A 239,673-nucleotide genomic window follows, 5' to 3' on the forward strand; every position below is an offset into this window, starting at 1 on the left:
AGAGGGTGAACAACGTGGGTAATTTCTGCTGTTTGAATCATTAGTCTTTGTCAAGTATTTCTCGCTGTGATAAGCTTTCACTTTAATTTGCGGATAGGATAATTCACATTCAGAGCGGTGGTAGCAGAGCTGTATCCAAACAGGATAAATGTTGGTCTTTACTTGCAGCTTTATGACGCTGTTGTTCCCCGAATTAAAGGGAGAGGGATTAAGAGTGCCGTAGTCCTCCGCTGACACAGCGGGGATGTGTTCAAGGAGCAACATGCAGCCCGTACTTCCCTGGTCTGCACCTCAGTATCGCTGAGACCAGCGCTGAACTGCACCAGGGCCACCGCCAGCCGTGGCCACCGCTGCCCTGATGTGAGACCCTCTGAGCAGCTCCAGCAGTGGGAGCCCCAGACATGGACTCTGGGCAGCTCTAGGTCTCCCCCTCCAGGAGCAAGGCTGTTGAAAAGGCAACGGCTGAGGCTCATCATCAGTTCCTTCGTTTGCCAGCTTCTTCAGAAGGTAAGATTGTTAATCAGTCATTGAAGAAAAGCTTTCTTATTGCAGCCACGTGACTGTTACGTATTTGGGCTTTCAGGTTAGGCAGTTAGAGAGCAAAGAGTAGTGGGGAAATACTTTGAGACTGCCAATCTGTTGGGCCCTCAGAACCAAGGGTCTTCCCCTGACTCTTTGAAGCTAATTTATTTATTAGCTGTCGAGGAACAGCAATAATTGTGTGTTGGTATTTACCAGAATTTGTCCCCGATACCCTTCCCCACAAGATGGGTCTGGCTTTGCAGAAGTGCCAGACCCAGGGAGTCCCCCCTCTGAAGACCGAGCAGCTCCGCGAGGGGCTGACACCCTCCCCGCAGTGATGGTAGCTCTGCCAAAGGTACTGCTACCTTTAGCATTGCAAGAGACCACTTAAATGTAATAGGGTTGCAACTTAAAAACTAGAAGTAGGTTTTCCATTAGTTATGATTCTCGTTGCCATTTAATTTCCATGGGGAGGATATGCTTTGACCCCTGCGCCTATGGTGCTGACCATCTCTCTCCTTGGGCCATGGCACACACATTTCTCTTAGTTGAATGACTACGTAGCAGTCACCTGGCTTTCAGAAGAGACACCTGAACCTGGACATTTGCAGCTGGGATGGTCTGTCTCATCTCTCCTTGGTCGCTTTCCTATTAGTCCAACAGTGCCGGCACACGGGCTTGCAGGCACGGTGAAAAACTCCTCAGCTTTCCAGGGGCTCTTGCAGGATGGAGACGAACGGGCTTGTTGTGAGGGTCATCAACAAGATTACAGGTGTAGCCTATTTGGGACACGGTATCAGGCCGAAAAACAATTCTGTGAGGAGGAACATCGGAGAAGCACAGGCAGCCTGGCTGTCCCCCGTCGTACCGCTGTGAATTGCTGGCATTTAGGTTGGATAGAGCAGAACCCTAAAATATCTAATGGGCCACCACAGCTGAGACCCCGGTGGAGGAGGGAGCGCTGGGTGTTCGCTAAGGAGACACACACACCCTCCCCCCCCACCCCCCCGCCCCGGTGCCAGTCCCGGTGCCGGCCGGGGGACCCGTGCTGCCACCTGCCGGCACCGGTGCCCGGCAAAGCCCGGAGGGAAACTCCGCCCCCCCCCCCCCCCCCCCCCCCGATATTCCTTCCACCCCTCCGGCTTTGTGCACTCCACAAATTATCTTCTGTTTTTCAAACTTGTCTGGGACCACGCGTATCCATGACATCCAGCATGTTTTATCCTATTTTGTAATGTCAATATTAATAATGCATACTTCACATTTAATAGGTTTAATAGAGGAGATTTTTGAAAAATTATGTCTAAGAGAAGTGGCGATCACTTTTTTTTTTTTTTTTGTGCAAGAGCTTGTTTCAGAAGCAATTGCTCCAGTTTTTGGCTGTGCCTATACTGTTGGGGCACATATACTGTACATATGTTTGCAGTCTCTGTTTTCCTATTTGTCCCGATAAAGGCATCTGCCCAAGATTGCGCCTGCCCAAGATTGCGTCTGCTCCCTCCTCTCTGAACATCAAGGTTTATTTTACAATAAAAAAAAAGGACAGGTATGGTGTTTCAAGCATGAAATCGGGACGCAAGTTTTTAAGCATCCAGACTTGGCAACAGAGAGATGCTCCTGTGCCCCATAATACAGTCACATCCTGAATGTCCTTTTTGTTCTTGGACTAAAGTTTGTGTTTCAAGACATGACAACACAAATCCACAAAACCCCCACGTACTGTAGTATGAAACCAGACACCAACTTACATTGCAGGTTCTTCCAAGGTGTCTTCCAAAAGGATATCTGTCTTCCAAATGATAGCTTCTTGGGATAACCACTACAAATGCTTTGGAATTGCAGAAACGGAATTTTCTTCTGAATCCTTCCATGGTTGCAAGGATGTTATTTCACATCATCACAGGGGAAGTGGGGGTCACAATCATAAGACTCCCATGATTTTGGACAAAATCTGGTGAATTGTAAAGCATATATGAGGGACGGCACGCGTGAGCAGAGAGCTCCTGCTTTCACCTTCTGGTGAAAAATGTTCTTAGTCAGAGAGAGGAAGTTGAAGCAACACATTAAAATCCTCACTTTCTTAGCCAAAATAGAAACGCCTCTATGAGTATGCCTACATTGCAGCCCAATTCACGACTACAGCTCCAAGTAGTTCAGACTATCATAATTCCCACCCACAGGCTTCTGCTGTGTTAGTGGTAGTAAAGGGTAAAGATACATTGACTCAGCTTTCCTCTGTCTGGCATAATTTGGGTCAAATTGAAAGGAATTTTTTCTTCATTCTACTTACTGGAAAAGATGTCAAGGAGATGACCTGGAGCATTCAGCCATGAAACTATGGTATCACGTGCAAATTTTTAATTCATTCCAAACTAATATCTTAGTGTGCATTTTGAAACAAAAGCCTCTGGATATTACAAAAAGAAACATGGAGTCTCAGAGGAAAAAATGCACAACAGAAGTTAAGAAAACCCCTACTATATTAGTCAGATTTGGCCTTCAGTTTTTTTGATAACCTCATACAGCCAGTCTTGTTAAAGCCTTTTGAAAGTCTGGGTAAACTGTGCCAGCTTTTTTTCTTCCCTGCTTAAGAACACATTTAAAGAACTGTAATTGAACAGGGAGATAGAATTTTTCAAGGTGACACTGCTTGATTAGGCATCAGACTGTGACAGCCAAAGCGTTTTTACGGATCAAAAATATAGCTAATGAGTGGAGAGCATACTAGAAATGAATACTACATTTCTTCATGACATAAACCTTATAGAGGGTTGCCTCCAATTTCTGTATTAGATATGACGTGGTTTGATATGTAAAATAAAAGAAGAAAGATGAAAGGTCCATTAAAGAAGGGCGACAAATGAGGTAACTCTCACAAATAGTACAACACGTATGATTCATTTCTCTAACACTGGCCATCTTACCATGCCTTGTCAAGCAGGTTGTTTCACCCCACTCCGTTTGCGAGGTGGAGTCAATTGCTGTGGCGAGGTTCCCGCTTCTCTCCACTGAGCACAGGGGGAATCTGGACATCCACCCTCTCTACTTGCTCACCTTTTCTTCTGGCAAGTTATCCCTCCCACCTCAAGTTCTTACGTTTACCCATGTCCAGATAAGACAAAGCAGAAATTCAGAGAACCTTAACTGTATTTAACTGAAGGGGTAACGCAATAGTAGATGAACCTCATTGTTAATAAATGAAAAACAATTCACCCTGGGGACACCTGCATTGGCTGACAGGGTCTCCTACAGGGGGCCTTCAGAAACACCTCACTTCATTACTGTATAGCTTTTGCCTAAACCACGTGCTCTGGGAGCTATGGGGAAGAAACACGGCTCACAGGTTGAAAGAAAGCAGCAGGCTGCTTTCAGGACAAGGTGCACCATGTACCCACGGCTCAGTTCAGACGATAGAGAACGGAGGTCATGAGTTTAGGCAGACTGATTCATGAAGCTACTGGCAGGGTACCTACTTTGCACCTATGGTACCAGTTGGTCATAACCTTTGTGCTGTGGAAACAAGAGTCTCCAATCCCACCAGTTTTGTGATGAGTTGCTTCTCACAGGATGCTTCCCATGGTGGGCTGAGGTCCTCAGAGCCCACCCGCGGCCAGGACTTTTGGTTTTGCTTTCTGTAGAAAAATGGACTATAAAGTAGGCTAGTATGCAATTCTGCTAATTCAGATAAACGATGTCAAAGCTGGAGGCTGGGCTGTTTAGCCCCTGAGTACACACTGGTGAACAGTTACTTTTACTGCTACATTTGTTATCATATGATATTAATGCAATTGATATGCACAAACAGTAGATGCTAATCTACTCCTGTCTTAGAAGAGGCTAATATTTTTTTTTTTTGCTGCAATCAGAAACCCAGTTTGTCAAGGTCACGAATCATCTCATTCCTCAGAAATGACTGATCTCAGAATGTGACCAAACCAGCCTCCATTTACTGGTTAATAGTTAACAGTTTATTTCAAGTGCCTGATAAATTCTGGGTCAGATCTCCTGAAAACATTTGAGGGCTCAGAGTTAATGTTTATTTTAGCAGGGTGAAAATATGAACCACTTATTTCTGTAGCCTCTTGTGATTCAATTTTATTTCCAGCATGAAACAAATGGGGCAGGAGCGGCCACCTGCCTTGCCAGGGAGACCTAATAAAAGAGCTGAACTAAAAAAATTTCTCAGAAATAGAAGACCAGGTGGGAGGAAGCCACAAAGACCAGAATAATAAGTTACCGCTGCTATCAGATAGTTTGAGATAGATTAAGGCCAAATATCTACCCTCATCTAAGTTTTGATCAAGTTCTACAGTTTTTGCAGAACCTTTTCAATCCTATAATCTCCAAATACTATCTTTACATTTGTTTACTTAAATCCAGTATAGATTATACCACTCCCTAAAATCCACACTACTTAATTTCTTCTTTCCTTTCAACGTGCTGGATCATGTCATCATAAGTTTTACAATTCTTTCAGCTGAAAATCGAGAGGCAACAAGGTAAATGTTTTATCTGGAGAACAAAATCCACTTCCATTCCCTGGATCACCTAAATTCTTCCATTTGAAAAAGGCCTTGAGTTTCAAGTTGTTACAGTTCTTGTGCCTTCATACAAAGATTTGTTATAAATCTTTTCTCTTTCCCAATCAAAAAATGTACTTACAATGAATGTAAGTACATTGTGAACGTGTGTGCCTTATCCATCAATACACAGGCTTTGACCCTTTAGGTCTCACTGAAATGGATGGATTTTTTTCTACCTGCTCTGGAGCACGCAGCTAACAAGTGTTTGCTGTGATTTCTCCATTTGGACTCATTGGTTTTTATTTCCTTTTGTTACTATCCATTTTCTGTATGTTCAGAAGTTAGCTAATGTATAACCCTAATCAAATCTCATAATAGAATTTAAATTCAAGCCCATCCTTCTTCACTGAAAAATTTTAGCATAGGCTTCATTTAGGTAAGCTTTTAACTGTTAATAATATTCTTAAGACATAAGAAAATAATTCAGCAACAGGCTATGAGATCGCATTCCTACTTGCCATTTCACTGAGAACGGAAGTCTTTTTCTACAGTCACTGATGTCTTCCAACCAGAGTGGATATTCCTACTTATTTTTCTTTTACCTTCTTCCATTCTCATTTTCCATTTATGCACTCTATAATGAAGCCTTCATTTTACACTTTGTATCCTCTCTCTTCTCTTTCAAATGAAACTCCTTTTGTTTCACCTTTTAATTTCAGTTATTTCTTCCATTCAGTTTCGTTTGTCTATAGTAAATTAATATTTTTCTTTCTTCTTTTTTCTAAGAATATCAACCTTGCTATGTTATTTTATAGTAATGTCCTCTGAGCTGTAGAGAATTACAAGCTTCTTTATTTGCATTAAATAGGAACAAGCTTACTCCAATAATAATATCTTATGTTAACATCTCCAATATGTTCTAAGAGTGCTCTTTACTCTTTGTTATTTTTATTCCTTAAACAGACCAGCTTTGACACAAGCAGGTGTTTGAAGTCAATTAGATTATATCATATTAAATCTGGAATGAGTTTCACCCAGCACTTCTGTTTAAATTAGGGATTTAGATTAAATATCAACAAGCATTAATAATTTCTGCAACTTCCTCTATCTCACAGAAGCTGTTTTCTCAGTATGTTAAAATGATACATATAATTCACATTCTATTAAACAAAAAATATCTCACAATGGAAAGAAAATTTTGCCTTGAGCATTTTCCTTCTTCCACCCTTTATGGTTCTAAGTTCTTTCTCCAGTTAAGAGTTTCTTGCCCTGGGTGTGAAGGAAGGTCGGGATACACGATACTCAAAGCTGCTGGAACCAATCAGTGATGTGTCAGCCCAAATATGGAACTGAGTGACTCCCATAAGCAATTTAAGCAATGTTGAAGTTGGCATAACTGTAAATCAGCACAGAACATAACGCTCCATTTCTGCACTGCTGTGAAGATGAAAATGTCATGACAAGGCTGATTATCACTGATAACTAAATAGCCAAAGAAAAGCAATCTGCAATTACGTTTTCCTGCCACTTGGCATTTAAAACTGAAAAAAGCCAGAAAGCAAATTTTCAAATAGTATTTTCAGCACTGAAGCCAGCACAGGAGGTACCAACGCAATTACTTCAGCAACTTGCTTTCAGAAAGGGAATCACCAGCAACAGGTTTCATTTCTAGGTAACTTTCCAGGCTCTCAAGAAACACAACAGCATCTACACCCTGAAAAGATGTCAAAACAGTAGCATGCAATTCACAGCAACTTGGAAACAAAGTGCCAAAAAACCATACTGCTTTAGCCAACATTATTTGCATCATTTTTTCCTGTAGCAGAACTACATAGAGGATAATCGTATTAAAGCAGGAGAAAAAAGTTTCAGTTTCAGCTGCGAACAGTAGCCACCGTTTGTCAGAAGTGATTTTAAAGTATTTTTGCTCTTGAATTTAGAGCAGGATTACGTCTATATAATTAGATGGGATAATTTTTTTTTGAAGCAGCTGAAGGTCAAATCCCATTGTGCTTATTTATACCTTGGCTATTAATAGTTCTATTGGTCTCAATAAGACTTCCAATGGAGTACCCAAGATAAGTAATGATGAAAAACTTGGTTATTAAAAAAGAAAGAGCAAAAGCAAAAGGGAAGAGTTGCATAAGATTCATCAACAGCAAATTGCTAAATACTGAAATTGAAAATGTGCTCTAAAGAATGACACAGAAATGAACTCCCAGAAACACTGTGATGTAAATGGATGCACTGAGGAATGGTACACTTTATTTTAATCATAAATATATGGTTAATGACAGAAAAATAAGAAATTCTGAACGCAGCATCCTTCTGTGAACTCTCTACAAGATATTACAGTCCTGCAATGTTTCAAGTATAATGGTGTTACCCTTATGCTGTGTTTTGAACTATTTTAATAAACCTTAGAGTTGTTTTGTAGGCTTCAGTGCATATATATAATGTCTAATACAGTGAAAGTCCAACTAACTAGCTATCAACTTAAGTCTGAAATACTCTGTGGGGTTTTTTTGTGTCTTTATACAAGTTAGAAAGCAGCTAGGAAGTGCTTTTTCGTATTCTAGGAGGGAAGGTTTTTCCGTTACAGACATAACTGTTACTAACAAAGCCATCATAGCATCCTTTTTTCTAGTTCTAAAATTGGGCTAGAAAAGGACTTGAAAATTTTATGCAGCAAGTTTCTAATTTGAAGACTACAAACTTAAGCAAAAATTCCCAGTGTTACTGTCTGAAAACATCCTGGTATCGATGATATTTGCATATGCTAAATCCCACTTTGATCATCCTTTCTCCACCCCTAATCTCCGAGTCTCATCTTCACACATGTAACTAAATCATTACTGTCTCTAAACTCCTCATTACATTAATATTTCCTTTCCAAATAAGTTCTATTGTCCACCAATGGCTGGTGCATCCCTCTCCCAAGGGCCAGACCTAGGTGGGTCAAGCAATAGCCCGTGATGGAGTTCCATGCTTTTAGGAAAAATCGTTGTGATAAATTTCATTTCACAGTGATCAGTTTACGCTTTGAAGGTCACAATGTTATCTTTCTGTAAGGGGATAAAAAGAGGACAGCTGTTCTTAACTGCCAAATTTAATCAAATTCTTTTGATCTTTAACAAGCGCCGGGAAGAGAAGTACCACTTCTCTCTGCATACTGCCAGTATGGATGGGGAGGAGTTCAAAGAAGAAGGAAAAAAGTGGATCACAATGGCTCCTCCTGCCAAGAGGTGAAATAAAAGTGCAGCAACAGGGCTGGAGGCAGGACATAGTGCAACTCCTGACTGGATTTGATTTTGCCCCGAGGCAAAGTTGTCTGTGACACTCTTCAATGGCCTTTTCTTCCTGACCAGGAACAATGCTGACAAGCTTGGCACCATGTGGATTTCTTCACAGGGAATGGCTATGACTCACAGCCTTAGAGAAATGACTTAAAATTAGGGTATAAAATGCAGAAGATACTTGATATGCGTGAATGTCAATAGTGACGAGGTGGGCTCCACTGAAAACACAAGTCTATTCTTTTGTATATGTCACCTTTTTTAGTGATTCACATGATGACAGTACTGAACTTCAAATAAAAATGAAGTTCTTTCAACTGTCACAAATATCACATTTAAAGGTCACAAGTTACATTTGTTTCGGCTCCCGTGTCATTATTAGTCATTAGGACTGTGCCATCTGATTCTGCCAAACCTGCACTCAGATACCCATTCGTGGGCTGCTGCAGTCCATAGGACTTCTCACAGATACATGGATCTGTTTGTCATGAACAAGAACCTTGATGAGTTTATAAGAACTAAAGAAAATTCTGCCTTGCTATCAGCTAACTTACTCCATCCCTTTCAAGATGCTGAAAAGAGTGAAAACCTAATACAACTTTTTATAGACCACAATTCTGTAACTTCTTGTAGAACTCTGTACGTATCCACGCACAGTGCCCCCCAAAATTCCAAGAATATGATAGAATAGTAGAATAGCCTTGGGTTCTCATGTGTTGATGGAGTCTGATCAGACCTTGAAATGCTGCAGTTAGAAAAAAGAAATCTATGCAAAACTCACATTTTGGGCACTTAACAGAACTTCCTGCATTGTGATCACTTTGAATCACAATTGAGTACTTTCTCATGGAGCCCCCAATCCTATGTTTCCACGTCATTTGGTGAGTACATCCACACTAAGCCCCGTGAAATTCAGGAAAAGAGTTCTTTCTTTCATATAGCAGAAAGTCTAGAAAAACTAGACTTACGTATGGTAAAACATATCATTCTATCTAGATAGGTATAAAACACTGCAGGAGTCAGATGAGTTTGGTGAACAGGAAGTACTAGTGAGGAGAGAATCGAGCTGGCTGGTGGAGTGGACACAGCAGGGCTGCTCCTTCCACACGGTGCCGGCTGTTCACGGACTCAGATTCCTCGCTGAAGAAAGCTGATCTGAGAACTTTACTCACAGCTGATCAATGAATGCTTAACTAACTTCCTACAGAAGACCTGAGTGGGAAGTACCTCCTGAGCCCCTATTTTCATCTGCACCTCTAGCACCTGTGCATCAGGGAAGAGTTTATTACACCTCAGTGGCTGTATCTACAGGTTGGGTTGCCTCATGGTTTCTATCTAAGACCTTCTTTTCAGTTGTCTGTAACACAGGCAAATTCTAATCATACAGGACAGGCTTTTCCGTGATAAGGATGTCTCAAGGATTTACCTGTCTCATTTTCAGCGTGCTGTGCTTTGGACACCTCCCAGGCAATACGCTTGTTCAGTCCTGGTGAAAGAAAACAGTCCTACAACTGAGGTGCTCCAAGAGCTGTGAGGTTTGGAGAGGGGGCAGAGCAGGGACATCTGCTGAGGGGAAGCAGAAGGCACCTTGTCTGGCGTGACCAACCAATGCTGCTCAGCTGAAGCCCCAGGGAACTGAAGATCAGTGGGCCCAGCCACGGGCTGTCTCATCAGCCTCCTCTGTGCCGATCACAAAACCAGCAGAAAACTACTGACTCTCACCGTTGAGCTAGTTTTTCATCAGCTCATCAAGCTCTGTTGGCCTGGGGAAGGGTCAAGCAGAAGCCAGTGTCAGCACAAGGAAAGGGGTGGGAAAAGGAGAGGGAGAAAAGTGTGGAACTGCAACCCTAGAGAAAACAGACCAACTCTTGATTTGAAGTGTGGGGCAATTTCCCTTGATTAAGGCATCTAGGTTGTGGACTAATCTGTGGGGTGAAGAGGAAGAACCCAGTCCGTGTAAATATAAATACATAGACAGAGCAGTGGCAACGTGATGAGTAGCTCTTCCAGGTTTTGTAGCCTGAAAGAGAGCGCCTTGAGAGTGAGCTGTATTTAGGGCTGTCTGGAAGAGGATGAGTGCAAACGTTTCTGTTTAATGAGCATGCATGCTCATTTGCTCATTTAGAAGAAAGAAGTCATAAAGGAAGGCAATAAGCAGAAACAAAACCAGAAATTGCTGTGCTTCACAAACAGCTTCACAAACCTGTTCATAGCTTTTGCGGTGACCTCATGCCTTGCAAAGAGGTGCAACAAACAAACCACTGGAGTGCCAGCACGTTTTCAGGATGAGGAATAAGCCTCGCTTATTGCCCTTCTCTTTCATTCGTAAGGCCTTGTCTAGGTTTCAGTAGATAACTGAGGTACATGCCTCTATTTCATGGATTTGTCTGCGTTTACAATGCAGTGTGCTTCTTTCAGCAGTTGGTACCTCCTGTACCATTACGAACAGACCCATTGAGGTCCTCTGCGGTATCTCCAGAAAGCACTAATCTGGTCGTGGAGGCTCAACATCCCAAAAGACAGAGACGCTGCCAGAGAGGGAGAAAGAGAGACAGACTGAGGTGCTGAACAAGGCCACAGCAAACCCATGACACGTTGGGGGCAGCAGTTCGTTGCTGGCGTGCCATACGTCTTCAACCGATTGCTCAATGTGTCTCCAAAAGAAGATCAGCTCAGCAAAAATCAACCCTGTTCTATGACAAACGTTTCACCTCATGTGAACATGATACAAAATGCTGTATCCCGGAGATCAGATGGGGCCCACAGGCAGGACAATGTATATAAATACCTGGGGAAGGCTGGCAAGGAAACAAATAAACAGGCTCTAATTTTCTCCTGCAAAATTGGGCAGCTTTCATACTGTGGGAGACTAGAAAGGTTGAGTTACCCTGACGCCAGTACAGTCATTATTGGCTCGGCATTTTTGGCTGGCATACAAGGCTGACATTCCCGTTCTTGAGGGGCTTTTACTGTAGCACAGAAATTGGTGGGAAACTTGCTAGCCCAATTGTCTGAATTCCAGAACATCTGGAGACCAACCATGGTGACCACGTTGCCACGCTGTCAGGAAGGCTAATGAACAACTTCACTGTAATTAAATGGTGTCCTCAGCTGCTCTCAAATGAAAAACAAATGAACCCCAGACAATGTGTGCAGCCTGCACACTTGCACTTATCCAGGCAATGAAGTATTTCTTATTCCTTCCTATCAAGCAATTTTTGACATTCTTCATGCCCATACTTACTACGGTGGAGACCTCCTGCTACAGGCGACTCAGTGATTTGGGGAAATTATCTTGAAATGGGCCTGTGCATCTGAGGGCTAGAGAGCAAATTACAGGCTCTTAATGTTTTCCCAAATATTTTCACATACGCTCTGTTATTATCTATATTGCATTACAGACTATCATGAGCCATTTGACCTTAACAACAGGCTTAAATTGTACATTGTAGATTGGAGCGCATTCATACAAGGAGACGTCGGCAGCAATAACCAAATACACTATGCTGTGCCTGGCGAACGTGTTCTCCTGAGGTCAGGGGAAGCTCAGACTGCTGAGGACAACCTTGAGCCTTTAAGGGCTTACTCCAGGGGCCCTTCTACATACCTGGAACCTGTCCACATCAACATTTTCCTAAATTCTCCCAAGGATCTGGAACAACACACAGTACTCTCCCACCTTATTGCATCCGACCATTAGGGGTAGATTACTATGTAAAGGAGATGATCCTTTAAGTAAGTGGTGAATAGGAGGTGCGTAGCGGTGGGATAATGCACATCCCTGTCTGAGTCAGAGTTGTTAGCTGTGGTACCAGGTCCAAACGGGTATTGAGCCAGACAGATTTGTTGTCCCGTTTAGCTAGGCGGTTTAGCAATGCGTAAGGTGAGAGTACGTACACTGAGGATACCTTTACCAATTCAGATCTTCATGGTCTAAATTCTTCGATACCAGATTTTTCTTTTCCCTGAAAAATGGTGTAGCTTACATTGCACATGGGAATTTGCAAACAGAATCCATGTGAAGAGAATGTCTGTTCTTTTTACACTTTCATACCAGGCACCCAGAAGAAACCTGCTGCGTTTGCAGTACCTCGGAGAAGCACCTTGCTTCATTGACTTTATTGTTCCTACCTCTGGGATTGAGATGGGAATTCAGGTGGGAAATGGGAATCTGAGGCGAAGGCTGCACACACCACAGCAAAATGCTGCCATGCAATAATGAAAGTGAAACAGACCCCCTCACATAATCTTTCACACAGCCCCAAATCACATCCAATATTATTATTTCAGAGTCTCTTGTAAGATTCCTCCCCCCCCCCCCCCCCCCGATAATCTAATGTCCTCTCTCTTTGGGTATCTCCAGTACTTTAATATCTGGTGGGTATCTGATTCTGAACTAAAATTATGTATCAACCAGGTACAGCTGCAAAACCACAAATGTGGGCAGTAAAAGCAGAATAAGCAAAATTAACTGGGCATGACTTAAAAAAAAAACCCAACCTGCTACAGAGCTATTTCTTTTTAGCAGGTAAGCAAAAATCAAAGCACCTCATAAATGTGAAACCTAGACTGGCTGAAGAAATTCTAACGGCTTCACCCTGAGACACGCAAGTGTGAGGATGCGCATTCATTTATTATGAAAAGTGTTGCTATCTGAACGCTTTTGTGCGGGGAGGGAGAGGAAATGGATAATAAGTAAATTATCTTAAAAATACTCTAATGGTTGTTTCCCCTCCGGTTGGTCTGCACATTATCCCTTTCCTTGGCTCAAAATTCATAAGGTGTTTACGTTCTATTCAAATATTTTTTTTCCTGTAGTTGTTTGGCCTGAAGAGGAGTGGTGCAAAACCGATGGGCTATATCTCTGGGTGATTTAAATGATTGCGATTCTGCCACCTGAACTGGAATTAAGCTGAATTCCAGCAGCTGGGCAAGCGACTGTAAAAGCGGGTAGTAGACCTGCCACTTGGAAAAATAACCCCTGATTCCTACGGAACACCTACCTCTTACCAGGGCAAACCTGTTTGTCTGGCAAGTGGCAGAGCTCCGCGGGTGACCCTCATTCCGGGGCGACTTTCTGCCCCCCCTCCCGCCCCCCCCGGGAAGATGAGGGGGAGAAGCGGGTTTAGGCTCCAGGAGAGCCGCGGAGCTGCTGTTATCTCCGGCAGCAAAGATTTTGGCAGCCCGGGGCGCACCAGCATCCCCCCGCGACGGCTCAGCGTTGCCAAGCCCCGGCGGGAGGCGGCCTCCCGGCAGCCACCCTACAGCCGGGGGTGGGGGGGGTACCCGGGGCACGCCGCCCAGCTCTGCCGGGGCAGGGCGGACGGGGAGGACCGGGGAGGGTGTGTGTGGGGCTGGTTGAGCAGAGCTCCGCCCGCCTCCCCTCCCCCTGGGGCCGGCGTGGGCGGGAGCGGGGCCGGGCCGGGGGTAGGAGGAGCCGGGTCCGGATCGCGGCGGCTCTGCCGGAGCCCCCGAAGTTTTTGCGCTGCCGGCGGAGGGCGGCCTTCGCCCCTCCGTCCTTCGTCCCGCCGCTTCCGAGGTTCCTCCGGCGGGAGGGAGGGAGCCGGGCGGCCGCCGGCAGGGCGAGCCCGGGCCGGGCCGCGATGAAGAAACCGGACGGGAAGGTGGTGCTGTTGGGGGACATGAACGTGGGCAAGACCTCCCTGCTGCACCGCTACATGGAGAAGCGCTTCCAGGAGACGGTCAGCACCGTCGGCGGCGCTTTCTACCTCAAGCAGTGGGGACCGTACAACATCTCCATCTGGGACACGGCAGGTGAGACCCCCGGCGAAGGGCCGGGAGGAGCTGGGGGGGTCCGTCCCCGCCGGCTCCCGGTGTGTCACGGCCTCCCAGGGCCTTGCCGGGTGTTTGCCGGAGGGGCTGCCCCTCTCCTCCGGGTCCGGCGGCAGCAGAGCTCACCCCTCCGCCGCCCCGGGCGGGGACTGCCCGCCGCCGCCGTCCGTGGCTCGGTCACAGCGCCTGTGTTCTTCTTTTTCCCCTAATTTTGATTTTGGCTCGGCCCTACTGTAAAGTCAGCTGCCGCTGGGGAAGGACTGCGGTCGGGTGACCTCGCTCGGGACAGCTTCGCTTTTCCGAGGACCCCGGGCGCAGGAGATGGGGAGAACCCTGCTCTGCCCCGGCCCGGGGGGAGTGGGGGGGCGGCACCGGGACCGGGAAATCCTCCCTAGGCGCCTGGCCCTTAGCGCGTTATTTGGGTTCTGCTGTGAAGCCACTCGCTTCAAGCAAATAGTTTGGCAGTCGAACAAAGTCTGGAAAGAAACACACCTTCGACGGGCCAAAAGGGGCCTTACAGCTGGCTAATCTCTGGGACTTTTGGGACCTGCTTTGCGAAAATGTGGATGTACAGAGAAGATTGTGATGCCTGATTGCTTTTTTGTTTGTTTGTTTGTTTGTTTCCTGAGTGGATGGCTACTGACTGCAAATCCAGGCAGGAGTTAGACAGGGTTACAACTTCTGTTTGCCGCTTCTTGCCACATACTTTCAGATGCCCAATTGATATCAGCTGGTGTCAGACTCAGCCTTCCAGGGGGATGCAGCTCACGAACCCTTCAGCCGTGGCTTGCTCCTCTTTCACTGCAGCGATAAGAGCCCGCGCATCAGGATTTAATGTGCAGAGAGCGTGGGCTGCAGGCAGCTTCTGTCTGGGATAGCAGCATCTCTGGGATGCAGGAGGGAGTGCGGGTCGTGGTTTGGAGTCCTCGGGTGGAGGAGGTAGGAGGGCACGGAGTGGAGAGGGCCAGACTACCCTGAAAGATGAGGTCTGTGAACGTTCTTGCCTGTTAAGTGGGTTGTGGGAGAAATGTGTTGTTCAATATTTTTCTTGTTTTCACATTTCACTGAATTTTGTTAAAATTCGTTAGTGGCAATATGAAGAATGCAGATTATGTATTCTTGTGAAATTTGGGGAGCTGCAGCACAGTGCAATATTCCAGTTTCCCCTTGGTGACGTTTGGGAGGGTAGTTCATTTGCTGTGTCACTTCATGTCACAATCTAGTCCAAAATGGCTTTTCCTGTGTCAGGAATTGAGAAGGAGGAAGGGGGAATGAAACTGCCAAAAAGTTATGCAGAAACACTTTTTTTTTGGGGGGGAAGGAGATGTTTAAAAGCTTTTGCTTCTTGCATTTCTTAATCTATTACTATGATGAAAGCTGTTTACCGGTATCTCTGTTTTAAATACACTTTCTATGTCCTTTGCGGATTTTTTTAAAAATCTACTTCAGTTTTAGACATGTTTTACTGTGGGGAGTCTCTTGTGGGCAATTGCTGGTTGTTTCTAGTACGCCAGACACACATGGGTGATTAGCAGTGGGCTTTATTTCAACAGAAGATTTATCTTGGTGAGATTGTTCTTTGGTAATTTCCCTTACGCCCTTCTGCTTGCTTTTTTTTTTTTTTTTTTAATCATGTACTATAGAATAAGTCCCTCCCAGGCTTCATCTTCTGGTTTTAGAGCCCATTTTCCAGTCCTTTGTACTTATTGCAGTATTTTATTCAGTGTTAGTTGAGGATTCGGGTTCCAGCTCTGTGTGGGACCTGGAAAGCTCCAGAGGTGGTTCGCCTTATGTGGGGTGAAGCACCCAGGGGATACCTGTCTCAGGGCACCGCAAGCAGTCAGATCTCATCGCCTTTCTAGTGGTTGGAGTCCCTCTGCACCCTGGAGCAGGGCCACTGCCGATGCTTCTGCCTGAGTAGCACCGCAATAGAAGCTCCCGCTGCTTCCTGACCCTCGGCGGGACTTGTGTGGCAGGATTGCTGAAGCCAGAGCGCCAGCTGAAAAGTGTTGTATTGTACTGAGGGCAGCACAGCGCATCTTCCTCGTTCTTCTCTGCTGTCGGAGTTAGCATTGAGCCCAGCATCCCCTCTCTTGGGTTTCAGAGGCAGGTACAGACTCCGTGTCCCTGTTGACTTGTGCTCCTGCAGAATGATGGAAGTTGCCAAGTCTGGGCTAGATCATGGTGGGGCCTGTGGGCTCTGGTTTATTAGCAGTTCTTGTTAATCTTCTAAGAAATAGAAGCTCCCAGGGCACATATATGCTTTCCCATGTCCTTATGAAGAAGGAAGAGACCCTGTGGACACTGCAACTCTGTTGATGTTAAGTCAACAAGGAGATTCAAAAGCCTGATGATGATGATAATAATAATTATTATTATTATTATCTTGTGGGGGCCTTGCACTTCTGCTGTCCACAACATGTCTGCAGCCCTTGGTCTGTGACGCCTATCTCTCTATGGTGTCACTGTCTTATTTCTACCAGGTGGGTGCCAAGTGGGCTTGGAATTTCTGTAGTAAGGCGGAGTTTAAAATTTAGCTCTTTTGTGTGTTTATTAACCTGGCATTTCTTACTACTGAATTCTTGTGAAGCAGTTACGAGGTCATCAAATACAGATACATTGTTTTCTCTAACTCTGTGTGTGTAGATATATAGGGGAATCCAGAAAGAAAAGATCATCCAGGAGGTTAAAAATTCTTTAGCGCAACAACATGACAAAAGCAGGATTCAGTGTTTGTACTCATTTTATCTACCTAAATACCAAGTGCGAACTCAAGATGTCTGTCTTAATGCCTCAACAGCACTTTACACGATGTTCAATATAGAAATATGGAAGGTCTGGCCTAGAAAATGAGGGGATGCTTGGCTGTAACCACTACACTAATTCAGTACTCTAGTAAAATACAGAATTATACAAGGTTAACTAGGATGCATGTTCTTCTTAAATTTTCTTAGTTCGTGTTACGTTTAGTATGTGAATGTATGTTTATTTTTGTTGTTGCTTATCAGCAGAGTTGGGGACTGTTGTCTCCACAGGAGTCCCCTATATTTTACTTTCAGTTCAATTTGGATGGTCATTTGTTATTCTGGTATGAGTTAGGCAGTTGGCTGTAAACCATGATACACTGAAGCTTCGTTCCTGTAACAGGAAGTTTTGTTTTTACAAGATTAGACTTCAGTGATTGATGAGTATATCTGCAGTAGCTGTGATGGATCAAAAGTTAAGTATGTGTGGATATTAGTACTACATCAGTTTGATTGCCGATCTTCTGATTTATTTAAAATATATGTCACTTTTACACATCGCTCTGTTGATCTTGCATTAATTCTCACTCTGTTATTCAGAAAAATCTCACATTTTTTCCAGGAAGAATTAAATTTACTTACCAAAGTGCTTAAAATGTATGTTTCTGTGTTGTTATCACTCAGTGAATCACAGAAGTGCACAACCTGACCTGTTCTATCAAGTTAGGTCTGAAGTGCAACTTGGTTATTCTTGGGAGGACTCTTCTATTGGCTCTACGTTCACACCCCTCCTTATCTTGGAAAAATCAGCTACTTAGTCTAGTCTCGATCTTTCATGTTCTTATCCGCAAGTCTTGTAAAATGGGTGTGCAGAGGTTGTCAAGACTTGATTATTTTTTTATGTAAATACTCACAGCAAATAACATTTCCAGTTTTCCAATCTGATGATTATGAGAGAATTTATTTGGAAATTGCATTCAACTCAAGGAAATAAATAAGCCACAGATGGAAGAATATTTAGAAGTATCATATGCTTGCCATGCTTTTATGCTCTTTTTTTTCCCTAGACATATGGCTTTTGACTGTCTCTCCATTGTCAGAGGCTTGAATAGATGAGATGGTCTTGCATCTGACCCAGCATGGCTGCTCTTGTATTCTTGGTGCAGAGAATTATTTGTTTACTGCTTAGATTATGATGCTACAAACTATATTTGCTTGTTTTCTGTTAGGGTCAGTTACTTCAAAGGCATTTTAAAAAGATGCATAAACTGTACAAAAAAGAGAGCAACTGTAAATTTTTAGCACATTTTAAAGGACTAGCCTGCTGGACGGAGGCCCAGTCTCTAAAGCATTTGCTTGTGTGCTTTCAGACCTTCATAGTAGTATGTTTGAAGCAGTGTTTTTCTGAACCAAGGAAGGTAAGAAGCAGCATCAGCCAGAAGAACTTTACAGCCAGGCGAGATTTCTCATGTGAAAGGATTGACTCGGGATGTCAAAGCTGTACATATGTATATGTGTGTGTCTACGTATACATCTTCCAGGCAGTGCTGACAGCAACTGTGGAGTAAACCAAAACTTCCTGCTAGGTGTTGATGGCATGTGGCTCTCAGCTAGCACGTAGCCTTTTTATTTCGGGCAGCGAGACACGTCCTGAAGTTCTGAGGGTCTGGGTCCTGCTCCACCTTTAAACCTGGAATACTAATGTGTGGTGGCTGCAGCTAACAATTTTGTGGGAGACTTTGGGGTTTTCAGGTGTATTTTCTGATGCCCTACTATTTTAAAAGGAAAAACTTATTTGCATGTTGGATTTCAGTCTCTTTCAGTTGACACATGTTCACTGACAGGTAAGTGGTGCTCCAGCAGCAAGGTTTCTTTGTTATTAGTGGTCATGTCCCCTGTGTTTTTGGCTTAGTATTAGAACAGCCAACTGGTAAGTTAATGACAAGTATTTAATAAGTTCACTTCGTGATGCTGTAATTGTATGTTACGGAAGAACCTGAGTTTTGAACATACCAACAGATAGTCATGCAGCATTATAATGAGGAAACATATAGGTTAACTGGGAAAGCAAACTTCCCTTCTTTTCCTTCCTCTGGTCTTAAGCTAGCTGTCTGCATGTGAGAACTGATTTGACTATTTTCTTCTGTAAATATTCAGCTATCAGTTCATATTTTTACACCCTCCACCCCTTTAATTTGCGCCTGCAGATTTTTTTTTTTTTTTTTGGTGACTTCTCACTTGTCAGAGCTAGGAGGGACAAAGGAGATAAACCCAGCCTGGAAAAGGCTTTGCTGTGGCTTGGGTCAACCGCAGTGTATCTGCATAATATATACTTACATTTCTGTCATCTCTTGTGACTGGTTTGCTGATGTCTGATGGATGGGTGCTGGTGAGCATGTGTGAATTGCTCACAGTTTCTGACCTCTGATCGGCAGTTTTTCACTGGCAGCAGTGCAGGCTACAGCCTGGGCTGAGCTGTCTTGGGCTAGGTGTGAGCGTTCAGCTCGTAAGAAGTGTTAGGTTCCTCCGTCGCTTAGTTAGGTGTTGAGGTTTTGGGGTTTGTTTTTTTTTTTTGTTTACTTGTTTTGGTTTGGTTTGGGTTTTTTTTGTTTTTTCTTTTTTTTTTTTTTTTTTGTTCAGAATTTATCTGTGTTGATGTACACTTCCTTCTGGACATGTTTTTCTCCTGGGAAAGGGGTGACCCAGCAAAGTTCTCAGAGCAAATTTGGGGTATGACTTGGTCCTTTGCAGTATGAGATCAGCCCAGCTAGACTGGTCTACCTGCTGCCCTGGAGGCAAACGTTCCCCTGTGTGGTGAACAATATGCACGTTGCTGTGGGTAGGGAGGAAGCATCGTCCTCCATCATACTGAAGCAGAACAAAGAAAAGAGTAGGATTAAGCGGTGTATTTTCCTCACAACTGAAGGTCAGTTGTAGCTACTCGGTTTGATATTCTGCTGGTCTTAACTTTTGGAAGTAGAGGACTGACGCTGGGAGAAAAGAGGCTACAGAGGAGATGGTAAGGTGGGTTAGTCAAAGCCAGAGGACTCTCGAGGCATGTGGGAAAGCCTTTCCAAACCAGGTGACAGAGTAGCAGTTGGGTTTGGGTGTTGCTGAATATGTGATGAGCTACGTGTAACTGAGGAGGCCGTTTGTGGAAGGGTTTAGAGGATATCATCTCAAAAAGGGTCTTGGGAATCGGGGATCGTTTAGTGAGAAAGGCTGCTGAGCGTGTACCTGTGCTCAAGAGGCTGGAATTTAACAAGAGTTGAGATGGAAATTACAGAGAATAAGATGCCTTAAGTTTGTTGCTGGGGAGTCGTGGCTTGGGGGCCAGTTGTCACCAAGGTGCTTTGATTTTTTTTTTTTTTTTTTTTTTTTTTTTGCTTTTTGCCTTTGGCATAATTATCCTGCAGAATATGATGTTGGCCTCTGCTATTGGTTGTTCATAGTTGTTGCATGTAAAACAATGACAGCTGAGGACCAGTGCCTCATACACAAGTAGTGTGTCTTCCCTGGGATTACTGTGTATGGTTACAGCCATCATATCTTGAAAAGGAAATCTTAAGCGCAGAGGTTCAAAGGGACAGTATGGCTAGCTGCCGAGAAAAATCTTTTGTGTACGTTGGGAAAACTCCTGAAGAGAGTTCACTGTCAGTAAGCTCTGTGCCTAAAGCCTCTGAAGCAGGTTCAGAGGCAGGAATAAAGGCTTAGCTTCAGACCATCCCTGGAAGCGTGGTTAGGTTGTTGTGCAACAGTGCACCAGGTTACTTTTTTCTGCAATGAATGTTTCCTGAAAAGAGCAGAATAACTTGGGAAGTGATTAAAAATATGAAGTAATAATGGATTGTCTGGAGAAAGTCCTGGAGGAAGTTCTATTTTCCATGTCCCACAACTTAAAAATACGATACACAAGTAAAGTCAAAGGTAGCAAATTCACTGCTGCTGAAAGTAAGTGCTTTTGTATGAAAATGATGTAAAAATATGGAAATACCTTGTCGGAGGAATTGTGAAAAATACACATCAAAAAGAAACAGGAGACAAAAGTAACTCACTTTGTTTATTCAGCTATGGCTAACTCACTTTAAAGAAGGAGGAATTTTGTTTCTAATGTGTGATTTTTTTTAGTACTGACTCTTGGGAGGGCAGGCTAGGGGGGAGGGTCAGCCGCTTGTTTGTTGCTAGCACTTTTTGCAGGCCAAGACAAATGCTGTGTATGAACCTCTGTGGTAACTTCTGTACTCCAGCCCCCATGTTAAATCCCCGCTTTGCATGCGGTATTTAATAATAGCGTGCAAAGTGACTGCACTGTTCTACCCAGAGTGGGGAAACTACTTGACGGTTCAGTGAGACTCTCTTCGAATAGTATCGGTGACCCGAGGTCTGCCCGGCTAAAGCTGTCCAGTGTCATGCCATGGCATTGCGGCTTGACGAACATTAGTGACTTTGGAGTCCTCAGTAGCACCTCAGCTTCTGTTACAAAAGAGGTTGTCTTTGCTTTCTAATTTTAGCCCGTGGTGAGGCCTGACTTTGAGTCAGACCGTAAAAAGGGGGCAACGGGTTAATATTGACCATTTTCAAGTGCATCTGAGTGGACAGTGGAAGGGAGAACAAGAAGATGTGTTTGTCTAGTCTTTGGTGCATGGCCTGTGTTCTTGTTTTTCTGTGAAAATTTTGCTTCTTTGTGCAAGTCCTTGAATCGATTGAATGAGTCTATTTTAAACCCATGTTTTAAAGCCCCAGATCCCAGGTTGGAGCGATATTAAGAACCTGAAGAGTTTGTGCTTTTGGCATTGCATCCGTTCTTCCATGCTTACTGAAGGAAGAGGTACGCTTTCCAGATACCTCTGTCAAAATTGACTTGACAGCTGAAGGGTTAGTTTAAGCGTTGACTGTCTGCTTTGTGACAACACTGAAAATGTATGAGAGAGGGAGGCACGACCAAGAGAAATGGTTAGTCAAACAGTGTAAATGCAGTGGCAAAGCTGCTGACAAAAATTGCAGACATGAAAATTCATCTTCATGGTGGATCGGGAGCGGGTGGGAGAAACTGTAGAAAATTTCAGAAGGGTGTCCAAGAACTGGATTATTTGCTTCAGTAAAACAGGTTGTTCATGCCCTGTTGCACTCTTCAGTTTAGCCTTTGTGGAATGTATACCTGAGCTGTCTAAGAAATGACTGCTCTTTCAACAGTTTGGGCATGAGGGGGAAAACACAGGGACTGGACTGGATACTTATTTTTTTTTCCCCCGGTAGTTCTCTCTCTAGCTGAGTAAATAGTGTTGTGCAGAACAACAAAAAGCTTCATTGGCTGTAATGTAGACATGAATGTGTACAAAAGTAATGAATGTTGACTCAGTTCTGGTTATTTCTGGGTACAGGCACATTCTGTAATGAAAAACAAATAGCTACTTAAAATTAGTATGGTATGTTTAGGTGCCTGAACCGAGGCTGTCTGGGTTGTGACGTCTTTTTCTATTGACTATGAAATTAACTTTTACTCTTTCCTTCAGAAGGAAGGTGACAGTGGCTGCTTAAAATACTAGTGCAGGGCAGGTAACTAGCTGTTAGCTGTATAGTTTTACAATTACATCTTTGAGCGCTTGTGTATGGCGAGTACTTTTTATCTCAGAGATACATACAGGTTGTGGTGCACAAATGTCAAAGCCAGGGAGCCTCAGAGCCAGCTTCACACTGCCTTGGCTGCGCTGCCTCTGCTATTTAGGCTAGTTTAAGTATCTTTGCCTCACACTGCAATCACATCTTGTATCATAGATGGGTTGTTTACTTCACTGCAATTACTGTCTCGTGTTGAAGCCACTAGCCATGTGAGCTTCCAAGTGATTTTTCCTGCAGCAGTGTTTCACTGGCTGAACTGAAGGTGGTCTTGGTAATTCCTTTTCTGAGTCACATTGCACTATTGCAAAATAACCAAAGGAGTAACCTTTGTTTGGGTCTCTATCCAGAAAGACACTGAGTATGTGGTGGATACATCTGAACCCATTAAAAATTATAGAACAGAAAGAATAATTTTCTCCCCCAAGTCTGAATGATTTACTTCCTTCCAGGTGAACACTGGGTAGAATGTCCTGGGATTTGATCAAAAGGCATCAAACTTGTGATAAATTCCTTCTCCTGCACCTGTCATATTAACTATAACTTCATATGCAGTACCTGAAGATATGCCTAGGAAATGAGGTTTGAACTTGGTGATTAAACTTAGCTTATGCAAGTGGTACTGCTGAGACGAGAGGTGGTAAAAGGAAATGAGGATTTTTTTGCTCTTAATTTGAATGAATTCTCAACATAAGTAGTTTGCCATCCTTCACAACAGGAGATCCTGGATAGCATCCTTTAGGACAACCAATTCAATAAGCATAAAAGATTTCCTAATCCTACTAACCTACCTGGGCGTGGAGAGAAAAAAAAAAAAAAAACAAAACAAAACCAAAACTAGAAGAGAACTTCTTAATGTCTTTAAAGTGTTGTGGTTTGGGCCGGACTGGCCACTGAAATGAAAGACAGATGGTCTCCTCCCACCTCCCTCTTTGAGGAAAGGAGGGAGAGAGAGAAAGAGACTTAGGAGTTCAGAAAAAACCCTAAACTACTTTAATGAAAATAGTAATAAAATAATGAAATGTGTACAAAACCAGATCAAGCTCCCAGGATGATGATCCCATCACCAGCAGGCATGGGGAAAGTCCCAGACTGGACTCAGTGATAGACAGGAGCTGGATTCTGGGTCTGGATTCAGGAATGTGTGGATTGGGGTCAAAGGCAGACGAACAGAATCCTCCTCAGATGTTGGCCATTGAAGAAAGAGGGCTGAACCTGTGATCCCTCAGCTTTTATACTGAGCATGAGGCAGATGGGATGGAATACCCCGTTGGTCAGTTTTGGGTCACCTGTTCTGTTCGCTCCTCCCTGCAGGTGGGACCCCTCTACGCTTTTTCGCTTCTGACCTTCCAGTGGGCAAATATGAGAGTTAGCTGGCCTTGGGTGTCATAGCAAGAGCGTGTCTGCCTACCATTCCTTGGCATAAATTATAAATAATCTGGGATTATTTATAATAATATAATATAATATAAACTCTGGGAGTGGACTGCAGTCTTAAAAATACGCCATTAATTTTGGAGAGTCCAGTTAGTTAGAAGAGGCTTGGATGCAAAGTAAAATTACCGAACAGAGTATTGGTTCTGTTTTACCTCGAACCAGGACATAAAGGGAGCTAGATCATCAGATATGTTTGTGAATCTTCTGATATATCTGTCCACCTCTTAAGAAGCAGACTAGAATTGAAGTTGGCTTTGCAAGGGCCACCAAGGAGCCATTTATGGAAGAACTCTGCTGACAGTTTAAAGACCTGTGCGAGCTTGAATTTTAGTGTGTTGTAGATAAGCAAAAAGAGGAAAATGGGTATTTGAGCTTTTGCCTTTTCACCAATTCCATTGGAGCAAAAATGCATTTCAGTTTAGTTTATAGCATGGTGAAAACTTCATGTACTGGACTCCAGGAGGAGAGACACTTAAAACTTTAAATACTCAAACAGGCTAATGTCTTACAAATTAAAGCTTCTGTGCTTTCAGGTTCTTTCTGTTCCACCCTTTCACAAATTCTTCTTTTATTTTTGCTTTTCTCTGTCATGAAAACAACTCCTTATATCCTCAACTACAAAGAATACCTCCTTTTTCCTTTTTTCTGGTCTACAGGTTAATGAATTGAAGATAGGAATAATTTAGTTCAATAATGATTAAGCATCTGTCGTAGATACTTCTCCCTGTTCCCTCAGTCTCTCTTGCTGATCCACTGACATTTTTTCTTTAATCTGTTACGTGATTTAACATTCCTAACCACTGTCTTTGTATTTGAGGAAATTCCTACAAAATACAGAGAAAAGATCTTGTCCAGCCATCCAAATGCTCTTACATACTTAGTTTAAAAATAATGGTCTTCAGTACAGCTGAAATAGCGGGACATTTTTGTTTTGTGTTCTGCAGTTGATGCCTTCTTGGGAATTTTTAGTCATGTATAATATTTGACCATAGATATTTAAATACTTGCTATTTTTTTTCTTCTCTTAAGTATAACTTCATCTGTAAAATGAAGGATGGCTTAGTTAGATCTTCAGGAAAATGTTCATCCTGTAAGAATACATTGACTAGAAACCCCAAAGAGACAGTCTGGAATATGGGGCAAGAGAAATTAATGTGTAGTACACTTAATGAAGAATGTGAAGCAAAAGTTAGGTAGGTTGAAATAAACTTCAAAACAAAAGAAATATCTAAATGCTGGTCACTGGGTGGGTAGTAATTTCTCTATGTGGAGTCAACTAACTTTGATTTCTGCTAAGGTCATGTTCCCAATCCACTCAGTGACAGCAGTATAAAAACATACAAGTGTGATGATGTGCCCTGGTTGCAGTGCCCTTCAGTTGAGCTCCTGCTCCCTACTTCCCTTTCCCCGAGGGGTTTGAGCTGACCGACTTCCCTTTCTGGTTGCACTGGTTAATTCAGCTACAGGAATGAAGCTTCATGCTGTTTAATGCCTTGTGTTGTGAAAGTCCTCAGAAGTTCAGTTTCTGTTCTTCATAGTGGGGTCTGTGATCTGGATGTACAAATCTGTTGTTGCTCTCTTCTTAATTGTTGAAGTTAGAAATAAGGCTCTTGGTTATATTTTTGAGGGGGAGTTGTTTATTATTTACTTATTTCCATTCTCCAACTGTCGTTTGCTGTCAAAAGAAAGTGAAGAGGTTCATTCAGAAAAGGGAGAAATGGCCAGAAGGTTTAGCAGTTTATAGTTAAAAAACAAAAGAAAGAAAAAGCCCTATGTAGTTGAGTCGTCATCTTCCAAGCTTCATAAAAGGGATCATCAGATCTTGTGGATTGCTGCAAGGGAGATTTACATGTTTTAAAACAAAACAACAAAAAAAAACCACTAGTAAGATGAGAGTGATTTTTTTATTCTATTTTTTTTATTTAATTACTGTTATTCCCCCCCGGCTCTTGCCTATTAAAAAAGTAAATCTCTAATTTTGTGAAACTGAAAATGTCTCAAACTGCTCAGTTCCTCCAACCCCTGCCAGTATGATTCCTTCTTATTTTTACGAGGAGGAACCAACACTCCTGTAAGACTGTCTTTAGGACATGAAATTTCCCTGACACAGCAGAGAGCTATATGTATCACATTCGTATTGTTTCCCTTATCTCCTTTCCTGTTTTAGCATCATATGCCCTTTCCACGTTGTCCTGCTCAGCTTTTTTTTTTTTTTTTTTTTTTTTTACTTCAAGCCTTGGAAGCCCAGTAGAAGTGGAATAGTTGGTGTTTATCCTCTTTTTGAGTGGCAGAGCACTTTGTGACCTGGAGATGCTGTCTCATCGCCTTAATTATGAAAGAAAGGGATGTAATGCATGTCAACCCATAGGCAGTTCCCTTTCGGTAAGAAGCTTCCCCTCATGGCATGAGGGCTGAATGAGTAGGCACTGGACAGTGGTAACATTGCACTCTGTAGATTATTATGTATAGAAAGTTCATAACTGAGTTGTTTACGGCTTTTAGTGGTACTCCCTTTGTGCCAAGTTGGAGAATGTTGATGAGACGAGATCAATTTTTACCATGCCTGTTTTGTGGTTTTCATTTCTTTAATCCTCAAATTAATGCCTCTAAATTATGAGTACTAAATATGCTTTTAAGGGTGTATAGAATCATAGAATAGTTTGGGTTGGAAGGGACCTTTAAAGGTCATCTAGTCCAAGTCCAACCTCCCCTGCAATGAGCAGGGACACATTCAACTAGATCATATTGCTCAGAGCCCCATCCAGCCTGATCTAGAATGCTTCCAGGGGTGGCACATCAAATACCTCTCTGGGCAACCTCTTCCAATGTTTCACAGCCCTCATTGTAAAAAATTTTTTCCTTATATCTAGTCTAAATCTTATCTCTTCTAGTTTAAAGCTATTACTCCTTGTCCTATCGTAACAGGTAAAAAGTTTGTCCCCATGTTTCCTGTAGGCCCCCTTTAAGTACTGAAAGGCCACAATAAGGTCTCCCCGGAGCCTTCTCTTCTCCCGGCTGAACAACCCCAACTCCCTCAGCCTGTCCTCATAGGAGAGGTGTAGGCAGAGAAGACAGACTTGGAATTAAAAGGGAGAAGTGGTGCTGGAAATGTGAATGCCATGTGTTAATCTTAGCCAGTGCAAGTTCTGAAAACACAAGCCACGCATCATCTGATTAAAATTTCCTGAATGAGTTGAACAAGTTTGAGTACACTCCCGTAAAACCCAGGCGGCAGCTGTGCATCTGGCACAGTGTCCCACTTTGGGCACTTGAAGGCAGCCCAACAGATCACCAGAACTTCCTCCTGCTTTTGCCAAACAGCAACTGTCCAGAGGTGACCAGTGAAGAAGGCTTCAGCTGAATCGAAACTGGTGGTGGTTGGTAAGAAGTAGAAGCAGTTGTAATTTTCTTGAGGCAAAGTTATGTCTGAATGAATTGCAGGTGTTCTTAGTTGAGAACCTGCTTATAAATGAACTGATGTTGAAACGAATCGAAAAATATCTGTCTATTGAGTAGGCCTAGGCTTATGTTCTATGTTACTAATGTGAGTTTCTTTTAAAAAATAAAAAAAAAGTAGATTTTTTCATTCAGTTGGCAAGATCCATGGCCTTTACTTCTACCCATTTAGCAGGATTTTAATATTTTTCAAATTGCTAGTGAAGGCTGGTTTAAAAGTCAAACTCAGTATTACAAAACAGGATGAGATTAATTTCACCAGAAGATAATTTCACCTTGAATAAGAGGCATTTATCAAGTATCTGCTGGGGCAGACCATCTGTGGGTGCCTGCTATTGGTCTGATAACCATAGCTTCCTAAGGTGTTTCAGACAATTCTCTGTTATTCATTATGCGTGCAAGAATAATTTCTTATTTTTGAAATGTGTGACACAGAAGGTGACTTCTGAGAAGAACTGCCAGCCCTCAAATTCTTTTTTTTTTTTTTTTTTTTTTTTTTGTGAAACCTGGTCTCTGTTTTTTTGTTGTTGTTGTTTTGTGTGTTTTTTGATTTTAGGTTTTTTTTTTTGGTCTTATTTTAGTGGTGAGCAGTGATGACTACCAGCATTCAGCTGCTGTCTTGCACTAACTTCTGATTTGTAAAAGCTTGGTCATTTGGAAGCATTTTGAGTCCTCCTCTTGCTGTCATCTACTCCTAATCAACCTGGAAAGGTACTAGTAGGATAAAAGATTTATGGAAATAGTGCTTGAGGTACTGTCTACATATGGGCTTAGTAATTAATTTTATCTCCACAAGGAACCCTAGTCAATATACTTGGGTCACTCTCTGTATGCTGTAGGGCCCCAGTGCCTGTGCTGAACAAAGCCGTGCTGCTGCAGTGGAAGAGGATGGTCTCCGGCTGTGGGGAAGGGTGGGAAGGTGCATTCCCAGGGGTCTGTGACTGGGTTGTCCTCAAAGTCTTCCAGGCTGATTACCAAAGGCTAAAAAGCTGTTGCTTCTGCTGCCCTGGTGCTGTGGTAAAAGCATCCAGGAGATCCCTGAAAATGTCTGAAGACTGAGCTTTTTGCAGGGTCTTAAAACCCTCTGGCTGGTGTCCTGGGATGGCCCTGAAGTGGACCACTGTGCTAGGGGCAGCGGTGGCCTCTGTCAGCCCATCACCGCTGCTAATGCTTCCAAAGTATTGATTGCAGGATGGAAAGAAGTGTCATTGAAGTGGGGCTGATGGAAAATAGGTGTTGCCATAGGTAACGCTTGGAAGTGAAACTCTCCTGTGGGTCTGTGAAAGAGGAAAGCTAATTTACTGTTTTTTCTCGTGACTCCCCTTGCGTGGCTGTGCACAAGAAAGTTTATAGCTGCATGTTGGTGGCTTGGCTTCCTACACTTGGGAGACTGACAGCCAGGAGGCAGAAATACATATGAAGTGTTTGGGCTTAAAGTGGTAATACATAAAAAGAATAAAGTTTCTAATACATTAGACCATTTAATTTTATTTATGGTTGGATCCAAAGCTAAATCCAAAGAGGATCTGAAAGCAGTAACAATGAACTAATTTTCTTCTCTAAAATGTTGCTGTCCTTAATTAAGATATTTATTAAGTTCATGGTATTTCCTTGCTTAAAAAATGTTGTGGTGTATTGTATTGATTGACTTGGTATCTATGTAGTTACCCTTCTGCAAAAAATCCTATGGGGAATTTTGATTTTAAAAAAAATCAAAAGTTGTAAAGAGGTATCTAAGGCAAAAGCAAAGTATCTAATGAGGAAGTTGAAAAACCTAAGTAAACTTAAAACAGGAATAAAAATGAAGAAAATCAGGAAGCATTTCTCGTCTGTGAGGGAGCGGGCAGACGCTGAGCTGCTAATGCTTTGCTGAGAGCTGGCAGGAACGCCTGATCCATGGTAGCATTTCAGACCGCTTATTGAGATACACTTAGGAGGGCAATCTCAATTAACCCTATCCATCTCTGAGTCATTTATTATTTTTTTTTTTTTTTTAAATCCCACACCTGTGTCAATGTTTGCTTGGATGAATTGGAAGCCAAGTGAAATTGCCAGTTTCTTATTGAGCAATATAAAACATCCAACCTGTGTGGAGTGACCTCCTGGCCCCTTGATGCCAGTCAAACCCACCCGGCCATGCATTCCTGCCGGAGCTGAGGACCTACTTCTTGGTTTGAAGATCAGACTTGAGGAGGGAGTATGGGATTTGAAGATCTCCTTTCGGAATGACTCTGAAGATAAGGACTCGGTAACAGCCTCTGCTCAGCAATCGCACAGAGAAGTGGGCTCATCTGCAATGCCTGTTCCCCTGTGGAAAAGGAATTGTAAATTTAAGGAAAAAGTATCAGTTTTCAGGTCCTGGAAAGAAAAACAAGCTGCTTTTAGAGCTCATCCTGTGGAAAATGAATTGCTTTTCTGTAGGAGAGACTTTTCTTGGAGGCGATGGATGGGTATTCCAGCGGGCGTTACGACCAAAAGGCTTCTTGCACAACCCAGAAGCGAGCGTCTTAAGCAGGCGAGGTTGTTTTACCGCCCCGTCCTGTAACTGGCCTCTTTGTTACCCACTGCTGAGCAGTATTTGACCGTCAAGCTCTGCTGCCGCAGTTAAGTGTTCAGTGCTATTGCTTCCCGCAGAACGCTTCCAAAGTAAATCCGAAGGCTTTTTTTTTTCCCCTGATGGTTTGCCTTCAATCATAGCTTTCCTGAAGAAGGTCATCTCCTAAATGACCAGTTCTTTTTTTAAGTAGCCATTTAAAATTGTCTTTTAAAACATTAAAAGATGTTACGATTGTCTTTTAAACTTAAGGCTTCGGAAGAATTTCACATCAATGCTTACATTTTACTTATTCGGATTCAAATTTCTAAATTAATCTCTGAACTCCTGTTCCCATTTTAGCCCAGGCATACAGGAGCTTCATAAATTTAACTCTCAAGCACCCTGCAACATTTTCTTTTCGGTAGTTGGTAGTTTTGGTGTTGATGCTAGATCTTAGCTGGAGTTCTGCTGGAGCCTTTGCTCGTAGAAAGGATGATAATGTCCCATAAATTTGGCATGCCCTCATTTCTTTTGCCAGACTTCAGTGTTTAGATAAAACATCTTCATACACAACTGTGAGGTTTAAGAGGGAAATAGATAAATACCAGTGTGTTTGTGTTGCAGATGCACCCACGATAAGCTTTCTGGACTGGTGGGGCTAAGGTCAATTCTGTTCTTTTACAATACACTGGGCTTCCAGAGGCTTCCAGACAGCTGAAAAAGTGAATTGCTTGAAGTTCCTGAGGTTCTTTCCATGTAAAAATAAACACAGTAGAGAACTAAACAAAATGGGTGGTTTGAAAAAAAAAAAACAAGTCTTATTTAGCTAAGTGAAAATGTTATTCAGGATTGTAGAGGTGTCAATGGGATCTTTAGCTGCAAATAGTTTTTTTTAGGGTTTGTTTATTTTTTTTTTTTTTCAGGTCTAGCCAAAGTTTTTGTTGGCAAAAGCATGCTAGGTAGTGTGGTTAGGGGCTTTTTTTTCTATGTAATGCTTTGTGTTACTAGGCATAATATGATTTAAATTTAAACTTTGGACAGAAGGCATATTAGTGGAGTAAAATTGGTCTTTCTATGGGAACATTTGATTTTGAAGTTAAAATTCTCATGCGTTGAGAAGCTTGAGCTTAATTCATTGTTATAATGGTAAGTTCTGCTTTATTCTTGCCAGCAAGAAAAATAATTTTGTATTTATGCAACAGAATAGATCCCAGGTACTCTTGTCCCAGAAAAGCTGAAACTAGTTCATGGACTTGATCTTGTAGGTAATAGAGATCTTCTCTGATAGTGTTTCTTCTCCTTTATATACGAGTTGTGCAGCTCCTTTGTCTGGTGAAGACATTGCTGGTTATAGATACCATGAATACTCATTTAGTCTAAAGACACTGAGTTTATAAGTGTCTTTATAAAGAAAGATGGTTGCAGCTAGAAATATGCAGACTAAACAAATGTGTAAGGCTGCAAATGAAGAGAGACTAATGGTGTGGAGTGCTGGTAACAGGTTAAACTGGATTCATTTGGGCAACAGTGTGAAATTTGCAAGGACCATTGAGTTGGCAGTAGATGACAAACTGAGCTCTTGGTACCTCATGGTGTCTCAAAGCCTATGAGCTGCTCTGAAAAGTATACCGAGTGTTGGGAGGGATGGAAGTAGCGAAGAATTTAAGTAACCTCATAGCTTTGGTGAGACTCTTTTACAGTCTTGGTTGTAGGATAATATGGAAAGGTTGGAGAAACGAGCTACAAGTGTGGCTAACGGTTTAGAGGAAACTGCCAGAGGCAGAGGGCCTGAATCTGGAAAAAAATGTTGATTTCTCTGGCCTGACAAGAAGGAAGTTAAGTCATACAGGAATACCTTTTAGAGAGGAGAGTGGGGTTTTTTATTGTGTAGGTTTTTTTTTTTGTTGCTGTTGGGGGATGTATAGTGGGTTTTTTCTTTCTTTTTTTTTTTCTGTTTTTTTGAAGAGTGTACATAATGAAGATGAAAGTCTATCAAAATTCAGAGTCTAAAAGCTGAAATGCAGCAAACTAATTTGTGGGATATTAACTTCTCTTTCTTTGTTGGCTTTATAAAATATAAATTCCTCCTCAGTCACAAGACGAGAGCTGAGTGAAATTCTATCATCTTTTTTACGCAGATCAGACTCATATGAGGATTACACTTGATCTCTGCCTTTGCTCCCTGCTTTTTGTTTAATTTTTTTTTTTCTCTTCTCTACCTTGTTAACTTGATCTCCTTCTTCCTGTGAGTGTGTCTGACAGGTCTGTATTTGGGAACCAGTAATGGAAGTCCTTACTGCCGGTTATAGAATAAAAATCAACAAAATACTCTTCAGGGCTAGATTAAAAAAGTTTCTGGGAATACTTAAGCTAATTCTTGACGCAATAACAAAGGAATTGACAAGATGACCGAGGGATGTTTATTATAGGTGAGGTGTGGGTGAGAGGGTTTCATCTGCAGCAATCAGCTTTTTTGGATACCTTTGTGACTCGGCATGCTCTGCAGGATGTAACAAGGGATTGATCTGCACCAGTGTAAACTGCTAGGCATCTGCTTTTAGTTTAGCTGCCTTTAGAAAGTGAAGCTTTTACTTAAAAGCATATTTCTCCATAAACTATCACACTGTTAACTGTCAAAAAAACACAGCAAATTTTTACCCATGTTTCAGTTGTGGCTTCTTTAAAGGTGTGCTACGAGTTACGGCTATATGTCTTTTGAGTCATTTCTTCAGCACATCAGAAGAATGTTGTGACTAGATATTTATTTTGGAGCTTCTACCAGCACATGCTTAGAAAGATAACCTTTTTGGAGGTTATGAAATAAAACTAACCCCGTAGCAAAAAGGCCCATTATTTTCTGTTTTGCCACTTTTATTAAATGGGGTTTTGTAAGTGCCCTTTTGCTGAAGAAAAATATATCGCAACAAGCCATCATCTTCAGATAAAGCTCAGATGATCCTGTAGATTATTAACCATGTCTTATGGAGTTTGGCATGTGACGTGCAGTACACCGTGCTGATGTTGTTCTTGCATAACTTCTCAGCTCGCTGTTTGTCCCAACAATAAAAGGCCCATTTAAGGGAACTTCTGTGGAAGAACTGTTTTATGTGAATTGTGCCAAAGTATCACTTTTCTAATGTTAATTGAATGGGTGTTTTAATAGCAATTAGAGAGTCGGTTGAAACTATTTGACCTATTGGTATAGTTCAAGTTTGACCAGGGAAAGCTGTTCTCTCTCCCAGTTGGTCACAGCTGTCTTGAATGAGTTGTGCTGTAATCGCTCTGGGTGTATATAGCAAAAAAGAAAAAAGGAAACGCAGCCGAAACAGAATTATGAGCACTTTTTACTGATAGAAACCATAAAAGGAGAAGCAAAGTAGTAATAGTCAGTGCTGTCATTTATTTTAGCTGGCTGTTAAGGTGGCTCTCCTTTTGAAAAGGCTGTAAACTAGGAATAAACTTGACTCTCTAAAGAAATATAGGGACCATTACTATTAGCAAAGTTATTAACGCTTTTAATGGAAGGGTCATCTTTCAGAAGGTAGGTGAAGTGGCTAGAAATTTAGGGCAAAATCTTTTTTTGGTAAAAGTAGGTAATACTTCATATTTGTTGGTCCCTGCTGAAACATATCCTGCAAACCTTATATGGTGTACCAGTTGTTTTTAGTTTAGTTGCTATATTTAAAGGGGATGGAAAGAAGTAGGCTAAAAGAAGTATGAATATAGCTTTTTTTTCATTAAATGTATTACTATTCTTAGGTATAGAGTGTAGTGGAATTTCCATTTCCGGTAAGTAAAGCCCCCCCTTTTCTTTATTTCAGATGTCTTCTAGTGATTATTTTTGTTTGTAAATATTCCGAATCGATTCCTTTCCCAGCCATGCTGGTGGTGATTACAACTCAAAAAATTGAATTCATATGCTGCCTTTGTATTAGAACAAGCGAAAAGAGCAAAACATCATACAGGGTATGGTGTTTTTTTTTTTTCCTTTGTAGTTTGCCTTTATGCTCTTTCAAAACTTACTCTTTTTCCATCTTTGTCCTGCTTTCCATAGCTGGGTTTTTTGGGTAGTTTTTCTGTGAAATGTAGTAGGGGCTAGAAATACACGATTTGTGGGTTTAGCGCCCTTAACTGAAACAAGGGAAGTGAGTTGCTTTCCTTAAGGCACACTGTAGTTGCTGGTGTGGACTAGCCTTCCAGGGGGTAGTCGCCTTCTCTTGGCAGAATGTTAATAGCTAACTTAGATGCTGAAAAGGATGTTGGTTTTGTTATGTAAAGGAATGGAAACAAAGGACAAATTCTATTTTTTCCCTTGCATGTTACATTGGAGACAGAATCACCAAGTAATGGGCCCTGATGCTTGGTAATGCTAATCATCCCATCCAGGTTTTCCAGAATACTGTCATAGCTTCTCCTCTTATTCAATGGAGAACGTGTTAATATCTGTTAAATACTCCTGCATAAGTTTGCAGGGGACAGGTGGTTATCCTCCAAAGATAAAAGGTAAGATTTATGCTCTTTTTAAAAATTGTGTTTAAGAATTAGCCCTTTCAAATGGCCCTTCAGTTATTCGTTGCTGTGTATTTTTTCTCATTTTTGATTTCTACCAAAATTTAGGTTCCCTAATAACACAGTTTATGTATATTTTGTGATATGTTTTATCCCAGTCACTGCTGGATTACTGACAGTAGTTTAGCAGACTTCCACAAAAATAATTTTTATTTATACAGAAGAATGCAGCTTATTCTCTCATGATAAAAGCCATACTATGGTACCATAGCTCATAAATTTTGCATTATAGTGCCAAGGCATTTCCTCTTTCATCAAAACCTTTTTCTGCCTCCAGTTAGATAAATTACTTGAGAAAATCCAAGTAGTTATCAGGCTGTTCAGGCGAAATCAGATCTATTAAAGCGAGTATTTAATACTTGGTAGAATTCTATTCTATAATCTGCTAGCAGATTGTATAAGACTTCCGCATGTGAATTCAGTGGGGACTAGATTATAGCAGCATAATGTAACGCTGCTTCCGGATCAGGAAAATAACATTACATTCCTCCTGTATAACAGCGCACTGAACTCTTGAGATCTGCCTTTTATTCAAATGTCATGGAGTTAAATGTATCAGAAGGCATCTTCTGCTTCGCTGTTTATGGTTTGCAAGGCTTTCTCATCTTTTGCAAGGCTTTCTCATCTGTGGCAGACAGCTCAAACATGTTGTTGGTTCCTTTGAGGCTGGGACTTGCCTCTATTTGAATATTGTGATCTTTTTTTTATAGGAAGATATTTTTAGCACTTGAAACAAATGTCCTGAGTATATTTGCCTTCCTGAATGCCAACCTCTAGGGGAGGAGGAGAAGAGCTCATGCAGTATATTTCTTTTATCTATATAATAGCAGCAGTATAAAAACATAGATGTTGTCAGGCTTGGATCTTAGTACCTTTGGACCTGAGCTTGTGAATAACCTCTGCAATACGGAGCGTGTGTGTGTTGGTGAGAAGAAGGAACCATGCATGCAACATGATGGTGCTTTTATGTGGTGTTATGCTTTAAATTGGAGTGAAAAGAAAAATGCTTTACAGACTGAAGTTGTGTTAATTGTTTCTAGTTATTGTAAAAGTGTTTTTGAAGAACCCTCATTTTCTAAGACCAGATACGAGGGGATGTAAGTAATTCATAGATAACGATTATGTTCTAGTCTTTCTAACCATGGAGTTTTGTGTCCAAGGGAAACATTTGTTAGTGGGGATGTGATATCACTAGTACAATAGTTGAAGCTGAATGAAGGACAAGGCTCGGTTTGATCGTGATGTCTTGTCTTGTCTAAGCAAGAAGTGAGTGATTGCTCCTGTTCACGTGGCTTTCTTGCTCACACTGAACTGCAGATTTGTGGAAGGAGCTTTACAAGCCCAAACTGATTCCCATTTGTAGAGTGGCGATGTTTGCGGGGTCTTGGGAATTTCGGACTTCTTCAGAACTCAAAGTATTTGTTCATTAAGTCAAAAATACATAGATTCAAGGGAAGAGATGGTCTCTTTTTGCTGTTTTAAATCTTTTAGTATGAGATAGAGATATTTGACTTAGTGATTGAGAGTAAGTTGCGGTTAGAAATGGAGCAGGCTTGTCCCAGTCATAGATTACACTGAGCGCACTTTCTTGATTGACTGTTTTCTATGTTTTTTCTTTGGAGAGCTGTATTAAAGAATTTTCCTTTGTTCATTGTTCACTTAACCCATGTGGCTGTTCTTTTCTTCTTCCATGTGTAGCTCTTCCTACTTTAAAACATGAAAATGAAGCCCTTTGGGTAGTAAGATCAGTACTTTCTGATGTTTATGTTATGTTCTGCTTTGGCCAAGACATCCATATCTAATTTTCATAACTTAAATAGAAGCTCCTGAAATAGGGCACAGTTCATGCCTTGAATGTTGATTCATATCTAAGTAATGAGTATAAACAAAATAAATGTTATCTTGATTTTTAGTAGAGCTAGAGGTCTGTTGCATTTTGAAACTTCAATATACACAAGTATATTTTAGAATGTAACATTGTGAATGTATAATGCTAGGTAAAGGTGGAGCTTAGATGAATTTTCTAGTTCTCAACTGTAATTGTTTTTGTGGTTAGTTTTTTTTGGGGAGGGGGTGTGTTGTTTCTTGTTGGTGATTTGGTTTGGGTTTGTTGTTTGTTTTTTTTTTTTTCCCTTCCTAGAGACTTTTATTCTATGACAAATTTTGTCTTGGAGGAAAACCAAATGCTGGCATTTTTCTAGTGGATCGGGAAATCATGTATTCAGACAGCTCCTGGATATGTAAAAATTGAACTCTCCAGCGCTTTCTGACTCATTGGTTTCCACTAATTCCTACTTACATCCTCCATGTTAATCCTTTGGGTTGGAGAGCTTTATTTTTATCCCCAAGTAACCACAGACATAGTTGTGTTCTTAATAAAGCTCCTTACTTCAAGGGAAATGTGATAAAGCCACCTAGAAGAAATAAATATCAATCTTGAACAAGGTAATGAAGAACTCTGACTTCATCAGTGTCAAAACTTTACAGCCTGACTCACACGTGGGCAGGGCAATTTTCTGGAAACCTTCAGGGAACTTTATTGTTTGTTCTTTGATAGTCAGTATGAATCTCAGTACATATGCACAAACAAAAATCTTGGTTCCTAGCAAAACTGTTTCTCCTAATGTCCTTTAAAGCGTCACAACTTTACTGCTTTGTCTGCAAACAGAAGGAAGTGCTGTTCCTTAAAAAGGAGCTTGTTTCTCTGCTCTCGTGATCACGTGGATGTTCCTGCTGAGGTAACTCAAGGGCATCAGAGTCACCCTGTGAACCTTCACCCACTGCAGCTGAATCCTCAACTCTCATTTCTTTCTGATACTGATTTCTGTGTTGTGTCATGGGTATCTTACTTTCTCTCTTCTTTCCTGTTTTGGCTCTTTCCTTAGGGCACAGTTCCTGTCTCTCTTCACGTACACTCAAGTTCAGTCTCTCTTGTAAAGGAGAATGGGAATTTGAAAGGCAAAACCTAGCTGATACGTTGCATTTGTGTTAATTCCTTTCTACTGTTTAGATTCCAATCCTGCATAAATTACAGTAAAAATCCTTGGAAGATACCTGATTTATGAACTGAGAACTTTCTGTTCTATTTTGCACTACTGTTCATTTTTAATGCAATGTTAGTGTGCTTCTATTCCTTACCTTCATGAACTTTTCCACACTACATATTTACCTTGGAAACTCAGAATTTAGGACCCCATTCAGACTGTGATATCGGAGTAATGACAGTACTTTTTTTTTTTCAGTATTTTCTGGAAGACCTTTTTAGCTCTTTTTTTGTGGTGTTTTATTCCCTCAAGAGTCAAAAAGAGTCAAAGTAACAGTATTTTTTTGCATTCTTGTAAGTGCTCAACACTGAGAGATTAAAAACCTGTTCTTCTGGCAGAGGATTTCTTGAAAGAAGAGTGTGTGGGGGAAGTTATGCTACTTAAGAAGTTGTGGTGAAAGCCTTTGAAGATATGGTAGGTAAGGAACATTAAAATCTGGCTGGAGGAAATCTTTTGCTCTCATAAACTTCATTAGCAACTTCACAGGTTGCTTTGGATACCACCCCCAGGGACGGTGGGCAAGAAAAGAGCTCCAAGAAGGAGGTTTGGGCAGTGGCTAGCACTGCTGCTGTCAGTGGATCCCACAGCTGGGAGCTGGGAAGGTGGTGCTCGGTCAGGCTGTGGTCCCACCAGAGAAAGTATTCACACGGGCTGCTGCCTTCCAGCTGAGAGGTTGGGGTGCTGTAGGAGGCTGGCTAGACCAAAGCCCAGGCCTTAGGCTCAAGTCTCAGCACACTTTAAAACTAGCCTTGCTTATTCATCAGGCTGGCCCCTTGCAGGGTCTGCTTTTCCCTTCTTTCTCCCTTGGGTTTCGTACAAACTTTAGGGTACTGAGGTCCATTTGGCTCAAAATTCTTCAATTTGTTTATGACAATCCTCACAGGACTTTGAAAATGCTTGGTGACTGCCCCGCTCCTGAGCAGGTGAAGCCTCCAACAAGACTTCACATACTTGCTGGAAGAGCCTCTGAAAAGCTAATGGTGCTGCAGGTTGTGATATGGCTATAGGGTTGTCGAACTGCTGTAAGTAAGGCAAAATATAAAGATGAAAAGAAAAATGAAAATTATGCTTTTGATTGCTTGGCTTTAAGAAATTTCCCCAACGTTGTGCCTTTGTTGGTTGATTTGGTTCTTCATGTAAAAAGGTACATGGTTGTAGTGGGACCAGATGGATCCAGAGAAAGAAACAACTGGCCATAAGAAGGGGCTGGCTGTTTCCATGCGATAAGGTTTTCACTGTAATGGCTGATACTATTTTGCCTGTCGCCTTGGAGACAGGTAAGATGTTAGTTTAAATACTTTGTGTAGTTTTAGGGGTTTTCTACATCTAGGGTTGTTCCAGCCCTTGAGTGCCAGAAGTGGTCTGTACAAAGAAACTGCGCTGCAAAAATAAATCATGCATTTTTTTCTGCATGTAGATTGTGCTGTGTGGGTGAGCAAGAGAGACTATCCATAATTCCTCTGACATAATTAATCCCTTATGCAAGGTAAATTCTTTTTACTGTTTCTTTTCCCTTTTCAACAATATATTAGTTGTAGAAGTAGCCAGTTTGTAGTTACAGTGTAAAAATGTCATGGTCTATATTATGCTGTGCAAGATTTGATTAGCATACAAATTCCATAAAACAAGTAACAGTATTGTTCTAGTACTCGGTTGCTGCAGCAAATGGTTTTGGGGGCTGGATTGTATGGCTTAGGCATCTGAAGTGGGAGAATGGGGGAGGATATATGTTCCATTGTGGTTTCCAGACCGTGGTATAATAAAGATTCGGATGAAAACAAAGTAGGTCATCGCACAAACTTCTACTGAAAGAAAGGAGACTCTTTAAAACTCACTTGCAGTGCAACTGAAAACATAACTTTGAACATGAGATTGGAGGAAAAAGTGTAAAAGCACTGACCTTCTCCTTCCCCTACACCCCAATCTCCCTTGCCCTTATCCAGCATACCTAAACAAGGGCATATCCTTGTTTTTTTTCTCATTTTATCTACATTCAGATCACTGGTTTAAAGAGTTACTTTTGCTGTAGGAAAACAAATCAGAGTTTATACAGAATTGCAGAGAAGCAATTTTCCATAAACTTTACTTAATGCTTTTCTGGACTTCATTCATTGAACTTTTGACCTCTGTGATGTTGTACAACACATTCACTGTGTAGGAAGTTATTTAAACCACATGTATGATTTTTTTGATGTGAAATTCTAATGTTCTGTGTTATGAGAGAGTAAATAGTTGCTTCTGGGTTATTTTCTCAGTATTAGGCTTAAACTTAGACATCTGTGTTTACATTTTTTTCAGTCATTTACCAGCCTGAGATATCCCACAATTCCTCATGCAAAAGTTTTGCGTACTTATGAGCATCCTTACTAGCTTCCTTCTATACCTCTTTATATTGTACTCTGCACCTCTTCAAACCTACTTCTCCGGCAGTTACAGGAATTTCACTCCATGTTAAAGGTTTGGTGAGCTTTGGATTTGATGTTCTACCTCAGTGTTTTCAGGCTTTTTTTACTGATAATGATGAAGACTATCTCTCTCTTCTGGCCACCGTGGAGTAGTGTCCTGAAACTTGTCAAAGGACTTACTCCAGTGACTCCAAGATCTATTTTAAGTTCTATTCCCAACTGGAGATAGGTTCTAAGTTACTTTCACAGTGTGCATGTTCATGGGCAAATGTGTTTTCCCACTATACGCTGACCTGTATTTTTCAGCATGAATTTTTTCTGCCTTTCCTATCCCCCAGTCATTTACAAGGACCTCATGATGCTGTAACTCGTGGTGGCCAGTAGCTTTGTGCAGAAAATTAATGTAACCAGATCACTTCCAGATTTTCTATAAATGGAGGCTCTGTGCAAAGAGACTAGGAAAAGAGTTGATAAATGATGATGGTTCCTAAGTGTTCAGAAGACTGTAGCTGGCTCTTTTTTTCCTCTTTTTTTCTTTCTTATTTTCTTTGTTCATTCACATTTCTGTTCTGTAGTGACCTAAGGCTGACTCTGATGGTTGGTTGAAATCTAGTGCGTTCTATCTTTTTCTCAATCGAGTTTGGGGACTAAGTGAATGTGCTGCAGCAAATTTGACGCATAGCAGATATTTGGGGAAAGTTGATAGGAAAGGTCAACACTGTCTGTCTTCTGCTTCATTTCTCTTAGTCCCTTTGCACCTACTGAAGAATATTATTTGCTTCCCAGGGCTTAAAGAAGAGTCAGTTTTGTCTTCCAAGAAACAAATTGGAAGGAGACCATCGAGGCTTAGCTGGAAGTGCTGGTAGATAGTTGCTGAATGAGGAGAAAGAAATATTTTATTATTAATTGTTGGTTATTGAGTGATGGTCAGGGCAACTTAAAGGATAAATTACTGTTAAAATATAGTTAGGGTTCTCTATATTGTGTGTGTTTAATACTCTAAAAAAAGTGTGAGTATTCGTGGTGGGACAGAGCCATATCAATACAGGCTATGTATGGCAGCTTTATTAAAAAGAAGTCTTTTCCTGTAAAGCCAGCGTACCTGGAAAGTGTGGGCATGTAGCATAGGACTAAATTGCTTACAAAATCCTTCAAAACCTAGGAAGATGTGGATTACTGACTCTAATCCAGATATCTGAACTGGATGTACTTGAAAGTGTGTACTGGATTTATAGAAGTAATAAGTTCTAGCAGAATTGGAAACAGTAGAACTTATTTTTTGTTGATAAATGGTTAAATAGGTGGAATGGCCCTTCTGTGGGTGCAAGGAGGATAGTTGTTAATGTGGCATAAATAAACTAGTATGCATTTTAATGAAAAAAACAGACTTATTTGCTTTCTGCAACTGTGGGTGCTGTGGCATGCTTGCTCTGTCACTCATCTGCACAGATTCCCCTCTCTAAAATTGAGCAAGCAGTGAGCTGAGCTATTCTGTGGCATTGTTGCACTCATTCTTAGGGAAAAGCAGAAGGAAAAAAAATGAAAATGCTACAAATAACACATTTTAACCTTTACTGCTCCATCCAAACTTGTGAAATGGGCTTAAAAGTCCTTGAAGTCTTTTACTGGGTTAATAATGTAGCTTCCAGCACACTAACTTTTTGTTGTGTTTAAACCTTTGCCAGGGCGGGAGCAGTTTCATGGCCTCGGGTCTATGTACTGCAGAGGAGCAGCTGCTGTGATCCTCACGTATGATGTGAACAGCCTCCAAAGCCTGACAGAGCTGGAAGAAAGATTCTTGGCACTGACGGACAGTGCGAGTGCTGACTGCATTTTTGCTATTGTTGGAAATAAAGTTGACCTCACCGATGACTGTGCTTTACCACTGGATGAAAATAAACCCGAGAAGTCTGTTGCCAGCTGTGGCTCGAAGGTGCGAAAACAAGTCCGTGCAGAGGATGCGATTGCACTCTATAAAAAGATACTGAAATACAAAATGCTGGATGAGAAGGATGTTCCAGCAGCTGAGAAAATGTGCTTTGAGACCAGCGCAAAAACAGGATACAAGGTGGACTACCTCTTTGAAACAGTGTTTGAGATGGTAGTCCCAATAATTGTACGGCAGAAAACTGAGGGGCCACCGCAGACTGTAGATATTACTGACTACAAGCCAGCAAAAAGGACCAAATCTGGTTGTTGTGCCTGAACCGTTTACATAACATAAGAAAAGGGGAGGGATTGTTTGTTCCAGCAAACTGAGGAATAAGAAGTGCTTGCAGTTCACCAAAAAGAAAGTCAAAGAATAAATAGATGAAATGGTATATGTGGAAAAAAAAACAAAACAAACCAAACCCAAATCTTCCAACCATTAAAAGTTTCTGGGAAACTCTGTGTATGAAAATGGGAACGTGAGCGAAATTATGGAGGATGACTTGCCAGTTTCCGAGGGCTCTGAAGACAAATGCTATGTTTGTACAATTGGTAGCAACGATTGTTTGAACAGTTTTGAAGGAGTCTGATTCTTTTTTTTTAATGACTCGACATTTCACATTGCATGTAAACGATCTCTTTGTGTACTCTTGACAGCTTTCACATGATTATTGTCTTTCCCCTTTTGATTCTGACTTTGGAAGATTGAACACATGGTACTTTTTTATTCTTAAAAAAAACCAAACCAGAAAATCCAGATATAATTTATATTTGTAGCTAATAAATCAATTACAATCTTTTTATGTCAGATATGACGTGTAAGATTCAGAAGCTCTACTATTAAAATCATTGTGGATATGTACTATTCATTTGGAGACTTTATTAATGTGAATCCTCCTTCCATAGTGGGCTTTCATGTACTAACAGGCAGTATCACAGCTCTTGCTGCTCTAATTGTAATTTGCAGGAGGAAGGTTTTTTTCCCTTCATTTTTTCCCTTGTAACTTTGTTTGTTTGTTTGTTTAATGTGGACAGCAAAGATTTTGGCGGGAGAAAGCAGTTTTCTGGTTTGTCTGCATTTTGTAGAGACCTCTTTATGGTGCCTATATGGTACCATGGTATTGGATACCTGTGTTCTGTCTCCCTTCCAATTTCTCCTTAGTTGTGCCCAGGCAAAGCTGCAGCTTTGATTTTTAGAAGCTATGCCTGACATTACCGTCTACCTGGAGGGAAGGGAGGACTGGCATTTTCTGATGTGAAACTGGCTAATGGAGGAGGAAGGGAAGAGAAAACTGCCTTTTGTGGAGCAGAAAGGTGCACGGAGGAGCACTAGTGAGGGGTGTGGTTTCTCTCCTGACTGCACTAAAAAGGAGGGGCTAATACTGCTCTTAGAGCTTCCCAGCCCTCTTGGCTACAAAGAATTGCATGCAGTGACCCAGAAGCCCACACTGAGACATGATAACCAGAGTGAAGAATTGCTAGTCTAAAAAAAAAAAAAAAAACCAAAACAAAAAAAAAACCCAACCCAAAAAAAAACAACAAAAAAACCCACAATAAAACCAACAAAAACCCCAAACAACAAACACACCCCAAACACACCAAACCCTCCCCCCCCCCCCCCCGCCCCCCCCCCCAAAGGTGCAGCTTACATGTTTCCAGTTCTGCAAGTTGTTGTGTGGGGACTCCTTCATCTTCCTCCAGATGCTTCTGACTTAATCTTCAAAAACTAAAGGGTTGGTTGTTCTTATGCTTTGTCATTGCCTTTCTATGTCCCACCCAACTCATAGTTGTTTAGTAGGTAGGAACACAATTCCTAAATGAATAATGAATTAAATTATTACTAAGTATGTCCAAAACATTTTTTTTTTTTTTTCAGAAGTAGGTCGTCTTGAGCAACTTGCTGCAGAGTAATAGCTTTACTTTCTGCTTTCAAGTTTATGCACAGTACATGCATAGTGGAGAAGAATGGCTTGAGAGAAAAACCTCTGTACATTTAAGGGTTGTCATATTTTGGATGTGCTAGGCATTTGCAGTTTTACACCTGCTGATCTGTCAGAGACTGAACAGCACCTGCTTTGTGGTATTTAAAACTTAACACGATTAAAAACCTCTCCTAGCTCTTACCAAAACTTCAAGACTAGTGTCTAGTCTTCCCTCAGGACTGGGAAGAAGCAAACAGGCTTAAAACCTCAGTCTTGTTCGTGACCAAAGTGATCTGCCTGCATGTCTGTGAGAGGTCCACCACTGGCTTTGCTCCATCTGTTGACAACTGAACCTGCAGTGCCCAGAAGCTGTGACAGAGCCTCTAGTCACTGGTTATGAGGTCAGGCTTTTGGGAGATGCTTTAAACCTAGAAGGTACAGAAGAGGAAAAAATTTTGTAAATTTAACATCTAACACTTCTTAGGTGTAAATCTTTGAAATTCAGTTGCACCGGCATTTGATTCATATGAGAACTTAAGGAATCCCTACAGTCTTTCCAAAAGCTCCAACTTGGGTGTTTTTACTGAAAGAGGTGACACAGGAACCTGTAGGTCTACACTTGTCCAGCATAATGTTCAGGGGTTTTCAGCTGAGCTCCATTTTCATGGCCCAGCAATGATGCCCTATGTATTGCAGCAGTGCCTATGCTATCTTAATGCCTGCAGGCATGATTAGAGAACAGTTCAACCCTTAACATTGAAATTGCACACATTTTTTCCTGTTTAGTGATGCTATTTCTTTTTCTTTCTGTGCTTGTTAAGTGTCCTAACTAATTCATGAATTTCCCCACTGCTTCTGCAGGTGCGTTCTGATATCCCAGCGCTGCAAAAAGCACTGGGGCTTTTTTTTCCCCCTCTCATCCTACATAATTTTACTGGAACAATTCTGCCTTCATTATTGATGGGGAGGAGTAGTGAAGGGGCAGGATAGGGACTGGTGGCACAGGAACTGCACTGATAAACACATCTTCTAACTCATCTAACTCACATCTAACTAAACATCATTAGCTGCCTTAATGTCTTCACAGCATAGCAGCTGTAGGCTGGGCTGCTAGTCAAGCTGAGCTAGTGCTAAGAGTCATATTAATTATTTATTATTATCCTCCCCCTCTACTCTGCCCTGGTGAGGCCACATCTGGAGTACTGTGTGTAGTTCTGGGCTCCTTGGTTCAAGAAAGATGGGGACTACTAGAGAGAATCCAGTAGAGGGCTTTGAAGATGATCAGGGGACTGGAGCCTCTCTCTTATGAGGAAAGGCTGAGACCTGGGGCTGTTTAGCCTGGAGAAGAGAAGACTGAGAGGGGATCTCATCAATGCATATAAATATCGAAAGGGCGAGTGTCAAGAGGATGGGGCCAGACTCTTTTCAGTGGTGCCCAGAGACAGGACAAGGGGCAGTGGGCACAAACTGGAACACAAGAAATTCCATCTTAGCGTGAGTAAAAAATTCTTCACTTTGAAGGTGACGGAGCACTGGAACAGGCTGCCCAGAGAGGTTGTGGAGTCTCCCACTCTGGATTCAAAACCTGCCTGGATATGTTGCTGTCCAACCTGCTCCAGGTGAACCTGCTTTGGCAGGGGGGTGGACTAGATGATTTCCAAAGGTCCCTTCCAACCCCTACCATGCGATTAACAGCAGCTGTGCATGCTCCTGTTCAATGTCCGCTCTTCTGTGTCCCACTGGCTGCAGCAAGGGTTTTCTTCCGTCGCTGCAAGGTTGCTTTCCCCATTAATAACCTCAGTGCAAAGCATGGAACTGGGCCAGTCGTGGCTGTGTGCTGCTGGAACGCCCTGGGACCTCTCCCCACCAGGGCTAGTGATGGCGGGTGAAAGCGGAGACCCAGCTGTTATCCCTGCCCTGCCTGGGAGGGGAAGTTCATTTTACAAGTATTTATTTTTTCCCCCTCTCTCTTCCTGTTACGTTTGGCTGGATTATGTGAAGTGTTTGAACAGCGCAATAAAAGAGATGTTATTTTTGGCCGTGCTGGGTGAATGTAAGCTACCGGCCTGCCTGTGCCTGAGGTGATGGCTGAGACCTGAGGGGAAGGAGGGAAGGATGGCAGGGCAAGCAGGGGAGGATCTGTGCTGGGATGGTTGAGAAGGCCCCATCCTGCCCTCACAGGTGCTGGTGGTGCAAGACCAAGGTCACTATCAGCCCCTGACAACCCCAACACAGCTTGGAGTCTCTTGGGGGCCACGAATGGAGCCTGAACCCCCTGGGTGTCCATGGGGCAGGGAGAGCTGCTGAGCCACCTGCTTTGGCTTAGTTATACCCTTGCCCATGTCGTAGTGGGAAGCACCACTGCCTGTTTTTACTTCTGTGTTTGTGAGTCGTGGGGTGCAGTGATGCACCTCTCGTATGAGGACAGGCTGAGAGAGCTGCGGTTGTCCAACCTGGAGAAGAGAAGGCTCCCTAAAGTCTCCCCCCTAAAGGGGGCCTACAGGAAAGATGGAGAGGGACTCTATAACGGAATGTAGTGATAGGATGAAGGGCAATGGTTTTAAACTGAAAGGGGGTAGATTTAGATTAGGTATTAGGAAGACATTCTTTACTCTGAGGGTGGTAAGGTACTGGAACAGGTTGCCCAGAGGAGTTGTGGCTGCCCCATTCTTGGAGGTGTTCAAGACCAGGTTGGATGGGGCTTTGAGCAACCTGGTCTAGTGGGAGGTGTCCCTGCCCATGGCAGGGGGTTTGGAACTAGATGATCTTTAAGGACACTTCCAACCTAAACCATCCTATGATTCTATGTTATTTGTTCCCCTTGTCCTGTATGTCTTGCACCAACGCATGCCTAGTCCCTACTGGCTGTGAGGCCGGGCCCCCTGTCCCTCCTTGGGGCTGCCACTGGCCCCCGCGCCATAATGGGGGCTGCTGCTGACTGCACTGGGGCACCATCGGCACATCAACAGTGACACCCCAGCCTCTCTTCTGGCAGCCATGCGATACCTTCTCTTGTGGGGTCGTTTTTATCACTTGCGAATTTTCTATTTCCCGCAGCTGTGGACAAGTCCAGTCATATAGGGTGTGAATGAACTTGGCTGATCTGGTCAATACACTCTGAGAAAATAATTGGTGTCAACTGATGTCACTATGATGGCTTCACTATATCTGTGCTGATATACTGATGCACTATTACCTACAGAAGGGGAATATAATCTTGTTTACCTTCTCCAGGCTCAGCAGCATGTTACACTTCAGCGTGTTTTAAACAGGAGAGTGTAGGAAACAAACAGCATTCTTCGAAGCAAAAGATTTGACTTCATCAAATCCAGGCAAAACACCTGTGGATTTTATATCCTAGGCTGGAGCATTATAGTTCAGTAAAAAGATTGTTTTGTTTTGCTGTAGCTGAGTTTTTCCTGTATAAAAATATTTTAACTCCTTGGTTCTGAGATCACAGAATCATGGAATGATTTTGGAATGAATTGTGACAGAGACTGGCTCCAGGGCAGGTAAGACTATGCTGGAAGAAGGGATCTTTAGCTAAAAAGGCCGACGGAAAGCTCTTTTTGGGGCTTTTTTGACACCGGGAAAAGCCTCCTCCTCGTGCTGGGGGCTGACAGCTGGTGGGCGGGCTGCTGACTAAGCCTGTGTGGAGCCAGCTCCTCCCGCGGTTCATCACACCGCCGACTTACAAGGAGCCCCGGGAGGGCAGAGGCCTATGCCCACGGAGCAGTAACCAGTGCGTGGGGCTGTGTCCTGGTCAGTGTCTCACGTGGCTGTAACTTGTACGGCAGGGCCCTGAGCCTCTGCTACTGTTCAATTCCTTTTAGTAGTCAGACGACTAGCACGTTTATTCCAACTGACCCATCCACTGTCTCTTTCTTGCAGACACCCAACCATGGTTAGAACTAGGTCAAAGGCTATTGTTAAGAAAGCTGTGGGCACCCAGACAGAGGCCCCACGTAAACACGTGGGTGTCCAGGCCTCTGCTGCAGGGAGTGCAGGGGCCTGGCCCTTGCCATGGAGGGTAGTGGGGACAACACCTGTGTCAGATGTGAACAGGTGAACGAATCTCCTCAGCCTGGTGGTTGAGCTGAAGGAGGAAGTGAAGAGGTTGAGGACTATCAGAGAGTGTGAGAGGGAGATCGACTGGTAGGCCCACTCCCTGAGAGTAAGGGAACATGTCGGGGCCTCACATACACCAGAGGACCCTCTCCTCACTTCTCACCCAGCAATAGAAGGGGACCTCAAAGAAGAGGGGGATCTCAGAGAAGAGGGGGAATGGAAACAGGTCCTGGCTAGGCGAAGCAGGCAAATCCCCTCCCTGCCCCTCCCACCTCCCCAGTTACCCCTGCAGAACTGGTACAGAATCTTGCAGGAGGAACTGGCTGTTGGAGAGGAGGATGGTACATCTAGGCAGGAAGTGCCAGAAAGACCAAGTCGCCGTAGACCTGGCATCACAACTAGTTCTAAAAGGAAAAGCAGCAGTGTTGATTCCCAGGAGGATAGGGAAGCTCTACAGAGAGACTTAGATAGATTGGATCATTGGGCCAACATCAATGGTATGAGTTTTCAACAAGGGCAAGTGCCAGGTTCTGCACTCGGGCCACAATAACCCCATGCAGCGCTACAGGCTTGGGGAAGTGTGGCTGGAAAGCTGCCTGGCAGAAAGAGACCTGGGGGTTCTAATTGACAAGCGGCTGAATATGAGCCGGCAGTGTGCCCAGGTGGCCAAGAAAGCTAATGGCATCCTGGCTTGTATTAGAAATAGCATGGCCAGCAGAAGTAGGGAGGTGATTGTGCCCCTGTACTCAGCACTGGTGAGGCCACACCTCGAGTATTGTGTCCAGTTTTGGGCACCTCAGTACAAGAGAGATATCGAGGTGCTGGAGCAAGTGCAGAGGAGGGCAACGAAGCTGGTGAAGGGCCTAGCAAACAAATCATATGAAGAGCAGTTGAAGGAGCTGGGACTGTTTAGTTTGAGGAGGAGGAGGCTGAGAGGAGACCTCATCACTGTCTACAACTATTTGAAAGGACACTGTAGAGAGGTTGGTGCTGGTCTCTTCTCACAGGTAATTAATGACAGAACAAGAGGGAATGGCTTCAAGCTCCAACAGGGTAGATTTAGACTGAACATTAGGAAAGAATTTTTCACAGAAAGAGTGGTCAGGCATTGGAATAGACTGCCCAGGGAGGTGGTTGAGTCACCATCCCTGGATGTGTTTAAGAGATGTTTAGATGTGGTGTTGGGGGATATGGTGTAGGGGAGATGGTTGGACTCGATGATCCCAAGGGTCTCTTCCAACCTAGATGATTCTATGAATGGTTTGGGTTGGAAGGGATCTTCAAAGGTCATCTAGTCCAACTCCCCTGCCATGACCAGGGACATCTTTCACCAGATCAGGCTCCTCAAAGCCCTGTCCAGCCAGACCTTGAACACTTCCAAAGATGGGGCATCCACAACTTCTCTGGGCAACCCGTTCCAGTGTCTCACCACCCTCATTGTAACAAATGTCCTCCTTCTGTCCAATCTAATTCTACCCTTTCTCCATGTAAAACTGCTGCCCCTTGTTCTGTCACTACGGGCCTTCATAAAAGGTCTCTCTCCATCTTGCTTATAAGCCCCCTTTAAGTCTTGAAAGGCTGCAATAAGGTCTCCCCCAGACCTTATTCTCCACATTAACAACCCCAATTCTCTCAGCATTTCTTTGTAGGAGAGGAGGTAAACGTCCAGCTAAGAGGCAGTTTGAGTAAGTTCCCTTCCATGCTGTGCTGCAGGTTTGTTCATTGGGTGAAATCCTCTGGCTGCTGCAAGTATTCCACGTGTTTGTGTGCACGAGCTCCCTCCCCTTCTCAAACAGTGATTACGCAGACTTTGGAGAAACACGGGTATGAGTACACAGACCTGAAGCACATGATGTACACAAACAAAGTACAAAAGTTCAAGTGTGTGTGGCACCTTGTGGGGTTTTGTGGTTTGTTTTTTCCTGCACATTCAACACAATGCTGTGCCGATGCTGCACTGGACAAACCTGTTAAGAACAGCTTATGTGAATCAGAGAAAATTAAGAGGGAAAGCAACTGTTGGCGGAAGACCTACCCGCTAAAGTTTTATGTGCAAAAAAAAGAAATTAGTTGCATAGGAAGATTAGGCAATATATTAGCCATTAAAATCCAAATAGTTTGCTGCTGTTGTTGACATAATCAGTTGTTACAGATTTCTGTAACCTCCACTTGAATTCTCTTAAAACACTGAATGTGCTTCATTGCTGGAACTGCATGCTGTAAAAATCACAAGTGATACCTGTGTGATCATCACGCGACCACTGGTGTCTAGCAACACCTGGAAGAGGCACTTTGCTGATTCTTGGGTGTTTGTTACTGCCATGTGTAATTTAAAAGAACCAGCAAGCATGGAATAGACTTGGCTCATGTTAACTGCAATGTTTTAAGTATTTTATTTGGCTGAAACAAACAGTAGTGTGATTAGCCTGTTTGGGGACTGCCTTTTAGAACTACAACGCAGCCAGAGAGCTCATTTCAAGCTCAGGCAATTTCTCTGTTTCTGGATATATCTATTTATATGTACAGCTAATCCATGGTAGACAGTGTGCTAGCTAAAAACTTTAACTTAATTTATACTTTTTTTTTTTTTTTTTTTTTTTTGTGGAGGTGACACTTGTCAAGTTTGGTTAATGTTGGTTTCCTGGATATTGCTGAGCACAAATAACACATTGCTTTAATCTGCAACTTTGCAATTTATTGGCTTAAATTGTTCTTCCTAACAACAGATTAAATACTATTTCAGTAGTTCAGCTTAAACAAGCAATTTTAGAAACACAGCTTCCCTCTTGGATCTTTTTAAGTGCCATGAAAGAAACAAGCGTATTCCTGTTTGAAGAGTTTGAATTTCACTGGCAGTGCTTTTCCAATTCCTTAAGTGCAAACACAGTAATTAAACAGAGCAGTCCATATGCATTGTATAGAAAAACACCATTTACAAAATGGAAATCATCAACAAATAGAGGTGTAGAAAAAAACAGGTTTTATTTATGATACAGTGAGGATGGAATGTAATTACAAAAGCCAAGAAGCACCTGAAGCAGGAGTGAGGTGAACTGTTGAAAAATTAACTCATTGCTGTAAAAGTCTCCTAGATTTCAGTTTTAAGCATTCATGTATATAATCAGACTATGCGAATAGGAAATTGGCAGCTGATCCTTCCCTCCCCCTCCCCTTGCAGTGGTGACAGACAACTTTGGGCTAAGTTGCTTCTTTCTACAGCAGGAAAGAGCTGTCCATTCCAGCCATTTATCAGGCCTGGCATTCAATAACCTGGTTCTCTATGGGAAAAGATGGGGCTAAATCAATGCCTTGCTTCCTTCCCCTTTGCCTTCACAAGGATGGCTGCGTGCAAGTTGGGATGGTGCTCATCCCATTGCCACGTGTTCCCAACTGCCAGGACAGCATGCCTTCAGACAGACAACTGGCAGGTCTGGAAGTTCTGCATTTGAAGGTCATGTGGCATTGAGCAATACGCTCTCCTGCAAAACCTACCCTATGTGCAATCGCTGCTCCAACAGCACGGGGCTAAAAACTGTGATGAGCGGCTTGGTTTCAGAGGGGAAAAGATGCAACGCAAAAACCACTTGGTGTTGCTGCTGTGTGGGCAGTGTGATACAGATGGATGTCCACAAGGCAATGGAGCAAGAGACCTTTGTAATGATCATTTGGCCTGGGGTACGTCTAGAAAAAAATTATCAAGCTTGTAAAATAAAATGCTGATCTTCATCATACAGTCTCCTCATCAAAACGGGAAGAGTTGCTTTTTGTGGTCACTATTTTTTGGGAGGCCCATGGGCTTCTCTGCTATTGTCAGTGGTTAAGTGCTAAAGCATGGTGAGCCTTGAAAAAGCAAATACAATAAAAAGATGATTGTTTTGGGTGTGTTTGAAATGCCCAAGCAGAAAACACTGACATCAAAGTTAGGTTGCAATGCTGGATGTAAGCACTTTCCAGAGTATATTTTCAGTATTTTGCAAGGGTTTAGCACTTTGGTCACACTGTGTTAATTTTTTACTGAACTGCAGCTGTTAGTGTTTACTGTTGTGATGAATACAGTTAATAGAAAAGATACATATATTCTCTTAAAGTAAATGTGGTGGGTATCTGACCAAGGCAACCATTTATTATTGAAGGTTTTTTTGGTGTTGCAAAGCTGCATCTGCATCATTTGGCAAATGACATTATGTTAGACTAGCGAAAAATGTGTATATATACTCTATTATAGTAGGAGAACACAGCACTAGATCCGTGTGTTAGACTTAATTTGTGTTACACTTAATTTGCTTTTACAGACATTTTTAAAAACTTTCCATTCAGCTTTTGAGGTAATAAGTTAAAAAAAGCACCAACATGATTTATGCAAATGTCTAACCATCATAGAAGGTTCCACTGCATAAGAACTACACGATAAGCAGGTTCCTTATGCTGTGAAAGACTTCTATAAATTTTTCATACAGACTTGACATCTGCTGATATGGCTTCGGATGAGTCCTGCCTTGAGTGTATCTGCCGAGGGCTTGCTTTGGAAGGGCTGGTCGATTGTAGTGAGCCAGAAGCTGTATTTATTTGCAAAGTAGTGACAGGTTCCGCGTGCGCCGTTGCATTCGATGAAGGGAGTCGCTCTGAAATCTTCCAGGCAGCTCCCAGGAGAAACCAGCGACTGTCCTCCACCTTCATCACCAGCAGCAGTATGCTAAACGAGAAAAGGAGGGCAGCGTTCAGAGTACATCCTCAGGCAATGCTGTCAAAAACTTATGCGTGGGAAAAGAGAAAAACCACTAGAATTGCTCCTAATTCTTATCTCTGGAGCAGAGAGTCACTTAATCCTGCAACTCTGTAAGGCTTAAGGGCTATGCTTTAGATATACAAAGGAGCTAGCTCATATGATGATGCCACTTTAAAATCTTCCGACAAACATCTTTTCTATAGTTAAGATTTCCACTGTTGGAAGGCTTAGACTTGGAGAATCATTTAGGTGGGAAGGGCACACCAGAGGTCACTTCAGCCAGTCCCCTGCTCAAAGCAGGGCCAACTTCAAAGTTGCCCTCGGTCGCTCCAGGGCACTGTTGAATTGTTAATACCTCCAAGGATGGAGTCTGCACAACCTCTGTGGGCAACCTATTCCTCTGTTTGATTGTCCTCACTGAGAACTTTCCACTGTATATTTAACTTGAATTTCCCCAATTATAAAGTCTGTTTGACTGCATCACACATGAGGAGCGCTGTGGAAACAAAATTAGCTTCTATACAAATAACTAGTTCCCTCTATGACACATTCTTTGACAGCAAATTACACCAAAATTGTGAATCTTTGCACCACTCAACTGTTACCTTTGACATGTACTGTGGTAACGAAGGGAATGTTACTTCTGTTCTGTCAAAGGCATTGCTAACAAAACATACACTTCCTCTGTCCCTTTAAGAGCTGTACAGCTGCATTTTTAAGTGAAGCTGTTTAATTTTTTGTTAAAAACTGAAGGAATTTGCAATATAAAAGAAAGCAGCTGGAAAATAAAGTTACTAAATAGTTTTGTAAATGTAGGGAGGAATCTGGGCACAGCCAATATGTTTGCCAGCCTACGTTTTAATAAACCCTGTATTATAAAAGTGAAAGCCATAACTGCCTTGGTTTATGCTGCAAGAGGCCCACTGTCTTCATACAAATGAGTAACAGAAGTGGCCACCTTTTAACAGAGTAAAGGACTTTGATCTCTGGGTAACGTTACATATTGCTGAATTTTTTAAAAAACAAAACAAAACAAGTTCCTCCCCCCCAAAAACCCCCACCCAACCCCCAAAGTTGCAGCCCCACCAGATTTGCTAATGAAGTACAGGAGCAGAACTGTTCTAGCATCCCTCTACAAGAAGAAAGTTGGGAAGAAGCAGCATAAACTATTAATAGCTTTGAGGCCTTTGCAGTTGGAGCTGGAAAGCAGTTAGTAGAAGCTGCACGTGCTATTTGAGCCCTGGCCTGGGAACAGAGCCGCTTGACAACCTCAGGACGAGCACTGCCATTCCTACGCTTGGTGTACAAGCTCCAATTCTATGCCTGTAATATCTCTTCTTGCAGGGGCCACGGCTTTTTATCCTTCTGCAATGCTCATGCCACCCTACCTTTATAGGATGCATGATAGCGGCGTGCCCTTGCTATGTGAAATCTTACTGACTTCTATGGCTGTTTGGGCAGAAGTCCGGGATGGCTTTCTTCATGATTGTGCCTTACCCAGAAGAAGGAGGTGACAAATTTAAGCCACAGAAGTAAAACAATATGTACTCTGAGATAACCACAAGTGTGCTGTACATCTTCCACAGTTGCCTGAGAAGCAAAAATGTGTACACCAAACACTTCATTTGCTCCAAACGCTAGCTGGGAAAATGTGAACTCTTCTCACTGTATGTTCCTTGGTGCTGGCAGACTTTGTCCTGGCAAAAAATTCTTGCTAAGGTGACAACTTTGCTCTTAACAATGCTCAGTGTTTGCACAGGGCTTTGCAAACATTTAATTAATCCTTGGCATTCTTGTGAAGTAACTATGAGATTGGTATCAGGGCTTTTTATAGAAGCAAAAGAAAGGTCAAACATAGGGCTGGTCAAAAATTTGACCTGTCTTTTCTCAAAGCATTTTTTTCTGTAACTAACTGAAAAATACCAGATTTCCTTTTACCTTATTTTCTGAAAAAGTGAAGCTTTTGGTTTTTTTGACAAACAAATAGTTTGTGGGTAAGATTGACTATTGTTCGGTGATGTTTTCTGCCAGAGAAATCTTATTTTTTCCCCTAACTTTGCTTACTTCAGCATTCAGTCCAGTCTTTAATGAGTAGTTAACAATATGGGCAAACTGTTGCAGGTTTTGACTTTCGTGTACATCAAGCAAGTCAGAAAAATGAGCATCTGTCAGATCATTCACTAGCACATTCTAGCTGCTCTTTGCCATGGTAAGCCCTCCAGTGCTTACATGATCCCTCTGTACAGTCTTTCAAGAAAAGGTCAGGCCCTTCAGTAGGTCTTCCACCGCACACCTAAAACTAAGCTTTTCTGTAATGTCCCATTGCCTAATTATAAGATCACAAGTTCTAAGATTTCCTGTAAGTAATGGGATATATCCAACACTGGAGATTATTTCTAAAAACAACAGGAGGCTGTCTCCATTCTAGGTGAATGACTTTGGCTTCTACCATGTATCAATGATTTTGAGTTTGCATAAAAGGGGAGATGTTTTGGCTTTTTTCTTCCAGATGAGCTACTTCATAGTGATGTAAGAAGTAACTCCCAATCTTTAGCTGTGAAAATGCTTTGTAGGCTACTGTCGCACCTCACTGCAATTTTATTTGCTAAGCCACAGCTGTCCCTGTGTTCTTCTCCAAAGCACTATTTTCTACATCAAGTAAGGACTCCAGATGTTAGTCTAAGAGGCAATTTTCTCTGCAATTCACAGAAATTTTGTTTCTCCTCTTCTGCTTCCTAGAAAGTAGTTTTGTAGTTCCCCGGTTCCCCAGTATGATGCATGGTTTTGGTGTTGCTGGATCTAAAACAGAGCAGCCTATTATCTAAGACTCAAACTTAAAACCCAGTGCCACACAAAATGTGACCCTGGAGAACAAATACCATAAGGAAGGAATATCCGATCCATAAACTGCGCCAGCCTTCAGGGCAGTGAGGAATAGATGCTTCTTGGCTATGGACAGCAATTGCCACAGCTGGGGCCTCACAAACTGAGCAGCGACTGATATATGGCCTAATGTCGTCTTCTGCCACAGGCATCATTGGAAGAGGTGCTGTAGTTGAGAGCCAGTAGGATTTATCATTTCGACTTGCATAGTAACAAATATCCCCAGGGTTACAGTAGAGGAATGGCATAGTACTAAAACGAGCCAAACATGAGCCGGCCAGACCTGTTAACAAAGAAGAAGAAAAAAAAAAAGAAATTATGGCAATCACAGAAGACAATGCACGTTTTCAGCCTCCTGCTCCTTCCCAAGCACGTGTCAGTAAAACCCTGCGGTCCAGAATGTTTCGCTGGCTTTACAGGTCTCCTTGAACAACACTAATGACTTACAGGAGCTCTCCCGGGGGCACTCTATGCAGGTATACATTTTTTTCTTCTTATTTTGGTGTTTCCTAAGCCTGTTTGCTGAAGTCTCAGCTTTCTCTAAGTTCTATTTTTTTTTGCTTTTGTTCTTTTTCAACCAGAGAGGTGGAATTGAGGCTGCTGCCAGCTATACCTGCACGTACCTAGATCCTGGTTGTGTGCTTTCTCTTGTCCTTCAAAGTACAGTAGGCTGTATCCACTCCAGAGTTTGTTCATGCCAACTGGGCACATTGGCTCTTGATCAGACTGGCTGTGCTTCACCAGCAGGTAGCCCATGCTAACGCTGCGACCCGGCATGCCTGGCAGCCCGGGGCTACCGGGGCGGCCTGGCTGACCTTAGAAGAGCAGGGAAAAAGAAATAAGACAACTTAGTTTGTGCTCCCGCAAATGCTCTGATGCTAGCTGGTGTTTCAGCTCAGCTGCTGGCGAACAAAGCTTAATTGCATGATGCCTCTTCTATGGTAAGTTACTGTTAAGAGAGCTGTAGTTCTAGGATTACAGTGTTGCTTTTGAAGTAGATTGGCGCTGGATCAGGCTCCCTGGTTTCTAAGATGATGTATTTCACTATCAGTGCCGGGGAAAGCCACATATAAAGTCCTGATGAATTTTAGCATACTTTGTGCAATACAGATGAGCATATTTTTCCTTTAAAACGTTTTCTTAGTCCAAGATTAACCAGTGGTTTTTGAATTGCTTGCATTTGCTTCATAGGGTTAAAAATAGGCTCTGCAAATACCTTTTTCTCTGTGTACTTAGCTAATGAAGATAGTAATCATTCTTCTCTTTGACTGGATAAGGACACAGGTATTTCTTTTACATATACCTTCCCTTAAGCATCACCTATCCAAATATTACCTACCCAACCATTCATCTCCATGAATGTAACTGCTAGTAAAACACCAGGCTGAAATACTTAAGACAAAACCAATATAAAAATACAATCAGATCAAAACAAACTCACTCATGAGTAGACTTGACATCTACATCTCCCAAAACTTATTCTGAAAATACTGCTTTAAGATAATTCTGTTAAAAGTTAGTTAGTTGTCCCTTGTGAAGAAGCTGTGAAGACAGTTTCTCTCTCCTCCCTTCCTGCCCATCCAGTGCTGTAGTAACTACACAAGAATTTCTGGCAGTGAAACGGGAAAGATGGAAGAAGTGCTGTGTGATGTCTCTTACCTTCAAATCCCACTGGACCCTGAAATCCTGTTGCTCCTTGTTCACCTCTGGAGCCAGGAGGAGCTGGAATGCCACCCCTGCCCTGGAGTCCTGGCTCTCCAGGTGAGCCTCGGAAACCTGGCACCAACGACAGTTATAAACACAGTGACTGCAGAGATATCAACATGCTACCCGCTTTGTTAACATGTGCTCCACTTGTATATGTTTGGCCCTATCTGCCAGGTTTACCACTATACACTAAAGGCAAAACCCTATGGTTCTTAGTCAGGCAAAAAGCACTGACTTCATTGAAAAAGGCTGCTGGGATCAAGGCTACATGAGCCTCAAAACCCTGATCTTTCACTCTTGCTACCACCACGCATCTCTGATTAAGCCAGTAGAAAGAGGAGCACTGCACTGGGTCCATCCGTCAACAACACTACATTCCTTGAGTTGACAGCATGCCCGCAAGGATGTGTGCATTTCCACCAGAGACGTTCAGTCTTGATTTAAGTGAGATCCGTATCTGATGTATGTGAGTGTTGTCAAAGTTTTCTCTGGTTTTGCTTATGTTCTGAATGCAAGGAGGAGCAGGAAAGCCAAGCCTTAGCTTTGAAAGATGAACATTTGACTCTCCTTTCTGATTTATAGAATTTGAAGTAAAAGAGCGCTAAAGCAGTGATCTGGTGGCCTCACTCTAAGGGGACCTGAGCTTTCACTCTGTGCGCAATTCCTACCTGGATCACCCGGTGGACCCTGTGGTCCCATATCTCCTGGGCTTCCTTGAGGTCCTATATTTCCACGGGGACCTGGTGAACCTTGCTCAGCAACCAGCCTTGGAGGAAGAGGGGGCAATCCAGGAGAACCTGGAGGGCCCTGAAAGCCTGTGATAGGAAGCAAGATGAGATAGTTTGATTAAAAAACCCCAACGCTGATATTTCCTTAATGTGCTTTCATCCACAGACATGTTGCTGTTACTTGGCTGCATATGTGAGAGAGGGACTGTGGTCTGCAACTCACCACAACAGATCTATTTATTATACTGGGGGAATGGGTGTGAGTATGGGGATTGTCTTCTCTTGGACAGCACACAGATAAGCAGAAGGAAATGAATGATTCTGCTGTTCCCTCATGACACAGGAAGCTGGGAAGGTCCCCCCCAAATGGCCAACAGCTCTCTGAGGTGCAGCACCATCTTTTGGTGGGCTTCTGGAGACACAAATACATGACGGTATAGATGGAGTGAAGGACTTTAAAGATATTTCTAAACATCCAGTATGTCGACTCTGGAGGATTACTTTAGATCAGAAATTCTTCTTTTTTGAACTCCCAAAGTGGCTCTGATTTTGATATTTTTTGATATTTTAAATTCAATTTAAAAGAAATTTAATTTTTAAATTTATTTTTTAAAATCTAAATTAAATTGATAATTTTTGATATTTTAAATTCATAAAGGCAAAAAGTTGACTACCCATGGTAAATTCAAGCATCTGTCCACTGGAATTTGCCAGGGGTCACACAGAGTCATGCAGGTTGGAGAGGACTCTAGAGATCATCTGGCCCAACCTCCTGCTCAAAGCAGGTCCAATTAAGTCAGGCTCTGTGTAGTTGCAAAACGAGTAGTTTAGAAGAATCATGCATCTGACTGCACTTACTCACCTGTCATTCCTCTATCCCCCTTGGGTCCGATGGGTCCCAAATCACCTGGAAATCCTATGTTGCCCATAAAGCCGATGACACCTTGTTCACCCTTGCGACCTTTAACGTAAAATGACGTGTGGCATTTATTGCATTTCAACACAGATCAATTGGGTACAAAAGTCACGTTATTAAAGCTGCTATGGCAAAGGAGGTTCCCCTGCCCATGGCCAGGATCAGCGTTTCCCATCCCTACCTTTTGGTCCAGGGTACCCGGGAACACCAGGTCTCCCTGCTGATCCAGGATCACCTCTGCTTCCTTTTGGGCCAATCTGTCCACTCACACCTGTTTGTCCACTTTCTCCTTTGCTTCCTGATGGAGCCGGTATTCCAGGCTGCCCCTGCAGTCCTGGATAGCCTGTTTAGAACACATATAGTTTGTAATCTGTTTACACTTAAGACCTGGGCACAGGGGAAAACAACACTACTGTACTATCTAATTGCATGCCATCAAGTTTTATTTTCTTATGTTAAGCGGGGAGCTAATGCTTAGCTCCCCAATAGACTTATTCAGCTCTCCTGCTCCTGCTCTCAGGCTGGTGTACCCTTCTGCTGCGGCGGTAGAGGAATTGGAGCATGAAGCTCCCACAAAGCACAGTGTCATCTCAAGCAAAATTTCAGCAGAAGTGAAGTGCCTGCTGAGATAAAGCCTTCAATGAGCTATTCCTTCCCCAGCAAATGCCCCACTTCACTGGGTGCCTTCCTGCTTCATCCTAAATTCTCCAAGTAACTAGAGAGAAATCAGACAGCAGCGAGTACCTGACTCAGTGCCAGGTGGTAAATAAGCCAAGGACTTACTGCTCCATGTATCTTGGTGCTTCAGTTGAACATCTGGATACAAATAACTACTTCATGCTGTCTTGGGAATGATGGGAACAACTTCATTTTCCAGAATTACATATTGCCTGAAGCTAAACCTGGCAGGTTTCTGTTCAATTACCTCTGCTGCCTAAGGAGACATTTGGACCTTGTTTCTGAGGAGGGAGGGACTTACTAAGTAGGGTTTTAAGTGGGGCATCTCTCGTGGTGCCTGTTGGCTCACGTGTAGATATGAATGCAAGATGCAGGCCGCAAAGTAAGAGCGAGCCATGCCTGTCTCACCATTTTGGCTACAAGATGGTGTTCCTGTTTCCACTCTCCTGACTGCTTCTCTCTTTATTTTTTAATCCAATGACTGCCCTGGGGAGTGGGAATCTATATGCAGAGTTAGGCCAGCTAACGTTCTCTTTCCATTGGGAAACTTAAGGTATTTTGTTGGTTTTCAGCTCGTTTGCCTGTTGTAAGTTTTTGCTGACTTTCCATAAAAACTTCCAGGCATTGTATAAAGATGATAGTGGGACACCTGCAGCTTCTGCTACAAGCTCTTTGCAGTGGCGCTACAGTTTGAAATGATTGTGCAGTCCAATAAGCAACAGGTATAACAGCCTCTAAATATTAGAGAGACACAGAGTGTCCCTTTCATGAGAGAGGCAGGCTCACAGCATGGGCTTTTAGAGACAAGAAGAGCTAATGCTTCCAAATGTAACTTAGTTTGCATGATAATTTCACATAGGAAGATTTTGTAAATGATTAAGAAAGTATTCCATAGACTTGCAAGTCTGCTGCAGACCTCAGATTTTAAAGTAGTAAATTAGCATAATGTTTCTGAAAGTTGTTAAGAGAATTCTGGACGATTGAATCTGTTATTTGCATGAAAATCAAACCCTTCCATCAGGACAACCTGGAGGAACTGCCTTTTGCTTTCAAGAGGTCTGTCCCTATTATCTTACGTACCATTAGTTCTGTCCAACAATTATTTGTGCACTTTGGTGTTGTGTTTAATAGGAATATTTTACTGAATCAAGACCAAAATAACAATGACTGCTGTTGCCAACCCAGTACTTAAGCTTCTATTGTTGTCTGAGGGCACAACCTTGTACTTAATCTTTTATTGTTGTCTGAGGGGAATTACCTGGCACTCCGTCTAGACCTGGGGAGCCTTTATCACCAGGATATCCTGATATATTTGAAATCCCAGGAGGCCCTGGAAATCCCTCCTGTCCGGGAATGCCAAAGGGTCCTTGGACTCCTGTAAAGAAGAGAAGAAATAATCAGTACTGCAAGGCAAATGCACAACTGCAATTATAAGGACTCAACTTAGGCTAAATATAAAGAATGGGATTTTCAAAATGGAAAACACCTGCAGTTCCCACTGACTTTTGTTTTATTTTGTCAGATGACGTTGCGGAGGTTTTTCTTAAAAGAACCACATGCTAGTTCTGTGCCAAAGTTCTCTAGATAGCTAATTACATCTCACTGTGCGGAATGCTAATAATCTTGTGTCTGCCAGGTAAAATATTATTTCAGGATAGGAAGTACTCAAAATACCCTAGGTACATTGAAGCAGACAAGAAAGCAGCTTTGTTCTTCTGTGTTCTGTGGAGTCAGGGGTCACAGATATCTAAGGGTTTTTTTGGGGTCAGTTAAAACCAAAAGTTTGAATCCAAGGAGTTCTCTATAGATCAAAAGTGTTAAATGGCCAAAAATCTGGCTCACCAATGACAGATTATTCTCTTAAGTACATTCAAGTTGTCAGGAAGCCACAAAACCGCATGTGTTTATTATTCAGCCAGTAAGGTTTTATATCTATGCCAGTCCTTAATCCTTTCAGAGCCAAAATGTTGGGAAACTTTTTTAAAACAAACCTGTGATTAGTTGATTCATCCATACCATCAGTCTGGTGGCTCCCTGACGGAAGAAGAACTGGTGGTGAACCATACTGGGATAAGTGCAGCCCACTACAACAATGTGGGTTTGCCCCGTAAGGCTGGACACTTACACTGCACGAGGGGTGATGGTACAAGTAAAGCACCGTGCATGGCAATAGAGCCCAGGAGGCATCAGTGGGACAATCACACATTGATGGCCACTGAGCCTTCAGAAGAAAGGTAAACACTGACGGATTTGCAACAAAAAGAAAGAAAGAAAAGCCATAGTGTTTGTGTAACTGGGCCTCATTAAAAATAGTTTGGGAGCTGACCGCTGAGAGTAGCCTCTGGTATTCGCAGTGTGCTGAGCTCAGTGGGAGCTACAAGATGCTGCTACCATGGGGGAGGACCCAGGCTGTCCTGGAGAGGCTGGCATGTCCAGCACTGGGCAACGAACATCGCTGTTTCTGAGCAAGGGCTGGCTGAGCTGCAGCACTAACTCTAAACAGTGACCTTCCCCACATCAGGAGCTCACCTAAACAGCTGTCTACACTATACTGCATTTTGTGACATCTGTAACACCCACAGCTGAAACAAATAATAAGCAGATCCCAATCTCCAGAATACGAACCTGGAACACCTCTGTCTCCCTTCTGACCCGGAGGTCCTCGGCTGCCTTCCACTCTGCTCGGCTCTCCTGCTTCCCCTTTGTCACCCACTGCACCTGGGAAACCTGCAGAGCCGTAGCCATCTGGACCTGTTGTGGAGTTGTTCAAAATTAAGATGTAAGCTGAAATGTTTCTGCATGTAATAATGTTACAACATGCTAACATACATATATAAAGCATGTGGATTTACTAAATACATGAGACTGTAATGGCTCATTGAAAAAATGGCTCATAATGGGAAAAAAAGGCCTTGAGGCTTTAACTTTGTAAGAGGAAAGAAATTATGATTTGAAGCTGTATTCTAATCTATCTGTGTGGCAGGCACATAGTGTATGAAGTTGTTTGCCAGAGCCCACAATAACGAAGCAAATTCCACATTGGGCTTTGGATGACACAGTCAAGAGAATCACATTGCAAAGATCTCACTGACCAAGCTTGCAGCCAACACGTTGTGCCTATGAGCAGACAGAACAAGAGTTTCACTTACCTGGTGATCCTGGTAAGCCTTTAGTGCCCGGCAAACCATGCAGTCCACTGATTCCTCTTAACCCAGGAAAGCCTGTTTTAAAATTACATTCATGGTTATCATAATAGTTTCTATGAATGAGTCTCTATATATTCCTAGGCAAAAAGTTAAAATGCTTGAATAAATACCACTCTGTTAAAATCTCATGTATTATATGCAAATTAATTCATTACAATAAGCTTGTTATGAAAAACACCACATCATGGTTTTGTGATTGGCAAATTTTGTTATTATCCAATAAACTCACTATGAGATTTTTTTTTTAAATAACTCTGATCCATCTGGTAGCATGCCATTAGTTCCAGTCTTGCTGCCACAATTTTGTTAATAACCATTTAGTTCTCCAAAATCCTCAAACCAAGATAATTATGGCATAATTGTAGGCTTTAAATGTGATTATAATGAAGCTCTCTTCAGGAGAAATTAATTCTGAGTCATTTAAGAAAAACAACAAAACCCTAACAAAATGTCGAATAGCTGCTGCTGCTGTTACAGGTAAAATTTATCCCATCTATTTGTACCTGTCAAAGTGTTAAGCATGATGTTAAAACGAGACGGGTACGTCTAATCAATGGCCAGAGCTCTGGAGGACAATTCAACCTTCACAAAAATAAGCATCTGTCTCTCTCTTCCCTATCTATAAAGGCAGCCTTCATAACTGTATTAGCTTAGATTTGATGCAGATTCAGATAGATGAATCTTACTAAAAGCAGGGCAATTCCTGGCTGTACTGTAGAAAAAAATCTGCTTACTTAATATATTAAGGAATTAGGTGGCAACCAATGAGATTCTCTATCCTGTGATACAAACAAACAGCTTCATTTTAAACTATCACCTGTATTTTGATAGCAGAATTCTGTCTGAGCTCTAAGTCATTTATCCTTAAAACCAGACATTGGATCAGTTTGCAGTTTTTGATGATGATGTAGGACAAGTATATTGTTTGCTATCTATTGCCACATCATAATATTATAATACTGTATATCACTAATCTTGCTGCATTTTAAATAATTTTTGGGGTTTTCTTCCCAGCTGTCATGAAAAATGAAAATGCTTCCTGAAAACTGCTTTCCTGGTTGGGGGAGGTCACCAGTGGTTAAAGTGAGCTCAGCAGACAGCAGTCCTTCAGAAGCCATAAATCAGAGAGCAACCACATGGGTCTTCGTTAATGCACCTGGACTTTATGAGGAGTAAATGTTTACTAGAGGGAACTCTGCCACTCTGAACTGCAAAAAGCCCCCTTTCTTCTTCTTCAACCCAAAGGAACGATAGCAAGCAATCACGCTGGAATGACTGAATAGCTGAAGCTGTATGAATACCTGCTTGTCCTGGTAAGCCAGGCCAGCCGGGAGTTCCCTTTTCACCTTGAAATCCGGGTGTCCCGGGGCTTCCTTGCTGCCCTGGGGGACCAACCAGTCCTGGCAAACCTGCGCGACAATGATGAATCACTGCTCATGAGTGTCCTTAAAACCAATAGCCCCAAACAAGGACTTGTGCTACCTTCATTCTCCTAGGTAGCAAAATGAAGGCTTTCCCCTCCTAATGTCATTGTAGGACACTGCACCGCTCATCCAAGTGGAAGAAAACTGAAGACAGCAAAGGTAGGAGAGGCAAGGTAGTACAGAACAATTCATTACAAACTTCAGGTTTCTGACAACCTCAGAAATACAGTGGGCTCCTCCTATTGCAATGAGAATTTTACTTCTATTGCCAGTTACAATAAGTAATTTTATTTATGTGCAGCTGCACCTGTTTTGCCTTTCCGACTGGAAAGCTGATCAGAAAAGAACTGTTTCCCAGTGAGATACCTACTGAAACTGCTCGAGTCTTGGCTGGAGTTTCTAAGGCCTATAATTATAAGAGAAATGTGGAGCAACTGTTCTGAAAGAGCATTTTCATGATCCTCCTGAAATAAGACATGTTCTTAAGCCCTGAGTTTATAATCCAGCCAGAGCCGAACCTGACTTCAGTTCCCCAGTACTCTTGTACAGTGGGCCAACGAGTCTGGCTCAAAGGCTCCTAAGTAACCGGGACCTGGAGGATATTGACTTCATTCACAGCAGAAAAGAGCACTGAAAAGCCCACGTCCTCGTAGTATTGAGACAGCGTTAGAATACCTGAGTATGCCAGCAATACAATACTTTGACTGGACACGTGATCACTGTAAAAAAGGTAAAACCGGTATGAAGCAGAGTTAGGCTTTTGAAATTTCCTCTTAATAAGTTCTACCACAAGTTCCACATCCTCTTCACTGCTCTTTACCATCTACAGAATGATCAACATATTAAAAAACTTAATTACTTTCTTTTGAGGGAAAAGACATTTTTTTCTTTCTCTTCTTAAACAGTTTTATTCTTTGGAGCATTAAAAAGAATATTTTACCTTCCTGTCCCACAGATCCAGGGACACCCTGCGTGCCCTTGAGGCCTTCAATTCCAGGGAAACCAGGATCACCACCTTCGCCTTTTTGTCCTGCGCCTCCTCTTGTGCCTGGGAAACCACAAAACCAATACGTTCTTTTAAAAATCTCTATATGACCCTAAGCATACAGGCTAACAAGCATAATGTGAAGCTGGCTGCTGAATGGATCCTGGTCTTGCCACATAAAGACATTCTTCTAGTCAGGTTGCTTGCATAATCTGGGAGAATGAATAGATGTCTACATCATGCTGGCCAAACCATCATTACATTTGTTTTTAAAAGTATTCCCCAAATTATGTGGAATATGACACCGATGTTCAAGTGTGCTGCATATGCAGGGAAATTTTCATACATTACCTAACCAACCCAAATCCACAATCGACCTGACTCTGCTATCCCATCTTCCATAATCATGGCCTGATATTGCTCCTTTTGTCATCAATAGCAAAAAATTATATAGGAATGTTTGCTAGAGTTGCATGTGATTGATGTTTACTGCTATAACTCTACTTTCAGTTGAAGAGGTAAACATAGCACATCATACTAATTTCAACAAAGAAAAGATGAACCTCTTCAGGAGCTGTCATGAAAGCACAGGTTCAACAGCCATTAAGAGGCCATGGTAAGCTCCCCCTCCCTTCTTCTGTGGGCTTTAGTATGTGAAAAGTAATACCTCCAGAGCAACTGTGAAATTAATACCTGTTAAGCCCGGCACACCAATTTCCCCTTTAAGGCCTGGCATTCCTGGTAAGTTTATAGTATCTCCCCGTTCACCTATTTAAAGGAAAAATGAACACGTTAGTGGTAAGGCTTTACTTTAAACAGTATTTCCTGTTGTTTCAAAGGAATTGCAAATTCCAAGGCAAAATTCAGTAATCATTATCTTTCTAGAATAAAAAAGGAATAAGTTAAAGAAAGAAAACCATAAAGTCTCTATAAGAGCTGCCCTCCCTGCCATGGATGGATTTATCCGTGGACAGTACACGTTGCATGAAATTACCAGTATTAATCTTTTCACAGCCTCCCACATCTACAATATCATTCTATAAGACTGTACGAAGACTCTTTAAGACTGAAAACCCCCTACAACTCTTCAGAACTTAAATGTTGAGCATTTGATGGGTAATGAATACAAAGAGCACTCAGATAACAGAAGAAACTCACCTATTTCACCATGTGAGCCAGGAGTACCAAGATGGCCTGAAATTCCTGGAATACCCTTTTCTCCCTATCATATGATTGAAAACAGGTATCAGTTAATGAGGACGAGGATTTATTCAACCTCCCAAGCAACGCAGTTTGGAAATATTGAAAAAAGGCTATTAAATTTACCATTTTTGAGTTTCTGTAGTACTTTATAAAGCCATTTTGCTGAAATTAGTTAAACCAAACCAGTACAAACCAAGGGACAAGTTATGTTTGCAAAGACTTAAGTCTGAAATCGAGAACATCCTAGTACACATATATGGTAGAGAGTCCTGCAGTCCTTGGTTAGGAAAAAGTCCTACTGAAATCTAAGGGCAAAGCTACCCGAGAAAGGAACACAGTTTTTTGCTCCCTTAAATAAATGATGGCTGTGAGTCTACTTTCAGGCCTTTTGTAAGAGTGTATTTCTTCCAGTGTAACTTATTTTGCACTCAAAGTGAATCCCAGTGAATTACTCTGTAGGAGCTGAGATTCGTAGACCCTTCCACTGTTTGGTGAGTGACAGTGAGTAGTTTTTGGCAGTGGTACCATCAGTTCTGGGAGAAGGGGAAGAGTAAGCCCAGCATTGAGAATAATTTTTAACAACAGCTATGGCAACAGGACCGCAGACCTAGGCAGAACTGTCTGGGTCCTCATTGGCAAAAAGCTGGCTCCTGAAATTTGGATGTCTCCCAATGAGAAAAGAAAGGATTTTGGAGGGATCAAGCAAAAATATTTTATCTATTTATTCAATTTTTATTGCATTTTTATCTTTGCGCTGTATCTGTTCAGCACAATTTCAAGGGCTGAATGCCACTCCCTAGAGAAGCCGAATGCCAGCACAAGGGACACCTGTGTTCCCTCCTGGGCATGAACTCACCCTGCCTCCTGTGCTGCCAGGGAAGCCTCTGATGCCAGGAGAGCCGGCTGGACCAGGATACCCTTTCAGACCTGTCAGCCCTTTCGCGCCAATGTCCCCTTTCACACCGGCCACGTAGCTGGGATGCCCAGGAGACCCGGGAGTTCCTGTCTTTCCAGGGACGCCTGGCATTCCCTTGCTACCTGCAGGTGGGGAAGAAGAAAAATAAAGACAACTTAAGCTATTCTACTAAAGTTGGGAAGGCTGACATGCAGTTGCTTGTTTGTGAGAAGTTTTCCTGCTAGTGGCCTTCTCAAAACATGGCACCATGCCAGTACAAAAAGGCAGCACAGACACGCGACATAACCCCGCAAAGCTTTCCTTGGGGGTGGCTCTCTGAAACGTGGCTGGGACCTCAGCCTTCGCTGCCAAAGACCTTGCTGGGGGGGCTGCAGCACAGTGGTATGATGAGCGGGGAATATTTAATATGGTAACTGAGAAAAGACACCGCTCGATAGTCCTGAACGTGCTTGCTTTGTTTTGCTGTGACCACTGACCTTTTAAGCCAAAGAATCCCTTTGTGCCCCTTTCTCCAACATCTCCTTTTTCACCTTTAACTTCCATCATCATGCTGGGCTTGATCTTTGGGGGTTCTCCCGGGGGGCCTTGATCCCCACGGTCACCTAAAGGGTAAAAAACCCAACCATGTTACAAAAAGCTAGGCAGCGGCACTGCGTGGGAAAAAGTGAACAGAAGAGTGAATTAAGCAAAACGCGATTAAGAGATAATCTTGCACAAACTATGGAAAAGCCATTTGCATAAAAAGTTATCTGTGTCAATACAACGTGTTGGCAGAACAGCCAAGCATAAGAAAACATGAAAACTGAGTCAAACTTTTGTACGTATAATCCTGGGGAGCTGGACCCAATGACAGATAATTTACCTTTCAGCAGATCAATTAGGTATCATGTGTTTACAAAAAGCACACTGGAGGAAGCACAGAAAAGTGTTGGTTCCAGTGAAAGGGAAACTCTGAGTCAAAAAGCCCTAGGTGAAAGAAAGAATTTGGATTTGTTACCTGTTCCTTTTCCTGACTTGAAGGTTATGGTGATATCAGTAAATAATATCCAAATAATAAAAAAGCCACCCAGACTTGTCTCCTGTGATCTTACACTTCTTCACCAAGAAGTATATTTGCACTTTTCTTCACAGGGGCTGTTTTCACACCTGCCTTTTGCTCAGACCTTCCCTGAATTACTGGGAGCACTGTTTTGCAACCTTTGAATTGCAGATTGGTTTTCCTTAAGTACTTATCTCAGGGTCCCTAGAAAGAACGTTTTAGCCTTGTGGTAAAGCGTGTATTTGAAGATAATTGTATGCAAAGAAAAGAGGACTGAGTTGCAGTTTTAGTTTCACTGACGATGATATCAACTGATGTGTTTCTGACTTTCAAGTACTTAATTGCCTGGTTTTCTGAGTATTTCAGTGGCTTTGCACTGCAATTGGAGCAAAATCTAAATCTTTTCCCCCAGACACCTTACGCTTCCTGGGAAAATGTTCTGCACACACCCAGAGGTGCCACTGTCTGAGCTCAGCCAAATAATGAGATGTCTGTCTCCAACCTTACGTGTAAAGATTCACAAAGAGGTAACCTTTCCCTGAGCCTAAAATCCAGGCCTCTCTCTCGGCCAGAGGCCCATGTGTGAAATAGGTGGAGGAATATCTGAGCTAAATTTAGCGTGCGAAAAATGTGCCTTCTTTGTCTTTGTGTCCATGTAAAATAGTTCTCCAGATGTGAAAAGCAAACACACTGGTACCACCCATAAGCAAATACCTTTAAAGCCACGTGCGCCCTGTGCGCCTTTATCGCCCTGAGCCCCAAACGGGCCAAATTCTCCTTTGATTCCCTTGATGCCTGGTCTTCCTTTTAGGCCAGTCATGCCTTTGAAACCGTCAACGCCAGGTGAACCTCTTGAGCCTTTAAAGAAAGAAGGGGAAGAGAACTGTTACTTCACTCAGATTTCTGCAAGCTAAGTAAATGGGAACCAGCAACGCATGACTAAAACAGCATGAAAACAGTGCAGCCGTACGTATTTTCGGGTGCTTTGATGCCTAGGGCAATCTGCAGCCCTAGATCAGGCACCCAAGCTCTCTGAGAGGTAGACAAGAGCAGGGGTACACTGAACTGCCTCAACTGGACAAGAGGAGACTTTGTGGAGGTGACCAGAACTTAGTGTCTTCTTCTGAAAGATCAGTTTAACCCCCTCTACTACAGATAAGCTAGAGAAAGATACCTCGTTCCACACAAGGTTTTTAGTCAGCGCATTCTTCTACGTGTAGAGATATAAATCACAGGCCTAGGACTGGCTGGTCCTTTTTCACCAAAAATTCCCATACTCCTCTTTCCTAAACACGAGGATGCTGTTTTACATGGGTCATGCAAACAAATAGTTTTTCATTCTTCTAAAATGAGAGCTGATCAGTACTCCAAAGTTGTCCTAGGAAAAAGTCCTATCTTTCCAACTAATGAAATTGCAACATGCATTTTTAGGTATGCACCCCCTCTTTGTGTTTAACTTGGCTTCAAGTGGAATTGAATCCTGTTGAAACTCCCTGTGTGATGTAGACAACTTGCATTATACATAGTGTTTTCGTGGCTGGCAAGCGAGAATCTCACCTTCTCTATACGTAATGTTAGTATCCTGGTAAAAGTCAACATTGAGGTCTTATGTCTGGCATTGCTCAGTACACACCTGCCAGCTTTAAAAAAAAATTAAAGCAAAGGTTTGGGGAAACATCTCTTTAATTTCACTGAGAGCCAGTGGGACTGGGACAAGAGAAAGACTTTTGGAGAGAGAGAAGAGTAAATACTGTATATTTTTTAAAAGGAGAAATAAAACAGCCATTGCCCTTCTGAATAGGGCTGCACATCACAGGCTAGCATTTTACCAAGCACAATGCAGGGGAAAATAGACAGTGATTTTGGAATATATTAGGCACGTGACCATAATTCTTCTGTTTTAAACAGAGGTAGGCCAGCAGAGAACGTGTCCTGTTCAGCTCAGCATAGAACAGCTTTAAACAACATAATTATTTTTTTCAAAGCAGCTGTCCAGAGCTCACCTTTATCTCCTGGAAAACCATCCATTCCGCTTATGCCAGGGGGACCAGTCACGCCAGGTATACCTTGTAATCCCGGGTAACCTGTTTCACCTTTGTCACCAGACAGACCTTTCAGGCCCACTGGGCCAGGAAAACCTTGCTCACCATCTTCTCCCCTAGCACCAGGTGGACCTGACAAGTGAACATGCAAACAGGGAGAATAGTAAGTGTTTGGACATACATGACGATTTCATACAAGGTAGCTCAAGAGGGAGAAAGCTGCTATCCTACCAGCTTCATGTTGAGGGGGGGGAAATCAGGATTTTTTTCAGCAGAGAACTGCAGAAATGATTATAAAGACAAAGCAGCTCATCAATGCAAACCAGCCTCACTACCAGCGTGCTTCTGCACCCACTCCCAAAAGGACCTTCCCCTCCTCTTTAATTTAAGAATTAAGCCCCTTTTCCATAAGACTACTCCCATTAGGTAGCTCCCTTCTCCCAGTCTGCCACCAGCAAGCTCTGACCTGGCTTGGTAGGTGCCTATAGAAGGAAAAGCAGCAGCTCTGCCAGTGAGGATCATCATCACCCTTACTTCCCACCTGTGATACCAGCACAATTTGCAATTGTGTCTGTAGGCAGTGTCTGCAAGGCAGTGTCTGCACTACTACTGCCATTTCCCTGGCTGGGAATTAAAGCATGGCATGCGCCACAACCCCAAGCCTAACTTTCCCCTGTGGAAACCATACAGTTGCCCTGCCACAGAGAACTGGCAGGAGGAGTGACACAGGACGGTAACACTTCCTCACCAACAGGTCCTTGAGAGCCAGGCCCACCATCTGGCCCAGGGTTTCCTGGTGGCCCTGGGAATCCACGCGTTCCTGGTGTTCCCGGCAATCCCATCAAACCAGGGAGACCTTGTGGCCCTGGATTTCCTTTGGATCCTGGCAAACCTGGGTTACCATCCGCTCCTAAAATACCATAATTATGCATTAGAGAGCATAAAAATCTAGAGAGCTGATTATTACATATCACTTCTGTGTATGCACTAGTCTTTCAGGGTATGTTTTTCCTCTGAAAATGCAGTGAGAACAGGAAAAGCAAATTAAAAGACTGCTCATTAGTTTTCAAATAATTGATATTAGCAGTACTGATATCAATATTTGCATCAGAAAGGTTGACTGTCTCTTTCAGATGAATGGAAGCAATTTGGCACTATGTAGATACGATGGAGCAGGTGTCTTCCACTTTTAACCCCAATAATTCTGTAATGCCTGATCTCTCTCTTTATCACGTACATCTTTGTAAGAATCGAATCAAGCAGCTGACTGAACCCCCGAAATAATGCTCTGTATCTTTTCTAAATTGTGATAAGCAGGAATGAGAACATTTAAGGCAGATGGGGGGTTCTGGTTTTGTGTTATTGTGCAGAAATTTTCAAGTGAGGTTGTTTCAAAACATTGTTGTAAGATTCATGGACATTCCTAAGCAAAAAGGCCCTGATTCTACATGACTTAGTGCACTGGGTAAAAATTTACATCTTGATGATGTAAGAGCAAAGGGAGTGTCAAGATTTAAAAGGTAATGCCTGCTTTCCATTCAGATTAGAGAAGCAGCGCTGTACAAGACCTCGAAAGTACATGGCCCTTAAAATCCAGGCCAAGCGGATCTGCTTCTTTTTATTCAGGTTTTACATCAGTGTAGGTCCGTTGGCTTGACCAGTTAAGTGTGCTTTACAACTGAGGTCACGTAAGGTGAGTTTTCTCAACAGCAGAATACAGGCTTTAGCTATCTACTCACTGGGGCTAGCAGTTTAAGTGGCAAAGGTGATAGAAAGGAATCACTGGCCACTTCATATAAAACTAAAAAGCCATGACTCATAAAAAAATTAACTTTTTTTTTTGAGCCATTCTGTCAGAACTGTAAAATAAATCAAGACCAGACAACTGAGTAATGCTTTTCTGTTTCATTGCACTTATTTTTTATTATTACTGAAAACTTAGTTCTACAAAAATGCTTAAAAGAAGGTAGAAAGTAAGGCTTTTTAAATTTCCTTTTCTATCCATATTTTACCTTGAATTTCTTCTCCTTTTCAGAGGTGTTAGTGATGTTTTCGGCCTTTTCTCAAACTTGCCAGGCGCAACAGAGCTGCCTTCATCCCTTTCCTTCACTCTGGGGCTCTACTGAAGGTGAAACCAGCTCTCCTCACTTCAAATAACTCACGTAAGATAATGCTCTTATTTTCTTTTTTTTTTCTTTTAATTTGTATTGAAAATCATGAGAAGAGTCTCCAAAACAAGTTCCTGTGATATACCTCCTTGCTTTGAGCTAGTCACAAAACTACTACTCCTTTCTCAGGTCTACAACAGGGCAAGGGGGTAATCAGCAGCCCTAAATTTAACTATGTGCCCAAATGCTACTGAAACTGTGTAGCAGGGGATGCTTGATTCCCACATGCGCTTTTGAAGGTCCTCCACAGAATTCAGAGTGACAAAGTCAGATTTTGTAGAGAAACTATGGTTTTCTGTATTTTCTGTAGGAAGTTTAGTCTGTTTCTTAAGCTCTGTGAAATAACGAAATAAAATGAACACCCTAAAGTTATGAATAAGTATCTAATGTTATCTTTTTCTTGTTCCTGAGTGCCTAAAGACTGACTAGGTAAAACGGCTTATTAACATTTTCTAAACACTACGTCCTCTTAGTTAAAATTTACAAATTCTGCACGAGTGCAATGTTCTATTCTGCAAAGCCATGGGAAACAATCTCAGTATTATGCAGTATGTAAGTGAAAAGTCGGGATAACAAGTACATCACCATTCCCTTTACAATGGGAAAAATTAACAGTACATCTGAACACAACAAAGATGAGCAAAATCTGGTTCTCTGGTATCCTATTGTAGCTCGTTTCATGTACTGCAATATGAAGGAGTGCTGGTCACAAGCAACGGATCTCCAGAAGGTGTTTGGAGGAGCTAGGCATATTAGTAACAGCTGAGGTAGACGGGGAAGGGATAGGACATCATCAGGCACTGGGATTTGATGCTGGGGTCATCCGTACCTCCAACCTGTCCTAACATGGTCTCTTACTACTCACATTTCTATGATTTGGCTACATTTAAATCACATTCAAGCATTTCTTTTTTTGAAGTAGCCGTTACCTCTAATTCCTGGTACTCCTTGATCTCCTGGTGCGCCTTTCAACCCCGGGAAGCCGGGGAGCCCAGCATCCCCTCGGGAACCTGCTGCTGCTCCTAAAACGTCACCAGGAAAGCCCTTTGGTCCCACTGCTCCTGGAGCACCAGATTTTCCTGTAAGGCCTGGGTGTCCCTGCAGTCCAGGTAGACCGTTCAGGCCCCTGTCTCCCCTGGGCCCAGTAAAACCTAGAAATAAACCAAGGATTAGACATCACAGGATTCACTACAAATGTTGGAGTTCAAATCCTAGCTACACCATCATAATGCCTTTTGTATTACTGTAATTTCCTCTAGTTCTTAGCAGAAACCTGTAGAATCAAAGTGTTACATAAACATTTTTAAACCACGTAGCATTTGTAAGAACATTTGACCAAATGTGGAAATTGGCAGAACTAACAGGTGACCCCTCAGGATACCCAGTGTTTAGGTGATAAAAGATCCACAGCTCCAAGCACAGTTACTTCTGTGCAACTATTTTGACATGGCTATTGCAGCATTTTATAAACATCTTATTCTGTAAGGATAAAACAACAGTTCCTGTACACAAAACCCCGGGTTGATATGCAGCAGGGGTAAGACATTTCAGGGAGTCAAATTTGAAAAAATAAATGAGTGAACGTGTATTGGTAGACTGGGAAGACCTGGGGGGCTTGCCCAGAAGGGTCATTGCTGTTGCTATTCCCCACACATCTCAAGGGAACAATGCCAATTGCTTCATGCTCTTGATGAAGGAGCACCACTGTCCCTGTCCTCCACCATGTAGGTGAAGGACTGGGAGGGCACAAGCCCCCATTGCCACAAATGACAGGGGAAGGGCTTCTTGTGGACTGGGAAATGGGACCCAGACTGGAAGTTAAATCCAAGCACTGGTGAAAGACATGGAAGACTGCAGAAAATTGGTCTGAGTGACGACCACCCTGTGGCCTGGGAGCCATATGGTATGGGAACCCTAATTTAGCGTTTAGAGCACTCTGCAGAGGTTAGCAGGGGAAATACAGGTCCATGGTCCTGCCCTACACTGCACAGAGCCATGTTTTATGATGCATCCCTTGCCTGTTGAGCAGGACATGCATCAACACTTCTTTTGCTTTCTCTTCTGCTTCTACAGATGCTGTAGATGAGCCTAGAGAATATTTCCAGGTTGTGTGCTGCCTTAGCGTGAAGCAGCACCCGGGCACTGGATTTGGGAAAGTTTGCAGCACTTTGGTATCTGTGAAGATTTAGGTATTGGAAAACAGATAGATGAAGAGAATTTCTAAAGAGCTCCTAAATTAAGTTGCTTCTGAATTGTGCTACGTAAAAAACTCAGTGCATGTTTCACTGACCAAATTAACCCGGTCAACCACAGGGAAGTGGTGATTTCTGGCAGTAACTTGCTGGACTGACCGATGATCCGTGAACATTCCCACTGCAGCTTATACGTGTGTGCAGTGGCACTATTTTAGGGTCATCTGACTTACTATCTACAAATAGATCAATTATACATGTAATTAATTTATGTGTCTTGGACATCCTGGAACCTCTGGAGAGATACAGAAGCCCTGAGATTTAATCTGTATTTATTACAGACTAGCATAAAATATGACAGGCACTGAACACTTGCAAACACTGTTTGGAAACACAGCTGCCTATGGGCAAGGTGAGTAGCCAGTACTCCCCCTTTTGATATGTCCAGTATAATTTATACTAATGCTGGAAAGAGTTAAAAAGAGTTAAATAGAAATACATAGAAAATGTATTTTCTTCCTTTCTGTGTCATCATTCTGAGTACATTCCATTTGGAATCTGAAATCTCGCTACTGAATTTCTTTATTTCTCTGTGATCTTCATGAATTTTTAGTGTCACATTTATAATTTTGCACTATGAAGCAGATTTTAAAAGGTTAGCATCTAAGTTACTTTTCAGCATTATAGAAAGTTGCAGGAAATCCTTTTGGATCTGAAAAGTAGAAGTTTTGTATAAAGGTTTCTTGTTTGAACATGGAAGGGAAGATAAGTGAAAACGTATCTGCAGTCAGGTTTCTGTGTTTCAGTGACAGTTGTGAAGAGGTCGAAAGAAAAGAACAATTAATTATTTCAAGATACCTGGAGGACCTGGGAATCCTTCCCGACCTGGATCACCTCGTGTACCATTTAGCCCTGGGTATCCCACTGGACCTGGATCACCTGGGAATCCTCTTGCACCTTTTGCACCTAAATTATATAAAAGAAATTAAGAAAGTGTGATCTGAACAAACAAAACAGAAATGTGCGTATAATATAAGAAAAGGTAGTCGTAAATATCATCTTGATGTGTTTCCGGATGCAAAGATGAAACTTTTTTTAAAGATTCAATGAGACTATCCTGTAGCTTTTTAACAGTATTCAAAATCCCAAGACATGGACCAAAAATTTAGGCTAAGTGTCCTTACAAACATAGATTAACCTGACTTAAAGACTAATGACATGGAGACTACTAGGGTGAAAATAATTAGTTGCACAGACTTTTGGAGACTTTTAATATTTTGTAAATTAAGGCTTTTAGCTTAAGGTCAAAAGGCAATGTCAAAGAATGCTCAACAGAAATGGGCACAAATGAGATGCTGTAGGAGGGACAAATTTTTCCCTTCCCTGCTAAACTGATCACAGAACAAGAGCAGACTGGTTTAGATAACCACGGAACAGAAATGTAAGGCTAAAGGTTAGAACTAATCATCCTAGAAACGGAATACAAATTAACTAGCCTACTTACTATATTTGTAACAGTACAGGTTTACAGCTTTGGTAGTAAAAGATGGGCTGTGCCATGAAAAAGTGTTCCTCTGGCACTGAACTCATGTTCATACTGAACTACCTCCTGGCAGGTAAAATGAGACCTCACTTCCTTGTGATGTAGTATTTGACATTTGGGTAAGGGCAAATATTACTGCTTCTTAACATTTCAAAAGCTGCAAGCATTTTGTAGGATTCTTTTGTTAAGTTTATAAAATTATATTATTTAATCCCCCCTGCCCCCCCCCCCCCCCCAGTAGTTTTATTACATAAGTCATTAATTCATTGTATTCCAAGACCAAGATTTTTTGGTAAAGTTCGTTCTTTGAAAATAATTCCTGTGGAATGCTTTGTTTCCCTACCCTCCCCAGCTTCTCGAACTCTTTAAAGTTCCCAGCTCAAGCTTGAAGGTCAACAACATGCTTTAACATTTTAAGTGTTGTTGCTTAGCATCACCATGAATTACAACTCCTTTATTTATTACACTGTGAGCAAGTTTCTCACCACCTCTAACTATGACAAACCAAGGAAAATATCACTTGAATTTTGATACATTTTCCACTTCAGTTTTCTAAATTTCCATTACTTAACCACGATTTTTTGCAGTTTTAGCTGTTATTTGTGACGGGGAGAAGGAAACCTTTAAAAAGACCACACATAAGATCCACATAAACAGCCAATGCAGTGTGAATAGCGTTTTCCCAGTGCCGTACAGGACTATTGTTCTCTCCCTTATAGGAACAATAACTTCTCAGAAAGCAATTAAAAGGAAAAACCCTAGGCTTTCAGGTCTCAGTGAAAAATTCTAATGTGCGTCTTATCCAAATAACATCTTGGTCTTGTTTCCCATCTGTAATAACTGACTTTCATTCATTCTGTTCAGTATGGAACTAATTAAAAAGCCATGGTAGAGAAAGAAGGTGGCGGATGGAGAATGCAATCACTGGTTACCACAGATTTCAGTAACTCATTATGCGATGTTAGCTGGTGTTAACTTGTTGTGCCAAACAGTAGTAAGAAAAAGTTTGTATTTTACACCAATGTTTAGTTTGCAAGCGCTTTAGCTGAACTTTTGAAACTGAAAACAACAAAAAACTTTTTATTCAAAAGCGATCATGTAGGTCTTGAGACTACTGAATAAACAAGGATGTAACTTAAGGTGGGCTGTGCATGCTGCCAGGAATTTCAAAGGAACGCAAGGCTGTGAGACTAAAAAGATGACTCCTTGCTTGATGTTCTGAGTGTCATCAGCACCTAGGACACTGAGAGACTTGATTGTCTACAGCAGAGCTCCATCCTGGCTGAAAAGCCAGCAAGAAATCTTGTGGACAAAATCACATCACTCTAAGCAGACAATGAAAATAGTTTAAAGGAGGTGTTGGTGCTTTTGTGTCAATCAGGAGAATGTGGGTGGGAATGATGCTGCAGGATACTAGGTTGACAGAGCTACGGCACGAAGAAGCTGCGTAAAGTTGTAAAATGTGTCCTGTTCCTCCTGGGTTTCCAGCTCCAAAACTGACTCAGGTTGAAAGGCAGCTATGAACAGAGTTCTGCACTGGGCTCAGCAAGGGGCCTTTTCCAGTTTTTGGAGTGAAGGCATGCAAAACAAATCTTAAAATTACTAAAACACCTAAGCTGACAAAGACTCGTTAAAGAGCTAACCAAAAGTATAAAATATAAACAGCATGAAAACAGCATCACTTGTGCTACAGCAGTCTTACAGCTAGGAGTTAAATTTGACTGTATTTGCTGTAAGAAAAACCTTCAAGTTCATATGAATGAAAGAATAAAAAAATCATCATACTCAGAAAAAAATTACAAAGATGGCAAAGAAAACAACCTTCAGAAGCATTGATCCTAACAGCAAACTAAGGCATTAGGACTAAGGAAACACACGTCAGAGATACACATCATCTTTCAACAGAGATAAAACGTTCCCTTTTAAGATCCGTTACTCAATCATCCGTTAGTCAAATCAATCCATCAATCCATGCATGCCATAATATACCTTGTGCTGGAAAAAAAACCCAACCCTTGACCTTAAAATTTATAATTCAGATCTATGACCTTGGCTAAAGCACAGGGGGCACGGGAACAGGTGCATCATTAATTTTACCGTTCCCAAACTTTGAAGGACCCAGTTATGGTTTTCGTCAGTACCTTTACCAGCTGGTGATGAGAAGGATTTACTGAAAAACAGCTTTATTGCTTAGGCTGGGAGTACATAAACTTATAGGAACTACCAGCGTTGGCCAGAGGTTCCCTCTTCAATGTCAATTGTCATGACTGTTCAGCACACCTTGTCAGTGTTTCTCTCAATTCCATCTCACACAGTCCTTCAGACCCTGTCCCCACCTCCTCTTCCTCTTCCTTTTAGAAAGAGTTGGGGAACCGTTAGTGCTGGGAAGGCCCAGGATCACTGGATGGTCATTCTGGGCTAGAGTGGACCAGCTTTGCAAGGAAGGCTACAGACAGCCAACTGCATTGCATCAGACAACCTGGCCCATTACACCGAGCAGTGTTAAAGACTTTAGGCTCAGGCTCGCTGAAGGCGCTCTGTATATCACACGAGGAGGAATAATAAGAAGGATCTGCCACAGTCCTCAACCTTTTATCGCCCTGCTCTCAAGAGGACAGGATTTTCCTTGTTAGGTGTCCAGTCAGCTCTGAAAGACCTCGGTATACTCTCTACCAATAAACTTGTAGACTGTCTCTGTAGACTCTCACTTATTCGCCTGTGGAGAACAGCAAACGAGCTGTCCTTTCTGTCTTCTGTTTCATGGCTGATGCTCATTAGCAAAGGCAAAATTAGCTCAGGAATGGTGCAGCCACTTGGGCTGCACGCTGCTTAGGTCTCTCTGCTGGCTTCAAGTTAATGCTGTCCTCCATTGTTATTTCTCAAACTCGCTGCCTGCTAAGGCTCAGCTTTAATCGATCTGGCAAGAACTCCCTCAAAACATAGTGTATGTGGGAAACAAAGGTGAAGGCAAAATGTTACCTGTGGCTCCTGGCAGTCCTGGCTTGCCTTGGGATCCCTTTGGTGGCCTCACACACCCTGCGCCTGCAAACAAAGAGGGTTAGCCACACCAGAGGTGCTCATATGCTGCCTCTCATCAGCTCTGCGCCTGCAGTTGAGACAACTTCATTAAAGCAGGGGAATGAAATTAACAGGCAAAACCCTATTTTTTTTTTTTTTAAGTTTTATTTGTCATAAAAAAAAATGGTCACGGGTGTCGTTTTCAGGGAAGCACTCAAGCTGAGCTCCACCCCAAGAGCTGCTCTTCTATTTTACAGGGGTTATGGTGGCTACTCCAGTTAGACCAGCATGGGAAGGGTAGTCCAATCTCATGGATGACTGTATTTTTCAGAGTAAGAGAGACACTTTGTTTCCCTGTGGGCAATTTATACCCCTGAAGCAATCATGTCATTTTTTTCTACAAATGAAGGGTTTTTTTCTTTACATGCCAAATTGTACTGAAAATCTTCACTCACTTTAAAAAAGTTGCTTACATTTTCTTGGGCACCTAATTTCTGGGACTGTTGTTATAGATTAATCATTATTTTGTCACAATAAACACTCAGGAGCAATGAAATAAAGAACTTCTGAACTGCAGAGCTAAAAGTGCAATAATTTTAGAATATGTTCAATTTGATTAAATTACTTTAGGGCTACATACAGTATTATGCATGGTTATTTGTGACCTGAAGTTCAAACAGTTTACAATCAAGACCGTCCAAAGGAGTCATCAGAAAGAAAGTATCAAGCCATAAGAGCAGTGTAGGGCTAAATATTAAAAGATATTCAAGCCATTTGTATGTAGAGTACCTGACCATATTGGCTCGGTTCCATCTCCTCTAGAAAAGTCTTCAGTGACCTGCCCACAGTCTATGAGCAAGGAATGGGAAAAGACAGTTATTATTTAAAAGAGAAAAATTGTAAAATGCTCTCGATTCTAACCAAAATGTCTATTACAACATCAGATAATGTATTCTTTTATGTATTAAGCATACACAAAACACAAACTATTTGCTCTGACATACTGGGGCTCTCTATCCATGTTAGATCCAGGCCTGAAACCTAACCCTGCCAGAGTTAGGAGGCTACGTCTCCCATGCACTGTGTAAGGTTGTCAGGTGCCTGCTCTGGCTTGAATATTCTGCCAGGCATCTCAAAGTCGAGCAATAAAACTTTGAGCCTGAGCTCTTGTGAATGTAGCCCTGGCATTCTTACACTGGAAGGGTCTCATAAAGCTGCAGAGATACTATGAAAAGCTCTGAAGGACGGATACATGATTTTCTCTGGTCAATTAAAAGATTGTGTTGGATGGGGAAGACCAGAGGAAACCACCTGTGAGTACTCCAACGGCAGGACATTGCTCCATTGCCTCCAACTGCTTGACACCTAAAAGATGTTACTTGCTGGCACTAACACGTTCATTCATGCTATTTCAATATCTGATATGAAATTATGGGGACTTCTGAAGTATTTCCTTCTTTAAGATTTCTGGACAACTAATACAAGCAATCCCTTTTGACCCACATAACCCCCACCAAATGCTACCTTTTCAACAGTGGTGCTGTACAGATGCTGCACACAATTCAGTATTGATCTCCCATGGCTTTGATGTAAGACAGAGTGGTGTCTCTTACCTAGTTGGCCAGGCTCTCCTGGCACACCGGGCAGACCTGGAGGTCCCGGGTTTCCATCTTGTCCATGATCACCTGGAGGACCCCGGTACCCTTTTGGACCAGGAAATGCTTCACCTGGCGGGCCTGCTTCTCCTGGAAAGCCCTTTGGGCCTAATTCACCTGGGTAACCAGGATCACCAGGGAAACCTCTGATACCATCACCCTGCGGGAAGTGAATGGAGGTGGTGACTCCTGACTTTGCTGAGAAACAAACAAAACTCAAATAGTTGAACTACTCTCATGAATAATATCTTATAGGCAGTAATTCCTCATGTGTTGCACCCCAGCTCTTTAGATCAACATTGCAAATAAAATATATTTGAAATAATCTGACTTTAATTTAGACCTAGTTTAAAGAAATTTAAACTAGTAATTGAGTGTGGTGGAAATGACTTAGTTGTATTTGCTACTTACTGGAAGGCCAGGCTGTCCTGGTAAGCCATCTAATCCATCTCTACCTGGGAAACCATCTTCACCTCTGATACCAGGCAGCCCAGGATCTCCTCGGATTCCTTTGGTGCCTAAAGAGGACCTTTTATTGTGAGACCAACCTCTCACGAAAGGTATAAATAATGGCAAAATACACGTGACAAATTTTTACCCTACCTTTAGTAGTTATGTATAAAGAATCTCCCTTTTGTCCTTTTGGTCCAGGAAATCCATCTTGACCTGAAAATCCCTGGTGTTACAGACATTTAAAAAAAAAAGAGACAGAACCACTTAAGAAGTAAGTATCAAGATTTGTATTTCCACTGTCCTGCTTAAAAAAAGTCTCCTTAAATTTTGCTGCTTTCCTGTTACTTTCTGTGAATTATTTCCTCTTCAGTAAACCCATTCTTGTGCCTGAATCCTTATTACTATTTCCTAACTAGGATCAAGGTCTATATGGCATGGTAGGGGAGCTTCTGCATGAGGATGGCATTGGGAGAGCTGTGGCTTTCCATGAGCTAAAGTCCTGCAGATGACTGCAGCTGCAGAACTGTGTTGGAGAAAACATGATAAATTACTCAGTGTTAGCCACCAAGGAGATTACTGTAAGCAAGTCTTTGGCACCATGGAAACAAAACTCAGGGTTATATTGACCTGCAATTCCACCTGCCCACTGCTACAAAAGAGGACAGCCTTGTAGCTGGCAGTGGGTTGTGATTCACAACACTGTTGTGGGGCTGAAAAGTAGCACTGTCTTCATTTACCAGAGAGAAGAACTTGGGCGCAGAGTGATTAAATGACCTGCCCCAAACCACAGACCCGTAGGAAAGGTTTTGGTTGGAAGGGAGAGCAGGTGCCTGATCCAACTCACTGCTTGCATCTACAAGAAGGTTGCTCAGTGCCTTTTGTCCAGTCAAGCTTTGAAAAGCTCCGAGAAGGGAGATGTCCTCTCTTGCGAAGGCAAACTGTGGTGAAGCTAAAGACCAGCCTTTGGCATTCCCGACCCTTTGGATCAGAATCCTCCTCCTGAACAGCCCATCTGAAAGTGGTATTGCTAGCTCCTGGCCAAGAGCCCTTCAGTCACAGGACTGAACCCATGGCAGATGCCAAGACCCAGAGGTTACAGATTAATTTACCATTCACTATGTTATGCCAATTAGCTTTGAGCCTGAATAATTACATGCACGCTCACTAAAATATAAACCATGCATGCTAGGTTTTCCCTAGCCTCCTCTTACTGAATTCCCAGGTAGACACTGAATGAAAGGGATGTACCTGACACATTTATTTTTTGTTTCATATACTCCTGTGCCATACATTTTTTAATAGTATGCCTTTTACATCACTGTCTTTTACTGACATTCCCCAAGATTTTCTTGGGAGAAAAGCACGTGTGGAAACTGTATGTCAGCTGCAGGTCACGTTCACACGTTCACGCTTCTGTAAGTGTAAAGGGTGAGATCAAATTTGAGTACAAGGATCCTGCTTTAACCAGCCATATTTGAAAACTGCATTTTAATGGTCAGTGAAGCCACATCTATACATCCCTGTAGAGATGTTTCTTTTGGTCATCGCTTTTTGCAGGCCAAAAGAAATCTCAGAAGCTTAATATAATGCTGAACTATTTCACTGACCATATAACTGCAAAAATCTTCAGCAATAACACTGTATTAATAGTATGATGTTCACTTTACTATTTTTTGTTTTCAAAATTGTTGTGTATAATGCAATTTAGCACATAGGTGTTTTAAAATAGTTTTACAGCTGTTTCTATTTTCTCTTTCTCCACAGAAAAAAATACACTTTGCTTGGGATAAAGTTTTATTTTCATTAAATTGATATAGAACTGGTTTAGATTAAGTATATTTATTGTCCATATATGTAACTTGTTGAACATGCTTAAAGAAATATGGAGTCACTTCTGCCTAAGAATATAGACTGAGAATATTTAAGCTAAATTGTTTTACTTTGAATTTGTTGCAGACAAAAAGCTGAGATAAAGTCAGGGCTTTGCTGCTGAGTGATATTTTGCTATGCTATGCTATGTTTGTATATGTCTATACTACTGTCTCTTCTACAGTAACTTAAATTCTGGGATGAAGAAATTTAAATCCTTCATTTCAGAGGCAAAAAACCTTGCAGAACTTGCAAAATTTTAAATGAAATGTCAACATTGAACTTCTTGAAAATATTTCTGTCAATTTTTTCATGACTTCTAGAAAGTAGAACTTTTCAGAAAAGTATTTTGAATTTTCAGAAAAAAAAAATCTTTTTTTTTTGCTTTTTTGACAGCCACAATCAAGTCAAAGTTTATTTTACTTTAGTTCAAAAAAATCCCCAAACTTCAGTTAGTTCTGAATGAGTTTGGTTTTTTGATGTTCAGAAGACTCTAAAGCATTAACTAAAACCGTTCTGTTTGCTCTGACATCTCTGCATAAACAAAAGCAGTTTTGGGTCAGCTTTACAAATATTTTATTCTAAATTCTTGAGAGATGTGGCTTCCCGAAGTCAGTTCTGAAGGTGAGGAACCATGATGCAGTTGGCATACTACACAGTACAGCACCTTTAAGTGTGAGTAACAAGCAAGCAATTATAAGCAAAGCCCTTTTCTTGGGGTTATTGAACTGTAGTTTTTAGGATGACTTAATGTAAACAAGAACCTTACATTTAATCCGTTTGACATAGGCATCTTATTAGCAACAACCTCAAGGAACTACTGGAATTGTTACCCTTCTAGATGGTCAGATCATACTCAGTACTACAGCTGCTTGAATGGGGTCTGCTGAAAAAGCTTTGTTTAAATGGGAAGTGGACTTTGGATTATGTGGAACTCTTTTGCTCTTCTCAAAACATCCTATTTTTACCTCCATCCTACCAATTTTTGTCTTTCAGTATTTTGTAGACAGCAATCTGAAAGCTATTGAAATGGCAAAGAAAAAAAGAAACCGTACTTTTCATCATTTTTCAATGGAGAATAGCTTGGTGGTTTTTTTTCTAGTAGGCACATGAAACTATGAAATAAAGAAACAAGTATCTCACTTTTGCTCCAGGGTAGCCAGGAATACCATGTGGCCCTTGATCACCAGGTTCTCCTTTCCTCCCAGGCTGGCCAGGGGTTCCTGGAAAGCCAGGAGGACCAGGGGGGCCGGTAGAGCCCCTTCTGAGTTCATCACCCACAAGGCATTTACTGCAATCCCCTTCTTCGCCTAAGGAAAGGATTGCGAAGAGAAAAAAGAATGCTCTGTCACAACAAATAGATGTTCAGCTGTATCCATTTGATATACAGACTTGAGAATACTCGAGTAGTTTCTCAAATACTTGAGAAAAGTAATTATTTTCTTTATTTTCTTAGAAGAAACTAACACAATGCTTCCTTGTTGTGTTAGCCCCAGATCAAATTAATTGGTCCTCGAGCATGTCATAGATCAATAAACTCAGACTGAATACAATGTGAGCTTTACACAGTGCGTAACAGCAGATGATCTAAGTTATCGGTTATAACCTACCTTTAGGTCCTTTTTGTCCTCTTGGCCCAGGGAAACCTTGCAAGCCAAATCTACCTGGTGTTCCCTCCTGTCCTTTTAATCCAAAGAGAGAACCTAGGAGTTTAATTAAACAAAATTACAAATTACCCTACTGTAGATTTACCTTTCCTCTCTTTCCCCCCTATTCCTTTGAGCTGCACTGCACCTGCCCTTTTCCATTTCCCTGATGTAATTTACCATCTAACCCAGCCTGTTGTAATTTACCCCCTGTTCTCTTCCTCTCTCCTCACAGCTTCCCACACTGCTTCTCAGTGACTTCCATCTGCTGTGGCAGATGATCCTTGCCATCCTTTGCTCTCCCTCGCCCTGAATTCCTTTGCTCCCCTCTCTCAGCACAACCCACGCTGCAGTACCACAGACCGCCTGCTCTGGATCACCTCCTTCACATCTTTTTCTCCACTCCTGCTCTTGCACTGCAGTGTGGTGCTTTTCAGAGGCACAGCACAACCTCAGTCAGAAGTGGCCTCTGGAGGCCACCTGGTCCAACCTTCTGCTCAAAGCAGGGCCAACCTCAAAGTTACAGTGAGCTGCTCAGGGCCTTGCCCAGCTAAGTATTGAATATCTCCAAAGATGGAGAGTACACAATCTCTCTGGGCAACCTGTTGTCACTCTCTGTGTTCCTTAGTGAAGCATCTGCTTCCATTTTCCCTATGATCTCCTGAGAGGCAGAGGAAGATAGCAGTAAGAGTCCCCTTAGCTTTCTCTTCTCCAGGATACGGAAGAAATCCAGCTCTCTCAGACGCTCCTTGACACTCATATGTCGTATGCTCCAGCCCCATAAACATCTTGATCCCCATATCCCTCCCCCAGCCCAAAACAGACCTTCTTTTCTTTCAGATGTTGCCAGGATCATCTAAAAACCATGTAAATCTTTCCTTCATTGATGAGCATACAACACTTCTCCCCTGTGTGTCCTTCCTGCCACCCATTTTGTTTCATTCCCTCAGTCTACTTTCTCACTTTGCCTTGCCAACAGCTGTCTTTAAAATAAGCAAAGATGTTCCTGTGAGTTCTCCTCATCACCCTTTGTGGACTTACCAGGGGCTCCAGCGGGACCAGGTGGACCACGGAGTCCTGGTGTGCCGTGTTTACCCGGGAACCCAGGCGGGCCCGCCTGATAAGCAGGAGATCCTAATTCACCTTTTTCACCTTTTGGCCCCATTTCTCCAGGTAAGCCTGGTTTATCCCCATCCGCTGAAACAGAACCAGGGAAGAAGTTCAGAACAAATTCTTAACGACGCTGCTCAAAGAGCTGTAATGTAGCAGAAGGGAAAGTTCACACAACTGCATCTAGCAGGCGAGGAAAAATGGAGATATTTAGCACAGACCAAAAATAGTAACTGCACTTTTCACTTGAGCAAATCAATAGCAGTTACTGAAGCGAGGCTCTGTCATCATCTCTACTTCAGTTGTTTTTGCCAGAGCCCCATCAAGGGCGAAGCAAAACGTTCCTCTCAGTTTTTGCCCCCCCCCAGTTAGTTATCTGCCATGCTGCACTACACATTCCATGGTCTGCACAAATATTTCCCCCACCCCAACCCCGTTTCAGTTGAAACTTGCTATAAAGTTAAGCTGTTGGAACATGCGTTGCTGGGATATTACCATCAGAGAATCCAGGAAGACCAGGCAGCCCACGCTCCCCCTCCTCTCCTGGGTCCCCCTGTAGTCCAGAAACACCTGGGAAGCCTGGATCACCTCTTGCACCTGAAAGACATCCACGGTTCCACATTAATGTGATGCTGTTTGTGACCCCTAAATGCTGACTTGTGATACACTGCAGATTGCTTGATTCTTAAAACGTAAAAATTACAAACTTCGGGGGCTTCAGAATGTTAGAATTTACAAATGTTTCCTAAAGGCAGCTTTAGAAATGCAAAAACCTGCTACCTCATGCTGCCTCAGTCTGAATAAATAAATATATCTGAGAGATGTCTGTAATACCCAAATACCCGGGAGCTAAGCATGGCCTGTGACAGGACTGGGGTGGAGCCACCAAGTCCGGGAAGAAGGAGAATATCTCTCAGCTCTTACTAATATGCCACTAGAGCTACGTTGCTCCTGGGAAGCACGGCAGACCAGCTCTCTGAGGAGAGCCCCTCCTTTTCCCTACAAGAAGTTCCTGTTATAACAGATGTATGACATGTGAGATTTCCTCTGCTCTTCGGTACCAAAAGCATCTGCCTGGAGCCAGCTATTGCCTGCAGAAATCTATTGTCCTTTTGTCAAAGGTCAATGATACTAGCGGATATATGGTGTGTTTCCCTGCCTGTTTCCTCCTCTCTGTACACAGTTTCTCCTGCTCCTAAAAGCCTGGCGGGGTATTCGGGGTGATCTCAACAATGTTTTGGGCCTCTTGCCCCCTTTCTCTGGGAGGAAGGGAACCATTCATTGTTAGATTCTCTGGCTTTCAACAAGACTAGTAAACTCAAGAGTATGAGGACACAGGCTGGGGCAATGGCATGTGATCATCCTTGCTGTTTGCTGGCACCTTCACTGGAATAGTTTTGGCCTTGGCAAACTGATATCACCTTCTCTGTGTTTCCAGTCTGGCCAGCCAGAGCCTCCACAGCTCTGCAGGACAGCTGACAGTGGGTGCTACAAGCCAAGTGAAAAGACCACAAAGGAAATGTATCAGTTTAAAAAAGGAAAAAAAAAACAAACCTCTTCTATTCCTCAAGGCTTTTTTAATGTTTTGGGTTTTTTTTTTTCTTTCTAAATATTAGATGATAAGAACGGTCTCTGCTGTGCTGCCATTGCTGTGCTTTATCCGGAGTCTCTGAAACAGGACGCGGAAGACAGACTCTCCCATTCTTCCTTTCACTGGACAACAAAGTCACATGCTTTTTTTCTTGTTTCTTTGTGGACATGGGAATGCATGGATGCCTTTTGTATAGCAATCCAGCTTCAGTAGGAGACACAAAGAAGCCACCTGCCTGCAAAAAGGCGATTAGGGCACTCCCTTGGAAGGCAATTATACCTTCTGGAACAGTTCAGCAAACCACAGTTTTTTAAGGAGTTGACTTCTCAGGATTTCATGCTTTTGATCTATGTAGAAAGTAGTAAAACACAGCTGAGATAAGCAATGTAAGCAAAGACGACGTACCTTTCCTTGGGATGCGGGAAGGAAAATAGGAAACTGGTCCTGGAAGACCAACCTCGCCTGGCTCCCCCTGTTAACAGAGGATGAAGTATCACATCTAAGCACACTATTCTAGAGAATTTCTGTAAAAATGGAAAAGTATGACTATGAAACACAAAGAAACAAGCTTTCAAAAGCACCGACACAACTTTTAAGAAATCTCAGAGATTTCAAGTTAGCAAACCACATAACCAGTTCTACAGTGATGACAAATACAATTGTTATTACATGACAGAAAAGAAAAGAAAGCAAAATGACATCTGGTTTATTGCTTCTAGCAAATGAAAGTAAAGCAGTACCTTGCTTCCCCTAGGACCATAGCCACCTGGTGGACCATCAAATCCTGGAAAACCCTGTAATACACATAAAATGATTGAGTTTTCCTTTGTCAGAGAGAGAGTAAAATTATTTGGTCTGTAGCAGCTGTCTTCCTCTGACATTAGTGTGAAAACTACACAACAGAGCTGAGCAGTTTGTCTCCCTGGGGTGTAGCAATTTGAGTAATACCATTAAGTCTCGTCATGTTTTGATGTTCCATCTCTTGGACCAAGCCTAATCCCCGTCAAAGGCCAGAGGGACCTGCTGTGGCGCAGGCTCTGTCGCCCCTGGCAGTGGTGCCGATGGAAGGAGCACCCACACTCACACCGTCCCATGGAGGCTGCAGGACGGGGAAGGAGAAAGGGGATCCCCACCATGCCAGTTGGCCCTGAGACACATGGTCCGGGCAGCCAGAACACACCAACCTGCTGCAAGAAGACTAAACGAGTCTGAATCATTACAAGTGGACATATTTGCACTAGAATGCCAACACTGAGCAGCAAAATAGCACTGAAGTGCACAGGTCCTTTTTGCCGTTTTTCAGGTGGCTGGAGCCTGTTTGGCCAAAGAGGGGTTCCCCAGCTGAACGGGAAGAACTCAGGACCAGCTCTGAAGGTGCCTTCATCCACCTCTCCCACCCCGGGCATGCTGTAAATCCATCCCTACCCCAGCAAATGTTATAATATTTAAGGTCCTGCCCACTTCATTCTTTTAAAAGGTGTGAAATCCAAAGCACGTGGACTAAAACACGTGGTAAAACACGGTACATCCTATCACATGAGGGCGCATTACAGCTGCTGAGGGTGCACAGAGCAAAGTGCTGATTTCAGAGATGCTGATACAGAAGAGATGATCTCTTCTCTGTGCTTTATTCAGCTCTTTGACAACTTTTGTTCTCTATAGAAAATGTTCATATGTACTCTGGAAAAAGACTAGTGTTAAAAAGGTGAGCTTTTAGTAGTGAACACTGGCCAGATCATCAACTGATACCAATTAACACAGTTTCACTGAAACCAGTAGATTTGTATAATTCACACTAGTTGTTAGATTATTAGCCAGCTTTTTAAAAATTTAGCATCTCCCAAATTTCACATTGGTTACAACTCCCACACAGAACCTGAATGTTAATGATCAGCTCTGTAAGTCACTTATGTAGTTTGGAAGCACTGCAAATACCACAGCAAGATGCCACAAACTGGATCACACGCTTCAGAGACCTTTCCAGAATGGCAACAAATAAACATCACACCACCAGAAAAGGAGCCTCTTCAGTATCAGGTGTAAAATCTCTCTACACTAGGTGGAGCTGGTGGTCTAAAAGTGAAGCCAGAGGCTTCCTTATTAACTGCAACTTCATCTGTGCGCAGGCAGGACTCAACCATCCTTCTTTCTTCTTTCTTAAGAATCAAATCCCTCAAAAATCAACAAAAAGGAGGCTGTCCCCTCTCATACACACGTTATACAATGACACTCCATCCAAATCAATGTACCTTCCACTAAAATTGTTGCCAAGATTCACTCTCAGTCAGGGGAAGCCACTGACCATTGCGGACTGGAGCCTGAACCTACGTTAAGGGCGTACCATTGGGCTTTAATGGGTTTTGCATCAGCCTCTCTGTGTACGTATTACTGATAGCACATTCCCTTCCACACCACCAGGTTTTGTGATTGGACCGAATAGGTGTGCAAATTTTATTTTTCGCATTTCATGTACTTTCATGTCCCATGTGTTTCACGTTATTGTTGTTCTGCCTCAGTGGCAGGGCAAATCCTTAAACAACTAAGGACGGAGAAGCATGGAAAAGTCATGCATCCCACAGCTATCTGAATACCTCATGGAAGTGATTTCTAATGTTGACTGAAGAAGCCTTTTCTATGCACAAACAGAAAGTATAAGCTCTTCTCTGTCTGACAGAATGCTATTTTAAAATATTTGGGTGTGTTTCCATGGGGACAGAGATTTAACTGGTGTATTTATCAGTTTCCTTCTTTTCTTCTTCTTTTGTGATATACAAGATAACCATACATCTCAATCACATCTGCAGAAAGCTATTCAAAAAAGTAAGTTTCTGCATGTAGGAAGAAAATTACAGAAATCATGGTTGCAGTAATGGGAACAATGAAAATGACACTTCCCTGTAGTGCTATTAAAACATGCTCATGTTTTAAGCAAAACAGACTTTAATTATAGGGCTTTTTTTTTTTTTTTTGTCACTGATGAGAAAACTAACTGACCCAAAATTACAATGATGGATGAATCCAGATGATATTTGTTAGACTACAGCTGGTGTAATTACAGGCAGAATTTGTCCTCTACAGTTTACTTTTCAGACAGATTGTCTACATATGTGTTAGAAACAACAGTCTTGTAAGAAATACTCACTCTTTCTCCACTGAGTCCTGGAAAACCATTGATGCCGGGAAGTCCCTATGAAGGCACAATAAAATTAGCAAAATAAAGTGACATCCTAACATCCTGATGGTTAAGAAGCATTATTATTTCTTAGATAAAATAAATATGACAGCTTGAAACTCTAACACTAACGGTATGAGTTCAGATACTTTTTCAGTAAGATTAATGTATGGTGCAAACAGAACAGGTCTGAAATCTAATGTGGTATTTGATTTTTACGTCTTAATCAATACATCGGAAATTGACCACAAAGATTTTAAAGATGGCTGAGATCTTTTTTTTAAATGTATGCTGAGTAGTGTTCTCACTCTGTTTAATCACTGCAGAAATATTGCCCCCAAAATAGCATCCCCAGGCACTACAAGGCAGTAGTATTTAAATTAGCTTTTTTCTGGGGTCAGAAGTAACCGGAGTCAAACTCATGTTTGTTAACCATGGTCTGACGAGAACTAAGGTGGGAACAGTGAAATACAGTCGGTGCTGAGGACCAGGACAGTAGCTGTGGTTAGCGGGCACAGCTTTCAGTGAGAGATGCACAAGGCTTCCCAATGATGGTATAGGCATACCTGTGAGTCCCGCGGGGCCCTCCTCCCACTACCATTTCAAAGTGGCCTTTTCACTTTCCTCTAGTTCAGAGCTGGCCACAACCCGGTGGGCTGAAGAACTGTCATTTCTACAGTTTGTTAATCTGAAGGCAAACTCTCAGCTTGGATTTGCACGTTCAGCTGGGTGAATTTTACCTGTTACGAGTGACTCACCCTTTGTCCGGGGAAGCCTATTACCCCTTCTTCACCTTTTTCAGGAGTTTGGACAAGTCTACCCTAGGAAACATTACAAATCAGTTCAATATATTTCTTCATTATGTGCAAAAAAATTGTGACACTGTTTTATGGAAGCTCAACAGGAAGAAAACATTGTAACACATGGAAGATCTAATAATAGCTGCACGTGAAAGAAATGTCCTTAAAATTAAGTGTAACATGCTTGCTTCATTACAATGTCAGGAGCAGGCCATTAGGGAGAGGACATCTCCTTTATTTCTTCTGTGGCTGCAACTCGGAAGAGCCAAAGCAATTCTTCAGCTATACAACCAATTAAGCAACTCAGCTTATGCCCCAACTGTAGCTTCAGGGAGTTATTTGGCAAACACAGGCATGCTGCTCTCCATCCTACTATCAAAAAAAACCACCCCAAAAAAACGACACAGGAGAAACACATATTCCTTTTTGCTACATCAGCATAAAATCTATGGTTTTCCTGATGTAGTAAGAAAAATTCTACATGTATAAAATCTGACCAAGAGCTGCAGAACTGGCTAGGAACTGTACACGGAGGGCATCAGGGCTCACGCTGTGACCTTCTCCCATAACCTTGTGGAGAAGCTGACCAGACCATCTGAAAAAATAAAGCTTTGCAAAATGCTCAGTGAGGCATCCCTAATTGGTAAAGACTGTATTTTAAACCACTCTGAGAAGTAAAAAAGAACCACTCAATGGCAAAGCTATTTAGGCAGTCTAGAGGTTGCGTGTGAGTTAACTAAACCACATTCAGTCAAGCCTGGTTGACAGCTCTAAGCGACACAGCAACACATGGGATTACTGTCCACTTACTCAACAGATTTAATGACCAATGAGATCAAAAGTCTGTATGTGCTGGAGAGCAGACTGAAAAGGATTCATAAAATTTCCATATATACTTATTTAATGAAATTTAGTGGAATTTTTAAACATAGGTCAGCAGATCAGCAGCAGTAAAGAGTTTTATTAATAGTTAAAGCTAAAATAAAAAAACGTGTGAGGGAAAATCTTATTTCGGTAAACCAGTAAGAAAGCGACTGATTGCACTGTGGAGTTACTACACGTAATGTTGTTCAGTTTTTCTAAAGCATCAGAACTGGTGTCTCTGCTTATGTTGCTCCATATCGTTATTGCATCATTCCAATGAAGAATGGACCAGTATTAACTCCAATATTACTATTTGCCTTTGTTCTTCTCCACTTCACTTACTGGAGCTCCAGGTTCCCCTTTTGGTCCACGTTCTCCTCTTTCACCCTAACAAGAAAGAAGAAGTAGTCAGATATGTTAGAGACTCCTATTTACATTTTGGTAACTTTTCAGTACCACAAAGCGACAAATGTTTATCAAGAGAAAAAACACCGCTCTTGTGCTGTTCTTTATTCATACACTTGTCATATGAAATGCATAAGAAGTTTTTAAAGGTGCCTTTTAAAAAAATACTTGATCATTTTTCTGAAAATGTTTCTTGCAATGCGAACACCTCAGGGTGTTTCCAGGCTTGTTCGTGAAACGTCTGGGTGGTGAGTGCCTGAGCAATGCCTATAAATAAATGCCCCTTCTCCCATTTTTACCTACTGATGATCTATGAATTGTCCGATCAAAAATAAAGAGTTCCTGTTAGGTTGAGACAAACCACAGCCTAGAGTCTGCTCACTATATGACTATATCTCCACTGAATATAAAGGCTCTCCAGCTAAGTAGCTCATATACAGATATCTCTGCTTAGTCATGGAAATCCCAACGTGTATGTTACTTAATGCAGACTGAAGACTGTCAAAGGCATTTTTAGATCCTTCAGTACCATACCAATTTCCTTATCTTACTGCAGAAATTGCATGAGCCATGTGAACTTTCTAACTTCAAATCTGGGATGAAAAACTACTGGTCTGAAGGTTGGTGTCTGACACAGAATATACACATACAGGGTATGAGTATCTCGGCTCCCAGCAAGAAGCAATAGACGAGAATGAACTGTATCTTGCTGTTGAAGATTTCTCCAATATGTATGAACAAGCCTTAATTGTAAGTATACCAACACCTGCACCATATAGATAAGTTATATAAACAAACACAGTAATTCAGGTAGCTTTCCTAAAGATACGCTTCTTTTACAGGGAGAAAATTTCACTCACTATTATGAAAAATAAGATACTGAATGATTTCTCAGCTGGTACTTCTGCTTGTAAAATGAGAAGACGTGAGTGATGGCCAGCAGTTGCATACTTAAACAAAAAGAACAAGTTTGCCTAAGGCACCTCTAGTCTGTGAGAAGCGCATTCTGAAAGACTTTAGCCACCATAGTTTCAATAAATACTTCATGATCCAAGCTAGGGGAAAGTAGCAGATTTCTCTTTTGATATACTGAAGTCTTCTAAGTACTATATGTAAAAGCACATTTGTACAATATTTTAGTTTTGGTACTGCAGAGCTCTTAGTTCCTTGTGTATTTTTGTGAAATTGTAGTTACCTTGTGTTTGTCAGAGGGGACACCCATCAGTTCTCTTGTAGGAAGCCCAGGTGGACCTGGAGGACCTGGGGGGCCCTGCAGGAAAAGCATAAGGATATATTTACTAACAGTTATAATACCTTGCCAAGCTCTTGATCAGCACAGGGTCTAAGGAACTGCAACAAAAGGAGCAATGCAGATTTGCCCCTGCTAGGAGTAGGGTTCTAAACCTCCGAACACACTGATGGCAAGGTAAATTTATTTTGTGCTGGGATTACCATACAGCAATACTTGCTCTTGCCCTCTGTGTTTCCAGAATGATGGTAAAGATTATCGCTTTATGGAAAGTGGTCTGGCTCTATAAACTTCAGAAGCGTTACCTCTGTGTTGGTGTAAAGGAGGGCACAGCTAGACCTAGACATGTAGCAGTTAGCTCAGCTACGACATGCCTTGGGGAGATTATCATTACTTTCAAAACTATACTTGTTTGTTCTTCTCTTATAATCACGCAATACAATCGCAAATTAAGAAAACATTTAAAATAGGTTCCTTTATAAATAGCAACTAACATCAACCTGACCTTTAGTAGTGATATTAGTTTTCCTTTACCTGTTCACCTTTTTCTCCATAGAAGCCAAGGCCCCTGTTGCCCTGCAAAAACAATAGGTCAAGATTTACTAAGTGTATGACTCAGTTTTTCAATGTAAAATTCAAATTCAAACATGCTTAGAGGCCTTTTCAGGCTTACAAGTCTGTAGGACACCACTGAAGAACTGCAATCAAATAATAGTCTAGGTTAACCTCAAAGTATTTTTATAGATTTAAAAGTATTTTTATAGACGTAAACATTCAGAAAGACAACTCTGATAAAAATCTCATTCTACCAGTGCTTCTTACAACAGATTTTGAGTCATTCGCTGAGTAATGTTGTGAAAAGATTAAGCATTTCTTTTGCAAGTTTTTTAATAGCACTGGAAGTGAAATGAAAATACCTAAGTGGGCTGGAACAATGAACTCGTATATTTTTTCCACTGAGATATAATTGAATTTTGTAAAAACTCCAAGGATTCTCTGTTCACGGGAAGCTACTGTGACTACAGTAGCAAATTAAATCTGGCTCTAGAACTGGTTTAATCTTTTCAGGGTAGGTGATCCCAGCGTAAGATTAACTTCTTGTGGTATGCAGCCAACACAGAAGGTCTTGTGCTACACAGCCTTTGGTGCAGCCTGTGGTTTTTTGTTTTACTGCCTTCAAGTGGCTCTTGGATAAACCTCAGCGACACAAAATCAACATAAACTACTCTGACACAAAGACTTACTTGTGGTCCTTGTGGTCCTGGGGGCCCTGGTGGTCCCTGGGGAAACACAATAGTGGAGAGCAAGTTACTTGTTGCTTTCTAATCAATGCATGCAGGACGTCAGTTACTTTATGCCTGAAATATAAGTACATATTTAGAAGGCAGTGTATTCCTCAGCATTCAATGTGCTATCCTCACCATGTTAGCTCTGTTTACTATTCTGAAAAATACCCTCCTAAGTCACATCACAATCTTTCCGAACAGAATAAGTCTCCCAGCTGAGACCTAATGAAATCCCATTTTTATTTCAGGTAATAAGAGCTTGTGCTTTTGGATCTTGACTTAGTAACATTTTAAGCTCACACCTAAAGTTAGGCACATCTTTAAGTGCTTCACTGGACTGGTGTCTTGGTACTGCATCCATCCGTAAAGGGAGTTGAACTACCTATATGCATCTCAGATTACCTATTTGGTATTGCACAGAATGAAATCAAAGGAAGATAGTGGGAAATGAAACTATAACAGGAAAAAAAGCTGCTGGAGTCTTGGAATAAGAGCAGTAGGAAAGCTCCTACTTGTCTCTCCTTTAATGGTAGAGACAACCTGCCTTCTTCAGTCAGCTGTGGTAGTCAACAGGCTCCAACGGGCTCTACACATTAAAAACTCCATCAAATGTGGGAAAAGTGGGGTGAATAAGAAGCATGAGCTGTTCAGAGAGAAAGATGGTGAATAAGAGGCAAGGAAAAGAGGACGAGCTGCAGATCAAACCATCCACCTACTGGGCCCCAAACTCGGTTATGCAAAATCAAGCTCAACTTGCAAGGAAAAGACAACATTCAGGTGGGACCTGAACTTGCGATGCACCTCTGCCTTGCTATGTATCTTTGTGTGCATGAACAATCAACTTCTGAAAAAAAAAAAAACCAAACTTTTGAATCAGTTTTGGTTAGCCAAGTAGTCTGTGGGCCACTGCCTAATCTGCTGGGCAGAGGCACTGTGTGGGGCATCCCCCTGCCTGGAGGCCCTGCAGGGACTCGGAGGAGCCACGCTTGCCTTCATGTGGGATCTAGGACTTAGGGAAGAGGAATGATACAAACTCAGACCTGGGAAATGCTCCCAGGTCTCTCTCACAGAGGAGCCACTGCTTTAGAAATGGTAAATATGGCTGGATTTATTTTGTTAAGAGCTGAAGATGGTGGCGATGCATCTACTCTGGAAGAGTGTTCAAAAGAGATGTTGCCAAGATGGCAACCAGAGGGATGTATGGTTCATAGCATACGCATATGGTTCATCCAAGACAGAGCAGTGGAAATATGCGTCATTGCAGGCTGGGCTCCGCTGTGAAGCTCATGAACTTCATGGGTTCACTCCAGAGAAAGAATAAGTAAAGGAGTGAGGAGATTTCCCTTCAGGAGGACCAGAGGGGAACGAAAAGGTGTAGCTTACTCCAGATGATAAAACAGGCACTGCAGAAAATTAACTTTAGAAAGGTTTAGTGTGCTGTAGACTTAGTTCTAGAAATATTTTTTTGGGGGGGAGGGGGAGAGTTTCCCTGCAAACAGCTGTGGAGGCTGTGTGTAAGAAGCACTGAATTATTTTTTTTTCTTCCCCAAATCAGTGATGTAGACCAGGTCTGAAGTGAATTTTGACAAAACAGAAAACCAAACAAAAAACCAAATGTTATAAAGTTGTCTTACAGGACCTGATATCTTTGATAACTCAGTGGGGGTGGATGTAGACTGGACTGCATTCAATAATCTTTAGAAAAATGACTCTTTAAAGGAGGTTAAAGAAATACAATATAAATCAAAAGCCTCTGGCAATGCAGGATGAAAGCAACTATACCTCTTTTTGCAATATTCATCCTTGCAGAATCAGTGTCTTCAGTGCTCTTTAAAAGGTTTTGCATCCAAGGACACCTACTTGCTATTTCTAACCTTTTTTTTTTTTTTAATCTATTTGCTAGGTTACAATCCAACGTAATGAAACTTGCTGAGATGATTCTTCTGTTAGGTTCATTTCCTACAGAACATATTTTAAACGTACTTACTGGTCTTCCTCGCTCTCCTCTTGGACCAACAGGTCCTTGGATACCCAGCGTACCCGGAGGTCCCTTTAAATAAAAAAAAAAAACCAACCCAACCATCAATTAATGTTGTTCTGATATCAGTTATTATTGACACTTTATCACATTCACTGTAATACTACTTACTTGAAAGCCATTGAACCCTGGATCCCCAGGTTCCCCCTAAAAAAACAAAGTAAAAAACTGAATAAATACTATATACAAAATTCGCTAAAATCTTTTTCTCACTCATTAATTATTTTCTCATTCCAAAAACTAATCATAGCATACAATGCTACACAAACCCTTACATACAGATGCATTCAATACAGGTGTTGAGATAACTGAATGTGGGCTATATGGATTTTGTACTTACTATATATAGTATAGTTGCATGCAATACAGCAGGAGGGTACAAAGTTGGCTAGGGAAATTAGGAATCCAAACTACAAGGCTGTAACGGACAACAGACCACATGTAATTCTTTTTTGAAAAATCCTATCTAATCAGTGGCTTAATTAGGGCTATAACCTTAGTTGAAACGTACAAGCTCATTTTTCATGAGTTGCATGGGAATTACCGAATCATTTTTATTCTCTTCTGAGTCACTAAAAGCATTTGGAACATACTGTTTTCAGTGACCACATATTTTAACTGCAGTACATGTTGAAATGTTTTTTGAAATTGGATCCAAAAATGTTCTAGCGCAAAGACCTTCCAATACCCATAAATAATGTGGTATTCAGTCCAGACACCTCCAATCATTTTGAATAGCATCCTAACTATCTACTTAATTTGAGTTTATTTAACAGAATAATTTGTGGAACCAAGTACTTTCTGAAATGAATACAGGTGTCAGCATCCATCCTTGGACACAATATACGTGAGCAATTCTTAATCATCAGTTAATCATTCCTAATTACTAACAAGTGTAGATTTAAAGAGTTTCTGAAAGGAAAGGAAGATTCCGTTGAAAAAAATATAGGCAACCTAGAAATATGTCAACAGATAAACCTTATTTGGCACTCTTCAGTGGCGCAAAATATACATAAACATGTCAGCAGACCCCTTCTGTGCTGAGTACAGCTCAGATGTAGCTTTGTACATAAATTCGTCACAATTTATACTCTAACAGCATATGTAACCCCTTATCTTTATCTGATACCTTCAAATTATACAGGCCTATATATGAGAAAAAGCTACAAGTGCTTACAAAACAAGTTTGAAGGATTAGATACAGTAAAAGCACCCATAGGAATACTTGGGGTTTACTAAATAACTAAATAATATATTGAAGCATATTTTATCCCAAGCCAACCAAACTCCTGCATGAAAATTATACAGAAAGGATGCTAATATTAAATAGAATCATTCAACGGACAAAATATGGCAAAGGAATGATTTTGCCATGCATGATACAAAGGCAGTCATTGAATAAAGAGGGTAATACTTGAACTAAAACATCTCCAATGCCTCTGCAATCCACCTGTAGGCTGGAATTCCTTGCAAATAACTAAGCGGAGAGATATTTTTCCCTGGATATCAGACAGACATTGCTGTAACCAGTGAAAGCAGAAGGTGCCTTGCAAAGCCTACACAGAATCCAAGCAGCTTCTTGGGATGTGTCCATCAGAGCATAAGAAAAAAACAACTCTCCATCATCTGCTTGTAAAACAATACCGAGCATGAATAACTCACAGGAGTTACAGACGTACCCTGTATCGGCTTGCGATGTCCGGTGGCAATATATAGGGCTCCCCCTTCTGGCCCTTTGGCCCCTGGACTCCCTGGAGGTGACCAAAAAAATAATAGAAGTAAGCTTTCATGTCATATATGTTAACACGTAAAGAGCTAAGAGTAATGAAAAATATTTGTTGGGGTATTCATGAGGATATACATATCGCTGTTTAGAGGCAGAGACTATGCCTAGCTTTGGAAAGTCACGGTTTAAAAACAAAGTGTAAAACCTCACAGTACATAAAAGAATGAATTTCCCATTCTGGGAGAAACCCCCGCCCCCCGCCTTTATCTGGGAGCAGTATTACGGGGTCGCACCTCTGAGCTAGAGCAGCAGCTGCAGCTCCCCGGGGCTCACACGTGCCCTGGTAAATCCAGGAGCCCCGCTGCTCACCTCAGCACGATCCTACGTATCGCACCATGCAAAGTCAATACTTTGGCCACGGGGCGGGGACGGAAAAGGTTACTTTCATGAGGAGTTGTGAGTTTAATGTTCCTGTATTGCTGTTGGATAAAGCTGTACGGGTTTTCCCCAAGTAATCTCCCCACAAGACCTACGTGACAAGTATAGCTCTGGGCAGCACTGGCTGCAAGTTAATAACTAAGCGTAGTGCAGCGTGCCCAGGGTAAGTCCACATGGATGCTCTGCGAGGCCAAAAGGGAGCTCCAGTAAGAGATGTCCCATTCATTTCCAATACACGCGTGAATGACACTCACTTCAGCAATGATCTTAGCTTCAGGTACTCACTTCCTGCCAGCTACTTACAATGGTACCAGGGAAACCAGAGATTCCGGGACTTCCTGAGTCACCAGGGTCACCTACTGTCCCGTTACAGCCATCGTGACCCGGTTTCCCCCTTGATCCTGGCTGCCCTGGATGACCCTGTGGAGGAAAAAAAAAAAGTGTTTATCTATCCATCTGTTTCTAGTTTTCCTTTTCCTGTAGTCACACAGTATTTAGACATTCTCACATTAAGCCCAAGGCTTGGATCCATGGGAAACTATGATTTTCAAAGGCAGAAACAGACAGTGCCTTTTTTTAATATAGCTGCAGCTTGAACCAGATGCCCCAGACAGCATGAAAAAAATGAGTAGCGAAGGACTTTTCAGAAAGGGTAGGAAAGCTATGCTCAATGCAGGCTCTGTTAAGCAGACAACTAAGCCAGATGAGGCTGCTGTGCGGGGAGCCACCAAGAACTGGGATTGTTCAGCATTTCAGTGCTTCGCACTGCAAGAGTGGGAAGAAAGGTTCTTCGCTGGCTTTGAACAGCTTCCAAGCTGGGAAAAAAAGGTCAGAGATGCTTTTGGAGCTAGGTTGAGTGTTGTGATGAGGCTGTAAGGATGGAAGGAAACAGCAGGGCTCAAAGCAAGGGAGCCGGGGGCACTGCAGAACCTCCACGCGGAGCCTCTGAAAAGTTACTCCTGTCTCAAACTGGATTTCCACTGCTGTGCCTACATTCACCTTAATTGCTGTCACTTCCGGTTACATTGAGGCTGATGAGAAGCAAATCTGCCCTTGAGCAGCTCTTTCTTTCTGGGGACTCAGTCAGAAAAACCAGAAACTAACATAAAACATTCCTCCCTTCTCCTCTATCTAGAGCAAGAGTTTTCCCTTTGCTTCTGTTCCCTTGCTTAGAAGAAAAAGAAATTTGCCCACGTCCTTTCCTAGCTCCTTCAACTACTGTCGTTCCTCACCCCGGAAGAGATTCAGGCTCGCCACCACCCTCTCTTGGCCTCCAGCCCCACATCCTAGCACTGTGCCCTTACAGCTCGTACACGTGCCCACCCATCTGCCTTCCCATGGTCAGTGTGAAGTCTCGGCCTGAGAAAACTGGTCGGAGAATGTAAGTGAGCGGGAAGGGCAAGGGAGCCTGAGGACAGGTCGCAAAGAGCAAGAGGGTTCAAGTGCTGTTGGAAAGTATTCCTCCCTCACAAGGCAATGCGCAGAGGTTGGGGAGGCAGGGCTAACAAAGAAAACTTGCCCAGGTAAGAGAAGCGGCCCAGCTATAGCAACACGGAGCTTCACAGGGAAGCGATTTACTCTCCTTCCCAGGACGTTAGAGTGCTTAGAAAAAACTCAGTATGACGTGGTGAGATGACCAAGATCCATGGCTTCAGGAATGTTAATAGGAATGGGAAAGAGGGTCTTCTGCTTTTGCTTTAAGAGTGAGAAAGACGGAGAGGAGGAAGATTGTGAGAGAGAAAGCCCTGAAACTCGATAGGGAGCTCTTCTGGAAACAAAACCGGGTGAAAGCAGAGTGGATGTGGATGCGTGGGCTGCAGAGCGGGGCCCCGGTGTCAGGGAGCACTACAAAGGAAACCCAAGCCTGGGAACTCTGTCCAGGGATTCCAGTGACTCAGATTTCTTTGTTATTTTATGACACAAGATGTAAAGAAGTGTAAGCTGGGAAAATACTGTGCTGTGAACTTTACCCGGTTTTCCTCTTTGAATGTTTCAATTTCATGGACCTGGTCAATTTGTTCAAAGGTTGAGACTGTTTAGTGTTCAGTAAGTTTTTTAAGACTATCTCAAGCATGCCATATAAGCTACAAAGCAAATAACAACGGTTAGTATCCTTAATATCATCGGTCTTTCTATGTGCTTTGCAACTCCGAGATAATTAAGGAATGACCCACTGGTGTCCTTCGCTAACAAGTTTAAGGGATGTGAAGTACTTGTCTTGCAGCTCTTTCCTACAAAAGAACATGCTTAGCTGGGTAACCTCCAGGGACGCAGGAAATTTCCATCCTTTCTTGTCCCCTTTACAAGGGGATTTCTCCACAGGACAAAGCAAATGGACCTTAATTATCTGAGGGAATGAGTGAGCACAGATTCTGCTCTGTTGTTGTATATCTGCAGTTCACCTCACTTCAACAAATACCCTTAGCTTAAATGTGTGTACGTGGCTGATGCAGAATTTAGCCCAGGGATTTTAATTAAAGTACAAAGGCTTTAAACTAGCTTGCAATATTTGCAGTTGGTGATTTCTTAAAGATGAGGTAACCGGCTACTTACAGGAATGCCATCTGCCCCGGGGAATCCAGTGACTCCTCTTTGCCCCTAGAGTGAAACAGCACAATTAAAACGATGTTCTGCCCAGTATTTTGCTCATTAGCTAAAACATCTGATATTCAAAAGTTACCACTTCTCCTTTGGGTCCACTTATTCCTGGATATCCTCTTTCACCTTTGTGACCTTTGGGACCTTGCACTCCTGGGATCCCCATCAATCCTGGTGGTCCAGTGAACCCCTGTGATCCAAGGAGTCCCGGCTGGCCCTGATAAAAACAAGAAGAAAGCATTTATTTAGGAACAGTTGTGATGCACGAAGCCAGATTAGTTATCACTGCTGCAATGGAGTCAATCTCTTGAGGAGATAATAAACACAGCATCCCCTTCCATTCCAGCAGGACTCCTTGAGGAATGTCATCTGGAAACACCACACAGAGAAACTCCAGCAACAGTGACCACATTGCACGTGACAAAATCAATACATGGAAATTAACACTCATATCAATATTCACTACCTGAATATCCATGGCCACTCTATAGAAAAAGTGTTTTCTTTGGAATAAGGCTTCTCAAGAGTGATTCTCACTGACCTACAACATCATCAATTACACTCCAAGCACGTAAAATATGCTTAACTGTGAAATCTGCTTAGTGGCCGTATTTATTACAAATGGAGTCTGATATTTAATGGCAGGAGTTTCTGCCTCTTTGGGGATGCTATTTCTATTTAGCAGTGGAGCCTGAAAATGATGAGACACGCACGCATCCACACAGGTTGAAGAGCTGCACACAGGGCTCCCTCGTCATTCTCCCTTCCAGCGCTGGTTCGGCTCTTCGGGCCACTTCAAACATTGTTTAAAAATAACCCCCCGTTGACTGCCAACATCACAAGGCTCAACAGGGGAAAAAATCATTCTAAAATGACACAACGGTGGTTTAAGTAATGGGTTGTGACAGTATGTCTGGATCTGTGAACCAAAGCATTTGAAAACCGTTCCAGAAGTAGTGTCACTGAAGGCCCATATGTTTTCCATGCTCTACAGTGCACTAATGACACCAATAGTAAGTAAATGGCCGCAGTCTTTTCTGGAGAAATATGCGCAAAGCACCATTTACCAAGACATTCTAATTAAGCTGATTCTAATGAAAGTATTTTTAAAATGCAATTAGATTTTTCACAGACCAGTCTGCAACAGCATCAATATCTCACAAAGCAAGAATTACAGCAAAACACGAACAGACAGACATATATTTATAGAAATGAACTGATAAAAAATAACATCTTGTTTCAGTATAAAATACTTACACTCTTGCCCATGCCTGGAAAGAAAGAGCTAGAAGATGAATTCAATCCCTGGTCCAAGGAGGATAATAGTTCAACTTCATTTAATGCCAGTGAGGTGTGAGGAGTGAAGGAGGGCAATGTGGGGACTCGAAGAAATGAACCTGAAGATACTCTAATTTCTTTGTATGCAGGAAGTTGTAGTAAAGATACTGAACAATGCCTTATTGATTTTAGGCAAACTTTATTTTATTCTCATATTGAAGGACAGGCCTATTCGTGACACGTTTTCAAAACTTCATTGTCAACCATCTATCTATAATTAACATTTATTGATGCTACAGTTGTCTTAGTATTGCAAACCTGAAACAAACACTAGGACTGAAACACAGCTTACTTCTAATTTAAAAAAAAAATAATCAATTTTCCATGCTGCTTTAGTGGAAAATGGCTGTCACAACAGTTGGGGTAGGTTTTTATATTTTAAATCCTGTTGCATTGTATCAAAAGAGTCCATACTGAGAAGATGACAAAGCCAAACAAAGTACAAAACTCAGTGCAAATTTTTTTCTTGGAAGAAGACTAGGAATGAGCCAGGATGAAGAATGAATTACATGGAGTTTTTTTGGGACAAGCCACCAGGATGGATCTCTCATAGTATGGATCTTTTGCTATACTGTTACGATTAATTTGACAAAACTGATGGCTTAGGAGCATTACTAAAGGACACCATGGATTTAAGTGTTTGAGTTGTCAGTGTGAAAGAGAATCTCTCCTCTGCTTACAACCAAGCCCAACTTTATATAGCATCCCTACTTCTAACCCAAGCCTGCTCATGTGGATTATTAGGTGCTAGAAGGCCAATGTCTTCTCAAGTTAACAAACTGAGAAGTAACAAAGGTTATATGAATATATTCAAAATATAATATGATTCGTGTTGGCAGGAGGCATAAGTATCTGAACAAGTGGCTGGTCACTTCCTTATGCCAGCCACAGCTGGCTATTACAGATTCATCTTTCTCCACATCAGTAGTTTTCAGTTTTTTAAAAACCAGCGAATCTCCGAAAGTTATCCCACGGAGGTGCAGATCCTTGTCTAAACAGATTCGCAGGAGATGTAATTTTCTTAGTAACCTGACTTAAATGGAAAGAGGCTGATGCACTGGAATAATGATTTAAATTTGAACCAACATTCAACAGTGTGAGCTCCAAGATCAGGAAAAAGAAGACTTTTCTGATGCCACTTTTTCTTGACTTTTCTTATCCGCTACGGCTAAAAGATTAAGTATGAAGGAATTAAGAGAGAGTACATATGAGCATACACCACGAAACTGCCTAGGGAAACAGTAGGTACTTCATTCATTTACAAAAATATACAGTCTGTGTTCTTTATTGTTTTTTGCCGAGCAGTATCAATTCTTATGCAAATATCAATATAAAATATTTCCATCTTACTATAAAGCCTTAAAACTTAATTAAATACTTAAGCTAGTTTGTTCTTCCCCATACACCCAAATCTTGAAAGGAACCTTTAAAAAGGATGAAAATGTATCTCATACACCTGCAAAGTACACATAAAAATTATTCTAATTGAACTGTGGAGATCTGAGTTGGCTCCAGCTTCAGTTTAATTTTGAGAGGATCTGAAAATAAACACTTCAGTTACTTCCACAAAGAAAGGAAAACGTGGATTCTCACACTGAAAACGCCGCTTCATTTTTGAAGTACCTGAAAGCCAAAAGAAGTCAAATAAATTCCAAAAGCTACTCATCCACCTGCGATATGCAAACCATGTCTTTCGTGCCCATCCACACCCCCTTTGTGGGCAGCAGGCTGCAGGCAGAACGCGTGTAAAACGTTTAACTGTAACTTCTGATAAAATGCTGGTTATGTTCAGAATTGTCAAATCCGTGCCCGGCTTTCTGCAGGGGCCACGCAGAGCTGCAATATTTCAAAGGTGTCATTACATGGAAGGTGGTTACTTCTCTAATTCCTACACCAAACACCACTCTCCCACTTCCAGTTCCTTCTTCCTATCTGGTGTGGAGGAAGAAGTAAACAAGGAAAGGAAAACGAGGAAGAGAGCTGGGCAACACCAGCGCCCCTTCCCCATACTTTCCTGGTAATTATCTGATCATTTGTTTGTTGAGGAATAGGGATTATTTAATGCTATTTGCAATAAAGACAAGAGAATTGATCCTTCTGGGACCAGTTTAACATAGGGCTCCAGTCAGAGCTGGAGAAGCACTTCATATCATGACAATGTTTGTGTAATTCTTCAGCCAATTAGTACCTTTGTTTGTTAACTGAATTAACTTTGTTAACCTTTGTTAACTTGTCAGCTTTTACTCTCCTTTCTTTATGTTAGATCTTTTGTTGAACAAGTATGTCCCTTTTTCATTAGCAAATGACCTAAGAACATTCTCTCTTTTGCAAAGGTCATTGAGGAGATTTAAGCAAAGACAATCAATTTGAAAGGTTTAGTCCAAGAAAGCATGACTCAATTATTAGAGTCCCGAATTCCCTTGTGTGAGACATGCCACACATGGTACCGCTCTGCTTGTGCTCCTGGAGGGTCAGCAATCGTAGAAAATTCTCCAAAGTTGTGAAATTGTGTCTGGATTAAATTTCCGGGTCAAAAAAAAAAAAAAAAAAAAAAAAAAAAAAGGAAAGAAAAGGCAAGCCTAGGGAAACGTGCTATCCTTATCTCTCATATTTTAGACAACTCACAAAGTACTTTCTCTGCTGCTCCCTTTCCTTAAATGATAAAGCCATGCAGAAACATGCTCTGGCCCATGGTGCTCTCCGGCAGAGAGCTGGGGTGAACTGGAATTCTTCCCAAATCCAGAGCGTGACACCATGACCCCATGTCGCCCACCACTGGATTTACTGGCCATTGCTAAGAGGCTTACCTAAGCGTGCCTGGCACGCTGTGGCCAGCACCTCGGAGGGAGCACGCGAAAAGGAAAGGGAAAAGTGGGGTGAAGGCTAACAAGAAGTTTCTTCTTTGTTCCTATACAAAATTTCCATGACCGTTCAGATGAATTACAAAGCTCCCGAAGTCAGGATACACTCCTAAATAGGCAGTCGCCGCTTCGCTCTTGCTGCCACTTCAGCTGAGTGGAAGAGATGTCGCACGATTCATGTGGCCAGCCCGGCCATGTGCAAAAGCTATTTACAGAGAGGAGCAAAGGTCAGAAATTTAGGAAGCCTGGAGGAAATCTTCCCAGAAAATATTTGCAATGTTGTATATACATTGTCGCTTGTCCAGTGACGTGCATGAAAGAAAATGCTGCCGGGGTTGTGATTGAATTTAGTAGCTGCATTTTGCAATTAAGTCCCAGTGGACTTAAGAAGATCCTGAACAGTCTCTTAAATCTGTACTGAATGTTCATGTTTTGCAGCTTGAACTTTAATTTCCAGTTCTTTTAGGATCAGTCAAATGAAAGAGCTGTCATGTTGCAATACTTTCTTCCTTCTAATTTACTGCTAAATTTACAGTGTGGAAACAAAACTGGTAGAGGAGGTTGCGCTAATTTTGAGAGCAACGAATTGTTTGAGGTGCTATACAAATAAAGACAAAATAAATGACAGTACCTGCTCCAAAGTTTTTAAAATACAAGAACGTCATCATGAAGTGCTGAGAAATCCACCTACCACCGGGGAGATACAAAGAAAGGAGAAAACTGTTGATTTGCAATAAAGAGGAGACAGAATCAGAATTACTGTAGAGCTTCACTGTCATTGAGCCCATTTCTCCACATTTCATTACAGACTTCCATTTTGCAACTGCTTCTGGTATACGGAATGCGATGACTCAGTATTCCCCACAGGAAAACGATCCTTGTAGGCCATCATTTATTTAAAAGTGGACAAGAAGAAAGGAGGTTAATTCCCTGACATTTTAAAAAGGTCACTGGTGAAAGGACAAGTTCACTTCCTTTGGGAAGGGTGACCTGAACGTGACGGACAAGCAGGAGCTGGGACTTTTTGTAAGAAGGCTTAGCCTGGAACAGTCCCTGTAAGAACAGACAGGGAAAGGATGTGACAGCAAGGACCTCAATGCAGTCCCACTACAGGAAGACCATCAAGCGGAACACAGAGCAGCTCACCAGGGAATAAAATCGGTTATAAGGAAAATGAGCAACTTCTGAGCTGATTAAAAGTTCTAACCCAGAAAAAGGCATCCACACAGGCACACAGGAAAGAAACAGAAAAGTTTTTAAACATAATACTGGCAAAATGTGGAGAATGGGGCATAAACATAGGAAATTTGCGATTCTCTGAGGCACGGAATCATAGAATAATTTGGGTTGGAAGGGACCTTTAAAGGTCATCTAGTCCAACTCCCCCTGCAATGAGCAGGGACATCTGCAACTAGATCGGGTTGCTCAGAGCCCGGTCCAACCCGATCTTGAATGTTTCCAGGGATGGGGCATCGTCCATGGAGGTAAGCATAGTAAAGCAATTGTTGAGCCCAACTGAAAAATGTACGACCTTAGTGCTCCTCCACCACCCCCCCCCCAAAAAAAAACCAAAACCAAAACAAAACAACCCAACAACAACTACAAGGAACAACTTCAAGAACCCTGCTGAGGCACACTGAGTCAGACTGGGATGGGCATATCACCTGGTATTTCTCTTGGAACATAAATCCAGGAGTTTATGGATGGAACATATTAGAGGGGAGTATGTAGGGGAAGGGTTCAGCTCCATGCACTGCACGCTGTGCTAGAAACACTTCAGCTATGGGGTTGCACGGCTTTGGGCTGAGAGGCAGAGGCCACATGGAACATCCTGCTGCCGTAGCTCAAGCAGTTCATTTTGAGTTGGTGACTGCTTCTGGCGGCCCCAGGCTGCCCAGTATGGACAGATCTCCAGACAGCTCATCGCACAATGCCCTCTGACTATTTACAGAACCAGTTCCAAAACAAGTTTAAGACCCTTGGGGTCTTAATTGGTTATTTTTGCATAATCTCTCTATGGCAGGGATACACACATAGTCTTCCTTTCCTGCCAGCTTTACTAAGATGAAATTTTTGTTTACTCACACTTCTCGGTAGTTACTGGAATGAACCAAGTTTAAAACACCTCGCTTTCAAAGCTTCGCTGGGTACAACTTCAGTCACCGATGAGCACATCATCTACTGTGATGCAGAAGACGCTAGTACATTTCTACACCATACATCATTATGCTGTACATTGATAATGTAGTTTGAATGGTTCCATCCACCTCAGCAACTCAGAGACTGTTTCAGCAAGACTTAAACATCTTTGCAATTCCACCTGGGAAAACTAGGTCAAAACAATCCATGGAATGGTAGGAAACATAAATACATAGGGCAAAACATAGCTAATGCCAGCCACTGGAAAGATTATTTGGGAGAAAAATCCTGATGTTTGTGCAGGCTTGGTTGTTAAACATATTAGCATATCACTTTATTTCTGTGTCTTCAGCACTGTAATAACGACTATCTTCTAAAATACAGACGATCCATCTCAATTTGCAGTGAGCATTCAGAAGCTCCTCACTAGATGGCACCAGCCATTGCTGCTGCTGCATGCAGCCCTGACCACCACAGGTGCATCACCTTTCCAGAGCATGTTATAACCTTCAGGAAATCTGATAAGGAGTTCAGGTAGGGGCAAAACATCTTTGTGTGAAGTCTAAGGCAACAAAAGCAGAAGGTTTCCTGCAAAATGTCTGGCAGTGAGATAACTGGGAAAGTGCAAATGAAATGGGATGAAATTCGTCGGGCAAGCAAGCAGCATGCCTTCCCTCGTGCAATAGGACTTGGTCTTCTAAGAGGAATGAGAAAAACTTAATATTTCCCCAGTGGATTTCTAAATTTGCATTTAATGTCACAGGCCTGCATCTTGTCAAATTTATGTTCTGAATCTGTATTTTACTCTAGGGCTGGCATTAGCTTCTGCCATCATATGGTTACCACCGTTAGGAAGCGATGGACTTCTGTGACCTAACTTGACTATTGATAAGCAAATGAAGCAAACCTTTCTCACGTGTCTTAAGCTGTGTGATATTCAATTCTTAAAAACAGAGTAGCACTCAAAGAGTCAGCAGGCATTAAAAAAAAGTACATAGCTAATGGTTATTTCTATTTTTAATTTATCTTTTGCTACTTCAGAGAAGGTTATTTAGCTGAGTTTCACATTCCAGCTCATTTTCTCAGAAAAAAACCTTTCCTTCTCATTTGTTAAAAAGCTTTTTTATTTATATCAAAAAGCAAACAAAAAATTTACAAAATTCACTTTAAGTTAAAAATAACTAAAAAATGAGACTAGTTCAGCCTAGTGGCATGGTAACAATTTGCTGCTCTTTCAACTACATTGTCTGGACATGCGACATTTTCTCTCAGGACAGCAGCGACCAAATGACATTAACATTAATTCCAAAGCAGTGATTCAGCTTGCAGAAGGGTTGGTTTTGCTTTTTATTTTATTAAGGAAGGAATAAACATTAAATCTTCATGAAAAAAGAACTATGAAAGGGTTCTCTTTACCAGAAGCCACAGCCCTTTTCTGTAGTCAGTAAATGAAACAATTTTGTACTGTTTTCTGTTCCCACAGTTTGATCTAATTTGTGATCTTCCAGAAAGTTGCTATGTCACCCAAGAAGATAAAACATGTGTAAAAGAAAATCCATGCTAGAATATTTTATATTTACGTTGGTGGATAAGGGGAGATCAACAGATGTCATCTAGCTGGACTTGTGCAAATCATTTGACACCGCAAAACATATAGACATCCTGGTCTATAAATTGGAGAGACATGGATTTGACCAATGGACCACTCAGTGGATAAGAAACTGGCTCGATAGTCACACTCAGAGTTGCGGTCAATGGGTCCATGTCCAAGTGGGGAGCAGTGACAAGTGGTGTTCCTCAGGGGCCAGTAATGGGACCTGTGCTGTTTAACAAATTTGTTGGTTACATGGATGTTGGGATGGAGTGCACCCTCAGCAAGTTTGCTGATGACACCAAGCTGTGTAGAGCGGTTGACATGCTGGAGGGGAGGGATGCCATCCAGAGGGACCTGGACAGGCTTGAGAGGTGGGCCCAAGCCAACCTCATGAAGTTCAATAAGGCCAAGTGCAAGGTCCTGCATGTGGGCCGGGGCAACCCCATGCACAAGTATAGGCTGGGTGGAGAATGGATTGAGAGCAGCCCTGAGGAGAAGGACTTGGGGGTATTGGTTGATGAGAAACTCAACATGAGCCTACAATGTGCGCTTGCAGCCCAGAAGGCCAACCGTATCCTGGGCTGCATCAAAAGAAGCATAGCCAGCAGGTCGAGGGATGTGATTCTTCCTCTCTACCCTGCTCTGGTGAGACCCCACCTGGAATATTGCATCCACCTCTGGAACCCCCAACATAAAAAGGACGTGGACCTGTTAGATTGGGTCCAGAGGAGGGCCACAAAGATGATCCGAGGGCTGGAGCATCTCTCCCGTGAGGACAGGCTGAGAGAGTTGGGGTTGTTCAGCCTGGAGAAGAGAAGGCTCCAGGGAGACCTTATAGTGGGCTCCCAGTATCTGAAGGGCACCTACAAGAATGCTGGAGAGGGACTTTTTACAAGGGCGTGTAGTGATCGGACGAGGGGTAATAGCTTTAAACTGGAAGAGGAGAGATTTAGAATAGATATTAGAAAAATATTTTGACAATGAGGGTGGTGAGGCATTGGAATGGGTTGCCCAGGGAAGTTGTGGAGACCCCATCCCTGGAAGTGTTCAAGGCCAGGTTGGACAAGCCTTTGAGCAACCTGGTCTAGTGGGAGGTGTCCCTGCCCATAGCAGAGGAGTTGGAACTAAATGATCTTTAAGGTCCCTTCCAACCCAAACCATTCTATGATTCTATGAATGTAGGTCAAACACTCAGAAGAACCAGTTAAAAGTTTCTTCATGTCACAAAACACATAGGTGTATATGTCAGAAGTGTTTTCTGTGCTTTGCAGAGCTGCTGTAGAATGAATGATGCCTGGACCATGGCAACAGTCTCTCAAGATAAAACATCAGAAAGGGCAAGTCTAGACAAAACCTCACAAGGATTTCCATGCGAAGTCTTCAAAAGTTTATTGCGTAGAGGAAAGGACAAGAGGAAGAAGGAGAAGATATGGGAAGGAAGCAGCGGGCAGAGGGGAAGGGTGGTTTTCATTGCAGACTCAGTGAGGGGATAGCTCTGAAAGTTCAAAGCAGTATCTCTTGACGAAGTTTGGCTGCACACACAAATGATGAGGTGGTAAGTGAGCTAGCATTTGAGTTTGCAACACATCAGATGTTTCTGGAGCCTGCCTGCATTCACGTTCTTACTGTCTGTTAAATATGAAGTACCTTATCCTCCGCCACTGAGAAGTAAGCTGTAGTAGGGTCAGCGTATATGCACATGCTAAAGGCAGATCAGTGGCTGCCAGGCTATAAATTCACATCCTGGTTTAATTCTTGATAATTTACTGGCTTGAAAATTTGGAATGAGAATTAAGACATATGGTAGCTAATGCACTATCTGGTGAGCACGCTTTACTGAATTATGTGATAAGACTTGTAACGGCTTGAAAGGCACCATTTTTTTAAGGGTTGCATTTATTGAACAGACGTAGACATTTATCTACATGCAGTGTAGTCATCCAAAGCCCCTGTCAGGGGAGGATTACATCTTATGCCATAATATATCCTAATGCAGACATTCAAACTAGGTGAAACAAATCATAGAATCATAGAATTGTCTAGGTTGGAAGAGACCCTTGGGATCATCGAGTCCAAGCATCTACCCTACTTTACAAAGTTCTCCCCTAATGCATCCTGAAAGTGCCCATTTTTCTCAACTGTCTATAAAAGGAACTTAGGTCCCTTGCTCAAATGCTGACCTCAACATTGCTGCTTTTTAAACTGCACAAGGCGGCAATACCCCAAAAAACCAAGTCCCGAAACCGTGGATTTAGCAGTTAGGCTTAAGCCTCAAATAAACTCGTGCATGAAAATTATGCTGCATGAAAAAGGAGCTGGATATAAATGCAATAAACTTACTGAACTTGGCAGGCAGTATATGCCAGAACCATTGCTACTGGTGGTGCAAAATAGTAGGATTTTCTTGGAAGAAATGTTTCAGCATAAAAAAGTGATCAGCTGATAATACCGTGTGGTCAAAAGCCTATCCATTTATTCCATGTACATCATCTGTCCCCTACTTTCTGTCTACTCAGACACGTTTCTTTTAGGCTGCTAGGAGCCACATAAATACCAGCACTTGTATATAGCTTCTTAGCTCAGTTTCTATCATCTTTATTCAAGGCATAACAAAATTTCTGCCTATATTGGCTTCTGCTAAAATTCTAGTATGGGGCTGTGGAAGGACGTAAGGGGATCATGGGGAAATCTTCAGATTTTAGAAACCTGCAGAGCTAGCAGAGCTGGGGCTGGCCTGACACTGTAACCTGGACAGATGCTTTGGGTTAGCGTAACAGTAGAAGTGCGATTAATGGAGTTACTCATTTTATGTCGATTAAACCGAAAGTACCAACCTAAGACACAAAAAATTTACTTCTGTTGACGTGTAAATATTGTCCCTCTGAGTTCCAACTAAATACTGTTTTTAAGAAAGAGTTAACTAAAATAACCAAGAAATATTACTTTGAATCAACTTAAAGTTGAGATCATGAGCTCATGATGTTTTACAGAACACTAAAATGACATTGATTTATCGTTGCAAAACATCCATTACCATTTAATTAATTGGAGAAGGTTAGTTTGATAGCCAACCAAAAATTCACCAGAGAGGAAAACCACCTTGCCAAATTTGCTCTTACAACCAGATGAACATTAAGATGATGGGTGTGGAGCAGGAGGAAGCAGGGAACTCCCAGCTACTCCGTGACAGACAGTTGCTGTCTCATGCTTATGTAAAAGGGCAGACCTTGGTCATGGCACCTATTAAATGTTTGAGTGAGCATTTTGAGGGACGGCGAATGTCTCGCATGTTTTTAGCGCACGGAGCGTGTTTTCAAAACAGAAGAAAATTCTGTTCGTTCAACGTGGGTTTTGACAGGATTAAAAAAGCCAAACGCTTTCCAGGGCACCATATGATGCAGTGCAATTCTCCCAATCTGCCATTATCTACACCGAACTCTTTGTTTCGATCCTTCCATTCATTCCATTCATTTTAATAACATCATACTACTAAGATCAACTGCCTTTTATGACTTTCTTCAAGTCACAGTCCACACAAAATGCTAAAAACTTGCATAACACAATGGGTCAGATAGCTGTAAGGCTGCTGCTTGGCTGGCTGGGCTCCTCAAGGCAAGACAACAACCAGCACCTGCTCGCGCTAGAACATTCAGTCATAGACCCGAAAGCCGATCCGCCAGCCCAATTGCTTTCAAATGGCTTTCGGTGGTGTGTGGGAGTGTTCTCAAGATCCTAAAATTCAGGAAGTTCAACACAGATGTTTTCTGTCAGTAGGCGTTGGAAGCACCAATAGTAACATCTGTTCACTTTTCATATTTGTGAGAACATTTTTCTTCTGTCCAAAACCCATTCACTGTTGAAATTTCCAAATTGTGCAACTGGCCAAAATGTTAAGCTCATTAGGCTCCATGAATTCAAGAGTATGTGAAAACTAAAACCCCTGCAGGATTTCAGTCTATCATATGCCAATTTTTCCATTCTGTGCTCCTCTTCTGTTTAAACAAAAGCATAACTATTTTTGTGGTGGGAACAGCTATCAAAACTGACTTGATCATGCAAGTGTAAGGCACTACTGGCTGTTTTAACTGTAGAAAGAACTTAATTATTTTACAGAGGCTGTAACCTTTTTTAATAAGGTGTGTGCTGAGATACCTTCTCCACACGCGACCCCAAAATACACTCTCTAGCAGCAAGTACAAGGGACTCGGTGCAGTCCTCAGACACTCTCACACTCCGGTCATGGGAATTTATAGTTTGGGACAGTCCCCGAGTTCCCGGCAAGGCCAGATGATTGGCTCCGAACTGCCAGGAGGGATGGGGGGCTTTAAGGCAGATGTGTGCGGCACTATGAAGAATCATTGTTGATGCGGAATAAGAGATGTCTTTTTTTCTCCTAACGCTTCTGGACAGATGGGTCTCAAGAGCAGTGGGGTGCCATGAGATCATCTGAATGGAGTTTGTAGTTGTTTTCTCTACATGATTTGCTAATCTTGATGTTAGTATCAATGCAGATGCTCTAGAAATTTCAGCAACTGGGACTCTGCTGAAGCCTGCTGTTGAGTCAGCTTACAGTGAGACTAAATGAACCCTTATGCCTTCCAGTGGATGTGGCTTGTTAACATCACAAATATTCTAACGCAATCGCTTTGATGGTCTTTACACCGAGCCTGGCTTCATGTTGGGTTTGTCTCCAAAAACAACAAATAGTTTAAGTAATCTATAAGAAGTCTTGCCATCTTCAGGTAGTAAATAGGAATACTGAAAACTATCAGCAGATGTCTTTTATACAAGACAGTGAAGTTTCCTGTCTTTTGTACACACAGATTCACAGAAGATTTTAATAAGCTGACGGTACCAGATCAAGCTAAATGACCTGGGGAAGGTATCACAGCAACCAATTACTTGGAGAAGTCTCTGTGATCCCACACAAGTCTTTTTTTTTTTTTTCCTTGAAATCAGGAAGAAGGGGCATAAAAATACTTTCCTTTGAATCCTGAAGGAAATAGTTCATTATCATCTACCTGAAAAAAATAATCTCTCTGTTGAATGTAACTTGTGATAACATTCCTGAAGAGGGTCAAGAGTGGAGTATGAACTTGAACAGGACAGTATAGCTCTCCAGATCCATTACGAAAGAACCAGTTTTTCTGTTATACTCGGTTTGAGGCAGCAATAATGGGGGCCAAGAGTGCCCACACATCTTCTGCAGATTCCAAAATCTCATCACTCATGGGAGAGGATGTTCTGGAGAACATCAGCAGCAGACAGTTCCACAGCTGTTCAAGGAGAAGGCCTATTTATCATTTCAAACGCTGATTTCAAAAGCTACTGGAAAATTTTTAACCATTTCTTGTAGGCAGCATGGGCTACCCAACTGCTTCAGGAAAGGAATGAGATGAGAATCAGAGCAAACCATTCTGTTTGATCCTTTACTCCTTTTCATTCTCCAGATACAGAGGGAGTGAAGGTATTATTAAACTGTAATGGCTAGTTGCTTGTACTTGAAGGACACACCGTTAGTTTGACAGGCCCTGGAGAAAACTAAGGTTGTTCTCAAACTGATGGTAAATTCAGGTTAACGTGGAGGAAAAGAGAAGCCTTCCAGACAAGGAGAAAGAGTAGAAGGAGCCTTCATGTTCTATGGGAATAACCGACAGCTTGCTAAAGAATTTGTCATGACTACTCATCTGGGTCGCATCACCGGGGACTGGTTTCAGGCTTCAGCTTGAGGACAGCATCTTCAGTATTTCAGATTCTGATTCTGGAGTGCCTCGAAGCTTTGTTGAATTAGTGCCGCTTTGGCTAAAACACGGTCTGCCTGCAGTATGAGTTGTTTCAAAGAAATCACTGCCACGCAGTGATGTGCTGTCTTCATGAACTTATGATAATGCACTTGCAGATGTGCTTCCATCAGCCTAATGGGAGAGACTGCATTTATCGACAGGGAAATTTGAATTGCTGGTGATGACAGGTCAGACCGGCGCAGTTCACAGGTTAACCATGACCCTGAAGCTCTGCTAGGATGCCTCTCCCGCTTTACCTTGTCTGCTACAGGCAAGGATGAAAGGAAGCAGGAGAAAAATTTGAAGCTACTCCTCCTTTCCAAAAAATTAATGCTGGAACAACTGTATCTTAGATTTATAGGTTCTGTATCCTTCAGGTACCTGAAATGACCTCTACTGCCACAGGGAGTGTCAGTCTTCTGTATATTTGACAGAGACAGTAACAAGTGCACTTTATGTTCGTGTGGCTCCTCTCCATCTTTGACCTCCCTCTTCCCTTTCTCCATGAAAAAAATGTTTCAACTTTAACTTTCTTACCTCTTCCGCATCTGGGAGAGTTTATGGCTTACACTTAGCTTCTGAAAAGAGCCAATGCTACCTCTCCTATGCAAGCTAATGCCTGTTTTCTATTGGTTTTTTTTTTTTTTTTTTGTCAAGAGGCACAGGACACCTGTTACACGAAAGCAAACAAACTCTGAGCAATATAATTATTGACCGCTACAGTGCTCAATAGACTGTGATAATGTGGATGGCTAGAAGAGTCACTACTGTCTAGAGACTGGTAATTCCAAAATTACCTGGACAATAACCAAGACTAACCACATACTACCTTCCCTTGCTGACCCTGCTTGAGCAGGGGGGGGGTCGACTACATGATTTTAGGAATTCCCTTCCAACCTCAACCATTCTGTGATTTGGTGAAATACAGCAATACACCCGATGTTCAAAATCCTCCTTAAGATCCTGCAATTTAGCTGCTTGCCAGGTCTATTGATTAGGGTTTTTTTTTCATCTCTGTGTTGTCTGCAGAATTTTTCTATGTCTGTGTATGTATTTACTCTCCCTTTGGTTTGCTGTCTTCAGATCTCTGCCTATCTAACACAAGCCACATAGCACTCTAGTTTCTTTAAAACAGGTAAGGGGAGGGGGTCACTGACAGGAGACAGTATACTTCCTTACCATTAAACACTGATAATTACCATGAGCGATTCAAGTAAAGTTAGCATTATTAAAAAAAGCCAAGCTGCAAGTTTATAGCTATCTGCCTGTGGATGCAATAGCTGTGTGCTTGTTGCAGACATATTTGTGTACATGTGAGGTCTCCTGTATCTTTACAGTTTAGATGGGTGCAGTATTCACGCGAAAAGCTAGGCTTCTGGTACTGCAGTGCTTTAATAACTTCAGCTAAAACCCCGCCAGACCTGTCACTCTGCCGACTCTACTGCTTCAGGCAGAACTTGCAGTTCTGAACTAGATGGCAAAAATTTCTGCTGTCAAGTTACTCGTTTCCACAGGAACACATCAGCGAGCACTCCTGAGAAAAAAATGACTATTTTCTGAACACAGACCAATATTTCATTACTCTTTGGCATGAGAAATAACTGAAAGAGAACGCATCTAAAAGGAGAGATTTGAAGAAACAGTCAGAGAAAGATAGATGATGGAGATATTCAGCTTCCTCCGGATATTTTTGAGTTAGGGCTCTACTTCTCTTCCTACTCCCCCTGTCACCCCCAAAGAAACAAGAAACCCACATCAGACTTTGGAACGGATAGATATACGAAAAGAAGAATATAAATGAATTTGCCTTATTCAGGCTGAAAGAATTTTCAGGGGCTAAGTTTGCAGTAATGAGCACTGTATTCAGAATCAATGACAACTTATTTCTAGTTATGCCAGCTGGGTTAATGCAACATTAGTTCCACAAATATTAACCCAACTGCAATGAAGAAAACCAGAAATCTGCCTATCTGCATATTCTTTTTGGTCTTAATGACTCCTGATGATTTTATCTATCTAGTTTCTACACATATCAGGTACCTTGAGAAGATGGAACTAATTCTGAAAGAATAGTTTAGTAACCCCATGGGGATTACGCAAGTCAGGAAGAATTTTAATGAAGCATCATAGAGAAAGCATTTGCATTCTTAACTATGATAGATTGCGGACAGAAAAAAAAATCAAACCCATTTACTTTCGGCATTCAATAAAATTATTTTATTCTTAAGAGAAATATGGTTTATTATAATTTCCCAATTAATTTTGGTTATTTGTAAAGGCCTGTCTAGACACTGACATACGGATGTCCTAGATTTCAAATTATCACAGAAATTCAAATAATTTTCTTTATTTTATGCAAAGTAGTTACGAGACTTCTGCAGAGGTCCCTCCTAAACTCAACCTTCCCCAGCAAATTCAGATCTTAGTATGCAGGAAATCTGAAGAAAAAAAGTGAAATGTGTTTTGAAAATACAGGAGAAATGTTAAGGAAAACAGCTGGAAGTGTATTTCAAGATCTAACAAAAAATTGGACTTAGTAGACTTAGTAGACAGTTTTCAGCTGTTTAACTAAGTAACTTGCTACTGCATTCAAGTCATATCTTAGAGAACTGATGACCTCATTACCTGATTGCATACCTAATCCTTGACAGTAGAAATCAGCGATAATTTGAGAAAGCGGCCAACTGACGACAGGGCGCAACATTCTCCATCGCACTGAGGACACTGCTGCCCTAGACCTCCACTGATAAAATAAATGGTAGAAACAAATATTTGAAAGTGAAAAAATAAACGGCTGCAAGTAGCTGGATCAAAGCAGGAAGTGGCAGGGAAAAGCCATAGGAAGGGCGAGGAAGACCCTGGAGGAACGGTAGGCCCTGGCAGCGCGGGCAAGGCAGGGGACGCCTGGACAGAGCCTGGTGCCAGGCACAGGCACAGCCCCGCTCCCTGGTGGCATGGCCAGCGAGCTGGTATCTCAGGGAGCATCTCTACTACCTGCACCGTTTACTCTTGTTATTATCTTCTTAGTGGGAAACACTCCTCAGCACTCTGATTCTCTCTGCATACAGCGAATGGTTATTAGGAAAGAGAAAAACAAAACCCCACCAACCCCCCAGCAGGTCTGAAGCAAAGAATTTAGAAGTCAAGGCCAGGACATGGGTGCTTGAAGGCTCCTCAGTTCCCACAGGCTCGGATCAGCGATTCCCTCCTTCAAATGCTATTACTGCAAGGCTCTTCGGTTAGCTGTTTCGTTCTATGTTTTTCTGGCCTGTGCTATTTATAAAGCACACGCATTACTTTCTTTCATCTATAAGATACAGCTATTAATTGGTATGTTTTTAAGAAATACAGCTTTCAACTTAGAAAGAGAAATGGCCACTAAATCCTACCCTGACAGGATGTGGGGATCACTTTGTTCACTACGGATGAACGAATTAGTAATATTAAGGAACCAGAAGAAGTTTTAGGAAAAAAAAACCAACAACAAATTGGGGCAAGAGATGCTCCATAAAGCCATGCCAAGGGACACCGGCATTTCTAAAGCCTTGGCAGCCACGTGTCAGCCATCAATGCTATTTACAGATGTTAGAAATGATATGTCTGAGGTGGAGGGCAGTTGGGAAGAGATGTGCAGCTACACATAAACCCCTGGGAAGAAAACTGATAGAGACAGACTTGATGCCAGAAGGCGATGCTGTTCAAGTGCTACACCTCCATCTCCCACAATGACAATGCTGCCTTTGAACCGTACTTCAGCTATCAAAAAATACAGACTTCTGGTGGAGCATTCACAGGATAAAACAGGGAACCTACTGAAACAAAACTAAGTATAAATAACCTTTTTGCTTTGTTTTTGCTTTTTTTCTGCACTGTCTCCAGACTAATAGTAGCCAAACTGTAGCTAAACTGTAACTATTTTATTAAAGAACCAACTACTATAAAATTTACTTTTACCTTAATGTTTACCTGATATTAAAGAGTGACTGTAGGCTACACAGCCAAAACTACAGCCCGCTCATTCCTCAGTGATTAAATGCGTGCAGATACTGATGCTGGCTTGAGACTGGTCCGCACTGGGCTAACAGCAGTATCCCTCCTGTGCAGTGAACTGAAGACGGGAAGCACTCGTCGAGAAGAACACTTCCCTCCAGTCAATGCCCAGCACCTCCTCACGTTCACCTCTCTGAAGTCCACAGTGAGTCCTCTTCCACCCTTTGCAGAAACCTGCACGGGTATCACAATCCCTGTCTCACCTCAGGAGAGCCGCAGGTCTCAGACAAGCCCTTCTGAATTGAGGTGAATTTCTGCCAGTTTGATATTGGCTAATTATCTTTGTTAGACTGCTTCACCATCAGCAGCAATCCTTCAACACAGAGATAAAGAGGACTTCTTTTATTTATGGAGAAAACTAAGGAAGAGGCTTGGAAGTGCATTTCAGAAGACAGTTTTCGTGCAGCTGTTAGCAACTTCATAGAAGAAACGCAAAAGATATATGTTGGGATAATAATCCACAGCGACAAAAATGTAAACATGAAAAGCCAGGCTGTGGCTTAATTTAAGCCCTGTTCGGTCACGTGTTAGCTAAAGCACGCTTTCACCCTCATAATTAAAAAAACATCCAGAAATTTAGAACAACTGAAGCCACATAGCTGTTGGACTTCTTGCACCATCCCAAAGATGCATAGTGAAAAAAATCAGTTAAGTCTCTGGGATTAAATAGAAACTATGCAAGCATCAATTTAAAACACTTTTACATTATTAATCACTTCTTTTCCTAAATCTAATGGAACATGGATGTTTTCAGTAAAATGCATCAGCATTAGTTCCAGATTTAAAAAAAAGATGAAACAGTTGATCTTAAATTTGGGGAAATGAGCTAAAAACCACTATTGACAAGATTAGATTCTAGCTGTAACCAATACGCCTTGTTCCACATGAGGCTCATTAGATGGCAGTGATTGAAGCACGACGCTCTAGGCAGACACAACTATCAAAAGGGCACCTTGCAGGCCATTTTGAGTGGACACAAGTCAAAGAAATCTGAGAGTTACTCCAGCATGTCCTCACAGCAAAGCTGACTATGAGCAACTTACAGCCCATGGGTACGCAAGAAGCCACTGAACACACTAAATGAGACTTGAAAAATGGGTATTTCATGACCTTCAAGATATGGCCTAAAATATGCCTATCTTTTCAGGTAACTTTAATACTGGATTGCAGAGATTACATGAGAAGATTGTAAAAAGTCTTGTTCAAGGTCAGCTGTCTGCAGCCACACACGCTTATTATTTTTTTGCAAGCAACGGTTGATGGCTGTCAGAGGCGCATGGGAAAATCTGCAAAGCAATTTCAAGTACTTAAAACTTCCTCTTTTTAAATGCTCTTATATATCCTTCAGGAGACTTAAATGGTATGGCATTGAATAATTATTCGTAATAAAGTTGTGGTATGAACATTTCCAAAAATTGTACTCACTGAGTCCATTCTCCAAAGATTAAATTTTGTCTTGCAGAGACTCTTGCACCACTGCTACACCAATGAATCTTCCTGATTCGCAGCCACCAACAGGGATCCCTGGTGGGGCTGCTGCCCTAGAAGTCAGGAAGCCACTGGTTACACCTCACTGCCCTGCTACTTCAGCCTAAGAAATGCAAATTATGAGTTACTTCTGGTTAAATTAAGCCCATGGTAATTTCTTGGCCAAAGCTCATGAGTTCCTTTTAGGGAGAGATGGGTGCTGTGCAGAGCGGCTGCTCCCCTTGCTGTCCTTCCTAAGGACCACAGGAACCCAACGGGACGGTCAAACTCTGAAAAAGAGACCAGTGATTTTTGGTGGTGCCTATTTAATGGGACTGCTCAAATGAAGTCATCCCAAACTGTTAGCTGCTTCTCACAGCATCTGCCAGAAAAGTTTCTCTGGCTTTCTTTGGGAGGCAGAAATGAGGCATGCAACACAACCACCTCTGTACCACCACCTTCTGAGTGGATTTCCTTTTGGGAGGGTGGAGAGAAGGGGTGAACACAGGAGATCTTCTTTCGTGGGGGCTCTTCATCCGCCTTGCCTAAGGGAGTCTTTGGTGCCACTCTACACTATCAGGTCTTTCTTCCATTGGTCTTCATGTGGACTGAGAGGAACGGGGTAGCACCCAGTACATGTACACCTACAACCCTGGTCAGTGCTGCCCACCCTCCTTGAGTGAAGAAGACTTTCCATCTCCATGCTATTGATCTACAACAGGCTCTACAAACATCTAAAAATGAACAGCTCGTGTGCAGTACTCAGTTTTCTTTACCAAGTTAAGTAAAATTCACACAACAATGAGAGAGATTCATTTTAATCCTCTGCATGAAGACTACGACACTAAAAATGAGCAGAAATACTAGCAAAAATGAACGTCCCATGGCCACTTACTACTGCAAGCATGAGATACAGAGCTCCTTGTTTAAGTTCTCCTACACCACTCCAGTCTATTCTCTCCTCATTAACTCCACAGAAAGACTATTCATTCATGATAAGTTAGTTTGATTAGTTCAGATAATTTCCCATGGCTGTTCACGTGCTCTGTTCTGCCTTCTGCAAAACTGCTTACAAGCTGCAGTCACGGCAAAGAACTTTTGAGTCACTCTCATGAATTTGCTCCAAAATTTGTCTGCACTGCCCAGTGCCTAAACCCACCAAAATAGTCATCATAATGTTTGTATGTGGTGCTATTAGTTAAATATTTGGAGCTATAGCTGGAGAAAGAAGGATTAGAACTTTTCCTAGTAATTATAATCAGATGCCTGCAACAATCATTGCGGTTTTGCCCAATCATTCGGTTGTTGCTCAGACAGACTATCCACGACATAAGCGGAAAATTCCCGTGAGAAGAGTCTGGAAATAAGGTCCAAATGGTGCACTCCATTGGTTTGAATGGAGAAAATAAGTGGTGTTTTTTGTCAGTTTATTTTGATTATGAGGTAGCCAGAATAAACTGAACATACCCCAATAAATGACATACCTTTTATCATTGAAATGTATTCATTTTTGCATTATTATGTATTTTTAACATTTAAAAAACTGCGGATAGAAAAAATTTACTGGCAACTGATACACACATACTAAATATTTTTATCCACATTTTATTGGTAAACAATTTTCTGACACATTTGTAAGTAAGCAGACTGTAAAACCTATCTCTAGACACGTATCGATGTAGATGGATAAACAGTCTGAGAGAGGAGGTTTCCAAAAAATCCCAAGCTATCGTGTAATATTAACAGGAATACAGTGTGCTCTCAGCAGCACTACTCGGAGTGAAATGTTATGCCCATGGATGGTAAAGCAATGAATAAGCTGCAGTGAGTCCTGGTTGTGAAGCGCTGTGTTTGAAGGCTGGACAGCAATGCCAAAAAATCTGTACAGTTAAGTGCTACTAGACCTACAGATCCCAAGTAGGCCATATGAGAGCTTCTCGCTCTTCTTGCTGTGAAAAAGCAAAGTGAAACACAAGCTTAGCCACTGCATACTTGCAGCTTTTCTAGATCTGCAGGGCTAAACAGAGCTGGGAACATAAAGCCACCCAAGCCACCCATTCTCAGGGCAGTCCAAAGAGAGTCCAGCACCGGATTTAGGCAGTCTTAAAACCAGAGCTGTTCAGGATTATTGCGCCGAATGTTTTCTTATCAGAAAATAGCAGTCTGTCAAAAAGGATTCTTTGAACGGATCAGTTTAGAAGACACTGGGGGGGGGGGGAAATGGGACAGAATTCCCAATTTCAAAATGAGAGTTTTGGTCAAGATGCAACAAGGTGCCAACTCTTATGCTAGCGAATGGCTACAGCACTCACAGGAGACATGGGAAGCTCAGGTTCAAGCCTAGAGCACAGCTGCATTGCCATGTCTGTACTTCTTTTTCTAAATAAGGTTTTCCATCTCAGTCCTTTAAAAAAAAAAAAATTCTCAGTTTTGCCTTATTTAGGAATAAAATATCCCAAGTCTTGAAAATATTTCAGGTCAGCAAAATTTGCTCTGTTAATGTTTCGTTCTGCCATACACTGCCCAAGAGCAGTCTCCTCACTTTTGTGCTGGAGGGCAGCATGTTTGGATCTTGCTGCCTCCTGCCTTTTACACCTGCTATGCTGTGAATGGAGTCAATGTCACCAGGCTGGCTCTCCTGGCCTTATTCCAGCCTAAGATTTCCTCATGCTGGAGGGAACCTCTTCAGCTGCTTTGACAGAGCAGCTTTAATTCTCTTTTCCTCCGCTGCAGTTTTCCAAAAGGGGACTTGAGCAGAAATTTCGTCTTCCTTAATTTTCATCTTTTTCCCAACAGTGTAGCTTCTGACCAATATGGCTTTGAGAACTAAAGTGAAGAAGGTAACAACTTGAGCGCTCATCTTAATTACATGGGCTTTTACTGTTATTTAACTTTTACACTCCTTAATCTTCATGTGAACTGAAGTGCAAGTGCACATGCTGCAAATCAGAACTCAGATTTAGATGCACTTCTTTCTGAAAGAATTAGTGAAAAAGGAAACGGTGGTACAGATTGAATACAGTGCTGGAATAGGATGTTCACTGGCTTGCAGCAGTGGATGCAGAAAAGGTTCCCTCTGGGCCAACTTCTGGCCATTTACAGTCTCTTTATGTTAAAATCTATGATTCATAGATTTCTCTGCCTTTCACTATAAGATTTTCTTAATTTGGGATTATTTTAGCTTTCAGTGCACAGCCATCACTGCTATTTAAACGGTTAGTATGTTGCAATAAACTCTATTGCCTTGTCATCTTTGATTAACTCCACTGAGTTCAATTACACCATTCCAGTACTAGACTGGTGCAGCTGAACTGGGAACAAGTTTGGGTCTAACATCTAACAGATGTGCGATGGGAAAATTTCCAGTGTCTCTCCTTTTTTTCTTAGAAAGCAGTTTAGAGTAAAAGCTAGTTTAACTCCAGTTTCTCATGGCTCAGAGTCTCTCACAATAACAAGCTTTAGGAATAACATGGGAATGAAAGAAAGCATACTAATATAACAAGAGGGAATAACAGCTCTGCTTAAAATACAAACTATTTCACATGCGTATTCCTATCCGTATTATATAGAATCCTTCCGCTGAAGGCATTCCAAGAATGTGCCATTTACCATTAAATCAATGAAGTCAAAGAGCATGGGAATGTACTCTCAGATCCCAGAAGAATCCATCCAGATTGCGCTATCAACAACCTGCAATGTAGTGCAAGGTTGAGCCCGAGCCCGACACTTTGTCCAAAAGCCGGGCGATTATTTTTTTGAAAGCCTCAAATGCACGCATTTAAAAAGTACCATTTGTGACTATTTGCCTCAGGAAAGTTAAGCAAAGTTGGAAAACAACGCTTTCTTAATGAACATATTTTATATTCTCTGAGTCTACATGCAAATGTTTATTGCAAACAAAATGTATGTAAGCTGTTCTGAAAATGACCCCCTAAAAATAAGTAATTGAAGCTTACTCAAATACATGGCAGAAGCAGGAATTTTGCTGAGTTATTACATGCTCAGCTTTTTCACCCCATGCCTTGTCTAATGTTAGGACCCCAGCTTCTGAGATAAATATGATTCTTGTATAAACACATTCTTTCCAACAATATTCATCTGGCTCTTTGCGTCTCAGAGAGTATGAAACGTTACAGAGCTCTCAGCACTTCATTCTCTCTCTCATTCAGCAAGCAAAAATAAATCTTTGCTTTTTCTGCTGGTATATAATATGCAGTGCCAGGAGCTGCAAAATCCTTCCCTTTTCTAGTAGTGTCTAGTGCACTCAAGACCTCGTCGTTAGCCACAGACGTGAGGAAATGTTAAACAAAGTTGCTACTGCATAATCATCTCCTCCCACATGAGCTCTTGTGATAGGTTTAATATTCAGCTGCACTTGAAGAATATCCTTGTTGAGATTAATGTGGCATCATAGCTGGACTGCTTGCGTAGTTTTATTTAGAGTGGCGTCAGCATCCCTGCAGAGCGATCCAGCTTGGCTATTTAAAACACATCTCAACAAGCCAAGAAATCAGATTTTTCGCACTGAATGCCCTGGAATTTTCACAGGGGAGTGGGGAGGTCTCGACTGCTGCTGGTCTTCAAAAGAAGAAGTCCTTACTACATGCAGGACAGAACGTGGCTCCTCCTTTTCACTTTGGGCTACATTTAAAGAGAAGCACCCAGCACAGCTTCCCAGCTCCTGGATCCAGAGGCTTATCCCACCCATCTCCTCACTGTTTATCAGGATGAGACACAGGTGCTCCTTGCCCCCTTCTTCCCCTTCCTCTGCCCCATACTCTACTGGAAGACCATGAAGCTCAAGAAGACGGAGGAATAGAGCTTGTAGAGGCACCAGCACTGCAGGGCCGGTTGCACGAGGACCTGCAGTATACTTCAATTTGGACACCACTCCAATGAAACAGCAAGTACCAAAGAGTTTCATGGAGGCAACAAGCAGAAATTAAGAACACCACCATGATTTGGTAGCTAAGATACCGCACTAGCACTCTGCAGCCCTGAGGAGTTTAATTCTCAGCTCCATCACGCTTTTCCTCCTTAACACTGGAAAAGCTCTTACAGCTGCATCAGTGGATAACACCTCCTTCAAGTCTCTGTATCTGGTGCTTCAATAGGCAGCATCTTCTCCAGTAGCAAAACTGTACCTTTTTCTCATTTTTTTGCATCACTTTAATAAATAACGCCCTTTTTCAGATTAGGACCACATTTCTGCGTGAATAATACTGACAGTAGAATAGCTGTAACTCAATCTGTCATGCTAATTTGGAACTGTTTCTTAAAGAAGTCCATGTTTATATCTGTTTATTTCATTTTACAAAGAAGAAAACGTCCCTAAAATTTTTTGCATGAATTTTCTTCACAGTAACCTCATATTAATTGCAAGAGCAATTTGTTCAGTAAAAGCATGAGTAAGCACTCTTGCGCGCGCGCACACACACACAAACACGCACACATGCACGCAGAAAGCTCTTCAAGCCTAGTGTGCAGGTGTCCGTTTTTGTGGAGGAGGGGAACCACAGTCCTTTCACATTTGCTCATCATCTTTCTTGCGTGCCTGCTGAGCTCCACTCTCTGGAGGTCCACCTCCGGGGAGAGAAACGTGATATGGGCAGCTTTCTATATTTAGATCCGAGAACAACTGAGAAGCCCAACGTCGGCCGCACTGAGCAGCTTTTCTCTCTATTGCCATGTCTACAGCAGCCTTGAAAATTCACGCTCTGCATGGCGAAGGACCATGCTTCTTCATCAACTACGAGTTGGCTTATACGCCATTGGCATTTGTAGAGCACATGAGTAACACGGAGCCAACACCGTGTACTGATGAAAACCAGAACCTGACCCACCAAAGCATCCTTTTTCAGAGTTACATCGCTCCAGCTGCAACACAGCGCTTTGCATAAAACGGGGGCTGTTTTTTTCTCTTTAGTAAGGTAATGGACTTTTATGGCTGAGTTCTCCATCAGTGTATGTTTGACACAGGGAACTAAAAAAAAATAGTTTTCCTGTTTCTTTGTCTGTGTATAACGACATGTGCCAAAAGGAAGTATGTTTGGACATTATTATGCAGCTTGCTGAGAAACTATCTTAAACGTGAGGTTTCTTCTTTCCTACTAGCCATTATGATTCCTTATCTCAAGCATTCAAACTATTTGCTAATTAGTCTCTCTTCTGTTGTTTTTATGTGCTTTTAGTTGTTTTACAAAGTAGTTGCTACGAAAATAATATAACTTGTGGACATGAACATTTCTGTCCGTTTTTTTTTTTTTTTTAATATTGAAAGGCCCTATTTTTATTGAGTAGAAATGTTAATATATATTTTTGGGAATACCCTCGTAGAAAGCAGGTTGAATTTTGCTTTGAGATTGTCTGAAAAGCTGGTGAAATAAAAAGACTAAGTCTTTTTGTGACTAATTGCTACCCGGAGTTATTACTAAGGCCCGATCTATACCATTAAAATGAGTCGAAAATAGACCCCCATCTACTTTACATTACATGAGATACATTAGGCATAAAGGCTTCAAATATTTTTCATTGCAAGATTTAGTTTCCATTTATCTGTTATCTTGCTTTAGCCCTAAAGAAAATCCCAACCTATTCACACATGCTTGTCCATACGTTAACATATTTAGGATGCTTTTCACACATATCATGCCCACAAAGTTGCCCATGTGACTAAAAGCAGAGGGGAAAAAAAAGTCTGACCTGTATATGAGAACAAGAACTTTTGACCTGAGCTGTGCAGCATTTTGCTCTAGCTGCTGCTACCATCCCTCCGCTAATGCACAGCTGAAATTCACAACTAAAACATGGAGATGGAGCGGTTGTTTCTTTTTAAAAAAGGTAGATGGTATCAAAACCAACTTCTAAAATCTTCCAACAGAAACATCTTTCCATCTGCTGCTATAGTTTCTTTATCCTGAAATTGTTCTGTGGAATTTCCTGTTTACTCTCAATCTCCTAATTTATAGATCACGTCCTTCAACACCAATGGAAGAGTTTATGTAATTCCCATTCACTGAATTCCTTCATTATGCTCTTTTAGAACAAACTGTATTATTATCTTAATGTGTGTAAGTTCAAGAGGTTCAGCATTTCTTTATAATGACTTTTTCTACAAACTTCAATTTAATTGCAAGTTTGAGCCTCTTACTGACAATTGCCTAATTAAAAAAAGAAAATTAAATTCAAACTACTGGAGTAAAACCTACAGTGTATCTTACAGAGTGACACTACCATTAGTTTTGAATTTCCTCATTTTGTTGGTGCTTCCAGTATGCATTAGTTCTATGTGAAACACCGACAAAATATAATGTCTCCTATTCAGTTACCTTCTTAAGAAATCCTTCTCCTTATCACTTTGATGACTGATCTTGAAGTACGGGATCAGCCTGGAGCAGACCACCCCGGGGCAAAAGCTGCAAGAGATATAGGTGACCAACTCAGAAGGGAGAATTTTTTAAATACTTGCGTAAGGAATTGCTCTTTCAAGGAGTCGGTAGGATAGGCAACTTGTGGGGGCCCACCCCTGGCTAGACAGATGCTTCTTGACCAGCGGACACCGGGACCCGGCTCTTCTAACCCCCTCCCTTTTCCTCCTGCCACATTTCCTTTACAGAAAGGTCTCTATAGCAAAGGACAGACATAGAAATCCAGCCTGCGCTGTCCTTCCTAGGCAGTATTCAAGGAGGAGGATGGATGAGTCACTTTTTCCATCTCACAGAAGCACGCACTTCCATCCTCAGCTCATCCAGTGCCGGCAACCTTCCTGCAGCCTGGGAAAATGGAAGAAGGGAGCCCTGGATCCCAGTGCACACCACCGTTCTTCTCTCTGTCACCAAGGAAGCCTTAGAAAATCCACTCCTAGAACAGCTTTGGAAAAATGTGATTCAGTTTATTTACTAAAATAAGATTTATACCACTAAGGCCTCACTGCATTTTTAAGTGGTTTCTTGAAAATCTTCCAAAGGTTGACTTGGGAACCAGATTCATTTTAGCTTAGCAGAGACATCTTCTAATCAAGTACATAAAAAGCAAAGGCCATCTGCTGCTGACTGGCCAAACCCAAGATGTGATTAAATAATACTCACGCCCCTTCACCTTGACTCCTCCGCCTTCTCCCCTGAAGTAACGTGGCAGGAAAGGCCCCCTTGTTCCCTTCCGGACACCTTCAAGACAGGGCTGAGTGCCCAGTGTCCACGGCAAGAGAGGCTGAGACGGCACCGAGCCACCTATTTAAACAGCACGCTGGCTGCCCACGGTGAGGGAGCTGGGCACTCTTATACCTTGTAGCCTAACCTGGACATCAGACTAACAAAACATTGCACTGACAATACCCCAACTCCCTCCATTTCCAGCAACTTTATTCAAGGGAGAGGAACACGTCAGCTTCTGCTCCATAACAGCTTATCAAGGATCGCGTCCACCGCGTAAACATTTACACAGAATGGACTTAAGTTATCTTCCCCTTGTGCAACCCTGAGACCTGCTGCGTTTTGACCACTTTCCTCTACTGCCCAGCTCACTGTTCCCTCCTGCTTCCCGCTGCTCATCTCCTCTTCTGGCCTTAGTCCCAGCCATCTGCTGTGGGTTCCTAGACAAATCACATCCACAACCTTCCTCCTTCTGTCTCCTTCACCGTCCACTCCCACACCCTCCTGAAATCTCTTCGCCAAATAGCCACTTGGCAAGAAGAGCATCTTCAGGTTCATCAGGTGCACATTCCTGGAGTGAAAAGCACCAGCTAAAATAGAAGGGTGGGGTTGGCATAGGGATAGCCAGGGAGAAAAAGAAAAACAAACAGGCAATGAAAGCAGCGTAGGAAAGCATTATATAGACTCGGGAGATTCCTTGCCTGGTAGCCTGGATGGCCATCTGGGTTTCGATGAACCTTAGAGTGAATAAAACACCCCACTTTACTTCTACTCTATAACCTGGTCTTAAAATAGAAGAAGAAAGAAAACAACAGCAAGAAGAACGTGGCTGGAGTACTTTGATAAAATTTTTATGGGCTGTGAGATACTCTAAAATCCGTCACTGAAAACCAGCCAGAAATACAAAGAGCTAATCTGAGGGCTTGCATTTTTTGTTTCAGCAGAACAAAGTACAAAACAGACCAAAATCAAAACACAGCTAATTTTCAGGAGACACTGGGTGGTAAGAAGCAGTTGTGTTTTGTAAGAATAAGCCATCAAGAAGAAGAATGCATCCTATTTTGATTTTTTTTTTCCTAAACATGGATCTGAGGTCAATGAAGGCAAATGAGCTCACCTCCCAGTAGAGATAAAATTCCACTCATACAACTGATTAGCTAAAAGACAGTCCTCATCATACTAAAACTATTCCTATCAACCCCCCCTCCTGAAACCTTCCCACAACTCCCCCCCCCCCCCCGCCCAGTTCTCAGTGCATTGGAAAAGTAGCTGCTGACAAATAGGAGAGCTGCCCGTCTACTGAGTTTTCCAAGTGTTATGTTTTGGCTATTAATTGGGATAGTTACATTGCAAGCGAACTTCTCACTCGCGGATATGTTCCAGCAAAATTTTGACCTAAGCAAAGCATGCCCAGTCATTTTGGCCAATTGGCAGCGGTTGATTAAGATCCTTGTTATTTTTACTTTGTTTTGACTGGCTTTGAAAAGGCAGTCCTAAACAGGCTTTTCTCACTTTCTGGATATCTTAAGGAGTCGAGGAGGTATCATACTGCACGTGTAGAAACTATGGTGGGTCTATGCAGTGCTGTAAGGCTGCCCTTTACACACTAATACCTCCTCGCTCTGATTTATTACCCATCTATCAAAACAAGATATACTGTTGTGCAAGCATTCCTTCCAAACTTTGATAAAGGAAATGATATTAAAACCCAAAAGGTGACTCCTGGTGAATGTCACATTCTCCTCATGCTCCTCACCTTTTCCCAACCAGAGACTGCCTTTTCCAGCTGCTTTCTAGAAATACTCAAAGCCTCCTGGATGGTGTGAAATTCTGACTGGGGACAGAAGAAAGCCTCTAGTGACAGGAGAAGATAATTGTCATACTGACTGACAATTCTTACGGTATTTGTTGCAGAGATAGTTGTATAGCCCATGGAATAATTCTCCACCTCCTCAGACTTCAATCCTTTAGGTATAGCTCCCACTAACAGGAGTTACTTGGCAATAAAGAGAGTTGCACTAAATATTGCACTGCAATATTCAGACACATACACATTTGTCCAACACCGGAGTCAAATCTGAAGAGATGCCACGGCAGCAACACAATCCAAGATGGAAATGACGATTGTCTCATCTAATGACATTTCTTCCCTTTGAGTTTTTGAACATTGTAGACAGGCTTACATACCCCGTAGGACACATGAAGTAATCTCTATGCTTTTCCCAGTATCGGTAAGCTCTTCGCCAGGTAAGTCCAGTTCTGGACACTGCATTTCAAAAGTCCAGAGGGAAACAACAAGGAATGACCAGTGATACAAGAAGCTTTACCTACAAGCAATAAATGAGCAAGTCATGTCTCCCTAGCCTGCAGTAGCAAAGATGAAGTGGGGACACAGCAGCAGAGAGATACCAGCACATGCGCTTCAGACGTGTTGACAAGCTTGCTAGGGAAGACTGTGGCATCTCCATCATTGGAGGTCTTAAAGAGAAAGTTAGACATATCTCTGTTGGGAACAGTAACAGGGATGCATACCTTACAGTTTACTAAGACATACATTAAAAAAACAAAAACAAAAACAAACCCCAAACGTAGTAAGTGCTTATTAGTTGTTTTATCTACAGTCTCTAAGAGATCAAGGCCTCCTTGTGAGAGGCACTCTATATATACATTGAATAACAGCTTAGAGAGCTTTCAATGTAAACAAACAAGAGGGCTGAAGGCAGAATGAGGGAATTGTTGATATTTTCTTTACTAAGGTTGAAAACCTCAACCACAGTCATATTAACCAAGAGACAAGAACCCAGATTCCAAAAATACTCAGTACCAAACCCTCGCACCAAGTTCCCCAAGGATTCCTCAACTCCCACTTAGTCATTTCTCCGTAAATAAGTGTAATGACCAGAAGTCAGGGAACAATGGACAGAATTGTTGTCAAACACCTTCAAAAATCCATTTTACTTAGGTAACTACAGAGAACTGAGCTCTTGAGAGATTCACCTTACATGACTTCCCTTCCAACAGATCAAGTGTCTGTGGCTAAGCCAAGAAGGGGAGCAAGGTTTCCTGAGAGCCCAAGACAGGACAGCTTGCCTGGAGGTTACAGCAACTCCTGCACCTCATTTCTGCTCATGCACTGGCTGTGGGAACAACTCAGACGCTCATTTGGTAATTACTGAACTATCAGAAGTACATACAGCTGGGCTGAAATCAGTGTTGATTCACTGCAATAGGGTAAATGGTGAGCTGTAGGATGAGCTGCTGCTCCATGAGCTGGCTGCCAAGCCACCTCAGCAGCAGGGACAACTTAGTCTAGTATATGTGAGAGGAAAATGCTTTTTGCTTCCATTTTTTGCTAGTAATTTCTTACATACTCCCATGTTATGCAAACCATAAAGCTGAGGTTCTCTACCAATAAATGTGTATTAAAGTACCTTGTGTTCCACTAGGTCTGAGAGCCCTAGAATGGTAAAAAGTGCACTTACAGTAATTAAAAGGTAATAGTTACATATTGTCTACAGACAGTACAGAAATCTAATCTCCTTGGGAAAAAAAGTGCCCTAAACTATTTTAAAAACAACGTTTCTCATTTTGTGTTTGCTGAGCATGGGTCACTCTAAAAGGTGAATTGGTACACTGTAGTAATGCCTGATTTCACCCTGCATGCTCCTGACTTGCAGAGTTTACTGAAAAGGTTAAACCTGCTTGATGTTAATAAAATCTGCCTTTTTTCTTCATAATGACAAATACAATCCGATTGACAAATATGGAGAACGAGACCTAGCGGAAACCACGGGTGAGATGCCCTGCTGACATCAATTGAGCTAGCTCCATTTTCTTCTTGAAGCTGATGCTGATATTCAACAATTGTCCTGTAAAAAGACCTCTTAGATACTTTTCCTATTATCTACTGACATCAGAGAGGCTTTAGAAGAAACATGTGTGGGCAAAGGAATGTGAATGGAAGAGAAACTACCTACAGGGCATCTAAGTACCACTGGTCCGAAAAGAGGAAGACATGGCGTGCAGATGGATCAGAGAGTTTTCTTCTTCTTCTTCCCCTGCCATGGACCTTCACCATTTTCTCTCCAGACCACACAGAAGCTACCAACAGTCATCCGTACACCTCCCAAGCCTAATTTCAAGACCCTGAGCGGATGCCAGTAGCCCCTAAGTTTTGTGGCTCGCTCTCAGTTCGGGAGTGAATTTAGCATAGGTGAAGGTGGACTCTACAGCAAAGGTCACACAAACAAATTCTGCAGAGTTCACCTGAGGTTTGGTTTTTTTTTTTCACTTAAAAAAGAAGAGGACAGTTTTAGCCTACGAGAGGACCATGAGCTCAAGTTCAAAGTAACAAGGACCTTGTTTGTTTTCACTCTTTTTCTCAGTGTAACTTCTTGTTCAGCAGCACTACACTGCGTACCCTAAAATCTGGAGAAAATCTGCCCTACTTTTGACCTGGGAGACTATAAATAAGTGTAGACAAAACACAGACAATAGCAGACGACTGCATATTTTTACATATATTACAAAAAACTATAGCAATATTCTTCTTCACAGAAGTTATTTGTTCCCTTAAGCTCTTGATAACTTTGTGCTTAGTGAAAATGGTTGTGTGTGTGTGTGTCACTTTAATGTAATGACACAATCTGTAAGTACAATAGACTAAGTTTAAATAATGCTTCCTCACAAAGTTTCGGGCACACAACTAAGGAGTTAAGTAGTTTCCATGTTTGTTTTTCCTGGATCCTGTTCTGAGACTATCTTCCATAGCTGGAAAAGGTCAACATCCTACCATTAATACAACATTATTCCCACAAGTTTCTACAACAAAAAAAAGTTTTCATAAACAAAAGCCATTTTTTTAAATGTGGTGCATCAAGAGCCATGTTTACTTGTGCTGTTATTTTGCCAGTACCTTATGGTTTAGAAAAGATAAGGCTATTAACGGAATTTTAAATACATATTTTTTGATCTTATTCCACATTGGGAATGAAAGAAAATGTTACTAAACTGTCCTCCCAACTTCCTCTCTTGAGAGGTCAGACAACTTGGCAATCTATCACTTCTGAAAAAAAAAAAAAGTATATATATGTATATTTGAAGGAGCCACGACGTTACAAAAATTATACCCAATCATTCAAAATTTTATGAACTTTGCTCTGAAAATAAATAACGTTATGACATTAAGAAACCAGTTTGAAGTATTTTATAGTTATTACAGTAAAGCCCTACAAATCTTCTCATACTCAAAATGCTCAGAGGAATTCCTCTCCTTTGACTTTTAACTCACTTTGTTCCTATGCACTGGTTGGCAAGCACAGTTCATCTGGGAAATGCACATACATTTATAGTCTTTCCATTGCTCAGCTTTGTGTAATACTTCAAGAGAGCGTTCACGAAAGCAGTACCAAAGTGCTTGCGTGACAGCTGGCTAAAAACGTAAAAGGACAAAATAACGGAAGAGAAGTGAAGTTTTTTTCTTCACATATAGTTTTCAACTGCGGCACCTGTTTGGATTGCTCATGTGTTCACAATGCATATGATTCACAGCCCTTTTCTCCAGAGAAACAAATGCGCAAAACTGGTATGTACTATCCAGAACATGGGTCCCACTATTTCTTCCCTTTAATCTTTCAAATCTAATGTGGAAAGAATGTATCGGAGTGGTGATATCTGTAAAAAACAGGTGTGGCGCATGGAATTAAACATGTGATAATCCTGAACTCTGAAAACCATAAATTGTTTTTATCTGTTACTCCACTTGATCTGTCTCTTCTCTGTAGCACGTCTTCCAGAAAACAAGCAGTGAGCTGGTACATGCTGTCACTTACCAGCATTAGATGAGAAATGCTCCTGAGAAGTTTTCTAACATGAGGGTAAACACAGAAGCCTGAAGAGCCAAGGCACTCCTTAACCCTCCTGCACTGCCCACACTGTCTGCTGGTGCTGGATCATGGTGTAGGTCTGCACCGGTCTCTGGGTATGTCTCCGCGGGGACCTCTTCCTTTGAAGGACTCTTTTCCTTCCCCATGCCCCATTAAGGAAAAGGATTTTGTGTCCGGGAAGCAACTTTAGACCTCTGTCTGAAACTTGGGCAAGTCACAAACCTTTGTAAAGTTGCATACACTCAGCAAAGCTTTTGACTTTCAGCAGTTGAAACACAGGATGATGCCATTGCTTTGGAGTGTGCCCAAACCCTCATGGCTCCTTGGCAAGGCCAGGCTCTGCGAAGAAGGAGCACCCCACGTGGACAGGTCTGTTGCGTACACCCACCAATCGCTTGCCTGGAGCAGCGTCAGCCTTGCAGAGACCTGGGTGGGTGCCCACCACAATGCTTAGGAGCTCCAGGAGAATCATTCCTACAGTTCCTCTTCCAAACCACCCTGGGACAGATATGAAAACTTAGAACAGGTTTCCCGTCCCTTCTCAGTCAGCGTGGAGCACACCCAAGGAGAGACCAGGCTCGATGACGAGGTCAGTGTAGGCTGCCAGCTGGAGGTGTCCAAGAAACCAGAAGCAAGGTTGTGAAAATGATTGGTAATGGGAGTCAGAGAGAAAAGATGGGTCCTGGTAGCACAGGAAGATTGGGACTCAGAGTACCAGCACAAGAAGGGGCTGAATTTTTTGAAAAAAGGATGGGCAACTGGTGAAAGGGGGATTTTATGGTCAATGGCGACGCAGACGGCTGTAGATGAAGCACAGAATAATGCATAAAGGGAATAACAGTCGGAATATTTGTAGTTTTAAACTTTTTTTTTTTTTTATGCACGATTCTGGATTACACAAGTGATTTATTATACAGGATTAATGACTGCCAAGCAGGTCAGGATTTTGTAGCTGAATTTGCTATTCAGCGGTAACAGGGTGCTGCTGACTGTCCTCTCTTCTGAGAAAAACGTGGAGAGCAGGTGAGGAATAGATGGTGACCCTGCCACCTTAGTTGAAAGATACTCTGTAAGTTGAATCGGAGGAGTAAAATGAGGTAACGTCCCCTTGAGAAGCTTTCAAGAATGCTCTGTTCAAACTCCTAATTTCTATGTTTGGTTAGCCATCACCCAAGCAAGAAGTTTTGCTCAAAGTTGTCCGTTAAAAGAGCCCTAAGAACAGGTCGGGTAACCCATAGCTCGACCGCTCTGAATATCAACAGACACTGATTTTGCATGCTAAATATTCAGGTTAAAGACGTGGAGGAAAAAATGCCAGGGGGCTATCCCTATCCCTAGGTACCTCATCTAGTTGAGACACATAATACCCCAACCAAAAGGAGAGGGGCAGAGCACAGAAACCGATCTGGTAATATAGCAATAAAAGTCACAGCGTCCTGAAGCGGTTACAGGAACACGCATGGTAGCACATAACGGAAAGCAAATGTGCAGTTCATATTACTCGGGCTCCATATCCCCCAGCCACAAAGCAGTAAAAACACATATCACACTAACAGCAACAGAGGAGATTACATCATTTTAGGGACACATCTGACTCTGGCTGTAAGAGAATCCAGAGGAGCACAAATGTCAGCCTAAAGCTGGTAAGAGCCAACAGAGCATTACAAACACCATGGCATCGTACAAAGGCATAAGCACTGGACATAGACTAAACTGGCCTAAGTTTCAGGGTCATAAACAAAGCAGGGTTTTGTTTCACAGCCCCCATCAGAATTTATTCTTAGCATATTCATCCGTCCGAATATTCAAAAGTCAGATAGGAAGTAAATGAAATTCATCAGTCATCAGCTGGCCGATGCTCCTGCATCCTGGAGTGTTTACGGGTTGTGCAACACTTCCTCTCCCAGGGAAAAAATCCTTGTCACAAGACAAAATGTTTTTTTCAATCACTAGTTCTTAATAATAGTTTGTTGCTGAGGTTTGCTTTGCTTTGTCTCTGCTTCCCTCATGACACTTCAGTGTCTACATATTAGTGGATTGTTTGAAAGACTTGCCTTTTGCTGGATTTACATATCACTATGTACACTTTTACAATTTTTCTTTCTGACTACTACCCTCTACTCTTTCCACCCCATCCTAACTAACTCAAGAAAACTTCTGCTTGTTCTATAATTGCACTGAAATCGTTGAACGCATGGAAGGAGGCACTTTTAAGAAGGAAGCCTTGACGCTATTTTGCCTTGGAGAGCAGTAGATCAGTATCTCCAGATGGTTTTATCTCCCTTCTCCCCTGAAAGACAAATTTGAGCAAAAAGATGGCAATTTCCTATTTCCATTACAAGAAACCGAAATGTTCTCACAGAAGCGTAAGCTGGAAGCTTAAGCATTTCCCTCCCGGATCCCCTGGAATGTCTTTGCTACTGTTGTAGCTTTGACTTAAAACACCTGGGTCTTCCCTGGTCAAACACAATAAAATCCACCCGTGATGCTTCTGCTTTCTTACAAAACACGCTTTGCGCCTCTCACGGATTCTTAGATGCTTAGTTAGCTCTTAAAACCCAACCCTTACTTTTTGTGAGCTTTCAGTTCTGAAAGCTAATCAGACCAGCAACCACAGTAACAAACGAGCAAACTAGAAATGCGCTCCTTGCAGGGCTCCAACCAAACTGTGCCTGATGGAAATTGCTGCGATCCATTCGGCAAGCGTACAGCTGGGCTGGGATACCTCCCGCGACTTTTTACATGTGCCTGCAGCTACAGGGATTAATTTGCAACACGTGCTCAAAGGGTATCATGTACTTGCTCAAAGAGGCTGGTTAATTCATAGACGTTACAGGACCCTGGGACTGACGTGCTTTCCTACTGAGTGAATTTTGGGGAAGTTCTTCCTTGAACTAAACGGCTACTTTTAAGGCATAAGCAAAAGTTTGACTTATACTTCAATTCACTGTAAGAACAGATTATAATATTTGAGAAAACACAAGCTGACCGAACTTCTTTCTGAAAACTGTGGTAGACGTCTGAATAAACAAACTGCAAAAATAGATGAACAATTATAAACTAATACCAGGTATTAAATTTCATTATGGGAATGCTTTTAACTGAATTGAAGAAGAAATTGTACTCCACCAGGCATGGAGAACAGCTATGCGGCCTATACACTTACCGAGATCTTCAACAGAATTTGGTTTAGAGAATTAGGAATATGAAAGAGATTTGAGAGTATTAAAGATCTCTACATCAAAGATCGCCTCTTGAAGCAAAGGATTCACAAGTGGTCGCATGAGTGTTCCAGAGATTGTAAATACATGGCAGAGAAGTATGTTTATCCCACAAAACTGACAAGGACTCCTGTTTATTTAGTACACAGAGGGAGGAACACGTTTAGCTTTACAATTACACTTTATTGCAGGAGGGTTTATTCAGCCAGTCAGTGTTCTGAGTTACACCATGCAAAACATCTTTGAAGTCAGTTAAGTTACACGACGTATATAAATCAGGATAGGTTTTTGCCTAGGACTAAGAATAGATACAGAAGGAAAATCCTTACGGGGAAAAGGCAGAACACAATGTCTGCGAGGGGGAGAGTAAATAAACAGCAGTCCATACTGCAGCTGTGTAAATGCACTGAGCCCACGGACTCGGCAGACAATATGATGTGTATATTTATACCAGAGTGTTGGGGCTTTTTAAGCAGATAAAAATAATCTTTTTTAAAGTGTGCTTACTGAGAATGGTATTTCGCATTTAATTAGTTTCGGTAAACATGAGGGGACAAACTGTCATACTTAAGCAGGGCACACTGAAGTTATTCAGAGGATTTTTGATGATTAAATGTATATATGACTGATACAATCAGCACTGGCTAGCTGAAACTATTACCTTACTTCATAAAACTATTACTGTGACAGCAACATGTATCTTTGATGGCTATATATGTACTTTACTAGAGAGGAGGGTACTCCTGTGGTAGGAGAGTCGTGTGTCCCTCCAGTGAGGACTGGACATTTTGAGGAGGGAGATGCAGGGGACAGGAGGGTCTCCTTCCCCCAAGGGGAGGACCCCCACCCCTCTGCACGTTTCTTGTTCTGCACGCCATGTATACCATGGTGGGGCACGGGCTGAAGCATCTCGCTAAGCTGTCCGTGTGTTGGCCCCTTGGGGCAGTGTCGGGGTCACCTTCTGCCACTGCCCAAGGGGGTTGGTCAAAGGGCACCCTGATCCTTCCCATGGGTGCTTCCTGACGAAGCAACCCCCTCCTCCTTGGCCTTGGTGGTAGCCACAGATCCAGACTAACCCCAACAGACCTGTTCTCCACTTCCATGTATCTGGAATAGCTCAGGCAGCTTCAGAGGCACGATACCAGAGGATGGTGGCTCAGGGGGCAGGAGAAGCAAATCCGTTCTCCAGCACACTTGACTGGGGTTACCACTGCAGATCAGTCCCTGGAGGTGCTTGATCTTGTGGAGGTGCCCTGTGTCTTTAACAACATCACTCCAACACATACCGTTCCCCTTCTCAAGAGATGCTCGAGCCATTGTGCCAGATAGAAAATATGCCAGTACGTGCCTGCCGGGCCCCGAGGAAATAGCTCTACTGGTGCAGGGGTGAGAAGCTCCTGGGTGAGAAGCTCCCCGCTGAGATGCTGACGGTGGCAGTGCTGAGGCCAGCGGCAGGAGGAGGGCTGCGCTTGCCTCCACCACTGAGCGGGTACCATCCTGGGGAGCCACCATCATGTCTCCTTTTCCCCCTCCTCTTCCTGCCCAGAGAAAATCCTGACACGTCCCACCCTGGATGAACTGTGCTGGGCAGTATGTGGGGGCCGAGGGAAAAAGAGAAGGGGAGGGAGGCAAGGGCTGCTGCTGCCTCAGCACCCCTGCTACCTGCTGGGGACAGGAGGAAGCACTGGGGTCTGGTGGCCTCCTGCTCCTCGCTCTGCGCATGGACCCATCCACGATCCTGGGTCTACAGGTCTACATGATCTACTTAACCTCCTCTGCATTTTTGTCTGCAGGCACAGGAACAGCTCATTTTTTAAGCAGAATTTTCTATGGTGGCCAAAGGTCTGCTGTTAGCAGCAGCTATATTTTATGATGACATTTTTCAGATGGCTTTACAATTCACCAAGTGGTTTTCTTAGACATGTTTCCTCTCCTCAGGCTGCTCTGCTGTTTTTCTGGGAAGCATAATGTTTTTCTTCCATCTCATTTGATGATAAAACTCTGTCTCCCCTTGAGAAACCTTTCTGGTCCTTCCCCCCTTCTCCGTTCTGCTGAGTTCTGGATCTTAATGATGTTATTTAATTGGATAAAGTGACTTCTTCCATTTTACATTTATATTTCATAGCACATCTGCAGCATTTGCGAGTTCACTGCATGGATGTTTCAAACCACACCATAGGATCTTGGCAGTTACACATGACTTCAGAGATTTTATACACATATATCTGACGTACAGAGGAAGTAATTAAACCACATGGACCTCTCCCATACAGTAGGAAGCACAGCACAAATCTTCTCACTTGATTTATTATAACCTTATGTCATTTAGCAAAACCAACTTTGCAACTGTTTGGAAGAAAGAAGCCAGCTGAGAAGGGGAGAGAGGACCTGCACGGGGAGCTGTGGCTCAGGCAATCCTGAGGGGTTCTACATGCCTGCGGCCGTACAGTGCAGTCAAGACCTCGCTGGCAGCACCAGGTACCAGCTAGCGGAGTGCAAACTCCACAGTTTGGTCTGTGAGGCTTTGCGTCAACAAGAAAAACAAATGGATCTGTCGTCAGCCTGCACGTTTATCTCTGGCTCTGCTCTGATAGCAGGAGCTAAGGCGGAGGGGCTGCAGGGGACAGCACCAGAAGCTGTCCCATGTCACAGAGGGGGAGCCCACCCCTCCCCTATCCTGCAGCCCCACTCTGTGCAGAGAAGGACGAGGCTGGGCTCATGCGATTTAGCCTGTCCCATCTGCTGGGTACACTGATGGTGAGGGAACGCTCCCAACAATCTCTGCCAACGTACAACGTGCCTAGCAAATACAAATAAAGTAAAATAAAAGCTGTGGGAAAGGATGCAAGATGGTGTTACACTGCACACGTGTGCCAAGCGCATGGAGGGGCGTGCTCTGTAATGGAAAGGGCGTTAGTCTCGCGGTGGTAAGGGATACTCTGCAGTAGCACCACAGTCATATTTGAACTGAAGAGGTTCCTGTGGAAAATACGTTCTATCCATAAACCTGCATGCCAGCGTATGCCCTCACTAAATACCGGAATAATGAACATATATGGCTCCAACACCCACAGCATGCTGCGGTGCCTTCGCACCCTGTGCCTCTGGAGTCCCTGTCCACTGGAAAGGAGCCGTCACCGTGCCCCTCTGTGTGCTGCTACCTCTGCCTTTAACGTGGAAGCGCTAGCAATGCTCCGGGCACCGTACGAACAGGTCCTGCCCCGAGGAGCGTAAATCCTAACACGACCAACCACAGCCAGCCACAACCAGCGTGAAGACCGCGGCATCCCGCATTGCAGGGGGAAGAGTTCATCTCCCAAAACCGGTTTCTCTCATTCCCCCTCCAGGCCACCAAGAAGGGAAGTGCCTTTAGCACAAAAACGGTGGTGAAATGGCAAAGGAAAAGATGTTGCGTGCTTGGGAGCAAATAACAGAAAGGTCATAAATATAACAGAGAAGAAGTAGAGGATCTAGAAGCTGATCAATAGCCAAAAGCAAGAGGTGGTTTATAGAGAAAAAAAGGAATATTTGGATCAGAATAAAATAATACAGACATATCCAAGTCCTTATTAGACTGCAGAAAGACTGTATTGGCTGCTGTAGCCTGAATGGACTAAAAGATTATGTACACTGGGGAGGAGAGCGAGCACAAGAACTTTCTTTTTTGCTCATACACCGATGCTATGCTTTGCCAACAACCTTAGGGCCAAATAAACCTGCTTCAAAACGAGTTATAAGGCTTGATAATATCTCTTTAACCAGTGTTACTATCTTCACAAAAAATTAGTTCTGCTAACTAATAAAATAAGCAACAGTTGGACACAGAATTTCATTGAACAACCATGACCCATACTAAAAAAAAAAACCCAACCCACAAAAAAACCCAAAGAGCTTTTCTTCGCTGGGTGCCTATGACAGTACTAGACAGAAAGGAATCCGACAGACTAATACAATCTCTTCACAGAAAAATAATTTTAGCCTGTGGAAGAAAAAATGCTGCACGGATGTTTTCTTTGATTGGGCTTGTATCTTATTCATTGTCCGGAGCCATTCTCCATGCTTAAAACATAGACTTCTATCCTTCCAGATCTTCTTTCTGCATGCTCCCAAAGCAAATATCTAATTGTAAGATAATTTAACGCTTGTCGTTCTCTTCCAGATCAATCTAACGGAAGCACTTGCGTATACTTCAACGGCTCCGTTCATTACACAAAGACACTGAAAAGTATTCAGAAACCTTATGTACAAACTGAGGTAAATAAGGAACATTTATGCTCTTAAGTGTCAATAAGAAAATGCTGAGAACAGACTCGGTCTGCCTCAGCAGATACTGTTCGTGATGACAGCCTGCCCATTCCCACATTCCTGGTCTCTCCAGGTCAGACTCAAAGGATTCCACTAATAGTTTGGTACTTACCAAAGCAGACAAAAGGAAAATGGGTCAATGTTACTTGCTCCCATGTGACAAAAATACAGAAAATAGAAACAAGCAGCATTTGAGAAACTTGTAAAGCCTTGGACACATGTCATGAGAAACCATTTACACTCTCTAGAGTGTAATTTAAGCGCGAAAAGATGACCTGGATTATCCCCCTTGGATGCCTGTGTGAGCTACCCAGTTGCAGAGCAAGGCCCTCATCCACCCGCTGCACGTTCCTTAAACTCCCGCTCACAGTAAGCAGAAATTGCAAAACTTGGCCAACAGCACAAAGAATATTTTTGTGCAGTAGTTGCACTGTCTGACTGTCAGAAGTCAAAGCCTGATATTTGTCCTAAAACAATCCTGACAGTGCATTTCATTTCTGTAATGAAGTGTAATTCATATGTGAAAACCAAACAAAAGTATCAGTGATACATGAGAATGTACTGTGCTGTGCAGACACTATTGACCAGAATGAGTGGAAGGATTACAGATGAGTAGACAGTCGTGAAATTGCTTAACTGCAGGTACTTATTTTCTAAATAAGGTAAAATATAATTCCACTATTTCATTGGAAGACAGGAAGGAAAAAGTTAGTTTTAGGTAAACAGTATGGCAATATTTTTAAATGGTTGTGAATTATAGCCAAAGGTTTCGTATTCCAGCATCAGCTATTATGACCAAAGTTAACTTTGTGTTACTCATCTCCAACAAGTTTCCTTTCTATTATTTCTTCATGACAGTTAAATTTGCTACAGTTAAATTTTAAGTCTTGTTTTATCTTCTGCGATAAAATGGTTCCTGATTCCTTGCTGTGATTTCTCTTACTTTTTCCTCCATCTCTCATTCAAATTTGTGATATGCAGATGGCCAAATACACTCTTAAAGATGCTGCCCTCAAAATAAATTCCTAAAATACCAGTGAACTACCTTCTCAATTTATTAGCAAACTGCTGTAAGATTTGTTTTCTTATTTGAGTGTAACAAGCCCATAAATCAACGGAATACATAGGTAATGCAAAAGGCATCAAATGGTGTCATTTCAAATGCAAGAGCTGAATCTGCATTACAAATACAGTTAATCCAGCACATTTACTTCAGTCATAGCTCTGTTTAAACTACAACCTTGGTATTCATTTTGATTGATTATACGAATTCTTGAGCTTTGTCCAACGCTGTTGAATTGTTCTCTCATCACACCAGCTGCGATTGCAAAGGTTTTTGATATAAGCTCATAGGGGAAGTATCTGCACAGATCTAGCCTAGGTCAACGGGCTTCGGAGAAAAAGTACAGTGTCTGTATGAACACTGCACGCCTGTATTTATTTTGCTGGAGACAACGTATGTCAGTCCGGGGAAGTTTTCAAATACAAAGTTGAGAATGGAAGTAAAAAGGTGGATGTGCCCTTTTGACTACCTTTCAGTCAAGTATCATGCTTGTTCTCCTGTACAGTTGATTCGAAAAAGGTTTTGGAGGGATTTTGCTTTCAGGGCTGGAGCAAATACAGGGAGTGCAATTTGTTAGTGGGGGATGGGCTTAACAATACTGTAGTCCTTTAGATTACAAATATATATAATTTTTAAAGGTTACTTCTGGAATCAAACAACGTTTCATATCTGGCTGAAGCACAAATGCTCTGCAAAAGACCAAAAGAATAAAAAGGAGGGAAAAAATCCTTTTTGGTCAACGTGCATAATTTTAAACATTCTTTACAATATTCTGAATATTTACAAATGAAAATGTGATTTTGGCATGAAAATTTAATTGCATTCCTGCATGCATTGAAACAAAACATCCTGCTTTTTCTTACATATTTTGCATTTTTTATTTGAAAGAGATTCTGAGGAAAACCTTTCACTGACTCTTCCTAAATCTCAGGTTTTGTGTAGAATGCATATATGGAAGGAGGATTCACTGCTTCTTGATCATGGGAAAGTTATCTAGCCTCAGTCCACCAGTTCAAAAAGATCTCTGATGTTGATTAAACATGTATAAACAGAGCTAATAAAAAAGGAAACATGCATATTTCACTCAAAAAAATGTCAGGACAAATGTACTAAAGAACAGCAATTAGCAACCAACATGAGTATCCAGCTACACGGTTGATTGATAGTCAACGTAGCCCAGGTCAAGCAATTTTCCCTAAGTAAAACATTAGGTCATAAACTAGGCATTAAGTTTCAGACTGACTCAAGTTCAAGATCTGTCAAGCAAACCTGTACCCTGCCTGCCTTCGGTAGCTACCTCTGAAGATTATGAGTCTATTTACTTCTAACAGTTTGTGCAATTAAGCCTTAAGCCCAAGGTTTACATGCCTATGGAGCAACATCAAGACTTTAGGGATTTATGGATGCTGGCAAGACCTCGTATGACAGTGTTTTGAAAGTATAAACATAAACAAAAGCATGCATTTGAAACTGTACCCTCAAATGCGTGCGTAAAAGGGAACTGCATTCTTGTATCTGAAACCAAGATTTAGCTTCATACTCTTAAACACTTCTTTATGGTAACACTCTTCTGTTCCTGTCTTTTGCAGTCACCAGTAAGCTGCTCTCCACTATTACCTTGACTAGAGAAAAAAAAGAAAATTAAATCTCAATGTACCACACCGGACTTGATTACAGTATTGAAATACTGGAGGGTGCCTTCCTGTCCATGCGTAATGCTTATTAGTACTATAGGTATTTTGCTTTTAAATCTGCCACCATTATAAATACCTCCCCCGAACACCTCCCCTCTGAGGACAGCTCCCCTTCCTGGAAGTTTCCAGCCACTAAACCTTGGCCCAGGAAGCAACGTGAAATTTTGAAGCATCTTTTTTTGCTACTTCATATCCATTCTAGTGCAGAATCTGACGATACTTCAGAAGATACACGTTCAAGTTCACTCCCAAAGCTTTGCGTATGCAAACACTGGAGAGCAAATAGGACGTTTTTCAAACCACTTCTGTCTCAGGAAGGTTAAGAATAAAAAGAGAAAGACAAGCGAGGGCAGGCCACTGCAAGGCATGTAGACTTTGCGAAACTGAGTGGCTTCTTGGGGATGTCTGAATGGTGTATGGACTGGCTAGGTGGTTCCTTGACCCTTACAACGGAGGAGCTTGCACAACAGAGGAGCTTGCATCAGCCTGTATACAGAGGCTTTGGTCAGCTTGCCTTCTCCCCGTGACTCCTTGGTACATCTCAGTGAGGCCAGATCTTCCTTGTTGCTACTCAGCTTAATGCGGGTAGAGCAGGGAAAGGGAAAAGTAATCCCCCTCACCTCTCAAAGAAGTTACACTAATATAAACTTTCAAGAGCTAACAAACTGTAAGCTCGGGATGCAGGCAGAAACTGAGCAACAGAGCAGAGACCGCTCAGTTTGTGGCAGAGAGAGTGCAAGGTGTGTCATTGCTGCTGCAGGAGGCAGGTTTTGTATGTGTAGCCCCTGGTCCTAGCAGAAGTCCTGGATTTGTTCTCTAGAGGCAATAGTGGCTGAGCTGGAGAGAAACAGGTCCTGCCAGGATGTGGTGGCGCAGTCCCATCTCTGCTGTGGCTGCTCTCACGTGGCCACCACCAAAAATATAACTGATGTTGACTAAAGAATTATTTAGAGGATGTCAATCTGAGGGAAGGTGGATAATCAGCTTGGAACGAGGGATCAAATCTCTGATAAACTCTAACCTCCAGCTAATTATAATGTCGGCTTGGCGTGAGGATGCTCCTGGAGTAGAGTGAATCTTCCAGGAGAGGACAAAGCAGGTGATGGCAGTGGGAGGTTCGATTATTTGACACAGAGATAGCTGGATTTGAAACAGCTGAGAGGAATAAAAGGCCTGCTGAATGCAAAGGTAGCAGAGCCCACGAGATGTCCAGATATGTATTTAGTCTGGTTGAAGTGAGGAACCAGTGGTCACAATCTATGTTATACTAGTGATGAGGGAAAGTAGGGTAGGGATGTCCTAGGGGGTTAACTCAAGGCTGGTGTGTCAGAGACTGAAGTTCTTGCAAACTCCTTGGAACAGGAGAAACCTGCACAGGAGGAATGGGCTGGACTTCAGTCAGAATGGAACAAGGCTGCTATTACTGAAAATTAAAACGTTCACAGAGAGATAGTTAAACTAGAAACAGGGGGAAGACTGACAGCCATGGTGGAGCACCTGGTTCAGACTGAACAAACTTGTGAGGGAGGCATGGCTAATGTTCAATACATTCCTGAAAAGGCAAAGGAGGAAATAAACAGCATAAATACAATAAATAGGGAAAGTAAATAACACCATTTACAATGCCACTTGAGTGGTGCTTGCAACAGAGGATGGTCAAAATTTCTAAATGCTTCTATAGCAATGCTAGAGATGTAAAAAACAGGATTATGGAAATATACTACTTGGCAACAAATGACAACCCCGATATAATAGACATCTCGTGCTGGTGAAAGGAGGATCAGCAGCAGCATACAGAGTTGTGAGGCTGCCTACTTTACAGGAGTGAGAGAAAATGAGATGCAGCCAGGGGCAGTGGCAGAGCGTGCCAAGGCGAAAACAAAGTGTAACAAAAAAAAAATACTGAGGGCACAGGGGAGCATTAAGGAATCCTTGTGGGTGGAAATAACAGAAAGCTAGGACTTGGTCTTTATTTAGGACTCCCCTGTTAAAGACACTGATCATGAAATACTCAGTGAAATAAGAGAAGCTGCAAAACTAGGTCAGGTAGCAACATTGGCAAATTCCAACTACCAACATACTGTCAGGCACGATGCCTCATCTAGATGACATAAGGAGATAAAATTTTTGGACACAGAAACTGACTGCTTCTTAGCGTGGTGAACCCTGGGACCCACAAGAAAGGACGCTGCTCCAGGTTTAGCCTTGAGTGCTGCATGGGACCTGCTTCAAGAGGTACTAGTGGGAGAACTGCTCTGTAAGAGTTTCCCAATATAATTGAACTCAATGCTGTAGTGGGAAGGAGTAAGCCAAACAAATACATCACAGAGGTATCCAATTTCAAGAAGGGGAAATACATAAAAATCACAAAAATAGTAAAAACCTAAGAAAGCAGTCAAAAAGGCAAGAAGCCTAAAGCAACCTGGAGGCTTTTCAAAAACACTGTATTGAAAGTCCCGGTAAACTATGTGTCACATATCAAAAAGAAAGTAAACCAGTTCAATAAAATCCCTGCACAGCTCATAAAAAAAAAGCTAAGGAGGCTATTGTAGGGAAAAAGGTTAGCGCCTAAAAAAAAGCCGAAACGAACAGGAAAGCCAATAAAAATCAAATCAAGAGTAAATGGCAACTAGGATGGCTAAAAAAGGATGCGAATATTTTGCAGAAGATCAAGCCAATAGTAAAAAGTTGTTTAAAGAAAAGCAAGAAGCCATCAAAGGCAACAGCAGTACCACATCGTGCCAAACACTTATAAGGGGCGCTTGGTGACAATAAGGCCATGGCAGAGAAACTTAGTGACTTTTTTGCACGGGTCTTTACTGCTGAATGTGTTTGAGAACGTCCCAAATCCAAGATATTCTTTGAGCCAGGTTAATTTCAGGTAAGTAAAAAGGAAGTAGTAGATAAAATAGAGGCAGGCGTTACTAAGTGACCAGGAGCAGGTGACGTTCACCTGGGACTTCCGAAGGAACTCAAGTATGAAATTGCAGAACTGCTGGCCAAGGTGTGTAAGCCATCATTACAAACTGCCACTGCGCCAGCGGGCTTTTGCCAACCAAGCTCCCATGCAGAGAAGAGGCCCAAGAGGAGACCCTGGGAGCTGTGGGCCAGTTCCTCTGACTCTCCTTCTTGGCCAGGCAGTAGTTTACCTTAAAGAATACAATAACTGAGCACAAGGATAAGCATGGTAAAGCAGGCCCTAGTGACCGTAATGTATGTGGATTTTCAAAATGGCTTTGACAAAGTACTTCCACAAAGCTTTTTAAAATAAATTCCCTTAGGGTTGGAAGGGAGGTGCTCTCTTCCTGAAGGCCGTTAAAGGACAGGAAGAAAAGAATGGTGCTTGATGGGCACATTTTAAAATGGAGATGCAACAGCAGTGGGTTCTTTCAGACACAGGTGCTGGAACTGGTTTTAGTAAAGACTTCAACACTGAGCTACAGAAGGGACTGAACCATGAAACATCCAAGTCTATAGATGATACTAACCTCTTTCAGGTTGTCAAATGTCATGCTGGTGATGGGGGATGGGGAGATCTGGGGATCTCCCATGCTGGGAGATCCAGAAGGACTTCACCAAATTGGGTGGGCAGATAGGTTTCAATGTAGGGGGGCATCAAGAATAGTATTGAGAAGGAAACAAAGGGTGTCAGTTTGCTTTTAAGGCAGACCTCGGTGCAGCCATAATCCTGTGTGTTGTGTACAGTTCTGGTCTCTCACAGAAGAGAGAGAAGAATAAAAGGACTAAGTGTTGGAGTGTTGCCTTCAAAAGAGAACCTAAGAAGGCTGTGACAGGAGAAAGCTGAGAGGGAATATGACTGAGGTTTACAAAATTAGAGAAGCAGTGAATAAAGTAAATGCAGAACTGCTCCTTCCCAAATCATACAGGACTAGAAACAGGGTGTACTTGAAACCAGAGGGAGATGGGCTTAGAACAGGTCACACAGTAATTTTATATCATTTATATCCTTGGTGCCACTGGACACTGTGAAGACACAGAGTTACAGCAGCTTCAAAAAAAGGACTACACAAATTCAGGGAGGAACACAGATACTGAAGGAACATATAAATAGGGTGATCTTGGGTACAAGAGAAATGGACTGCAGAAAGTTGCCAGACCTCTGCGGTCCCCATAAATAGCATCTCCTACTGCCATCGTTAGGGACAGAGTAGTGGGCTAGATGAATTACCAGTCTAATTTGAGAAGACACGCTTATGTTCTTAATTTGTAAAAACAGAGTACAATATCAGATTTCATCAGATATATCAACTTGGACTCACCAAGAGTTACAAAGGAGCTACTGCCATGATACCAGCTTAGAAGCCAGTTAATTGTGACATTCAAGAACTACACTAACAGTTGATAAAATGATTTTATTTGGTTTAAACACTTCCCTAAGATAGAAGAATGGAATTTACTTTAGAATATTTAAGCATTGTATTTTGTTGTGGTTTTTTAATTATGGAGAAAAACATCTGCTAGATCTAGTCCATGTGTTAAGATTTAAACTCGTATGGAAAATGCTTGTAAGTAAAGATCAGACACTAGATTTCACAACTGTATAGCACCCAAAAGCAGACAGAAGTGATTATAGGTGAACTGGTAACAGCTTACCCTTGGCCATTGTATTAGCAAAAGCAGTAAAACAGATATCTGTAAAGGAGTTATAGTGAATCCTCATGTCAATCTGGGTTAAAAAGGAATGTTTAGGCATTCCCAAAAAGTGGCCTTTATGGGGGGACACGAAGCTGTCTTTTCATTTCACAGTTCCCATTATTCCAGCCCCTTGCAAAAACAATAGCTAAATGGCTCGAGCACTGTTAGATGCTTGACTCAGACAGAAAGTACAAAGTGAGATTTCAATAGAGTGCATTTTCTCACTCTATAGAAAGATCAAAAAGAGTTCTATTCACTTCCACTTTCTACAAAGCCATCTAGGTCGATTATGAAGTGAGGTTGATTATGAACTTCAATAGGTCAAACAGTTGGCCATTGTACTGAAAGGAGTTATCGTTTCCTACATAAGTGCATTAACGTTTAACAAATTTTAAAGGTGCATATATTATACTCTGCCCAATATAGGGTTTGCAAAGAGCTATAAATCTAGAAATTTTAGGAGTTGCAATAAAAATCTAGAGGAAAAGGAAGAAACATGAAGTTTTCTGTTTGGTTGGTTGTTTTTTCTTTCCTTTAGTCCAGGGTTTCTGTTTCATTCAAAACAGAATTTCAATACTGTATCAGTGCTTCCCTTTTCTCCTTTCCCTCTTACCCAGGCACCTGGGTACTCCTTACAGTATTTTCTCCACATGTAGCTTAGGGAGATGATGTTGTCTTAGGAGAACAACTTACGAGAAGTTGTCTTAGGAGAAAATGAAAAGATGAGTCTGTCTCATCTCAGGGAGCAGATGAGTCTGTTGTCTTCACTTTTCCTTTTCACCCTGTGCCCTCCACTGAGGTTTATACCATGGTTTCTTTTTGTGTGGATTTGGACACTCCTGTAGGAGCTTTGATTCTCACTGGAACTCGGCAGAGCTTTTTGCCAGCTGTGAGAAGGGGAGATGAGGATGAGGCTTGTCCCCAAGCTTGGCTCCTGCAGCCCCAGCTCCAACCACCTGCATAGGTGCAAGGTATGGTTAGATAGACTGCATATTCATAACCAGCTAACAGTAAATATGCCCCTAGGTTAAAGTAAAATAACTAGGCTGCAGTGAGAAAGAACAAAGACTAGAGTGTCATTAGACACTAGAAAAAACCCAGCTTATGGAAGAGGTACCCTTTACTCTTTTTCCTCTGAAGTGCGAACTCAAAAGCGAGACAGGAGGTGGGAACTTCAAGGGGATCGTACGTGGCCCAAGAAAGATATTCCTTTAGAGAAACTTCTCCGAGCAACAGCTCAGCATTTGCTGCAAATTGCAAATGTAGTTATCAGCAATGCTCTATGATTCTCTGAACATTTGTATTTGACCTGTTTTCCTCCTGGGAATGAGGCAGAAAGTGCCTTTTGCAGGTGTCCTCACATCCCCTTGAGCAGCTCTGATGAGAGGTGGGAGACTGCAGGTCAGCCGCTGCCTTTGCCTTGCTGCAGCAGCTCCCCCACCACCACAGCGGGCAGATGAAGCTTCTGCTGTTTCATTTTCCTGTCCCCACTAGATTTCGTCAAGCTGTGACTGAGCCCCGGGAAAGCTGCAGGGCTGAGACCAGCCAAAAAAGAATGGAGGAAAAACTAAAAACACATTTTTTTTTTTTCCCGGCAGGCCTGCTAGGTGCATGCACTAACCTGCGCTAGGTGGCCTTTTGTCCCTAGATATTGCCCGTATGAAACACAATTCAACTTTCCTGTACCTTCATGCCTAACCTTATCAGTCCCAAACTAAAAACAGTGTAGACAGAAGCACAGGGCTTCCAGCTGTCTTGCATCTGGAGATCTGGCACAAATCACCAAAGCCTAGCTGAATCCTCACACATCTAGACAGTGCCTCTCTGCCTCTAGCACAGAGCCCCCAGAAGGTATCAGCAGGCATGTTTTGTAAAAAAACACTTTTTTAAAAACAAAAGCCATGGGATTCAGCAACAAGTAAAGAGAAGCATCTTTATTTAAATGCTGTACCTTAAGACTGTAACTGAAGCGACGACAGAAAATGAAGCAGAAGCACGTATAAATAAAAAGTAGGCATTTCTTCAGATCTTTTCTGCTTTCACAGTTTGCAATTGTATTTACTGCGCCAACGAATTTACTTCATTCAATAGCTCCTGATATGCACTCAGTAGCAGCGATGCAAATAAAGTGCTTTTGTTTGCCTGGTTTTGAGGGACCTGTCACAAACAAGAGGTGAATTCCCAGGGGACGGTAGGGCTGACAGCTGGCTGCAGACCCTCGCAGCGCTGCTCCCACCTGAGTTCCCCGTGCCCTGCAAGGGACAGCTCTGTTGTCCCGACATGGAGAGTCCCTGCAGAAGCAGGCTCTGACAGACTGCTTCAGGCATTCTTACAAGTGCAAACATGCAATATGTCTATTGTGCATGTAATGAGTCACCTCAAACAGAAAACGTGTGTCGTGCCAGATTATACAGAGGTTTTGTGAAAATAAATATTCCCATTGAGGATTAGCATGAGACCAGAAGCTATGCCAAATTTGACTAGTCTCTAAAGGCCAAACTTGTTCCTTAAACCAGATGTTTAACAGAGGTTGTGACATCTGAAGAGACCAGCAGACACAAAATGCACGCAGCGTATGCTGACTCAGAATGAGGTATATCGTTTCAGAGCATTAAAATACATTTTTTGAAGTGTTATAAAATTCTTTAAATCACTTTCCCCACTACTCCTTCACATCTTGCACAATTAACCACAGTAGCAAAATATAATTTACGTTTTGTAACATCCTCCTTTTCTCTTTTTTAGTGTCCATTTAAAGGAAGGCCACTGTGATTAGTTACTGGAGTTACTTACTTCCCTGAGCTAAATGAAAGAGTGAGAGTGGCGAGCGAGTACATAAAATCTGCTCTTAACTCCCAATCTAGATACTAAGCAACTCACAGGGAGCTTCTCGTCAGTGGCATCTGACTAATTGTCTACTCTGGTAATTTAACATTTTCAGCTTTTCTAACCTATGCAATTAATTTTGTTTAGCTACCTCTTCTCTCTTACAGACTTGGTAACTTGAAATTAAGGGTTATTCAGTCAATAAAGAACATGAAAGATATTTCAGTCACAAAAGTTGGTAGTTTTTTTGACAGATACTTACTTTCATGAACTCTATTGGAGAACAAGTACATCCATGCTCTGCTTTCAGAACCAAAAAAAAAAAAAAAAAGACACTGAAAAAAGACATAGTAATGTCATACCCGAAGCTGTTTCATACAGCATTAGTTTTTGTCTTTCAGTGCCCTTGGAGGGAATTGACAGGAGGCACTCACCAACCTTCATGTGCTGGATGATGAGCTTATGGCAGTAATGGCTGGAGGGAGCCCCACTAGAAGCTGTGCCTCAGGGGAGGGCTTGTTTGTGCTCAGTTTCATCAGTTTGCCATTAGGTTATTGTAATGGAAAGCAGACCGTGAGCAGATCGTGGTCAGGGGATGGTAGTATAACCATTACAGTCCTCATGGCATGGTAACCCCAGGATCATCTGACTTCCATGGAGACATTGGGACTTTGTAAACAAGAGTGTTCCTTGCCTCCCACCTACATTGTGACTTTCCTACCACCTCTTCCTCCACTCAGACGTGGAGTCAAGCTTGAGGAATGCGATGGGAACAGGAACTGAGAGCCCGCTGCATGGAGGGAAGGCAAAGAACTAAAAAATCTTATGAGGTTTGTGATAGCAGAAAGAGCATATGACCTGCCGCATCTCTTGCCTGACCTATTCTTAGAGATGGGTGGATGGAAAAGGCTGAGTCACCGTCTCAGCTGCAGAAGACCAAGCTGTACAGAAGGAGCCTGCCAGCCAGGGCTCCATGCCATACAGGATAGGAACTGCCCTATTTCTTGGAGCTCTTTGTGGCAGGTGGCTAATCCCCTCCACCCCATCTCTCTTCCTCTGCCTCATTCCGCACTACTGCCCAAAACAAAGAACAGATTATCAGCAACAACCTAACGCCAGAAGTCCCAAGCGGTTCCCTTCCAGCAGGGATTTCAGGTTTTGCAGGCCTGGATCCCTTCTGCTTTAATGGAAATCACATGCATGGGGTATCTTTTCATCAGATACCATTTCATTAGAAAGACTTCAAGAACATTACTGAGTCATTTTGTTCATATTCACTTAGCGCTGACACACAATCCAGTGATGTTCTAGCACACAATGTCCCTAAAATTCTGATCCAATCAGCTAGCCATGGCCATCAAGTCCTTTGGCCCTGATCTTTGAGAGAAGAACCTGCTAGCAAAGTATTTCTTCAAATCCAGAAGCTTCTGAGGAAGCAAGATGAAACAACAATAACTTTTTCCTAAAAAAGAATAATTGTTTGAATACTTTTAGCAGTCTGATCCAAGTCCATCTATAGCAAACAGTGTTGAACCTGTACCATCAAGAAAGTTTTACAGGAAAAAATGTTACTTACACGGCTTCCTTTTTCTGGGAAACACTGACATCCTCCACTGCAGTCTCTTCCTCCACACGGTCCCGTGTAAGTCTTTCCACCCTGCAAACCAGAACACACATAAAACGAATTGTTAAAAGGTATCAGCTACAATATCTGGCACGGCCCAATAAGCTTTGATTAGCAGACTCGCTGGGAACTTGCCCAAGCAAAGACGAGGATCAGATCTACGACTTCCAATTGAAACTTCTTTAATTTGAACTTCGAAGCAGCCATGAGTGGCTTTCCAGTTCTTGGAGACCAGCATAGAGAAATATAATGTTACTCTATTAATTTCCTTCCACATTTTCAAAACATTGCAACTACATGCTGAGCAGTATCTGACACATCTTTTTGACATATGCAACAGATATCGTATCACAGAAGCGCAGCTGCTTGGATTCTTCAGGGACATGGACTAAGTCCTAGGTCACAATGCAGCACATCCTTCTATGCATGCTCTAAATCCTTGCTGTATTTTAAAATATTTATGGGTGGACATGCAGGAAAGGCGTAGGTATCATGTTCAAAATCATAAGCCAAACTCTGGCCTTTTCCTCTTCAATGGCTGCCTATTCCAGAGGCACCCAAAACTTGCTAGCAACCAACGACTTTGACCTAGAAGTCAGACCCAGATTAAGTAGATGGCTGCAGTTACACCTCTCCTGCCTGTCCAGAACCACCTTGGCCTGGGCTACAAATATATTGATCACAAAATATGCACTGCTCCATGCAAATCCTTGGATGGACTTCAACAGGCAGGCCAGCTCAGATTACACCTAGCACAGACTGCCTGTACGAAATGCCACAGCCACAGTCACTCTTGGTCAGCAACCTGAACAGCAGAGATGCTGTGCATGCTGTGGTCTGATTTTTATAACTGTGAGTTAATAATTAGGAATACTGTGAAGACCAGCCTGCGGCCCACCTAAGCCCAGCATTTGGAACGCCTGAAAGTGCCCCAGCAACCTAGTAAGTAATCTGGGAAAAGAGGAAGGGATTTCTCATCATTATTTCTGAACTTGGTTTGCCCCACAGCGAATAATTAATTGAGCCAGAAGAGAGACGGACTGAAGTCTAGTGGCTACAGGAAGGACATCTTGGAGCCACAGCCCCTTATTCAGGGCGGCTGCTAATTTTCCCATGCACCGTTCCTTAGATAAAACCTCAAGGCACCCCAGCTGTAGGGTACAGAGTCAGGGTCGCTCCCCTCCAGGCTGGAAGAACCCTGAATCCTTCATTGCGCTGCAGCAGGGACAAATGGTCCCTTCACTCTTCCTGCCTCCTTCATACCTTGAGCATGCCCTCCCTTGGAAGGGAGGTGACAGGGATATAAACAAGCCCTCAAAACAAGATGGGTGCTCTGAAGTGCTGTGCTGTTCCTTAAATAGGCAGTGATGCCGCCATTCCTGCCTCTAGCCCTGACTCGAGTAGCTAAAACACAGAGAGGGACCAACACTGCCGTGCTTAGGACTTTTCATGTAGCTCTAAGCAATCCCCTACTCAACACCTGGGGTTGCTGGGTCACATTTCTCAGGTGTCCACCTCTGCCGTGACACTACCAAGAACTTGAAAGCACAGCTCCGGGCTTTGGATTCCTCCTTGAGAGCCAAAGGAATAAAAGGTATGGACCAGGCACCGGGCATTGCCTAAGTCCTCCTTTGGTCATATTGATACAACGGGCTCTCAACCTTATTACAAGCAGTAAAACAAAGTTCCTACAAGTTCTTATGTTTGTCATGAGAGGGTTCAAGTCCGTGTCTTAACTGATTTTATATATTAAAATACTTTTGTTTCAGGTTTATATTTAATTCTCACATTTAATGAAACAAGTAGGCTTTTCATACTGATAAAGGAGGTCCACGGAACTAAAACCATTCCCCGAGCTATTTAAAGGTTAGGTGTTTGATTCAGGAAATTATTTCACGGATGTAACAGTGCTTTACGTCATGTAATGAACTCTGCTTTATGTTTAGGCTATTGTTTAGAGGAAATAATAACTCAAGACAGTTTTATAAACTCCAGCAGCTTGCTCAGGTTGGGTCCATTTTTGAGTTAAATATTTGAATGATTGCAAACTCACTACCTCCGTGGGTATTTTTTCTTATTAACCTATTTGCAAATGTAATGTGCATCTCTTCCTCAGGATCCTTCATTTCACAGAGTTTCCCCCTCAATTCCTTTTCAGAAATTACTAACAGTTCTATACATCTTTATGGACACCATGCCGACGTATGGCCTGTGTGAACATATTCCTCCACAGGACGCAGGTCTTCATTAAGGAGCAGTGTGCTAAGTAGTGCTGCCATTAATAAGAATCAATTCTGAAGTTTTAGAGATCTGGTTTGGTCGGAGCTGTAAACAGCAATATATCCCAACCTAACAGTAACTGACTGACAGATATAGTAATTTTATCATGTGAGTTTTCAATTACGCCTACTGAGAAAACAACAAGGAGAACAATACGTTTATTTCTTTCTTAATTAGCAGAGTGAGTCTAAATTTGGTAAACTGTTGCTAAGGAGAAAATAGAGTATGAATCAGAACTATGGCAAGATATTTGTGCACTTTAAAAAAAAAAAAAAGGAGGCTGCTAATACTTATTTCAACTGGAAGAAGTTCAAGGTCTATTGTTTGTGTACTATCCACTATCCACCATCCAACATTTCAATTTACATGCTATAACAATACCAGCAGCTAATGTAGGGACACAATTGTTTTCTTCCACAATTTTAGGAAGCTTTTTTTTTTTAAAATTTTCTCATTTTATGTCCTTTTATGCACAAAGACTCTTCAGATAATGAACAGAAAAATCTGGAAGAATTCTCTAAAGGTAGGGAACATAATGGGAGAACATTTGAGACCAGCATTCATATATCTCTTCTGGATTACACTTGGCCTCTCCTCATTGCGTAATTTCCACTTCTTGACTGCTAGTGCGATGACTCTGGGAGCTTTTAGTCACATGTAGCATTTTCTACTTTATTATCTATGAATGTTTATAATTTCTTGAAGGCAGATGATTGCACTGTTGTTTAATCTGACATTACTGGAAAGTTACAGTATAAAATGTTACAGTTTAAATGTTTTTTAATGTTAAGAAATAAATCTGTTAAGGACCCTTGTAAAACTTTGTCAAAAACAATTATACACATGGGCACACAATTGAGATTAAGGAAAATCAAACGGACATGTATCAGTCAATAATTAGAATGCAAAAAGCCCAGTTTAAAATTAGCGATGGACAATGTAGTCTTAAAGTACCACATGTATTTATTTCCTGAGGAAAACAGATTTCTGGGAATACACCACCAATGGTGACATCCAAAAGTAGTTGTCTTGATCTGAGACAGGTGCCTGGAATACCTTTTTGGTCAGTGGGTAGAACAGTCCATCCTAGGGTACAATTCATCCCATCCTGATACTGGCACATAAACTGATCAGCTGCATCTCTCCCAGAAAGTGCCTACTGCTCGCTCTTAACTGTAAAGGGGGGTGGAAGTGACTAGCTTATGCAGAGACATCCACCCACTGTAGAAGTCTAAGGACAGGGAGATGAATCTCCCGATTTGCTCAATACGCAGTTAAATGGTGAAAACTGTGTTAGCAGCAGAATGGTGTTTGTAGGATCTGTGTAACCAAACTGGAAGAGTGGCAACAGCCCCAACTCTGAAGTTGTCTACTGAGAAAACCTTCAATTCCAGGTCTTGCTTATATTTTGGATGATCCCAAAGTCCCCTAATCACTAAAAAGTCCCGAGTCTAGGCAGAGTCTAGAAATCGGGCTTATATAATCAAATTTGAGATCTCTGTGATACAGGCAGAATATTTGGCCTGCTGTTACAGACGGTGCAGAGAATCTCATCAGAACTATTTCAGACATTTGAAATAAATCCCATCCTAGAAGGAAGAAGGGATTAGAAAGGTACCTTAGGGTAACTAGTTGAGATGTGTCTGCAGCAAAAGTGTCCAGTTTCAGGTGAGATGAATCCTGCACTAAGTGTCCAAATCTCATTCTCAGAGCCAGCTGTGGCCTCTGATGGGAAGACCAAGTGTGAGGAAGACTAAGAGCAGACATGTGTTGCAAACACAAAATGGGTTACACCACTGCACTGGTATGCAAGTTCTCTGTGTCTAAGGTGAAGTATTGATTAATTAGAACTAGTCTGGGGAGCCAAGGCTGAAGTATGAGAACTCTGTCAAAAAATATGTAATATAAATGAAATGTAACCAACATGAACCACAGGGTCAGAAGGCAGCCTTTGGAGGCAAGGCTGTCTCATTTAGTCAACTGTAATGGTAGTAGCATATTGAGCCAAAATTGCCTAGATAATAGCGTCAGAAACATCAACTTCTGAGTATAACAAAATTGGGACTGATGAGGAAAAAGTACCTAGGATTAGGTTGTTTATTTGGGAGGAGCATAGGCAGAGAAAAGGAGGTGCAAGGGTGGCAAAAAGGTGGAAAAAGAAAAAAAGAGGAATAGGGCACCCAATTAGGTGAAGAACAAAAATGGTGAGGATACGCTAAGAGCAAGAGCATGGGCATCTGTAGTCAGCAGTGATGCTGACCTGCGGGCACAAGCCCACCAGGAGCCCCTTTAGGAGAGCCCACAGGTCTCTCCACCGGGAACGTCCCTGAAAGACTTGCTGGGGGAGGGTGGAGTAAGAAGGCACAAACTTGTAAGGAAGGACAGGCTTCCACCTGAATACCAATTGCAGGAGGAAAGGCAACAGAATTGCAACTCAGTAGCCCCTTTGTGCAATTAATAAGATTTATTTATAGTAATTTGGTATGAATACTAATACTAACAATAAGCAATAGAATTGTAATTCAGTGTTTCTTGCAGTGATGTAGTTGTGAATGAATAATAACAGTGGAGTTACTTCGCCAATTAAAGTATTCCTAGGTTCTTAGAGTTGTGTTCTTTAATCAGCAAACATCCAAAGTTACATCTGACATCTCCAGTCTAAAGGGGGGAAGTAGGATTTGTGGAGTAAGACCCCTCTACAAAGCTTCCACTTCATCCTGGAGGCACCAAAACATCCTGTCCATCTCCTCCTCCTGCTGGCAGGAGGGAGGAGGGCAGTTTCTGGTCATGCATACAAATACGTGCTGCTCCAGACGTGTGGGTTCCAGCTGACTTGCTCTGGGATCTGAAAATCAGACAGAAACTACCATACCTGAAGGGTTGGAGACAGACCCCCAGCTCTGTGGACAAGTGGCACAGAGATACTTAGGTCCGTGGTTTTCAGAGGTAGGCATCTCTAGAGCAGGCTTGCCTTGCAGAGACCAGGACAGAGCAGTCCAAGACAGATAAATATCTGCAATTCACTCTCTGCCCTCTTTTATTTACAAGCTTAGACATCTCCACAGGGGCCCATATGAGCATGTCTAGCTCATGGAGCCTGACCTACTGGAAAATGTTGTTACAGCTCCTTTATTTTTAAAATAGAGCTGGAGAAGATGATGGGGTAGAGGAGGACTGAGCGGAGCGGCTGTACTCTGCCCCATTCATTGCACACAATAGCACAGCAGTCAGCAGAGTCTCTTAGGAAATGGGAGACCTAATTGCAGTTCTCTGATGGAGAAAATCGAACACGCACCTGCCCCTGGGAAAGCCTGAACCAGCAGGCTGCGAACTAGGCTGCAATGGACGGAGAAAGGCAATGAGGAAAGCAATAAACTGAAAGGGAGAAGAGGCACTTTTCCAGCTCTCCTTTAAATATTGATGGGTCACTGTGCTGGAATGAATATAAGATCGATGGTTCAAAGAACGTGAACACTACTTAAACATGAGCAAGAGAAAACATGTAAGTGCCATCTATGTTTGTAAAGCTTGTATATCTGCCCAGTGTAAACACCTTCTCATTTTAATGAACGTGAAACAGCAAGCATAAAATGTGGGTGTCCCAAAACAAAATCTTACCCTCTTGCTTTCTCATATTTTTTGTCCCCAAAAACCATTACATGTTAGTACATCTTCAGCCAACAAAAGACAACTTTTCTTCTGAGAATTCATAGAGTTCTGCTTCTGACTTAAAAGCAGTTTTTCAGCTCAATTCTTAAAAAAACCCAGAAACTGATATGCAGTTCTCTTTAAACTTTTCTGCACATTAATGATTTATTTATTACTAATCTTGGCCACATTTGTGTAATTGTTATCTCTGTGTGCCCACTGAAGTACCTTCACTTCAAGGGTTGGTATTCTGACAAAGAACAAAGGCAACCAGAGGACAGACCTCAAAGTACAGTCCTGTGAGTACAGAAAGACCAGGAAATATAAGCCATTTCCTTACATGCAGCTCAAGAAAAAAATACGGAAATTGTAATAAAAATATTGCAACCCGGAATCAAAAGACTCTGCGGACCGACATTTTCTTTGATAGTTTTATAGGTTGCAGTTGTGCATTAACTTCTGTCCTGCCAAGCCCCCATTCTGTTCTCTCCATCAACCGCAGTGGCCTCTCCGAGCTGGCTTAAGTTTCACCAAGAGAGTTTTAGAAGGTCTGGGAGCGTGCTGAAAAGCTGCACTATGACTGGGGGTGCTAGCGTATCGCACGCTTCTGCAGTGTGGCAACCAGGAGCACATTTGGATGCTTCACGTGAGACTTCATCTTGGAAGTCCCAAGGGGATTCCTGGCTCGCCTGCGAGGCAGTCCTCTGTGTCACCACTAGGATGCCCAGACAGGCCCGCGCTTCCAGCACGGATCTCTGTTTCCACATCTGACCTTCAGCTATTCAAACTCACATTCATTTGAAACTCAGTTTATAAGGCCCTGACTTAGAAACATTAATTTTCTGCTTCCTTCGAAAGAAAGGGTAATAAATAAAGCAGGAGTATGACAGGGTACTCCTGCTGCTGATGAACCAGACAGATAGGAACTTCACTGGTTTCAAATGTGACTGCACAGTTGTATTTGCTCAAAACCGGCATTTTGCTCCTTAAAGAGTCAAAAACATTTGTTGCCTGGATGCCAAACTTATTTCTCTAGAAACATGTATAAACAACCATTCAAAACAAGTATGGAGAACACTTCAGCGGGGGAGGCCTGCACGGCCAAGCGTCAGGCTTGGTCTGGAAAACACTCTGTCCTCCGAGTTCCACTGCCAAAGAAGGAACCAGCCATCTGAAACCGCCTGCTCGCAACCCAGAAGCTACTAGTGCCCTGGACAGTAAGACCACTGTGAAGACCTTAATTGGCGAGGGAAAGGGAGAGATAAATTGGCACATTCAGAGAGGAAGGAAAAGATGTGGGTGTGGATCCTCTCTCCAACTGTTCTGAGAATTATTTCGCTAAGAAATAATTCTTTCTTTCATATTTGAATGAGAGCCAGAACCTTTTCTAGACTGGATGCATGGCAACCAGAATAATTTAGTGCGTGACCTCAATATCACATGAATGTTTACACTTCCCACCAAAAGTAGGGGGAGCCATATATCTTATACATCCTTCAATGAGAAAAAACCTGGAGGAGGAAACTGGTCCCAGGAGGAACACGAAAAGACTTACCACCAGCCATACTATGAAAAAGCTGTTCTCTTAACAACTGCTTAAGGCAGTCTTCCCAACACAATGAGAACAGCAGTGCTTGTGGCAATCAATTAGGAATTATTGATTGGTGTGCAGTTCCAAACGCCACCTCCCTCTTAAGATGGACTGTATAGAGAAAACTGGGAGGCAGGTTGCCAAGCAAGCAAGCAGCTTGCTTCGGTTCCGACTCCTGATGGGCAATAGGAATGTCAAGAGAGGAGGAGCAGCCAAAAGCAGCACTGCTCCCAGGGACTGGGATGTCTGAGCTCAAGGTTTGGGGTGAGGGAAGGAAGGGCAAGAGAAGACAAAGTCTCTGATGCTGAGAAGACCCCAACAGAAGGAAACTTGTCTTCTCGAGTGTGTCTCAGCAAGTACGTTGGAGATAGCAATGGGAAACATGAATTCTGTACCTCTCAGAAGTGAAGCTGTAAAAGACTTTCCTCTTATGGGCTGGCTTGTGGCTCTTGATTATATGAACTTTCTGGCACGCGGCCCTGATTTGAAGGCTGCATAGTTTCATTTCAAAGTGAAACTTCACAGCTCCACATGTTCCCTTTATTTGAGGTACTATTTACCATCCCCTCTTCCAATTATTAAGTTCGCTCATCTCTTGTCTCGAGACACTGCCTTGTAACAACTGCAGAAGCCAGACATGATACAGTGTGAACCTACCCTTCACATTTTCATAGAAGCATTTCTGATTTTGTGGCTTGCATCCAAACACATATTTACCCAGCAAACCAGATGGAATCCAGAAGGAGCTGCTGTGATATAGTAGGCATTCCAAAAAAAAAAAAAAAAAAGGTGCTTAAGAGGCTCAGTTGCTATGTCACAGGGTAAATCTTAAAAGCTGCCTAAATATACAGTACAGATATTTGAATAACTGTCCAGGGGTCTTGCCCATTCGCCCAACATAAGGTTGTTTGCAAAGAGTACACTTCTGAGCAAGCAGCGTACGCCATGACATTGTTTTTTGTCAAGAAGTCAGTGAATGGAGGTCTCATATTTTACAGGTGATGAAGTTGGCTTCAGCTGCATTTTGCCTTTTTTTTCCCTCACAGAGATGATCATATGTTATCCTAAGAAAGGAATTGGAATATAAGACAGGAAATTCCAGTTAGGACATTTTAAAATGACAAACAATAAAAAATAGTCACCACTATAGAAAAATTTATCACTGCTGCTTATTTTTGAAGAATCTGTAATGCCATGGGAAAGGGAATCCTAAAAAGCAGCCGTGGGTCTCTGCACGAATGTGCCCCAGCTCTCAGGAGCTAATGAAGGAGGGTTGAGATGCAGAGGGCTTTTCCTAGAACAAAATTGCATCCAGAGGAGGAAGAACAATGTCCTCTGGCACTTCTCTATTTGAGACAGGTGACTTAGTTGCCTAAAGGAATGATAATTTTTGTCTTAATCATCAACTAAGGCTTGAACATGCGCTAGCAAGACAGAGGTGATGCTGCAGGCACACTAAGCTCTTTGCAGAGCGTGCAGCCATGGTTGAAGATATCTTTTACCTCTTACAAAGGCGCAAATGGTACATGGTCATCAGCTGACACCTATGGCCCACAGTGACTACAGAAGGACAATAAAAGTGCTGCTCATGAACACTCTGTTTTCAGTTTTACCAACTTAAGAATCAGGTTTGTTCGCAGCAAAAAAGCCCCACAGATGTGAGTCTAGTAAGAGTTTGAAGCTGGAAATGTATTAATAAAGGTAAGCAAAGGTACATACATTAATTGTTACTATTAGTTAAGGCAAGCCCATTGGTTTCCCTGATTACATAGAGAACTCGGACACCTTGTGACTATGTAGATGCCTAAATTTCGGTGGCTTCGTATCAACTGCCTCTTTGTTCAGAACAGGAATTTCTAGTTAAATCTGCGAGATAAGTAGAAGAAGCAGAAGTAGTTGGGGGAAAATATGGATTGTTAAATTAAAATCTGTCCTCATATCTCGTTAAACTTGATTCCATCTTTGTAAATGCATGCTTTTAAAGACGCGTATTATTTTAGTCTATTATCTTTCCTTATGAGACAACACACTCTCAACTAGCATCCAACATGGCATTCCTCATCTAAAAAGATGGTGGTCTTTAGAGTAAGAGTGCTGGGACATCTTAACATAAGCCCTTATTCCCAACACCTCATCCCTAGAAATTAAGTGTATCTCCACAGAAGCCACTTCGGTGGTTTTAAAAAGTATGGATTGCAGGAGTCAGAAGAAGTGTTTTCTAGTTATCAGTGATGAAGAAGGCTCTCTAACTTGGCAAAGTAGATGTAATCAGTTTTTAGGGAGCCTGTGATGACAAGCTACAGTTTCTCTTTTAATTTTTTTTTTGTTAATGCAAACCACTGTGCATTTTGTATTTGATCTGCACAAGTGTAAAGGCTTATGCAAGGCACAAGTTAGTGGACAGTGTAATCACCTCATATGTGCAGTTACACTGCACAGTGGATGAAAAATATTTTCCGTAAAGGAATAAGGGTAAAGACGCTGTCAGCCCTTAATCTGAATTTGGCTTTTGTCCAATATCTTATATTACTGGAATAGAATCCCCCTTCCCATCCCTAAGAACAGAAAGGCATTTGTTCACACACTAGTAGCATAATAATGAAACACAGCATCCACTCATTAAAGTAGCAATTTCTATATTTAACTACTTTTAGTTTCCGAAGTCTAGTCATTTTCAGTTCTGGAAAGACATCCAAATAATGATATCATTTGCTTCAAACAATAGAAAGTCTGGATGCTAGTCTATATATGGAGATTTTTTTTTAGTCTATTTATAAACCAGGCCAGTTATTTGACCTGTCTAGTTTACTCACCTACGTAAATTGGCAGACTCAGGAAACTTACTTAAGAACATATTATTCTTAGTGGTTGGTAAACCTTAAAAGTTGCTAAATTATACTTCAGATATGCACCCAGCATTTCGGAAAACGCATCTGCACCTATTACACTAAGAAGGAACCAACCTGCCAACGTAGGAAAGATTTTTGCTTTTGCACCAGCAGCAGCGCGGTCGGTCGCATGAGCCCGGCTCGCGGGGCAGCGGCTGACGGAAACCAGCCGCACAGCTGCTTGCATGGCTCTATCGTCTATATTTGTTCAGTGCAGTGCAACGCTGCCAGGGTTTCCCGAAATGTAAGCGTGACCACTGACTTTTTATCCCAGTTTCATGATTTCTATAATCACTTAAAAACGTTTGGTTGTGTATGAACTGCACTTGTAAATTGAATTAGTTAGGTAGTTCTCCTCGGAAGAATAGTTCTTTGCAGCCATAACCTGCTGACCTGGTTCTTGTGCATTCAGCTTTTTTTTTTTTTTATCCTTGGTGGGGTGAGGGTAGTGACAGTTTTTAATGGCCTTTTTTAATCCTGTTATGCCTGCAGAATCAAATACAGCAGAGAGAGAAAGTGAGCTGAGTTGAAGTTCCTCCTGCAGAATTATTTACTAAATTGCAATTAGAAATATATACCAAGAACTGGCAGTCTGGAGCCATCACTGAGAGCACGATTTGAAAGGAATGATCTGCACAGCTTTATCAGTGATGGCACAGATTGGCTGCCTGCTTTTATCACACGTGCTGCCGGGTAGGTCTAGTCCAGTATAACTCTTACAGCCCTGGCTCACTTTTCAGAGTTGGCTGTTAGACAAATGACTGTACTGGAAATATTAAATGTGGAAATTTGCTATGCAATTTTTCAGAACTGCTTCTCAGGGCTGGACTGATATTTCCTTAAAAGTAAGAAGAATGGATAAGAGATTTGCAAACTGGAAAAAGAACTGCATTTGATGATGGAAGTGTTTACTGCTAACTGCTTGGTCAGATGCAACACCCACCATTTCCTTTCTATTTCAGTAAAGAAAAAGCCCATGAGAACTGGCTTGCTTACTGACCCATTTCACTTTTCCGTTTAGATTTCAAAACTGAACCTCCTCCCTAAGCCTCCTCTCTGCTCTGAGTTGATCAGCGTTGCCGCTGGCAAAAGCAGACCGTTATGGGGGGTATAACAGATAAAGAAGGTATATTAGAGGATCTGATATATCAGGACTAATGCAGACCTCTGTGAAAGTTTTGCTATTTGCAACAGGGTCAAGACAGGCAATCTAAAACACAGAATAAGGTGTTCAGAAAAAAGATCGATCTTTTCCTCGTGGATATAAAATCTGACAGTCAACTATTAGTGATAATCTCCTTTCTCACCTATATACTTTTTATTAGCAAAATGTGTCAATATATGTTCTCAAAAGAGAAAAGAAGGGACCTTTAAAAGCTCCTTTTAAATTTGTTTTAACTTATTATGCCATTAAGATGTCCCAATGCACATAAGAAACACCCGAAAAATTCAAAAAAGTAGAAGCATTATGATTCCTACTCTTAAAACTTACATGATATATTTCTATTCCCACTTCTACCAAAAACCTGGTTTAGTTGCTTACCTACTCAGGTGACAAAATCCATAGCTCAAAATAATGCTTATTTTGTGTATTTGTAATCTGTAGATGTCAAAATCTGAAACCTGAAAAGGCGAAATTAATTTCTCCTTGATACTAAAAAATAAGTAACAGTAATTTTTTTTCTTCACACCCACTTCTACACAAATTTCATGGGAGGGGTGGGAAAGGTTTTTTTGGGGGGGATGTTCAATTTCTTTTAAAATATCCAATTGACTGTATAAGAAAATTACTGCAGCCACACTGTGAAACGGTGGCTCGGGAGAAGATAACGTAGAATTTACTTTTACCCAGAATAAAACAAAAGGGCTTGTCTTTCCCGTATGTACTGTTGACTTGTGACTTACAACCTGCTTCGCTTCAGTTCGGCAGCTGCTCTGATTTCTGCAACGTTGCAGAACTGAGTTGAACGCACTTTCCCAGAGTCGCACGATGAGTCACTGGTTCAGCTTGGTCTAGGACCTAAGACCTTCCTGCCTTCCAGTCCATTTCCCTAACCAACAGACAAACACTGTCTGCATTGCTGCAATAAGTCTTGTGGCTCAGTCTCCGCACCAAAAATGCTCTTATCACAGTACAAACAACTAACGTACTGACATTATAAACAACCAAATATCAAGCTTCTTTAAACCGACTTAAGTGATGTCATTTGGCTTCTCTTTCACATCCTTTTTCATTATATGCTTGTCTTTTTGCAAATAGTTCTAACAAAAAATCGGAAATGTTCGTGCCTTGGCAGTAAGGAGCAGAAAATAAGACAAGAATAAAGTAAGGAGTACACCTATAGTTCCCTGTATCAGAAATGAGATGAGCTTGACTCTTAGAAGAGGTAGAGCAGACCCCACAGTCCTCATCAAGCTCAAAGGTCTTAGCAACTGGTAACCGATGCTTTATTCAGAACATGTTTCCTGTATAAGCTGTACACCCCAGGTAACTCAGGAAGAATAACTCTGAATTAGAAATCCAGCAGAGGCAACCTGCAAACTGGATGTATGCATTCAGCTTTGCCATAAACAACTTTCTACGGAACTCCTCATAGGTGATGTCAGCTCAAAATGTTGATTTTGAGACAGAATGCGCAAAGCCCAAGAATGCATCTAAGAAATACTTTATCAGCAGTGGGGTGGAAATAACCTGGGACTGCAAAGATCGTGTTGCAAGGTCACAATATTGCTCAAAAAAAAAAAAAAAATTAATTCCAAGCTCTGTCTCCTTGCTTGCCTCCCTGAAACTTCACAGATCGTTATCTCATGCCTCTGCTTGGAACAGACCTTCTGGTTACTGACCAGATGTGACTGTCGCTGTCTTGGGCAGATACCACCTTATTGGGGCAGTGATCAGGCCTCTCTAAGCTCTGAAACATAAAAACCCAGCGGCTTTTACCTGACATAAGATGCAGGACTCTGCTAAACTTCAAAGCCTGGTAGACAAAAACAGCTCCCCACATGTAGACTGAGGAATCAAGTCTCTAGCGAACCATTACCATAGGTATGGCTCAACCCTTGTCAAGACCACTCTCCAGGGGCCCTTTGCTCTCCCACACAAAGCCACAGCTTGATTTTCAGGCATCAGAAGGTAACAGAAAAATCACATATTTGTCTTGTCTTTCTTCTCCCTGACCATGGAAAAGTCAGTATCTATGCCATATTTTGTGAGCAAGATAGATCTCAAATGCAGTAAGTTCCTGGAAGAGCTCTGCTACATTTCCCCTCCTAGCAGAATCTTCTCTCACCGTTTACTTTTATAAAAGAGACTCAATGCTTGAACTGCTGAAAGCACAGTAAAATAGCTTCAGTGCTGCCTCCTCACTAGATCTTTCCTTCTGCGCTCTTTTTTTCCAGCCTTTAATAAAATATTCCAGTTGATTTCTGAAAGGCAGGTCTTTTTCATGAATAGGTAACAGTACTGACACACGCTGGATCAACAATGAGGTTTGGAGTCCTATCACAATTTATCAGCAACAGCTGTTGGTCGCAGATGGATCTCACTAAGCACACATTTGAGGGACTGAGCACCGACTGTTCAGCGCCTGCGAGCTGCATGGCTAGAACCTCATTCCTCCATCTAATGAGATGAGCAACGGTTCCCAGAAAATTCCCACTCCCTGTTTATGTTGCTCAGTTTGTAATCTCTTCCCTTTTGTATCCTGAAAGGTAAGAAGAGGGTTTCCCCAGTCGTCAGATCCTGGAACCTGTTTAACTGAATTGGAAAGATGCTAAAACAAGTCTTGGAGGCGTTTACTCCAAATCTTCTCCTCTTTATTTCCTTAGTGTGTACTTACACACACGCAAATGTAATTCGTTTTCCAGCTGTGAAGTATAATAGTTTTTCTTCTGGCTCTTTTTCCTTACTTTTCTGTTTCTTCTGATGAACAGGCTCTTGGGTTCCACTCAGGCAACTGCTCTCAGCAGCAGGAGATCCCGGATCAGCTGCTACCTTTGTTTCAATTTCAGTTTTGCTGCCGAAGTACAATCTTTTAGCACAGTTGGACCATTTTTCTCTACTGCTCCCAGTTTTCATGGCACCAACTCTTCACACAGTCCATTCAGAATGTTTATTCTGAAGTTCTTATTTCTGATAACCCAAGCATAATATTCCAGTTTCCCCAGACTTTTTAAACTGCTGCCTGTTACCTTCCTTATGCATACACGGGCTCTTTCCTTCTCTCTGTACAACACCTAGGTCACCAGATCATTCGGAGAACTCCCTTTTCCTGGTTTGAGGCAAAACGGAACCAATCTTCTGTTCAGTAATTTTACTTTTTAGCTAAGCCTCTTCAAACTACTGAAATTGACAGGATATTGTGCAGAAACTGTTTAGTCTCAGAGTGATAAGACTTATGTTTATAGTTGATGCCAAGGAATGGGATGCAGAGAGGCTCCTGCTTATACTTATGGCTATAACTTACTTATTGCCAGCTAACTGTTATTTGCCCCGTTGGAGGGCCTCTTTATTCAATGGCTGGTGTCTGAGGAGGACTCTGTCTGTTCATCTGCCTTTAATCCTGATCCCAAATGCAGATCCGGAATCCAGTTCCCGTCTGTCACTGAGTCCAGTTTCGGACTTCCCCAGTGCCAGCTGGTGATGTGATTGTCATCCTGGGAGCTTGATACGGTTTTGTACGTATTTCATTATTTTCTTTTTATTATTTTCTTATTAATATTTTCATTAAAGTAGTTTAATTCCTTCTAAACTCACAAGTCTCTCTCTCTCCCCCTCCTCTCCTTGAAGAGAGGGGTGGGGGAGAGCACCTGTCATTTGCCTCAGTGGCCAGTCCAGCCCGAGCCATGACATCCCTTAAGCAGATTACAGTCACAGTCTTGTGGTATTAATGATTCCTGCTGCCCACTCTTATGCAGAACACTGGCTTTAGTAGCTTAGGAGACTGCTTATTCTTACTGGTGTTCCTGTGCTTCTGTATTATACGTGAGACTGATTTTGGAGTCCACTGATGCAGCTAGGCAAGATACTAAGAACATGGGCATGACAAAAACAATCCTTGAAGACCTTAGTATGGTAATAATAAAGCCCCCTTATGGATTTCCCTTCTCCTATTTACTGAGCAAGAGAAAAGGTATCTATAGTAACAATTTCCCAGAAATTCTTGTGACTTTCTGATGCCCTGCTTCTTCTCACTCATCCCCCAAAACCATCTCCCAGTAATAGCCAGTAGGTCTGAACTTAGTTGTCCCACTAAATCCAGCCGTGTTCCTTAATCATGGAAGCTGAGCCTCTTGTTGCATACTGGAGAACTTAATCACCATCATAAAGTGGGATGTTCTTGGCTGTGAATTCCGGCTACTGTGTGAGCTAGGATCCCATGGCAAATAAGAAAGTCTTTTCTGCTTGTGCTGGTTTTTATTATCTTTAGGTTAACTACAAAAACATTAGTTCTTGTGTTTTCCTCATTAAGCCACAGCAATAATATAAAAAAAATGTAAAAAGCTACTGTTAAAATCTCACAATAGCAGAAACCCTCATCCTCCACACAAATTTACTTATTTAACTCCTATAGACCCAAATCCCAGTATGCTAGTCTTAGTACAAAACCACAACAAATGTGACTATTACCCCACAGCGGTAATAGTCTTAATTCTCTCCAGTCATCTTTTTCTAGCAATAGGGGACCTAGATGAAACATGACTTATATGACTGAAGACATCAGTTTATGCCAGAAGCTAAAAAAGCAATAGGATGCATGACACAAGCAATTGTTTGGTCTTATATTTTGACCAAAAATACAAGTTACTAGCCAACCCCGTTTCCTATCTTATCTTTTTTTTTAGCAATCCTCTGCTTTCAGGGGAGAGTAGTACAATGCTGACACACTTTGCTGTGTCTATTTTGCTAGGAGTAGGTGGCACAGCTGGCAAAAGGGAGGTTAACTAACTTCTCACTTCCCGCCTGCCCCCACCGCCCCCATCCCAGGAAGGCAGTAGGAAAAAAGGAATTGTTCTTCTGAATTGCACATCCGTCCCATCTCCTCCTGGGAAGAGACAGCTATTTCTTATCTTGGCTGCTTTACATCACTGAAATGTGAAGAGAGAGTTCGAAGGAAGGAAATCAGAGAAAAGACCGAGAGACCTCTATGTTTCAGAGCACTGGAGGGAACCAGTGTCTGTGTACCAGAAGAAGGGTGGGTTGGTTGGTGGTGGCGGGGACAAGAATGCTGTAGGTAATGATGAGCTAGAAAACCGCCACTGATAGAAAGATAAAACTTTTGCTGAAAAGGAGATCTTTGATCTGCCATCTGCTCTTTACACTTCTGAAAAAGACATTTACATAAATACCTTTACATTATTTCAGCCTGTAAACTTCTTGTCAATAGTGATTGTCCTCTGAGATCCTAAAGAGAAGATGCAGCTGTCTATGTTATTCATGCCTCAAAGATAGAAAGGAAAGAAAAACATCCTTTTTGCACTGTGGTGGGACACACTGCCCCTGGAAATACAGACTTACGGCTAAATCTAGTATAAATAATGTCATTTGGTAATACTTCAACAAATGACAGCAGGGTTAATTTAGCCTTCCCTCTGGGGATCATAAACGAACACATGGGTTCTCCGAGAAGACACAAAGAAATTTTAATTATCTCATTTAGAAGAAGCTCTGTTTAAAGGACACGAACTCGAAATACGTGAGGGGCAAACTTCAAAAGATCTGGAGTTAAAGATAAGCACCCAAAATGGAGAGTACTTATCTGAAGCTTATCTGGACTATTTGATGCTCCGTGAAACGGTACCAGAAATCCTGTACCAGCAGGCCTTCTGTGGTAATTTCAGAACTTCCTTTCAGGCTAAAAATTTGATCTGCTTGGTGGCAATTCCTCACCTCTGGACTTGCGTAACGCTGAGAGGATGACATGGGAACACAAAAACCAGTAACTTAATATACTCCCGTCATGGAAATGCTAACCAGGCATTTCAGAACTCAAAACTCCTCATGCAGCAACGGGAGCTTGGACAAACTCAGCCAGTTTCTCCTGTGAAAGCAGATGGCCTGAAGAGGAGCCCTTTCCCAAGAACTCCTCAGCCCAGAGAAGGAACATCATCTGTTGGCACCTGCTAGCGAGGGAAGGGAATAATGGACCAGGCTTAATTGAGCATTTATTTTCTAGAATTTGGGGCCTTTGAGTTAAAAACAACTAAGTTAAAAAGTGTAGAAAATGGTACGCACAAAGACGTTTGCAAAAACTTGAGCAACTTCCCTGGAATAAACAGTGGTCCTAATAAACTGCTCTGGTCCTGAGAAGTGGAAAAATGTGTCTATGTGGGGAAAAAGATTCCAAGCAGATTATTTCTTCCTTTCCTTTTTTTTTTTTTTTTTGCTTTAGGAAAGAAAGAAGACTTAATTCAGTAAGCCCGTTCTGCGTGGCTGCGGCTCTGCGTGGATCCCTGCACCGCTGCACTTTCTGTAAAGGACCAGAAACACGGCAGGGACGGCTGCGCGGGAGCTGGAGAGAGCAGAGAAGGGAGTAGTCAGGAAGCTGCCTGCCGGCGCAGCAGACACAGCTACCAGCAGCACTAGCGACTAATGGCAAAACCAGTAGCTCAGCGCGGCACAACACGTGTGGGGATTAGGGCCGGAGCAGGTTCGGCCGCAGACGGCGCCCACCCCCTGCGAGAGGTGGGCACCCTGCTCCTGTGGGGCGCGGGGACGGGGGTGGAAATGGCAAGCCGCTGCAGCCGTCACCCCCAGCTCCAGGAGGATGGTCTGACGCTGCGAATGTAGTCCGTGATGGCAGTTTTGCCTCCTGCTGTGGATTACTTAGGTTTTCCAAAATGACGTATGATTAATTGGGAGGTAGAAAGAACAGGGAAGTGTAAAGATTTATTTATTTAGGCCCTTTCGTTTGATTCATTGTTCCTGCGGAGGGAAGTACTGCTCAATAAGAGAGCGTAATTTAGATTGCCAGATTTCTGGGTGGAGGCTCAAACTGGTGCAGCTTGTTTGGCTCTGCAGGGTGGGTTTTTGTTTTTGGTAAGGAGAGCTAAAATTGATTCTGACCTATACTGCTTCTTGCCAGAGAGGTTTCTCTCACGTTGAATTCCCTGTTGGGTTAGAAATCAGTCTACCTGAATGACATGGGCAGATACGGACCTCTAAAGAACCAATGCATGCAAGCAGGTATCAAATCTAGAAGCACAGCTATCTCGTACATAGATGGATGTGATGAAGTGTAATTTATCACTTGGACAGCCCAGCCTGGAAAGGCTGTTATTGCGGTCACATTGTCAACTCACACTTCTGCCAGTGTAGAGTACCTCTATGCAAAAAAATACAAATTGGGAACAGCAGAGGCTTCGCCTTTCTGTCTTTATCTAGAATAGAAGCTTTTGTCAGCAAAACATATATATGCAATCCACAGATGGCTGGAATGCAGGCCTGGCTAAAGATTGCTTAAATAGACCCGTACATTTAGGTAACCAAAAGGATGCAACAGAGATGGCATAATGCAACACTGTCGATTACTTTGTAATAAGCTTACTTGTAAATACCGAATGCCATGATAATATTATTCAAGTGCACGCTTAGCTATTACATGGTTTTGATTGAGTTTTGGGGTTTGAGGGAGATCATATGAGCTATGCTAATTTATTATTCTCCATATTAATTCAGATATGTTGCTTTTTCAAAAATCATTGCTCCGTTTTCCTTTTTGGAAAGAAACTAGTGAAAACTGAAATTCCAGAGGAATTTATTCTTTTTGGAGAGCAAGCCGTGAAAACATGCAGAATTTTCTGCTTTCCCATAATAAAACTTCCTTGGCCTCTAACACCAGAACTACCCGTTCCTCCGAGTGCAGAACACACTAATAAAATATTTATCGTCTACGAAAGACATTGGCAGTGTTTTTCATACCATCTGCATTCTGACTCCGGGACTTCTCAAGAGCTGAGTAAGGGTGCTGCTTGGACGGCTTTCAAAGACTGGGCAAAGAGTGCTTGACGTGCCACGGGAGGTAAAGAGTCTGTGAGCTGAACTGTTACTGACCCCCACCATGCCAGTGCACCTCGCCCCGTGTCTGCAGCCTGGACATCACCTTCCAGCTTCCATAAAAGCATCCTCCTTGCCTGTATTTCTACGGTAGCTCCAAAAGCATTAATTATTTCTAATTTGCAGTGCTGAAACTGTGTTAGTATGTCAGTCACTTTGTTTCATCCTAGAGGAACTCTGTTTCCATAATGTAGTACCTGTGGCATGTATTGTGTGGCACGGTTCAGTCCCAGAGCTCAGGACGTGTACTTTGCATTTGCTTGCTGCAGGGCAGATGTCCATCCTACCTAAATAACTCTAGCTGCCAACTCTGCCCTCTGAGGAACTGATCGAGATCAGCACTACCAAACATTTTCATTTTGCTGTTTTTTAACAGCACATTACGCTTCTTCTGGTAATTCTTAACATGAAAGTTCAATATAGTGCCTAAAAATGCACTTATATGCTTTCTGCTACTGTTTTTTTTTGTAACCCTTGGGCTCAAAAATAGCAAAAAATAATTGTGTGTGGTAGGAGACAGCAACAACACTATCAAAACACATTTGGACTAAACGGGGTTGGACTAGATGATCTCTGAAGGTCCCTTCCAACCCCCATGATTCTGTGAAAAGCCTTTAATCAGCCAAGACAAAGTTGAGAAAGATTATTTATACTTGTGTTAATTTTTATTTTTTTTGGTATTCAAACAAAAATGTAAACTTGATTACAAAGAAGCTTTTTCCCAACTTTGACTACATGTTTTAGCCCTATACAGTCAGGTCAGAAAAAGTTACATGAATGCAACACACCTTTCTACGCAAACACAAGCATAGAAAACTTCAGTATCAAAATGACAGATCACTTGAATTATTCCTTTCTTCTCTCTGAGTAGGAAAAAAATGTTTTTCAGATATTTTTCCATTAAATTTATTAAATATTTTTGAAACGTGGCTTCCTTTCTTTGACATTAAAAGTAGCACACGCCTTCAGGAAAAGAGTAAGAACAGAAAGGCCAGGCAACTTTCTTTTCCGTGCCTCCATACAGACTGAAGGTGCCCAAGCTCTGAGACACCTCCGCCTCAGGGAGGCTTGCCCAGCTCTGCCTTGCTGGGGAGATCTGATAAGGTTTTGGGTTGGATTGACAGGACTGCAGGCCATGAAGATCAGCAAGGCTGTTCCAGCTGTCTCCGCAGCACAGCTGGAGCCTGCAGACATTCCTGCTGCAGCACAGCCTTCTGCATCAGATCGCCAGTCAAAAGCAGAGGAGCATCAACGGAATATGAAAGGCAGTTTTGGTATCACTTTGCTATCTGATCTCGTTGAGGCTATATAGCCTTTCCATGGAGGACTTCTGTCTTGTTTGACTAACTCCTGTCCCGCACTAAAGTTTTTTTCTCCTGGCGTTCAACTGCTCCCTTTCTTTAGGACACGGCAACACCTACCGTGTGAGGAAAACAGGAGGTACCACAAGCAGTGTGTAGAGCAAGCTCCTGGCTAGCAATGCAGAAAACAAGAACATTCTTCACTTGCTTGCTTATTTGCAAAAAAGCGAATACCGCTGAGAGCTCCCGAGCCTCTGTTATCTCTGTGGCTGATCCTTGGTGAACAGCCATCAGCAAAATGAACTTTCCAGGGTGGCTGAATATCAAATAAATGTGGGTTGCCCGGACTAGAGAACAGCACCATTACCACTTATCTTGTTATGACAAAACGAGTCAGCATATTCGTCATTCTTGGCTTGATAAATGTAAGCAGACGTGAGGGGTATGTAGGGACATAACACCATTTTCTTCCATTTCTCGAAAGTAGCAAAAATATCTTCTCTGTAAGTGCAGCCTATTCTAAAATTAGAAAAACAAAGACTGCAGAAAGGTTTCTGTGACTTCGTTTTCTAATTAAATAATCGGAAGAATGGTTGCCGCCATCCTTCCTGTTCTACATGTCTAACTGTCAGCTGGTAGATGGAATGACAGTAGTTAAGAACGAGGGAGCTAAGTTACATCCAAGTAAAATAAAAAAAAAAAGAGAGAGGAGCTTCTGAACTGAAAGAAATTGAACTTCAGTGTTAAAGTAGTATTACATAGGAGGGGTTCCAGACTTGCTTGAATGATGGCAACAACTCTTGCCTTCACAAGTGGGTGTATCTGTTCTTTGAATTCACAAATGCATTTGAATTCACAAATTCAAACCTGTGCAATCACTTCTTTCATCCTCCTGTTATAGACACTCGCTCCTATAACACCCTAGCTCTAGCATCCTCCGCCAGAGCTGCAGGTATCCTCTGGGCTTCTGTGCAGTACGCCCGTGCTAGGGGGCAACAGTAGAAATGGGTACTTCTAAATTTGCCTACATGCAGATGGCAACTCAAGTGAGCAGAGCTGGAAGCTGTCATCTCTGGCCAACACACACGTACCACTTTCAAGCAGTGTGCCTATGTGGCTATTTCATAAAATAGATAGTCTGGGAATCACACAGGAGAGGGCAAGAAAATGGAAGTTATGTCCATTTGGACTGAAAAACAAGTCACAAACATTTGGCTCCTTAATGCAGCCCAAGTCACGAAGCAGAGGTCAAACCAGCCTGTCTGCAGGTTGAGCTTTGGTATCAGAGATCTGGAGTCCCATCACTTGTGTTGGCCCGTGAAGGGAAAGCGTTTATCAGTGTGTGTGGGAAGACCACAATAATAAAGCAGATAATTTAGAGTATTCATGCTATACAACCGCCATAAAGATGAGGTAGTTGGAACAGGAAGACTGGGTTGGAGAAAAAAATGTGATGGCTTGCAGGAAGCAGAATTAGGAAACCTAAAATCTCCAAGAACAGATTCAAAAAAAAAAGAAATATCATTTGACTGCTACTCTGAATCTTCTGACTGCACTAAAAAAAGTCACATAAACTGACTTCTGTGGTGCTGCTTTTTCTTAAGCACAAGTATGTAAAGTAGCTTTAAACTTATCTCTTATCTCTATGCTTGCTGTATATGGAATTTTCCAGAGGAATTTGTCTAGCAGATGTTTTTAAGTAGAGTTGGTTAAAAGCATGATGAAGCCCCAGCGGGGAAAATAAATAACAGTGTTGTGACACTAGGAACCCAGTTGTCGTCGTTAGTGATGAAGAAAGATAACTGGCTGCCCTGAGCAGGAGTGTTCTGGTGGTCTCAGTAGAATCATAGACTGAAGAGAACAAGCTGGACCGAGTTCAGGGAAGCACGAGTATTGCCTCATATACCTTCAAATTATAACAAGCCTTGATCAGTTATTCACCAGTCTTCAGTATCAGATTTTAGGAGCACATGCTATGTATCTGGAAAATGAAATATCTGGAAAAAGAAATCGCCATTCATCCAACTGGAAACCAAGAGTGAAAGGCTGAGGTCCTGGGACTTTTAAGATGGAAAGCATTTAGCCTACAGAGGAGTTCTTCTTCTTAAATAAACTACTGAAGATAGTCACAGGGGACACAGAGGGGCAGGGAGGGAGAAGGGATTGGGCCCTCTGCATATTTCATGCTACCCGTGCAGCTTGTTTCTTCCAGGCTGAGGAAGGAAAATGCCCAGAGGAAGAAATGGGGAGGAAATTCTGCAGGGAATTTTGTAAAGATTTCCTTCTCTCAGGTTTCTCACAGAAGAAGGTGACGTGAACTCTTAAAGATAAAATAAATGCTCCGTGAAGCCTCATATGAATCAACTTGTCAAAAAAGCCTGCTCTTCTACATGCAACACTCTTAAAAAGTTCCTGTGGAACAATTTAATATAATTAGTTCCATCCAATCTGCACAACTCCACCACTGATGTCCTGCTTTTGCAATACCAGAAGCAAAATTGAGCATGACTGAACTTTTTTTCCTGCAATGTCATGTTGCTATACGAACAGTAACTGGCTTCAGGCTACAACATCGCGCTGCCCTTTGCGTGCAGGTTAGCCTGTGCGGGGTGGCTGCTCTCTCAGGCCTCTTTGGAGAGGCAATGAATGGACACTGTGGGTGGTAGGTTCCCACAGTGCTAATGGTCACAGAAAAAAAGGAAGCAAGACAGAGGGCAGAGGAGGAGTAAAAAGAAAGTAGGACCAAGAAGTGGAAATCTATTATATGTCCACAAAGCTCAAAGGGAAAGAATAAACAAAGCACTATTATTCCTTCTGTTGCTGCTTTTTTTTTTATAATTAATTTTCTCAGTCTTTTTTTTTTTTTTTTTACTAGATGTCTTTCATCTTCCTGTCTCCTGATCTTTCCTTAGCAAAAAAAATACCACATTGAGATGCACTCGGGCTTAAAAATGATTAAAAGAACCACACTGTACTTATGTTCCCAAATGTCCCTTTGTGGAGAGGCGCTTCCCCGCTGACTGCAGGCCGGGCTGTTGAGCCAGGTAGCAAACACGTGGCATGGCGCACTTCACTTCAGCAGGCACGCTCCCTCCTCCACTTGACCCCGGATCACCACAGAGCGTGGAGCAGAGGCATTACACGTCCTTCGGGGAACCCCCAGCTCCCCATCCCCTGGCGGCAGAAGCGGGCTGAGCCAAAGCTGCCTGAGAGAGGCCGTGGCAGATGCCGATAGCTGCTGGCAGCCGGCAGCAGCATGCCCCGGTGGGCAGCTTGCCCCAGAGATGCATTTGAGAAGGCGGAAGATGTTTCTCGTTACAGGCATGTGATTGCAATGAAACACAGCTAAACTGTGCCCTGCGGGTTCAGTACAAAGCCTCACGGTGATAAACAAAAGTGCCGGGGGATTTAACGTGCTCGGAAACAAAGGCTGGAGTCCGAGTTAACATGCACAAGCCAGCAGTGTTTTCTAAACAACAAGCGGCTATGGATACCTGGAAGCCCAGGTGCACTGCTGAGACACCTCAGAAGGGCCTGTTTGACACCTACGGCTGCCTGTGCCACCAGGGAAGAGACACAGACATCTCCAGAGGACAACCAGGTCCAGCTGTGGTGCCTCTCCAGACCCCCATCGATGCCACAGGCTCAGCCGTGCCCAGCGGGTACCTCTTCCCCCGGCAGTCAGCCTAGACCTACTGCCGAGCCTTTCCATGGCTAATGCTGGGTGAGGGGAAGCCAAGCCTTCTGGAAACCTGACTTCTCTGAAGCATCTCACCTTGGACATTTACTCTTGGTGATACTTTGACCATTACGAAGAGGAAAACCTTGATGAGTTCATCAGATTGACAATTTACATCAAGCAAGCAGGCAACAAGGTTTGCAGCTGATCAGTTCTCCTGGCAATACGGAGAAGTTCTTGGATTAGCAGCAAGCAAAAGGAGTGACGGATGTCTGTGGCATACATTCAGAAGTATGAAAAGAAATGCAGGGATTAGAAAAGTATGCCCGATAATGTTTCAGTTTATTTGAGAAGCTTCATTTTACTGTCGCAATTGTGGAATTCATTTCTATAACAGAGTTTCCAGGAGATCCTATTATTATATCATAACTATTAAATTTACAGTACTGGAAGACTTCCTTCTGTTTCTTGGGATACCTCCCAGGAGAACCTGGCACTGGAATGCTTGACTCAGTCAATACTTATTTTTGGTAGTAAAACCTTCTTTCCAGCAAATGTGTAACCTATGGTTATTTTTGCAAAAGAAGAAATTTGGAATTATCTATCTGCGTGGTATTCTTTAATAGGCTGAGAAAAAAAATTACTTTCCCTAAAAGGAAACTTTGAAAGATACTAAATTTTTTGAGCTATTTGAGTATAATTAAAGAAATTCACAGAAGGGATCATTTTCCATGCAGGATGATTGACATATATTAGACAAGCACGTGCAGATAGGGAAAACTTACAGTTTGATTAACCCACTAACTCTGTCCCAAGCAAGGAAACCTTTCAGAAAATACCTTCTCTATAGAGAAAGTAGGACCTCAGCCAAAAGGTGGACTCTTACAAATAGGTTTTAAACAGTAAAGCCAAAACTGTCTTTACTGCGAGCTTCCTCACGAGTTCAGAAAAGGTGCACATGTCCCAAGATACGCTAAAATAACCACTTCCAAAGAAGCAAGTTCTTGGTTGCATAATAGTCTTTTAAGGCAGAGGTCATCAAACAAACTCTTGATTCTGAAAACTGTAAACTCAAAAGAGGAAACAGCCCCTAAGCCCGTTATATGCAGAGAGATGAACTTTACCACATAATACTTTCCAATGCATGGTACCAGTAATTTCATCCCTTCAGTCCACGAACGGCTGCACTTCCGAAGTACACTGTTTGTTTTTTTACATCACTTTATCACAAACATCACAGTTAGGTAACATACAATCTCCTCTTCCTATTCTCATTGTCATCCTTTATAAACTTAATTAAAAAGTCTAACAGGAGGGAATTGTTTGTAAACAATTGTAAACAATTCTCTTCTTCAATGAGGTAACCTCTTTTCCTAGATATCAAGTATCACAGTGTGAGTTTCTCTCTTCACCCCGTGAAGCCGTATTGGGAAACAACGAAGTAAACAATAGAAGGAAAAGAGAAAAACCCACCAAGCTCTAGGCCAGCTTAACTTAAAGAACTTTAAATAATCTTAAAGAAGCCAATTGAAATAGTGTGGTAGCTTTTCTGATTAGTCTTAAGACTACTGCAGGCTTCCAGAATACAATGCACTCCATCCCAAAAGCACATCAAATTTCAAATGAATCCACATCCATACAAAGAAAAGATGCTGCATTATGGACCAATCCTTAGTTTGTATTAGTAGCTCTTAACAGACTGATCTCCAACCTTTTTATAACGTCAAAACTATAGAGGAAATGCAACAGAAATAAAAAGAGGTATCTCCCTCTGTTCCTGTGGAGCTACTGCTGCCTTTGTGGTGGTACTTCTAGTGCTGCCCTGAGCTGGATGGAAAGATCTGCTGCTACCAGTGTAGAAGGTAAGTATACCTTCTACACATATGTATGTCTACATCTCTGTATGACCCCAAAAAGGGAAAAAAAAAAAAACCACCTTTGATTTGTGAACAGGGATTAAATTCATACTTCCCACCAGTCCAAATTTGACAATGATCATCACAGCTAGCTGAACTGGATTTAGATTTAGGATTTTGCCACTGTGTAGAGTAAAATTGCATTGATTGATGAAATTTTAACCTTACAAATGTCAAGTTATACTGCCCACAGTAAGAGTGTGTTGGCCCTACTCCACATGCCAAATAAGACAATGAAGTTAACAACATGAGGGTAACGTTACATTTGTGGAAACAGGCCAACTGATGAATTTCCTCATTTCCTCCCACAGAAGAATTTATTATTAAATGTAAAAACACAAGAGACCTAAGTGAAAATAAGTAGGATTGTTGGTTGAATAATTTTAAATCACCATGACTATCTTACAAAAAAGAAAAGACAGGAGAATTAACTGGAATTCATTACATTGTAAGGAGTAGGCACACCAATCTCAAGTTACTATTTTCAGACTAGTACACATAAAAGGACAAGAGGGCAAAGGTAGAAATTAAAGAAAAACAAATTCCAGCCGTCAGGAAGCATTTTTCACATGAGAATCATAAATGTTGGAATGCTCTATCAAGTAAGGTTAATGAGGCTAGCAGCTAGCAGCCAAGGAACATAAAATTAGATGGCATCATGGGTGGATGACAAAAAAGGAAGCAATTTTGTAATTATCCTGAAGGCAAGAATGCTTCCGATGCACTTTGCATACCAACATACATACAGGGCCACATTTGCCTTTCAGTTACATCTGCAAAATCCGATAACCATCCCTAGAGGAATTACACAGCATCAGTGACAGGATAACCGGGTCCATGGGTTTCATGGAAGGTATGTAAGAAACGAGAAAGGAAAGGTTATTTTTCCTTAATTGGCTATGATTTAAAAACTAGGTCCATTTTTTTGATTTGCTGTACTTCACAAATTTCTTATATTCACTTACAGTTTTATACAATTAAATAATACCTAAGAACTATGTATGAGAAAATGTATTCATGAAACTGTTCTCATGGAGTAACAAAGATAACAATTTCACTGCATCATTCTTTGACTTGATGCTGCATGACATTCTGATTATGAATCATGCAGGAAACTACCATCCAACAAAATCAACACAATATATCTTAAATGGGTTTAAAATAGATATTTTGCTAAGTGTCAGATGAAATTTCAGTTAGACATGTGGGGTTTTGGTGACACCCCATAATGATTAATTCTTTAGCCAGTGCTGTTTAGCACTTGTGTAAATTAGACAGAAGAAAGCGTAACATTTTCACTGACAAAGTTAACTGATGTCATGAAGACGGGTCATGATAAAATAAAGTAGAATCTAGATTAAATGCTAAAACAGGAGCAACGAAAATACATTTTAGCACCTCCCATTCTAAATTCTTATTTATAAACAAAGAAATTTGGGGCACACAGAGTAAGAGGGACTCTTTTGGAGGTATCTGTTTCTCTGACAAGAGGCGTAGCAGGGTCTTGCTAACCTGTCAGTTCAACATGAAGTCCCAGTACCATACTTCAGTGAAAAGCGCTAATACAATATTTGGCTGTATAAACTAAGTAGTACTGAATAGAAATAAGGAGGTTATGCAATTTTCTTAGTTAAGACTATTGAAATGCTTCATCCAGTTGTGACTATTTCAAGTATGAATGGAAGAGGACTTGGAGAAAAGCCATAAGAAATGGGCAAAGATTTGGAAAAAAAGTCTTCTTCAGGGACAGATTATGACAGGCTGATAGAATCATAGAATCTTAGAATCTTTATGGCTGGAAAAGACCTTTAGGATCATCAAGTCCAACCATTACCTAACTCTACCAGGCCCACTTTTAAACCATGTCCCTGAGCGCCGTATCTAGACGGCTTTTAAGTACATCCAAGGATGGTGATTCAACCACTTTCCTGGGCTGCCTGTTCCAGTCTTTGAGAACCCTTTCATTGAAGAAGTTTTTCTTAATGTCTAACCTGAACCTCCCCTGGTGCAACTTGAAGACATTTCCTCTTGTCCTATCAGTTGTAACTTGTGAGGAGAGACCAAGGTCCACCTCTCTACAACCTCCTTTCAGGTAGCTGTAGAGAGCAATAAGGTCTCCCCTCAGCCTCCTTTTCTTCAGATTAAAGAACCCCAAGTCCCTCAGCTGCTCCTCATAAGACTTATTCTCAAGACCCCTCACCAGCTTCGTTGCCCTTTTCTGGACCCTCTCCAGCACCTCAATGTCCTTCTTATACTGCGGCGCCCAAAATTGAACACAGTACTCAAAGCGCGGCCTCACCAGTGCTGAGTACAGTGGGACAATCACTCCTCTAGTCCTGTTGGCTACACTATTCCTAATGCAGGCCAGGATGCCATTGGCCTTGGCCACCTGGGTACACTGCTGGCTCATGTTCAGCCAGCTAATCTATGCAGCTGCATAAGAAGAAAGTGAGAACAGGGATTTAAACCAATTGTTTCACCAGATACCACTGTCATCAGCAATGGTGACAGACATCATGGACATGCCAGCCTCTCAGCTCCATGACCAACCTTATAACACCCCAAAATGGGTTAAATGCTACAAGCCACACACACATCTACATAATGAAACTAGTAATGCTGAGCTCTTTCATCTACCCTGCACAGGTAAAACAAAAAAAGCTCAGAGACAGATTTTAAAGCTAGATCAATGTGGTCTAATATCTGTGTTTGTTTATTGTAAGAGCAATCAACTACTGAAACAACTTAGCAAGGGCTGTGATAGACTCTCAGACATTGGAAAAAAAATACAGATGGGATGTTTCTCTAAAACTGGGACTGTAATTCAAACACGAATTAAATTCAGGAAATTCTCACAGCCTACCTTATAAATATTAGTCTCGTTTTATACATTTCATGTTTTTCTTCACACCAATATGCCACATGAATCTAGTGTACTCTATCAAACTGAGTCTGTAGTTTCAACTGATGATAAGCAAAGACTGCAGATGAGAGATAGAAGACCTAAGAGGTTAGTGCTGTAAGTCTTACATGTGAAACTGTAATGTGGTGGACTGTTATAGGACTGAAATGAATAAAATGCCCCGCTGGCTGCTTGCACGATCATTATTTAAGTCAAACCCCAGACATAACTTCACTGGTTGGTAACAAATGTAGGTGACCGGTCTGGGGACATATTCTGACTCACTCTTCCAGGAGCCGATTATGAACTTCTGGTTTCTAGAAATTAAAAATTGAACCTGCTTATAGTAAAACATTTCTCAGCTCAGACAGAGAGATATGACATACAACTACAAAACCAGGAAAGCCAGAAGATGTATGTAATGTTAAGTCACTCATTATTACCTGAGGGAGGCTTGGAAGGCAGGCAACTTCAGTAACGATTAACATGAAACCCCACTGTCAGCACACACAGGCAGCACTTCTATTAATTGTTACCCTGAACATTAAATTCAGTCAATCCTATTGTGTTCTGTTGCATCTCCCAGCAGCCAACAGAAAAGGTCGCATGCTTAAAGCCTGATCCAAAGACTGCTCAAATCAATTGATTTAAAGGGGGTTTCTACAAATATGCTGCAATCTCACTTTAAAAACTGACTAAAAACATTAGCCCATTTGATAGCACCAACTTGAATTAGAATTTTCTGTTGAAGACAACATGCTGTTCTACTTAAAAGCTGGTGGCACGAAATGGCTCTCATAACACTACAGTTAATCATTACAAAACAGTTCAGCCAGGAAAGTATTGTGTTCTTCAGCCTTAGTTATTTACAGTCAAAGCAATTGGTCACATGCCCTTAATAATTAGACAGAATCCATGCAATAACATACCAAGATCTCACACTGCTAAGTCTTTACAAAGCATGCTGAATATACTGTTTGGAAACATGTGACCTTTTGGGACACGGCTAACGCACCATGTAGCAATACAGCACAGAGATTCAAAAAGCGAGTTTCAAACGACCCACCTTAGGTACTGTATCTGGGCTGAATAGCGTGGGCTGCAGTGTATTTGTAAAACCCTCTAGAGGAATTCATTCGGAAAGTTATAGCTGCAGAAACACAGGGCTTACTGAAAGCAACTTTTATCTTGGCAAGGGAGCCGCCTCAATAACCTGCAGCGATGGAAACCAGCAGGTAATAGCATGCTACTGTGAGTGTGGAAGGACGTAACATTTCTTTCCCTGTTATTTTCAAAGTTGAGGGGTGTTAGAGATAACGTAATGCAACCGCAGCACGGATGTGTGTGCCGAATGCTAAGGAGGAGAAAATGGTTAACAGCCTGCTAAGAGGGAGAATGAGTTCCCTCTCCCCCACATGCTTGGCCAGGCAATATGCACCTTCTGCAGCACGCAGACCGAGGCATGGCTCACCTGCACCATGGCTGCAGGAAGACCAACACCACAGGAATGGACAGGCAGCGAGTCCCGAGTTGCTCGCACTCTCTAGTTAGTCAACTATGGCTCTTGTGTTGGGGTTATGTTTTAAGACAGTTATGTGTGGCTCTGCTGTTGCGGAGGCCGACGGACAGTTTGACGCTCATACTGGAAGGACAGCTGTGTGGGTCTACAGTGGCCAGCATTTCCAGGTCTCCCACAGGCTCAGTGGCCAGCTCTGTCCTGCAGCTGGACCCCTTAGGGAGTTGCTCTCCGCTTCTGCTTGTGAAATGCTGGAGCTTCCCCTTTCCTCAGGTCTCCACATTTTCTGGTATTTGTCTTGCTGCTTTTGGACATGCAGAGATTTTGGGAACAGACCACCAGATCAAAAGGTCAGAAGTCTTTCCTGCTTGCGCTCTGGAGCACAGTCCTTGTGTACATTGCTCATTTGAAAGACACAAGGGACAGCAGACGTTACTAACCAGACTCTCTGCAAAGGCTAACCAGACGATCTAAAATTACATTTGGTTCTGAAGTGCCAGAAAAAAGGAAATTTCTTCACGCTATGGCAAGGCTGAGTTGGTCTTTCATGCAAAAAGAAAGAAAAAACCAAGCAATAACCTTGCACATCTATTTTAATTCACCATTTTCCCACGTCCTTTTGCAGGAAAACAGTACTGCTTTTGACAGTAGGCAAACTTGGAAGTAAGAAGACGCAGTAGAAATTCTGAAATTGAACAGCAAGATTTCTGCAGCTGAAACAACTTCAGGGCAATCAGACTGCAAAAAGACAACAGAATGGTCCCAGGCCTGGCTTCTCAGCTACTGAGGAACAGGACTTTCCTCAAAGAAAAGAGTAAATTTATGTTTACAGAAAAGATGCAAACAGTGGGGGATCTCGAGATGAGAATTGAATAGTCTTAGGAGGGTCCCTGTCCCTCTTTAAATAAAAAAATCCCATTTCTTCTGTATGTACATAAATGGGTTTGGGAAGTTGACACTTCCGCACAGATGAATGGATTATCATGGGGTTGCCCACTATCTGCATGCAGCACTGTAATCTCTCTACAGACTGTGTCTGCAGGGTAAGTAGTGAAACTACTTGGCGCGTGCATTTTCATATCCTTTTATCTCCTCAGAAGGACGAGCTTTAATCTCCCCAAATTAATTATGTTATTCTATGAAGTTATGTGTCCCTGTCTTAATGGAACATTTTTTTACTGGTAGCCTCCAGGCTACGAGTATGTTGCCGGGGCGGATCTCAGTCTACCTCTTATTCATAAAAAATGATGGCTGTACTTCAGTTCCTCTCTCCTTGTTTACACATGTTACTGGCTTTACGGAAGACTGAGTGATAAGTGACTAACATGGAAATCACATTAAATGAAAATTAAATACCTTGAAGAAGTAGTAAAAATTACATCATCCCTAATTTGAGATGGTATACTTCCAATGGAGCAGCTGACAAGCTTGGAGTCTACCTCATGGAAACTGGATTCTATACGCAAAGAGCTCCTAACATGCCAGTACGATGCTTCTGACTGCCTGTGATTTGGTCATAATAGTTGTCGTACATTTTTCCTTGGGAAAAAACCAACGGACCAGTTGGTTCAAAGCATGAAGCCCTGCATACCTACTAAGCAGCGCAGGATCATGCAAGCATGTTGCTGTAGGGCTCACAGGGATTCCTTACTCAGACAAATTCAAGACTACAGTCCCGATCTTCAAAGTGATTTATGATCCAGCCTCAAGCTACCTTACTAATCATCCATCTAATCAATGGTGACCCTATGTAGTACTGCGATCCTAAGGGACAATACAAATCTCAAGCAAGAGATTAAAGTTGTGAAAGCAGAGGTAACATTTTCTTGAAGATCTCTAACATCTTAGACTATAGAACTTACCTTATCAAGAATGGCTACTATCTTATCGCCTTGAAGGCACAAACAGCATTATTATGAACAAGTAACAACAAAGAGTTTAACGTTTCCCCTCTTACATCGAAAAATAATCAGATCAGTATCGGTCAGAGCATGCATTGGACAGATGGTATAAGATGTTTGGATCTCAATTTGATGGCACAAATTCATAAAAGGAAATCAATGTTAAAGAGAAATATAATTTTTTCCAGATCATTCCCCAGTCCATTGGCCATATACATGTATTGAAATAATCATTCCTTGGAAGGGATTCAGGTATAGATAGTTTGATGTATGTAAATAGTACCATATTTCACTCTCTTTGAGTCTAATTAAGTCTATTTACTCAGAGGAAAGGGGTACTGATCCCTTTAGTGCCTGGGTCACCGAAAGGATGGAGTCCTAAGAAGTCCCCTCCTTATTCTCTAAGACTGAGGCAAAAGCTAAGCAGACTATCTTCTGGAAGACTACTTTTGTTGTTTTGTTTTGGTTTTTTTTGTTTTTTTAAAGGCAGTATTAATAGCTTTGTAGATAAGGCAGCAAGGCTGTGATCCGCCAAACAAATCAAAACTATTGCCATATTCAAGGGCTGGAATAGAAAAGTAAGAAGGAAATCTAGACTGGAAGCTGGCCTTGTGTGACTGACAACTGATAAACCCCAGTTCACACCAAATGATGACAATTAAAACCCCTACCTTTTCCTACTCACCCATCATTGACTTTATTCTAAAACCAGAAGGTAAAAGAGCACATTTTTGCCATTCCCCTCATCAGACCACTCCATGTAGATGCAAAACCTCTCAGGAGAGGGAGGCCGTTGAAGGAGATGCGCTGCAGTGTTTGTACTCTCCAAGAACAGATCAAAGTGTGGTTGGGGAGTGCAGCATAAGACACCAGAAAAAGAGCATGTAGCCAAGTGCTACATACTCTAGTCACTGTCCTTTCCTTGGGAAGGACTATTTTTCCTAACACTTAGGCACAACAAAGAGGACTAGTAAATGTGTTTTTGATGCCTCTGCTTTTGCAATTTGTCTGTGACCTATTGTTATTTCCATCTATTTACATGCTTATTTTTGTCGTTTATTTTACTTACATGATGTAGATATCAAAAAGTAGGGCACGATAATGCCATGAAACTTCACATAAAGCTTAAAACAAAACTATCAGGAGAGTTTCGGTTTTCCTTGGCATGAATTTCCTGTTTGAGTGTGTGACATGGCAATACCTTTGCAAGCAAGCCACAAGTATTCGGAACGCTAACTGACATTTTCTGCATCTGACTGTAAAACAGCTCAGTTCTTCTGTTTCATACCTACTTCGGTAAAATTACCCAATACTCATTGATGTACGTGAGAAATGAGAGTGGGCTCTGATTTCCAGACAGTTAATGTCACAGTCTGAGGCACACATGCTCCATGCCTACATTAATATATTAAGCAGCCCCGTGCCCCACACCTTGACCATCTGTACCATTTCACTGTCAGGAAGGTCCCATGCGTGCCTGTTGCTTGGGCTAGGAAGCCTTCGCTCGCTTTGCTTCAGCAAAGACATTTTTGGACATGGTGCAGGAGTCAGCATAAAGTAAGGACCACAGGCAGTCTCTAAGGGGCCACCCTGTTTTAGAAACTAAGGAGGCTAATTACCAAAGCTAATTTCTGTTATGGACATGGACAGACTGTGCCAAATGACCACAAGGGCAGAGAATTCACCTGGGACTCTGCAGTTTACTGTAAGGGATGCAGCCAGAGAGGAAGCAGCCCGTGGGCTTTAGTGAGTTGAGAGATAACAGGTATTCTGGCTACCTCGTGGGCACGCACAGAGGACAGAAGATTTGGGCAACTTTCTACCTACTCTTCCCACACACCTGGAAAGCACCTGGGGAAAACCCAGTTTCAGCCCCACACGGCAAGGGAAATGCTTAAATCCCCCCGTTCACTTCCGTCTTCCAGCCAGCATCACTTAAGATTTTCCAAGTGTCATGCAGAGATGTTTGGGCAGTTTCCAGCCGACTGTTTCTCTGGCTGCTGGCTTGCAGAATTATGCAGGCTTCCCATGCTCTGCGGCCCCAGCGGCTATTCCCAGCCCTGCGCGGGAGCGGCATTCCTTTCTGCCCACTCCCTTTGCTGCGGCTCAGCCCGGGACACACCGGCAGCCCTGATGAAGCAGCTCTGCTCTCCTCCCGGAGTTGCTCCCCAGGGTTTCCGCACATGTGTTCAGGGTGCCATGAGACTCGGACCAGGTGGCTGGACAACAATTACGCAGGGTCAGTGAGGCGGCAGCTCGAATGTAAAAAGGCCTTTTCTCATCTGTTTGCAGCATGCCTGGGGATTGCAAAGGCTGAGCCGTAGGAGCCAACACTGTGCCGAGAGCGAGGCACACACAAGTGCGATGGGGAAAGCCTGCTAAGCTTTCCCAGTTTTCCATCCCTACCTTAAGAAACGACTCTGCTCCCCACAGCTGCAAAGTGCAGCAATGGCTGGCAGGACCTGACAATGGAGACTCTTGCAGTACAGGCAGCAAATCGCCAATCTGTAGAGATGCTTTTTTTCCCCCCTTCTTTTATCTTTTTTTTTCTTTTTCTTTTTTTTTTTTTTTCTTTTTTAATTCCTGATGAAGACCAGGCTTGTTTCCAAGCCTGCGTTTCCACAGCAGACCAGGGTGTGCAGTGAGGGGGTCAGATTCCTGCCCATCCCAGAGCTGCAGCCTCACAAGGATGGGCAGGAGCTCCAGGAGCCGCATTGGACATCAGCCACTCACAGGCTCAGGGCTGCGCTTTGGGACAAGGCTTAAAACTGAGGCAGTTAGCTGTTTTCTAATGATGCAAAAAAAAAGAAGGGAAAAAAAAAAAACACCCAAACCAAAAAACACATTTGCAGAATAGAACAAATGGAAGGGCTTGTGCTGTATCCAAAATATTTCACTTTGTCTGACATCCCTTTTTTGTATACAGCCTGATTATACAGTCAGAAGGTAATTTTGACCAGCAAAGAACCTTTAAAAGCCTGGTGAAATATAAAGGAAAAGTATAGTTGGAATAAAGAATTTATTACTTGGCTCCATCAACCAATGGTGAGAGGAGGTGTGGGCATGCTCTGCAGCTAAGACCTGCCAAAAAATAAGCCGAGCCCTATTTATCTGAATGATCTTTACTTGCTGACTTCAGAGAGCTACTCCAAAATAAAGGTTGGGATCATTTATGAATAAATAGGACGCCTGAAATATCCCAGTAAACATACATCCTTGGTAACCGATATGATGATCTAAATGTTCTTCTGATCTTGCATATCTAAAATAAAAATAGAACTCATTGGTAAATTTATATTGAAAAGTGGGTTTTTTTCTTGACAAAAAGTCCCTTTTTGAGGAACTCTGTCAGGAGAATAAAAGCCAAATAATGCTGTACTTTCAATTAATAGAATCATAGAATGGTTAGAGTTGGCCTTAAAGATCATTGAGTTCCAACCCCCTTGCCATGGGCAGGGACACCTCCCACTAGACGAGGTTGCTCAAAGCCCCATCCCACCTGGCCTTAAACACTTCCAGGGATGGGCCATCCACAGCTTCTCTGGGCAACCTGTTCCAGTGTCTCACCACCCTCAGAGTAAAGAATTTCTTCCTGATATCTAATCTAAATCTACCCTCTTTCAGTTTAAAATCGTCAACCCTCACCCTATCACTACACGCCTTCATACAGGAGGCTCTGGTCAATTCTGAAATTCTGTCCCAGCCCTCCTAAAAAGGCGCTAATTTTCCTAATATTTCCACTGAATTTTAAACTTGCAGGTGTGCTTTTCCAGTGTACACGTTGCCTTCCCCCCAGCCTCCCCCTGGCCTGGCCGGGCTGCACCAGGACCCACCACTGGCAGCGACCTCAGGCCTGGTTCCCCCATCCCATCCCGTCCCTCCCCAGGGGAGCCCCGGGGCCAGTCGACCACCCAGGCGCAGGGCCAGCTCCTGGTGCAGCTGCGCAGCCTTCTCTGGCAGAGGGTGTGAAATGAGCTGTGTGGGAACAAGGCCATGAGGAGTGAGGTTTCCCCCTCAGCCCACCAGCGGCTTGGGGTCAGCCATGCCTGTACCTGGCCACGGGGCCCCCCTGACCTCCACCTGTGGGCCCATGTCCCTACCTGGCCTCGACCCGTCCCCATCCTCATGGCCCTGCCCAGCCCTCCAGGACTGTGTCTGACCTTGGTGACCAACCCTGGGTGCTGTAGGGATGTGCCAGGAGGGTGAAGGCCCTGCCCACCTCCCCACCCCAGCCTCCATCTCTTGTCTCCCAGGAGCAGCACCCTGCACCGCCGCTGAGGAAACCATGGCTGCATCTTCCCTCATTCCCAGGATGTTCCACACCCATGGTCAGAAAAATGCAGTAGCCTCGTGAAACACGGCTGTTGAAGAGGGGAAACTGTGCCACAAAAACACAATTCAGCTGAAGTATGTGCAATTAATCAGGGAAACGCAAGTTTGCTCATTCACTTCTCTGCGAGAGCTTTTCCCTTGCTACACGTCATTCCTAAGGTCTGAAAACAAGGAGCTACCCTTGCACGGTCATGATTCACCCCAGCACCTTCAGCTTCCAAACAGATAGAAAAGGGCACATGAAAATCAACAATGTGGGTCCTTAGACACTCAGAAATGTTTGCATGATAAAAATCACGTACTTTCACTTCGAGCTGAGTCAACTGCTGCTGTCAACTAGCTGCTGCCATTTTAAAGCAAATAACTGTTGATAAACATCAGGAAATACTGCACATTTCGCTGTGCTTTTCGCTCATTAGGAGCAAACAAGGTACTGCGAATAGCGCAAAGCATTAGTTTCCTAAGGGAGAAGGGGTTAGAGAAGATAAGCTGCCTTCTTTGGCAAGCAAATACATGGTAACTGTAAGATACTAAATTAACTTTGAACTCTCCCAATATCTTGGATCGGTATAATACAATACAAAGAATGTTCCACTAGTTGACTAATTTTTGGCTTGGAAAAACAAAAGCAAAGAACTAATAAAGAATAGTCTGGTCTCAAACAAGAAATCCATTACTGCAAAAAGAAAAAAAGATCCACTAATACAAACTGTGCTCTACTGTTCTGTAAACTACTGAATTAAAATACTTATAACACATGTGTTTGCTTATAGTATAACTGAGTAAGCCACAATGCACCTTTACATTTTGGGTAAGGCAAATCTGTGTGGACTTATAAATCATGTTTTTGCCCCAAATTTAAAAAATACATGGTAGGTTTAGTACCATAATGCATAAAGACTTCCTGTGGTGCAATTACTACACAATAAAAACCAGATGTGCTACTTTAAAAGCTCAAGGAAAAGCTATGCTGAATTTTTGAAACCGCTTCAGCTACTTTCAGAGTAAGGTGACACAAATAACAAGATCATTTTATTACATGATAGTTTACCTTGTCAGGGTTCTTGTCTCTCAGTATCAACATTTTAACTTCTGAGAAATATAGGAAGCTGACAGAACTCTGTCTCTTCTCCTATCAAATGCATTATGACTATACGGTATTTTGTAACTCTAAAAAATAGAGTTACTCTGAATATATTATTGCAGACATTCATTGAGCAGCTTCTGATCTACTTGCAAGAAAAACTGAGTAAAGAATCTATGTGTGGCTTTGCCCTGAGAGATTAAAGAACACAGACATGTATGAGAACCTCCTCATTGCTAACTCCAGGGAGACACAACGTATTGCTTTTGGTGTAACCTGTCTGTAGTCCTTGAGTGAATAACTGGAATCAGAGTTAGTATATGACTGTACAGAAGTAACAGTCTGTCTAATTTAATTCACACAGACATAGCAGAAATGGCTCTTAAAGAAATCTTTCTAGGAAGAATGATTAATTACTAAGAAATTAAGATGAATATTGGTTTCATAGGCATGGCGGCAAAAAAGAATTTCAAGGAAGAATTTGAGGAATAACAAGGGAAAGGGACATTTAAGGAAACTCTCTTAGTGACAAGTGGAACAGACAGCATACAAGAAAGAAATGACCAGAAATAAGGAATTTAAAGCTATGGACCACGACTACATTTCCATGTATGCAATACTTGCGGTGAGTGTGTTAGTCTGCCTGACATCATGTGACACCGACAGGTGAAACCTTGGCTCTGATAAAAGGAAACACAACCCCCCTATTTGGGTAGCTGGCCTGCTGTGCATCTACAAAGTGATGCACACTGTGACCCTCATCATGGAAACACCACTGCCAGATTAAGGCATGGCTGTTGGCGTTGGTGAAAGCGAGGGGGTTTTGCCTTATGTAGCTGCCTGGATGCCACCTCCTTCACTCAGGACTTCTTATAGTTCTCTAACAGAGCTGCCCCTTCTTCACAGCTCCACGACTGAACGTAGAAAGAGTCTTTGAACTACCCAATAATTCTTTCAGGGTGCCAAGACATTTTGAATAAAGTGACCAGACATGCTGGGAGGCTCCCCAAAATGCTGGGTTTTTTTGCAAGGTATCATTATTCTAATTTTCTTACAGAACACCACTTTTACTCAAAGATGAGCCAAACTGTACACTTAGTTAAACAGAAATAAATAAGCCATGCCTGCCAATGTGGAAATGCCTCAAATGAAGCTGTTCTAAAATAGAATTGTGATGTTTCTTTTTGGGGGATCTCCTAGGCAGAGCTATTTCTGAAGCAGTGCACAGGTAGGGAGTCTGGTATTTCCAGGAAGAGATGGATTCACTTTGCATGCACCAAGTAACGTGGCAGAAGAAATCGATAGGTCAGACTGACGACTCATTCCTAGATCACCTGGATCACACGCGCACTATTACATTTTGCACACTGTGATCCTAGCGCGTACATTCACAGTGGACATGCCCAGCAGGATGAGTCAAGTGATTACCCCACCCCGGCTTCTTTCAGTCTGGAAATCCTGGGTTAACATAAAAAGTCCTCCTGTTTCAACCAGGCAAAAGTTTCCAGATGGAATAGAGCAGGACACACCTGGGAAAACCTGGACGTAAGATAGTCACAGAGCAGTGACACATTTTAACTTAGAGCATTAGCTTAGGCACCTGTGCCAGCAATCTAATTCCAATATAAAGTCAATAGAAAGAAGTACATAGTACCGTTGGCTTTATCCTCTCTTTTTAAGGATTGTTGCTTCTCTTTCTTTGATGCCACTCCCCCTAATATATCCCTTTACAATGTCACAGAAGTCAAGAAAATTGTCTTATGCATTACTTTGACTCTGTTTTCTTTCTATATAAATCTCTCAACATCTATATATGTTCTCCTTTTTAACAGTTATGATCTTTCACTTGTAGTTATTTTTGCATATGTTATCCTAACTTATTCTCTCTCAATTTTCTTTCTTTTATCTGACAGTCATTCCCTTCTTTTCTGGGATTCTTTTGCTTCCACCGAAATACAGCTTGGAAAAAAAAAAAAAAAGTAATTTTAATTAGGGGCAGTTAAAAAAATATACTAAGGGAGCACCAATCAACTAATTACTTAGGAAGAGTCATGCTTTAGGAAAGACAAAAGAAAAAAAAGAATCAGCATTAGCAGAAGATATACTCTCTCTGAAAAGAAAAAAATCATAACCCAAGAATACATTTTCAGGGACAGAAAGAGGGAGAAGAAATCTGCAAACTTGGCTAAACTTCAGGTAGTTAACACAACTTAACTTATGTAAGCCACATGAATACTTAAATCTACAATTTAGAGTAGTTGCAAAGTTATTTGAGGCCTTTAACATCACCAGCTAGTGTATGCCAAAAAGTGCTAAAGATAACTGGGGCCTGATCCTCTCCATTTGGCTGTCTTTCCCAGTATTTCCATTCAGGGGCTTCTCTTCCTCGGTTCTCTTCAAGCCTGCAACCAGCATCCTCTCCTCTTGCCAGAGACATCATTTCTTCTTCCCCAGTCCTCAGATATCCTAAACATCCTCCTTCTTTTTCTTCCTCTCAGTTCTTCCTCTGCTGAGAAACATCTGTCTCCCTAACAGCTAGCAGCAGCCTGCCAGGAAAGACATCCAGGCAAATACTCTGAGTTCCCCTCTTTCCCTCTCCCTCCTTCCTGCTTTTCTCCTTAATCTCATTCCAGTGTCTTCCTATGTGCAGTTTCACTCATTCAACAACACTTATCTCCAGCAGCTGTAACTCGTTCACATATACATGGCTGTCAAACTCAGCAGCTCTGCTTGTCTCATTACAGGCAGAACTATGACTTCTAAGACCTGGTCCCACAGACTTGAATAATTCATAGCAGTTTTTTTTTTTTTTTAAATCCAAGCTAATAAAACGCTTCGTAACATCACATGCATCTGTATAACAAATAATAGAAGATTCAATGTGACAAACAGGATTACAATATAAAGAACATGCCTGCCAGCAACCCACCTGTAATTACTCAGGTGCTGCTGCTTCCCACATGCCCCTATTTTGTCACTTTGCCAACACACTCGACCAGAGCTGTCACCACAAGGAGCAAGCCCACCCCTCCTCCCAATCCCAGCTGCCTCCTCCCAGTCCCGTGCCAGCCTAAGTTTCTATGAATACAACTGGTGATCTGATCCAAGCTAAAGTTAGCTCTCGCCACTCTTCTCTTTTTGGGGTACTGATCAGTTTAAACAAGTAATTTTCCAATGTAGTTCACCACACGACTACAGAAAGAGCTGTGCTGGCCAAGGGAAGGGAGTGGCATACAGGTGGAAAATGGGATAAATATTTTGGTGGCAATGCAGCTCTAACTTTTCCTGGAAACATGACCAAACTTCCCCATTCACATTCGCCGGGGTGCTGCATCTCCTATTCAGCCACTACCTTAGGTTCTGTTAAATCAGGGAAATTAGACCTCCAAGCAGGCCAATTTACTCTTCCAAGATACTCTGGGAAAACCAGCATGTGGAGATTCAAGCAGCTATAACCAGACTGCAAGCACCCGCTGAGGTAGCTCAAACACCTCTTTGGTATACCTCTATATTAACACCGCAGCCTGCGGTACACAAGCAAAAACATGAAGGGGAATGAATGAGCCCATGCTATAGCTAAAGGTCAGGTATCACGCTACGCACGCTCCAGCACAACTTCTTTTTATGAAGAGTCATGCCACAAATGCCGCCTTTTTTTTGTCAACTGATCCCACTGATTTCATTACTGGACCCAAAACACTTGCATTATCACCAGCCTGCTCTGGTTTCAATAGCATATGGTAATATCATCATCCATTTAATGCTGCTCAGCAGAATGATGTTTCTAGCAAAACATGGCAAAGAGAAGTAGCACGTGACACTTGGGGTCCTCGCACATGTCACGTGCTATCAGGCTGCGGGTCCCCAGCCTGCCACCTCTCGCTTAGTCATGACACGGAGAGACCAACCAGCCACACAGACCGATGGGCAAGCTCTACCTGCTGACTGCAGCTTGAGTGCAAAATCATCGTGTGTCACACCACCTGCTGCAGAAGCCCTAGTATTTCCCATTCTTTAATATATTATGCAATCTTACCACAAAGATGTAACCACATCAGACATCCATAAGGAGTGCAAAGTCATAACAAAACAGGGTGAAAGTTGCAGACAGTAGGATTAAAATGTAAGTAGGACAGCTTTTGAAAAAATGTAATCAAGGTCCCACTCGCGCATGACCACAGAGCCGTATCCACACTTGGTGGCTGACAAATGCAGCCACAAGCCAAGCCTTAGCTACCTTTCAGGCTGCAGTGCCCAGGCCGGACCCAAAGCCTACTCGCATTAAGGAAAATTTTTCCATTAAATTCACCAAGCTTTGTCACAGGCAAACATTGCACTCCCATATACGTTATTCCCTCACTTCTTTCACATCCTTGTGACAACAACCCGAGCGTTTAATAACGTCTGTTTACATCAACACCTCAAGCAGACAGTCACATCTAACTTAGAAATTTTTATTTTGGGGTTTAACAATGTAATTTAAACAACAATTTATGTATAAACATGCCTCTGGTTTGTAAAATTCAGCCAGAGCTTCAACTTCTCAGTCCTCAGATGAGGTCTGTACTTAACTGAAGATACTTCATCTGCAGGTGAACTCCTTCAAAGTAGTCTCCAGTATCTATAGCACTGCATTTCTTTTCCCACCCATCTGTCTCGGTGCTTTTCTTGTTAAAATGAAGACGTTCTGGGGCTTGCTTTGCTATTGCTTTAACAAATTACCCAATCTGAGCAAAAGTAACAGTGGAATACTTCAAACAACCTGACACTGAAGCCTTATGCTTCTCTGCTAAACATCATTTTGTTGAAGGCAGTAATCTGTAAGGCTTGCAGAGATGATTTGTTGGTTGTTTCTTTTAATGGAATGATAGATAAGCCATCTGGCAAAGGAAAACGCAGTTCCTCACTTTGTGGTACCAAGGAAACTGATTTTTCCTCCTCTCTCCTCAGTAAAAGTCATAAGGGATTTTACTTACAGCATCCACTTTGACGGCTGACAGCACGACTTCCATCAGGATCAGCAGAAGCCCCAGGTCCCTGCAAGGAAAGATGAATAAACACGATATTGTTTCAAGCTAGCACAAAACAAGCACGTGGTAAAACTCTGCAGTTAAAGGTGACAATACAACTTTAAAAGAGTTACTTCCAAAAGCCTGCCGAGCGGAATTACTTACTGACAAAGAAAAGTACGTGCACTGGGAAGCGGCGAGATGTCCATTTTCGCTCCTTCCCTGTCCGGGGGCTCGGCTCAGGGCTTCCCTCCCGCCGGACGCCCGCCCCTGCAAGGCAGAGAAGAGCCCGCATTTAACTCCGCTCCCCTCGGCGGAGGTCTCCGGGCTCAGCGACGACGCTGCCGCGGGGCAGGGAGCGGCCCCGCCGGCCGGGCCGGGCAGATCGGGGGAGGGAGGTCGCGCCGCGCCGCTCCCCGCCCCGAGTAGAGCGGTGCGCGGCGTCCCGCCGGCGCGCAGCCACCCGCGGGGCCGCCGACCCCGACGGGCCGGGCAGAGCCAGCGCCCCCGGCCCTGGCCCCGGTCCCTGCCCCTTCCCCGGTCCCGGCCCCGGCCCCGACCCTCCCGCCGCCCGCTCCGCACCGTTGCGCGCCGGGCTGCCGTGCCCTCCCGGGCGGCAGCAACGGTGTGGGACGAAGAAGCGGCGCGCCTCCGCCCCCCGCCTCCCCCCCCCGTCCCGCCGTCCCCGTCCCCCCACCGCCGCCGCCGCCGTCCCGCCACCCACCCGCGGCGGGGAGGAGGAGGAGGAGGAACTGCGGCCGGCGGGGAGCGGGCGCGGGCGAGGTTGCGCCCTCCCAGGGTCCCCGCCCGGGGGGAGGAGAGGGGGCTGCCGCCGCCCATCGGTTACGGCGCGGCGAGTCCCTCGCCCCCGAGGCATTGCAGGCGCCGCCGCCGCCACGGAGGGGAGAGGCGCGCATGTGGGGCCGGCCCCGCGGAGCCCCACTCTGAGCCGCCGGCGCCCCGCCGCCCAGGGACCCGACGGCGCGGCGCGGTGCGGTGCGCGGCAGCATGCGGCTCTGGCTGGGCTTCGGTCTCCTGCTGAGCGCCGAGCTCAGCGCCGTCTCCGCCGCGGTGAGTACGCGGGGGGCGGCTCCCCCACCCACCCGGGGCTGCGCGGTGCGGTTCCCACGCGGGACCCGCTGCCGGGGAGGCGCGGGGACGGGATGGGGTGCCCGCGTGGGGCGGCGCAGCGAGCCTCCCCCGCCCCCCCATCCCCACTCTCTGCCCCCGCCTGAATTGCTCGGGGCCTCCGCTCTCGGGAAGGTGAAGCGGCCAGGTGGGCTCGGCGGGGATGCCCCGCTGCCCCGTGGGCGCGGAACGGGGCGGCCGGCACCGCGCGTGGGGCGCCGGCCTCCCCACGGGCTGGCGGCGGGGGTCCGGGCCAGCGCCGCGGGACGGGGCCCGCCGCGCTCCCGCTCTCCCACGGCTCGGCAAAGGAGCGCCGCTGGCTGGGGAGGGAATGTAAAGCACGCACCCACCCGGAATTTAAAAAGTAGCAAGTTGTGTCTCCACGGTACGAAAAAAAAAAAAAAAAAGTGAGTTTTTGTAGGGGAGGGAAATAGGAAAGAAGGAAAAAAAGAAGTGGTTGGTTGGTTGGGCTTCATGGTGGCTGCCTTTGACCCCCGCGATGGGCAGGAGGCTAGAGACCAGGAAGGATCCTGATGTTAATGGTTAGAGTTCTGGCACCTTTCCCTATGGAAGCAGATTCAGCCACAGACATTCAAAATCGAAAGTATGCAAGTAGTCTGAAAGTTTTTTTGCTCAGGGAGCTAATTTTATCACTGAGATATTAGCTATCCGCTGTCCTTAAGTTAAAGGACTCTCCCTCTGGCGCTCGTGAAGTATTTGTGCAGTTCCTTCTATACCTTGAAGTAAAGGGTAATTGACATAGTAATTTTAAATAGGTCATCTTTTTGTGTCTCCTTGGTTTCTTGCATTTGATTAGGTTGATGCTGTAGTAGTGAAATTCAGGGGCGCAGAAAACTTTTCAGTAGCCGTGGGCAGAAGGATTTTTGTCGTGCTTTCTGCTATAAATGTAGGATCTTGTGTTAGTAATGAGTAAAGGAAGCAACCGGAAAGGGTCGTTTTAAACTCTTTTTCTGCAGTTTCAGATGAAATTAGGTTCTATAATGAATTGTGATAGCTCTGTGTGACCACGGGGATGGTATGTATGCCTTGAATCAGCTGAAGTAAGAAATGCACTGAACTTCTGATGTCTTACCTGTTGCTCCTAGGCTGATAGTATCAGGCTCACTGTGATTGCAGTAAATCACTCAGTGATGCACCTCTTAGGCGATTCACCCATCAGTTGGCTCTAGGCTGATTAAATTTTATTCCTTTCAGGATATAATTTTAATTAAAATCTTTTGAAGCAAATTATTCACATAGAGTTCTGAATTTGATATTCCTAGAGGTATAAATATCTGCCTGTGAGATATGTTCCCATCTTGCACTGGAAAGTGAAGTCATTGGATAAACCATGACTTGTCAATCAAAGACAGAAAACTACATAGGGAAGATGTGCTTACTAAAAGAAGATACAGATTTTCATATCAATTATACAATTTCAGGTCTTCTGTAGCAACTCTGAAGAGGCTCTGCTTTAGAAGTGTCCTTTATGTGCTGGATAAACTGTTTTATTAAAATCCATATTCCTTAAAATGTAACCCAGAGTTGTTAATTGTATTATGGAGTTATTCCCATAGCTGTTCTTTCTATGCTATGCTGACTGCGGATTTACATTTCTCCATCAGCGCCCCTGGGAAACACAAGTATTGGAAGTTGAGCTCCTTGCAGTTTTGTTGCCTTAGATAAGCTGTCAGCCGTACATGGGTGGCCTTTTAATCAATTCAGTTCTGTTGGCTTTGTCCCCAGCTCCACCCTGGTGCCTGTCACTAGCAAGGTGATGGGGACTGTTGTTGGCTGGCAGCATACCAGGCATGGGTGGTGATCAAGGGGCTTCTTGGAGGTCCTTGAGCTGGTCTGATGCTTCTGAGTGATTGTGGCTGGCTGGTGTGGTCCACTGTACACCTGGGCAGAGCCTCATACTTCTGCTTTTGGAGAGCTGGCGGCGCTAGCCCAGTGTTCACATTGTCCTCAGATGAACGTGTTCTCACTGTTTACATTTAAAGAGTAGTTGTGTTAGCAGAAGACTGCATGATAGGCAAGGTTGTGTGCAGTACTGTTTGCGATAAGCTGAATGGAGCAACCACTTTTCTCCTCAAAAAAAATGATGCTGGTTCTTTACTTCCCCAAAATAGCTTATGTTAGCCAGATTGAAAAAAAAATCATATTTGTGCAGCCACAATCTTGTTATATTCTTAATTGTCCTGTGGCCTTCATTACAGAATCGCTAAGGCTGGGGAGCACTGTGGAGATCATCTAGTCCAACCTGCTCAGAGCAGGCCCAGTGACAGCAGGCTGCTCTGGGGTGTGTCCAGACACGTTTTGAATATCTCCAAGGATGGAGACTCCACAACTTCTCTGGCCAACCTGTGCCAGTGGTTGGTCACCCTCACAAAAAAAAAATGTTTCTTCATACGTGAGTCGTTGTTGTGCAGGGGTAACTAACTGGGGCTTGAGATGGTGCCTGTGAAGGCAAACATAGCAGAAGCAGCTCGTGCTGTGTTGTTGGTGGTGATTCTGCAGCGTAACAGGGCTGGCAGAGTGAAAAATTGTTTTTATCACTGACATATCCATGATTAAATACATACAAGGAGATGTGGAAGGGCTGCTCTCACAGAGGCATTTGACGTAGCAAAGCCAGCCTTGAGCCAGCTACTGTCAGGATGACGTGCCTCAGTACAGAAAAGGGAGCTGCTCCGTTGCAGCTCCCACAGGTTGTAATGTGGCACCATAAAATGCATCCAGATGTGGCACTGGAAGCTTGGTGTTTTTGACGTTGACCAATTATGAATAAAACATTAATTATAGCTAATCTGGGTTTTTGCACTGTTCCATGTTCTTCTGAGGAGATTAATTTTCAAATTATAAGGAGAGCAGAGTTGAAGGCAGGGCAGTAGATTAAGAAGTTTCCAGGTCAGGCTGAGAGACTGCTCCCACGAGACGGTTACAGGAGAAGCTTGTTTTGATGGATCTCTGCAGGGGCTCTCATTTCTGACACTCTTCAGGCTGCTATTTCCTTTGAAGAAAGTCCGTTTCCTAACATTAGTACTGCTTGGTTGAGAGATGACAATGCCGTGGAAATCCTGGTTTCATGTTTCGGTACCTTGTCGATGCCACTGCAGCACCCATCCCTGCGCTTTCCGCAAATGAGCAAGATCTTCTGGCTGCGCTTGAGCCCTGGGGCAAGTCGCCTTCCACACAAGTGGGCTGGCTGCCCTGTAACGCTGGGGGAACAGAGGAGATTCCCTCTCTGCTGCTGTTCAGCAGTGGGCTTAATGGTGTCTCCAAGATCCCAACCCATCTCCCTTTCCACTTTTAGTGTTGGCAAAACAGGAGCTGGGCCAGAGCTGAGAGCAAACTCTGTCCAGCTACTAGGAGAAGGCAGGCCAAAACAATGATAAAAGCATGCATAATTTTTTCCACAAGGACAATGCTGATTCCACCAGTCCTGTTTGAGCTGAGCATATGGTGGCAGCTGGGGACACACTGGTGGGAGGTCAAGAGGCTCCTGTCCCCAGGTAAGCCCCGTCTGGGGAGTGGTGCTCCGTCCGTGGCTGGGCAGAGCCACCTCTGCTGTGTCACCCTCATGCCTTCCTTGTGTCCCCCCTCCCATTTTTAAATTATATTTGGGGCTGCAGTCTGACACATGCAATTCTAGGCCAAAAGCAAAAAAATAAGTTGCTTCCAACTAGTCTGAACGATTTTTTCTGTTCCTTTTTCATTAAAAATCATGATTTATTGAGATGAAGAAGTACAGGGCAGATAAACCGAGAGCAGATAAAAGACTTGGGATTTTGGCATTTGGCTGAGAAGTTGTATGATTGAGTCTAAAAGGCTGGCAGCGCTTCATTTGGGTGTGCTTTTACTAGTGAAGTAAGGCTGGGTTGAACACCTGCCCTCTGCAGCCATTCATGTCTAGGGCTGCCACTGGGTTTGATGCAAGAGACCTGTCCCCTTAAGGCCATTTGACATCCTCATCCCTGAATGCCCTCAAGGACTTGGCAATACCAAGAGCACATCTAGCAAACCCTGACAGCTTTTAATTCAGGATGGAGATACGGTCACTTCAATTCAGAAAATGTGGCCAGAAGGGGAGACCTAAATGTTAAGCACCTCTCAGGTGAGAAGGCTTCACAGGGAAATGGGAGACGGGGTTTGGTTCCCCTTGCCAGGCCATGGTGGGGCGTGGGAGGGTCTGAAGAAGAGAAGTACAGCACTCCCTTTTGTCTCCTGTTGGAGTGAGGTGGCTTGGCAGGAAGTGGTATGAGACCTGGGGTGGTTGAGGCCGCACCACAGAGGACCATGACAGTGTGGGTAGGAAGGTGGCCTTCCAGCTCGTGGTAAGGAGCACTTGCCAGGGAAGTGGCAATTGTGGGTTTCCCTTTCCACCCTCAGAAGTGGGGAGTCGTTGGTAAATATATATATACAGAACAAAATGCATGGGTACTTCTGGGAGCAAGGGGCCAGGCCTGGTGACTCCTTGCTCCCAGGGGAACATCCTTTGCCCCGCTGTCCTTCCTGCCTGCTTCCCCTCTGCCTCTGGCCACCTCTTGTGCAGCATCACGGCAAAGGGTGCCAGAGTCAGGAGAGAAGTGTGGGCTGTTTTGGGAACACATACCTGTTTGCTGCTGGCTGTGTTGGAGAACACGGTCCCTGAGCCTCCCCGAGCAGTCAGTCCTGACTCATCTCCCTGAACTTCGTTCCTGGAGCCAGCTGTTGAGCGTCAGCACACGCAAGTGCGTTCCTGGACCGTCATCCCAAGTAGCACAGTTTTTGCTTCTGAGCCTTTGTGTGTATCGAATGCCTGCAGGACTACTGCGGAGTTTCATTGCAGCTCCTCCGCTTGGCATACGTAATCCTGGGATAGAATTAGGTTATATAGTGCCTGAGGTTAGGCTGGGTGTATATACTGTCAGTTACCTTGCTCAGGTAGAGAAATGTAGGATAGCTGCTGCAGGCAGCTAAGACAATTGTTTAAAAATGTCAGAAACCATCTCTAGGGATAGGCTTATGAATATTGTTCTTTTTATAGAACTAGACTAAACAAAGGAAGATTAAACAACCTCAACATGAGAATAAATTGACTTACTTAGTCAGTGTTCAAAAGTTACATAGTGCTCCCTTCCCAGAGTTTCCGTTGACTTTCCCATCACAAAGACCCTTAACACCTTGCACAGTTTGGTCAAAGGGAAGAATTTGGGCATGGGCTATGACCTGACTGGAATAGCAACTTGTGCCTTCAGTGAGTGTTAAAGGTGTGAAGTACTGCTGCGATTTAATGATGTTTGTGGGAAGATAAATTTTTGACTTCTCTGGGCTGTGGCTGGCTGGAATTATTGTTGGTGATTTAATACATCAGAAAAGTATTTGGCAATAGCCTTCCAAGAGTCTTTAAATAGCAGTGTCTTGGACAATGTGAAAGTAAAATACAGAACAAGTTAAAACATTGTCAATATGTCAATTGCTATCATAATGCCATTGTAATCTGAAGCAACTTGGAGTAAAGAAAAAGGCAAATGTATTCTTCATAAAGAGTATAAGTAGATAGTGCAAAAAACCACCATCTGTTGTTAATCTCTGGCACGTATAAACAGATAAAGGATGATCAAAGATTTAATGAGGAAAAAAAAATGTCCATTTTAGCTTTAAATTTCTGTATAGTATAGAGAAAAATGCATATATATAAGTAAGCAAGTTTGAGTAAATGTTTCAAAGACCAAAAAACTGTCTGTTTAATCTTCCTTTGTCCCCGACGTATTCTCTTACGGAAGGAGGAACTTGGATAAACTTTCTAAATTGAAAGAAAATGTACAGTAGTATATATTCAGAAACACTTTAGCTTCCAGTCCCTTGTACTTCTGCTATACTCTGTTCAGCTCTGGATTCACTTATGACCATTTTGATTGATCCAGTATCTCAAATGTATTTTTTAGAAAACCTCTTATGTTGTGCCTGCTTCCATCGCATTTCCAACACGGGTCAAAAACATCATAAGCCTTAAAGTTGTATTAAGACTTAGGTGAATGTGTGGTGGTGGTAGGAAATACCCCTTTTCACCTCTGATTTGCCAAGTCATCAAGTGTCTGAAAACTTGTACTTATGGGTTCAAATGAGAATTGTAGCCTTGCTTTTATACCCGTGCTGGGGTGTTGCAGTGACTTACTTCGGTGCGGTGCTGGTGCAAGGTGCTGCAGCGCGGGAGCAGGCAGCAGGTGCCGTGGGAGCCGGCAGCCTGGGAATGTGCTCGGGTGGAGATGAGTCAGCCTCGTCTCACAGCCCACAAAAAAAAAAAAAAATAATTCCCCCCCCCCTTTTTTTTTTTTTGGCCTGGATTGCCTTACAGTAACATAATAAAAAAAGACATGGCCAAAGATGAAATGAAGGCAGCCAGAGAAGAGTTGGAAAAAGATGGGGTTTCTTTTTTTTTTCATTTATTTTTACTTAGGTTACCCTCATGTAGCATATCAAAAGGATGCTGTCCTCACAGATGTTCTGAAATAAATGGCGTAAAATTTTCCAGCATTGTACCAACCTAATTAATAGAAAGTGTAACTGCATTTTTAGCAAATTTATTCAGCTACTTTTATGGAATTTTTGTAGGCTGTAGGGTTTTTTTGGGTGGATCCAAGAGAAGAACTACTAAACATCCTCTGTTCCCCTCCTTTCCTCTGCCTTTTCTCTCTGTGTGTGCTCCTGCTGCCTTCACCTTTACTGCTGCTGGCAAACAGCCTCTTGCAGGGTCTGAGGAAGGGTGTGCGTCTTCAGCAGAACAATGTAAAGGACAAAACACAAAGTGCTGTCAAGTGTGCGGAGTAAACAAATTGCAAAGTCATAATTCATTTTCTTTCATCTTTTTGTGGCTTTCATCCTCAAGTAGCAGTGACAGAGACAGTGTTTTGTGATGAAGGTTTTCAAGATGGCTGAGAGGGAACAGACAGAAGAAATTATCCAAGTTATAAAATACAAGAATTAGTTTAATACACAAGGATTAGTAGGAAGAACAAGAATATTTTAATGAAAAACCTAGTGAGTTATGTCTTTTGCATTCGGAAGAGATAGAGCCTTTTATAGATGAAGCATGGGACAAACTATCCATTATCCTGTCTGGAGGTAACAACATAGACCTTAAAGAACATTTCAAATGATACAAGTGGGAAGCAGAAATAAGTTTTCAGGTAAAGTGTGTTACCCCAGCGGAGAATCCTGTCCAGCTGTTAATGTGGGAGCAGAAGAGATGTGCTGAAGAGCTCGAGTTTGCAGACTCTGTGCTTCATCTCTGAATTGAGATATGGTGAAAGCCACAAATCAGTTCTACACGTTGAACTTTTTTTTAAAGGTGCCAGAAGTCTGGTGGTGTTCCCTAGCATTTGCTAGAAGAAAATGACTTGGGGCAACCAATATTGCTTCTCCTCTACCGCTTTTAAAAAACAGTGTCCAGCCTTTTCTCTGCACTTGTTTGTCTCAGCTGCTGTGGGTTTTATGATCTCTCGGACTACATGGGAGGTCTGTGGTTTCACCAAGATGCTCAACCTTCCTTGTAGCCAAGGTGTCCTCTCATATGTCTTCTGTACATGAGGATGTCATCTTAACACTGGGGCATGAACCTGGTAGAGCATTTCTAAGTGGTTTAGTGGATGAAAGTGTTCTAATTCATCAATACAGTTGATACCATTCTTACCTGAAGATTGTTTCTATAGATATTCATGTTGGAAATTCACAGTGAAGCCTGTAATCTTTCATGCAAATAATCCTTAATTTAGGGGAAAATGTATTGTTTTATTAGCTGGCTATTTTAATAGATAATTTATGGGGCTCTTAGTTTAGTGTACAGATAGCAGGAAGGCTTTTGGTTGTGGGTTTTTTTTTTTGTCTTGACAAATGTTTCAGTTGTAGCTAAGGGATAAAACAAATGAGTCCATTTTCACTAGATAGCTATGTGCTGACTGGATATTGTAAGTTTTTTGGTCTTATTAGTCCAGTTGTTTATCTAGTGGAAGAAAACTTGTTTTCTAGTCTACTGAAGACTTCTGTTGAAATATTTGATAATGTAAAAGCATTGAAACAAATCCTAAGATTGTAATGAAACCCAAATAAGGCTGAAAAATTACACTGGTATGGACTTAAGGGGCTGTAAAGAATTAGAACAAAACTTTGAAAAAAAAAATAGTACATTAATGGTTTGTATTCCTAGTGCACACATTAAGGGAAAAATCAGCTAAGTGAGGGTAGACTCAAACATTCCAGGAATTTTCGTATTGTGCTTGAAGCTCTGTCCCTTTTATGGCAATGGTAAGTTAGTTATCTGCTAACAGAATAAAAAAAAGATAAATTCTGGCTGCCATAAAGCCAAGATGCATGTGCAAGTAATATTCAGGGCCAAAACTCAGAAGATTTTTTAGCTGTGAATGCACGTGTGTTTTTAACAGTTTGTAAGAACAGACTAAAGCTATGTAAATGCTTGTAATGTTACAGCTTTGCTTGAGAAAATTATGAGGTTTTTTACTGAAACTATCATATTTATTCTTTTTTTTAGCTGAATATTGACAGGGGCTGTATCTTTGTTAAGAACAGCTGCATTTTTGGAATCAATGTGGAAATATTTAGAGAGAAATGGGGAATAGCAAGAGGTATAAATGAAAGTGAGAAGAAAGTAAAAATCTTAAAATGATGCTAGGAAGTCTATGTTTTTATCCTTTTTCTTTTTTTTTAAACAGTACAGTTATTCTGAGGAGTCAAAGTTGCGTGACTGATCCCAAGGGGCCGGAATAGAAACCAGGGCAAGAAGCATCCCGGAAGCCAGGGATTAGAAGAGATTTTCAAAAACTGGTATCACAAAAAGAAAAAGTCAGGGAAGAGAGAAAGGACTAAGTGCCAGAGCCCTGCACTTACAGTTTTGCTTAGCTGTAGAACAACTGTGGGAGATGACTCTGGCTCCTGGCCCCTGCCACCAGTTGTGAGGACCCCCCAACTAGCTGTCCCAGCCTGGAAGGGGTTGTTTTTCTGATCATTACTGGTAAATCCCAGCTGGGGGAAGACTCAGACGTGGGTTCTGGTGATGTTAATTCTTATGCAATGTAATCCTACTGTCTGTGACTTTCTATTACTATTTTAATACTTACTTCCCGTTATGGACCTCGGTGATATAGCAAATGTTGTACCAGTGCCTAAAGTCTTTGGGTTAATGTCTCGACTCATGCTCTTGAGAATGCCAAAATAATAGTTCAAATCATGCAGAAAAACAAATCCATCTTTCTGGGGACATGCCTTTGAAAATGTGCTCTGATTCACACTGGTCAGACAAACAGTGGATACTGATTTTTCATGCATTTTCCAGGAATAGTGTGCTGCTTGGTATCTATCAAATAGAGCTTGTGATCTTGAATGGACTGGATGTGTCATAAGCATAGAAAAGCTTTGGATGGTAACCCCTGAGATGCGCAGGCAGGCAGCTGCCAACCTTGCAGTGATTCTAGCTCATTGCCCTCTGTCCTGCCAGGTGCAGGGTCAGTTCTTCAAAGTTGCTAATGATTTCAGCTTCCATTTAATTCATTTTTAGGGTAGTTGAAGGTGCTTAGGCTATAGGAGGATTTTTCCTAGAGCTTCAAGGAGACCAGAGATGATGGTGACAGGGCAAAGCCAGAAAACTGTGTAGATCAAAAATGAGGAAGGTGGTTTTGTAAGGATGCTTCTGTGTGCCATCATTATAAGAATCCTGTTTTCTTCCATGTGTCTTCAAATAAATCCTCAAAAGGATGAGCCTAGCAAGTGATTGCCTTATACCCATTTGTGTCACCACCATCTTTGCAAAGGTAACATACATACCTCTTAAAAGGTGTTTGTTCTAAACACCTTCCTAACCTTCAGATGCGCTTACTGACCAAAACCACAGGAGCTGCTGGTGCTGGACATAGCAATGTATGAGCAAGAGGAGAAGGCCTGTGTGATCCTGTAGATAAACTATTCCCAGATACTGCCAGGCCCACAGAAAGTACAAGTGCACAAAACACGTGTAGGATATTATCAAGACTAACTGAACCTGTATTAAGGACTGAGCTGGCATCTACACAGTCCCCGTGCAGCTTGAAATGAAAGCCAGCATATTTTGATTTTGGTCCAGAGTTTGCAAATTACCATTTCTGTGCACAATTTTAGTCACTCATGCAATATGAGATGCATCTGTGTATTGACAGGCATGTAAGTCTGGACTGCATTACAGCAGAATACATTTTATAATTGTTTAATTTCAATATATCAGTATAATTTATTTTAATAAATAGTCTCCTGATGGTTAAAACTAAATAGAATCACTTAAGCTTATAAAAGAGAACTGCACGCAGAACTTAATGCAGTGCCAAAACCAGTCCATTTATTGGGTGTCCTTCATCTGTTGAGCTCAGGTTTATTTTAGCTGGACTGTTACCTTGTGCCATAGGGCCCATAAGCAATTCTTTGTTTTTGTAAATCCCCATTCATTATCACAGATTAAGGTCTGAACGTTTCGTGAAGAACATGTGAAAAGTTCTGCATTTCCCTCCCGGTGCTCGTTCAGATGCATGCCATCACTGCAACGGTAATGGGCAATTACACGGAACGGGTTTGCACATGGCGCAGTGTGTATCTATGTTGTCTGAGAGAAATGTATGAAATTGATTGATATGGGAAGGTGCATATGTGATTATGTCATGTCTTGTATTGTTTTCGATAACGCCTCTATGCTTCTGATAAATGTGGTTCAGCCGTCTAGAAAATTATTTCACAGTTCTAAATCCAAAGATATATAAATCATATCAAATCAGTCATGAAGACGGAGAATGAGCTCTCTGCGAAGTTATTGGATGAAGTATTGCTGAAAAGAATTGAATGTTGTGATGTACTTAAAACATGAGCCCCTTATACAAGTTTTTCAATACCTGAAGACAACTAATGAGTTTCTGGAACGTTAGGTGAAGTGTAAAGCTTGGGTACAACACTGCAAGTTAAAAAAGAATTTATAACATTGCATGTAAAGTGATCTGTTTCTCGTCACTATTGTTTGCTGTGTTAGAGAGTATAAAGTGCAGAATTCCTGTGCTTAGATTTATAGTATTAGATGGAAGCTGCCAAGAAAGCATTTTTAAAATCTGAATCACACCATGCTAAAGGCAGAATTATGATGTACCTTCATAATTAACCAATCTCATAGTGGTCGCTTGTGGTGGGCAGTGATCTGTGTGTTTCCCTCAGTACTAATTATTAACCTGATAGCCCAATATCACATGAGGTAATTCACAGGAATTGGTCATTTGACTGAATGTTGGTGCTGATGCTTCAAGATCTGAGTGGCTGCAGGAATTATTTAGTGACTAAGTGTAAAACTGTCTGTCATGGAGAAGCCTGATCTTAACGCAAGTGTCTGCTTCTTTGGACTGGTCATTTGCCTGCCCCTGTTTGTCAGGCAGAAAAGGGATAGAACTGTAAAGGAGTCAGGGCACTTTGCACATTGTGGTGAAATACTGAGATACCAGGTGGGTGGAGAAATACTTTCTAAGCATATTGGCTGGGCAAGACCCACAGCTGCGCTTAGATGTCCCCTAGTGCTTTCCCATGTGTCCTCTGCTCCCGGTGGCATAGGTACTGTTTCAGCCTTCTCCTTACGCCGCTTTACTGTGGCATATGAAAAAGATGTGCTCGCTTTTGCCTCCTACACATAAAGCCTTGCGGGTGAATTGGCACCGTTTGCTTTTTGCTGGCTGCTGGCATTTGCTTTTTGAAGCAGGACCATGGCTGGGGCTTGGGCTGGCCAGCAGCAGCGCTGTGCTTCTGTGGGACCAGCACCCACGGCCCTTCATCCCACGGGAGAGGCAGAGGAACGTGGATCAGCTGGCGGGCTGCACATCCCAAGTGAGACACTTGGAGGTCTCATCTGCTTCCTGTGAGCCTGAGGACAGTGATAGGACGAGGGGTAACAGTTTTAAACAGAAAGAGTGTAGATTTAGATTAGCTTTAGGAAGAAATTCTTTACTCTGAGGGTGGTGAGGCACTGGAACAGGTTGCCCAGGGAAGCTGTGGATGCCGCATCCCTGGAGGTGTTCAAGGCCAGGCTAGATGGAGCTTTGAGCAACCTGGTCTAGTGGGAAGTGTCCCTGCCCATGGTAGGGGGTTGGAACTAGATGATCTCTCAGGTCCCTTCCAACACAAACCATTCTGTGATGATCCTTGGCCTGTCCTGCTGAGACCGCAGAGTTTTCATCTCCAGGAGAGCCCAAGGTGGTAGTGCTGCTCCATCCCTGCCTGGAGTCAAAGCTGAACTCTCCGGCTGACTGCAGTCAGGAGCAAGAGCAATGCCTGTTGCATCCCCTTCAAAACCTACAGGCCATGAGAAACGGGAGGGAACAAGCTGTAAAAAGGCCAGAAAACGTCAGTAAGATCTATGTGTCTTTTCTTACTCTTAGGGTGTTTCAGCGATTTGTTTATGACATGAGAAATGAGTTCTGTCACTGAAGAATTATTATGTGCAGAGAAGTAGGCTAGCGATCTCGGTCAGCAGAATAAAAATGAGTTTTGTCAGCTTGGTTGTCTGAGGGTTATTTGATATTAACAGATTTACAGAGAGGAAAAAAAGAGGCTGGTCAGATGTCCCATGCCTGTTTTCCTCCCTTTCAACCAGTGTTACCCTGTTACCTAGACAGAAAGTCTAGTGTCATATCTGTATTCACTTTATTTTTTTCATATACGTTTGTTTTCATATATGTTGTTGGGACTTAGTGATGATTGGCTGCTTGCTTCCTAAAAACTTAGTCAATTAAAATATAACAGAACATATGAAAATATATGCCATTATCTACTGTCAGGAAGCCATTAAAATCTTCTGTATGTGTTGACAGGTGAGAAAATAGGTGTAGTGATTAAGGTAAATTAGCAAGGGAAAAATACCTCCTGAGGCTCTACGCTGAGTCATCATAGATAATTTTTTGGTTTTTTTTTTTTTTTTAAATAATAAAGACATTAACAAAGAGATGTCTTCCAAAATGTTACAGTAGAGTACAAGGCATTAAGCGAACACTTCAAACTAGCTTCAAAGACTGCGGATGTATTTCTTGGTACCTGTTTTTCTTCTCATTGTAACTCTGGCAGTGCAAAGGAGACAGACTACTGGGTGGGATCTTCTGGTAGCCTTTGAGTCCAGAGGTGTTTTCGGGGAAGTGCAACTAAGAGTGGGAGGTTGACTGAAACCCGTAAAGTTTTGTGGCTGTGCCTAGGTGGTGTATTGTGTCTTTTTTAAAGAATACTGACAGTTGGTACAGATCACAGCACCTAGACCCCCTGTGAAATGCAGGAATACATGTGTTTTGGGGAAGAAGCAGCCCAAAATGTTTAGGAATAGAAGGTGACTTCCATTGTTTTTATTTTGTTTCTTTTTCCCGGCCTTATCAAGAAATACTGGAAAGGAAAATTTTGAAGAAAAATTCAAAAGAAATGTGCATTATGTATTTTTGCTTCAGAATAGGCAGTAAAATAAGTGCTAGGGTAAAGATAAAAATATTACTGCTGTACTTCTATTTATCAAAATTCTTTCTAAAATTATAAATAGTTTGAATAAACAACTTCGTTTTGGAACCTGCAGTATCAGCCAAACACAATGCCTGTGCACTGCAGTCTGTACTATTCTCAATCCTGTGCTAAGTACACGATCATGTCTATACATTGGCATAAGATGTCTCCTGACTAAGATTTTTTTCACCAGAAGCGCCGCCTTTGTTTTTATTATAGAATGAAGTATCTGTGCAGATACTTGTTTTGGAAATCTTCATTTTTGTTTACAAGTTAATGATAGTGACACTTTGTCTCTTTCAGCATTTGCTTTTTGTCTATTCCAGACATATGCCATTGGTGCCTAGTCACAGAAGTATCTGTTAATAGAACCCCCTCAATATTACAGGCAATATTCAAAAGTATTTTATAGTTCATTTCATGCAAACATATCTAGCACTGCTCACTCCTTTTAAGACTAAGAGATACATTATCCATAATGTAGATAAAACCTCATTCTGGTAAGCAAGTAGCTGTTACAGATACTTTCCTCACTCCCTTTTATTTTTCTTCAGGAAAAGTGTGATTAAACTCCACCCCCTCCCAAATGCCTTTAGAACCTGTGGGCACTTCTCACCTCTGAGTCAGGACCCTGGATCTAGATGGATAAGCAAGGAAGAGTGACAGGTTCCAAAGAATTGCTTTTCCCTTGCCAATAAAGTTGGCAGAGCCTAGATTCTAACTCTGGCATAAAAATAAAGTATTTGTTTTTCCTTCTTTCAGGTTGAATTATGAACTTTCACGCTCTGCAGTCTAGGGTTTTATTTTTCCAGTTTGCTTTGTTCTGTGGTGTGTTCATCAAACCTCTTTAGATAGGAAGCTGTGGACATTGCGTCCTGTCCAAAGGCAGAGTGTCTGCTTCAGAAATAAATCTATAATGTTGCCTCTGGACGTGCACTGCCATGCCACAAAGCCCCTGAGGGCTGTCGCTTTTTCTCTGAAGAATCCCATGCGGTTGTTGCATCTCCAGTGGTTCCCCTCCCATTGCACATCCACCTGCTCCCTCAGCTACAAGCAGAATTGCAAACAGGTTCAGGTACTGCGGCCTGAACATATGGATCCTGCATATCTATAAGGAGGTTTTTTCCCAGCTGGGAACTAGAGTAGCACTGAGGAGTCCCAGATGCAGCCCTTGCAGTTGCGGTCTGCTGGCAGCGAAGAGCTCCTGCAGGCTTTTTGAGTACCGTTCTTTCCCTTTCCCCTTTTTCAGTTGGTGTATACATGGCACTGCTCTCCCTCAGCAGCCCCGTCTGGCTGCTCAGATACCCCGTTTGAGCAAATAGCGTGGCGCTCTGGCTCGGTAAAGCTCATCAGGTGCTTACCTGGTTGTTGTCCTCAGATAAAGTCAGTTCCTTGCTGATCTGGTGGACCGAGGAAGATGTTGCAGGTGGTGTTCACACCAGCTGCAGGTGAACGTAGCTGGCTGCACGCACGGGAGCAGAAGTCCATTCATTATTTTGCCACAAGCTGCTTTGGCCGCCCTAGGAAGTGTTTTTAGCTTCCCTGTATCTCCTTTTCCCAAAGGTAAAGTAAGGATGATAAAACTTGCTGATCTTCAAAGTAGGCTATGTCAGTTGTATGATATTCTGTGATAGGGTTTATACAACGCCTGAAAGTGTATAATAAAAACTCATTTGACTGAGTTTGAAGATTAATTTTTCAGTATCACCAGCTTCGGGAATAAAAGGAGTACACGTGTCCCAAAAGTTGGCAGCACACTCGCACCCGTCACTTAACATGTAGCTTTGGGTTGTCTAGCTTTTTCCCATATTGGCCCTTGCTGTTCGCATTTTTAGCTGTTTCTACAGGAACCACAGAGGCCAAAAAAAAAAAATTAAATAAAGAGGCTAAATATCCAAGTGGGAAAAAAGACAGATGATAAGGGAAATTTTGTCAGAGGGTTCAGGATAGTGCACCAGATTAGCTGGGTGTTTCCATCTGAAGCTTTTATTTTGGCCACTTCTTTGTGTCCCCCTTGGAAAACAAATTTTTTCCTAACTTTAATTACAGTCTTATTTAAAAGAATATCTTCTAAATTTTTTCTGCTTCCGACCCCAAAACAGAATTATGTTTTTTTTCCTACAAGAAAAGGCAAGTATTCACAGAATTATTTGGATGAGTAAAGGTAATGGATTTGAATTTTGATATCCAGTGTAGAGGAGCAAAATAGAAGTAATCAGACAGAATAGCTTTAAACCCACATACTTTAAGATGCCTGCCGGTTTTTCTGAGGAAAAAATAGTCAAGATGTCCATATTAAATTTATTTTAGGGATAAAAAAAGTCTTTTGGAAATAGAAATTTTAACTTTTAATTTATTTTTCTTTTCAGTTTCTTTTAAGGTGAAATTCCTTTCTAGGGGAAGAAGGGGGAATTAAGCAAATGAATAAAGGGAAGGCTTGCCAACAAATGACAAGCTTTGGATTGTTACAAATAACTATAAAAAGTTCAGTGTCGGAATATGAGAATATATTACCTGCTCTCCTCTTCCCCCACTGCTAATTGAAAATAGGGGGGCAGTGATTTAATTCTTCACGATTAACTTTACAGCGTTGAACAAAACAGGGAATCCAGGCTGTTCTCAGCTGGATAGCAAACAGTAGAGCTATTCTTTTGGTCCGAAAACCCTGACCTCGTAGGGAAAAGTGATCCAACTGCTTCCAAAATAGACACATCTGTATTCTGTAGTACTTTGTTTCTCAGAGATACTTGATGTACACTCAACCAGTTGAAGTATGGGTGAGGTAAATGTAGAGTTCCAGAATAAAAAGTGTGAAACTACACCTCATCCCAAAAATTGTAGGCACCCCTATGTGTTTTTTGGTTAGAAAAGCTATGTCAATCTATTTTCGGAAGTACAGCAGACAGCTTCAGTTCTTCATTCTCCTCACTACTTGTAGTTTCTGGTGAGCACCTAAATGCTTTACCTGTCTTAAATATACTTACACAGACTAAATCATTATGAGAGTAAATTTTTCTGCGTTCAGGTACTGAAATACACAAATGGAGATAGGAATGCAAAGCGGGCATCCTATCAGTTTGCTTTGCTCTTTTCCCCTTGAAAGTGTAATGTATTTGAGATATTCAAAAGAAACACTGACATTTAAACATGGCTATAGAGTGAGGGGTGGGTGTAATCTTACCTTTGTAAGTACTGCTTTTTGCTTGTAGGCAATTTTCTTTGTTGAGTTCAGAGTAAGAGACCTCCCAGCCATTGCCGACTCCTTGCCCCAGCAATCTCAGGCAGCAGTGCAGCAGGTATTACAGAACCAATTGGTGGGGAAATAGATTTGCTGCTTTTCCTAAAAGAGTAATAAGAAAAGGCAGCCTTGTGAGCAAACCTTCATTCAGCTGTCGTAGTAGGATTAGGAGAACAGATTGACCACGCTGGCAGCATACTGAGAGTCAAGAGACTTGGTCTGTGTTGTAAATGCTTTATGATTAATTTAACAGGGTTGGACAGGATAGGGAAGCAGGCTGGACTGACTCGCTGGCTGATGCTGAAGTGGCTGCATCCCGCAGGGCTGCCAAAAGAGACGTTTCCACTCCTTTTCCTCATGTATGTTAGCGCCAGTGTTCGTTTTGCTGTAAGCTGGAGCCTGTTTCAGCCCGGCTGGTTCCCGGCATTGGCTTCTGGTAGGGCTGGCTGCATGAGGGTCGGCGTTAGCACGGGAGAGGGAGCGGGAGCGGGGCCAGACCGCAGCTGTTAACAGCAGCGGGGATTTGGGCTGTGCTGCAGGAACTGTGTTAACCGCAGCTTCAAGGTGTGGTTTCACATCAGAGCTGGACCGACCAAGAGGAGGGGTGGAGGATGAGTGGGGATGACCTTCTGGTCGCAGCCAGCTATTAGCTGGTTTGCCCAAACTGCAGCCTCGCTCCCTCCTCTGTTTGCATTGGGAGTGGTGGTGGCCATTCAATGTGTTTGCATGATGTATAGCCAAATGCACTTCCCTCTTACCGCTGTCATATGCTGACATAATACTAATATATCTTCCTACAGAGAAAATGCTTAAAGAGTATTCTGTTTTCATAGTCAAGCTCTGAGCAACCTAAACACGGGCCCCTTTCGCATCATACTAGCCTTTAATTGCTTGATGGATTTCACAGGATCCCGTCTCATTCAATACACAGAACAGACTGTGCTCACTGAGCGAGGGAGGATGCAGGGTTTGGGTTTTTTGCCTTGCTCTTCACTTTTTGGACTTGTTTCTTCTTTAAGATCTCTCAATCAAGTTGTGCTTTAAAGGCAGAATAGCTGTCTTCAGCTTCTGATGAGCTTCCTATGGCTTTTATTACAATAATAATCTGAATGCTTCAAAAATGCACTGATTTTTAGAAGCTTCCCCCCAGATGGAAGGAGGCAGCACATTGCTGCATTCAGCTGCTCACCCCATCCTGTTTGTGCGAGCCAGGGTGGTGCTTGACCCTTTCCTAAAGATTTCCTAGCTATTTGCTGACCATTTGGGAAAGGGAGCATAGAGAAGGTAATGTGAAAAGTAGCTCCTTATTAGCGTTTGGTAGCATTTCATAGTTTGATTTTAACACAGTAACTTCAGCTGAAGCCAGGTCTTTGAGATCTTTGGTCTGAGAAAAGATCCAACATGAAACATGTAGAAAATGGAGAATGTATAAATAGTGCTTGCCTGCGAAAAGCCTGGAAATTATTTGTGCAGCATCTTCAAGGGATTTCATGGTAGAGGCAAGGATTGGATCCTGTTCTCCAGGGTACCACTCAACTGACTTAACTGGGAAATGTCTTTGCAGTTGTCCGCTTCAGATGTCCGTGCGTCTTCTAGTACCTACAGCAACCAAGCAGCAATCACATAGGCAGCCTGACTTATGGTAGCAGAGCCTAATGCTGAGACTTCTTACTCTCTTTAAATTGACCTGAGTGGGGTGTTTTCCCTTGCTAGGCAGCAAAGCTGCAAGGGAGAGGTGGTGGTGCCAGCTTGGCCAGGCCAGGCTTGTGTGGAGGAATTGGGTTGCTTCAGACCCATAGAAATTCAATGAGTTCAGCCTGTGCAAGGAAAGAGAGAGATGTGCAGCAAGAAGGTAACTCTCTGCTCAGCGCGGGGCTTGTACGGAGCTCTCCCAGAGCACCTGAAGTTTGCATTTCCTAACTTGCCTTAGCATGGTAGGAGAAGGTTGTAAACCTAAAACCCTCAACAGTAATTGAAAGAACAAAGTGAATTGAACAAAAAAAAAAGAAAAAATGTCATCCTCTTTCCATTTTGGCTCTTTCAAGAAAGGAAGGTTGTGACATGTAGCTCTGCCGCAGAGATTGGAATGAGAGGTAGCAGGTCCCTGCTGCTCTCAGTTATCCCATCACTTTCTCAGGGTGGGAGGAAGGTGCATTATTTAAAATCCTTTCTCAAAGGCTTTGTAGTTACTGATAGCAGTGGTGAAATGGAAATTCATTTTTCCATGTCTCATCCAGACTATTGTTTTGCTTCAGTAAAGAGACTGCACTCTCTGCATTTTCTTCTGATTTTCTCACCCCAATGTCTTTCCCCTAACTGTATTAGTTATTTTCCATTTGCATTATCTATTTGTCTCACCTGTCATCCTCTTTTCTCCTCACTCCTTTGCCCTGATAGTCCAGTCCCAGTGTGCTTGATTATCATTTTAGTCTTACCCTTCTCTTCACATGAAGCCACTTGACCTTTTATATATTGGCAGGGCTACTAGCTTTGCCTGTAATAAGCAAGAAAAGCGTATGCAGCAAACCACAGGTTTTGATGTTAGGATTGTATGTATTTGAGTATTTTGCCTTTTAACTCCTGATGAGCAGGCAGTTCCCAGTTTACAAGCTGCTTAATCTCTTTGATGTACCCAGTACAACATCAATGCTTAGTCTGTGCTCCTCTTTTGGTGTTCCTGTCTTTCTGTTGAACTATTGCCAGATGTAACTCATATGTCTGAAAACCTGGAAGAGTTGATGGAATAATTGTCTGTCTTTTTCCCTGGAAATTGTTCAGTGGGATTTTGCTTCGGCGGGGTTCTGTGTTGTGTTTATCGCTGTCCCCTCCAACGCTTAAAATTGCTGTGAGAAAATGGAAAGGTCAGACGCTGCAGGACTTCCTTGCAAACCTGCTTTCCATCTCACGAATATGAAGCTTTTAAAACTAGCTAAAAGCTTTGTTGAAGCAACTGGAGAATGATAAAATCTTTGAATTCAGCTGGAGCAATAGTAAAACTGCAACACAGTTATTTTTAGGATTTACGTAGACAGATGCAGGTTTTTGCAACCTGTTTTGAATTATCTGTGGTAATAGAAAATTGCATATTACTATTGAATGTGTAAAACTTGAAGTTCTCCTAAGCATGTTTCTACTTAGAGAGTATCTGTCAGAAGATGAGCGTTGGCACTGTGACAAGGCATGTCCTTTTACACATGATACCTTCTGTGCACTGTTGGTAGCAGGTAGCCCTAGCTGTCTATTGATGGCAGGGAGCACCTCAAAACTAATTGTAAAGCCAGTGTGCATTATAGATGTATAAAACACACAGAGCGTATGGTGAGATTTTTCTAATTATCTGTTTAAAGTAGTAATTAATTAAAAAAAAAAAAGGGCTTAGTTATCAAAAAAGGTCATTCTGTGCCTTTCCTGACTAAAGTAATATGACACTGTGAAGCTGGATAAGCAGCGTGATGTAATTTTATATAGCCCTTAGGACAAAAAGAAATATGTAGTTTTCAATCTACTAACAGGCTGTGTGGAAATACAGTAGAAGGGGAAAATTAGGAGGGCTGAGTGTAATATTATAGCAGGTGTTTTACAGCTTGTACATGCAACAGTTTCAAAGCTTATAAAGACTGGAAAGCTTCCCATGGTTTCAGTGAGCTTTAGTTTAGATCTTGAACATTGGACTTAGGGCTATGCTACGACTAAGAAATGAAGAAGGAAACCAGAAGAAACCTGACAGCCAGAAGTTCATGCCTCATTGGAGTTCTGTGTTCTGATTTTGCTAAATGGCATCAGTAAATATTGATGAATAACTGCAGGTAGGTATCATGGCATAAACATACAGTTTAGTAAGAATGACTGAAAAGTTTGAGGAATGATGGGGGTGGCTGCTTTGGCTACTGTTGGTGTTTGAATAAGAACTGTTTTCTTTTGATTCAAAGTGAACAAATATTAGAATTACATCACGTGTCTTTAAACGTTTATGGGTGTCGTGACTTCCATAATGCATAAAACTGCAAGGAAAAGAAGTTGTGCTTTTTGAACAGCAAGATTTAAAATTCTCACTGTTGGTATTTCATTGGTTTTTAGGACCTTTTCTTTTAAAGAGTATTGCTTTTAATATAAGTGAGTAATTGTTTCTCATATTCAAAGGAATAATAATGACATTGTGTTGCATTCTAGATAGTTCGGAGTTTAGGAATGCGACTTTTATTTTAAGGTTGCATGGGATCTCCCAAAGGCATTTCACTTTTGACCTTTAGATGAAATAAATGGATGTTCGCTTTTTGTAGAATGGACAGAGCCTGCTGGTGGAGTGTAAAGGCATTTCTTATTTAGCACAAAGTCAAGCTTTATGTGGAGAATTAGATATACGGATTAAGCAACAGTACTAAAATGAAGTAATGCCAATATAATGCCAATCTTGTTCTCGCCCTAAATAAGTTTACATCCTTAGACTCAAACTGCTAATGCACATTTGTGCTATTAGCGCTGCCTTTAGCTCCTTTTGCTTCTACTTTTCCATTCATAATTTCATAGCAATAGAGATGCCTGTGCGTGTACGTGTGTGCTGAGGGCCAGGCTTTACTCCTTCCGAAGTCTGGGGTGCCCACCACGTGAGTCAGTACTTATATTTGTTAGCAGGTATGTCTGGTTTTCACAGTAGAAGAGTTTTGATTGTAGCTGATGTGAGATAGATAGATGCCTAGATTACGACTTCCGCTGTACATATATCGCGTTTTAGTGGCCAGCCAAGCCCAAACCACGACAGTATCTTAAACTGTGTCTTCCTATTATGATGGTGTTTGTAACATGTTAATTCTTTCAGCTGTTCCTCAAGTGACTGTATGTGCAATGGTTTTGTGTGGCTTTAATTTTTTTTAATAAAGTACATGTGCTGTAAATGGATTTTATATGTTAGAGAAGGCAAAATAAAGAAAATGCCACACACTGGAAGCAGAAGATGAATAGATTTATTGTGCTGCTCCATCATCTGTAGAAATTCATTCCTGTCTGCAAATCAACTTTTTTGAGCAGGCTGTGGACTCCCGCCAGGTGGTTTGTCCAACTTTCCAGCAGTGGGATATGCCGCTGAGGGGTGACCAGGGTTTCCCTCAGCAGCTGTGGGGCCCTGCGCAGTCCTGCCTGCCCCAGAAGGGCTGTCCGCAGGTGAGCAGCACCGGCGGTCCCCTCCCCTGGCTGGGGCTGTGGCCCGGCCTGTTGAGTTTTGCTTGAACAATGTGTGTCGCAAGAAGGAAATGCCAAATGTTGTTTCCAGTTATTTACTGTACATTCAAAGTAGGTGAAAGTGGCGTTGAAACACCAACTTCCATTTTCAGGCACTTGGTTTACATGTACAAACAAAGACGACAAAACTCGCCCACCCCCTTCCCCTCCATCACCTCCCCTCTGCTAGACCCATGTAGTTTGGGGGAAAAGTCATGAAAAAATACTATACGGAGAAAGTATTAATCACTCTCCCATAAAATGTTACTTCGAATGCCAAGTGATATAGTATGGGGTATAGTATATGCCAAGGGCAGAGTATGGCATCTCAGTACTAAAGTGCAGTGCATTTGCTTTTTCAGGAAGGTTCTAAATGAGTTTCAGTATTTAAATGGATCATTGCTCAGTTAAAAATTTTTACAAATTTAGGTCAAAATCTGAATCTTGGACAGGCCTAATTTCACTGAGAACCAGGACATTTGGGCCTGAAAGGGATTCCACAGAAGCAAGGTCTTTTGAAGAGCAGCTGCTTCTAAAACTGTTTGAGAGGCCTGAGCTCTGAATGGTCTGAGTTAAGTGCAAATGATCCCTTTGTTTCACCGAACCTCCTCACCTCTCCAGTTTGAGCCCCTCTTTGTATTTAGATGAAAGAACTGCAGAGAAAGTTAAAACTTACAGGCTGCAATACTGCCTGCAGAGTTGCTTTTGTAGGTGAGAGATGGCTCCAGCAGATGAGGAGAGAAAAGAAGATGCCTTTGTGTAGGCTTTCCTCTGACTATTTGTTTTGTAGATGCACTCTTGAGCTTTAATGAACTTTCTATACCTCTTGCTCCCAATGGTGGGCTCTGGTGTTGTGAAGAGAATGGATCCTTGGCTCTCTCCCTGCCTCTGATTTTATCAAAGGTAGAAACAAGGGAGGGAGAGGCATTTCCCTTCCCAGCGTCCTTCTCAGAAAGCAATAGATGGAGAGAGCATCCAGCGTGGCGGCTGTTTATGCTAAGCAAGTTGGACCAGGCACCGGTTCCACTCTCTGCTGGTAAGGCTGCAGAAAGAGGTGTTTGTCCCGTTTGTTTGTCCTGTGGGCTTGAACTAACATGCCTTTTTTTGTCTGATGGTCAGTGATATTTTGGTCTTGGAAAAGCTGTGGAAATACTTTTGTGCAGATTTTTCAGTCTGGTTTTGCTTATGGGAAAGTGGAAGGGAGAGTATAGTTGTAAAATAAAATTCTCACCAACCTGTTTAGAACTATAGGCATATGAATTTGGGGAAGGTTCTTTACTTTTAACTAAGTATGCCTGTGTTAGAATAAGGTGGAATTTTTCCAGGTGGAAAATTGGAGGCAACCACATTGGGAGAGCTTCCTGTGCCCTCCATGGCGGGGGCACGGGGGGACCGAACCCTGATTACGTCAGGGTGACGGTGGGAAGCAGCATGAATCAGATGCACCCAAAACGCAGTTTCCTGTTCTATAGAAGCAGTGAGTTCAGCGATTCCCCTCTCTGTGTTGGCTGCAGAAAAAACATTCTTGCGCTCTTCCGAGTATTTAACCCGTCATCCAGTTACAGTTGTGAAAAATACAAAAAGCTTGGAGTCCATAAAAGGAGATAATTTGAAGTTAATAGGGGCAGTGCTGTGTCACGCAGAAATGGAACGCAAGCCGTCATGCGTTTCACTCTTGTGTTCTGCTCTATTAAATTAATCTGCCAATTTAATTCATGTCTGTACTAAACAAAACTTTACATGACATAACAGAAATGAGCTTGCGTCTCTGCCTCGTTGCCTAGGCTTTTTCATAATACTGTAACTTTCTGCCATTGTGAGGACAGCAGGGTGATCTTCAGCGTGGGTTGAAAGGCAGGAGATTGAATAGTTGAAGCTGAGGAGTTGATTAAAAGGTTGGCCAGAATGCCCACCCCCTGCCTCTGCTGTGCTCCCTGGTACATATTAACCTAAATTGGTTAAACATACAACTTGATTTATGAAGCACAAAATTGCTTCAGCAAATGAAAGCTACCTAACCCTGTAGATGAAGGATATTTCATTGCCCTGCTTTTTTCTTATTCAATTAATAAGTTTTTATATTAGTTCCTGAGCTTAATATAGGGTGCAGTAAATGAAATTCTCTGCGTCTGAGTATGTTCAATGAGACAGGAGCATCAAAACTAGGTGGGCCGTGATTGCCCCTAAAGTTTAAGGCTGATGGATTTGACAGTGGAGAAATTCACGTGTGAAAAATTTTAATCTTAAAACACGTGAAACAGAGATTAGAGAGGAAGCAGCCGTGCCCAGGTGGCTGATGGTCGTGATGATGGAGCTCACTTGGGAGTCTGGGTGCCCTTGGTGCCACGTGCTGTGCTCTCCCTCCCCTGCGTTGCTTTAGCTTTAGGCAAGTGGGAGGCAGGGGGCCCCTGTCTGCCAGGATAAACCCAGTTCTATTCAGAGGACTGCCATGTTCCTGGCATCAAACAAAGCGCAGTAGGGGACAGAGGTAAGCCTCTGTTGTGTCCCCTTGTTCCTTGAGAGAGGACCCTATCACTGCAGCGGGGAGGAAGGTGACAGCAGGGAGAGGAGGGAGGGGAAGGTGTCTGTGCTGGCAGTGTCCCTTAACCCTGCTTTTAGCCCTTCTGCTCCAGGTTCAACCCCTCCATCCATTATCTTTCCTGCCTTTGTGCACCCAGAAATACACTTTCTGCACTTCTCTGCAACACAGAGATGTCCCTCAAACCTTCCTGTCCCCAAACCCTTCCACTTGAGAGCTAGCCCTCCTCCTCCTCCTCCTCTTCCTCCTCCTCCTCACCAGCTCCCCTGTCCCCCATCAGTTGCTGTGCTGGCCAAGCCTCACACCCCCTCCTCTCCTTCTCTCCAAGGCCCACTTCTTGTTTTTGCAGACTTCTAAAAAGTCTGTGATTATCGAAGGACTTCCTAGACAGGAAGAGAAGGGGAAAGTGAAGACATGACAGATGAGAGTCCTAATATTTGCAGTCTTCTTGTGCTGACCAAATGTGACTAATACTTGGAAGACTAATGGTCAGATGCCATCATGGATCTGTTAATTGAAGATGGCTTTTGTCTTAATCTCCTATATTACAACATGTTGGAGCTGTGCGTCACTAGATGTTTACTGTTGAAGATTACTGATGTTCTTCCAGACTGCCTTGTGTATGCTCAGTTTTGAAGACTTCGGCACAATTGTTCCACTGTGAATTTTTAGAAACATATGTTCAGGACTATAGATCTTTCATATTCCATTTGTGCAGCTGCAAACAAAAACTTGGTACTATCTCTTACTTTAGGGAAAAAGTAAAGAACGTGCTGTACCCATGTATGAGTCATGGTTCATTTATTTTCTATGAGAAATTTTAAATGCTGTATTGCATGACCTTTGTCATCTTTGTGTACAGTGGAAAAAATATACCAAGCCAGGAATATCAATGAAAGTCTTCTCAATAACCAAAAACAGGCAAGTAAGTTCCCATTGGGTCCTTTTTTTTTTTTCTTCACTAAATGGGTCTTTACTGTGGAACAAATGATGATGACTGCCTGAGAATTTACAAGCTAAATAAGCTTTGAGAACATACAGCCTCCTTGACTAACCAGCATTCTCTGATCTTACATCAAAGGAATGGGCCTTTTTTTGGTTGGCAAACTGAGTCTGGAGCAAACATGTCTGCTTCCACATTTTGAGTTGAAAGAGTTACATTATTAATGAGAGGTTAATATGGAGAATGCGTGTATTGCAAGTGGTGCTTGTAGGTATGCCCAGTTCACTTGGTGCTGTACTGAACTGGACGAAAGATGGTGAGGGAAAAATCCAAACTCCACACCTAGGCCTGAAGTGCAGCTAGAACATCTAGGACAAGGTACATCTCCCAGGTTCTTTCCCTCACGTGCTTCAAGTAGTCTTATTACCTAGTGCATCGTGTAATGCAGCAAGCCTTTCTCATCCCCACCCCCCCTCCTCTTACCCCTCAGCGTCTCGGGTGCTTTTTCATTGAGAGTTAATGTTTGGCTTGGTGCTAACCTAACAGCTTACTACAGCTTGTGCTGTGGAACTGAGCATGCCTTGTAATGGATTAGATACACGTCCTTAGACTAAGAGGGATAATGTGTCTGCTGTCCAGGGATATTTGTGGGGGCGGCAGAGAAATCAGAATGGACAGACAATAAAATGCTCTTTCATTCATGCCACAATTTTCGTGAAGTTTCATAATGCTTTTTTTTTGTGAGTGCATATTTCCCTAGTCTGTGTTCTTGTCTTAAAGATTTTATTACTTAATATCCTGTTTATTAACATACATCCTACAAAAATGAGCCCTAACTTAAAGATACAGCAGTTGCCTGGTGTAGCATTGTCATAGGAAAATGGGAAATTCAGAGTAACTTTTTAATCCAAAAAGGGAATAAATGTCTAGGAAATATTTTAGGGGTATTGTTCTTTTAGATCTGATTTTCACCTGTTGAGAAGAACTTTTAGAGATTATGAAAATGGTGGTAAATTGTGAATGATGGTTGGTAGTGATTGTGAATTACAGTTTACATAATTTCTGAAAGGGGAAGGAGTAGAAAATAGTTGAAAGAATGAAGTTGAAGTAGATTCTCTTCAATAGACTCAGGGATGCTTTGGTAGGATCCTGTTGGAAGCAAGACTAAATAATTAGTGTTGTACCTTTAAGGAGCATAAACTATAGCACCACAATGGGAAAACCAGAACCATAATAGGAAACTAATTAAGAGTTTCACCAAAGAGACTGAGTTGGAGCATATTACACAGAAAATGTCAACGAGGCCAAATTACTAGGAACTGTTATAGATAAATACCATGGGCATGTAGGGCCATACTTGGAAAGATCAGACTGAGATAAAATGAACAGGGGTCATAATAAAAGAGAGAATACTCCATGTGCTTGCAAATGGTGAGAGGAAACCAAAGGCAAGAAACTGTGCCTTCGTAATTGGAGATGAAAACCGCACGATGAGCGAGGCTTATATGTTCAGGTGGTTAATGCATGCATCATCAGGAATCTGAGCTATCTTAGGGAAGGAGCAGGCTAGAACCTACTTAAATTAGATGGATATTTTAAAATCATTTGACCCTCATGACTCAGACTCATGGCAGCGCTCACAGTCTAGTTTTTTTAAGCTGCAGAGCCATCAGACGAAGCAATCCCCGTCTCCTGCCCCTGCCCACTCCCAGGAGCTTACTCCCACTCCTGAACTCTGCCCCTTCTTGTGCTGCCATGGGAATCCATCCAGTTACATGGTAAAGCAGGGCAGGGAGTTCATTTGGCTGAAAAAATTTGATGTTTAAAAAATCCTTTGCTCTGTCAGTTTTTGGAAAATGGTTTTCACCAACCCAGTCCACTGCATGCTTGTGGTGCTGGTAGGAGGGGATCAGCGAGAGATCTACTTTCAGTGGCTGTGCTAACATCAAGTGTTGGTGGACCTACAACGTTGGCCCATGCACGTAAGCCTGAACTTCCAGCCTGAAAGAATTACCGAAGTGTAGTTGTATGTTACACCTGACCCGATTAGCTCTATCTTCTTACTCCTAGCAGTGCGCTCTCATTACTTCTCTTGTTACCATAATTTGTCCTACGCTGGGCCAGTTCATCTCACTAGCCTGTGAAAAAAAGAATTATTCTTTTAAAAATAGTCTTTTTTTTGGTGAGGAACAGGATGATGCCTTGTGGTTGCAGTGACTGTTTGGTCGAGATTGATTGAGGTGATGAGCTTCATCTTTGGTGAGTAGGCTCTTGCAATCTTAGAGTAATTAGCAGTTATGTTTGAGAAGTGATGTGAGGTAGGAGTGTGGACAGAGCAGCTGTAATACCTGCTTTGGTTTGCTTTTCTTTACAAGGTGGGAAAGGAATGCCTGTGAACTAACACAGACTGGTCGTTTTTTTCTTAAGTTCCCCCAAATGATCCCTGGCCGACTAAACAGAGTGGAAGCACCCGTGTAAATAAACACCCACGCAGCTCCTGCTGGCACCAGCTGCGTTAAATCAGTTCAGTGGCTCTGTAACACAGTAACAAGTGGTGAGTGGCAAAGCACCAGATAACAGTGAATTCAGTAGTGATTTTAACGTCTCATCTACTTGGTGATGCAAATGTCATGGGCAAATGTCTGGTCAAATGATGGAGGGAGGCAGTAGCATACAGTCTTCCATGGGAGGCTTGCGTGTCCTGTCTGGAAAAAAGGATGGGCATCGCTCCTCTGCAATGTGAGGAAGGAGAGAAAGCACGGGTCTTGAGCTATATAAAAAGTTGTTGAGAAGTGGGTAAGAATAAAGCCTCTCTGTTCTGCAGGTAAGAAAAGAATCATTAAATTGCTAGGAGAAGGATTCGGGCTGATCGTTACATTGGTGGGTTTTAAGAAAGACCAGACAAGCACTATGAGGAGCAGCTGTAGTTGATCCTTCCTGGAGACAGCAGGCTTAGTTGTTTCTTGGGTTATCTTTTCAGATATTGTTTTCTACTTTTTTAATGTAAAGAGGAAACATGGTGCTTAACTGCTAATGTACACCAGCAGCAATTCAGCATGTAGACACTGAGCTATAAGATACCCTCAGAGAAATTTATTTTGCTTCAGAGGAACTGAAGGACTGCTAGGCAATAGATGATGTCCTATAGTTGTCTCAGACATTGGCAATTAAACTCAGGTTCAGTGTGCATCAGTGAACATATATGATGTCCTATAGTTGTCTCAAACATTGGCAATTAAACTCATGTTCAGCGTGCATCAGTGAACACTTGGAAAACTAATCAAACCTAGTCACATTTTATATTCATATGTTTCTTTGCTCCCCATCTCCCCCTTTGTGGGATGAAGAGGGAAGTCCTTTTCAAAAATTCATTTTTTGTTTAAAGAAAGGAGGTTGTGGGAGATTGTTATCAGCAAAATGGCTTTGTTTGAGTGCCCCTCAAACTGAGTGAAAAATAAATGTACAAAAGGTGTAGAGGATCTTTAGCTCTTCTTCTAGGGTTGTGCACCAGATGGACAGCCCAGCTGCCTGTTCCTCCTGACCCTTGGTTTACATTTTTTTCAAATCTCAACAAAGAAAAGCAAAAAAAAAAAAAAGACTTTTAATTAAGGAAGAACCATTAGCAAAGATTTTCTTTCAACAGAGAAACAGGAAGATTTAAAAAAGCGCTTCACAGACAGGACTTACCTCTGTCTGATGCTCTTCTTTCTTTGTAGCTAAATTTACCATTCTCCCAGATTCTTCATAGTACCCATAACTGTGAATATTTAATCATCTTTGAGTCTGAACGCGCATGGGAGTGACGAGGCAGTTTTGAAAAACTTCAGTGATTGTGGCTGAACTGAGCGAGGAGCTGTTTAGGAGCAGAGAGGAGTTTTAATGTTTCTCCCGGCAAGGGATGTGTGTTGCCAACATGCCAGTCAATGTCGAAGAAAACTCCAGCATCTTTTGAAAAGCTCTTTCCTCACCCCTCTCGCTTGCCCTCCCACGTAGCGCAGCTGCTCAGCACTGCCTACAGTTTACACAAAACATACGTATTGGGGCAGTTAAGCAAGAAGACGGACCCAATATATTGTTCTTTTAATTTACTTAACATATGACCTTGCATGTATCTGCAGCTTACATTAAATTACATGAGCCGTGGATTTAGTATTTCGGGGCATTTTTTTTTTTAAGCAATGTATTTGTTATAAAGATAATGCTTCCCCTAGTGGGAAAAGGAAGACCGCATTGTTACAGTGACATGTCTTTGTAATTTGAGATGACTTATTTCTTTTCAGATCTTGGACTTTGTGTGTGTAATTATAATAGTAAAAAAACAGACCTTGATATTCTGAACTGCAGGCAAACACAGTTCAATACAGGGGTGCAAACAATTATTTTATTTTTTTAGTGGTTTTGCTTATTATTTAGAAGCCAAACAAAAGATGAAAAGTTACCCTGTATTCCCCCTGTACTTATGATTTACAGAGATTTGGTTGCTGATTCATGAAAATAAGCTAAGCTGAGAAGGATTTTGGATAGCAAAAAAAAAAAAAAAATTTGAGAGTTAGGGCTGGGTGGGCAGCCCTTTGTGTGTCCACATGCCCAGGCTAGAAGGGCCAGGGATGGAGAAGGAGACCTCCCTATGGTATCCCCTCTTCTTTTAGTCCACAGCCTTGGCCCAGTCTCAATTTTCTGCTCATCTCTGGCCCATCTGGGGGGCTCCTCTTTTTTTTTCCAGCTCTTCTTTCCTCCTGACATCTCCTGCAGACCTCTCTTGCCTTACTAATTGAACTCTTTCGTATTCTCCAGTTCTCCATATTTGGTCCCAGACCTCTGCTGTCTCAGCAGCAGGAGGCTTTCCTGGTTCCCTTGCTGAGGCCACCCTTGCTCCATCTGCCCTGGGTTACAGCTACTGATAACATCTTCACTGTCCCCTAGGTACCATGGGCTAATGCTCTTGTCTTGGTTGCCTCTCCAGTCCATCCTCTCATCTGGTTCTTTTATCACAGAAACAAAAGGGTTTCTCTGCAACTTTGTGCAATTTCCATTCTCCCAGTCTCCCAGTACAGATAGCCTGCCCAGGGCTTTGGTTGCTGCTGCTCGTCTCCATCAGCCCTATTCAGTGCTGCCCAGTTCTCAAGCTGCCTGTGAGTGCATCCCCCGTCCTGCTCCCCCTGAAGCTCCTTTGCCGTGCTGCCCAACGTATGCTACTCTTGGGAGGATGCTTCATTTCATCTGCTCATCCTGTTAATCGTGGTTAAAGGGCTGCCTTTTTTTATTTTCCTGCTGATTTGCATGTCATTGACTTGTGTAGGTACTTGCAATGCACGTATATTTAAAATAATTTATTTTTTTAAAAAATTGTCTGGTTAAAGCCTGAATGCATGATGCTAGGCTGAGAGCAAAGCTCATCCCAGTTGGTGGAGTAGCTCATCCCAAACCTGCTGCTGAAACTGCTGTTCTAAAGAACTCTAGTTTTTTTTCTTAGAAATATTTTCTCTTTCTTTTATCTTACTAAACCATGTAAAAGAAGCTGTATCTAGAGTGATATGCTCTGAGTACTATTTCAGTAAATTGGTGACAATACGGCCAGATTGAGCATTTGCCTAATGAATGCTGGTAGTGGGAGCTTATCTGATTTGTGTCTTTGTGAGGAATTCATTGAAATGAAATGTATGTATTATGAAGATCCGGACAATAAGTAAAAACTTTTGCCTCCATTGGCATGAATATTCAGCTGACCAACTGAAGTTGCAGCATTGTCAACAAGGAGAGTATAGTGAAAAACTGTTTTTCTACCTTTGTTTCTAGATTTGTTACTGTAATTCGTTCAGTAATGAAATACAAGTGTGCTGTGGTTTGGAAGTATCCTAAATATCCCTGCATGATCCCTATGGCCTGGTCATGACTTCACTGTTAAAAGAAGCTGTTTCTCACACAACTGTCTTAGAAGTCAAGGGTCAAAAACAATGTAGACAAGTGGTGACTGACCATGTTTAAGAAAATTTCACAGCGTCATTTGAACCAGCATAGTTAATACTGTGTCAGAGTTTACAACATTTCCTGTTTTCAGTGCTTTGTAATTGTAATCTAATCTCTTCTGGTTTGGAGGGGAGATTAAATCATTGCCAGGGACTGATTTTTGAAAACTGAAAGTACATGAAAAGTCAGCTGGTTTTACTTGAAAGTGAAAATATAAACTGAAGTATTCTAGGCTTCTATTTTGAAGTGAAAATAGGATGGCAAAGATTACAGTATTCAGTGTAGTCACTGAAAAGCAGTTGTTCAACATACACCTCTCAAATGTTATTTGTTCTCAGTAAATGCAAAGATTTTGTAGAAAATCCATTTCTGTAATAATCCATTTCTATAATCCACTTCTCTAATACAATAAGTATCACTTTCCAAATCCTGCAAGCACCTTCCAAGAATTCTTAAGCTAGTGCCTGTAAACTGAGTTTATTTCTATAGCCATTTTATTATGAGATATTCACTTCTAGGAGCTGCTTTAAATGAAATAAGATATTTGATGCCCAAACGGCTAACACATCGCCACCATTAATACAGAATAAACAGATAACATTCAAAATTGAATCTGATAATCCTTCATTAGACCTACATGTGACTCTCCTCAAGTATGTGTGAAGCTGCTGTTCTGACTTATTCTTACCCTGCTTTTTATACCTCACAATATTCCTGTCAAAGGGTACGTTTGCTCTGCTTGATAGGCATTTGAAATTAATTTACTACATCTTGCATTTTAAAAGTGGCTAATCTTGAAGACCAAAATATTTTTTTTCCTGAGAAGGTGCTGTGGTTTGAAACGTTGCTCCTACAAAAGCCTGCCTGGGGAAGGAACCATTGGGGCGGTCTCAGTGGCTCCTTCTGCGCTTCCTTTGCTCTTGGGGTGAATCTCAAACCATTTATTGAATAGGACGTTTATTGAAAATAGGACACACAATCGGAGAGGGATGAAATGGAGCATATATGCAGTGCACGGAATGAACAAAGACACAAGACTAAATTATTAATTTCTCCCTATTTCCCCATGGAACCCATTTCCTTATGTCTAAAACTTCATATGTTCGTTGGTGTGAACCTAAGCTGACAGAAGGCTAGAGGTCTTGAGACATTTTTGTATTGTGAAAATGAGCAAGACCCTAGTAATGACTTAACTGAGGAAAAAGTGATTTAGGTCATTTCCCTCTTACATATGAGAAAAGTTGTAAATGCCCTAACTGCAGGAAAAGCTTCAGTGAGAACTGAAGCTGTACTGAGACAACTGAAAATCTTTTTTTTGGTCCTTTTGTTGTTATTGTTCTTAAACCATGGCAATCCTTTAGTGCCTGAAAGTTTTCATACATGAAGGGGTTATAGAGATGATACTATTTCTATCAGTCTCTTCCGGCTAACTTCCCCCACCTCTCAAGCATTGAATTTCTTTTCAGAATTAATCATCCTCAGGCTGGATCTTACCCACGTCCTCAGCTCAGCAAGACCCTGCATAGCATCAATCTGCGTCACCCAATGCAGATATGCTTGTGGCTTCCATTTGAATCACAGAATCACAGAATTTTCAGAGTTGGAAGGGACCTCTAGAGATCATCTAGTCCAACTCCCCTGCCAGAGCAGGATTGCCGAGAGCACATTACTCAGGACTGCATCCAGGCGGGTCTTGACAATCTCCAGAGAAGGGGACTCCACAACCTCCCTGGGCAGCCTGTGCCAGTGCTCTGTCACATATGTGTCATCCACATATGAAGAAGTCAGGATTGTCATACCTGGTCACTAATGCGCTTAGTGTTGTCGTAGGCAGGGACAAAGCAAAGTTATTAATAACTCTTTGTACAGACTGTGTCAGAGAGAGATGAACCATTGTTGATAACAGGAGACAATTACGCCTAATGCATGTTTCAGACATTTAGAAGTGACATCCAGTGGTCACAGTTAGTCCTTCCAGATGGGTTTGCACAGCAAAAGGTGACATTCTGTGTTTCAGAGCTAGATTTAAAGAAGTCCCCATTAGTGGGAAGAGAAGAAGTAAGTGGCTGGTTACAACTGCAGAACCAAACAATCCATTAACTACAGGGAAGGATCTTTCCTACAGCTTCCACTGCTGTAGGAAATAGGGATTCCCTTTCTGAAAGTGTGCTGCATACATTGTATATATTTCTGTTCTATGTAATGGTGAGCGACTGTCACTTCTGGCAGTCATCTCTAGTCATTTTTCTGAAAGATACAGGTGAAACTCTTATTTTTCCTTCAGGAATAGTTTCCACAAGGATTTTCCTCCACTTCTTTTTTTGAAAGGCAGCTTTTGAAACTGGGGTTTATGATACAGCAACTCTGTTGTCTGAATTCTTACGATTGTGCAACTAATCATGTAACTTATAAATCACATCTATGAGATGCATTTATACGTTATAGCTCATACTGCAAGTTACTTCGCTTTAAGAATGGTCGTGCAAACTCAGTAGTAGGCTCAGGAGTTCCCTGCGCATTATCCAGGTTACCAGCCTTGCATTTGCGGTGTTAGACCGGCTCTTGACGCTTCATGGTCATCCGTGTCCAAATCATGTTGTGGCACACAGTTTGATAGCGTGAAGTGGTAAAGTAGACCAACAGCCAAATACTAACGATGCTGCACACAGTTACAAGGTGTAACCAATCTGTTGCGTTATTGTACAAGTACGCTATAAAATAAAGTCTCCAGAGACTTGTCTCTGCTGTGAAAGTTCCCCCCATACTTAGTCAGGGCACACCACAGATCGCCAAGAGCAGGGTTAGGATGTGAGCTGGCGATGTGTCTGGTGGCCCAGGTGTGTGCCTGTCCAGCACTGTGTACATGTAAAAGAAGCCAACCCGAGAGTTCTTCAGAAAAGAGCAACTTGAGCATTTGTAGCCCAGTTTGGTTTGTCCTTGAGCTTCTCGCAGCCAACAGTACCTTCAGGTCAGCTTTTTACTGCCAGCAGTGTCTTCTGGTCAGAAGTAATCCAAAGCTTTCTGTACCTTTACATTTGTTTGTTAGAGCCTGTTTGAAGTTTGCTGGTGATTCGAGTATTTCGGAAGTTTCAGGACAGGTTGTACGCATGTTAGAAGTACCAGAAGTAGCACTCGAAATGGAAAGGACCAAAAGACTTTACGGGGAGGGAAAAACAGCATGTAAGTCAAGGTTCCTTCCAATTGGTACTTTGGAATGAATGCTTCCATGCCGTATTTGAAATTAGTTACCATTGTTAAGAGAAAACAAAGCATTTTTAATTTATTTTAAATGGTTGTTTGTTTTTGGTTTTTTTTTTTTTTGTTAAAGGAATACACATTGTTCTGGATAAGAATGAAATATTGCAATACCTATAATTTTTTGCATTTCATTACTGCCCCACAGTGATCTAAAAATTCTGGAAATAATACATTTGAGGTTTTGCAAAGATAAAATTCAGATGCTTTCTTCTTTACAAAATGGTGACACGTAGCCATCTAAAAGGAAGGAAGGATGTGAAAAATAAGAGCAAAGGAAGAGGGCTGCTGACTTAATGAGTATAGCAGAATCTTATGTGGTACTAATTGCCTAATGTTTCCATCTTCCCACCGATGCTATTTTTGCATAGAGTTTTTCCAAGGGATGAAATGGTGATTCCGTGATCTAAAAAGTGATACGAGTTACTGTTATATCATGCCTCGATTTGAGTAGTGTAAAAGCATTCGTATTTTTGATATGTGGACATTTCAAGAAGACTATTTCAATAAATTCTATGACGTCCATCTTCTGAGCTAAAAGCGGATTTTTTTTGCAGTTAAAATAACTGTCTTTACCCAAGCAACTCTTAACTTTGGTTGTAATATTTTGGATATTTTCAGAAAATCTGCCAAGTGTGGAGACGTGAGATGACTTCATAATGTGCTGGTTTTAAGAGAGAATGTAAAATTGTTCACATGTGAGAAATAAAACCGCTCTGTTGAATGCATATACATTAGGAAACAATAGCAATGAAGACAGTATCCTACACTGGAGGTTAGAGAATTCATGGTGCTCTTGTTTTATTTTTGGCAGTTGGAGTGCTTCTTCAATTCTTAAAGCTCTTTTACTTGGAAAATTAGATAAAATCTAACCATATTTACTAAATAAATGGGTGCCCAAAGTTATGCTTCTATGGCCAAATCTAAATGAGTAACAAGATTTTTTCAAAATCTGGTACTCCAGAGTTTCTGATCATATTGTTGGGTGATGTGATGGGCGCAGCACTGTGTCGGAAGTTGGTTTGGATCTACTTAGTGCCCTGCAGTTTTGAAAATTATGAAGCTTATTTTGATTTGTACAGAAGAAATACTAATACTAATGTTAATGCTGTTGCTAAACTGAGCTTTGCAGGTGTTTTTCTCTTTCCCAGTAGTGTTTCTCATGACTCTTATTTTTTAAACTTGGATGCTGTAAGTGTTGCTCCTCTCTAGCAATATTTGCATTTAGTTTCTCTAAACTCGTTGGATGTTCAGGACCTCTTGAAGACCTTTTGACTCACAAATTTGGCATCACTGTTGTCTCTTTCTTGAAGGAACTGTGGGAAGGAGTCAGACACTATGGGTGCATATCAAAGAAAGAAACCAGCCATCTCTTCTTTCAGTCTGGACACATTCTCTGTTTTGGCAAACAGTATCCATCCTCATAGCCATTCTGTTGCTGTGTACGCTTTGTAAATTGCAATGGGGTATGATCCTTCTGGGAGGTGCTGTGGCATGAGCGTGGTTGTGACTACAGATGCTTGGATTTTGAATTCTATTGAATTCCATTAAATATTAGTGCAGTTTGGGGTTTTTTTTTCGTTGGAGTTGAAAGGAAAGCCAGATAGAATAAAATTGCATGGTATGACTGTAACTCTCCTCCTCCGGAGATGCCTGCAGGTTCTGGAATTTGAATGTCTTTCTCCTCCTCTTCCTTGGGGCAACCTGCCCTGTTCTTTGTGCTGCTGTATTTGACAATGAAAACTCCTAATCCCACATCTCTGTGCCTTTTCCTCCTTTCCTTTCTCCACTCTGAGTAGTTCCAGCCTAGGGTGATGCTCAAGAGGTCATGCTTCATGAAGAAATGAGGGAAGGGGTAAATACAAGAGTCTGCCAGGGTGATTTTGTGGTGTGGACTGTGGGGGAGATAGGCTGAGCTTACCTGACTGGGTTTTGTAGGTGGCAACTTCTTTTGCTCGTGTGTGACGCCAGGGCTGTAAACTCTTCCATTTCTGATGACTCTGAGAACTACTGCAAGTTGCAGAGTTTCATTATTAAAATCCTCTTAAATAAAGCAACTTCTGTTTCTTTCTAGCACTATATATGGCTTCAATGAAATGTTTTATCTTTATCTTAATAGGGTACTTTTCAACCCCAAATTATTTTACTTGAAGATCAAATAAACTGTTAGAGATAGGGAACAATAAATACTGTAAAACCATAATATAAATAAATATCTCCTTTCAAGTGAGCACCAGTGAAATTAAGGGACTAAATCCCTTGTAAAACTATTGCTTACATTAAGTCTGGTTAAAATATGCTAATGGTGACTTTATCAAACAGACTGAATCTGCCCTAAAAGCTTGCATTATTTAATATTTGACTTTTTTTCCTGTTTCAACTTCTGAATTACATCAGCTAGAAAAATGATCCATGAGCAAATCCAAATGGAGTCACCATTATCTCTGTACAAGAAATGTGAGCTAGGCCCAAAGCAAGTGTGATTTTTGGCTTAAAAAGAATGTGGCTTTTAATAATTACCCTTCAGTTTCTTTGAAATTTATCAACCATTTTTGATGTTTAGTTTGCAGATTTCCAGTCTATGAGACAGTCAAAAGAATGATAGTTTTTAACTAAAACCAATCCGAGATGATATTCGTAAACTCACATAACTCCAGTCTAAAGAGCGGTGCCAAAAATGAAAGGCCGCCTGGTAGTCATGAATACTTGCAACACATCTGTAAGGCAGTAGTCACAAGTCTGAGGTTATGTATAGGCAGCATCGATGCCCTTTTGGTTAACGAGCCACTTTTAATAAGTAGGTGTAGTGATTTTGATGGCTTTACTTTTCTTAACCTTTCACGCAATGTAAATACGGGATTTTTAAAAAAAAGCGTTATTTAGATGTGTGGTTCAAAGTGTGGTCTGTTCTAGGGAGCGATTTGGGAATACATCTGGCGCATTAAGGATGTTGCCATGAGAATGACATGTTCTGAACTTTGAGTTTTAATATGACTTTTGCAGATGTGCTGGCACTGAAAGGCAGTCTCGTGATGTGACTTTGGGTGGTTTTGCTTACATTTATCACTTTTATTCCTGTTTTTTTGAGGACACTTGTTACTCAGAATTGTCAATATTTGCATTTCTTGTAGCAGAATTGTTAAGCTGAACATTTTTTCATTCATGAAGCTGCTCAGAATGTTCTGAAACAGCAAGGCTAATTTATAGTTTGCAAACAGCTTTAATTCTAGAGAAATACTCGTCAGTTAGGACTGTGTGAGTCTCCACATTTCTTTTGTACGTGACTTGAGGTAATTTTTCATGATCTGAGGATAATTTTATTGAATTTATGCTTGCATGTTGGTATTGGGAAGATATTGCAGATCACAAGGATGTATACTTAAGGACGCAGGATAATTAGAATCTTAAATTTCTTTAGCAAAGTTACAAACTGCTCATACTGCTAGATGTACTCTGGATGATGTCTTCCAGAGGTGTTCACAGGCTGGGAACGCTCTAGGAAAGAGCATTGGGAAGCTCCTTTTCAACATCTGTCTGAGTTGCCTGAAAGTTGCAATTTATGGCGTGAAGCCATGTTGGTAGTGCCATGATATATGGTCTTTTTTGACAAATAAGAAGCCTGGCTAAGCTTGCAGTCTCATCACAATTAACTGCTATTGTGAAGTCAGCTAATACCTATAATGATATGAAGTTGGTCAACCTATTCCAGAAAAAAAAGAGGACCCAATATCTCACAAAATAATATGGAATGAGGTTATTAAACGGAAGTCATACAGGTATAGTAAATGGAAAGCTACTATCAAATTTATTGAAGAAGAATTTAGACAAGCATAACTTCAGAGATGCTTTGAAGCTCTTTTTACTAATACCAATAAAAATGGAAGTATCTTTGTTAGTAAATGGAAGTTACACTATTGGACAAGGCAATATGATAAGTAATATTTCATTTTAAAGGTAAACTTTGGGGATCTCCATCTTTTTTTGTGGCACAATAGCATGCAGTAGCTCATAAATATATCAGCTTACCAATTTATCTCAGTGCTTGATAAAACGATAAGTGCCTTTGATAATTAAAGTACTTGTGAAGCCTATGTCAGTCTTAAACCCCCCACATCAGAGTGTTCCTAGGTGGTTCAACCTGCTTGCATCATCTTGCCCCTCCACTGTGGCAGCGTTTTTTTTGATTGACCCCAGCATGAAGGTAGTTCAATAAGCTGAAACAAGCCATTAAAAAAAACGGGGAAAAAAAGTCACTGTATTTAGTCCTCATGTAGTTTAATCCCAGGATGGGTCTGATGTGTGCCAGTGGCAGCACAAGAGTAGGACGAGGGCTGCAGAAGGGAGAGGACAATCCTGTGTCAGGCCCCACCAAGTCAGGGCTCCATGTCATTTACCTGTTGTGAACCGGCCCTGCAGTGAGTTGGCAGGAGGAATAGCCTTCGTTGTGTCCTTCGTCTTGCCTTTGGGTGCCTTGAGCCTCTTATTGGCAGGATATCTTTTGGAAGAGCTCTGAAATTGATACTGAGCCCTCTTCTGTAATAACCCATGTTTACTGATTTCAGAAAATTTTGATTTTTTTTTTGATAAAGAATGGGCTCTTTAGTGTTTAGTATTGAGCTTTTACTGGATGGATGAGGTTATTCAGGTGTATTTGGGTTTTAAGTCTAAATAGCAAGCGAGGGTGTTGAAGTCTATTTGTGTCTGCTTGCCTGTTATCAATAAGTGGAAGAAATCTTATAGCTAAACATTATCTGGCTGCTTCTTACTGTTTTTAAATAAATTGCTCACAAAATATTTACAGCTATATCTCGATGTTCATCAATGTTTGCACTTCTGCTGACCTCTACATGTGGAATGCAGGTTAGGCAAATGTTTAATTTTACTCAGCTATAACTTTTCCATCACTCAGGAAGTTGCCATAGAAAAGAATGGATTTTCAGAGTCTCTTCTAAATCACGTTATTTCCGTTTCTGCAATGAAAGCTATTTACTTTTCTTTTTGTACTTAATTAGTGTGGCATTTTTGTAAACTGTCAGATATTAAACACTTCCCTGGATGATCATGAAGTATGTTTTTATTTACCAAATGCAGTCAGCAACTGAAGTGGTACAATAAAAATTACGCTGTATGCTTTACAAGAGGAAGAAAATCAATTTTTGTCAGCTTCCTGTCTAGTCAACAAAGAAACATAAAAGAAAGAGAGGACTGACAAGTTTGTTTCCTTTTGCGTCTGGCAAATGTTGCGCCCTAAAATAATATTTCCTGTCACTATTTTGTTCTACTGTGGTCATGTTCCAACACTTAAATTTTTAATAAAACTGGATTTTCAAATGTCAATTTTGAAAAATGTGGGTTTGGGAAAATTGTGTCTGTTTTTCATTTGAGCCAGACAAGTAAATTAGAGTATATGTGGATAGTACTGATTTTTCCCTGTGACTAGGTTTTTAAAATGCCAAAAGTATCCAATTTATCAGCCACATTGCTTAGAGTTAGTTTCACAGCTGAAAAAGAAAAAAAATAAGCTGTTCAGTCTAGGTTAGTCTTTACTTACTGATTTTGAGACAAATTTATTTTTAATAGATATGTTTATTTGCAGTGCATTGTGCATCTAGAATGCCACAATCCAATTGCAAGTGAAAATGTTTTCTGGACTAACGAGCTGATTTGTGTTGGAAGAGCTGGCATTACAGTCTCTGCCGGTTTCTGGTGTGTTTATCTAAGGGTTGAATTCAGAATAAGTGAGAGGATTAGGGCTCTAGGACTTCAGGGCAACAGCAGCTACACTGATGATTTGCATTGCCTTTCTCTAAACTCCTCTGTGCCCTGGGGCTCTTAACTAAGAACGGAATGAGGCGTAACCACCTCATTTGTGGAATTTAATGGGACAAAGTGTGAGATTTAGGTCATCTAATTTCCACCTAAGTCCCCCTTCCTTCCCATGTGTGATGTTCATCGGAATGAGGAAAAGAG

General features: G+C 42.3%; 2 protein-coding genes across 3 annotated transcripts; one reads left to right on the forward strand and one right to left on the reverse strand.

The window, feature by feature from the left end:
* Positions 1-13,818: 13,818 nt before the first annotated feature.
* On the forward strand, positions 13,819-42,727 carry RAB20 (RAB20, member RAS oncogene family). Its single transcript, XM_082480314.1, has 2 exons — positions 13,819-14,116; positions 41,627-42,727. Exons 1-2 carry the CDS (start codon positions 13,945-13,947, stop codon positions 42,145-42,147), a joined length of 693 nt encoding a protein of 230 aa, XP_082336440.1. The 5' UTR covers positions 13,819-13,944; the 3' UTR covers positions 42,148-42,727.
* An 8,096-nt stretch (positions 42,728-50,823) lies between these two features.
* Positions 50,824-198,497, reverse strand: COL4A2 (collagen type IV alpha 2 chain). 2 transcript variants are annotated; one of them, XM_082498166.1, is made up of 48 exons: positions 198,475-198,497; positions 198,058-198,162; positions 197,860-197,920; positions 154,743-154,823; positions 102,217-102,351; positions 102,090-102,134; positions 99,840-99,956; positions 99,052-99,123; positions 97,484-97,519; positions 97,322-97,384; positions 95,293-95,328; positions 94,583-94,624; positions 93,995-94,069; positions 92,737-92,781; positions 91,489-91,551; positions 90,701-90,745; positions 88,299-88,352; positions 87,964-88,030; positions 86,463-86,564; positions 85,899-86,054; positions 84,822-84,914; positions 84,355-84,521; positions 81,493-81,565; positions 81,301-81,407; positions 80,848-81,049; positions 80,024-80,083; positions 79,196-79,258; positions 75,532-75,639; positions 73,411-73,632; positions 71,062-71,223; positions 70,275-70,445; positions 68,986-69,129; positions 67,709-67,834; positions 67,173-67,354; positions 66,272-66,335; positions 65,807-65,881; positions 65,069-65,176; positions 64,006-64,113; positions 62,648-62,719; positions 62,124-62,249; positions 60,757-60,873; positions 59,002-59,163; positions 58,767-58,865; positions 57,845-57,991; positions 57,129-57,245; positions 56,093-56,284; positions 55,466-55,752; positions 50,824-52,553 (listed from the first exon to the last, which is right to left on the reverse strand). In XM_082498166.1, the coding sequence occupies exons 2-48, from the start codon at positions 198,099-198,101 to the stop codon at positions 52,299-52,301; spliced, it is 5,148 nt and encodes a 1,715-aa protein (XP_082354292.1). In that variant the 5' UTR covers positions 198,102-198,162; positions 198,475-198,497; the 3' UTR covers positions 50,824-52,298. The 2 variants fall into 2 exon arrangements, with proteins under 2 accessions (XP_082354292.1, XP_082354291.1); XM_082498165.1 differs by lacking the exon at positions 198,475-198,497 and having other exon boundaries at positions 198,058-198,403.
* Between the last annotated feature and the right edge of the window lie 41,176 nt (positions 198,498-239,673).

This window comes from Vanellus vanellus (genome assembly GCF_965231255.1).
Source record: "Vanellus vanellus genome assembly, chromosome: 1".
Lineage (NCBI taxonomy): Eukaryota > Metazoa > Chordata > Aves > Charadriiformes > Charadriidae > Vanellus > Vanellus vanellus.

What these genes read in the sequence shown, in the direction of transcription:
- RAB20 (XM_082480314.1), top strand. Translation starts at nt 13,945, where the DNA reads ATGAAGAAACCGGACGGGAAGGTGGTGCTGTTGGGGGACATGAACGTG. An exon ending in CTCCATCTGGGACACGGCAG is followed by an intron (nt 14,117 to 41,626) that starts GTGAGACCCCCG and finishes AACCTTTGCCAG; the next exon opens with GGCGGGAGCAGTTTCATGGC.
- COL4A2 (XM_082498166.1), bottom strand. Translation starts at nt 198,101, where the DNA reads ATGGACATCTCGCCGCTTCCCAGTGCACGTACTTTTCTTTGTCA. An exon ending in CAGGGTTCAATGGCTTTCAA is followed by an intron (nt 97,385 to 97,483) that starts GTAAGTAGTATT and finishes TTTTATTTAAAG; the next exon opens with GGACCTCCGGGTACGCTGGG. An exon ending in GGGCGCACGTGGCTTTAAAG is followed by an intron (nt 67,835 to 68,985) that starts GTATTTGCTTAT and finishes TTTACCCTTTAG; the next exon opens with GTGACCGTGGGGATCAAGGC.